Consider the following 283,902-nt stretch of genomic DNA (forward strand, 5'->3'; position numbering starts at 1 on the left):
ACGGTGACTTACCTCGTTTTCCGTCGACGACGACGTACCTCCGGCGTCCCCCGCATCTCCGGCCTGCCCTCCGGTCTCCCCCCGCGAGCCAGTACGGCTCCACATTTTTTAAACCGAGATTATTTCAATTTTAGAAAATGGGCATAATGGTCACACCAAATCATATTTGTGGGCTTTATATGGTAATTTGCGGGCGATGTTTAGCGTTTCACAAATTTAAAGGGTATATAATTCATGCTTCTGGAACAATTTCAGAAGTTTCACATGATAGAGTATAAAAACATATTCCTGGGCCTCAACCATCAGTTTAAGCTTTTGGTTGAGATGGTCCATTAACATGGTATTAGAGCCAGCGTGACACAAAAGGCCACGGGTTCTAATCTCATCCGCCCCTCCTTCAAAGTGGAATTAATTCGCACCAGGTATGGGTGGGCCTGTGTTGCATCCACATTTCAAGCCCAAAAGGCCGTTCATTCAACATTCAACCATCAGTTAACATCACAAACGACACAGTATCAAAAAATTATAAGAAGCATGTACTGGTTATTGTAAATTTGTATTCGCAAACACAATTAATCAAATGCAATCTTGAAGCCATTCATGAGCACAAATAATCTTGTAGTCATGATTGTTTTTTTTTTTTTTTTTTTTTTTTTTTAATTTTGGATGGGTGATTAATAGGAAAAGAGAAGAACCATGAGAGAAAGTTTTTCCACCTTTCTATTATTGTTATTAGTGCAAGAAGGGAGAGGGGTGTTCATTGTTATAATGTACATCACCACCTTAATTTTATCTTTTAGAACTTGTTTTCAACAATTTATCAAAATTAGCATACTTTTTCACACTATTGTGAAAAAAATGCTTTTGTAAAGCCAATCAATAAACTAAAGCAGACCAAAGATATATGTATTTTTTTTTTCTAAAAAAAATTTCGAGATTGAATGATTTTGTTCATCCACGTAAAAATAAGGTTGGCCATACCATAGTTATCATTTTATCATGACTGGCTACGTATTGTTGTTACAAATGATAATAACTGTTACCAATCATGGGATATAGATAGTTTTCTCATGAAATTACTCTCTAGCTAACATAACATGTAAAAGAACATGATGGCAACAATTGTGCAATAAGGATGAGCTTATGATGTATGTCCTTTTCGATGGAAGCAACTCAAGTACCAAAATCGTGGATATCAAAATTAGCTTCAAACATGTTATAATTGTTACCTAAATTCTTCCACTAGATTTCAATATCTATGCTTCAAGATGTTTTAATCATTGATTTTTTTTATTTTTTTTTTTTTGCACTTTTTGGGAAGCAAATGGAAGGGAATCATTTCATCTCATATGCCCTTTAATATTCTTATCATGTGAAATCAGATTCATGTTTCTCTTTTTCTTTCTCTCTTTTATTTATTTATTTTTTCTTTTTTAAAATTTTGGAAAAATTGTTTGAAGGAAAGGTAAAAAAGGGATTGGATGCATGAAAGATGATGGGATAAAAAGTCATTTAGAATTACAAAAAAAAAAAAAAAAAAGTAGAAAAGAGCAAATACTACCTTTAGGATTATTTTTGTCATTGGTATGTCGCCTTTCTTTCTTTATTTTTCCCCTTTGACTTTAGTATTCGTGGAGATTCATTAGTGTTTAATTTGTTTTGTGCATTTTGAGAAAAAAAATAGACATGTAATATGTAAAGTACTTGTACAAAATTAAACATTAAGATATGAACCAATTGACTGTTGGTGTAGTGGTGATTGGGATTACACTTGGTAGGGAGGACCCGTGTTCGATCCCCAGCAACAATAATTGGGAGGGAACTGGAACCTAACCAACCAGAACTGATCCCCGAATCCGGATTAGCCCAAAAAGGTGAACCGAGTAGAATACCAAAAAAAAACATTAAGATATGAAAGTTTTTTTTTGGAGCACTATCTTAAGATGATCTAAATTTAAAATTAAAGAGAAATGCAAGTATGTTGTTACACAATATTGGAAAAAATTGTGTTTATTCAAGGGACTATTTTAAATGATCTAAATTTCAAATTAAAGAGAAAAGTGAGTAATTTATGTATGTAGTAGAACAATTTGCTTTTTTTTTTTTTTTTTGGTGTGTTTTCAATAAGAAAGTCATCTACTTGCAATGTGAGCATAATGCATAATAAGTCAAATGCAATCCTAAATACAAAATTCTCTAATATCTTGATAGAGAGTATAATATGAAATTCTCTAAGATAATATAAATGATCCTACTGAAACAATACCTCTAGTCCAACCTAGCAAGTTAATACTTGAGAAGTTAAGAGTAGAGGTGAGTAAGAAAATCCCCTTATTTTCAAAGTAATGTAGTCGTTGGGGTTCAAACTTAATTATTATTATATGGAGTTTATAGTATTTGAAGTTTAAACTCAAATACTAATGCGTATATTAATACCAAGCAGACTTAGTGTAGTTAATTGAAAAGAATGAAAACTATCTTTTAGTCTTGATGTTACAAAAGTCGAATCCTCCTAACTGGACGTGAATATTAGGGGTGAGAATCCCTTACCATCCCTCCCTCCCACTTCTAAGTACCTAGCCTACACGGGTTTGGTTTATATTTCAATTCTTATATCCTACTTGTATTTCCTCTATGGATAATGAGCCATTGGGGGTAACGGGCCTATCTTTGTGTTGTTCACTTGTTCATGCCAACAAATGGATAAGTAGCCTCTTGTATAATAATCCTACTTGTAATTACTACTACAAAAAGGACATTGAGCCTAAAAGGGGAAAACTTTAATTTCAACAAGCAGTCCAACAAAAGCCCATGTACTTTGCACCAATTCTTCAGCAAATATTGGCCCTTTAGAGCCCAATTCTTCAGCTACCTAAGAGTCCGGAGAGCGAATTGGGCCATAAGTTTGATATTCAAACACTTAAAAAAAAAAAATACAAACTTGATTTGTTTACTTCTTATCAATTTTATATTGATTAATTTAAAGAGTTTTAGAAAATAATTATGGATTGTCTCGCATGGATCGTGGTTGAAAATGAGAGCATTGAAGTATTAAACTATCAAATTAGTAGTTTATATATGTACGTGGATAAACTCTTCTTAAATTTAAAATTGTGCATGTATGTGATTGTGTAAGGTCACTAATACATAGTATGATTTTTTTTTTAACATGATATCAGAGTTAAATCGGTTGATGAACATTGTGTCTCGTTAGTATTCACTACGCTATGGAGGCATTGCATTGAAGATTGCAAGTGGAAACAATTTAAAACAAGAAGGTTTGTTAGTATTGATTGACCTTGATCGAAAGTTTAGTCTAATCTAGATAGTTTTACAAAAATAGCATAGGTGAACTCGCAAGCAAAGATGAGAGACAATTTATTCATAGATAGATTTTGAGAGTTTTTAGGTTTTGATATATATTTTTTTTTTTTTTTTTTTTTTTGGAGAACAATAGGTTTTGATATTATAAGTTTATTATTAATATAGCAAAAATGAACTATATATAAAACTACAATAACGGAGTAGTTTATAATTTCAATTCTCTACCAACAAGATAATCTTTATTATTAACATCTTATGAGATTAATGTCACCTTTAAAATAATAGATTAGTTGAATTTTTTGTATAAACACTTAGCATTGTAGGAGAAAGGACGTGACAAACACACTCTAAAAGTATGTTTGCCATTGGAACAATTTAATTTAGTAGGAGCATATTATAGGCATATATATTTATAGGCCCAAATACAAAAAATGGTCCCAAGTCTCTTAGTATTTTGTCTATTTGACAAATTACCAACAAAGAACTATTCAAAGGACAAAATGGTGGGGCCTTGGACTTGAGAGATAGAGGGCAATTTGATTGTTGTGATAGCAAGGGATGCTCTTACTTTAGGGGGCAAATTATTAATGGATGTAATGCGTTCCATAAACTTGGTAATCAATAATTTAAATGGAAATAAGAATATGCTTTGTTGATTTATTTCATTCCATTAAATCCCTTTAAAAACCTAATTAGTTTAATTTATACAAAGTATAGAGACTTACGCCCTCCGTTTTGGGATAATTGGCATACATTTCTTTGGGCATATAGTTTTAAAAAAGGGATGATGATTAAGGGTCTGTTTTGATTTATTGAACTTAGCTAAACTAAATTGAACTGAACTGAATTGTTTATGAGAGAAGGAAATTAGGAACTGAACTGAAACTAAGCTGAAGAGAATAGATCCTTAAGTAATCTAGAACCATGGTTGGTAAGGTGTTAATGTGTCAATTATTTTTTGATTAAAATTTAAACTTATTTGGTCTAAAACAAGTGAGCATGTCCTAAGTAAAGCTCGACAATAATAAGTTTTATAAATAAGTTAAGCAAAAGATAAGCTCATTTAAATGAAAATTTAGCAAGTACTTTTAACGACCTATATTGTTCACCTTCATAATACCCACTTTTTCATGAAAAGTAAGGTGAAATAATTTTAATGTAAGGGTCATTAAAAATACTCCATAAGATAGGTTCAGATAAAACAAATTACAAAAATAAAGAAGTTGAGTTTAAAAAAAATAAGGATTATCAAATCAGATTAAGCTCAATTTTGCAACCAAACAAATTATATTATGAGATCGGTTCTCACCACCCGACCTTGTGGCTCTCTAAACACCCAAAATAAAGTAATAACTCTAATAAGTTTAGATAAATTTAATTTAATTAGTCAACATATAGATGCTTTATATCAAGCCGCCTGATTAAGATCCATACATATCACAAGTCATCAACTTTATGCACAAATCTTATAATTATTTATCTTTAAAATTGACTTAGAGTGTATAAGTTTCGATCCTTAATTATGAAATAATTCATCCCACCAAAAAAAGCAGCCTTTTTAATTTGAAATGAGCTAATTAAATGAAAACAATACCAAGATAAGATTAATTTGGGGCTCACATTGAAATTCGGGAAACATGCGACACGTTAGTTTGGCACTTAAATGTGCAGATGTCCATTGACCAAAAGAGATTAGGTTTTCTATTTAATAACTAATTAAGTAATTAATTAATTGACATGTACTAAGATTACATATTTTAGCACCTCCCCCACTAACATAAATGAAGAACATAGAAATTTCTGATAATATTTGTCTCATACTTTGACATTGCTAAGTTTAGTAATGATCGTTAATTTAATATAGATTGTGGAAAGTAAGGAATATAAAATTGTACCTTTTCTTTATGACAAATATAATGTCACATCTTTCTCCATTGCCGTCCATAATGTAGCAAAACTAATTTTTAGCCCATAATGCAAAAGATATATTACGAGTATATGTGTTGATCAACTTTACATAAACAATGTTAGCACCAAAAAAAAAAAAAAAAAAAAAAAAAACGCGATCCTTGATTATTCCGCTGAAAAATTTATAAGTTTAAAATTATTGCTATATCAATATACAAATTACGGAGTAGTACTCTGTATGTCTTTACGTATGTATATAGTGATATTATATTTTTTTGGGTAATTAATACAAGTATATCATCCAAGAAAATAAAATTTAAGTTGACCTGAGCATAGTATGCTCAACCTACAACCTAACAAATATTGACTTTTATTTAATTTTAATTTGATAAATCATGTTAAATGTTGAAGTGGTTGACAAATCATGATTTGGCTAAGATAGATGTATATATTCTTAACTTTACTCCATTTGTGTTTGAGGTTATCTTTTGCTTTAGGGCTTGTTCACATTTACTGAATTGAGCTGAACTGAACTGATTGGAGCTGAACTGAACTGAACTAAGCTGAAATGAATATTTTATGAGAGAGGGAAATTAAGAGTTGAACTGAACTGAACTGATTGGAGTTGAACTGAACTGAACTGAAATTAAGTAAATGTGAACAGGCCCTTAGGCCTTTTAACTTTGCTTGTAAAACTTAAAAGTAAAAACCATGCATTGTTCAAAAGTTACTACTCCCACTTTAGTAGCAACTAGCATAGTGCCCGTGTGATGCACGGTTTATAAATCAAACTATTAAACTCATAGGAAAAATAAAAATAAAAACAAAGGTAATCCATTTTACTATTAAAGGACTTGGTTACTAATGGTCAATAAAAAAAAAATTAAAGGAACGTTATTTGAATAGTATTTTATGTTATTTGAATTTCTTTTAATTTTTTATAATGTTATTTTATTAATTGAATAATACTCCACATAGCTATATAAGAAGTGAACTAATTTATTTACATTTCACGTTGAGAAAAAACTAAATTTTCTTATCATACCATCCGCATCAGTAGCTACAACCAATCTAATATATACATGTTTTATTTACCCGTCGCACTCGTTAAATCTATAGACACAATAATAACCTTATATTTGACCTACCAGAACATATATATATATTCCTACGTTAAGCATTGTGCCAAAAACTATATAATATATAATAGTCATATATAACCAACAGCTGATTAAATATAGTATACAACACAAATACTTCGTATATAGGTATGGATACCGATAATTTTATATAAATAAAATATACAAAGTATATATTACTAAGATTTATCCCTACCTTAATTATAAAATGGTTAACAAAACTCTTATAATAGTGCATGGACATTCATATATCTAAAAATGTTCTTTTTACATATATTTTCCCCCATTTAATTTTAAAAGCCTTAAAATTGTCTCTTGAATTCGCTAAATTGATTTAAAAAGTTATGTTTATTTCAATATTTAAAGCCATTTACTATTTTCATTTCCTTTTGTTTTAATTTTTCTATTTAGAATTTATTAGACTATTAGGTTTCAAGATCGAATTCAATATCTTTTTACCGTACAATCACTAAATCAAAGTCGCTCAACTAAAGTTTTGTACATTGCATAGCTACATAACATCCAACACATTTTATGATTACATGCAAATAATTTTAATAAAACTGCGCATTCAATATAAGTTATTAAACAATTTAACTATATATACATTTTAATAGGTTTATACCTTTCATATTAACAAAAATTTACAAATAATATTATTATATTTTGAAAAAAAAAATTAGACTTTGGAGTTTTGTATAAGATAGATAAAGGATAAGTTAATTCCCGTCATATATGCATTGAGTTTTGGGTGTTCTATCCGGTTCAACCTTTGGGCTAATCCAGATTTGAGGATCTGTTCTAGGCTATTAGGTTCCACTCCCCTTCCGATTGTTGTTGCAGGGGAGCTAACACAGGTCCTCCCTACCAAGTATAGTCTCAATCACCACTACACCAACAACCAAACACTTTGTATGGAGGACACGTGTTATAAAATATTATATTATTTGCATATACTTTTTTATATTATAAAAAATATTATATTATATACACATACTATTATAGTTAAAAGTATTATTATGTATAAAACAATATAAATTATTACACATGATTGTTGTATATCTAGTATAGTACATGAGCAATGCACGATTTTTAAATCAAAATGTTAGTTTTTCTAAAAAAATTCATAAGTAATAGCATTGTTAATACGAATATTATAATTTAAAACACGAGTAATAGTTATAATACATTTTATATCTATTCCTTTTCCGTCAAATGTCTAATTCAATTTAACTTTTATTCTTCTTGTTTTGATTGGTTATTGGTTCAATTTTTTTTTAATGCAAGAAAAACAAAAGGTCATTGTAAAAGACATTGTATAGAAAATGAAAGGCCGATTAAAATTAAATTTATGTTCAAGATTATGTATTTTTTTCCAAGACAACATTTCGGCTCAGCATTCAGTATTTGTCAAGGAGCACAACAAACGATAAAAGTAATTTACACTATTTTGTATCTTTATCAAAAACTTTTGTATTCATCCGATTACTTGAATTGAATTTAGGATAATTTGTAGACTATTTTGGGTAACTTTTATCAATAAAGCATAAATAACTTTCATTCATTACAGGATAGCTTTTATAATAGGTGCACAATATTTTATTGTACATCTGATTTTTTTTTAAATGTTTGTATTGATTTCATAATTGACGTCAAACTAAATTCTTATCGATTTTATTTAATTTTCATAAAAAAAAATTAGCCTTTCAAAATATGAAATATTTGTTTCCTTAATTATGCCACTTTAATCATATTGCTTCAAATTACTTATTATTCTTTAACTTGACTATAAATAAAGATTGGAAAGACTTTATGTATTATTTGTAGTATTGGAAAGTATATATTTATTATAAAAAAATTAAATCAATATTTATGTTAGGAAATCATGAAAATCTTATGCATGTATAGAAACTTGCTTTTATTGTTTGAAGTTTTACAAAAATAACTATGCTTGAATATGTAAACAGTAATTATATAGATATATTTAATACTTAAGATAAGCCAATGAGAGGGTGGCATTTGTCATCCTCACATTGAGGCGCTTGTCTTTTAGTATAATACTAGATTAAATCCCGTGCAATGCACGGTTGTTAAATATTTTTGACAATTTTATTATAAATTTTTTAATATAATGACTTGAGTATTAAAAAATATAGAGTATATTAAAAATAAAAGCATGCAAGAAAAAATATTTATATAATAATCAAATTATAAACTTATAATGGATAGTTTAATCTTTTAGAAAAAAATTTATATTTTATATAAAACAAATTATGTCATAATTTAGATATAATTTTTTTTTTCTTAAGTAACAATAATTTTTGTAGAAGGTACTTTTGGTGGGAAATTTTTTAATAATACATCGACAAGTGTGTCTTAAGATTCGCTTTTAGTAGTATGTAATTCATATAGATTTTACAAAAAAAAAAAAAAAAATCCCTTAACTTATACTTTTAAATATTAGTCCATACTCCATATTTTGTATGTCTCATTCAAACAAATACGTTGAAATATTTCTAAACATTAAATATTACATACGAAGTATTATATTACATGTGAAAATAGGTATGCATATTATGTTTGAGATTTTTTCAATTTTATATAGTATAATGTTTTAATTTTTTTATATTTAATTTAAGTACATAATGCATGTGAATCAAGGTTTGAGCAATTATTATTTTGGGACAAATATTTTACAATATTTATTTTTGTCTAATGTAAGACTTGATCAATTCGACCGATCAAATGAGATTTGAATATCTTGTATGAAGTATGACAAAATGAAGATCTTCAATTCTAAGAAAACAAATAAAAACACAACATTTGTTTAGGTTATGACAATAAGCTTAATTAATAATCATATATAAGGAAACCAAACTAACAATTAAACTAATGAATTAATAAGGGTGGTCCATTAGTTCATGATATAAAAATGTCAAGTTTTTCCTACTACTCATTAATAACTTAATAAGTGCCCACAAATCACACTATATATTGACATATTTCAAGTAGGGACCTTGAATTTGGCTTTGCTAAGTGATTTCGTATCAATTTTTTTTTGGTGATAGACCTATCACACCTACAAACTTGTACACCATGATAATGTATGTGAAGTGTGAACTCAATAATTGAGATTTTGATTTAACGATCATCGGATTGCATCAGATTGAGATTATGTGTTGATCTCATTATTCTAATTTTATATTACTTCATCGTCACTTATGTTTTTAATGTCAATCATTGTTTAACAATCATATATTGTTCATATATATATATTTTTTTTTATTCATGTAACATGGGTGATTTTCTTACTATTAAGAAATTGATCTTGTTTGATATGTAGAAAAAAAAAAATGACTTAATAAATATGCAAAGTATAAATTGATTAAGTACAGTTGGAATATATGAAATTGATGAAAATAATTGTTTAAAATATGACAAAAACAAACAAGAATATAGGGAGTGATTATTGTGATCTTGAGCTCACCCACTTGACTAGCTACCCCCACTTTGATATTCATTTAGGGAATACTTTAACTCATGCCAAATTTGTGGAGAAACTTCGTTGATCTATAATAAAGTTAGACACCGGCCAATTAAAACATAATTATTCTTTATTAATTAGATTTCTAAAAATAATGAAGTAGGGATTCTTATACAAAATATATCATTAGTTGAATAATAGTCACATTATTTGGATCCTCAATGACATGTATACCCTCAAAGTAGTCACATTATTTGGATCCTCAATGACATGTATACCCTCAAAGTTGGGTTTGGCACAACTATTAAAGTTCGTCATTCAATAAGAAGTTAAAAGTGAAAATTCTTATATGCATTCGAGTTAGGTGTACACTCTAAGTTCATCTTATACGGTTATACCGAGTCCATAAGAAAGTATAGAAATTGCATTGTTCTTTTGTCTTTGTTTATAAGTAGTGTAGGACCAATATGGCCGCCTTATTTAATTTCATTTTAGTTGGCCAATTAATGTGATCAATATCAATTCAAAGAAATACGTCTTTGACTATTTGTTTTGGTTTATTAGGAACATAATTGGTTAACATTTACCATTGTCGTAATAGTTTGGTCGATTTGTAGAGTTGACAATTCTCATGAGGCAAATTAAAAAAAAAAAAATTGTGTAAATGCAATAGTTTATCCTTTTATAAATGATCAGTACTAATTGAAATAATTATACATTCTTATAAAATGAAATTAATACTCTCGATAATTTTAAAAGAATATAACATTGTTTGATTTGTCTCAACTCTCAATGTATGTATAGTTTTTACATTTTTAACTCTTGATGATTTTTAGTAACACGTTTTGAAGAAATTTATGCTTAAATACTACACTTAATATTATGCAAAATGTAAAACAACACTATTTTTAAAAGTTTGAAGAGAGTATATTTTATTCTAGTCCATCGTGTGTGTGGCTGACTACACCGTGTGACCACTTATAAAATAACAAAGTAACCCCTATAATATTGACCGACCTGTCTCCCTGACTGAATAACCCCTATAATACCGACCGAGTAACCCTTTAATACTGACTAAGCTAAGTAACCCCTATTACGCTAACAAACTAATCCCTATAATAGCTAGTCACATATAAGAATTTATGATTTTGTTTTATTAATTTTTATTCGTGTACATTTGAATAAAATCATAAGAGAGCATGAATTATCATAAATAATATTGTTAAATAAAAGAAAAAACTAGAGATATTTTAAAATTATCCAAAAACAATGCCATGTACCCTTTAATTAAAATTATAGAACCACATGCCATCAAGTATGAACTGCCGCCCATATTCCAACCCAGTGCCAGCCATTGGCCAAATAGATTTTGTAAATTTACAATTCAAATAACCTTCCTTCATTGGTGGATCCTCTTTTAAATTTTAATACCAAGATAAATAAAACCATATAATATTATTAAATTATATTATTATTATTATTTGTTTTTTTAAAAAATAAGATAAATTATTATTATTATTATTATTATTATTATTATTACTACTACTACCTCCGTTAAATATTATATGCAACTTTAGAATATTTTATATCTCACAAATAATACCCAAAAGTTGTACATAACAATTAACAAAGGTAATATTATTGTTTCATATAGTATAATTTCCTAATTTCACATCCAATTGGTTTTGGTTGTCTAAAATGTGAGGCTGAGAAACCCCACACACTCACAAAGGTTTAAGCATCATTCAAGCCAAAGACAACCTATATATTTCCATAACTCATGATTGTCTTTAAAAGCCCAAATAAAAATTTACAAGTCTAATTAAGATGGTCCACCCTTTGGCCAATTATGTAAAAGTAATACTCACTTCATAATATGTGTGGGATGTGGTCCTTTTGCTTATGGTAATTGAAAGATTCCACTTCGTTGTGTAATTGGTGTACGATCAAGGATGACTTTAATCAGATTTCATTTAATTTCAAATCTCACGATTTAATTTTATTTTGATTTATTCTTATCTACAACCTAGACACTTAAAGATGATCGATGGGAAGAGGAAAGGAATTCGACATTATTGTTGCCATAAGGTTATAATGTAAACTCGCAACCTAATTGATTGATAATTGACTTGATTAATTGGATCCTATTCAGTTGTGGAACACTCAAACAAATGGTTTCAAACTTTGGATCAATTGTAATTTTTCTGATAATGATGTTTTTGCAATTATATTCCAATTGACTTGCTTTCATTGGTGGTAAAGCAAATTAGGGAGAATCATATTCAATTCCAAGCTTTTTTTATCCTCAAATTTACATAATTATGTGTCTAACTTTGAAGGACTAATATGTTAGGTCACTAATGTGGATTTTATAACTAATCAAATTATGATTATAGTGATGGTGTTGTTGCATGATTTCTTTTTAAAGTCTTCTTTAAATATCACAATTTTAATTATTTAATTCTCTTGAGTCTATTTGTGAACAAATCTTGATGATCAATGATTATTGTCAATATCGTATAACTTATAATTGTATGATTTAAAATAAAAGTTTTTTTTTCCCTTGAGTATCACCCTTAAAACTTTCACCAACTAAATTAGTTGATCATTTAAACTATATACGGAATACTATTTTTTCTTATGCAAACACTTCATACTATTTAAAGTCATTGTTAAATCTTGTACGTCTTTTCAACTCATTAATAAGAGGCTAATTTTTGATAAAAGAGTACAAATTTATAACAAATTCACATCATTATACACCCCTTTTTATTATGTAAGGACTCAATATATACTCAGTCAACATAACGACAATACCTTAATAAATTTCTTTCGCCGTAATAAAATAAAGTCAAATTAGTGAATTAAAGGTGATTTAAATACATCGTTAATCCCTTACTACTACTATTTAGGAAGAAGTGAATGTTAGCTAACTAATTTAACTGCTGATTAATTTGTAAAATACAAATTCATAAAACAAAAATACATCAGCAAGAAGATGGGAGCAACAACCACTCTCACAAGTAGAGCAACTACCAATACCAACTTTCAGTTGTTTCATCAGCATCTGCTAACGGTCAAATACAGCGTTTTCGCGGTTTTTTCTCTCACTAGTAATTCGAGGAGAGAGAAAGACTGTGTTTTTGTTTCTTTCGAGGTAAAGAATCACCGCCCACCATTCCCCATCAATGTATTTCTTATTTCTAATTGTTTGCCCACCAACTGTTTGTTGAATTACCCCAATGAATAATAACAAAATTACAAAGAAATATAAAGATGGGGTTATGCTTGTAATACTATAATAATGGAGTTTTTTGGGTGAAGAAGAAGATTTTGCTGAAATTATGGTGAAAAAGGGATCCACTTTTGCCCTTCAACTTCACCTGCATTACCAGCAATCTTCATTAAATTTCTCTTCTTTTTCACTCTTTAACCTTAGCCCTAAAAAATTTCATTTTTTTGTCAATTTTTTTTGCATTTTTTAATTGTTTACAGAAGTTGGGTGCACCTAATTTTGCTGCATAAGTAAGAGTTTCAACTACACAGATCTGGGTTTTGTTTTGCTACATTTGTTGGATTTTGTTCTTAAGAAAGATCTGTTTCTTGTTACATTGAAATTCTTATTTTTTTTTTTTTTTTTTTTGAAGATAAGGGTTTCTGTATCTGGACATATATGTCTTCCTAGGTGTCAGATTATAAAAGTAGAAAAAACTCCATTTTGATTTTGGGTTGAATTGAAAAAACTATTTTTATTATTGTTGATCATCTTCCTCATCTATTTTGATTATCTGATGAGCTTTTTAGGTAAAGGTGATAGCTTTAGTACTTTAGTAGTAAACCTTATTATTATTATTAAGGTAAGAAGAAGCTCAAGTAAGCAACACCTTTTGGGTGTCAACTAGGTGAATGAATGTCCACCTTATTCTGTCCTTTTTAGACTAAAGAAGAGAGCGCGTGTAATAGAGGATACCACGGTATACTTGTACTCGTATGTGTTATTGTACGAGTACACGATATATTTGAGAGTTAGACATTTGTATTAAAGTAAGCCGTATCATTATTCGCATAGAGAGGAGTGTTTAAAGAAACCACCTATTTTGATTGGATTAGATTGTTGAGAGGGTGGTCCATTTTTTGGGTTTTGGTGGGCTCTATCAAACCAATAAAAACCCATATCTTGGAAGTGTGAGGTTTGAAGATCCTCTTCCCATTCACCCCATTTGTTTATTTTTTTGTAAGAAAAAGTTAGGGGGGTGTTGAGGAAGAAAGAGTAAGACCTTTCATCAATTTCTATAATTTAATTCTTGGCTTATAATTGCTTTTGCCTCAATTGGTTTCCTTGCTTTGGGTGTGCCCTTATCTTTAATAACTTGAATTAGATTATTATCCATCATTACTATTATTATTATTAGTAAATACAAATCATTCTAAATGCTTTTCTTGTTGGTTACTGGCATCTCCTTCTTCTTCTTCTTTCTAAACTCCTTATCTTTAAAACCACTTCCACCTTGGGCTAGTGATGTGAGGTTTTTACCACTCTGCTTCTGGAAAGAGTTGTCTTTCTCTCCCATTTGCAAAGCTCTTAAAAAAGGAATCTTTGGTATTTTTTGGGATCTTCCATTTCCCTCTATTATTATGGCAATAAAACAGGGTACTTTTAGCTCTAAATTTGAGAATGTTCATGAAAATGAGCAATTATCAGTCTTGGATTTGCCTGAACTAGCATTGGATTGTATTCTTGAGAAGCTTTCACCCGCCGGCTTGTGTAGTATGGCTGCTGTTTGTAGCTCATTGAGGGAGAGATGCATCAGTGACCACCTTTGGGATAGACACATGAAGCATAAATGGGGAAGGGTTTTAGGTCCTGCAACTTACCGCGAATGGCAATGGTTTATTGCCTCTAGACGAAATTCAAGTGTTTCTGCTGGGAAAAAATCACAAGGTTTTATGAAATATATTTGGTATGTATGGCCTTTGACATGGTTTGCATCAAAATTTGATAAGTCTTATAATAAGGATTCTGCTTCTCCTCTGGTTGATACTGTTATGTCCTGGTTTTTGGCTATTGAAAGTGGCAAATTCTGGTTCCCTGCTCAAGTTTACAACCGTGAGGTATATTGATCACAATCATTCATCCTAAATATGTGCTTGACGTTTCTTTTATGATCAATTTGTCATTTTTCCTTTTTTAGAAACTGAAGAAAGTTCTGTTTTACTATTGTTTTGCCAGAATGGTCATGTTGGTTTTATGTTATCCTGCTATGATGCTGAGCTTAGCTATGATCCCCAAACCGACACGTTCCAGGCAAGGTAAGGAATTCAATCCAAGCTTCGAATTCTTCCATATAAAAACTACATTTGATAAATGGAAGGAGTTAAAAGCTTTCAGGTATATATGTACATGGAAAATTTGGAGAACCATTTGATTAATGGAATTATGCATTTACATGGGAAATTTGAAGAACATCATATATATATTAATGGAGTCATACATGTACATGGAAAATTTAAAGAACGTCATAGACATGTTTTATGGTCAAATTATGTATGTTTAAAAGGACTTATATGCTTGCAGATATCCGCCCCATGGAAGAAGGGCAGTGGCGATAGAGAGTGGTATTCAATGGGAAAGGCTAAGGGCAGCACCAGTGGATACTCCACCACATGATCTTCATGCATCTGATTGCTTAAATGATCTACACCCTGGAGATCACATAGAGATCCAGTGGAGACGGAATAAAGAATTCCCTTACGGTACGTTCCACAATCTAATTAATTGGGTGTCATTATGGTAGTCGTGTGATTATTTGTTTAATTTGTGCAGCTGGATACTAGATAGAGGTTGGTTTGACTTAATTTTTTTAGATCTTTCTCTTAATTGGTTGTAATTAGGTTTGCTAGTCTAACAATAAAAGTTTAGCAACTTGTTTATGGTAGCTGGCCTTCTGAGACTTTCCTTGACGTGAAAAGGTAGTGCTCGTAGTAGAGAGGAAATTTTCGTGAAAAGTTACACAACAATACCCCTTCAGACAAACATGAAGATGTAGTCGAGCTTCGATTTATATTAGTTTTTCTGTGAAATTCTGAGAGAATAGGATTGTTTAAGTTTAATGTACGGAAATATACAGTTTAACTTCACAAAATTAGAGATTGGCCTATTATTTTGCGACAATCTTAATAATAAAGGTGGCTTATTATTCAGAAACAGGTTGAGTATAAATAATTTTCTTAGTGGAGTCAATGTGTAATGACCTTCCAAATTATCCAAACGGTGTAAGAGTTGTTTTGCTTCTTTGGATGGTCAAGAGGGGTGTTATCATTAGTGTTGCACTAATGTGTATTTTTATGTGGCTGAAATACTGGAACTATGAATTTCTATTGGTGGTCGATACTGTCAACAGGGGCAGATGCTAAAGCCGCTTTTAATTAACTACATTGAACAATGTTTGTGTATAATTCCATATTCGCACGAGGCCATGAGATCCTCTGGTCCTTTCTTACTGGATACTGAAAACAGAACATATTTTAGGCCTAATTGCTTATTTTAAAATCGTGCTTAGGACTAAATTGCTGATGCACTTTTAGTTAATGAATACTTTCTCCGTCCCATATAATTAAGCTTAATTTTGGATCTTTTGCAGTGTTCTGGCTGATACTTCAATCATTCTTCTTATTGTATTTTATTCATACTTTAACAAATCATTGGTTGAAGATAACTTAGAAGTTTAACATCGAAACAATCCAATAATTTTTAAGTTAACAAAAGTGTTCGGCATATTTATCGCAGGATGGTGGTATGGTGTCGTTGGCCACTTGGAGTCATGTGATGGGAATGAGAATTATTGCCGATGTCATAGCAGTGGTGAGTAAATTAATGCCTGTAATCACTGAATCTTTACTTTAAGCATACTGCAAGTAACGTGAACTAGAATTTCTGCTTGGGATTTCATCCCTTGTGCTCTTCTCCAATTTAAAAAGTATGGGGTTTAAGTTACTAATTAGCATTTCATTTTTTCCCACTGCATATACTATGTGGAATACTATTTTTTTTTTACAAAAAATGCTATATCATATTGAGATTCGTTTTTAAGAAATTGAGTTAGAATATCGCAATCATCACCTTGACTTTTTACATTTGAACATCTCCCCCATATCAATATAAAAGGGGCATCTTTTCAAGCATTAATATGAGAACAAAAATTTCTACTATATCAATGTATGGTAATGTAGCCTGATGCGGAGTATATTGGTATAGCTATAAATTGAAATGTGGCCTATTCACAAGACACAGAGGGAGTGATATAATCTTCTGGTTGGAGGGTGTGGTTTGATGCTGTTTTTAGGTAATTAGGTTAATGGTGTTAAATGCCATAAGTTTCTCCTTGAAACTTATTTTTGTAATGGTCATCAAGCATATGGGTCATCTTCTTTCTGAGTCATTGGTCCCCAGGACATATCGTTGTCTATGTGTCTTAGTTTTCTCCGGCAATGGCCTGACCTCTTGTTTCAAGAGAATATTTATTGCCAGGCATACTGAAAGCAACTGATGTCCTCTTCCTTGAGGTTCTGTTTGGTTGCATCGGATCCCCACTTGGGTGGATATCTCATGTTTTTCGCCTTTTGACAACAATGGTTGCATAATGATTTCTTATCAAGTTGCAATCTGACCCATTATTTGTCCTTTTGTTTTATCTTCTTTTATGTTGTTTCACATCTTTCCACCACCATTTTTTTCTGGTTGGAGAGTGTTGGACCATTTAATCACCTCAAAAACCTATACCTCTAGGCCCTTAGAGGCATAATTTATTTGGATAAAGTTTAAAAGTCCAAATTAGTCTAATCTTGGTAAGTTTGTGCTTTCCTTCCATGCTTAATTTGGAGTCCGTTGATACATGGATACGCGTCTTGACAACTAGAAACTCTAATGAATGTCAGTCCTGAGGTTCAGTCTTTGGTTTCAGCATATTCTAACAGATGTTAGTTTTGTGAGGTTTGCGTGCACTACGTTTGATTTAGTCATTTGACACACTTCTTTGGTTGAAAGCAGACACTGTTGTGCTCGAGTTTAATCAATATACACCTGGATCACGGTGGAGAAGGACAATTGTTAACAGGAAGGATCACAGAGAAGAAGGAAATGAAGGAGATGGATTTTATGGAGGTATAAGAAAGCTTCACACGAACAATGAAATTGCTACTTGGAAGAGTTTGTGGCCTAGGGAAATTTTGGAGTAGTGAACATATTCGGGAAAATTTGTTTCCCTCTAGGCGTCAGATCTAAACAACCGAAGCAGCTCACAAGTATGCTAACCACATCAGTAGTTGCTATGAAATTTATTTTTTGTGCTTTGTGAAAGCTGTGATGAGAACATGCAGAAACAGGCTAGTATTTACTGTGATGAAAATCATCTTTTTAGCCTCCAATTTTATTCCCACCAAAATTTTTCATGGATGAATTATAAGGGGTAGTGAATGGCTACTCTTGTGAAATTCATTCCATGCCACATTGCATCTGTATGGGTGCGAATTTGATGTACTATAAATAGCGACATACCATAAATCTTTTGTAGTAATAAGAACTTTTTACAGTGATGAATGAATAACAGTTAGTTTTATCATACTGAGTTTTTTTTTTTTAAATTTTTTTTATGGTGGTGAAAAGATAGAGAACAAACACACTATCTGCTAGGAAGTGGGCTCTACGGACATTGCTTCTACCCATCTTAATACATATTACAAAGGCTCTTTTTTACTGGCCTAGCTGATGATGTCCTTAACTATAATTTTTAGCTCGTCCTCTACTTTGGAAAGTTGCTATAAAGCCTTGATAGCAACAATGGAGTTAGATTTTATCACAACATTAGGGTAATCCCTTGGAACCTCCTTAATGGCACATATAATTGTGTTTAGCCCATGAGAAAACCCACATATGATTGGCGTGTTGTCCCACATTGGTTGAGTTTATAAGTGAGAGTTTGTAATGGAATGTGTATCCCACATTGAAGAAATAAGAAAATTGTGTCTAATTTATAAGGCTAAGGGACTACTCCCCTCATTGCCATATGGTTTTGAAGTGGAACCTCCTTGGTGATATATAGTGGACAGTTTGTGACAGATGTGGCCTAGGTCCGTTTATCAAATTGCTAGTCTCTCTCCTTTAAGATAAAAGAAAAATATCTAAAATACCCCTATTGAACAAAAACCCACCACCCCTTTTTCCTCGATTACCGACCGTCGTTGGGGTGGCTGGGTTTTTATTTTTATTTTTTATTTAATTAATAAGGTTATACTAGTCATTATGCCTTTAGTTAACTAGGGTTAGCTTATAATTGCATATTTATATCATTAATGTTTCCATTGAATTAGAAATGGTAATTAGTGAGTACCAAAGATAATTTCATAAAACTTTGTTCACCTTTGGGAATTTATAAAATTGGAGAGTAGTATTGAGAATTTCCCTATTATTTATATGACGCAATATATGATGTAGTGTATGTAGTTGTGCAAAAAAAATCGTTACACCACATAAAATGGAAAACAATTCAATATTTGATGGCATTAAAGTTTATAAGCACAAAAAAGCTATATGTTGAATATCTAACTCATCTTTGTTGTGCCTTTAATACCAAAACCCTTTGCCAAGCAATAGAAAATTCTTGCTCTGTGTTTCACCAAACTCTTCATTCCTCTAGATATCCTGAATATTGTGTTTGAGTTTTTCAAGCCAAATATCTGAGAATTATGCATCTTCCTCAGCAACAAAGGAGTTTTATGTTGTTTCTTTTCCTCATTTACATTCTTCCCAAATGATGCATTTTTTAATAGGTATTTCTTTATCCTTTGCTTCCTACACTCTAAAGACTCAGATTTCCCCATATTTTCTTTGAGTTCTAGGATGGGCCCAAAATCACTTGGATTAAATGGGCTAAAAGGCCCAAAATCATCTTTCTTTGGGCTTAGAACCACTTTGCTATGTTTATGATGGGTATCACATCTTGCTGACCCAATGGGCCTTCTAAATGGTGAGAGTGACTTGGACCGCCTAAGCTGGGCCTTCTTTTCACTTGAGCCCATCACATTTTTTTCTTCCTTAACCTTGTTCAAAGCAGCTAAGAATGGATCAAACCCATCATTCCACAAGCTCCTTTGCCTCAAGAATGGCACCTTGACCTTAGAGCTTCTTCCCCCTGGAGACGAGGCAGTCGAATGATTACCACGTCTTTTATCAACCCTCGAGTCGTGGGCTCGTGGTGGGAGCCTTAAGGGAACCATTTTCCCATCACAAAACAACTCATCAGCATACGCTATAGAAAGATCTCCACTCTTTTCAAACCCATTATTCTCATAGGGGTCAAACCTCTTACTCCCCTCAAATTCAAAATCCGCGTAAGGAGAGTAATTTTCGGATATCACGGGTGTTATCGATCCGGACTTGAACCTAGATGAATTCCTTGAGGGGCTAGTAGGCATGCTAAGAAAGAAAAAATCATTTGCACGGTTGTACCTCCTAGGACTAGTTGGTGCACTCGTGTAGTAAGAGTAGAAATCATCTTTGTTTGGAGAAATACTTTCCATTTGATAGAAATTGTGAGTTTATTTGGCTAGGAATGAAATTCAATTAAACAAAAAATGTGCAAAGTTATACATATATATACAAGTATAGTATAGTGCATGAAATTTTGAAATTTCAAACCGAAAACATAGGTTCCTGAATTAGAGGGAGGATATTATATACTTTGTGTTAAATAAAAGTTTGAGCCAATTACATGTAAACTAGTGTAACAAAAATATAAATAAAATATTTGTTAGTGAAGTAAGATGAGTAAAATAAAAAAATTATGTACGTGGGTGATTTGTTAGTGGAGTGTGGAGTGTGGACTGTGAAATTGTTAAATTCCTGGTATTATGGCTTCATTGCTGGAACATAATAAAGCAAATAATTTTGGTCAAAATCATATCCTTTGACACATCCCATGGTATCATGAGAATTTCTAGTGCCCATTTCCTAAATTTATGCCCGTGATCACTAGTGCATGAACTTGTACACAAAATAATTAATTTTGAATCCTCTATTCCACTTTTTATGTGTAATTTGCATGTCATAAGCGTAGAGTTGATACAATATACGGAATATGTATGTAAATTAAATTCTCGAAAGGAATATTTGTTTATTAGGAGAATATTACACCATCACAATTCACAATCATAGCGGAAGGAGGATGAAGGGATTTTTTTAATACGCACAATACACATACACCTACCACAAGCTAAACAAAAGCTTCAATTACAATTAAGGGCATGTATAATTTACCTTATTTATTTTATGATCTTATTATTCACTTCAAATAAAAAAATAAATATACGTACTATATATATTATACAGAGTAAATATAATTATGAATAGTCTAAATAAATATTATAGCATTATGAGCTTTTCTTTTCATCAGTTTATTACAGAAACTTGATGCCAAATTATTGTCTAACTAAACTAAAATATCTAATATCTTTAATTAATTGCGTAGTAATAAAAATTCGTATAAAATAATATGAAATGACACTAACAATTTTCAACTTGATACCGTTTTCTTTTCTTATACGTTTGTATAAATTATAGTCAAGATTTGTAGACTATAGCTAGTATGAAGTATGTATGTACTACTTGGTCTACTTCTAATGTGGTTTAGTGAGAATTCAGTTATTATACAAACTGGATACAGGAGATGAACCAAATCAATAAATCATTATATTAAGGCTAATTTCCATATTATCGACTTGATTTTTCCTTCTTTATTAAATTAATAATCCTAATAGGAAAATTAGTTTTTTTTTTTTTTTTTTTTTTTTTTTTTTTTTTGTAAAAAAAATAGAATTCTAACTAGTGAAGTGTCTATCAGTTCAATTGACATTTTTGACCAAAAATAAAATACACACGTCGACGTTGATTTTTGACAATATCACAAAAGAATTTTAGGAAAAAAACAAAAATAAAGTACGAATGATTACAACTGAAATAGAGATCTTTTTAGTGTCTTTGTTGTAATTTTATCTATAAAACTAAACGTGCTTCTGAGAGTGATGGATAGCTCAAGTGGTTAGAGCTTCCTTTCCGATTCCAGGAGATCTTGGGATCGATTCTCACCCTCGCCCTTGTGGCTCTCTAAACACCAAAAAAAAAAAAAAAAAAAAAAAAAAAAAAAAGTGCTCCAACTCTTATAACTCATAAGTAGGAAAGCAAAGAGTGGACAAATAGGTTTATTTGGCCTTTCATTTATTTCTAAAAAACATTTTCTTACTCTATTTTTAATAGAAAATTAAGAGTTGGTTGTTTCATAAAGATTGTGTTTGATCTAGAGAGAAATATTTCGATTTGATTTTTTTTTTTTTATATGTATTCTTGAAAGTACAGATACTTGTATGTACTTGGTATAATATTTTGAGGCAATATATAGTTTGATTACATACTAGTAGGTCCTGTGTCAAACGAATTAGTACATAGTTGCACCATACAATTTATAAATTATATTATTAATCTATTGTGCACCTTTTTATCACATTTACTTGCTTATATACATTATACATTAGCAATTAATTTCTATTATTATTATTCATGACACGGAACGCCTAGCCTTAATTATTCCCGTGAGTGCATATATACTTCGTATACATAGTAATAATTCAAAAATCACAAATTTTCATATGTGGCTAACTAGGGTGGCCGGGGTTACTAGGTCGGTCAAGGATTATCCGGTCAGTGTTTTGGTGCGTGTCAGCTTGCCGCACAGTGTGGCTGCCTGGCTGGCCACACCAAAAAATGTTGTTTATAAATACGGAATATGTTTAAATTCATTATTTCTTTTTCTATTTGTATTTTAACTTTAATTTTACATACTTTACTTAATTGCACATGCTTATTTTGTGTGACTAATTTAATTGCTGATTTGGTCTCCTTGCTATTGAATGATATAAGAACATGCAATTACACAATCAACCAATTAAAGAGTTTGTTATTACGTACCTAAGAATTAGTGTGTTGATTCAAGCGTACTTTGAGTTTTGGGAACCCTAGAGAGAAAATAGGTTAAAGGTTTAAAATAATAGTGCTTACTTTATATAATCCTTTTCACACCGAATTAATAAATTTTATATAAAAATAATGTAAAAAATCGAAATGATGCAATATTTTTATTTTTTCTTCTTCTTATTTTTCATTTTTTTGACAAAGGATAAAACGTGATGCAATATTTAAAAGAAAGACAAGTTCCATTTATGTTGGCTACTTTGTAATTTAGTGAGTCAAACAATTAACAAACTTAACCCCCTCATTTTCATTATATAGATTATATATTAAACCATTTTTTTTCATCTAAAGCGTGTTATTCGTTGCGAGTTGTGAGTTCTATGAGAAAATGAATTTGCAAAATTACAATAATATTAAATCATTTATTTATATATTATATATTCATTACATAAATGATTTAAATGGGACACTAAGGGCCTGTTCTGATTTGCTTAAATAAGCTGAACTGAACTGAATTGTTTATGACAGAAGAAAATTAAGAACCGAACTGAACTGAATTGAACTAAACTGAACTGACTGGAGCTGTTGATCTAAACTGAAATTAAGCTGAAGTGAACATACCCTAATTGTTCGTTCCATATATAGTATTTAGAGTAGAGCTGGCAAAAAGTCGCTTTGTATTTGTATTTAATCTCGTGTCAATTTCGTGTTGTTCGTAAAATCAATATTATGTAAATGCTATTTGACCACTTTATCAAAAAAACGTCGTATTCAGGTTGGTTTCATGTCATATCGACTTCGTGTTCAAGCCGTGTCAGTAATTCGGTCATGTTCCCGTGTCTTGTCAGAGATTGCTAGTTCTAATTTAGAGATAGAGAAAATATGATTTTTTTTTTTTTTTTTTTTTTTTACAAATTAGTATTATCAGCCATTAGGTGTGTATAATGATAATATGAAGTTTTGGGTCAAAAAAATAATTGATAATGTGAAGTCAATGTTTTAGCCTAAGAAAGTCAAGAAAACGCAAGCAATTGATTCGGTCAATGATTGGAAAGAGGCTTCACCGTTGAATGAAGTTAGTTTACAAGTTTGGAAAGTTGGAAGTCAATATAGTGCCTAGACCAGTAAATGCTTCAATTCGTTTCATAAATAGGAGTACAAAATTACAAATTAATAAATTATAAATCGTCCATTATACATCATTGATCATTAAATTAATTCTTTACTACACTTTATCAATTTATGTTCTTGTTTTGTCTTCATTTTGGAATAATAATAGGCGGGGTAAAATACAGGATTGCTCGTGAACAATTTAAAATCAGTTTATTCCAAAAACACAGGAGATACTTAGCTTCTCTTAATAGCTAATTAAATTTTCACATCATTATTAATGAAGTTAATTAAACTTAAAATTATTACTAATTGTAAAATATAAAGATTCCTGTGGTGTGATCAAGAAGAAGATACTAACCAACATACATTAGGCCTTAAAATTATTGAATTAGCTTAGCTTGATTAATTAGGCGTAAGAGTAAAGATTTGCGATCATATTATGTGCCTCTAACCGAAATGCTCTTTGGCTGACCATTGACGATTGTTTAGACTTACACTATCAAGCTTTATTTCAATTCATAACTCTATACTTACTCGTTCGTACCCTATATTGTATGGTCAATTTTCTATGTACAACTGGTTATTGTAACTAAGCTGCCTTGTGCATGGTACAATAAACTCTATTTCGAGCTATATTTGAAATCTATTCTATAAGATCGAGATGAGTAAAAATTAAGAAAATAAATGAGTTAATGAGTTATACCCTAATTGTTCGATTAATGTTAAATAAAGAAGACACTATTACATTTTCATGGAGACTACCCTATATCAGTAATTCAGTAGTAGTACGTAATACAAGATAGCTTAGTCAAAAATCAACAAGCTAAGTAACTTCACTCCAATTTCTTAATGAGGAGTATATATACTTGGTATTTCCTTTTCACTGGCGTTATGGTGGTCATTAAAATAAATGATATTTCGTTCATGTTATTTTTGACTTAGACTTTTCATAATTTTTTTTCAATTTACCCTAATTCAGATAATTAAGCTTCTAATTTTACTAAAATTACTACATAGTACTTTAATTTAGTTTTGATGAGCGAAATGAGAAAGTGTTGAAGGTCCAACTCAACCAAAAGCTTAAGTTGATGATTGAAGCTCGGGATTATGTTTTATACTATCAGAAATTTTTGAGAAGCGGTTATTGTTTTGGGTCCTTATCATTCATAATGCACACAACCAATAAATCAAACATAGCCTAGATGTGCTAGCTAGATAGCTGACGGAGGATATATGTTTTTTCCTTTTTCAAAGGGAGTGCAAATATTTCGAAGATTGTGATTTTGAAGAATAATTGTATAGAGTAGTTAAAGATCTTAAAGCTTAATTATTATTATTATTATTTTTTACAAAATTAAAGCTTAATTAAAGTAATTAATCTATTGTTATATTAGAATTAGATAACTTTAACCTTAAGCCTATATATATATAGGCTCACAATACATTTTCGTTTTAACCTTTTCATTTTTCTAAAAGGTTACTAGTTCAAGGCTCTTTGTCCTTTCTATAGGATTGAGAGCTTATTATACAAACAATTTAATGGAATTATTCACCATTAACATAATGTGCGGCTTTCTATTCTATAAGGTTACGTGAGTATGTTCTATTTACTTGATTTTCAGTATTTATTTGAACACATATAACTCAACTTAATTATTATTAGACCGTTCATATATTAGTTGCAATTTGTACTCCTTAGTTGGGTAATCCGTCCTTATCAAAATATATATTTTTTTCTTGAATTTATCTTATCATATTTAATTTAAGACATAAAATAGGTGAAAATAAGGTGAATAGAACAAAGCTTTAAATATGCCCTCCGTGTTTAAATTGATGAAAAGTTTTGACTTTCACAGAGTTTTAAAAAGATTAGTTACAAGGAAAATTTGTGAGGAATGTCCTTTTAACTAGACCTTTTTGTGACAAAGGCCCTTTTATAAAAAAAGGTGGCACAAAGGTCCTTATATCATGTTTGGGGTTGTGAGGAGGGTCCTTTGACCATTTTCCGACGTTGACTTTTTTATTTTCCGACAAAAAAGCCACGTGTAAAGCACGTGACTTATTAAGTTAAGTTCCCTTTTTTCCCTGTTTTCTCTCATTGTGGGGAGGATTAGCCTTGAATTACTTTGAATAGTCTTCAATTTTAATTTATGGGATTATAATTGAAGTTTTGGTGTTAATTGTTTTAAGAAATTAGGGTTTAATAAGGGAAAAAAGGGGAAAACGAGGTAAAAGAGAAGGGAGAAAAAAGGGAACTTAGATGTTACTTTTTTTGGCCGGAAAATATAAAAGTCAACGCCGAAAAATGGTCAAAGGACCTTCCTTACAACCTAAACATGATATAAGAACCTTTTGTGCCACCTTTTTTTTTATAAAAGGGTCTTTGTCACAAAAAGGTCTACTTAAAAGGACCTTCCTCACAAATTTTCCTTATATTTATTAAAATATTAATATATAGTGGGGTATAAGTTTGAAGAAAAAGAAGAAAGTAAGGAGTTTTATGGGAACCATTAATTAATATTCGGTAGAATGTTATTAAAAAGTAGAGAGAATATTATTAAAAAATAGAAATAAGTTACGGAGTACTTAAAAAAAAGTTTCATTTATTTAAACACGGCGGGAGTATTAAACAATGTAATAATATAGTACTCGTAATAACAAACAAACAGCCTAGCTATTTGAAAATCAACATTCTTCCCTTTTTGACCGAGTAAGGTATCTAAGTAAACCATGTTAATTGTTGACCAAATGATGATTAAAATAATAATATCCTGCTTTGAATAGATTGTATTATTGGATATACGTAGCTCTATATAAACCTCAACGCCCTAACCTTTTTCTTCCAAGACCTCCCTCCTTTATATTACTAGTTCTCTCTATAAATCACTAAGAAAAAAAAAATTATATTAATTAACCCTACAAAATAACTTACAAACAACTTAGCAATGGATTCATTATTAGCACCGGACACGGCCACCGCCTTACAACTCATCGAAAACCACCTATTCGACGACCAACTCTCACCGCGAACCTCCACAACAACCAAGCTTAGCTCAAAGTCATCCTCCTCCTCATCATCATCGTCGTCATCATCATTTAGCGACCAATTTTTACAAAATAACACAAAAGTTACAACCTTCAACATTTCCTTTACTACTACCGAAAGTGGTTGTTTAGATGATACTCGCCTACAATACATTTACTCATCGCTTGATGAGGAAGGCATTGATTACGATGAAACCTTTCGTGCATTCTGCACCAAATCACGTAAAGTTGGTCATAAAGATGACCGACGACATAAAAATAATAGTGGGAATTATATTGGGGTGAGAAGAAGGCCGTGGGGTAGATTTGCCTCGGAAATTCGAGATCCTAGTCGTAAAGGGTATAGGATATGGCTTGGTACGTATAACACGGCTATCGAAGCTGCCCGAGCTTACGATCGGGCAGCTTTCGATATACGAGGCCATAAAGCTAGACTCAATTTTCCTCATGAAGTTGAGTGTTGGTCTTCATCTACTAAACGAACAATTGATCAAGTGCAACGCTTAGGTGAGAAAAGGCAAAGAATTGATAATGGTGAAAGAGAATTAGAAAATAATTATTGTTCTTTTGATGATGATGACCAATTATTCATCAAATTGCCTAAATTAATGTAACTAATTTTGTCATTTTCGTATTTGAGGTATAAGTTTGACCGTAAATTACTATTATTGGTAAAATTATAATTCTAGTGTTTTCATATTACGGAGTATTATTTTTTATAATCATTATATTCTAGAAGAAATTTACCGTCAAATTTTAACCTAGAAAAAAAAAATCTTCATTATGTATATTTTGACATTTTGTCATCCACACTATTCAATAAATGAATTTTTGTTTTACATATTATGTTTACCGTTTTATCATTTATTATATATTTTTTTAGAAAGAAATATACACAAATACATTTAGGCTTGTCTTCTCTCAAAACTAAAACTTATCATTTTTTTTTTTTTTAGAACAAAGAGCGGGAATTATTATTGCAAATCAAGTTCCACCAAAGCTAAAATACTTTGGGGAAACGAATCCATACAAACAAGTTCATCATTCCCTCTAGTGTCCCATCTAACTATTACTAATTGTTCTTTCAAAATTTTTTTTAAAAAAAAGAAAAAAAAAACTATGAAGGATTTACGGATTACTTATTTTTGTGAGCAAGTTCGGTCATTTAATTTAAGTTCAAAAATGTAAAAATTCAATATATTTTAATTTTGTAATCCTAGTAATGATAATGATGTATATGCAAATTTAATCTCATATTGTCACAGTGAATTACATTTTTGTCCGATCCACACATACTATTTAAAAGAATTCAAGACTTTACGAATTAAGTTAGGATTCATACACAATGTTTTGGTATAGCTGTGAGCTTTTGAAACCGCAAGAGACAACGATGAATAGATGATCGTCAAATTTGGGTTAAACAATTAAATTATTGTAAGCTTCTTTCAAAATAATGTTAAAAATATTATCTTCAACGAATACTTGACATGATGATGGCCTTGATGGGTCATTGACCTCTAAGCAATTTAGCGTATTATATTGAGGCGGAAGTTTTTCTTAAATACAATTATTTAAATAAGATTTTTTTTTATATGAATAATGGTTAACATCTTTAAAGGAATTTTCCCTCTGTTTCGTGATAATCGCAACAGTTGGGTTGACACAGAGTTTTAGGAACGGAAACGAAAACCCTAATAACAAAAGAAGAAATTAATGGCATGGTTAACTCTAAAGGGTAGCTAAAAATTTGACCGGGTTTTAATTTCGTGATAATTTCTCCTTTTGTTATTAGGGTTTTCGTTTAACCAACCCCTACTGTGGCGATTGCTTAAAATTTGACCCTCTCTTTCAAGTCTGTTAAACGAAAACCCTAATAACAATAGGAGAAATTAATGGCATGATTAACCCTAAAGGGTAGCTGAGCTTTCTTTCCTCCATTAAATTTGACTTCGCACCACCATTTTCGGCGGCTTTGCCGTCGGAATTAAATGAGAACCCAAATAACCAAAGTGAGAATAACGGGCATGGTTAACTCTAAACGGTAGATAAGCTATTCCCCCTCCATTGATTTCGACTTGTTTGACGTAATAAAGTGAAAAGATGTACTTTCCACCATTGAAATTGAAGGTTGAAGGAAGAGAGCGAAAACAACAAAAGGTTGAAGGAGAAGAGTAAAAATCAGAAAATATCAAAACATTGAAATAGGAGAGAGAAAACAACAATTAAACAAAGTTAGATGTAATTTACATATACACCCTTGATAACCTGTTACTTCAGATTATTTTCAGTTCAGCTCAATACTTAACTTCTTCATCTCATAAAATATTCATTTCAGTTCAATTTTGTTCTGTTTAGTTTAGTTCAGGCCCTCAATAGGGATATATTTAATTGTTAGTAGAGAGAAAAATAATAATAAAAAATAAAGTAATTTAAGTGGGGTTGGTAGGAGAGAAACTATTGTTATGAAACGAATGAAAAAGGAAAGTATTGCGATTATTATGAACAAAGGGAGTATATTACAAGCCTAATTAAAAATTACGGCGGCATTACTGTAGTTTCTCAGCTCACTTGAGATAACCACATTGGTAAACCAAACTCATTCTCTACATTTTGTATATTTATTGGTAGGTCTGTTATGATTTCAAATCAGCTAATATAACTCCAATATTCACTTCAATATTGATTTTTTTTCCTGAATTGGTCCGAAACATGAATTATATATAGTCTTCGTTTGAATAAAGTTCGACTTTTTTGAGCTCGGGAAGAGATTAGATCGGAAACCTTCCCATGGATCCCACGGATCCCTGAGATGCCAATTTACCCTTTATATTGTCAATTTAATTAGTTGGTTTATACACTTCTCCTTCAATCCTTCATCAATGCAAAGGCCACCATAGGCCTTTGTTTGACATATTATTGGTTGTATTTTGTTCAAAACATTTTTTTTTTTTGACAAGAGCTCAAAAAAATATGACCCTAATATGCATTCTTTATCCTTAATATAACTTGAATTGTCAACACCGTATCCTAAAATCTCTAAAATTGGACAAATTCCGTATAAAGCCTTCAAATTTAACATAGTGTTTGTTTTTAATGCAAACTAGGGGGCAGGGGCTAAGCCCCAATTTAGCTTATTAGCTAAATGACACAAAGAAGTATATACCTTGGACAAAAAGAGTCATGGATGCAGGGATCTACGTATAATTATCAGCAACGAAAATTTATGATCATGAGACCATGGTAAATATTTCAGCAATTTTAATTTACAGGTGAAAAAATAGTCAAAAAATTCCAAAATTTAAGGCTAATATCCACGTTTTTTGAGAAATTTTGGAGGTTTCGGGGCTTGGTGTCCAAAAGTCTTGAAATTCAATGGGATACGTCTCGGGGTCATATAATGCCGTTTGGAACCATATATGATCATTATTTGTTGTCATGAATGTTTGTGGTAGGTTAGAGTTAATGAAATCGGTGCAAGTTTTAAACCGGCAAATTGATCGTTTAAAGGCAAATTGGAATGTTTCACCCACCCAATTGGACTCCCGGGGGGTATTAGGGACCATGGTAAACATTTCGGCAATTCTTTTTCCGTGCGAAAAAAAGTCAAAAAATTCCAAAATTGAAAGCTAATATCCATGCTTTTTTAGAAATTTCAAAAGTTTCGGAGCCCGGTGTCGAAAAGAAAAGAGATTTTAAGGGATACATCTCGGGGTCATATATATAATGCCGTTTGGAACCACAAATAATCATTATATTTTGCCATAAATGTTCGTGGTAGGCTTGAGTTAATGAAATTTGTACAAGTTGTAAACCAGTAAATTGGTCGTTTAAAGGCAAATTGGATGGTTTCACCCACCCAATTGGACTCTCGGATGGTATTAGGGACCATGGTAAACATTTCGGCAATTTTTATTTCCGGGCGAAAAAAAGTCAAAATTTTTTAAATTGAATGCTAATATACACGCTTTTTGAGAAATTTTGGAAGTTTTTGGGCCCGTGTCGAAAAGGCTTGAGATTTTAGGAGATACATCTCGGGGTCATATAATCCCGTTTGGAATCATATATGATCATTATATGTTGTCATAAATGTTCGTGGTAGGCTTGAATTAATGAAATCGGTGCAAGTTGTAAATCGGTAAATTGACTGTTTAAAGGCAAATTTGATGGTTCCACCCAACCAATTGGACTCCCAGAGGGTATTATTAGGGACCATGGTAAACATTTCGGCAATTTTTATTTCCGGGCAAAAAAAGTCAAAAAATTCTAAAATTGAAGACTAATATCCACACTTTTTGAGAAATTTTGGAGGTTTTGGGCCCGTGTCGAAAATGCTTGAGATTTTAGGAGATACATCTCGGGGTCATATAATCCCGTTTGGAATCATATATGATCATTATATGTTGTCATAAATGTTCATGGTAAGCTTGAATTAATGAAATCGGTGCAAGTTGTAAATCGGTAAATTGGTCGTTTAAAGGCAAATTTGATGGTTCCACCCAACCAATTGGACTCCCAGAGGGTATTAGGGACCATGGTAAACATTTCGGCAATTTTTATTTACAGGCAAAAAAAGTCAAAAAATTCTAAAATTGAAGGCTAATATTCACACTTTTTGAGAAATTTTGTAGGTTTCGGCCGGTAAAGCTGTCAATTTAGGTAAACGGGTTTGGGGTATGGGTGGGGATAGTTTTTAGATCTGGGCTTAGCTTAGTTTGGGGAGAGTGGCGGCCTGAGTGGTGGTGTGGTTTGGGTTACGGTGATTGATGGTGGTTGGGTTTAGGGTTACACTATGTCAAAAATTGAAATTGGCACCGGTTCAAACCCGGCCTAAGGCACCGGTTTGAACCGGTGTCAATGTGGGGGGGTGCCAATTACCCCCCTTTTTGCCACCGGTTCAAAACCGGTGCCATAATTGATTTTTGGCACCGGTTAACCGGTGCCATAACTTTTTTTTTGGAATTAAAGACAATTGGCACTGGTTAACCGGTGCCAATTCATGTATTTTTTTTAGTTTGCTTTCTCCACTTAGACATACAAAAAGAGATATATTGATCATTAAATAACAAATATAATCAGAAACATATAACCAAGCGTGAATACGAAACATAATCAGAAATATATTGATGATTAAATTGTTATTTTACAATACAAAAAAATAAAATAAATTACAACATCAAAATCCAAAAAAAAAAAATTAAACATCGAAGAATAAAAAATTACAACATTGAAATCAAAATTCCAAAATCAACACCTTGATTCTTTACCTGCATCAATTAAAACAACGAAATTAATAAAAACTCACAATAAACTAAAATTACGAAAATTAAACCCAGAAAATAAACCCAAAAATCACGAAATTAAAAGCAAGAAAATAAACCCAGAAATCCCCCCCCCCCCCAAAATAAAAAACCCAAAAAAACCAGAAAATTGAAAAAAAAAATTCACGAACTGAAAATAAAATAATTAAAAAAAATCCAGATACTCAAAATTATAAGAAAAATTGAAAAAAAATACAAAATCCCATAATTTTTTTAAAAAAAAAACCCAGAAAACTCAAAAAAAAAAAAAAAAAAAAACCCAAAATACACATGCATGTACCCAGAAAAATTGATTAATTAAACCCAGAAAAAACGAGAAAAATCAAATTAAAATACAAAACCGATTAAATTCAGATAATATACCCAGAAAAATTTGAATTAAAATCCAATAATCGATTAAATAAACCCGGAAAAATCAATTTAAATCCAAAATCTTACCCAAATTTAACTATAACAAAATCTCCAATAATCGATTAAATAAACCCAACAAAATCGATTTAAACCCTAACCTCGAATGATTATACCTATAAATTGTTGTTAATGTTGATGTCGGTGGGCATTGTGGCGATGGTCGACCTTTGTGGTGGTGGTGGCGGCTTTGCGGCAATGGTGATGTGGTGGTGGTGGGCTTTGTGGCGGTGGTCGAATTTCTGGTGGTGAAGATCGAAGAGAGAGAAGATCGAAGAAGCTAGAAAGAGGAGATGAAAGAAGATCGAAGAAGCTAGGGAGAGGAGATCGAATAAGGGAGATGAGAGGAGGATCGAATAAGGGTGATGAGAGGAGAGAGAAGGGAGAGAGGAGAGATGAGAGAGAAGGGAGAGAGGAGAGATGAGAGAGAAGGGAGAAGGGAGAGATGAGAGAGAAGGAGAGAGGAGAAAATGGAATAGAAGTAGGCGGATTGAGAAGTTATTAGGGTTATGTGTATATGTGACGATCCGGTTTTTTTTTTTTTACATCTTTTGCCACCGGTTCAAAACTGAACCGGTGCCATATGTCTAGCCCGGTTTAAAGCTCTTCAATCTTAGCCTTTTAGCCACCGGTTTTCCTTGAACCGGTGGAAATATAGGGGTGCCCTTTGCAGTTTTTCTACTAGTGTTAGGGTGAATGGTGGTGTGGTTCGAGTTGCGGTGATTGGTGGTGTGGTTTGGGTGGGATAGTTTAGATCTGGGATTAGGGTTAGTTTGGGGGTCAGTGGTGGACTGGCGGTGTTAGTGGCGGTGGTGGTTTGGTTAGGGTTAGGGAGCCAGAGCTGATGTGGCTGATGTGGGGGGGAGTGGCGCCGTGGCGGTGGTGGTCTGCTAGGGCTAGGATGGTGACACGCTGCGCCAGGGGTGGTGCGGCTTTTTTTTTTTGGCTGGACCATTTTCCGACGGAATTTCCGTCGGAAAGTTCCGACGGACTAGTATTCCGTCGGAGATTTACGACGGATTTTTCCATACTGAAAACTTTTTTCCGTGAATAAATTCCGACGGAATTTCCGTCGGAAATGGTGTTTCTGACGGAAATTCCGTCGGAAAAGGTCAATTTTCCTATAAAAGGTTTTCCAACGGAATTTTTCCGTCGTTATTTGGCTGTTTTCTTGTAGTGATGGTTTTAACAACAAAAATAAAAAAAATACTTAGAGTAGCACCCGGAGCCAAGTCCAAATCACACACTAGTTAATGAATGAATATACTTGAATTAATTTCATGTTGAGTAATTAGAGTCAATAAACATGAATAGTTTTAAAACCTAAACTACATACGGAGTATCATTATTTCTACTATTAATACGGAGTAGTATTTAGTTACGGAGTAAACCTAGTACTTTGTATTTGGTTGAATCTGTATAAAAAAGCAACCTATTACAAATGTATAATGTATTATACATGTACTAATACAATTCAAGCAAGTCAATATACGTTTGATCAGCCAGACAAATTCAAGCCAACGCAACCATGGATTTTATGATTATATAACAATGTCAAATTTATTTAGATGCCTTGGATTGAATTAACAGTCAAGCCAAAAAATTAATTAAAATTTGTCCTTAACTATTCTAGATAGTAGATATTCAATAATTTTGTCCTTTATCTTATTATAATTAATCAACTATCTCGTAATTAATTAGTACTAATACAATGATCATTGTTAGCTATGATAGAAAATTTCAACATTATTAATAAATAAAATATAATTGAGTTTAGTACGTATGCCCCATTTAATTTCACCTGATGAAAATTACTCGTATGAATTTTTAAATTATACATTTTAATCTGCTTATTTCTTCGTATTTGATTAATACAGAAAGGGTAGTTGACTTTGTCTTAGAATCATATGACAACTGTTCATTCAATTTATTCCATCCACGTTTTTTTTTTCAAAATTTGTTGCAGAATTTTAATTATTACTACTCCAGTATTTACATAATTTTAACTAATAAATCTAGAAAGATTATTATATCCACGTGATTTTTGAAGAAAGATTATTAGATTAGCTTAAGATCTGTTTGTTACTCCGTATCATTTTTTGTTTCGTAGAAAACTAAAACAAAAAAGCAAGGGCGATGTTTAGCATTCCACAATTAATTAGAATTATTTGGTTGAATTTAAAAGTTATGGTGGTTGGTGGTTAATCGGTGTCCATTGGTGGCTGATGACCACTAGAGAGGACAATTAAAATATTTGTGGAGAGTGAAAATTGAAAGTTGAGGTAAGTTTGGTTAATTTTATAACAAGGATAGGAACGTATTTTTAGACATAAATGCGGGCGTTACCTGGATATTTGAGGGCGATGTTTAGCATTTCACATTTTTTTTGTCATTTATCAAAATCATTGTGATTTTTGTAGATATGATTCATTTTTTTGGCTCATATTTCTAGTTTAGTCATATAACCTACAAAATTATAAAATAATAAATTGAGTTGAATGTCGAACAAGCCCTTAGTTATTAGAAAGGGAGTGGGACATATACACATTATTGGAGAATTTTATTTACCGTGATTATTTTAATCTATACATAAAACTTGAATATTATTGAAGCTAATTTTAGACCTAAGGTTTATTTTTCTATTTCCTGAATCTCTTATTATTTACATCATCAAAAAAGAAAAAGAAATTAAATGGTGAAGGAGTTTTATTGCATAGGATTATTCTTTTAATTTATTTAATTTTCTATTTAGCTGCGCTCCTACCACCTTGTAAAATTAAATTTAGAATTTCTTGGAACGTTCTAAACCTATGATTACAAGCTACAACCTGTTTTTACGGGTCAATAGGACATGTTTAGGCAAAAACCAATATACAATATGATTTTTAATCATAAATAAATAAGGAGGAATCTAAGATGACTAAATCAAACTATTATACTCTTAGTAATCCAGTATAGATCTGGGATAATCCAATTATATGTTTTCAGAATTTTTTATTATACTAAATACTTTGGTCTGTTATATGATTTAATGTTGTGAATTTAAGGAACAAATTCATTAAATAATTACAAGTAAATTGTATAACAATACAACAATTACCTAACATACATAGGGCCTTTAGCTTATTTTCAGTTCAGTTTAGTTCATTTCAGCTTTAATAAATTCAGTTCAGTTCTTAAATTCTTTCTCTCATAAAATATTCAATTCAGCTCCAATAAGTTCAGTCCAGTTCAATTTAGTTGAGCTCAGTTCAGTCAACCAAAACAGGCCCATAGTTTGTTTATTTGAGATTAATCAACTTGTTCCCAGTTAAAATTTAACCCTTAAACCTAATTGAATGATGATACATTCAATGACGGAAAATTTAAGTTGTATAGCTAGCCACCTTGGGCATTATACATATGTGATAAAGTATATAATATATTCCTGTTGGGCCTTACCATCAGCTTAACCTTTTAATTGAGATGGTCATTTAAGGTGGTATAGCTTTAGGTTGAGTTAGTTGGTCTGTTAACATGACATCGAAGCCAGCGCGACATAAAGGTTACGGATTCAAATCTCATTCACCCTCACTTTCAAGTGGAATATTAAGCGCAAGGTAGAGGGGGTGTGATAGAGTATTAAACATATATTAAGACCTCAATCATTAGTTTAACCTTTTAGTTGAGATAATCTTTTAGCATTATGGTACGTACATACATGGTCATGCACTGAAATTATATGTGACATCCGCGTAAAACCACATATGTGTCCCCAAATGTGCACACTGTACATACTTAAGATCTAATATGTATAGTTATGACTTTATAAGTAATACATATGACATCGTTAAGAAGTATCTAAAAACAAATTCATTTACTTTAATATTGATAACTAAATGATAAAAATACAACACCCTTCTCAAGTGAAATGGCTTACATTACACATTATTATATTTCAAGAGGAGAAATTCAACCTATTTCCATTTTATAGACTGAGTAACTATATTTCAGTAAACTTTGTACATTGAATAAGTTATTATAATAGAAATTCCGTTGTTGAGCAACTAAGCAATACAAAGTCAATAAGGAATTTCAAGTTGATTCTCCTGAGAGTCAACACTTTTAGCCAATGAGGTTTTTTCTTCTTAGAACTCTATATATACCTCAGTTACAAACTTTAAGCTTCCAGATATCCACCCCCCTCTCTCTAACATTTCTAAGTACGTGCTATTGTTCCCATAGTTAAACAACACACTCATCCCGATAAAGTAAATTATTAGGTGCACATAAAAAAAAAAAAGGTGCTTCTAATTGATATGATAATTGAGATTAATTATCACTCTCCATATAATTAGTTTCTCGCTACAAAGTTATCATATATCTAAAAAGCACATACTCGTAAAAACATCTGATAATCTCTCTTAGGAGAAGACGGTGTCTCATCCATCATGGATCCATTAGCTCAAGACACAATCTCAGCCCTACAACAAATTGAGCAACAACTCTTCGACGATGAAGTTGATGATCAATATACCTCATCATCTCCATCCTCCTCATTAACCAACCTCAACTCAAGCTCTTCTTCATTCACTACCCAACTAAATCCTCCAAACAATAATTCTAGGTCTTCCTCTTTCACAATTTCATTCAGCAATAATGAGGGTCGTTGTCGTACTACTCATTCAGACAATGACCCTCTCCTCGAGTACATCCAATCATCACTTGAAGAAGGTATTGATTACGAAGAAACCTTTCACGTGTTCTGTTGCAAACCACGAAAAGTGGTAGCTACTAAAGATAATGCTACTAATAATCATAAACTACGCGGGAACTACATAGGGGTGAGGAGAAGGCCATGGGGTAGATTTGCGGCGGAAATTAGAGACCCTAATCGTAAAGGCTATAGAATTTGGCTTGGTACGTATAACACGGACATGGATGCTGCCCGAGCTTATGATCGGGCAGCATTCGAGTTAAGAGGCTGCAAAGCCAGACTTAACTTCCCACATGAAGTTGGGAGTTGGTCATCTTCTTCTTCTTCTTCATCTTCGTCATCATCCTCTACAACAAAGCAAGTGCAACAACATTCAGGTGAAAAGAGGCAAAGGGATGAAGTTAGTGAGAAAATTATTGGAGATGATGATGATTTTTATTCATTTATTGATGAACTTATTGATGAAGAATTGATCATCAAAATGCCTAGAACATTTTAATTTATTAGATTTATTATAGTATGTGATAGGGTGTTATTAGTGATTTTACGTTAATAATTGAAGGTACATGTAACATGTGCATGTACAACTCTTTGTGTTAGATTGGCGGATTCATCATCACAATTAGACATGTCAAATTGGTTAGCCTAATTTGGTTTGAATAAGATGATCCAAGTTTGAGCCAATTATTGTGAGTAATAGGGTGATTTTGGGTTTGAGTAATATATGATTTGAGATAGTTTTCTTTATTTCCAATGTTTTTGTGCATTAATGTTGTACTTGTACTTTTTACAAATCGAGATATAGAAATCATTATGAACTTAGTCATTCAATACAAGTCCCAAATCTAACAAAATCCATGCCAAAAACCACTACTAATAATTGAATGTTTATTTTTACAAGTAAATAATGTCTTGTATTTTCATTACATTACTTTAAGTGTTTAAAATAATTAGTTTTTGAGGAAACTAGTCTATAATTATCAAATTGCTGGATTTCAAATAAAAATTAGGTTTTGTTTATGTAAAAAAAGGGTTTTGGATAGCAAACTTAAAAGCAACAATCACAACGTACAACAAAGCTCTAGTCCAAAATGATTTGGAGTTGACTAGCATGAACGTCATGAATCATCATAAAAAATAATCCACAAAAGTTGAAATGATACAAAACAAGATAAAACATACGAGTACTTTGTAGAAATCAAAGTGAAACCCATGAGCGCTAAAAGTTTTATTATCCCAAAATGATTTTTAGCAAACTTAAAACAGATTAATTCTAGGTTGAATTTTGACTTTGTATTAATCATCATTCATAATGTCCCAACTCTTCCTACCAAGGTCAATTACCATAATTTTACTAAAATAAATTTAAAAATAGTTAGCTCTAATGTTTTCTCTCTCTGCCTCTCTCTCCACCATTTCATTTTATTTTAGACTAAGATAGGTTTGGAAATCATAAAACCTATAATCTAATCTAGATCTCATATAGAATTTGTGCCATGATCACACAAATAGTCCACTATTAAAATAACATACAATCAATAATACAAAATAGTCCAACACATGGTTGGCATATCATGTTAGCATCATATGAAATTTCCCAAAATGATTATTAGCCATCTTAAGTTAGAAAATTTTAATTTATGTTGAATTTAGGTTGATTTTAAACTTGATATTATTAGTAGTCACAATATCCCAACCCTACAAATTAGAGCATACGTCCTGTAACTTGTTATGTGTAGTTTTACATATATTAAAGCACATTTAATTTGTAATAAATAAATAAAAACACATATACTAGCATTAATTAATATAACACATAAATAACAATGAGAAACAAGCACAAACATTATATTTATATATCACATATTATTTATTATAAAAAAAATTAAATCATATTACTTTGTACGGAGTATAACATAATAAAAACACACTCTTTAATCAGGTTGCATATTACTCCGTAATATATAGAATTATAGATCTACATACAACCACTTTAATTTTTATTATGCTCTCCAATTACGTTCTCCAATTTTTAATTTCCCATTCTCTGTTGTAAAAAAAAAAAAAAAAAAAATTTCCCGTCCTCTCTCGATCTCCGCGATTATATTTCATTTAATTTTAGAGTAATGTATAGTAAATGTTTGGAAATGAAACCTAATCTAATGTAGATCTAACATAGAATATGTGGCAGACATCACAGATCACATACTGTAAATAGAAGCATTAAACATACAACATATAACCAATAATATAAAATGGTCCAACACATGGCTGGCAAATTAGCATATGATAGAAACATCATATGACATTTCTTAATGTTAGATAATAATGAAACTGTTATGAAAAACGTTGGTAATTCTGAATAAAATAAAAAATGTTAGTTTCGCCAATTATATAGATTCAATAATTCAGAGTAGCTGAAATTATAATGTACGGGGATACTTCGTTTATTAACTTCGTTTATTGACAACTACGAGTGTTATTTAGCACGGAGTTGTACGGTCGTGCCAAAGGGAGCTGTAAATCTAACTCACTGACTACCTGGCTGGCCTGTCCCTAGGAGATGCTCGTCGAGAATAATTAAAAATAGATATAAATAAATAAATACGAGTTTACTAGAAGGTGATCTAGAAGGTGTATTTACTCTTTAGTTTTACGTATCATCCTTCAATGTTTTAACTAATAACTACAATAGTTAACTAAGCTACTTGACATCCAAAAGAATGTTATTAATTTTTTGGTATGGAAAGAGGTCATACCGAACTAGATTCTAAAACAGATTACTTAGACCGGTTATACTTGTCAACGCTCGAGAGTAGAGAGAGGAGATAAGGAAATCCCTCTACTCTCAAGCATGTGTAGATGTTAGGGTTCGAACTTTTAACCTCTTAAGTTATAAAGAGAGATTTGGGGGTAGAGGGGTTCCTTTACATCTCTCTCTACCTCAAGCGTTGACCAACTGACTTGTGAGAGGTTTTGATTCAATAAGGCTTTTTCTCAAAAATAAAAAATAAAATAAAAATTGTTCCTTCCAAAAGTTATGATTGGGTTGTAACATACTCCGTAATATCAAAAGCTTGTACTCTATAATTTTGACCTCAAGGAACAATGGTCTAGAAAAAAAAAATAATCTTGCTTTCAATTTTCGAGAGCTTGTTATATACAACCGGGTGTACCGTAGACCCATGAGTATTTTGTTCTCATTTTGATGATTGTTTTTTTATTTAATCATCAAATGAAATGAGGAGCAAACACTAACCTTGGGTTACTTGGGTATATGATACACCTGGGTGTATATAACAAATTCTATCAATTTTTGGGACAACTAGATCGCTTTAGGAGATTTATAAATTTGCCCATGCCAAGAATAAAATAGAAAAAAACTGCATAGTAAAAATCAATAACAAAGTAACCATTAATAATATGGACACATAGAGAGGCTTCAAACTCAATTTGGAAGAACGAGAAAATCTGACAGCCTTTGAGCATATATGGCAAGATAAAATGAAAATAATAGCAAAACTACTACATGGTACGTTGGTGTTATAGGTGTGAATCGGAATTCATGGAACCTTTCTAAACAGGTTTGATTTAGGCCCTTTCGTGGAATCGTGAGGAACATATACAATGACCTACACTATTTCACTACCACTCCAACCCTATGAGCTGATATCTTGAAGTCAGAGGAGGCGAGGGAGGGCCAGAGGAGGTACATGTCAAGGATATCGGGGGGATGTTTATGTTCGGTGTATCATCTGATGTGCTTCATTACCAGCTCTGTTAACTATAAATATTCCAAGTCTCTTAGAAGTCTTACAAAGTAGAAAATTTCTGCTAAAAATCTAGATGATACTTGCTGAACATCTGAGGTATTCTTGTCCATGTAATTGAAGTTACTCGAGCAATGACCATGCAGAAAGTTAGGATTGAACGACACTCATGGATTTGGATTTTGATCAGCCCAAATAAAGGTCAATAAGAACTTACCAGGAATATGACAACAATTACAATGCTTACATCTAATCAGTTGTATTTACAAAGCTAGAAGGAATTTCACTAATGAATAATCATTCTAATATGCCAGGCGCAGCTGTAGCAAATATAACGAGGCAGATGCTCACAGACTTCAAAATTGCCCCAACGAAACAATTATCTGCACTCTTGATGTCAAAGAAAGCATTTTAGTGTGATCCATGCATGATGCATTCCCATTTATCACTGCTGTTTCTGTATTGCAGCTTCACAGCTTGGTCAATACTTCAGGAGTGTCATCTGACATGCACAATTCATCTGCCTTTGTCTTATAACCTTTTCCATAGGCAGCAATGAGTAGAGCCTCAGCTCGACCTGGAAAAAACAATAGTCTAATAAGCTACACCAAGAAATAACATGCAGCGACATTATTAAAACTCCAGAGAAAGAATGCCACCTAAAGTCAGTGGAAACTTCTGATACAGTTATTGGCTTGTGGGAGAGCAAGTGATAAAGAGAAATTTTGAAATCATTTCAGTAATATTTCATTCAGGAAAATAGTTCAACACAAGTATCCTATACCAAGCGCAAAATTCAGAAAAAGTCAAATAAGTTTGTTTCGCACAATTGACAAATATGCCAAGATCAGTGTATCGTGCCAAAAACAACTACAGATGAAGAAAAAGGGCATCTTTCTCAAATCCAAGTTAGTCACTGTTTCCTAATTAACTGAACGAGCAAGCTATACAATTTGGTTGAGTATTTTCAACAAGATGGCTAAGAATGGGCTAATGGAGAATGTACATATCAGCATCAGTTTTAATTCATAGGGGAACAACAAAGTTTCCATGTTTACAAAAGAAGTAATGCATCTTTAAGAACTTAAGAAAAATGCTAGAAAAATAGTGATTTAAAGACTTTATTAGTACCGTGGTCCTTCTTCCTTTTCAGCATAGAGGTTAAATCAGGGAACATACGTGCTGCAAGCTCCCTGCTATCATCCTGCAAATGTTCAAACACTCAATACAATATGTTCATCCGTGGGGAATATGCTAGATTAACACGCTTGTACAAAATTGCTCCATTTATCATATTGTATAACAGTTGGGCACACCTTACTTGAGGTGCTTCGAGCAAGTTCAAATTCCCTTTTCCATGAACTAGACGGCACAGGAACAACAGAAAACCCAGAAGCAACCAATACTCCGATCCATAACCCATAGCCAAATCCTCCACTCCACCAACCCTAAATCTTACAAAAAAGACAACAATCTGCCAGTATTAGAGCTATCAAAATAGTATGCAGTACATATTACACTCTTGTCCGTTAGGAAGCGAGGTAATGATTGTTTTAACTTTGAGGTGACAATATAAATGACAAAACAATGCAGATTTAATATGTTTCTAAAAGCAATATGTTATGTGAATTGCAATATTGAAAATATGAAATAGGCTAAATAACATGTTCTGAATTACACACGTAGGCAGTCAAGTAGCACAAACAAAAAGACAGAAGTAAACACTAAAAGCAGCAATTACCAGTTTTCCATCTCGAGGAAATGGTATAGATTGCTCCAGATATGCAGTGGTACCTGCAAGAAGAGAGACAAGGTTCAGAACAAAGAGGGCAGATGGCAGGTAAAGGGATGGATATATAGAAGGCCAAATAAAAAGCAACATCACGAGTCACTATGTCAAGGAAAACAAAATGTACAAGATTGAGATACATATTTTAGACAGGATAGAGAAAAAACTAAAAATATCTATACTAGATAAAATGGGGAAAATAATATGTGGATGGCAAGAGCAACTGAGCTAGAGTGACAACAGCAGCAGGCAAATCTTGAGAGCAAGAGAAAGCATCATACACCCACTTTCGAATTTTAGTTTGGAAAGCATACAGCTTGTCCATACTACCCTTAATGCTAATGATAACCACAAGGAAAGACTATCTTGTGGCATGGTAAGGATGTAAAAGCTTGCATAAATAAGGATAATCATGGTATTTCAGCCAGATTCCTTAATGACCTTCAATCAATACTGGCCTATTATTTAGGGATGGAGTCTGGAGAGAGTAAGTTCTTCCCTTCTTGCTCACTTCTCTCCTTCCCCTTCACCTCACTCTCCCTTCAATTGACTATGTTAGTTCAGTTGTGCTTCTACAGGCCAGGATAATAATGTGCATTTAAAATGATCTTCACCACAAACTGCTTTTCATGAAGAGGAATGAATGTGAACCATAGACAATTATTTAACAAGCAGCTAAATCAGAGTGTCATGGTAACTGCAATGTTATATACATGCAAGTAAATATAATTCCACAAAAGTCAGTTCAATAATTAGCAAGACGTGATACCTTTTGGAGCATCAAAACTCTGCAACAACTGAACAATAGACTTCGCATCTAATCTTTTACGGCGTGTTTTCCCAACTGATATTTGCACAAATGGGGCATCAAAAACCTGGAATAGTTTAACAACAATGCTAGTAAACATTTGATATAAACTATAGAGCGTCCACAAACCAAGCAAAGTAACCAAAAGCTCAACTTTAACTTCAACAAAACTTAGATAGCGATCATCATACGAATCAAAAGGCCTAATAGTCGAAGTTTTTTCAAAACTACACCAAAGTCTCATTTTTCATTTGCATTTCAGGAAAAGTAATAATTGACTAATTAGTTTACAAAATACAGATAAGTCATACTACATGAAAAAAGATTCACTTTTTTCAGAATACAGTAATGCTTAGTCGTCTCTAGTTCAGTTCCCTACATTGCTACTACCACCTTCAAGGCTCCAAGTAATGAATGAAGTTATTTCTTCTTATGGAAACGATAATCCAATTCGACTTTTTCACTTTCTAGGAGAAACTACCAACTGCTCTTGATCATTCCTATATTAGTTAAATCATCCTTAATTTCTTACATGTAACATGCCCTTTTTCAAGATAAATCAGCAAGCCACTTTATCCACTTTGCTGAATGTTAATATATTTAGTGGGCACCTCATGACCTCAACCAGTAATCCATAGCCTACTAGACTCTGACTAATCAGGTCCGAGACCCCAATTGGGAAGAAACCTCTCCCAACAACGAGTACAAGAAATAGTGGTATCAACCTCATTTCCCACTATTATAACAACAGAAGAATCTAAAACCACAGCACAAAAATCAATAATTCAAAGAAAACAGAATATTACCCAGCTGATTAAACAATCAAACACATCAAAAATTACCTAAATTGAACAATTTAGCGCAAAATAATTAATTACAAAAATCAACCAATTAAAAAATCAATCAAAAAATGCATGAAATTACCCCAATTTGATTACCTGAGCAGAAATACAGACAGAATTATCGTATTTTAAAAGGGCTAAAGCACCAGAAACATCTGGGTCGATACCAATAATCCAATCAAACCCACCATTTCCATCAATTTGTTCATTATTTGAAAGAGAAGACAACCAATTTTGTTTAAGATTTTGCAAGTTAAATTTTGAATTAGCACTGGCTTTACCGTTGGGAGGAATTTCTGTAATGGGGTTCTCTAAATTCTGGGAAGTAGTACAGAAAATGCGGAATGGAAGAGATTTGGAGAAGAGGGTTCTGGGTTTAAGCTTAAGTTTTGAGGAGAGAGAAAATGGGTTCATCAAATTTTGTGGGAGAAATAGCCCTTGATGAGGTTGAAGAAGGACACTGTCCATGGAAATTTGGGAGCACAGAACTGGAATTAGCAATTAAAACAACAATTTTTCGAGCATAAAACACTAGAGTTCAGAGGAAAAGTAAGAATTCTGAATATTTGGGTTTAAACTAAGTACTACAATACATGTATGTTTTGGGATTTGAATTTTAGGTGCGTAATCTTAATAGAGCGAGGAATAACTCAAGTGGTTAGATATGTACGTAGGTTTGAACTCCCAAAGTGTTTTTTTTTTTTTTTTTTTTTTTTTTTTTTTTGTATTTTGCTTTCGCTCGTATTTTTATTGTTAGTGAAACACGTGATGTTAATTGGGCTAATTTTTTTTTTTCAAATTGGTGCAGAGCACAACGGACAAACTATGCATTTGACTATTTGAGTGCATGAACCAAGTATTGGAAACATAAACAATGAAGTCATTGAACATATGGTTGACAAAGTCATAGTTCTCCTATCATTTTATGGAAAAAAATGAAATATACTTCATTCGTTTTAAATTATTTACAATGATTTGACTTTTAGACTATTCACGTATATATTTTATTTTTTTATAAGAAAAATAGAGTCAATTAAAAGAGACATAAAATTTGAATCGGCACAACCATTCAAGGAAGACAATTTTAATCAATTGCACACTTGTAATTACTTATGTAATGGATTTAGTTCACAATATTTGTACAATGATACGAGAATAATGAAGAAAAACCTTCACCGGATATGGTTGTACATCATGCAATTAAATTATACCTTCAACTCTAAACCAATGATAGTGATGTAAACTCGAAAATTACATGCATAACATCCATCAATTTTGCCAAATCGAGCCAATATCATTTCACATGAACCAAGTGAGCTAAATTTTAAACTTCCATATTACTCTAGTATATACAATCCCTTCCTATTATTTCCTACTTAAGATACTATCTTTAACCTAAATCCCCCACCCCAAAAAAATAAAAATTGAAAAAGAAAAAGGCATGCCTAATTGCCTATACAATCAAGGTGTACTACTGTACTTCAATTACAAGGGGGTCAAAATTTTCAAATAAACTAGAAAGAATATATAACAGGAACAAATTATCTCAAGCTTGTTGCAGGATCAACTGCTTCCTCTTGCCCATTATGGCTAGCAAAATCTATATGTCCCATTGAATATGATTGAAACCCACCGGAAGTCGACAATTGGCCGGAGCCACTACTACTAGCAGACCTTTCGATATCCTCAAGCTCAGCATTGAAAGAAATTGGCCTTTCTGGAATAGAAGGAACTTGCATATCAGTCTCCAAAATCTTTACAACTTGATCCATTGTAGGCCTAGCATACAACTGAGGGTGTGAACATAAAACCGCCGTCAGTACATACTTCTCCATTACTGAATCCGGTCCTAACTCCGGCATCCCCTCTTCTATGACATCCAAAGCATGCCCTTTTCTAACCAATGACCAAGCCCAATCAGTCACCAATGACGGCTGCCCTTGCCCATCTGGGACCGATAGTATAGCTTTCTTACCACTCAGCAGCTCTAATAACACGACACCAAAGCTAAAAACATCGCTCCTCTCAGTTAATTGCCCATAAAGGGCATACTCCGGGGCAACATATCCCATAGTTCCAGCCACCCTAGTACTCAAATGTGAGAAACCTTCAGGGTTGAACTTAGCAAGGCCAAAATCCGCAACTTTGGCCTCAAAATTATCATCCAAAAGTATGTTACTAGCTTTAATATCACGATGAATGATCGAAGGCTGTGCTCCATAGTGTAAATAAGCTAATCCCCTAGCCATTCCTAGCGCGATTCTTTGTCTAACCGGCCAACTTAGCTTCCTCTCCAACGCATTCCCATACAAATGATCATGTAAACTACCATTATGCATCAAATCACACACAATCAACCTCTGATGACCTTCTAAATTAGTAGTAGCAACACAATACCCTCTCAATTCCACAAGATTAACATGCCTAATACTCGCAATCACCTCAACTTCATGTGTAAAACTCGCATCTCCTGCAGCCGAACAATTCTTAAACCTCTTAACAGCAATCTCAGTACCATCAGGCAATAAACCCTTGTACACATTTCCATATCCACCTCTACCTATCAAATTATCGCGGTGAAAGTTCTTGGTAGCCCGTTTAATCTCATCAAACCCGAATTTCATCAAATGGGTACTCCCCCCAATCGACGAAAGATTCAGCCCGGTTCCAGACCCGACCCGAGTAATCCACCTGTTTTTCGCAGCAATTTTCTCTCTCCTCTTCTTCAACCTCAAATACATGTAAACCCCACCAAAAACAGAGCACAACCCAATAAAACCCACAACTACAATCAACGAAATCAGCAATTTCTTCTTCCAATTACTACCATTTTTGGACGAAGAAAAATCCAGTGAAAACAAACATTTAGCAGTTCCAGGATCAGACGGTCCAAATTGATTAATCACAGCTCCAGCATAAATCAATGGAAGATTAGTACAATCAGAGATATTACCATTAAAAGGGTCCTTCGATTTGAGATACGAAGCTTGCAGAGTAGTAAGACTCGTGAGACAAGAAGCACAAGGAGACCCATTTGCCAGAGATTGATTACAGTTCGAAACGGCGTCGTTTAATGCGGATTGAGGAACGAGTTTCTCGAACTCGGACTGAGTTGAGATGTTCAAACAACCTTCGGAAATCCACTGAGTTTTGAACCCACAAGAGGCTCGAACCTTGAAGTTTGGTAGGAACGAGTCGACGACTGAGTCGTACGAGTCCCAGCATGACTCGGACGAGCTAAGTGGTGGGTAGAATGAGCCGGTGGTTCGGAGGTATTGCGAGAGGACGAGCCTGAGTCCTTCGGCGATGTAGCCGCAGTTGGCTGCGACATTGTTTGATGAATTCACGTCTTTTTCTCGAACCAGAGTTTGAAGTATGGCGAAATCTAAGGGACATGATGAGTTTTGAGCTGATGAAGGAAGAAGAGAAAGAAGAGAGAGAAAAAGGAAAAGAATGAGACGAAACATTTCTTTTCTTTTCTTTCTATTGTTGATCCATGAATGGGTGTGGGTATTTGGTTTTGATTGGGGATTATTCGCGGATTAAGATTAGGCTCGTCTTCTCTCAAGACTGAAAAAATAATGCCGAGGATCGGATAATGGTGGATTAGTGAGGGTGGTTAAGGAAAATTATGAGCATGTGAATAAATTAAGGATTAATAATTAAAACCTGATTAATAAAATAAGTGAGAGATTAGGTGTAGCAGCCAGCAAGACAGTGTAAGGGATGCTGATGCATGAATGGGTACAAAATTTGATGGCTTCTTCTTGCTTCTTGGAAAGTAGTGTTATTCTTCTCATCTTCTCTTCTTTTCTTTAGAGTGGGCCACTTACTTACTGATGAATTTTGACTAGATTTTTTGATTGGATGGTCAAATATTAAGTCTAGTTGGTGGTGGTGAAGGGTGGCTTCTGACGAGAGGTTTTTGTCGTGGAAGTCGAGGGTGAGTTTGGGGATTAGATATTTTGATTGGATGATCAAATATTAACTCTAGTTGGTGGTGGACGTGGTGGTGGTGGTGCAGGGTGGTTTCTTGAGAGAGGGTTTTATCGTGGAAGTCGAGGGTTAGTTTGGGGATTAGACGGTGGGAGTATTGATGTCGGGGTACTCGTACATTAATTTGTCTTGTATTAGTCACCATAATCACTTGTTATTTGGGCATATTTGCAAAATTAATACTCATAGTGATATTATGACACACGAAATGTAGGGAATCAAACATCAAAGCTTGTTATATACTTGTACTTAATATTGAATATGGACTATGGACGTATGGAGTACATATTATGTCCTTTAATCATGAATGATAATACAAGTTACCCAATTGTTAAAATTGCAATTAGCCTTATCACCCAATTATCTCACTAATCCCAATTATGCCGCCGTTAATCAAAATTGACATTTATAAAATAATGATATGAAGTACAAGTTACATGAACACCCCCTTATCTAAACTCTTCCTCTCTTTACTCATTAATGGCAAAATGGACAAAACATTTAGTATAGTATTGTTGAGAGTAGAGTAGGTTAGAGGGTGTTGAATTGTTCATCCCAATCTCACCTAAAATTCCACTCAACCTAAACATATATGGAAAGTAATCAAATTATCTATTCCATCATTACAAATTCTAACCAAACCCCTTTTCACAAAATGAAATAAAAACAAGGAGTTTGCAACTATGTGAAAATGAGAGGAAGAAATAGTGGGAAAGGGTACATGGGTCTTTTCATCCAAAAAAAAAAAAAACACTAGTTAATTGTTTATGTTAGGTTGTGCATATTAGTAGGGACAGACGGGCAAGTTGTAGATCAATGATTTGGAATTTAGGAGTAATATGAGATGAAAACACACTTTTGGTCCTACTAGTGGCCAAGTGGGTTCTGAGGGTTAGATTGGGAGCTTTTAAGTTTGAAGGATATTTTCAATGTATAAAGCTAGAATTTTAGTATGTGGTCTGGTTTGCGCTAAAATGCAGGGTCCATGCTGGGTAGGTTTACAGTTCTCTAAGTAACATTGATTGGTTCGGGTTGAATTTTCAAACCGGGTTAGAGACTGCTGACTCTAGATCGGCTCTAGTCCTTGCTACTTAAGCCAAGGATAGGACACATTTAGGTCTAACACCAAATCTTAAGAACTGTGTAGAACTGGGTTATCAGACACCAGCCCTGCTGATGTTTCATTCGCTTCACCCACACTTGCATAAATCTTACTTAAATGACAGCTAAAATGACAGAAAGCAGCTATTTCCATATGCTTGCTATGCTCATAGTAATCAACATTGTCACTAAGAAAGAGATTTTCCATTCATAGGCAGCATATAAGAGCTATTTTTAATTTTTTTATTAATGAATCGAATTCTAGAAAGATAGAATGATTGATGAACTCCATCTTCTCAAAACTCCTGAAGATGATACTTATGATGCAACAATAAGATACACAGCAGAATAGCAGTGGAGTTCGGGTAAAAAAAAAAAAAAAAAAAAAACATATATAACATCGATGTCCAAAAAGCTATCTTTTGTTCTCTTCATTTAGTCAATAAAATAGTTTTCTTGTTTTATAGAAAATGAACAGTGCCAAAAGGAGTTTCACAATACTGTCTATATATATCCCTATGTCAGGAAAATAGTCAATGTGTTATTACCTCAAGCTGCACCTTCTTGCTTATTATCTTATCTGAAAGTTGTATCTGTCTAGAATCTGAAGCTGCAGCTCCTCCAAAACTAAACTTGAAATGCTGCAACTTCTTGACATCCTCTATATTCTTTTGTAACATTGTCGGATTGTAAAATTTACTAAAGGGTAATCTCATAAATGACCCCTTCCAAGTTCCCAACAATTGAACGAGTTCCAGCAACTTCCTTTGTGGACAAGCCATGTCCCTGGGCCTCATCAAGAACCATCTGATCCATTCTGTGTAAAGGTGAAAGATGTGAGCTTATAGAGATTGTAGGATCACAACTCACAAGTACTTCCATAGGAAGACCTTTAGTCATTTTGAACATACTCCAAAGTTCCAGCTTAAAAGGAAAGAACATAGAACGACAATCCCTTAAGACACCAGATACTACTGAGAGTCATATTAGTCTAAACCATTTTCTTTCTTCATATATATATGGGAGTTTAGCCTTAAAAAGATTATATATCCCAAAATCACAAGGGGAGAAAAAAAAAAGTGATTTGTAATGCTTTTTTTTAATCATTTATACAAAATATTCTACTATATTTGTTTTTGATCAGTGAGGGCTATGTTGTTCTAAGTTCAAACCACATTCTCCATAATGGCCCTTTTATATCATTTTTTGCTGAGCTCAAGTTATGAAAGAAAGGGAGATAACCAAAAGGTATCAATAGTAACTACTTTCATTAAAAGTTCATATCAATCTACAGTATTAAATGCCTCCGCATCTAGTAACTAGCATTGGGTAGACCTCTAAGTTTAATGAAAAGCTTAGCATGAAGAGGGAAATGAATCACCGACAAATTCTTTCTGAACACTCTTTGCGGAGAGATCAATCCAAACCACATGGCTTATTATATTAAAGAACAATGGCAAATATAAGAAACTGTGATGTATGCATGCATAAGAATATAAAGAAATCATGAAATTTACTCACACTTTAGCACGAGAAACATAACCCAGGATGAATCTGCATCTTCCTTTTCCTCTGATTTGAAGAAGACTCTTAACTGTATCAAAAAGCAAGGGAATACTGGATTGTTGAAAGCTTATAGATTGTCAAGGCCTTCAACCATGTGCTCATGGAAAGAAAAAAAAATGGCAAGAGTAATGACTGAAAACTTGTGTGAGAGAGTAGTCAGAAAATTAAGCTATGGGACATGACTTTGATGACAAACATCAAAGCATAACTCAATCAGTTGCACATATCAACAGTCTCTCAGCCTATTTAGAGACGTAAGCTGATTGGAAAATAGGCAAATAGCACATCAACACTTTTAAACAAATAAGAAATCATAATGATTTGAATTTGCAATCAAATAAGAAAAAGAATAGGATATAAATATCAGCTCCAAGAACCAGATCAAATCCTTCAGGATATCTTTGCACAACTTCATTTCTCTGGTCAGAATTTCCCCATTCTAGTTTCTCCGCCCCCAAATCTGAGATTAGGAAATTATAGAAGCATATCAGTTCAATGACAAACCACATTCCACAAATTGCTACTCCAAGTCCCTTATACATACCAGTGGGAGGGTAATTCTCAGCAGATGCATGTAGGTCTATATTTTTCTTCAGAATCTGCATGACAAGATAGCACAAACTGTTAGGCACCAAGATTAACATTCAAAATCTCCATCGATAAACTATTAAATCCATGACTTTGCCTTAAGAACTTCATCATTGTGGTCAGTCATCACAACTTTCTTGCAAAATTTACTACAGAATACTCCAGTGACACCTGTGATATTGGGGGTGAAATTTGAGAGATTCAGAAAACAGTACAAAAGGTAGAAATATAAAAACTAGATAATTGCTTCAGCATTTAGTTTAGAAGTTAATACACAATTTAACAAAGCTCTTAACTATCAATCTATCAAGGGCATGGCCAGTTGGCCTATGCTGATTAACAAACTTCTTAGCGGCTAACCTTTTTTCATTATTCCATCAAATGCCTCGAAATGATAAGATGTTCAATATTTTGAATCATGATCATTTTTCACAGCCATAATTTATCAACGGTTGTATGAGCATTGTTTAAGACATTGGTAACACTTTTGGTTTTCTTTTCACAAAAAATTACATTACCAAGCTCAAGTCAATGTCATTGTTGTGCCCACCGAAACAGGAAAACAGCCGAAGAGCAGGGGACTCAGGTAAACATATGTAGCAAATAAACAAACTAACAAAGTTTAATTGAATGAAAGTTAAAGAGGTTAAAGCTATTGATTCTTCCATCACAACAAATGCAACAGGATTCATAGTCTCATCTATCACAATTCATTAAAAACACAATGAAGAAAAATTTTCAATTCAAGTTTACAAAGTTCTACAATCCTACAAAAAGAAGATAGTTGCAATCAAAGAATTGGGCATACCAACACCAGAGCCTAACTCGATAACAGATAGTCCTTGAAGCATCTCGGCATTTTTGGACAAGTATTCATTTAACAACACGGCCCCTGGCCACACCAACTGGCCTGTCAGATCAAAATCAGCTGCCCAAACCATATACAGTTTCAGTATTACTTCTCCATTATTTAAGAAATGGTAATATATTTCTCGCAAGCTATAATCTTCAACATATATCGAAGTATAATTGCGCTTATTGTAGCACATAAATTTAATTCAACATCAATATGATAATTTACTAAGCCAAATCCCAAAAAAAAAAAACCCATTTCATCAAACCAACAATTGAAAGTATATATACTTACTTGAAGTTGGATGAAGACAAAGTAGCTCAAGAAATCAAATATTATACAAAAAAAAAAAAAAATGTAGTTGTAATTGCAGCTAATTACAGCACAAAAGTGAATTGAACAGCATCAAATAAGTAGTTGCAAAACCCCAGAAAACTCATTTGATAAAACTAAGTATTGAAAGTGAATTTACACAATCCCAGAAAACCCATTTGAGAAAAATAACAATTGAAAATAAATGTACTCACTTGAAGCTGAATTAAGGCAGAATAGCTCAAGAACTTGAGACCCAAATGTAAATGTGGTTAATTGGTAACTGCAAAATCAAAAATAAAAAAACAATTTAAGGAAAATTGATTAAACATTTAGCGATATCAGTTGATAGTTAGTTTGGAGAGATAGAGAGAGGGGAAAATACTTGTCATTGATGAAGAATGATTCGTCCAAGCAAACAATATCATCTTCATCTTCCTGTTCTCTTTCCATTGTTAGGGTTTAAGCTTTTCCTTCCTCAAAACCCCACGCTTAAGTAAAATAGAAGTACTTACTTCGGTTTTATTTAGAGCATTGTCACTAATGGGCATTTTTTTGGTTGTCCAATCTCTCACTAATCACTTTCTCACTCCTCCCCCCATGGGCATTTTCTTGGTCATTTTTATTTTACACCAATGGTCAAAAGTTATAATCCCCACCATTCTCTCTCCTATTTTTAACCCTATACCCCATCAATATTTATCTCTCCTACACATCATTAAATTTGTAATTTAGTATTTCTTAATTTTATTGTTAACAAAATTTTGTATTGATTAAATTATTTATGAGTAGTACAATATTAATTATTTTTAATATTAATTTTTGCAAAATGTATTTTTTAATAAAATAATAATATTTATTCTTAACTAAATTTTTTTATTGATTAAATTATTTATGAGTACAATATTAATTATTTGTGTCATTATTTTATGCGAAATTTCATTTTTCATCAGTACAACAATAACGATTACAACATTGGAACATAATGATCGTACACCAATCATACAAACCAAATAAATTAACGATTACAAAACTATTTACTCAATGGTTGTATAAAACAAAAACTACAATTGGACTTGACTACTTTTTGGGATTTGACAGTTCAATGGTTGATAAAACCAACCACTTGACTCATAATTGTATAAGACAAAAATCTACACAGTAGCTAGTACTTCACTCGTAATTGAACAAAATATATGAAAATGTAATATAATTTGATAAATTTTTGGAACATAATTAATAATAAAAATTAATTCATTGCAACATAAAATAAACAAAATACTTGAAATCATAATGCATAATAAACTACTCTACTTTCCACCATACACTTCTTGAATTAGTTCCTCCTTCCACGCTTCTCCAGTTGGTGTAAGTGGCGTCGTTTTGGACATAATTGCTTGCAACATATCAAATTTCATCTTCTTCTCTTGTAATTCGACCTGTTTGTTTTTCCTCTTTTCCTTTTCCCTTTCAAGCTCCAACCTTTGCTGCCGTAAATTTGTCTCAAAGCTTCTAACTTCAGTACAAGCCTGTATCTGTTCACCAATACTTAAAATTGCACTATCATGAGCAATAGCTTTTCCCTTACGCTTAGCCTTTGCTTTTTTTACCCAGTCGGGTCTGGGTATACCTCCTGATGAAAACCCACCAACGGGAACATCTCCTTCAGCTTCACTGTCAGTTCTCGATCTCTTTCCACTTCCACTGCTATCCTCGGTGTCCCCTTCCGGACGCAGTTGACAATCCTGTCGTTCCTTTAGTGACAATGCCCATCTGAGTTTAGGCCTCCACTTTGGGTCATTCTTTATCATTTCCCAAGCGTGGGGAAAAACAAAATTGTGTGGTGGTTTGGCTGATATATGGAACAACTTCGAGGCCTTTTGAATTCGATCAACTTCGTTGAATCCACTTCCAGTTAACGGACCCGCTTCATCATAACAACTTGTCCATAACAGTACATCTGCTGCCATCCTTCTCCAACAGTTCTCCAAACTCTTCGCATTTCTGGGTGGTAGTATTTATGGCTTCTTAGCTTGAACCATGTCGTACGCCGCAGATATTTGTCGCCAAAGTTCAGCAGCTTTCATGCCCGTACCCACTATCGCATTTCCACTGTATTTTAAATATAGCCTAATAAGAGCTTCATCTTCTGCAACTGACCAAATACGACTAGCTTTAGCGAGTTGTTGGTTGGAACCCACCCGCATTCTTTGAGTCAACGGAGGGTATTGAGGTGTCTCAGGCACATTTTCTTCTTGGCTATCATCGTACTGAGAGTTACTTCCTTGGTAGACAGGAGGTGATTGCTCGTAATCAGTGTTTTCAGTTGGAATTTGTGGAGGTATTTCAAGTTGTGGAGGTATTTGTTGTTATGGAGGATTTTGCAGAGAGGTGTTGCTCAATCTTTGTAGGAAAAGTTGAAATTGAGGTTGATTCATGAAATTCTCATCAAAATCATTACAATTTTGAAAAAGTATTGAGTAAAAGGGGTTATTGGGATCCATATCTATTTTTTTATTAATTTCAAAAACTAACACAATAATAATAATAACTATTATTAAAATAATAATAATAATAATATTAATAACAAAAATAATAACGAACAACAATAATAATATTAATAAGCTAAAATAATAACAATAATAATTATACTTCCAATAATAATAATAATAATATTTATTTTAATAATAATAATAATAATGTTAAAAGGATGACTAATTATGAGGGAGAATTTGAGAGAAAATGTAAATACAACAAATTTATGTGAATTTTGAAAATATGAAAATATAGGCAAAATGGGTCTCTATTTGTAGAGAATTTTTTTTTCTAGCCGTTGGTATATATTTTTTTTTTTTAATTTTATAAGCACAAAATACCCGTTACAAAATTATTACCGTTGCAATTATCAGGAATTTCCTGATTGGTCCAACTCACCTGACAGGACGCGTGTCAACGCCTGATTGGGCGTGCTGACGCGCCTGTCAGGGCTGCCAAAATCATTTTTTTTGCTTTTCCTACCCTCAAAACGCAGCGTTTTTGAGGTGAAGCAAAGCATACGCTTCCTCAAAACGCTGCGTTTTGAGGTATGCTTAGCAAAAAAAAAATTTAAATGCAGCTTGCACGTGGGGCCCACTTCTTCTTGGTCAGTTTTTTAATTTTGCCCAAACTTTGATCAAAAATTGATTTGCCCATGGGCATTTTTAATTTAGACCATTGATGGGGAGTTATTTTTTTTTATTAAACCCCAAAAATTACCCATGGGCATTTTTCTCCCCATTGGTGAGAGTGCTCTTAGTAGTACCAAACAAAAAAAAAAATTAAATGCTCAGATAAAAAAAAAAAAACGGAATAAGTTTAGATTAAATGCTCGTTTTATGTATAATTTTTTATCGCTAAATATTTTTAATTTGGTAATAAAAAAAATTATGAAAATTTCATATAAATAAGATACATATTATTACGAATTTAATAAAATTTCAGTTGATATTTTTTCCTTACAAACTATCGTATTAATAACTTTATTGTCCGTTTAACTTTAACCTCTTTCCATTATCGTTTTGTGATTCTCGTTTTGTAAATAAAAAAATAAATAATATCGAGTAATAAAAAACTAGCACTTCATTTATCTTGGTGACCAATCACAAATCCATATCTATTTATTTTGATGACCAATCACAAGTCCATAAAGACTGTTTGGGTCAATTAAGTCCATTGTCCTAACCTTAGTGACCTAAAAATGCGAAAATACTCCTTTATGAGCCAGCCCATCATTAATGATTGCAAAATACTGATTTACCCCTAATTTGTCCAACTAAGTACAATCTTGCGGCCTAAAAGTACAATTATAAATAATTATCCAATCATTAATGATGTTAACTTTTTTCTGATTTTCTCTCCTCTCTCTAATTTTTTTCTCTGAAGTACTCTGTCTCTCTATTTTCTATCTCTAGAAAGTACGTTTGCTGACTTAAGAATCGGAGGGGCCGAACTCTCGGACATCAAGGTAGAGCCCTTGTATATACTCTTACTATCTAGGTGGAGTCGAAGGATATTTGGACATTTATTGGACTTCATTTCTAGGGCATCTTGATATTATTACTCTAACACCCCGAGGAGTATTATGTTTCCAGAAACAAATACTAAAGTCACGAGTCCGTCGAAAGGTTGAGAAATGAACTCAATCAGTTTTATTGAAATTATTTTTGTTTTCTATTCACAAAGAATGGTCCAACACTTTTTAAATTTACCCTAACAAACAATCCTAAAACAAGTACTTCGTATCTGAACGGACTATAGTAGGGCATACGTACCTAGAATCTATTTTCTTCAATTTTATTTCACTTCTTAATTTCCTTTTATCATAAATAATTTCAGTTTAATTCGGTTTAATTCAGCTCAATTTAATGCCCCTTAAAATGAGAAGGAAAGAGATTATGTTCAATTGTCTAAATGCTAGTAAGAAAATGGGCCTTTGCTTGTAGTTAATTTAATGAAGATGTGCTCATTGCACCTACTTTAGTCATTTACTACTCACTACTACACCCTACAACCAGCTAATTATTAGTGGTCATACACACTTTCATTATTTTCCTTGTTAAAAGTATGGACTATGCATGGAGTATGTAGGCTTTAAGAAACTTTAATATGGTTTTATTTCTAAAACATGATAGAACTTGAATAAAGTAGATACATTTTGACTTGAAAAGTTCTAGTCAAAAGTGAATTTCAATAAATATGGATAAACTTCAACATAGTTAATGAGTTCATTGTCTTTGTACCAAACCATATTCCCAACACCCTAATTTTTTTTTTCATGGATTATAAGTACTGAGTACATATTATTTCTATAGTGTTACTTCAAAGAGGCAAATATCAATCATATTTAACGAGGGACAAATTACGCAATAGATTTGAGAAATATCAAAAATTACGCAATAGATTTGAGAAACATCAAAAATTACGCCATAGATTTGGATTACGCAATAGTTCAAATCAGTTCCTAGTTTCCTTTTCTCATAAATTATTCAGTTCAGTAAATTGGAACAGACCCCTTATACTATTTTAATATAAAATGTTTATAATTTTTACATATTAGTAATTAAAAATATGAACCATGTAATCGATAAATGTAAAAAGAGAAGCGTTAGCAACTACTACTGTAGAAACCAAGGAATATCAAATACAGAGTATTACCAAATTTGCCAAACTCATTTACCAATATCAATGCAAAATCGCAAAGTACTAGGTAATTTCCTCTCAAAACAGTCAAAAGAGCAAGACTCACATAACATAATACAAGTAGTATAATATTCCTAATATTAATATTTTTTTTTTAAAAAACTAATACTCGTAATATTAAATTATTAATATTAATACAAGTATATGTAAGAGTAGCTGACTAAAAAAAAGAGCAAAAAGAATGCATGGAAATTGACCAACTTCCAACTGAAAACTACCCAACCCACCAATTTCCCTCCCTTTTTTAATTTATTTTGTCGGCAATTGTTGTTTTTTTTTTTTTTAATGTTTTTGAAAATAATTTTAGAAATCTTTAAAATGGGACAAAGTATTTTACTGCCACAAGAAGCCATATAATTAAATTCCCCAAATCATTCAACAATCAACACACATTTTTTTCTCTCTCTACATTTCATTTTCTACACCAAATACCAAGAACGATTTATGAGCAACTAGCTTTCTTTTCATTTTGTAGTATTTTTTTAAATATTTTTTCTTCAATTCCTCAACTACCCACAAAATTAATCACTACTGTATTATTTATTTTTTAGAGGAATAAAAAAGCAGAGGAGGAAAAAAGTCCCCTTTTTTTCCAGAATAACTAAGAGATTTCTGTTCAATTTTCAAGGAAAGTTCAGGGATTTTATCTCAATTTCAGGTGTGCTTTTAGTTTAATTTTTATGGGTTTTTGATATTTTTGGTTGATCTGTTGATGGGTTTATTTATTCCTCTGTTTGTTTGATTGGGAACAGAGGATTGAGAAAATTAGGGTAACAAATTGGGGAAACAATTTTTCTCTTTGTTTTTGGTTAAATTGGTGTTATAATTCAGTAATTCGAGGATGTAATTATATTTTTCTGCCTCTTTTTTTTGTAGAACTGTTAAAATTATTACTGAATTCCTCTTTTTTTTTTTTTTTTTTTTTTTTTTTTTTTTTTTTTTTTTTTTTTGGGGGATAGTTGAGTATTACTTGTACATATAGTTGTTGGGTTTGAATTGATGTCAATGTTTGAAGTGTTGGTACATCTATTAAGTAGTCGTTGATTAAATTTGGGGCTAAATTTGTTTTAAATATACTCTACATTTTGTCGAGTTCTTGGATTTTTGCTTAAAATGCTAAGTTTATCTTGCTTTAAGTGGAACTAGCTATATTAGAGAACATTTAAGTTGATTGCTACTAAGTTTAGCATAAATTGGAAATAAATTGATGGTAGAAAATTATGTCTTTTTTTAATGCACTTGTGCTGTAGCAAACTGATAATATTGACTTGTGGCATGGTATATATGTATTTATGTAAGCCATTTAAATTTCAGCTGTAAATGCTATGAAATGGGGTGCGGCGAAAATCGTTCTTATTTTGTCTATTTGCTATTACTTTTATAGGAACTTAGGAATAGTATGATAGAGTGATAGGTACATCCATACATGTTACTTGGACAATATTATGTACTCATATAAGTAATTATGAACAAAACTAGTCATCTAATCGAGGTCGAAGTGTTGAACTCCTGACTGCCCTCATGGAAAGCTAAACTTAAGATCATGGAGGCAAAAGTTTTTTATAGTGTAGAGAATGGCCGTTTGAAATGTAATTACCAGTGAGAAAAATAGCATGAGCAATCTGATCATATTCAAAGGAACAAATAAACTCTTAAACAAAAAACAAGCGGAATCAAGAGTACCGTGTAGGTTCATGCACATGGAGTGTGCAATGTAAATGGTAGTTGACTCACCTATTTCTCAACAAGTTAACAAAACTACAGTATAATATTGGGTGATGAACAGATGAAGTGATTCTGGTCCCTTTTTTTTTTATGTTGCATTTTTGGCATTATTCGATTTATTCTGATTGATTATAATGAGCTGATTCTTTTGCTTTGACAAGTTGAAACACATCTTATAATGCTTGTAGCCTATAGCCAAGATGCTAACAATGTTGAACATGGCTTTATTGAAGTATCGATAGAGTATTTGTTTATGTATTTGTTTTTTCCTTTCCCACATTTACTTTCAGAATGTCAAGTTTGGAGGAACCCCTCAGTTTTGACAAGCTGCCTAGCATGGGCAGTCTTGATAGAAGGTTTTCATCTGGTTCTTGTCGACCCCGAGGAGAGGATATGGGCATGGGAGCTCGATGGATTGAAGGAAACAGATGCAGCACATCAAACAGCTGTAGGTCAGTGAGCTTCAGGCTCTTTTATAATCTTATCTCATATCAAATGTTTTTTGGGTGGATTTTCACATTTGATTTGCTTTTTGAAATGTTGCAGTGAGGATACAGAAGATTACATGGGAGATGCTTTTCTTTGGGGAAGGAAATCAAGGGAGACTCGTGGCAATTCTTTCAGCTGGAGGAGCTTAAGTCTGGGCAGAAATCATACGACATATGGAAATCATGACAAGTGCACTGGTGTCAAAAGAAGTAAGGTAATTGGGTACTTTGGGCTTCGTTTCTTCGGTCTCTAGTATTTTGGACCTGTTATGTAAGCTCTTTTGCAGCAAGATTTGGCTATCAATTTACCCATGATGTGGTTTTTTGCTGCCCGTGCTTCTGTGAGATGTGGATTTGGTCCATGATTTTCACCTTATTTTTATGGCATTCAAACGTTATTGCAGATTGTAAATGGCATGCCCAATCATGTGAAAATTGTGGAGGTTGGTCCAAGGGATGGACTTCAAAATGAGAAGAACATGGTGCCTACCCATATAAAGGTTGAATTGATCCAAAGACTAGTTTCTGCTGGATTATCCGTTGTTGAGGCAACGAGTTTTGTTTCGCCCAAATGGGTACCTCAGGTACCAACCTTTTTCTAACTGATTTTTACTTTTATGTTATGTTGCAAAATTTGCAGGCACCTCAGGCAAATTTTTTATTTTGCAGCTCTCAGATGCAAAGGATGTTATGAAAGCAGTCTGTCATGTGGATTCTGCCCGTCTTCCTGTGTTGACCCCGAATCTAAAAGTTAGTGAATTCATCATGGTTGTCATCTGTACTTAATAGTTATGGACATGAATAGCTTTACTGATCTGTTTCTTAACTTTTTATCTAGGGGTTTGAAGCGGCTATAGAAGCTGGTGCTAAGGATATTGCTGTTTTTGCATCCGCTTCAGAATCCTTCTCAAAGTCAAATATAAACTGTAGCATTGATGAAAGTCTTGTTCGTTATCGAGCTGTTGTTGCAGCAGCTAAGAATCTCTCAATTCCAGTTCGTGGGTAATGCTCTACACCAAAACACTTTTTGTCTGAAAGTTTGAATTCTCTTGATGTGTATGTCAATATATTTGAAATGTTGACATGTTTACCTATGCTATCGATTTCCATCACCATAACAAACTTAAAATGCTGTCCACTTTGCATCACTTCTTCTGATTTTAAAGATCATTCTTCTGCTACACATGCTTACTGATTACCTTAATATATTGCTATCATTTTATCATTGCTAATTTGCTAAATATGAAAATAATTGTGTAGGTACGTATCTTGTGTTGTTGGGTGCCCAGTTGAAGGGCCTATTCCTCCTGCAAAGGTGGCATATGTGGCTAAGGAACTGTATGATATGGGCTGCTATGAAATCTCTCTTGGTGATACTATTGGTACTGGTACACCAGGTAATGTTGTTATCCAATCTATCCTTCTCTTCTTGAGCTACCTTCTGGAGAATGCTTCTCCGTTGCAGGAAGCTGCTTCTTTTTAAAATGAAATTAAGCTTATTCTGTGTAATGTATATAGGCATAACATAATTTTCCAAGTTTGCTTAATTGTTACATAGACTTGGATGATCTTCAATTTTCATTTGTCATTTGTGTTCTTCCTTTTTTTTTACAGGCACTGTTATGCCCATGCTCGAAGCTGTAATGGCTGTTGTTCCTGTTGAGAAGCTTGCTGTGCATTTCCATGATACCTATGGACAGTCTCTTCCAAACATTTTGGTGTCTCTGCAGGTGAGTTCAGATTTCTATCTGTTTACTACTGCATAATGTTTGATGGGTTTGATTTTGGTTAGACTTTTTTTTTTTTTTTTTTTTTTTTTTTTTCTTTTGAAAGGCGATTTTGGTTAGACTTAGGCTTTTTTTAATTCCCTTATTATCATATCTTACCCATTACCATATCTGAATTTAATCAAACCTTCTTGAACTAACTGTGTTTGGGGGATGGGCTGCAATTCTGTGTGAGAATTTTCTTACCAGTTCCTTGTTAAATTCTTATGTCTATAATTTTCTTTCTTTATAGATGGGAATCAGCACACTCGATTCCTCAGTAGCAGGACTTGGTGGATGCCCTTATGCAAAGGGAGCATCAGGAAATGTTGCCACTGAAGATGTGGTATACATGCTTCATGGAATTGGCATCACTACTAATGTAGACCTGGAGAAGCTGCTCTCTGCTGGAGAGTTTATCTGCAAGCATTTGGGTCGCCTTTCTGGTTCTAAAACTGCTATCGCATTGGGCCGAGCAACATATGATACCTGTAATGCTGTGTAAGCTATGACGAACTTACACCTGCAGCAGTGTAATGGCCTGGCCGCCTGGCCTCTGCTCTGATGATATTCAAGATAAAGCTTAAAGAGGCGATAATTCTCGTCTCTATTATATCTTATTTTTGTATACACATTGACATTGATTAAAGGGGTCAAGCCTCTAGTGCATTCCCCATTAAGTTTGATTCTAAAGATATACAAACAACCTCATATACCATGCCTTATGTAGACCATTGGGATACATCCCACTTAACAATTGATTGAAAAAGTGCAAGTTTCTGCAGTGTATCATGACCAATTTCCACTTTCAGAGCAAATAACTACTTTGGGTTTGTATATACAAATTTAAAAGATTTTTCGATGTTTGCCTTTGCACATCTTTAAAAAAGTGCTCGCAAGCAAACTTGGTATATTTATCTAGGATACCAACTTGAATATTGGTATATGGAATACAAAAATTGACCCAAACAGCTAAGAACTAATCATATACGTAGTATTCAATTCATATAACCTTTTAAAATAACTAAATTTTAAAAGAGCATATCATATCATAAGTATTTCGTATTCCTTATTTCTTATCACATAGAAAAACATTTAAAATCTATCAAAACTAATCTAGTTTGAAAGAATTGTAAATTCGTGATTATCTGTCTGAGATTTGATTTCGGTCATAACATCATTTCAATATCTCGTATTTCTTTTGGTGCAAGTCATTAAAACGAGATTTATTCACAAGTCTCAGTACCGATTTTAACCGACTAACTATGTGACATGTTGTACTTCGTTTCTTGTACACCTACACGGCTAATAGCAACAATTGGGTGAAATCTAATCACCCAAAATTGATCCCGAATCCGAATTAGCTCAAAAGAGTGAATTGAATGGAACACCAAAAAAAAAAAAAAAAAAAAAAAAAATACGGCTACACATGGTTACACTAGTCAAGTGATTAAGTGAGTATTAAGAATTTTTACTTCAATTCAAAGGTGAGACGTTTATTACTTCAAAATTGAGAACTTGTTATTTTCCCTCAATAAACTAAAGTTGATTGATATTTGATTATTTGTCAATTTGATCAACGATTTGCAAATCACCAACTCCATAACCAAAGTTCGATCCAAAGCTGCAAGCAGCATGGATGAGCGCGAATTTCAACGCCTCCTTCTTCTCTTCCCTGTTGTTCGAACTCCACATTACTATGTAATTTCTCTATCTTCTTCTCACTGTTAAACCCTAGATTTTTCTTTCATTCTCCCCCATTATAATTATTCCTTCCTGCTTGATTTTGGGCTTTATAGCTGATTTTCTTGTTGGGATTTTCGCTACTGTAATTCTGATTGATGGGATTTGTCCCTAGCTTCAATTTCTGTAGTTTTATATATTTGTTTTATTTTTATTTTTATGGGAAGTGAAAAAGATTATTTTTTGCTGCAATTCTGTGTGGGAATTTTGATTTTTTTTCTTCTTTTTAATTTGTGGTTGATTTTTGTAAGTAGTTTAATTCTGGGAATCTCAATGTTGATTGAGTTTGCAAAAAAAGTTGGATTAAAAATATAAACCAAATTTGCAAATCGGGAAAATGTTTACATGAAACGCCTGTTTGTATTTAGTTGATATGTATGCACTCACTTTGTTCAAAATTATAGTTTCATGTATGAATATCGGATGTCCGGTATAAGTTATCACAATGGGAGGTCACAATTATGATAAAGATTTTGTTAGAGATCATCTCATACTTTAACTATGGAGTTTTGGAACAATGTGAATTATTTTGTAGATGGTTGGAGTATTACAATGTTCCCTTAGTTTCTGTTCTGTTGATATTTGGGGTGATTAGGCTTGTCTATGATCGTAATGTAGATAGAACTTCAGTGGCTTCTGTGAAGTAATTTGATTGAAAATGTTGTGGAGTAATTTAAGAAGTGTTGTTTTTGTTTTTCCTGTTACTTGTTTTGCATCTGATGAATGTTGTCATCTTGTGTGATAAATAGCAAGCGGACTCAGAATCGTCAGGGCAATCGGCCTCACAAGTAGAAAGGAGTGAGGAGGTGGTCTCACTTAATTTTATTTCAATAATTTTGCTTAATGTTGTTTTTATTACTCGCTTGTTTTCTTCATGTAACCATATTTTCTCTTCAGGTATCAGAGTGGCAAGATGCTCAGGGTGAGCAAGAAACCAAGAACCAAGGTATGACCCAATAGTGGTATTAAATAGTTGTTTATTGATTGCTTGACAGGTCCTTCAATGTCCTTGAGTGAAAGTTTAGATGGTTAGGGTGTCTTGCTTTCATAAGTTGTTCCTCGCTCCCTTTTCTCCTTATTGCATCAATAATTTATGTATATTTTGTTTTCATTAATAGAAGACACAAGTAAGCATTAATTTCATGACAAAAGTACTTTTAACATACCTTCCTGTTGACAACATTAAACATTTCATGCAAAATTTGTATACCAACATTTTGACCTTGTTTTCTACTTAGTATTTTGGAATTCTATGAGGCTTTAGATGTGTCCACTTCTCTTTGATAGCTGCTCTTCAAATGTGTAAAAAGCTAAATGATGTTATTTGGTGATTATCTTGCTCTTTTAATTGATTCTATTTTGCCGAACTGTTTTGATATTTTTCCCACTTGTCATAACAGATGTCTTCTGGGATAAATTAAGATCTATCGCAGAAAAAAAGGTGAGCAAACATGTAGTTCTTTTGTATTATGGTACTCTCATTGCATGATTGATTTAATATATATTTATGCCTAACATATTATCGTATAGGGGCACTTTATTTGTTTGCAATTTAATTTAATATATTCTTCGCTTTCGGAATTCATTACTACTCTGGAGTATGTTTCCATGTGATGCTTTGCTGGCGTGTACATAATTAGTAGGTAACTAGGTACCAATATCTATGTGAGCTGATAGATTTTATTAGCTCTTTTTTTTATTAGCTCTTTTGAATCTCATCAACGTAAAGTCCATGTGTAGGAATCTATCAAGGAGGCCACTTGCAGTCATGGTTTGAATTTTAGATGCTAGGATTACATATCTTGTGCTTGTCGAATATCTTAAATGTTATACTACGTATTCTTTCTTTTGGTAAGGTCTAGTTTGGTCAACAACCATAAGTTTAGCTGTAACAGTATCCAAGTTCAGATATCTTATCAACTAAATCACATGATTGTATCATCTTTACTAAATGTGCATCTTTATTTGCGCCTGAATTGATATTATGAAATAGGCTCAAAATTAGCAATTGCCAACCTTATATCCTCCAAGCTCTTCTTCCCTACCTTGTAGCTCTGTAAATCTTTAAGGCTTCAGTATCTATCCATGAGCATTGATCATCCTCAGACCTTAGTTATTGGAGTTGGAATGATGGAGTAAAAAGGGACATTTGAAGATACAAAATTTTTTAGCAAGTGTCTTGTGTATGAAAAATTGGGAATATTTACACTTCTATGAAATTCAGAAATTCATACATATCTGACAAGTCAAGGTTCCGGAAAGGTCACTAGTGAACACCTCATCTAAAATTTCATTTACTTTGCAATTTAGACAAAAAATGGAATTGTTAGATTGAGGTCATGGCTCATGGGTAGAATTAGGTAATATTTTGATAGGTAAACAACGCCTCATATGAAAATAGAATCTTCACCCCAAATATAAGATTAATACAAGCCATTCTTGCATTTAGTTTTCCTCATCAAAGGATTAGTTTCTACATCAAAGAGATGCCTCCAGTTTATTGATGCTTCTTGGCTTCCTTTTGATCATATTATCTATAATAGTAGCCATTTTAATGAATTGTGGTTTAGTCTAGGTGTTTAGAAGTGCAGTCTTTTCCTATAAATTTGTAGTCTACTGTCATTAATGTTCTCAAAGGCAATTAGGTATCTTGAGGAGAAGCATCTTCAACTCCTATCAAGAATTGCAGCCATCCCTTGGAATACCTCATTGGAAGTCGCTTTTTTAATTTGGTTTTGGATAGTGTGCTGTCTTATCTGGACTGAATGACCATCATTAACTTCTTCAATCCTGGGAGCATGAGTGTTAGTAATTTGGTTACTTCTTTTTGTTAAAAATTTATAATATTGCCTTAATAGCTTTTACTCTAATGACATGGTATTTTTCATGGAAATCAAGCTGCTAGTCTGTGTCTACTAAGTATCTACTCTATAATTCCATATAAACCCGTTGGGTGACTGTAGGATTCTACCAAGATTTTCCGCCAAAATATAGAAGGCTTTCACGGGCATTGTTATTGAATTATATAGTCATCAAATAGGAGGCGATCAGATATCTGGTGTCATATAAGGATCAAATGACTTAATTGTACTCCATATGTTTGTCTCAGCCTGGGACCCTTCATCTAGTTCTTGAGATTTCTTACCAATGCCATTAAAAGTGTATTTTTGGTGTCATATAAGGATTGAATGTGGCATGTGTCCGTCTCCTAGGACCCTTCCTTCAATCATTTCTTGAAAATTTTCACCTGCAAAGTGTGTAGGACTTCTTTTTTTTTTGGTTTGTGTGTCACCTATTCTTCCCAGTTAGTTTGAGATCTTCAGAGTTCAGAATGGACTTATTCAGAGTGATTGAGATGCTAGTATCATCTTTGGATTAGGAATAACATAAATTTTAGGAAAGAGATTTTATTATTTTCTGCTATTTTCTAGTGTCAAAAAATGAAGTTTGAATCATATTTACACTTTAATCATTGTTGTGTCTTGATTCTAAGTTTAATGTCATCTATGGATCAAATGATAATTTGGATCTTAGGCAACCTGTGCTTCAGTTCCTAAGACCTTGTCCTGAAGCCTTTTGAAATATTTTCCATTCATTTCTTTAATGGTTTCTATAGCATGACATTTGACAGTTGTTTGAACATTTAATGTTGGATCTTCTACCAACTATGGAAGTTCCTGCCATCTATTATACAATCTGAAGAAAGTTCCCTTCATTTTCTATGCCGATTTTCTGCTTAGACATGTGTTACAATCTTCAATTTCTGCCCTTCTCCTTTTTATTTTTTATATTTTGAGGGATTACAGGTTTGGGTTCAGCATCACATATCAAATGGCAATCTGAGCTTCAAATGAGCTTCTAAATGGCCACTGTGAACCACTCCAACATTTCTTGAAAATTTCCACCAGGCCCGTAAGATCTCTTAGTTTGACTGAAGACCTTACTAGATCCATATGTATTGGATTGAGTGTCATCTATAGTCCAAAAAGCCATTGAGAGATTGATAGAACTTTACCATTTTAATATTTGTTCAAGGTTTTCTGCAAGTCACAGAAGGATCTGATGGGTGTGAGTTATTTACTTTCAAACTAGCTTCTTGGGATGAATTTTAGTTGAGTACAACCTATCTATTCATCCTAGAGAGCTGTTTATGACCTTTTTTTTCCCCCCAGTTGTTGTATAATTTGTTATAATTCCCACTGGTGCTCTGAAATCACCTCCCCTGTTGTGCTTGTTAGACCAATCGGAATAATTTGCATTTTTAATAGTTTTGAAGGCTTTTGGGTGACTTGTGGACTAGGCCTTCCAATTTCCATCAAGACTATTGGGTTTCAGGTATGAATCAAAGGTTGAAGTTGGACCTTAGACAACGTCATTGGTGCCTGAGAGACTTCCTTACTCTGGAATGAGTTTTGGTTTTATTGAGGCATCATTATCTGTATTCTGTAAGATGAAGGTCTTTTGAGTGAAATCTATAAGTTCTTGACATCACATTGTTCTTTTTAATTCTGTTTCTTTCATTAGGTTAATGTGTGGATGCCTGTGAGATTCTTTCAAACACCAATGTGAACTTGAGCTTTATCAAATCAATCTTGATGACAAGTGTCTCTTGTGTTATTTTCACACTAATTGGTGATCTTTTGAGTCTTGCCTTGCTATATTGTTGGAGAATCATCAAGTTATAGAGCTATGATGGTTTACTTAGTTTGGAAGGCTTCCTCTTTTGCAGTGAACTGCCCACGGATAGGTTACTTTATTTGCTTTTAAATTTTTATTGTAGCTGTACTTCCTCTCTAGTGGCTTCACATGCCAATTGTGTTGAGATGATGGGGCTCCTCGTCTGTTTTGCTTATCTGGTGGTAAATTTTTAGGTGAGTTAGATTTGGCATCAGTATCTTATCTGACTCTTTCACTGGGTTATTATACTTTTTTTGTAAAAGACTTCCTGAACTGCATTTCTATTGTTTGGCACATAGAGGTTGTCATGTACTTACTTTGCCCTGAGCAAAATACCTTCAATTCTGGGATGTCACGTAAAGATGTCGACATCCCCTTTTCAGTAGGCCAAATCGCCAGCTTTTTTCACTCTTCACATCTATCTCATCTTTATCTCCGTGCAAAAAGTATATGTTAACTTGTTTTAGGGATGCTGGGACAGAGGAACCATTACTTAGATGAGCTGTCGTTTGGTGATATTTGATTATACTGTAGTGTTAAGTAAAAATTAGTCTTGGTAGTCTTGGATCAAGAAGACATCCAACAATGCTTGGGAATGAAATGGATTTATCTTATTGCTGTAAGACATGTCTTGATTTCTGATATGTACTTCCTTATTTGGCTAACAGTTAGCACTTATAATGTCTTATTCTCAGTTTGGTTGTTTAATAAATTTTCATTTCTTGATAGGTTGGCCCAGCTGAGGCAGAGAAGTTCTGTGACGCCTTCCAAAAAATCTATCAGAGACTTGTATGTAATCATATTTAGACTGATAGTGTACATTTTTCTCATGCCCAACCCCTAACCCAACCCAAAATGAAATTTTAGATGAATGAATAACTAAAAGCTTTATTTGTTGAGTATATTGTATAGTTGCTGATGAATTCTGGTTTGTTGTTCTAGGTTCATGAAGAGCTAAGCAGAGAAGATATGGAAAACTTCTTAAACTCGTCTTGAGTTGTTAACTGGTTTAATGGTTTTTGCTGTTATCGGTTTTCCAATTAACATGAAGTAATACCTAGATCTAAGATGAGTCGACAGCAGTGTCTGTCCATTTTCAGTGTTTTGTATAGATATTGCTTTGGAGGATCAACTAGGCTTATTTTGTGACAATAGTCAAAATTTTCAAGTGGACTTTCTACTGTGTACAAGCAACTATTGGCATCTGAAGATTTAGTCCCCTATTCCCCTGACTACTGTGGCAAGTGCTGTAAAAGCACATCGGAAGTTTACTACATGACTATCACCACAGCATTGGTTGCTTGAATGATGAATGATAAATTATAATTCCAATTATTTCATGTTAGCTCGTAGCTAAAATATTTGCTGCTAATACAAGACTATGCAAGTGACCTATTTGGTTTGCACTCAAATTTTTCATGTCAGATTAATTGCAATTATTTGACTTTTACATATGTCAATATATGTAAAAATTATTAAGTACGGAGTAATATAACAAATTGGATCAAGTTAGATTGATTAGTACATAAAAAAAAAAAAAAAAAAAATATAAAATTAGCAAAAAATATAAAAGTTGTTTATTTAAGTACCTAAGTCATGAGAGGAAGTTAGACTTGCATGATCAACCAAACTAGTTACTCCATGCTTGTGTTTACAAGTACAATGACTACTTCAAAATAGTTTGATCAATGAAATAATTACGAGTACTTAACGCTATAAATATACACATTGACAAAAAATATGAATATATGATAAGTCATATACGGAGTCCTTGGAAAAAAAAAAAGGTTTTTAGCCACTAAAATAAAGGCTTTGCCTGAATATCACTGATGCAACCTTTCATGATTTATCAACATCAATTGAGTAGACATTAGTCAATACTCCACAACACTCTTCTCTGCTGCTTGATTAGAGCTTTGTCCAAGCTTAAGGGATTGGACGAAGGCGATAATCTTGCATTGAATAGTTGATGTTGATTATACTTGAGGAAATTTACAATTAATCAAATAGATCACGAATAATGAAATCTGTTAAGACAATAGGGACCATGGTAAACATTTCGGCATTTTTTATTTCCAAGCGAAAAAAGTCAAAACGTTCCAAAATTGAAGTATAATATCCACGCTTTTTGAGAAATTTTGGGGGATTTGAGTCCCGGTGTCGAAAAGTTTTGAAATTCTAGGGAATACATCCCAGGGTCATATAATGCCGTTTGGAACAATATATGATCATTATTTGTTGTCATAAATGTTCGTGGTAGACTTGAATTAATGAAATCGGTACAAGTTGTAAACCGGTAAATTGGTCGTTTAAAGGCAAATAGGATGGTTCCACCCACCCAATTGGACTCCCGGAGGGTATTAGGGACCATAGTAAACATTTCGGCAATTTTTATTTCCGGGCGAAAAAAGTCAAAAAAATTCAAAAATTGAAGGCTAATATCCACGCTTTTTGAGAAATTTTGGAGGTTTCGGGCCCGGTGTAGAAAAGTTTTGATAATTTAGGGGGATACATCTCAAGGTCATATAATTCCGTTTGGAACCATATATGATCATTATATATTGTCATAAATGTTCGTGATAGGCTTGAGTTAATGAAATCGGTGCAAGTTGTAAACCGGTAAATTGGTCGTTTAAAGGAAAATTGGATGGTTCCACCCACCCAATTGGACTCCCGGAGGGTATTAGGGACCATAGTAAACATTTTGACGGTTTTTATTTAAGGACGAAAAAAGTCAAAAAATTCAAAAATTGAAAGCTAATATCCACGTTTTTTGAGAAATTTTGGAGGATTCGGGGCCCGATGTCGAAAAGTCTTGAAATTCTAGGGAATACATTTCGGGGTCATATAATGAAATTTGGAACCATATATGATAATTATTTGTTGTCATAAATGTTCGTGGAAGGCTTGAGTTAATGAAATCGGTGCAACTTATAAACCGGTAAATAGGCCGTTTAAAGGCAAATTGGATGGTTCCACCAACCCAATTGGACTCTTGAATGGTATTAGGGACCATGGTAAACTTTTCGGCAATTATTATTTTCGGGCGAAAAAAGTCAAAATTAAAGACTAATATCCACGCTTTTTGAAAATTTTTGGATGTTTCGGGGCTAGGTATCGAAAAGCCTTGAGATTCTAGGAAATACTTCTCGGGGTCATATAATGTCATTTGGAACCATATATGATCATTATTTGTTGTCATAAATGTTCGTGGTAGACTTGAATTAATAAAATCGGTGCAAGTTGTAAACGGTAAATTGGCCATTTGAAAACAAATTAAATGGTTCCACCCACCCAAGTGGACTACCGGAGGGTATTAGGAACCATTGTAAACATTTCGGCAATTTTTATTTTCTGGGGAAAAAAAGTTTAAAATTTCCAAAATAGAAGGCTAATGTCCACCTTTTTTAAGAAGTTTTGGAGGTTTTGGGGCCCAATGTCGCAAAGTATTGAGATTTTAGGGAATACATCTGGGAGTCATATAATGACGTTTGGAACCATATATGATCATTATTTGTTGTCATAAATGTTCGTGGTAGACTTAAGTTAATGAAATCGGTGCAAGTTATAAATCGGTAAATAGGTCGTTTAAAGGCAAATTGGATGGTTCCACCCACCCAATTGGACTCCCGAATGGTATTAGGGACCATGGTAAACATTTCGACAATTATTATTTTCGGGCGAAAAAAAAGTCTAAAAATTCCAAAATTAAAATTTTGGGTCTAGTATCGAAAAGCCTTGAGATAGGGAATACATCTCGGGGTCATATAATGTCATTTGGAACCATATATGATCATTATTTGTTGTCATAAATGTTCGTGGTAGGCTTGAGTTAATGAAATCGATGAAGTTATAAACCGGTAAATTGGCCATTTAAAGGCAAATTGGATGGTTCCACCCACCCAATTGGACTCCCGGAGGGTATTAGGTGCCGTGATAAATATTTTGGTATTTTTTTTTATTTTCGAGCGAAAATAAGTCAAAAAATTCCAAAATTGAAAACTAATATCCACGCATTTTGCGAAATTTCGAAGGTTTCAGGGCTCGGTGTCGAAAAGTCTTGAAATTCTAGGGAATACATCTCGCGGTCATATAATGCCGTTTTGAACCATATATGATCATTATATGTTGTCATAAATGTTCGTGGTAAACTTGAGTTAATGAAATCGTTGCAAGATGTAATCGGTAAATTGGTCGTTGAAAGTCAAATTGGATGGTTCCACCAGCCCAATTGGACTTTCGGAGTGTATTAGAGACCATGGTAAACGTTTCAGTAATTTTTATTTACGGGCGAAAAAAAGTCAAATAATTCCAAATTGAAGGCTAATATCCACGTTTTTTTGAGAAATTTTAGAGGTTTCGGGGCTCGGTGTCGAAAATCCTTGAGATTTTAGGGTATACATCTCGAGGTCATATAATGCCATTTGGAACCATATATGATCATTATATGTTGTCATAAATGTTCGTGGTATGATTGAGGTAATGAAATCAGTGCAATTTGTAAACTAGTAAATTCGCCATTTAAAAGCAAATTGGATGGTTCCACCCACCTAATTGGACTCTCGGATGGTATAAGGGATCATGATAAACATTTCGGCAATTTTTATTTACGGTCGAAAAAAAGTAAAAAATTTCCAAAATTGAAGGCTAATATCCACGCTTTTTGAGAAATTTTGAAGGTTTCGATACCCGATGTCGAAAATCCTTTAGATTTTAGGGGATACATTTCAGGGTCATATAATGCTGTTTGAAACCATATAAGATCATTATATGTTGTCATAGATGTTCGTGGTAGGCTTGAGTTAATATAATGAAATCGGTGCAAGTTGTAAACCGGTAAATTGGCCGTTTGAAAACAAATTAAATGGTTCCACCCACCCAAGTGGACTAACGAAGGGTATTAGGAATCGTGGTAAACATTTCGACAATTTTTATTTACGGGCGAAAAGAAGTCAAAAAATTCCAAAATTGAAGGCTAATATCCACACTTTTTGAGAAATTTTGGAGGTTTGGGGGCCCGGAATCGAAAAGACTTGAGATTTTAGGGAATAAATCTCGGGGTCATATAATGTTGTTTGGAGTCGAAAAATTCCAAAATTAAAGGTTAATATCCACGCTTTTTGAGAAATTTAAGAGGTTACGGGGGCCGGTGTCGAAAATCCTTAAAAAAATTTGGGTATACATCTCGGGGTCATATAATGCCGTTTGGAACCATATATTATCATTATATGTTGTCATAAATGTTCGTAGTAGGCATGAGTTAATTAAATCAGTGCAAGTTGTAAACCGGTAAATTGGCCGTTTAAAAGCAAATTGGATGGTACCACCCACCTAATTGGACTCTAGGACGGTATAAGGGATCATGGTAAACATTTTGGCAATTGTTATTTATGGTCGAAAAAAGTCAAAAAATTCCAAAATTGAAGGCAAATATCCATGCTTTTTGAGAAATTTTGAAGGTTTCGATACTGATGTCGAAAATCCTTTAGATTTTAGGGGATACATCTTGGGGTCATATAATGTCGTTTGAAACCATATATGATCATTATATGTTGTCATAGATGTTCGTGGTAGGATTGAGTTAATGAAATCGGTGTGAGTTGTAAATCAGTAAATTGACCGTCGAAAGGCGAGTTGGATGGTTTCACCCACCCAATTGGACTCCCGGAGGATATTAGGGATCATGGTAAACATTTCGGCAATTTTTATTTTCGGGCGAAATAAAGTAAAAAAAATTCCAAAATTAAAGGCTAATATCCACGCTCTTTGAGAAATTTTGGAAGTTTCGGGGAACGTTGTCGAAAAGCCTTGAGATTTCAGGGGATACATCTCGGGGTCGTATAATGCCGTTTGGAACCATATATGATCATTATATGTTGTCATAAATATTTGTGGTAGGCTTGAGTTAATGAAATCGGTGCAAGTTGAAAATCGGTAAATTGGCCGTTTAAAGTCAAATTGGATGGTTCCACTTACCCAATTAGACTCCCGGAGGATATTAAGGTCCATGGTAAACATTTCGGCAATTTTTATTTTCGGGCGAAAAAAGTCAAATAATTCAAAAATTGAAGGCTAATATCCACGTTTTTTGAGAAATTTTGGAGTTTTTAGGGCGCGGTGTTTAAAAGTATTGAAATTCTAGGGAATACATCTCGGGGTCATATAATGTCGTTTGGAACCATATATGATCATTATTTGTTTGCATAAATGTTCGTGGTAGGCTTGAATTAATGAAAACGGTGCAAGTTGTAAACTGTTAAATTGGTCGTTTAAAGGCAAATTGTATGGTTCCACCCACTCAATTGGACTTCTGGAGGGTATTATGGACCATGGTAAACATTTCGGTAATTTTTATATTCGGTCGAAAAAAGTTAAAAAATTCCAAAATTGAATGCTAATATCCACGTTTTTTTTTGAGAAATTTCGAATGTTTCGGGGCTCGATGTCGAAAAACATTGAGATTTTAGGGGATACATCTCGAGGTCATATAATGCTGTTTGTAACCATATATGATCATTATATGTTGTCATAAATGTTCATGGTAGATTTGAGTTAATGAAATCGATACAAGTTGTAAACCGGTAAATTGGTTGTTTAAAGGCTAATTGGATGGTGCAGATCAAATAGAGAAGCAATTTGCAATTTGCCATTACATTACCAAAATTTCTGATCAAATATCCATTGCAAGTTGTTTAAAGGATATTAGTGAACATGGTAAAAAATTCTGCAATTTTTATTTCCCGGTGAAAAAAGTCAAAAAATTCCAAAATTGAAGGCTAATATCCACTCTTTTTGATAATTTTTGGAGGTTTTGGCCTTAAGACACCACTTATTTTGGTGAAGGCTGCTAAGACCTACAAGTCATGGAGCTCAAGAAGCCATTACCTTCACAAAGAATCCCTGCATCTCTAACTTCAAGAATATATATTTCTATGATCAACAAGCAAAAGGAAAAACCAAACCATACATACTAGTTCCATAACAGTGATCAGAAATTATCAAATTAACAATAACATGAAAATGTTTCCAAAATTTGCAATTTAATCACCACTTTTGGTTCTGGTATTGTTACAAAAGGAGAGTATTTCTACTTCGTCAATTGACCTCTACGACCCCTTTCCGGGGTTTTATATTATTATTATCAATTTTTGTGGGGTGGGGGAAGCTCCTAAAAATGGCCAGAAAGCCGTATCGAATCACAATCAATCATGTAGAGTTCCAAGAATGTCATCTTCCCGGTACAGATGATACCTGCAAGAGGATCACAAGCAAGAACAGTTACAACCATAAATAATGATACATTTCTCATCCCTGAATATAATCACACGCATGATACTCAACCATTGCATTAAGATATGCATTATATCACACATGAACTAAAACATACAAAGTATTAACTCACAAACAGTGGCAGACAACATGCCTCAACAATCAAATTATAGCAACGAAAATACAATCCCCAAGTATTAGTAAATTTTGTACTTGTATATCCAAACAATTAGAAATTTACAATCATCTGATATACTAGTAACTGGTCCACCACACCCATATAACTGCTAAAAACTCACCACCATAATAATTCCATGTACAGCATATGCCATATAACTCATAAGGATTCATAACCATACAAGATACCACCACGCCTACTTACTCCTCCATTATTAGACTGTTTAGCAACTACTAAAGAATTTCACCAAGTATCCTCAATACCAATGCAAATATAATGTGTTGGAAGGATAGCGGCCTTTAGACTCAACGAAGGGTAATTTAACAGCACCAGCATACCATACAGCATACTTCCCTAGCATGGGTGCTGTATAATTTCTACACGGCTTCATGACGTTAACTACAAATGACATCCTTGAACCCCAGGACACCATTACATTACAACAAGAATGGTGCAGATCAAATAGAGAAGCAATTTGCCAGCAAATTTTTCTAAAACACCAATCTCTATTCTAATTCAAATGTTAATGTCATTTTGGCTAGGTTTTTCTATATGCATCAACAATTGATCAATGAAAAATCAGGCCCCAATAAGTCACAGTTTGTTGCAATATACTAACACCACCATGGTTTGTTGAAGTACATCTCCCAAAATATTACCATAATTATATGATATACCACCACAAGTCCATAACTAATTTTTCTATTTAGGTTGGATTAGGTATAATAATGTATAAAACATGATTGGGTATAGTTCAAACTTTGAGCCACTCACAACTATCTACTGTAAAGACGGTAACTTTTTGACTCATTGAAGCACAGTTGAGCAGCATCAAAATCCATAGCTTTACTACTTTACCAGTAACAACACCGTAAGAAAAAAAAAATCGAAATCTCTCCTAAAGTGCACTAAGCCAACATGCTTGCTGTACAATACTATACGACTTTACAATTGAAAATCCATATGAAACCCCAAAACTACATGTAAACCATATAGTGTAGGATGAGTGATATCACTAGTTAATTCTTCTAACAAAACACTACCATTCCAAAATTGGTCATCATTTCTTCCGTTTAGCAGCAATTAAGTTTGTTAAGGTAATACTGTATCTTGCAATGATTAAACTCAGGTAATAAATTCCAGATCCTTTGACAGCAATTTAAAATTTCAAACTATTTAGAAGCACATTTGAAAATTTTAAAGAACAGAATTGATTCCAGAACAAAATCAATCACAAATTACTCATGATTTAGCTTCCTAGGTACACTAATAGATATAGCATAAAACAGATCTCACGTCTTATCTTCAAGCTTAAATTCAGAGCCACCATATTCAGGCAATAGAACAGTATCTCCCTCCTTCACACTCACGGGGATTAGTTTCCCGTCACCGGTACGACTCCCGGGGCCCACGGAAATTACTTTCCCAGAGTTGAGCTGCATCAAAATAACCAAAAGCAATCCAATTTATAGCAAACTAAATTATACAGTAGTATTGATCGCATATATTATAGAATTCATCAAAACCCTATTACCCTCCAAAGCTAATACTTGTACACTGAAAAAAAAAAAAAAATTGGCATTTGCAACCAAAATATTAGCAACATTCATTGAGAAATATTGATAAACAAAAATGCAATTAACCAATATCACAAATTCATATAATACATAGTTTGGGACATTTATAATTAGATCAAAAGCAACAAACTTTATGCAAAAATGCAAGTAACCCAGATTTGATTTCAATATATACACTATAATCAACGAAAAAACAGCTAATTAACCGATATCATAGATTCATAAATTATATAGTTCATGATTAGATCAAAGAAACAAAATTTATGTAAAAATGCAACTAACCCAGATTAGAATTCAACTTACACACTATAATCAACGAAAAAAACAGCTTACACATTTAATTAAATAGAAAACAAAGGGATTTAATCAGACCTTGCTAGAAGATTCTGGGAGCAAAATTCCAGCATTAGTTTTGGCGGGAGCAGTAATTTTCTCAATCAAAATGCGATTGAAAGTGGGAATAAGCCGCTTTGCCATCTTTCTCGAAGTCTACAAATTACCCAGAAAAAATGGAGGAGAGAGAAAATTGGGGTTTAGAAGTAGAAATCAAGGGTTTTGACACCGTGAGGTTATTTAATTGAGCTGAGTGCACTGGTCTTCGCTAGAAGCAAGGCAAAGCAACTAGAACCTTCTAAATAGATCTTGATTTTTAGGGTTTATCTAAGATTTATGGTTTGGTTACTACTTCTACTAAACTACGCTGTAACTACTTTTGTAACACTTGTTAGTTGTATAGTCTAAAAAATTTGTGCTTCATATATTGTTATGCAAATGTTCTCTCAAAGTTAGCTATCGGGACTCGGTTAATTTTCGAGGGTCATATAATGTTATTTGGAATCAAATACGATCACTAACTCACATTCAATTCCACAGTGGTTAGGAGTTAATAAAGGGGGCCTTGTTTGTAATTGGATACAATGTCACTTTGAAGGAAATACTATACATCAAATTAAAGGCTATAATTCACATTTTTAGGGTCAATTTCAGAAAAAATTTCCAAAATTAAGTTGAATGTGAGAAATGTCTCCCAGGGTTGTAGCAGTTGGTTTACAATGAAACAGGTCTGCCAATATATTTATAAATTACCGAGAATATACGTTTTAATTCTATGGCTATATCGGAATTTTGTTGTATACCGAATCAAGAACTGCTAGAGATGATTCCAGTCACCAGCTTGACTTTCCAAAGTCATATTAAGTTGTTTTTAAATTACTTAGCATACCATGCCAAATATAGTTTAATTTGGGTAATGGCCAAAACTATAACGAACTTGACCATGTACACGGGACACCCCTTAGAGCCAATAACAAAGTTCATATGAATTACAAGTGAATTGATTGCCATAATTAGTGCCAGCAATAAAACAAAGACTACTAGACAACCATCACGATTATTCTTAGTTGCATTAGAAAGGGGCAAAGGGCGAACAATACTTTGTGTTTTATCAAAAGACTTGATTGTCAATCTGTCACTTCTAGACTTTAGTGCTGGTATAGGAGAACTTGTAAATCATATAATGAACAATTGAACAAATATAAATGAAGCTAAGTGAGATCATAAACACAAATAGTATGGAGTATTTATGCTAATCCTCATATACTCCAAGATTTGAATAGGCAAAATTGGACTACTGGAGGGATTCAATTTTGTAGGGGTTAATAGTGTCGTTTGACAAAATTTCCAATCACGACATTATCATCCACAATCCTACACATCAACTTACAGAAAGCAAGCATGATGCCATGATTGAGCAATAAACAACTGAGTTGATGATCTGATCAGCACTGGCTTACAAGTTACAACCTCTGAAACAGTCGTAGATGAAAATACTGAGCAAAGCGATGATAATGCTACTCAGTGTGACAGTGTACATAGATTTCTGAGCATGTGAGGATATCTTTTCTCAGTTTCTCATTCGAGTATGCTTTAGCTGCTTCTATAGTACAAAGCATTACTAACTTTTGCCCTTGAGGTTTATTTCCGCTCAATAATCTTCTTAGTGGCGCTTTTTCCCACCACCACCTTTCTTTTTGCCACCCTTCTTTTTCCTCCCTTTGCTAGGCATAGGAGGACCATGATCATCATTCCTTGGAGGTGGGGCGGATTTTAATAAATGTTTGACATCAAGAATTCCATTTCGGAAACGTCCTTCACTTGATCTCAGCACTCCATCTTCAGGTCTGCGCTTCTCTTTAGGTTTTTTGGTCCTTTTGATAAGGCTTTCCCCACAATGTCCGAGGAGTAACTCCTGCAAAAAGTTTTCATCAGCAAGTTTCAACTTTACATTCAGAATATAGCAAGTTTCAAACAATTTAAAGTCCCATCTCTGAAATCACCACCTGTTGCAACATCTTCTCTTCTTTTTTCTTTTGATTCTTCATCATTGGCCGTGCTACACTTAGTGGTAGTCTCTGTGTCTTGGGAGCCTATAACACATAAATACAAAATGTTTGTTAATCAGCAGATTCAATCAAAATTTTCAGATCAAAATCCAAACATCAGGTATGTCAACAGTGCCTACCTTTCCACCCAATGAAACAACCTTCTTATTCTGCAAATCCTTCCTCTCTTTCCATGTCATATCAGAGGATCCTGCAATGAAATAAAGTTAAATTAATCACCGGCAATATATTCGAGAAAAGCTTGCAATCATATCACGTAACCATAGATAAAAACAGAAGCTAAAATTCGCAGCAGTAAAGAAGTCTGTAAGAAGCACATATGCTGCATCCTGCATCACCCATCCCCTAAAATTCTACTTGGAGACACAGCAAACTAAAGACAAGCTACTTCATTACCCAAGCAGAATAATATCAATCATCCAAATGCAAAAATATAAGGTCTTGGTTGGTACTCCCTTCGTCTCTTGAAGATTGCTTCCTAGCATATTTTGGGATCAAACAAAAAAAAATTTGATCACAAATCCCACTAATCTACTGAGGGCCGGTTCTCATAGACTGCACTCAGCTGAATTGAATTGAGCTGAACTGAAATGAATATTTTATAAGAGAAGGAAATTAGGAGCTAAACTGTACTGAGCTGAACATCAATGGGATCTTGTTAGATTTTTCTCAATGGAAAATTTTACAATATCAATTACTTATGAATATCAGGCATATGAAATTGGTGATTAAGACCCGTATTAGAGACCGTGAAAACTCGTATGAAACAATCTTGTAAGAATGTTGGCCAATGTGGGAATTCAATTTCAATTTCTAAAGGAGGTAAATAACTTAGGCTCTTTGTTGGTTAAAATTGAGGTCTAATTGGAACTCAATCGAGGAAAAGGACTCTATTGGTTGCACTTCCACTATTCCCTTGAGCGATTTCTACTGTACACCCGGTTGTATCGTACCACTAAAGCTACAACTGCAGTCCCCCAATAGTCTCTCTTCCCAAATTCTGTAATTTCAATCGTACAATCGAAGTTCCCCCAATAGTCTCACTTCCCAATATTAGTATCTAAAGTTGTAACTTTACCCCAAATTCAAATCCAAATGCCATATAATTAAGCATTTAAGCAAACAATAACACAAAATTGAAATCTTTAAATTCAATACCTAAGATAATAACTTATTCTTAGCATCTATAACAACAAAAATTGAAAGAAAAAAAAGAGGGGAATTCACCAAGAAGTTCAACTTCATTCATAATAGAGCGAAAATCCAATGGTTTGCCATTTAATTCCAAACCACTTCTGGAAGAGGTTGCGGTTTCTGCTTTGACACCTCCCTTATTTTCCCGCATTTTCATCTTGCAAATTCAATCAAACTGTTGACGCAAAAATCAAATTTAAACCCTAAAAAGAATGAATGAGATGGAGAAATCAATTACATATAACCTCAAAAACAATGAATCAAGTTTTGCGAAGGAAGGAAGAGAAGGGTTTAAGGCTTTTTTGTTTTGGAATTTTAGGTTAGTATCAGGGGTATACTGGAAATTCGGTTTTTTTATTTTTTATTTTTTCTTCATTTGAGCTATTTCAAGCTAAAAATATACTACCCCGTTAATTATTATGTGCAATTTTAGAATATTTTATATCTCACAAATAATACCCCAAAGTTGCACATAATAATTAACGGAGGTAGTAAATTATTTTCTTATATAAGTCGGTAAAAAAAAAATTTACTCAAGCAATATATTTGATTAAACCAAGACAAAATAATATAAAAAATAGAAAATTTTCAATTATAACCGATCTATGCGTGTTTTTGTCCTAAATTACTAAATCTATACCATTTTTTTTGTATACACCCTCGGTATTTTAATAAATGTTACAGTTTGACCAAACACGTATCTCAAGACTCGACTTTGACCATTGACTTATCTAATTATATGTTAGTAAAATTATAAGTAAATTGATGTTATGAAAGTATACATTATAACAAATCCAACAATGTATTATGCAATAATATTTGTTTTTTGTATATATTAGTAAATTAATCAAGTTGAAATCATTATGTGAATAGTGAAAAAAAAATCAAATTGTAGCACCTATTAAAGCACGGAGGGAGTAGATTTAGGCTGAATTTAGAAGAAGAAAAATAATCAACAAATTAATATTATGAGAAATAGAGGAAGAATTAAATTGAGATTCAAATCGAAGTGAAGTCATAGCCTTGTTTCATAATCTAGATAGACACACATTAGAGTCTGTTTACATTTACTGAACTGAGCTGAACTGATTGGAGCTAAATTGAACTGAATAGAGCTAAAATGAATATATTATAAGAAGAAAATTAAGAGCCGAACTAAACTGATTGAACCTAAACTAAACTGAAATTAAGCTGAAGTGAACAGACCCTTAGTTGTAATTGACGAAAGTGAGGGAAAGATAGAAAATAATCTATACTATCAAGTTGCATTAAAACCTTTTTTTTTTTTTTAAAAAAAAAAAAAAAATTAAACTTAACTTTAGATTTGTTGAAATAAACTTATTTTAATTTAACTTAACTTTAGTTTTGTTCAACTTAACTTTTTGTTGAACTTAACTAAGTCTTAGCTTAGCTTAACTTTAACTTATATTTACAATGTGGAGACTGGAGAGTGATGAAAGACAGTAATATACACAGTAATACTTGATCCAAACAGTTGTAAAAAATTTGCACAATTTAGTGTCCTGTAATGTTGGACTTGTATAAAAACCGAGTACCAACAACATGAACGGAGATGAGAGTAGAGAGCTGCATACACCAGCTAATTACTGGAGTAGTGCAATAACATTTGAGCTGGCTCGTAACCTAAGCGTTCCTTTTGTACACATTCAACTAGTATCTGGATAAATTTATGAACTCGCAGCTCGTTCCTGCCTTAATACTCCGTAGTTAACAGCAATCCAAAATTTCATGATTTATCAATGGGGGACTGCTTACAAGTTCTCAAGGTGGACGATACAGTTTTTTAACAATGATTTTGCCAGTTCATTTTTTTCATTTTCATACAACTGAGCTAGATTTTCTTTAAACCCTTCATCTACTGCAGACGCTGGTTGAATAGCTCCATAGACTTCAATCACTTCCAGCAAACACTCAGCAGCAGCAACATGAACCTAGTTGAATAGTATAAAGACACATTGTCAGATCGTGAATACAATTTCAAGGCTTAAAAATGTTACTACCAAAGCAGATTACACTTGCAATAAGATGGGAAATAACCCCCGTTCCCCCACTATCGTGAGAAAACGAGTTATTATCCAAACTCCTTCATGGATTAGCTGACTCCAATCAGTTGTATTGTTTAAATAGCTACAGAATTTCAATTTATCTTTATTCCTTAAAGTGATGCATTTATTTGTAAATGTTTAGTTCTCCAGCAAAACAAACAACATATGGCAAAAGCAACCACATACCTGTCCGATCTTTACAGTGCTAATACAATCCACAATTTTGCCAGATACACTGATGAATAACTGAAGAAGCAACAAAGAGGTCACAATCCGAAGGTAAATATAGAACGACAGTTAGCAGTGTTAAATAAATTAAATTTTGGCTGAACCTCATTGATTAACGCCACGGCACCAGCAAGTAAAGGATCTTCTAGGGTGGAACCACATACAGTAGCTTTTAACTTTGAACAGAGCTTCTTTATGGTAATAAATGCCGACACTTTGACTGTCCATAACAAGCATGTTAGCAAAAACCGATGGCAATAACTTATCTCATAAATCCGCAATCAAATCATACATCAAATTACCTGTCCACGGAAATGCAGGTGACAAGGCATGGGAAAACAGCAACATCAAGTTGTGCTTTTGTTGAAGAACATCATTAATTGGAGCAACACTTATGCAAGATGTGGTGCAATCTAAAATTATACTACGTGGCACATAACTATCTTCTTCCTTATCAGAACCTGCAACTGTCAGACCATACATGTAACAACTATCAAAACCTTTCATATACTTCGTACATCAAACAACATAGTATGATTAAAATATTTCTGCACTCCACATATCAATTTTCTCAAACCTCCTGCACTCCACAGAATTAACACGTACTATATTTTCCATAATTTGAGATACACCAGAGAATTCTCTTATATTTTTCTGTACTGCTCTCACTTAACAGTTAACACTCAATTGAGGTCTAAAACTCTATTATGCTGTATAATATATACGCAGTCCATAATGTGAGAAGTTAAATGTTCCATAATAACACTTCAGCTACCTGATTTAAGGGAAGTGCTTCCTGATGGTTCTTGTGTACATTTATCTCCTGTAGCTGGATCAAACATCTCACATAACAATGGGAAAACAGCATTAAAGAACTCTGGACAATCGAAAGCCTTGATAACCTACAAAAGAAGAGGACAATTTTTAATATTGTGTCTCAATGGATAACTTGTGTTAAAAGTCCCCGTGCAAACACCAACGAAAATATTCTACAAACCGTTCTTGGAAAACTTTCGAATCGCAGGAGTTCCTTTTCCTTGTAGAATAATTTAGCTTTCTAGATAGTAATTATCTACCATATAGTAATGGCCGAGCACGTAAATGCAGTGCACACAAAACAGCAGTTTAGGGTAGTTTCAGGTGTAGGAACAGATCCATAGACAGCACAAACAGTCATACATGCACAAGAATGCAGCGCATACTAAAACATAGACTTTACTACTTCAGTGAGAATAGAATAAATTCCAAGTAAATTTTGGTAAGCTTAACAGAAGTCTCCAGCAGCTAATTCGTGATTACATGGTGGCGTCTAGTGATGATTAGTAGCCAGAGTTTGTATAATGATATAGACAGGAGGGAATCAGGAATTTGAGGCATACTGTAAGAAGGTTTAAGAGTCATATAGGTCTTGAAGGAGACATGGGAGTGGAAGTAGCACAAATACCGAGTAAATTTTGCTAAGCATAACAGAAGTCTCAAGCAGCTAATTCATGATTATAGATGATTAGTAGCCAGAGTTTTGTATAATGATATAGACAGGAGGGAATCAGGAATTTGGGGCATACTGTAAGAAGGTTTAAGAGTCATGAAGGTCTTGAAGGAGACATGGGAATGGAAGTAATATTTTTAGGATAAAGTTTTAAGTTCGAGAAAGTGCCAAGAACTCCTGTGAAACTGTACTGTAGCATTAGATAGCCAAAAATAAAATAAAATAAAATAAAATAAAATAAAATAAAATAAAATAAAACAAAACAGAGACACAATAAGAGAGGAGGATAGTTTGACTAAAAAACAGCAAGGGAAAGAGTTGTAAAACCAAGTCTAGTACTCCACAGGAGCATGTATACACTAAACACTGGATATTCAAGATTGAGATTCTAAGATCAATATGTTCTGTGTTTAACTATGCCAAGGCCAGATAAGGCTTTGCACCAAGAACTTTTCTAAAGGATGAATCATAGATTGTTAGTTTGTCATCAAAGACTGGTGGCTGAAACACTATTGGAAGTCAACCGATAACATTGGAGAAAACAGTATTGATTAGGGACAACAATATCATGAGAGCCTTACGTAGGCTCCAATTGAGCTGAGAGCTGAACAGTAACTACGAACGGTGACTGCTACAAGCCTTCAATTTTATCTGGATAGCTCATGCTTTGGGTGAACTTGCCTATCATTCTTATCAAATTAACAGTCCCTCATTCACGTTAACAAGCTCCAGCTTCCACCACCAATCCTATAATCCATCCATTAAAAACATGTACACCCTCTCCTTCACGGTGACTCTATTCCATGTTGGAATCATTCAAATTGATTGTCTTAATTACTAAATGGATCCCTTTTGTTCCTCTAAGTCAATAGGATGAATTCCGTGAAAGAGTAATTACATTCACTTAGTTAAGAAGCTGCATATAAGAATTACCTGATCTAAAGCACATAGAGCTGCTTCTTGAAATTTCTTCTGCTTCTTAGTGCATGCAGTGGTAACCACACTTAGGACATCATTAGCAGCTGATGGATTGGCAGAAGAAATAACATTGTGGCAAGATGTGCAAAGGGCAGCTAATGCATTTAGAAGAGCATCCTTTCCCTGTCGCAGATTAAAGTTCAATTAAACGTCATTGAAGTTAGAATAGGTCTTCAGCATGTAGACTATCAGAAAGAAGTTATAGGCAGAAAATTAAACCTCCCACAGTCGACCAGGAATCTCCTTCAGCAACGAGCTCAGTAGAACTTGACAGTGAGAGGAAAGCGATTCATGCAATGTCTCACTAAGTTTAGTAATTGCTTGCGCTGCCTGTTGTCGACAAAAGTAGTTCATATGAAGAAAAAAAGAAATCAATAACATAATCTACCAGTATATCTGGTGATTTAGCCACACAAACTCATGAAGTCATTGGTATCAGAATGAAGAGTTTCTACCTTTCGTTTGGAGTTCCAAGATGATGAAGTGATGCTATCTGTAATAAGTGAAACTATCTCTCCCAAATACAATTGAAGAGTGACGTTATCGCCACTAGTATTTTCTTCCCACACCTCATCAAATAAGCAAGACACATGCTTATCGTCCTCAAATCTGCAAATTTGAGATTAGTTTGAATGCAATCAGACTATGTCAACTCAATTCTTTTAAAACAAACAATACTCCAAAGGTAAGATAGAAAGTACCCTAAAAAGGTCATTAATTAATTGCAATGCAGTTATCATATCTGATTACCCCAATAATAAATACAACTCACAGGAGACACACCCATATGGCATGAATCCAATATACATATACAAGATGATCATAACAGCTATTGTCGTCATAGACTCATAGTTCATAGACTAAGTTATTTCATCAGAATTGAGTGGGAAAATGAGAGCCTGACCTAGGCTCCACGGCCATACATGATTATGTAATGAAGGTTTTACCCCAACATTTACATTTGAGCTTTGCCAGCTTGGCAAGTCCCACACCAGATATCTTTACTACCATATCTTCTTTCTTCTTTTTTTATTATATATTTTTCCTTCAACAAATTTAGACATTTTTTAAAGGAACATTTATGTTTCTTGTATGTTCATAGCATGTTGGTGTCAAGCCAAGGGCAAGACCAAGCTGCCAGGGCTAAGCTACACTCATCAAGCTTACCTAGGGCCTAATAGGCTCAAGCTTTGTTATGCTCAAACACAAACCGACATAACCCATGGAACTAGCCAAATTTTACGCCCAAACAGCACAACAATGCAGTTGACTTCTCGGCTATATACAAGATTCACTGTACTTCAGATCTACCAAGTATCTGAGACCTTGTTGATTTCACTTAAAATAAACAGAGTCTTATCAAAATTATTGTAAAATCTAAAAGATTATTGTCGTTACCAATAGTAAATAAATGAACTACTAGTCTACCACTATCACTAATCTGTAAAAAACCACAAAACAGTACAACAAGAGAACAAAAAGTCCTTTAAAAATTACAAGAACCATGCAAAGTTGCAAACCACCATAGACATCTGCAAGGTAAAAAAGTTCAAAATGCCCTTGGCACCACAGACCATAAATAAGCTAACAATTCCCTCGTGTCGCTGACCCAGCAGCCTTATCGTGAACTAAGTTATCAGTGATCATTATGCTTTAACCAAAGAACCCAACTCACTTCTAAAAACATGTGCCTCCAAAGAGCTTTCTACTTTCTGCTACTCCCAGAAGTCAGAACCAATACTCCTCATTTGCATATTTTGCAACAAAAAATCCCGTAGCCAAAAATCACCCTTCAAACCAAAAGAGCTACAACACAAAATGAAGCCAATTCAATTGGAGAAAGAAACTAGGAAACATTCAGCACCTTCGCGGCTTCACATACTCCATCTGTTCTTTTTTTTTTTGGGTACTCATTTAATGTGGACTCTTGTCTCTAGGAGAGGTGAGTGGGTGCAAGATCAGGGCGGATAAAGTAAGAGAGATACAGTGAAAACACAGATGGGTGTAAGAAAAAAGGTTGATAAAATAAGAGTGAGTGGAATGGTACAGATATGGTGGGGTAATGGAGGTAAGATGTTAAATGTGATTACCAAAATTAGAGGAAAGTAGATGTGGTTACGTAAACATTAGGGGGGTCAAAGCTCAAGGTTGTTACTGGAACTGTAAATTATACAGGGTACTCAATTCCAAAACTGGTGTCCATAGAAAAGCTTTGGAGCATTACCCTTCCAGATAAACTTGGGAGCAGAGATGATTTGAATCTAATACTTAACTAAGCAAACTAAGGTGAACCAAATACGGCCTGACACTAAGTAATATATTTCAAAATGTATCAAAAGAAGACTATACAGAATCCTAAGAGAGAGTATCCTAAAATCTTGTCAGGGATTCCATAGTGATGGCGGAGCTAGGATTTATTAGAAGGAATCTTATATTACTAGCATGCTGCAAGAGAAATAAAAACAAGACTATGTATATGTGATCTATGAAACTGTTTTTAGGTAGTCAACTCTTAAATAATATTCGATGACTTTGAGTGACAAGAATAAGATGCATTATTAAGCATATAATAATAAAAATCGTTATAAATGCCTTGTATCCTGATCCAGACCTTGAAATGAAAATCACGGGTAATATCGTCACATGATAACCACTCAAGACATCAGCAGCTAAGGACGCACAACTTTTTAGTAGAACAGCACAAGACACCTGAGCATTCCTGTCACCTGCATGTAGTGCAGCCACTTCCTCAATAAATTGTTGAGCCTGAGTAGGCGTTGAATACTTCAGGGCTATTGCAAAAGCACTGGCAAAGGCACGCTTTGCAGATGCGCTTCTTTCCTCGATGACAGCAGGGAACAAAAGCCTCAGCAGCGTTCCTGTGAAGGGTTTAATCTCAAGATTGACTCTTTGTACCAGTAAGGTAATAAAAGATGCTACACCAACCCTTGAAATCAAAAAAAGAAAAGAGTGAGTTATCAAGTAAAAAATGGCTAAATTAGAAACTATGTCACTTTCACCATAAAATAGATATATTTCAGCAATTTGTCAGGTACGGTAAAATTGTATTCACAAACAAAATGACTAACCTCCCTAATAATTATTTTTTGATGGTTAAATCTGCGTTTAGTTATGAAAAGGTAGTTAAGTGTCAAATTTCATACCTAGTATTGAGACCAACCCCAGATCTGACCAGCTGAGCAAGCCGAGGAACCAATAGATCTAATGATGGCTCATCTACTACGTCAATGCATAGCTCAAGAGTTTCCCACATTGCAGAGCCTTTTGCAATTGAAATCCGTAAATTTTCAAGCTTATCTTTCTGTAATCCGATGCTTGCTGCATGCAGCTATGGTAGAGAGAAACATGCATCGGTCATACTAGCTTCAGAACAAGGCAAATGTCAATAAAAAGATAATATTCACGATACCTCAACATAATTGAGTCCTTGATCTTCCAGGCTTGACAAACTCTCCAGCATGCAAGTCACTAAATCAGCCAAATGTGGACGGATAGCAATTCCTGCACCCTGAAATTGATCAAAGCTTAACCATTTATTGTATCACTCATTACCCTTGCGGAACAACTAAAAAGTCTAATTTGTAATTTTGTACAATACAGAACAAGAATTTAACCATCATTTTCAACTAAATGTAGTAGGTTTGAAACAAAATCATCCATGATTTTTGCATGTACTTTGTGAAAAGAAAATTTGGACTGGAATCTTTTTTCTTGCTCACCTTTGCAAGCTTCATAACCATTCCAATAGATGCCTTACGTATGCTATCAACTTTACTCATAATCCCTTCTGCCAACAGAAGTGGCAGCACAATATCCATAGCTTGGCTAGTTTCAGATTTATCAGTGAGTGAAACATCACAGAGCCTTATAGTGAGGGAGCTGACAGCACGACATAACTTATCACCAGAATTCCTGACAGTCTCCTTTATATCATCCATAGCACGGAATGCAGCCATCCAGAGCTTTTTAAGATGCTTCCCAACCTGAAAAAAGTGTCGCATTTAAGATCAATGTCAAATACGATGCTAGTTATCACCATTTCCAAAGATGGATCTGAAGACCCCAAGAAAGTGAAGAAACACAAAGGACCAACTCCTACAAACTAACGAAAACATAAATATTAGACACCAATAAGCACAATTTAAAATCAACAATTAAACCCAAATTGTCAACATACTTTGATGTTAACATAATCTGATTAAAGATTATGTGAAAATCAAGTTAAAGATCAAATGCCCAGATGCAAACCTGTTGAAAATCATAAAACCAAAAAAAACAATTCACAGGAAGGCATACTTTGATGATAATGACAATGGTTACCAAACAGTCCGGGTATTAGAGAGTAAAGAATTCCTATGATATTAATCAAATTTATAACATCTACAGAGTACTTGAAAATATACTTCCAGAACATTAGGCAAAGAGCCTCCAGAGATTTGTAATGTCCAAAATATGAATCAAGTGTTTTCGCAGTGGGAGGACAATAAAGAGTATCAATAAATGTAATAGAGATGGACTGCACTGATACAAAAAGCAACAGACTGTCACATAAAGGCAAGTTGAAAATCGATAATGCAACAGCCTTTGCATCATGTAACTGCTTTTATATTATTTCAAAATGCAGACCCTCTAATGTGAGTACAAAGAAAAGAGATATCAACACCACCAGGTATGCGGCTATGCATGCAATTCTTAGGATATTATAAAAGCCATCTTTATCAAACGATTGCTCTTTAACATCACACTAATTCCTACCCTTCCCTGTCTTACAACCCATCATCCATCCTCTTTAGGAGTACCCATATGTAATATTAACAGAAACCCTAAACCCTAATATAAGTACAAAAATCACACTCACAAAGGTACATAGCGGCAACAATTTATTCCTATTTGGCAAGAGAGGCTCTAATTAATAGGCCCTAGCTAATCTAAAACTACTAGAGAGATTATCTCCAAAGGACCTACAAAAGAGCACATTGTAAAAGTGTGAGCTAGTCTTTATTTCAGAGACATATTCGAAAAAGCATCACGCCTGCATAGTGCAAATGCCACACACACACACACACGTGTGCCCACATATAAGCGACACACGTGTACACTCTGCAGTGTACATTAAGACAAAGAGACTACTCAATGCTGAAAAGACTGTTATCTTATTCAAAGGATCCACAATTTTGAGTGAAACAATTAGGTTGTATTTTTCTAAATAATGTTGTGGCAGACAAGTGGTAAATGCAAAAAAAACATGCATCTCACAACTCATGCCCAACCAAAACATATTTCCAGTGTTTCACAGCTATTGCAACTCATGCTAGTTTGAGATATCCATTTAGAAAATTGCAACAATTCCTTGACAACTTTTACAATTCAACCCATGTGCTTTACTCATACTTGGCCCACAATCTCTCTCTCCACTTCCTTCCCCTCAAGTCTCTATTTTTCTTAAAATGTACATTTATTTTCATATCATCGCACAGGTCAGCAACGCACTTGCATTGTTTCTTCTTGCCTAAAATATTGGACAAATGGCAAATGTTACAATTTTAATAAAACGGAGGAAGTTTGAAGTTTTCCAATGCAGATTTGCAGCTTACAACATAAGGTCACACACAGATACATCATGTTCACCATGACTGGCCGGTATCAAATATTTCCTCTTTCTCTATTATCATCCCAAGTAGGTGAAATTGCATTACAATACTTGTAGGCTATGAAGCTTTTACCAAGATTCTTGACATTTTTAATCTTTAATCAAGCTATGAAAAGGTCCACCAGGCAACGAGAAGAAAAAATCCACCTCCACAAAAGATTGGTCTTACACTCAGAAAATGGCTTAGTCCGAGTATGGCATGCAACACTCTCCTACCCCAAGACTCCAAAAGATACTAACTACAAAAATCATAAAATGCACAAAATCATAGCAGGATTCCTCATCAACATATAACGATTAGTTACTTACATAATCAAACCTGCGTCCCTGAATAATATCTGCAAGTGCAAGACATGAAGACTCACGAGAGCGCCAAAGCCTAGAACCACACTGAGTCAATAAATCATCTAGAATAAGATCGAAGTGTTCATCGATTGTTTTCTTCGAATCAACGACAAGCGACTTCCATATGTGTGCCATTGAATCCTAACATGAACAGAATCAACAAATGCAAGGCCGATAATGAGAGTATGATGATAATAATATATTAATAATAATAATAATTTTGGACAGCATAATGTTGTCATTAATATAATATTAAATTAAATCCAGAATGAAGCTGAGGTTACAAAAGCACCAAAGGAATTCACAAGTCATAGGTTAGGACTGCTTAGTGCTTACCTGAACATTTTTATCAGGATCATACTGATAGCGTACCAGCCTTGGAATCAACAAACGGAGATGAGGTTGTAGAGCATCGCCAGCATGTTTTGCTATCCTAGAAAATCCAAAGGCAGCTCCTCTCTTAGAATTTAGAGCTGCCTGATAATTAGCAAGGTCCATGAACTTATATATAAGGTCTGGCTGGCCCATCTCATTTGCCATGTTGCACAGCTCCTTATATGTGCTCAATTTTCCCCCACTGGGACTATCACCAATAGTTCCCTCTTGAAATACTTCTGAATCCTCTACCAGCTAAAGGTTCCAAACAGGAGTATAAAGATAAAATTAATTAATTTGTGCAAATGCCAACACCAAAATACGTAAATCATAGAAACAACAACCACATTTACCTTGACAGCTCTCTTTCTCTTCCCTGAACCAGTCAAAGTGCCAACAAGTGCATTCACTAAGCTCTTCTTCATTAAATCATCACCAAGTTCATAAACAAGACTCATTCCTTGCGACGCTAACTCCTGAACAAGTTCATTTTGCTCGCCCAATAAATGAGAGAAGGCTTCCTGTAATCGGCAAAAGAAAATAATAAGGTCCCAAACCCCCACCACCCATATAAAAAAAATAAAAATAAAAAATAAAAATAAAAATCTCCACAACCAGGTAGGCAAACGGTCTACAGTAATATACTTTCAGCCTTGAGAAATATTCTCTACACGGATATAGTGAGTTTCAGTTGTATATAGACGTCCAAACTCCAAAGTACACAGGCTGAATCAGAGACCTAGTTTGAACACTTTTTTCAGATCAAACAAGAGTTACATGAAGCTAAGAACACAAGGTATGGGGATGCACACAAGTAATAGTTGACTTACATTTTTATTACTTTTTCCATTCCACATAGCCTTACCCATGTTTTCATTTTAATTTGTCCCAAGTACTCATTTCCTTATTTGGAATGTAACCAGCCATTAGTATGTTATTTCCTTGCTCCTCGCCTCTATAAGTCATTACATTTCCTTTCCACATATATATAATAATATGACAACACAATACTTTCATTAAATATACATAGTTTTCTCAACAAAAAGCCACCACAAAATATATAGACATATTAGATACTCCTAGAGCCACCTATTACAAATATTTCCCTGGCATAGAACAAACAACAACCAAAGCCTTACCCCAATATGACAGGGTCGGCTGTAAGAACCGAGATTTTAGATCTGGTTACATAGAACCACATAATAAATTATATTTTCCATGTTGGACACACCTTATCCAATTTACAAAGGAACTTCAGCACAAAATGCCCCAACCATAAATTGAAAACATAGGTCATAACTATACCAATAAATACATTTCATTTACAGACATCAACTCATGATTCTTGAAGAGGGGAACTTAATGCTCAATTGCTCAAATTAAAACTCGCACAGAAGTAATAAAGATATGAAGGCATTTCAGGTAATACTTCTAATGAAAGGCAGGATCAACTCTCCACATGCATCCAACAGGGAAAAATTACTCTAAAGGTGGTTATGTGCAAACATATACATGCGCGCTCACATATACCTACACGCGACACACACACACTAACACAAATGTCAAGCCCACTCATTATAAATTCAAACAAATTAGAGGTGGTTAACTTCATTCCATGGGTGTGATCAAACCTGAAGTTTTTTCATTTTATGGTATAATATAATTGCTTAATAAGACGAAAAGTAATAACACAAACAGCCCAAAGTGAAATCTGATGGTATATTTGAACTGGTCCTACTAAATTTTGAAAGAAAAAGCACCTAAATTGTATCAGTTTTATTTAACACACACACACACACAACATGAGGACGCAAAGCTAACATATATAGGTGCATACTTCAGATTTTTAATTACATGAATAAACACACTTGCAAACCTGAATGTCAGGAAGCAATTTTTGAACTGTATGATGACGGCCACAATACATGGTCAATGACAACAACCAGACAGTCCCAGCACAGCGCTCCTCTTTCCTGCTGCTGTACAAAAGAGTGTCAAATATTTTTTTGGTGATTAAATCTCGGGCCATATCTCGAGCATCCTTATTGGATTCATTCTCGTCATTATAATTTTTTGTCAACCAAGAAGAAGAGACATCTTCCAGAAGAAAGTTTGACGTTGTTGAAAGTGAGGTATAGTTGGTTTTCAAAATAACATCAGCATCCACAGGAACAGCACCCCAAGAAAATGCAAGAGCCTCCCCGGCAGCAAATAGAACATCCTCAGCCTGTGAAGCCAAAAAGTGTCAAACAGCAGATAATTAACCTAAGCTAATGAGTTCATTGGAAAAACATGACCCGAAGAAATCATAGCATGTACCTTTGAACGACAGAGACCAAATATAAGTTCTAGAGCAACATTATAACTAGAAGGCGAGACTTCCTTCATGCACATATGCCCCAGAGATATGGCAATTTTCTTTATTGCTTTTGTATCATCTCCAGCAAGAAGTTTGCCCAGCTTTTCCCGCAGAACAGTCAACACAGACGCTACAAGAATTTTCGCCAGCAACTACTTTTTAAGACATATTTCAAGAAAGTACAACATAATCAACTAAAGAAACCATCAGAATGTACTTTACCAGGACCAGAATCATTAACAAGTGATGGCAGTGCTACACGCAATGCAATATGTCCAAGTGCTTGCATTGCAATAGAAGCCACTGTAGCAGTTTCAAAGTTAACTACATCAACCAGGCTTTTTACAGTATCCAGAAGTACTGCTTCTGGCACCTACCATGTCAAAATACAAATGTCTTTCAGTTATAGAAAAAGAATTAGCTTGAAAACCATCATAAACCCCAAGCTGAGCTGACAAAATAAATCAGATTTACTACAGCAAATAAACAAAAAAGAAGCTCACAATTCAACAAAGCAAGATATTTGTGACTCAGAGCAACCTCCCCAATTACCCAGTAATCATAGGCTATGAGGAATTTAGCCCTCTGAAAGTGCAAAAACCTATGGTGACTGGAGGAAGGTAATTGCAGGATAGAGGACATATGTAAAAAAAAGTGTAAAGCTGAATGTGCCGCAGGTGACATGATTTTTTAAGAGTGGGAGGGAGGGTTGTGTGAGAATGGCAGCAGTTAGTCTAGAATCAAAGAGATTATGTTATATGACAATAATTTAAATCTTTCCAACTTAAACTATAGGTCTACAGCCCCCATCAGTCCCATCAAACGCCGACAAATTTCAGGAAGAATTTTCAAAAATGACGATAATTAAAGATAGCGAATTGGAAAGATAGCAGGTAACAAAAAAAGGGTTAAAAGAATTTCATTTTGTTCAGTTCATTGATTCTCAGGTATAATCAGTTCAATGTTTCCCAGGTGTCAAACTCCAACTCTTCTCAGTGCTCACGATTCATACAGAACATGGTACATTGGCCCCGGATAACCTAACATGTAACGACTCTAATGACTAACAATACAAGGATAAAGAGTGGAACCTCACAAACCTCAGGTGCTCTAGATAGACAATCTGCAGTAACAAACCCTATAGCACATAAAGCCCCATGCTGCATTTCAAATCTGAAACCAAATCAACCTAACAATCAGTACATATATACCAAACCCCGGCTTAGTCACTAATTTAAATGAGCAAACCTCGTTTTATGTGGTCCACTAGTAGGATTAATAACAGCGGTCAATTCACTTATCAGGGAAGATGACACAGCAACAGGACAAGCTGAAGAAGCTATTCCAAGCAAACGAGCAGCAGATTCACGTGTATCAAAGTCTACATGCCCCAGTAATTGCTTTAACCAATTAATTTTTGAGGCATACCGTAATGCCAACACCTAGTTCACAAGGCAAAACATGTGAGCAAAGAGGGAGAAAATGAGCAGGCAAACAAGGCATAACGCGGTTGATTCACCAATATTAGATACCTCGGGAAAGTACGCTGCTATTTCAATCAAAGCCTTGGAAGCATTAGCGTGCAGCTCAGCAGAACCTTCAACAGCCATAGCATGTTCAATAAGAGAGCACAATGCTTCCACAGTAGTCTGGAATTCAGCTGTCTTAGAATCAACCTGTAGCATGTCAGACTCAAAGCACTTCAAAAGAAATTTAATCATGGCATCATATGTCTTGGAGGGGAAAAGGAGTCGCTCCCTCATTTCTATTTCTGCAACTTCTAACACTTTTGGTTGGTGCCTGATGATACAATCCAACATGTCTCTAACTCTGGGATATTTAAGATCTATCTTTTGGCTAATGGATCTTCCTTCATCAGGGAACAGCCCCTGAGTTGTCATTTCCCTACAAGTGAGAAACATAGAATCAAAAGGACATAAATAAACGACAAAATCAGAGTAGAAAGAGCAGAAATAATTGAACTAATAATATCTAGCACTTTAACTTCTGATGACCTTCATTTTTTCTTTCTATCAATAACTCAATCAAAATGCAATTAAAAAAAATGTCTGTTATGTGAATGAACAAGATATTGAGGAATTGTCTATACGTAAAATCATAATTATTGATACGGGCCTTTTCCATATAAAAAGGGAATCTTTTGTTACAATAGAAGCAGAAGTGATGTGGATTATTCAAGAATCGAAGTTGATTTGCTTTATAAAAAGAAGATATCAATGAACTTTAGTAAACAGTAGACATCACTTCAACAGCTTTTCTCTATCCAGACTCTCAGTATCTCAACCAGTAAGGTACCTGGCCTTAAAACAATTTAATGTGTCCTGTATAGGCATAAGCTGGATATCTAACTGTTGTTTCGTACAATGAAATAGATCTATCCCTCGGGAAGCAAACTAAAGCCATTAATATTTCCCAACAGCCATCTAAGAACCATTGAGGAGTGCCTCTTCACTTCAAATTCTATGACATAATGGGACTTTATGTTACAAATTATGAAAGAAACACTTGGATGACTACAGTAAGCAAACCCATAGAGAAAGTAAATAAGAATATATCAGAAACAATGTATGCAGCTTTCGAGTTGAGAGTGAACATTAGCCAACAAAGGCTGGTCTGTATGCTACCAAGGATGGTCTTCATTTTGTAGTAGAACAACTAGTTTATTATTGTTCATAAATACGTCATTTTCCATAACTATTTAAAGCTTTGTTTAGGTCCATCCTATGTTCATTTAGTCCTTGTCTAGAGCTTGTTTTATCATCCTCAATCCATAAATGCAAAATACAATATTGTACGGATACATTTAAGCATACACATTACCATTTACTTAAAAAACGATATAAAAACAGAATATGCAAATCTATATTGATCTCATTGATTCTTAATTCATTGGAATCGAACTAGTGCTACATTAACTTAAACAGAGTTTAATATTTATACAGTCATACTCAGCTTAGGCATGTTAAGGGTGGGCAGATCAACTAAATGGAAAAATATAGCCACATCAACTTAAATTGATGATTTCTTTCCTCTTTCATAAATGCAACGATAAAGTACAGTCCACTTTTGGTCCAGACACGCTTTTATTTTCCGATTCCAAGTTCAAAGCTGACAAAATTACATTAGAGCTTCCTCAATCACAGTTTTATACCCTCCATTCTCTAACATACAAATGCCTACCTCACATCCACTGAGTAATTACTGTAATATACAGATACTTAAAGAGTTACCCTATAAAAAATCCTCAGTATATAATAGTAAACCTATCCTGTCATAAAAATTATTTACACTTTCAATAAGAAACAACACAACTACATAGCCTTCATGGTCCTTTTAGGACTGAATATCTTGTTGGATGGGAACAATAGTGTGATTACATTAAAAACAAATGTGGTTGTGTGTATCAATGTTTGTGCGTGTGATCCATAGTGCTAAAATGTTACTGTGGAGGAGTTTACTAAAAAGGAATTGTGTTATGTATCTTGGGATGTGTATCATCATAAGAAGAGCACAAATAGCTAGTGAGAATACGCTGCTAGTGAGAACACAAGAGCACAATACTTAGATGGACATCAAATAGATGATAATTATAGAACAAATATTTATTTATATAATGGCACAAAGATTAAAAAACAGTACAACAAGAGGACAAGGTGTACTCTGGCAGAGTGGCAGATAAAAATAAAAATTCAAAATTTACAATGAGCAGATTTTTAATGAATACATGATGTAGATATCCATTACAATTGAAAGCTACTAGTACCGTATATCCATCTTTGGGTCAGCTGCTGCAACCATACATAAAAAACGGCTAGGGCAGTGCTCCAAATCAAACAATGATGTCGCCCACCTCACAGCACAAAATCGCACCTCACTTTTGTCCTTCAAAACATTTTTGAAAAGCATATAGTGAGAGATTAAGATTCAAAAATGACAAATTGACAAGGAGAAAAAAATATATAGAAAGAAGCACAAAGAAAAAATATTAAATTACCACTTGTGAGTTATCGAGCAAGAGTTGCTCCAAATCTTTTAATATGCTGGACGATGCTCCCTGATGCGCAGAACAAGAATTTAGTGAGAAAAAAATACTGGGCTCAGAAACAAGTCCGAGGAAATATCATCCCTAAGGAGCTCTTATGATTAATAACAAAGCAATAGAGATCATCAAGCCACTTGAAAACATTCAAATGAAATAAACAAGTTATTCTCAATAATAAATTAACAAGACAAGAATATTGCTTAGGAACTCCCCCCCCCCCCCCCCCCCGCCTCCAGAATTATCTACAACCAATATACCTAAGAACTAAGAAGTACAACCAAATTACAATTGGTTCATGCAGAAGATAAATAAAAATACAGTAAGTAAATTGGCAATAGTGTAATGTTGAAAGCCTCAGAGATAGGAACAAAGGGGGAACAAGGATCACCTTATAGGCAGAGGCAAGGGAGCTTGTAGCCTCTTGAATGACCAATCGAAGAAACTGAGACTCAGATTTCAAAGCATCGAAAAGACGAACAGCCATGTCTATCTTATCCCTGTAAGAAAACAGCTATAATATGAGCACTGAGGAGGAATGATATGGATATTAAGGGTATCTATGGTATTTTCACATTTGGTTTAATATTATCAAATAAATGTAATCCCAAATTATAAGGGACGTAGAATTTTATTTTAAGTAAGATAAAAATAAAGGAAGCTGCATGGCTTTCCTCATTCATTTAAAATAGGATTTTACATGTTACAAAACAGATTGTGTTTCATTGCAATTAGGATACCTAGTAACCTAGGTAACACATAATTCATAAGTCCATATGAAGGGCCTTAGGTTGTAATGGTTTATTTTAAGAGTTGAGTATTTTGAGTTTTTCGTAAAAACTTGAGAAAAACACGTTCATGAGAATAAGGGGGATTCTTATTCACCTCAAATTAGTAGTGTAAAACTTTTGGTGCCACAGTTTTAGTTAAACCACCGATAGGAGAGACTAATTCATATCAAAGAGTCAAGGGATAAGGAGAATGGAGGAATGTTATAAGAAATCACCTGAAAAGCTGAGGCATGCGCTGAGCAAGCATTCCAATTGCTTGATACGCAAATGTCCTGGTCTCCCGAGATATAGAATCTAAGTAAACACAACTTACATTTGAGTACGGGTAAACTAGGCCTCCATTAAACGACAAAGTTAAAGTATTTGAAATACAGATGATAAAAAGTTCAAAATATTGAACTATACCTGCTTCTCGATTATTTGTCCCGTCAAGAGACTTCAGAATTCCAGTCAATATGAGAGGGCCCATAAGCTTAAGTTGATCCATTCTTGCCTGAACACAGACAGGAGCATGAACTAATAAAAAAAAAAGTTGTACTCTACATTGGATTGAGCTATAGTCAAGGCACTTGTACATTGGATTGAGTAACAGTCAGTCCAGATATGATGGTATGAAGGACTTAAAAAGCTACAGCTACAAACCCCTTTAGTATTTCGAGATATCATCTCAGTTGGGAGTAAATGAATACACAACATATATTACACAAAAAAAGTCAATAGAAGGGCCCCAAGAGTGAATGAGTGATATATGTAAAAGGAAGGAGGACCATTTCAAGAGCATAACAGTAAATCACTTTCTGTTAGTACATTCCTTGGGCCTGAGTCCTGACATCTGTAAGTTGCAGCTGACTATTAATGTATAACAAAACAACACTTCATTAAAATTGTTATCAAACATTGAATTATTAGTCTAATATCCCATGTGCATGTGCAATCATCAAGACTCCAAGTCCACTATTTCAGCATCAGTTGTCAAAAACACCATGGGGAGCTCTTCCAGCCCCTTCATGAACTCCAGACAGGTCACTGTAGATTTACAATTTTCTAGGTGTCTTATCATCAACCACTTTCCAAATCTATGATTGTCACCCAATTTCAATCACCCAATTTTGCTATTCTTGTAGCTGCACCTGCCACTGTGTTGGATTAGGATCACCCTCTACCAAAATCTATGATTATATACAAGCTATACAGAGTAAGTACTGCAATAAATCTCCATTCTCCGATTGCAGCACCCAGCAATCTTAATACCAGCTATTATTCTTCCAAGCTCCACCTGTACTCCTTTTCATCACATTTGCTCCATTAGTCATTCACTAGGTATTATTAAGTGGGAAAAAACAGGCAAGCGTGCATATAAAAACGTACATGTTGTCATACTAAGGGGGTGTTTGGTTCACCAAGTGGTATGGGTTTAAAATACAAGCTGGTATGGGGTTGAAACTCAATTCTAAATTCCTTGTGCTTGGTTTTTGTGAGGGAATGTAAATTTTCTTTTAATACCTAGAGGTGTGGTATGAGTCATACCCACCTTCAGCCTTCCCCTTGGGTTTCTAAACCCTGTACCTTGTGGGTTTGAGGTATGGGTTTAAAAAAATGAATTTTTCTCAAGCAAACATTAGGGACCTATACCTCATACCTATAATCTAAACCTATACCTCATAGCTAAAATATATGAACCAAGCGCCCCATAAGTTTATTTTTTTAAACAATGCATATGGTAAAATGATGGTAGGCCGGGTAGGGTCAATCACAGCATATAAGCTACGCAGAACCAGCAAGTGGGTTGCAAGTCTGCAACTGAAACATCTCCTAAGAAGCAAGCATGTCAGTTGTTCAGACCAAGGAAGAGAACATAACTGACAAAAAAGACTTATCAGTTCTCAAAACACTAGAGCTCTTACATAACTCTGCGGTCCTAACTCTGCAATCAGGACTCAGGAGCTGCACTAATGGAATTACATGGCTATAACAAAAAAGAAGTGATTTTAAACAAAAGCTAATCCCTCTAACTGAAGAAACACAAAAATCAAAATAACATCAATATCAATAAGGCTCTTGTCTATTACTATTATATTATAGTGAGATCTTGTAAGCAATGTGAATAATTAACAACTTGAAGGGAAACGCTTATAACCAATATGAATATCCCATACATGTTTTAGAACCCAGAAAGCAAATTCCATTCCCGACTGCTTTAGTCTTGGAGTGGTATCATTTCCTGTTACAGAGAATTATGCAAAGAGCATCAGGTACATGATCTTATTCCATCAAGGAGAAATCAACAATCTTCACAACAGAATTACATCAATAGCATTGCAGTATTACCTAAAACACACAGAAAATTGTAAGAACTGAAGTAAATATTGTTGAAAGTTTCCCAAGTGTGTGCACAAAGAATATTTGTCCCACATTGGAAGAGTGGTATGAAGGTGACTAGCCAACAAGGTTTTTGGTCCACTCCTACTGATCTATGGCTTTAGGATGGAACCTCACTTAACATGTAAGCTAAGTGGCCTCTCCTCCGATCTTGGGACATGACCAGGCCCAACAAATGTGGGCCAAGTAAAGATTGCCAGAATTGGCCAAGTATAGAATGGGTATGAGGTATAAGTGATAAGTCCCTAATGTTTGTTTAATTAATCAGTTAAGATCAAACAAAACCATATGACTATGGATTAACAACTTCTATTTCGTGAGTCATATTAGCCATTCAAAAAGATATTTGGTAAAAAATAGTTGTTGGCCTAAGTATATTTAAAATGGCTCTTAATTGACAAGCCGGCTAATAATTTTAAAACAAACCGGCTTTCATTTTGTCTAAAAAAGCCAGCCAGTCATTCAATGAAAAAACTAAGTATTTACCAAGCATATCCATTTGTAATCTGACCACATTGACAAGCTAAAATCACCCAAGCTAAAAGCTATCTCACAAAGACACAAACAAGCCCAAAGCCCGGAAACTTGAGGATAAATTTGTACACAACTACACTACAATTAAGGAAGACCGACCACAATACACATCAACATCAAGGTACATTCTTCCAAGAATCTAGAATACAACATGTACATAGAAAAACAAGATGAGCAATTTCCAGAAGCTTTGTTATAAGAATGAAAGAGAATACAGCAAATATACCATATATACAGGCAAAAATGCACTGCAAAGTAGCAGGGAAACTATTTGCTGCTGCAATGGACCGACAAAATACAGACATCAGCCTAGTCTTCAAAGGATAATATGCAGGTGAAACTTTATTCTCTGGAGCAATTGTTTCAGTAGCAGCATTTCCTGATAAACAAAAGATGTCGTACAGATGAGTATGGATTAGGCTAATTCCTAAAACTAATCTTCTCAAAAAAAAAAAAAAAAAAACCTTGCACCAGATAACTTTAAGGTGATGCACTACGGCACTAACAATAAGTATCTACACTGCAGCAACATCATATATTCACCGGATAGTTTATTTTGGGTAATGCTCATTAAAGACGTAGATATTTTCTCAATAGCTGCTACCAAACCAATGAGCTTATGCTTATAGCATCAGACTTTAATGGCTCTTTTATATTTAGACTAATTTTGTTGTTCAATATAAATGAGAGGTCATATCAGATCATGCTAAAATAAGTTTAATAAACTCAGGCAGAGTTATATGGACAGATGAGATTCATGAGAAGTGTATTACTCTATAAGCTAGAGTTGAAGATGCAAGTACACAACTATCTTACCATTGAATAGTAAAAACAACTTTCTGATAAGAGTTGGATTATCTAAATCAGCCATAGATCCCTTCTTCTTCAAAAGTACCTCCCCTCTCTTAGCAATAGGCTCTTGACTTGCATGGATATATGTCAGAAAAATATCAGGATCTACAGCTCTCGTACAAAGATTCAATGTTATAAGAGAAATTAGTTCACTAGCTACATACAACTTGTGTATGCAAGTTTACCTGTCTGCAGAGGCAGCTAGATATATTGGGTAAACAGTATCTGCTGGAAGATCCATGGATTCAATGACATTCAATATCCCTAACTGTAAGAAGAAGAAAATTTTAAATTTAAGTTTTTTTACACAAAAAAAAAAAAAAAAAAAAAAAAAAAAAAAAAAAAAACTGCAATTGCATATAATGCCGAGTAGAAAATTGAATTATAATAAATGACGGGAAGTATATCAGCCAGAAATAGAAGAATAAAGAGTGGATAAAGCATTTAGCTGATGTTACCTTCCTACTCAAAAGAATCTCGTTTTTCAGTGGTTGCTTCCCAGTGACACGTTCTGCCATGGATATTGAAAGACCGGCTGGACATCCGCCACTGAAAGAATAAAACATGAATTCACAGTATAAGAGGTCAAAAAAGAACGATAAAACCCCAAAATTTCAAAACCTTGGAGGCTAGCAAGATTAGACCTTTGAGATGTAGGTTGGTACAACACAGTGTGCAAGCAAAAATCAACAAACATTTCAGAGTCCTGAGAACCTCTCGTCATACTAAATTTTGCAGCAATTTCTTCATCAATCTTAACAGAATGGGCTTCTCCAATGACCTGAAGCCAGCAATGGTGGACAAAGTGAGATGTTGACAGAGCTTGCCGGGGGAGGGGGGCAGATGTCCCCATTTACAAACAATTTGCCTCCAAGATGATGGTTTATAATAGAAATGATGTTGAATAATACCTTAACAACTACTCTCAATATTATAGCTTGATGCTGAGGAGGAAGTTTTGAAATGTTCACTAAGAGATTGGGAGCCATACTTTTCTGAACCTGTGAAGAAGCATTACAAGGAGACAATTATTTGAAGGGTTTTCTTAAAGTAAAATTTGAGTGCCAATAAATCCTCTCAGCATGAAAGTCAGATGAAGTTAAAAAAAATAAGTCACACCTCTATTTGTGAGCGCTCAAATGCCATCTCAATGTAGATGATGCAAAAGTTCCGGACCATTGGAGCAGTGGTGGCTTCAGAATACATACTCCACAATTCAGATAATGGCAAGCCAATCCCTGCCTCATGTTTCACACGCTTATTTACATGACTCAGTATTTCAAGTACCTACTTTGTACAGCAACAACATAGAAATCAACTAAGAATGAAGATTCACCTTTCTCTAACCAACCAAGCAAAAAGATTTAAATTATTCAACAGCATTAAAACATTAAATCCGTCACCACTTCATGATACAGAAAATCAAAGATGGTATGTGTGTAACTGACAGCCCCCAGCATTCCAATAGATTCTTATGGGAAAAGAGCATTTATATATCAAAGGACAGATAATCATGCTCCTTCTAGCTTCTTATTTTTGTATACTCTTGAAAACACTCTCCAATCATCAATCCCCCGCACACTTAACAGCTTTACGCACCATCAATGAAGAATAGAAAATGCTCTAGACTTTTATGCAAAGAGCTTCCTTGACAAAAGCATACCTATTCCAATAACTTGCTTAGGCAGTAAATCTAGTTGCAATACTAGCATTAAAACAATATTTTCGTATATGATCCATCGCAAATGTCTCATACAGACAATCCACTTGTCGTTAATGACCTTACCTTAGCGAACCTAAATGCTCTACATTGTTATCACTTTTCTTAATACACTACTTGTTTTCTCAATTCAGGAAATTGCAGTACTTGCATCACCTGTTTCTATTCAAAAGTAACAATCAACATCGAACTCCAACCAAATAACCGGCAAGTGAATCCTAAACCCACATGAGCTCCCCAAAGCGAAGCAAATGCTTGATGTTATACAATTTTTTGCATAATTGCAGAAACCGCATTTCACTAGTATGATCAATAACCGTTCACCTCCAACTACAATCATACCACTATTAACTATAATCAACCTTAATCATCAACTAACTAAACATAACTTATTCAAAACACCAAATTCCATCCTAAATCAACTACTTCCATCCTTAATCATCACAAACCCTAAAATTCAATTAAAAACAAACAATTCCAATAAACAACTCAAATTTTGAATAAAATTCAATCAGTAAAACCGAAAATGAAAAGCAAAATCAAAATTCAATAAAACTATAACAAAATTAAGTAATTAGAGGACCTTGTTGCGAATTGCAGTTGATTGAGAGGAGAGACAAGCGATAGCACGAGGAAGAAGGTTGGCGAGTAAGCTTTGAAGCTTGGAATCGTCGCAAAAGGCTAAGTTGGTAAGCATTCTTTCCAACATTTCTTCTCTTTCCTTGTCCGATAAAGCCGCCATTGCCGACAACGACGTCGACGGCGCCGGAGACTGCGATGAATCCGCCATTGATATTCGGTTGAGCTTTTTAGTTGGGTGATGTTGTATTGGTTTTATGGTTTTGCAGTGAAGTTTTGAGAAGTTAGAAGCTTTGGGAATTTGGAGTTGGGGCTTTTGAATTGGACTTTGGAGGTGTTTCTTGTTTGGCAATACACAAGAAGTCAACAATTACTGTTTCATTTGGTTGGTTTGACGGACTGTTTTTTATCGGCTTCATTTGTTTTGGTGGATAGATGTAAAAAAATAATAATAAATAAAAATAAAATAGTAGTGGTAAACTCGATGAAAATTCAAGGTTGAAAAGAAAATCTAGAGTACTCCGTAACTAAACGTGTTCGTAAGTAATTCCGCTTATGGTGTTAGTGATTTTCTATTTTATTGATCTTTTATTTTCTTGATAAATAAGAACATCAATAGTGACATTAACTTTGTGGTCATATGTGTATATTGGCATTGTAACAATATTTAAGTATAAGGTACAACTCCTTACGAGGGTAATTCTCACTAAGGCAAAATAATATGAGTTGTGAGAATAATGTTACTAGGAAAGCGTTATATGCAAAACATTGGCAAATATATGATTACGATCTGGAAATGAAATTGAAGTAAAATGCACTCACACTACTAAAATTCATATGAAAACAAAAACACAATTCATATTATTATTGATAGTTTATCTCATTTCTTCAATGTCGTATACTCCCTTGCTAATAAAACAATTTAATTATAATACGTATAATAAGTATCACTACTATTCTCGAGTTTTCAAATAAGACTATCAAGAAGAAACAAGTGGATGTAAACCACAACTACAAGGCTAGCATTTGTAGTCTTTGCTTAATTGGGATTACAACAACAATTTCCCCAAGGGCCGCCATTGTAATAGCATTCACCACCATGTATGTAACCAAGGCCAACACAATAATTAAAGCATCCTTTATCCTTAAAATATGCGCAACTATTGTTGCATACTGCCCATTTTCTTTGAAACAAGGGAGTTTTTCCTTCAACTGAAAAATCAAGAATAACATTCCAAATTAGTTTAAGATTTAAACCATTTAATTAATGCAATAATGGAGCATACAAAAAAAGAAAATAGAATTAAACAAAATAATGACATATGAAAGCACAAGGTAAATCAGATATTTTTAAAAAAAATCAACAATAACCTATGCAATAGTATGTGTTAATTCAATGTATAGTATTTATCTATCATTTTCTCATAATTTAAAGTAGTATGTAATTAAAAGTCATATGAATTAGAACAAAAAGAATTAGAGATAGTTTTTTTTTTTGTTTTTTTTTAAAAAAAAAACTTTTAGTACTCCATATAATTAAATAAATCTTGCATAAATTTGTATACTACCTTCATCATTGCCTCAAAAAATAATCAAATTTGAAGAACTTGTAATTTAAAGACGAGCAAATTTTTGTCAAAAAAAAAGAAAAAAAAAAGAAGAAAAAGAAAAGGTCGAGCAAATTATAAGACAAAACATTGCAATGCAATACCATTGTTTGTGGCAACAAAAGCCAACAAGCAAAAGATCATAACTTCTTTTAGCATTGTGAAAAATGTTGAATAATGACTCCGAATTTCTCAAAATTTGTGTTCTAATTTTTTTTGTGACACTATATTCAATCTCTTATTAGTCTTATATATAACTCATTACACACTTAGTTTTACATAAATATTCAATACAAGTTATATTTACAATAATAATTTTCAACCTAAAACTTCCACATTTACCATTCATAGATCTTATAATATTTGACTTTGAGAGAAAATGTAAAGAATAAGTGCATAAGTTACAATAATTAACAAATTTCTATGAAGATTTTTTTCCCTACCGTTATACTTAAATCTCTACCATACAAATTAGGTTATTTTTCAAATGAAAAGATCATACAAAAAATTGTATCCTTTTAAAAATTTACAATATTCCTTTTTTATTTTTTTATTTTTTTGGTGCAAATGAGGGGACAAACCCCGGGAAAAACAAATAAAATAAACTAAGCAGAAATTAAACGTGGCAAAGCCACCCCTACACTATCCTCATGTAAAATGCGTCCTAACTCGATAGGAGGGAATTGAATCAACTCAATTTGGTTGTTCTGTACGACTCCATGATTAGCAAGCCAATCCGCCGCCCTATTAGCTTCTCGATACACATGTATGATTTGCACTTGCCAAGAGACATCTTCTATTAGCTGCTTACACTTTTGAATGATGTGGAATCCCTGTCCTCGGTTAACATTCTGGTTACTTAGAGCAGCAACAACACTTTGACTATCAATTTGAACTTGTAATTTTTCCACTTTCATTCTTAGTGCTAGTTCCAATCCATACTCAATGGCTTTGAGCTCAGCTATAAAAGCATCACACACTCCAATTTTCAGGGAAAAAGCATGTAGCATTCTGCCAGAATCGTCCCTCACAAGACCTCCCCCTCCTGCTGGACCAGGTGAACCCTTGGCTGCCCCATCAGTGTTCAGGGCAAGCCAACCAACAGCAGGAGCCATCCACATGATAAGAGCTTCCTGTCTAGCTCTTGTTCTATGCTGATTGTTTGCCAGATCTTCACCAAGCACCTTCCAGACTTCCTCAAACTTAGTTAAGAGAAACTGACCCACATCAATAGGATTTTCATTTGCTTTATCAAAGGCCACATTGTTTCTCCATCTCCAAATCCACCAAATTGCAATAGTGAAGTATGTAGGCCATATCTCAGGGGAGAGATCATTTCTCACTTGTGTTAGGATTAGTGTGGAGATAGATAAATACATGGAGACATAAGGAGATTGCATAGAAGCTGCCTTATTGTTAAGGTTCGACCAAACTTGTGAAAAGTTCGGTCGAACCCGGTTTTAAGTCAGTAGGTGCACCAGTTTTCATTTCTAGAGGAGGAGTGACCAAACCCAAGGAGGTTCGACCGAACCACCCCTGCTCCCTATTTCGTCGCTTCGTTTTCGGCTTGTGCGATTTGCTTTAATCTTAGCCGTTAGATTGTATTTTTCTACCTAGACTATATATACCTTTTCTAAGCCTCTTTGTTGAGTATTCACAAACATTTAAACACATAGAGAGGTTTTGAGAGGGTTTGTGAGGAGCATTTGAATTCTATACAATTCATGCTTGTAATTCTTGAGTTCATTCATCATCAATATTACTCCATAGTGCAAGGGTGGGTTTTTTCTCCCGGTTCTCGGGTTTTCCCACGGTAACATTGTCTTCCTTTTACTTGCTTTAATTCCTTCAAAGTTGTTCTTGATTGTTATGCTTGTTTGTTCATTGCTATTGTGGGTTGATTGCAAGTTAGTTGAACACTTTAATCCTTACAACTTGAACTTTAATATTATTGACAATCCACTGCTGAAGATTACCTGTGAAGAAATTAGGAGCTGCTGCAGGGCCACCTACTTGCCTCCAGATATCTCTTGCTGTCCTGCAGTCACGCAAAGCATGCAGGGTTGTTTCTTCATTGGTATTACAGTGCACACACCAAGGACTATTAGAAATGCTTCTCTTGACTTGATTTGCATTAGTCATTATTCTATCGTGCATAACTAGCCATAGAAACACTCTTGCTCATTGCTGAACTTTTAATTTCCAAATTAAATTCCAAGCACAGTTAGTTCCAATATCTTCTTCTTTGCGAATAATCTGTGTTGCAGATTTTATTGTGAATTTACCTTGAGCAGACTCACCCCAATAAAGAAAGTCTCCAGTGGTTGGATCCTTTCTCAAGGCATGGGCTTCAATAAGTCGTAGCACATCCCCTGGCAGCAACTCAGCGAACAAATCCCACTTCCAGCTAATCTCAGTATCCCACATTTCCTCTACTGTCGCACCATCTAACTGTTCAGGAATCTCAACAATTGCTACTGCTCTCAGAGGCTTTTTAAAAGCCCAATTGTGATCCCAGAACAAAGTTGTAGACCCATTACTCACTGCCACTCTCGAACCTTCATTAATGAGTTTAGCATTTTCTGAAATACCCCTCCACACATTTGACATATTCGATTTGGATTCAAACATGTCTATGTCACAACGCCCTTTACAATATTTTGCTCTTAGCACTCTAGACCATAATGCATTGGGTTCTGTAAGAACACGCCACCCCAACTTGGTTAAAAATGCAGCATTAGTCTGTCTGGCAGAACGTAAGCCCAGTCCCCCCTTCTCTTTAGGTACTAATAATATTATTCATATTACAAAAGATACATATACTTCACAATAAGGGGAAATCTATCTATATCAATTATCAAAGTATCATAAAAGATTAAATTAGGATACAAGACTTAACATATTTTGTTAAAAGAAATATTACTTACCGTGCAATTTATAAAGTAAGAAATCAACAATGCTAATTTGTTACCCAAAAAGAAAAACACAGATGATAATATGTCTTATTGTTATAGGATTTTATTATTACAAATTTACAAGTATATTATAGGGGACACAAGTTAACAGACAAGACTCTCTGAAGTCTAAAGTGGCCGGAGAAATTGATCCCACAACCTCTCAATTATATACAAATACAATCCGTACAAGACCAAGTATTACTTGGTGGATACACTAGTATATATAGATGCCTACTTCAAACAATCAATTACTTAAGAGTATATTTCGTACTCTCCAAAGAAAGCTCCCACTTCATAACGTCCCCTCAATTTCTTGAACAAATATACATGATCAATCATCTAAATGAGCACGAACCAAGATTAAAATTTGACAAACCAATCATGTTTAATTATAAAAAAATACAAGTAAATTACTTTGTAAGGACCGTAGTAACTAATATATTACATGTGAATAATGAAAGTATGTGTTCAAAACACCAAATACATATGAAAAAAAATTAAGTAGTGTGGAAAATTGCCAAAAGAATATGTAAATAAAAATGTACTTGTATATATTTGGGTAACACTAAACTAGCAACCTCCTTAAAAATGTATGAAATCATCAAAGAAGAAGCAAAACCCCACCAATCAAACTAGCAAAGAACATCTTCCAATTAGGCAAAAAACCAGCTACATTGTTGGATTTTTTAGCATCATCATCATCTTCGTCACCACCACTAGTACTATCCTCGGGTACGTTCTTAGGGTGGTTAAAATCCGAGGATATGATGGTATCCGGGGCAGATTGATCATCCCCTGAGTCGGGATTATCCGGCCCTGGGGCAGCATCTGCCCCAGTGGCGGGAGTGGGACCGGGACCCACAGCGAAGTCGGGGTTGTTCTTAAGGCTAGGAGGCAATCCTTTACCATGAGTCACATTAATAGAAAATTTTTGACCATTCATACATTGCTCTCCATCATAATCCCCTGAGAAAAAATATGATACACCTTCTTTCATTAGGGGGACAGCTACTGTTATAGGGCGTACAACCGTGGAATTTGGTGCAGTGCTTGACCATTGCACATTGTCGTCGCCTTGAGAATCACATGAAGTGTATGTTGTGGAGTTGAATGTTTGGATTACCGTATGATTACTATCAGTGTTGAAAACTACACGTAGAGAGTTAAAAAAATATGATTAATATTCAGTCAAATAGTTTCAAACTTTAAATAATAACGATTCAATTAACACAACATTTCACCTTACACCCGAGTTTGAACTAATTTATATGTGACGTATACTGTACATGCATATGTTATGCAATACGCGCACACAAACATACACACCATTGTTCATATTGATAGGATTGCGCTAAAATTTTATATTTACATGTGACGGTTGCTTCATCCACCTATTTTAGCAATACTTTAGATTTTTCTAATGCCCCATATCTAAGAAACTTAGACACCTAACATGCAATTGTTGTAATATGCTAATAATGCCGACACTGGGTCAAGTTTTCAATAAGACTCACAAGATAAGTACTTTTACTTACTTTTTTATCATTATTAATTACTACAACTACATAAATTAAATTAAGTAGATATTATTATAAAACCTTATAATATCTAACCTCCAAAAACCGTTTTTAACCTTGCACAAACTTTTTTCTTAGTTTTTGTTACTAGAAACACATTAAACAAGAGAACGGTAAAAAAATTAGGAGTATTTCTATTTATGGTCTAAATCTTAAATCTTTGTATTGCAATTCGTGTTTTCTAAAGGGCTTTTGTAACTAGATGTTTAACATATGCTTTGCTTGTGAATTGAAGCTTTGAATCATCTACTACTTATTAGTACATGTACTTTTAGACCCAAAAGTTAAAAGCATAAAATGGCAATCTCAGTACTTAAATAGCTTGTTATTGAGGCAATCATCACTAAAAGGGTACGGAGTACTTATTGGACTATTAGTAGTAAACTACCTTAGTTGAAGTTTAACGATGACATCTAAGATCAAATCATGTCTACATTACTACTTTTTCGATATTTTTATACAAAATAAAAATGAAAAAATAAGAGCTCCCCCTAATAAAATTCAGCGCATTTCATTTACTTTTTCATAACTTAATGATCTATAAGCTTAAACTTTTAGAATATGTGATTATTAGCTTATGAATTGAAACATTATCACACAAACGCAAAACAATGATACATAAAATGGAACCAAATAAACAAGATTATAAGATTAATCATACAATTAACATAAACATAATGAAATTAGTACTTAATCTGTAGTGGGTTTTTAGACAATCAGCTATAAAATCAATTAATCAATAATTATGATACCATAACATATGATGATTAAAAAACAGAGGAAAGCACAGAAAGATTGATGAACTTACTGAGGAAATCACCCAAAGAGAAAGATTTTCCAGAAACCCATTTTTCATAATCGACACTAGATTTGGAAGATTTATCATACCAACCCAAAGAATCTCCAACTGTATAATTTTTGTAAGCTTCAATACTTGGAATTTCTTGTAAAATTAAACAGAGGAAAAACAGAGCAAAACAGAGCATATTATTATTGGAGGCAAGTATTCTCTGTTTCATGATTATACTCTTTTTGAGAACTGTTTGATAAAATGGAGTTTATTGGTTGGATATTTATGTTAGAGATAACTGATAAGATTTGTACTAGTATTTTATTTTCTAGTAAGAATAAAGAACATGGAATTTTGCAGCCGCCACATTACAACCTTTTAAAAGGGATGAAATAATGAATGCCCCTTAACAGTCAACTCTTCCTTAATATTACCACATTGGCCTTGCTGTCCCTATTCCATGTTACATTGTTGTTGTAGACTCTATGAGGTCTATAGGGATACATTTTCCGTCTCAAATTAGTTGTAACATTTAATTGCCTTATCAAGTGTGATTCTAAACAAATTGATTGCGATAGGGAGAAATTTTTGTTATATTTAGTGTATCATGGTCTCCATGCAAAAATAACTAGTCCTTTTCTTTTTAAAAGTGCTAAAGGGTATATTTGATTTGTTCTTAAGAGATTACATGGCGCAACACAAAGAGTTATAAATTAATTACGGTATAAATGGCTAAAAGCCTTAAACTAATGTAAAGGGTTTTTGATAAAATAGTAATACTGCAAATTGAAAGATAAAATTTGCGAAACTAGCATTATTTAATGTTTTAGTCAAATATAACCGACTAATTCTTAAATTACCAATAAGAGGATTTTACTATCTCAGCTAGAGATATCATCACCACTTCAACATTTGTTAGGAGAGCTTCCATCCCATACGACGTCTTACCAACCTGATTTCGAATTAGTCATAATATGATAGCAAATCGTATTTATCATATAAATAACTCCAAAATAAATATATTTATTTTGTGAAGTGGGTCTAGTACCATTGAAATATTAGCAAACATACAATGTAAGAGAGTAGGGACTTATCTCATTTGTAATATAGTGTGATAAGTTGTCGAGTTGCGTGGGACAATTATGTATTTTTAGCATAAGCTAGTGATTTGGTGATTGGAGAACATGGATGTATGCGTTTTTAATAGAAAAGCTGGCAACAGAGATGTATTAACCAATATTACGTCTTATGATATTCTTTTGTTTTAATTATTCATGATGCAATGGTAGCTACCCTAACAAATTTTAGTAAACCTTGGGTTCGATCTTCACTAGATACTCGGTTGGGATCATAAAAAATGTAAAAATAAAGTCGAGCTTTGGGTGTTGAGCCCTAAACTAGGAAGCCTAATCATTGGAGTATTTTATCCTTTAACTCATAAGATAAACTTTATCTATTAATATACGAGACATTAACTCACTTAGTTAATTTTGTTGAATGACAGTCTTCACCATTATAATCTACGCACTAGAGTTGGCAAAAGGCCGTATCGTGTCACATTCGTGTTGTTCATATAACCTATCAAAAACTATGTAAAACGTATGATAATTACATAATTTGATCACTTTACCTAAATGGGTCGTGTTTAGGTTGATTTTGTGTCGTGTTTTCTCTCGATAACTTCACATTCGTGTCGTGCCGAATTCCTTCATGTTATCGTGTCAGGAATTGTCAGCTCTACTACATATTACATTTTTATCGTTGTCGTTAACGGCTTTCTATCTCTCTACATCGTAAAATAAAATATTTCATTAAAATAACTAAAAAACGTCGGTGGACGGTGGTAGATTGGAAGTGAGGTTAGTACTGCTAGTGGTATAGAATAATGAACTTTATAATGTGATTTGGGGTCACTAGATGCATGCTTTTACTCCCCCAATACACGTGCATTCTTACCTCTTCCTTTTTTTCTTTTTCGTCTTCCACAATTTTCTCGTTACTTCACTGAAAACTTTCAACTTACCAACCTTATTGCATCCATTATCCAAACAATTATTCACTACGAGTAACAATTATTCACTAGTAATAATTTCACTGCATATGCTATATATAGTACTACTATGTAATTTATAAGACCTTCGTATTTAAGGAAATTATTACACTTAATTTCTTACGCGCTCCAGAGAAAAGCCATGACAATCTTACCCCCAAAAGCTGTGATTGGGGAGAATGAGACGCCTCAATGACATTCATCGTCCAAAATGACCTACAAAAGACATTGCTAATGAGCAGTGGACAGTTCCGGCCATAACAATGCACGGTTATGAAGATGAGACCAGAAACGACCAGACCACTGATACAGGCCGATTCACTGTTTCACAGCAGCTAACATTGGTGTCCTTCAACAGGGGGTGACTTTGGGTTCAACAATTACAGTGATAGTAATTACAGGAATAATGTTACTGCAATTGGACATGACACATGATTAAGGAAATAACTACGGAACACATTGGGGTTCACACCTCAAAACAAAGGTTTCATGGAGTACGAAGTACTTCATATAGGCCATGTGCAGATGCAGCTCTATGCAAGGACATATACAACAATCGGCCATGTGCAGATACGTGTTGAGATGATTTATGTTTGTACACCACCACATGTTAGCCCCGTGAATAAAACCCGAACTCTACATTACAGGGCTGGATCAGGGTTTAGGTTCTCGGTTCAGGCTAGACAAGATGATAGCAGCAGTAAAAAAGAGAGCTTACGACTGCCAATAATACTGCAAAATAGGTCATAAACTACAAACGACTGCCTCAAATTTGAATCTCGATACAACAGCCAGAAAACAACTGTCTTAATCGATGATAAAAATGCACATCACTTATCACACAACTATATCCATGCCATTTAAAATGCACTGAGCCTAACAAACAGCTCTAAATCCAAGTATAACTTCGGCAATAGAATAGATTTGAGTATATCTCCAAACTACTAATTAAACTGCTAATATTATAACTAATAGGGAAGGGGAAAACAGGGCTTTTTCCAACTTGCAGTAACGGCATTGAAGTCAAGCTCTGCCAGAACCACAAACCTCAGGATTGTAAAAATCACTGAGAAGCTCGCAAAATTCCTCTCTACACCTGGTAGTCCTCTTCCTCCTCTTCATCATACTCGAGATCCTCATCAGCAGTGGCGTCCTGGTACTGCTGGTATTCTGACACAAGATCATTCATGTTGCTCTCAGCCTCAGTGAATTCCATCTCATCCATACCCTCTCCAGTGTACCAATGCAAGAAAGCCTTTCTCCTGAACATAGCAGTAAACTGCTCGCTCACACGCCTAAACATCTCTTGGATTGAAGTGGAGTTACCAATGAAAGTAGAAGCCATGGAGAGACCAATGGGAGGAATGTCACAAACACTAGACTTCACATTGTTGGGGATCCATTCAACAAAGTAAGAAGAGTTCTTGTTTTGGACGTTGATCATCTGTTCATCAACTTCCTTGGTGCTCATCTTACCCCTGAACATTGCTGAAGCAGTGAGGTAACGGCCATGACGGGGGTCGGCGGCACACATCATGTTCTTTGAATCCCACATTTGCTGGGTGAGCTCAGGGACGGTCAATGCACGGTATTGCTGAGACCCACGAGAGGTGAGTGGGGCAAATCCAACCATGAAGAAGTGAAGACGAGGGAAGGGAATGAGATTCACAGCAAGTTTGCGGAGGTCAGAGTTCAATTGACCAGGGAACCTCAGGCAGCAGGTCACACCACTCATGGTAGCAGAGATCAAATGATTGAGATCACCAACTGTAAGCAAAAATATCTGTCAGCACTCGTATTTATGAATTGACCATTGTACATCCCAAGTAGTTAAAGTAATGGAGCAGCTCAATAACACAACCCCAGGTTATAACTAGATCAAAATGGAATTTTATCAACGATTATCTTTGAAATGGAAATAATATTCTTAAAAGGTGTATAAAAGGACAGAACTCATAAGCTGATCCAAAAAGGCAGTTTGTAAAGGCCAAACTTCAAAAACATTCAAAATTTGATTCAAGTATTGCCAACCTATCAAAGTTTCAATATTCTTCTATACTTTGCAAGGGCTAAAATTTTGATCACATTTTCCATATTTCAAAATGATTTCCAATTCACCATACTTGAAAAAATGCAAAAATCCTATGATTAATTTTAATGGTAAACAAAAGTTTGCACCCGATCATTCAATCACATTCCCTTTAAAAAGTTTAAAGAATAGAAACTCAACTAGGAATGCATCATGCAAAAAAGATAAACTAGTGAGATAATATAATTAACTAGTCAACAGTGAAATGTCTTATCCAACAAAAAATAGATTCAAGTACACTTACAGCTAGGAGTTGTAAGCTTGAGAGTCCTGAAGCAAATGTCATAAAGAGCCTCGTTATCAAGTACCATACACTCATCAGCATTCTCAACAAGCTGATGGACTGAAAGGGTAGCATTGTAGGGCTCAACCACTGTATCAGAAACCTTAGGTGATGGGAACACTGAGAAAGTAAGCATCATTCGGTCAGGGTACTCTTCCCTGATCTTGGAGATAAGCAATGTACCCATTCCAGAACCAGTTCCACCTCCGAGCGAGTGGCAAACTTGGAAACCTACAAGAATAACAGCAAGAAAATGAGCAAGGCTATTTTACCATATTTCATAGTTACCAATGCATAAGCAAAAATTAACTATTCTGGAGCAATTCATAACATAACTACACATAATGGACAAGCTTTATACCTTGAAGGCAGTCACAATTCTCAGCCTCCTTCCTCACAACGTCAAGAACTGAATCAATAAGCTCAGCACCCTCGGTGTAGTGTCCTTTGGCCCAGTTGTTTCCAGCACCAGACTGACCGAACACAAAGTTATCAGGGCGAAAGATCTGACCGTAAGGACCAGTCCTCACACTGTCCATGGTACCAGGCTCCAGATCCATGAGCACTGCACGAGGTACAAATCGTCCACAAGAGGCCTCATTGTAGTAAACATTGACCCTCTCCAGCTGAAGATCAGAAGTTCCGATGTATTTTCCGGTTGGGTCAATGCCATGTTCGGCACAAACAACTTCCCAGAACTTAGATCCAATTTGGTTTCCACATTGTCCTCCTTGAATGTGAAGGATTTCCCTCATCTTTGAACTGCAATAACAAGTAAATCACATTCAGCAAACATCACTAAGAAGTATACCTAATAATGTAACAACTACATCAGGACTTATGGAATACAAAACCTCGGCAAATTGCAATCGATTCGGAACCGACATTTATAAAGTTCTCTTTCTCAAATTAATCAAACAATAAAAAATGAACAGGCATAGATACACATATCTTCAATCCCAGATATCTAATATAAAAACCTAAAATATTCAAAATAACAAGTGTAGGATATAGCTCACCAAATCAATTATTTAAAAAAAAAAACTTAAATCACAAACTTCTAATAATTTTCCACATAAATCGACATAATTAATTAATATCATGCTCAAACTACCTACAAAATCCGCCATTAAAAGGTCGATCTACTTGATCGGAAGGTCGCAAGTGTCATTTCTCTCATCCGATTCAACAATAATTCATCCAAATGACTATAATCTCATAATACAAACAAATTCTACCATCGAACCTTATCTACAAATAGATCTGACGATTAAACTCGACAATAATCAAAATATAAACAGATTTGAACCAAATGCGAACCATTTGAAGAAACAAATTAACGAACAAATTAATTACAACTTTCGATGTTCAAGCTCAACACAAATCGAAGAAAAATACAACAGAAATTCAAACAAAATGCAAGCAATTTCGAGCAACTATGAACAATCAAATGAAACAAAACCATTTCAAATTCAAACTAAAATACAGAAATTCAAAAAAAAACAAGGAAAAAATTCAAAAATCGAAGTAGAAAAAACTTACAGAGAATGTCGCCAACGATTGACGCAGAAAATGCGAGAGTGATGAGAGAGAAAATTCTAGAGAGATAAAAAATTTAGAGAGAGAGAAGTGAGGAGTGAAGCAGAGGAAGAACCCTAGATATATGGCTAAATAAGAGAAAGAAGAAGAAGAGAGAGAAAATAAAATTTAAAAAAAAATATGAAATTTTATTTAAATTTTTATTTTTAATTAAATTTTTGAAAGAAGAGAGATTTGGAGTAACTGATAGATCTGACGGTCAGAGATTTTTCCCTCCTTTTTTGTGAAGCGCCGTTGGATGCCGTCAGATTGTTTGTGTTGGACGGTCAAGATTTGATGGTGGGAAGTTTGATTTTTTTTTAATACGAATGTGGGGTCCACGGTGTACTGGAGATTAATTCAAAAATTAAAAATTTGAGAGTGAAATTACGAAAATACCCAGTGGGATTTTCCCGCTGATGTGATGTTGGATGATTATGGGACCCAGGTTATTTAATCGGCACCCTACAATCGTGCAATATTGTTAGTGAGGGAGTGAACCGGGCCAACCGGCCTTTTTCACGATTACCTGTAATTTTTTGAATTTTTCATGGGTTTTCAACATTTTTTAATGTATTTTTATAGTACTTCGTATTTAATTTTTGATATTTTTAGCAACACATTTGAAAGATCTTGCTTACTCGAGCATAGTTGTCAAGATTTGAGAAAATTGATGTTTGGTCTTGTGAAAATTTCAAAATTGATAAGATAGTGTGTTGAAAAAGAATATTTGCAAATTATATTCAAAATAATCACTTATATGAAAACAAAATAAGAATCAGGTTTGATTCTCATTTACTGTACCACACTGAGCTTAATTGAACTGTTTATGAGCGAAGGAAGTTATAAATTGAACTGAACTAAAATTAAGCTAGAGGGAACAAACCCTCAATCATATGTAAACACGAACACGAGCACAATAAATTATGCTTCTTAGAGCATATGTCATTAAATTTGTATGATTTAATCACAGGTTAAATGACTATGAATCATGTGTGTGTTGTCTACTGCATGCACATTTGGTTGCCTTACCTTTTTCATGTTATTGGAGTTTTTGTATTTGTTCAAAATCTTTACAGATGCCACAAAAATTAACACGTGGTGATAATGATGTCAATTAGCTATAATGGCACGGGGTAAAATATATTTTATCTTCTGATTTATAGATAAATATTGCACCGAATTAAAAGCTACACGCTAATAATATTGAGCTATACTATTTCCGGTTAACAAAACACCAAATAACATCGTTCGAAATATTAATTATATCGAAGTGTTCTTGGCATATCAATTGTTGTAGTACATATAACATTTTTTTTTCAAGACTTAAACACATGATGAATTAATGATACATTGACTATGAGGTTATTTGGTAACTCATCACAAAGCTACATTGATAAGAGTAATTAATATGTCAAGTTATCAAATTTTATTAAATTTTCTCCATTTATTTCTCTCTTCGTGATTAAATTAGCATTTTCAAACATTTCTAAAGTGAATGGAGTGTTTATATGTACAATATTATTTTAACGCTAAAATTAATCGAATTCATATCGCTAATGCCCAATTGTTGCTCATGTCCCATAAAAAAAAACATTCTCAATTAAACTTTTTTTATACAACTTCACATGAAACACGGTAGCTATGGGTATGGTGGAATATAGAGCGCGTGGTATGAGGAAGACCCGTACTCATCTACAATTCAAGTCCAACGTGCTCTCGAGCAAGGGGACGTGATAGATTATAAAAACATATTCTTGGGGTTAACCATCAACTTAAGTTTTTTGTTGAGTTGGTCTACTAACAACAAGTTATGGACATCATGTAACATATTCCTCGTATGCATGTGAATATGTAAAGAGACAATAGGTTAATTCTTATGCCAATACAATCTATCCAAAGTTTCCATTATATTTTATTAAGATTTAAGTGACATGGTCAACCTCTGAAATATCTAATGTGACGTCATTTTTTCCCGACTGTACATTATACGTAGTAGATGACATAACCATATGGTATAAAACATGATCAAATGGGGGGAACGAAGTGATGATTTGAGATCGATAATGAGACACATGAATGCTCACCTATTTTGACAAATGCATGTATGTGCACACAAAATTTTTCTTTGACATATCCTATGTATATTTAAATGATAACTAGATACAATAAATCGTTATAGAATTGTATTCATCCAACTTTCATGGCCTTTCAGCTGATAAAATCGCTCTCTTTCTCTAATATTCACAGCAGATGATAGGATATTAACTAGAGAGGGAAAAAAACTGTGATTAATTTTGTAGTGAAAATGCAAAACTTCACCAAGGGCAAAAGTACATATATGTCACGCGCATCACTATTTACCAGTGAACGCTGAACACACTTGGATAGTAGAGACGTAGAGTGATGACTTGAGTGTAGTACAATACTACTCTACAAGTCCTTAATAGAAAATGTACTATTATAGCAAAGAACCTTTTACCCATATCTCGACAATAATTGTGGTCAATTGGGTACCAATTAATTAACTACAATGAAATTGTCTAATGCTCCACCTAATATTTATATACATGGTCCACAATTGTGATATCTTAAGCTAGCTCCCTGGAAGGGCACCATAGGAAATTTCCATTGATGCTCATGGAAGAGTTTGCTTGTTTCTGTGGCAAATGTGGTCATCTTTCACATCTTTTAGATTGTTATTATTATCACTCACCTTGTCTTTTTCAGTTTGCCCCATTCCCCTTTTTGTTATTGTTCCCTTTTTTTTTTTTTTTTTTTCCAAGTGACACATTAATTTTTATACGAAAATTTTAGGAAAATTATACAAGGTGATAATTGGGTTGTTTGATTTAGTGTTTTGATCATATCACTTCAAATTGAATCATTTTCAGATCGTCTGGGCTGATTTTGAATTCAAATCAGGCCGAGTCAAGTAACTATCGATCCTATTGCCAATTAGAATCATTTAGTCGAGTTGTTTGGATTGGGTCAATTTAAAACGAGTAGAGTGATTCTCGGTAAAATTCATGTTTTGAATTGAATAATTTAGTATGATTTAATTTTACCACGTCTTAATCCAACTAATGATTAAATATAAAAAGAAAAAGGTAAACTGATCTCCTACAAAACAAACAGAAGCGGACGAAGAGAGTAGTATTATTTTTTGTTTGCTTTTTGGTGGAACATTTTTTATACTAGACTAGAGAATAGAGAGCAATGGTATAGTATCTTAAGGAGTGGGAAAGGGGACAAAAAAAGGTTAGAAAAGAAGTCACATGACACAGCAACGTTGTTCCATGTGACATGCCAGCTTACGAGTAGTAGTATTACCATCTTTAGTCTTCACTCTCTTTAGTCTATTTCTTCCAGCAGTTTTCCCAAATCTTAAATCCGATTTATCTTTTTTCCCATTCTTTAAAGCACACTCATTATGCTTGCTCAACTTATAGGTCAAGTATCGTTTTCAAGTCACTACTGTATTATTTATTGTATCAATAAGGATGTATAAGGTCACTGTCTCTTAGATGAACTCCAATTTTAGGAGAACTATTTATTTATCGTATTATTAATGAATATGGAGTACTAAGTAAGGAATAAGGTAAAACTTTCATTATTCAAGAAAGTAAGAGTTAACGTAACCCTCTAATCTACTATAAATTTGTAGTTGTTTTCATCGCTTATTCTAGCTACTGTAAGTATATAAATAAAGAGTATATAATTAGCGTAGGAGTTTAAATATGTAAATTAATGTTTATTGAATGTATAAATCACTAATAGACGAAGTAAACAAGCTATTCAATCTAAAGTTATATTATGTTGTATGATAGAAAGTACTTTATAATCTTTAAGACTATTGATTATTCTTTATGATTGGTTTTCTAATTAATGTAGTCTTATAATGAAATAAAAAAGGGTTGATTAATAGTATTGTAATTGGTTAAAGGGATGGTTATTTCTCAATTCATAATGACAAAAGAACAAATGAGTCATCAAGTAAATGTAAAAATTGATCACTAATAACATACCTACCAAATCAAACCTACTAACAGATGAGTATGACAACTCGATAAGCAACACAAAAAGCTAATTCTACGATACATCAATTACGTAAAACAAATTAACTAATATCCAACAACTAACAATTGATTATTAAACGATCCAGAGTTAAGATGACATATCAGTATGACGGGTATCATGACTGATGAGGCCGAAACGAATTTTTAGTTATAATGTCAATCGTTATTGCTTCAAAATCAATTAGAGTAATCAACGCATCAGACAATTATAGGTACATAAATATTCACCCATTAAGGGATACATTCAAGCCTTAGAAGCCAAGAACAAGAAGGTCCCTATTAAGGTGGGACATCAAATATGGCTTTTAGCCAATCCCATGTTGATCCAACTTACGCAAAGTAGGGTAATTATTACGAGTACTCATCTCTTTACTCTCTCACTTTACATGATTCAAAAGAATATGGCAAGCAAAAATTTAAATAAAATGGATGTTGGTGATAATATGCATGTGATTGTTCTTAGATTCAGATTTACAAAAATTAACTAATTGCAGTAACAATGTATCACATGAGCATATATAGTTGGAGGGCATCATTTTGATAAGGATCACATGCAAATTTAATACTACTACGTGTAATTATTGGGCTCATTCCATATTTATTTTTTACTTAAAAGCTAGTAACATACTGTATATAATTTTAATTTAAATCGTTCCTTGCTGTCATTGTATTGAAAATAATCGAGACTAGATTAAAAACCTCTATATTATTATAGAAATATAATCCTGAATCTTACCGAAGAAGGTATACATCTAATCAATTGCCATTAAAAATGGTTGCGGGTCGTGTAAAAAAAATTGAGCATATCTCCAAAAAACTGTTTAGGTCAAGATTTGGATCTTATCGGACAAGAAATGTATTCAATCAATTGTCATTAAAGATGGTTGTGGGTCATGTTCATGATTTGCCTTATGTCCGGCTTATGTGCTTCGAAGTTGATTTAGACCTGCTTAAATTTTCAAAAGCTTGGCAGATTTGAATCTTATTGGACAAGGCATACATCCAATCCATTTCTGACAAAATAGGGAGAAGAGAGAATGGAATGACTTGATTATTATTCAAGAACAGGTTGAGTATTTATACAAAACCTAAGCTCATAAGATAGGAAACAATCTTCCTAAAAGATATACGTCTAACCATAAACCTTAAAGATATATTCTCAAAATAATATCTTAACATAAATATCCTAATTAAATATATTATTCTCTTAAATGATATCTATGACACATATATTTTCCGATATCTCTAACACCCTCCCGCAATCGTAACGGCAGTAACACGAACGTTGCGATTGGAAATTCTTCTTTTGTTGAAGTCGAGATGCACTCTTTGGTGATGTCGCCTTCAATTTTTTGTCTCTTCTTTTTCAACGATGAGAACGTTCATCTTTTCGAACTCATCAGTCATCAATCAAACAGGAACGTCATTCTTTTCGAACCTGCAAATATAACAAATTTTGGTTTTCCCAAAGCAAAACCGAGCTCCAATCAAATATTGGTTTTTCAGAGTAAACTACACTCAAATTTCTTATTGGTCTTTCAGAGTAAACCACACTCAAATTTCTTATTGGTCTTTTAGAGTAAACCACACTCAAATTTCTTATTGGTCTTTCAGAGTAAAAATCTCTTGGTCTTTCAGAGTAAACCACACTCAAATCTCTTGGTCTTTCAGAGTAAACCACACTCAAATCTTTTATTGGTTTTTCAGAGTAAACCACACTCAAATCCAAAGGAGCAAAATCATGCTCGAATCAACTCACAAACCTTATCTCACGGCACAAGGAGAACCAAATATATCTTGTCTCACGACACAAGAGAGCCGATTTGTTTTCATAGGTCCAAGCTTAAACGCTCAATCACCTCGTTAACTCCACAAACTCACAAAAAATCTCATGATTAATTTGAGCAAGCAGCACAAACCACAATCTAGTCTCAATAGAACAAAATCACGCATGATCAATTTATCAAGATTCATGCATTAAACAAGATCCTTTAATATTTGGGATAAAAAAATTAATTATTGTTAGATAATGGTTCATCCCACCGGTGGGTTTAATATTCTAACCCACCGGCAGGGGAAAGAATTTTGTGAACACTCCCAAGATCTAACCCGCTCTTGATACCATGACAAAATAGGGAGAAGAGAGAATGGAATGACTTGATTATTATTCAAGAACAGGTTGAGTATTTATACAAAACCTAAGCTCATAAGATAGGAAACAATCTTCCTAAAAGATATACGTCTAATCATAAACCCTAAAGATATATTCTCAAAATAATATCTTAACATAAATATCCTAGTTAAATATATTATTCTCTTAAATGATATCTATGATAAATATATTTTCCGATATCTCTAACAATTTCCATTAAAGATGATAGCAGCCCTTGTAGGTCAAGCCCATGCTTTTAGGTTAATTCATTCCTACCCGAACCACAAGATAGATGTTGAGCCTAAATTTTCAAAAGGTTAGCCTATGCAGACGACTCAAGTTGAAGGGTCTGTTCTCTTCAGCATAATTTCAGTTCAATTCAACTCATATCATAATTTTCTTATTTTATAAACAATTCATTTAGCTCCAATCAATTCAGTTCATTTTAACAAATCACAAGAAGCCTTAAGTGCCATTTGTGTTGAACCGTGTTATGTAGCTTGTGCAATTGTGCTTACATGTCTAGGACACACGTAAATAATTATAGCACTTCTAGCGTGTTTTGTCGTGCCATATTTTGAACTGGCCCGGCCTAGCGCCATTCTATTTGCTATTTGCCTTCATTTTATTACTCCGTAATATGCAAAATTCGTTTCAGTTCCTCTGTTTCCCTCCAAAACCATCTACCACAAAATCTCACCTCAGTCACCATCTTCTATGTTCAATCATGCTCGTTTCCTCCCTGTAATCTCCCCTTTCTTCAACCCCAAACCACTCTCTTTCTCTCTCTTCTCAACATACGCCACTAAAGCTCTTCAACCATCACAACCCCATTTTCTCTCTCCAAACTCCATTGATTTCCTCCCTCTCCTTTCTTCTCTGCAATCCCTTCATCAAACCAAGCAATCCCACGCCCTCGCTCTCGTCTTCGGCTTTCTCCCTTCAAGCGTCTCTCTCTGTGCTTCTCTCATCCTTAACTATGCCAAATTTGGTAGCCCTGTTTCCTGCAAATTTCTCTTCGAAAATTCTGTGTTTTACTGTAAAACTCCCTTCTTATGGAATACCCTTTTGCGAGGGTATTCCATTGCTAGGGTTTATGATGTTTTTCATGTTTATAATCATATGATTCGAATTGGAATTAGGCCTGATGATCATACCTTTCCTTCTGTAATCAAGGCTTGTGCTGATCATTGTGAGAGTCAAAAGGGTAGAGAGATTCATGGGTTTTCGATTAAGGTTGGATTTGATAAGCTTGTGTATGTGGGTAATACCCTTTTGATTTTTTATAGTAGTTGTTGTGATTTGAGGGATGCACAGAATGTGTTTGATGAAATGCCTGAGAAAGATGTTGTTTCGTGGAATAGTATGATTGGAGTGTTTTCTGATAATGGGTGGTCTAAGGAAGCTGTTGAGGTGTTTTTGGAGATGAAGATATGGTCTGGGTTTTTGCCAAATGCGGTTAGTGTTGTGAGTGTTTTGCCGGCGTGTGCTGCGCTTAAGGACGAGGTGGTTCCGAGGGTGATACATGGCTATGTGGTTAAGGTCGGGTTGATTTGTCAAGTGAGAGTTGGCAATGCGCTGGTTGATGGTTATGGGAAGTGTGGAGAATCGGATAGTTCTCGACAAGTTTTTGATGAAATTGTTGAGAAGAATGGTGTGTCTTGGAATACCATTATTACAAGTTTTGCTCATGCTAGGTGCTATAGTGATGCTTTGTATATGTTTAGGCTGATGATTAACTCAAAGGAGAAGCCAAGCGGTGTTACATTGTCGAGTTTGCTGCCAGTTCTTGTAGAATTGGAGTATTTTGATGCAGGAAAAGAGGTTCATGGACTTATTATTAGAATGGGTTTTGATTCCGATCTCTTCATCTCAAATTCGTTGATTGACATGTATGCAAAGGCAGGGGATTCCACTAAGGCTTCTAGCGTATTTGAAAGGATGAAAGTGAAAAATGTTGTCACATGGAATGCCATGGTTGCTAATTTTGCTCAAAATAACCATGAGTTAGCTGCATTAGAACTTGTGAGACGAATGCAGGCTTTTGGTGAAACTCCGAATGATGTAACCTTCACAAACATTTTACCAGCTTGTGCTCGAATAGGTGCACTTCCCTCAGGCAAAGAAATACATGCCAATTGCCTTCGGAAGGGAGTTGCTCCCGATAATTTTCTTTCCAATGGGTTGATAGACATGTATGCCAAGTGTGGTTTTGTTGACCTTGCGCAGAATGTATTTGATATCTCCACTAGGGATCAAATATCATATAACACACTGATAGTAGGTTATTCACAAACTACCGAATGCTTGAAGTCTTTGAGTTTGTTTGAAGAGATGGGATCCATGGGTATGAAGCGGGATACAATTTCCTTTGTAGGTGCTATTTCAGCTTGTGCAAATTCTGCAGCACTGAAGTCGGGGAAGGAGATTCACGCTTTTATCATAAGACGGTTGTTTCACACACACCATTTTATCACCAATTCACTATTGGATCTTTATATGAAGTGTGGAAAGATTGGGATAGCTCAGAATATCTTCGAGCAGGCTCACAAAAAAGATGCTGCCTCTTGGAACACAATGATTTTAGGGTACGGAATGCTTGGAAAGTTTGAGACAGCAGTCTCTCTTTTTGAAGCTATGAGGGAAGATACTGTGAAGCATGATTCTATTTCATTTATAGCTGTTCTATCAGCTTGCAGTCATGGAGGACTCGTTAATGAGGGGAAGAAATACTTTGAAGAGATGAAGGCTAAAGGCATTACACCAAAAAATATGCACTACACTTGCATGATTGACCTTCTGGGCCGAGCAGGACTAATGGAAGAAGCCGTGGAGGTTATCAGAGAACTTCCATTTGAACCAGATGCCAATATTTGGGGAGCTTTACTAGGGGCTACCCGAATCCATGGGGATATAGAGTTAGCAAAATGGGCAACTGAGCATCTCTTTGTGCTAAAACCTGATCATTCTGGGTACTATGTGCTTCTCTCAAATATGCTTGCAGAAGCAGGAAGGTGGGATGAGGCAACAAGGGTGAGGGAACTCATGTTATCAAGGGGGGTCAAGAAAGATCCTGCATATAGCTGGGTTCAGAATTGTGATCAAGTTTGTGCTTTTTTAGTAGGGGAATTGTGATCAAACTTTTCATAAAGTCACATGAGAAATATTCTAGAATGTTCAGAAAAAGTTGTCACTTTCCATAAAATAGTACTCCGTAATAGTTTATTTTATGAGTATTTTGACAATGCCCTTAAAGTGATGGGAAGAGTGTAGGACCATTACAAAGGATATGTTTTTGTCAAATCAATCAGGTTGTTTACCAAAAATTAGAACAATGTGACAACTAATTTTAGATAGAGAAAATAGTTGTAATGCATGTGTACAAGACTTGACAAAATACGTAAGATAGGCTAGGATCAGGTTCATTTGATAGCCTTATTTGTCATCTGCAGGTGAATGTATCATGCGATACTTCTTGATTATACACAAAATAGAATGTCGAACAAGATGATATTGATGATTTATCAAGATGTAAAGATTTTTGAAGAATAATCTCATAGATACTCATGATATTTTAACTCAATTTTACAAGATGATCCTCAAGACATCAACAAAATATGGCCCGACACTGGGACAGAGGCAACCTAAGCTGATTTTGACATTTTGTATACAACCAGAGTAAACCAAGAAGAATATGTAATCAACATACAAAATTACATACAGAAAACAATATGCCTACACTATGCTAAAAGATTAAAATTGACCAGAAAAGGGAGGAAAGAAAGAGTTGTATGTGATCATGTCAAGATTGGTGACAGACCACAGCTTTGCAAGAAGAGTCACTGTCAATGATCCACAATCCCAATTCTTCAAGATGTTTATGCACTGAATCTATGTCCATCTCAGGTGACCATGATATCACCTTTGTATTTGTTGAAAGCGATTGATTTCCATGGACTCTCTCAAGTTTCAAACTATAGTTTACGTCATCAACACTCTTAAATCTAAGGACATGATTTTCTGCAAACTTTTCTACAATATCAACAAAATTCCCATTCTCTTTTAGTAATGATTCTTGTCTAATCAGCGTCTCCACAGTAGCAGCAAATTTCTGCACAAATCTTTCATCCCAAACTTCCCGAGAAGATGATGAACTCCTGACAACCAAGAGTCTTGAATCCTTACCAACATAGAAGCTGCTGTCAGTGAAATCGAATGGTGGGTTACTGATGAGTGGAAGCATGTTGGAAGCAATAACCCAATTATCAAACCCAGCTTCCAAACATTTTTTGATCACATAAGCTTTTATCACTGTCTCCTTGATCAATATAGAACTAGATTTCTTACTTCTTGTGATGCTGTCAAATACATCCTCTGTAACAATCACAGGATGCCCCCTTCTTGGCAGATCATGCAGCGAGACTGATTCAGAGTTTGGGACCATAAAAATGTAGTTCTGAATATTAAGCCTTTCAAAATGGCATATCAAATTCTTTACAATTGTCTCTGAAGATTTCAACACGCTGACCAACAAGACAGGTTTTTGTTTCTCCATGGTATGAAGAATTTGGCTAACTTCACTGAGTTTCTTTGCAACTCTTCCAGGAAGTACTCTTCTGAAGCAGAAATCATACCATTGTAGATCACTCAAAGATTGCATGTCCAGAAGATTGATATCATGGGAACTTTCATCCAACAGTTGTGAATCTGGCCCGGCTGTCTTCCCATAGTTAACACCAGGATCTCTGTGAGAGACGCTGAGAGCCCTTTCATAAAGAAAATTTGTGTAGATGTTGAAGTAGCCACGTGAATGAATGAATTTAATGAACCATGGGGTCCATATTTTCTCACCCAATTTTTTGTACCAACCTGTTGTCACCTGCATATAAACAGATAAAGTTGACTTCAGATCAATGTTACAATGGCATGAATTCAATGGTCCCTTAGGATAAAGAACAAGGTGGATCAAGGGACTGATGGAGAGTCAAATACCATTCCATCAAGAACAGGCTTGATGCCTTTGGCCTTATGGTCATCATACCAAAGGCGGAACTCCTTCCAGGGTCTTGGAAAGAGAAGCTGACCCCAGGTTCCGACCAACGGGTAAAGGAAGAACCTGGTTTCACTGTCCAACTTTATTTTGTTCCCATGCTTACCTGAATATAATAAACAGTGCATGAAGTAATGATATGAGACTACTGATGGTAACAGGGTAAAAGAGGCTTGGACACCAACAAGGCAACAATGTATTCACACTCTTATCCATGATCAATTTACGCTAACAAAAACAAGAGAATACACAGATAATGTTCTATCACCAAGATCGCATGGAGCAAGAAGTGTGTATAAAGGACCAGCCTCTAATGAATTGCATTGAGAAAGTTAGGAACTATGTATAATGATAAAAGGAGTAGACTTCCATGCATGAAGTTGGCACCAAAAAACATCAATGCGATTCCTTGAAGTAATTAGATGAAATTGGAAGTATTCGAGTACCAGGCCAGCCACTTCTATGATATGTGATATCTGTAGATTATACAAATAAATTTAATTCACAACCACTAAAGAACTATTTGCACTCTGTATATATGGCAGCATGCATCAACAATCCTTCTTGTTTAACTTCTCAGTGTCGCTAAGATTCCTGAACGCAAGTCATCAATAACCCCTAAACAAATCAGTAACAGTAATCCGTCGACTGTGACTTCCAGCTAGTTCCAGGACACACTATGTAAACAATATTGCAAGCAGACCATCTTCCCCACAATAATCCTACCCCTTATCTACTACCCTCCACATCCGAAATAAGTTATCACATTGTCTCAATACCTCGTAATCAGTTAATGAAACAACTTGCATAATAGTCAGGTCATTTATATCATCTCCCCATCATTTACTTTAAGCAGTGACAATCTATGAAATCTAACCATACCCATTACCAAATTAAGAAATGTGATTAGGAAATGAGACATTTTTTCCCGGGATTCCAAAGTAGTAGTAGTAGTAGTATGAGTGCATAATTATTTCATTTCAATGGAGTAAAGCATCCCTAATATACAATCTACCAACCTTTGAAGCTGCCAATTTCACTTTCTTCTTGCTTAAAAAAATTGCTTCTTTTTCTAATAAATCAAACAGCCACCATCACCACAATACGGCAGAGGTTCTGCCACTCAACCTAGGGAGCCCAAAACAAAACCTCTAGGTCTATTTCTACAATGCAGGAAAACAAAGAATAAACACCATTCTTAATCCCTCAAAGAAGCTTATTTTCTCTCGCTGACAAATAATAATGAAGCAGATCAACAAACTGACATCCTTTGATGCAACAACTTCTAAGAACCTGAAGCAAGAGTGCCAGACCTATAAATATATTACTATCGATGCTCCAATGATATTTAATAAAATCTCCATTACGAAGATAACTTTTGAAGCTTCACTAAAGGAGAAAAACTTCACTAAAGCACAACTGATTTGAATTCTTACTAAATAGAATAACTCGATTTGTCGCCTTAATCTGCAACCCAGTTGCTTCAATAAAAAATACAGAAGGGATTCATCAATTCCACTATAGCCATTCAGGCATAATAAGTCTCTAAACATTATAATCCCTTTACTACTAGCCTCCACTCTACAGTTTGTACTCCTAATTCAGAGTCCAACACCCGATATCCGTCTAAAACTCTCAATTCCACCAAGATCAGTCCTAACTCCTAAGGAGGTTCAAATATACACAGCCAAACACCCAATACCTAAACATCAGCCACTCGTAGCTCGAACATATTTCAGCTGATTAACACATATAATGTCCAAACCAATTGTAGCCAACTCTCATTCATTTGAACAAATCCACAATATTTCATACAAGAATCAATCCAAAAATTAGCAAAATTTGAACTCAAGTACCATTTCATTATACATAAGCAAAATATCCACCAGTTATACATATCCAATCATACTACTTCATTCACATAATTCACTACAATGTACCAATAAAATGCCAAACAAATCCAAAAAAATCAAACAAAATTGATCAATAACAAAGTAGGAGGTACCTGGGACAAACCTTGGACGCTGAAGTGAAGCACCAAAGATCGAAGGGCTAAAATTGGATTGATTATAGTAATAATTCAAGATTAAACCCTTAATTAACTTATAATAAAGAGGGGAAACCTCCAAATCATCTTCAACAACAAACACAAACTCATCATCATGAGAAGGCCACCAAGCTTCCAACCACTGGGCCTGCAAGCCCACATTGACAGTCCTATAATGGATCAACTTCTTCCCAAAAACCCACTTAAACCCATCAACAAAATCCAAGATTTCATGGGAATTTTCAAGATTCCGGCCCAAATCAGAGGAAGATGAATTGGGGAAGTGGTCAATGAAGATGTGGAGATCAACGGTGTCGCCATAGTAGTGGGAAGAGGAGAGAGAGTGGAGGCAGCGAGAAAGGGAGGAGAGCCGGTTGTATGCTAGGAGTTTGATGGTGAAGGTGAAGGGAGAAGAGGGTTTTTGAGGAGGGAGAAAGTGGGTTGATGGGGTTGAGAGAGAAGGAGAAGGAGGAGGAGAGAGAAAGTAGTGAGAGAAGATGAAGAGAGCGAAGAGAGAGAGGAGAAGAAGAAGAGTTAGGTATTGTTTTTTGGGAGGTGCCATTGAAGAAGAAGATGGAAGATGGGATGAGAGAGAGAGAGAGAGAGAGAGAGAAATTGGCGAGTGATTTTTTTGGGCAAAATTGGGTTGGGCTTGTGTTGAAATTGTTATGTGATGGGATTTAGATTAGTGGCAAAAGTCCGATACAGATCCGACCCATGATAGAATTAAATCCGATTCAGAGTCGACCCATGATAGGACTAAATCTAAATCTCCGGGTCGAATCTGCATCGGATTTAGATTTAGATTTGTGGTTCAAAATTTTCAACTCCTAAGTTTGATACATGATTAGACAATAAATCTCACGATTTTGTGGTCTAGTATTTAGGAAATACGAGTAAAATACTTGAGAGTAGTAGTATACGAAGTAGAGTTATGAATTCTCACCCTCAAGTAGTAAAGTAAGCAAGTATTGTAAACCAAGCATGCTTGGTGGAGTTAGTGGAAAACTCACAATTTGACTTAGAGGTCATAAGTACAAATTCCACCAACTACATATGCTTGAGAGTAGGGGGATTTTATTACCTCCCCCTCTACTCTCAACCTACATATGCAAAGCTAGGTTGACTTTACCTGTAAAGGTAAGCAAGTACCATTATCTCATACTTTCATAGTTGGTCATGTTCAGCCTAGCCCAACTCGCCGGGCTCAACCTAACGATCGCCTTGATATGCACTAGCAGGTTTGGGCACAATTTTGGCAATTTTTATCAATACAAAGATGACATAATCCTTGCCAAATCAGTCTTTTTATTTCTTATATTTTAAAGGGTTAATTAGACATAAATATATGTTGTTAACTCAACTTAAGTTTTCACAAAACTACATACTATTTTCTTTATTTGAATTTAGCTCTTGTTGTATATTCACGTATTATTTTAACATTTAACATATTAGCTCGGATTTTATCCTATTGGACTTACAATCTTACTATCTCCCTTTTTTATACTGTTTAGAGAACCACAAGGATGTCATTTAGACCTATCTATATCCTTATTAACTACTCACAAATTACTTACATTTCTAATGATATACTCCGTAGTCCATAATTTGATTGGAGTAGTATTTTTCCAAGATGGGAATTTCACGTAGTAGCTTCCAAAAATCACAGCTTGTGTTTAAAATTTTCAAACGGGAAAAAAAAAGTAAACAGAAAGGGAACAAATAATTGATGGGAAAAACCACTGGAAAAAGTCATCCCACTAATTATTTCAAATTGCATGGTACAACTACTCCAATTAAATACCATTTCAAGTGACATTGTGAAAATGACAATCTGTTACCACCAAACTTTGCAAAATTTGAATGATAAAATTTAAAAAGTTCTAGAAAAAAAATACAAGTATGTAACCAGTTGTAAATTGGAAGTGAAATAATAACAGTTTATTGAATTTTCAACCAACAACTGAATGTGAATATAGAAAAGGACAAACAATTAAACTTCCTTATTTCACATTTCAAGACATTCTTTTTTCTTCATAAAAGCCCCATTTACACCAGCTGGTCAACTGTTGAATAAGGGCAAATTAGTCTTAGATTTGTACCTAATCACCCCCAAATCAAGTTTAATTAATCTTATCTTATCATAAATTAAACAGTGATTAATTATAAAAAAAAAGAAAAAGTAATTAATTAACTAAATTGAGTTTGTGAGATGAACATCAGCAACAAGAAACAAGTGATGTGGGCCCCTCTTTCATGGAATTTTTGAAGTTTGAAGCATTTTACTCAGACAGATTTTCTCAGATAAACAAATACGAAGTAAAGTTTTAATTTTTTAAGAGAGAGAAAGTATAGAGAGAGAAAGTGTGGGGGTAGTAAAACAAGGAGAAGAAGGTTGTGTGAGCTGAGAGCGGCCAATTGCTTTTGCCCTTTTTTCAAAAAGCAAACATCTTTTTCTTTCACACCCCTTCAAACCCTCTTCTTCTTCATCCCTTTCTCTCTCTATCTCTTAAATTATTTGATTTTTATTGGGTGTAATTTATTTGAGCTTGAATATACCTGCTTGAATTTTGACTTGGTGGAAGAATCTCCAAAACCCAGAAAAACCCATTTTTTCTTCTGCATTCTCATGATCTGTAAGTTTCAAAATCCCCACTTTTTTGTATGATTTTGGTGTTTTGTTGAAATTATGCTGTTTTTTTTTACAAGAAAAGTAATTTAATTAGGGCTTAAGTTGGTTGTCTTACATTAATTAAGAAATGTAACAACTTTATGTAGAATTGTAAAGCTTGACTTGATATTTGTATACATTTTGCCTGAATTTCTACAGTTGGGGTTTATTTGGAATGCTTTAGATGTGATTTATGCAACTGTATTAGTTTGTGATTCATGTATTTGGAGCTCTTTTGAATTGGGTTTTCTCCCTTCAATTTGAGAAAAGAAAGGGAAGGAATTGGGGGAGGTAAAAGGTAAATCAAGTGATGTTTAGGTGGTTATCTTTAACTTTAGGGTTTCAGTTTGGTGAACTGAGCACTGACCCACATTTTGAGAGCACTAGGTTGGGAAGTCTTTGTAGTAATAGATTTAGATTCCAGTAATGGGTTTGTTGAGAGGGTTTTCGTGCAGTTTCATGTTGATTTTGATATTGTTTTGTGCTTGATGAACATCAGAATTGTTGGAATCCGGCACCATGACGAGGTTGACTCGTGAATTTGCAACAATGCAAAAGGAGAATGTCCCGGCTGTTTCAGCGGACGTGACATTCCTTTCAAGTCGGTTTCCTAATTACAGGATAGGGTCTGATAATCAGGTTTTGGAGGTCAAAGATGAGCAAAAGGTATCAATGAAGGAGATTGTTGCCCGAGAGACTGCAATGTTACTGGAACAGCAAAAACGCCTTTCAGTTCGTGATCTTGCCCACAAATTCGAGAAGGGATTGGCAGCTGCTGCTAAGTTGTCAGAAGAGGTTTTTCATTTATAGCTTCGCTTACATACTTTCGTGCTTACCAGTTCTAGTAACTTTAGTGTGTGTTATCATCAGCTGTTTTTAATTTGCTTGTTGTCATACTCTCCATGTGTGGTTAAATATTTGTAGATATTATAATCTCTGCCGATAGTGTTTGACATATCCAATGTTTTTAATCTAAAGATTTTCGATCTAATATACCTTTGAAACAACACAGAAGTGAACTTTCTTATAGATTATAATCTATAATGTCAACATGGACCTAAATAATGCTATTGGAATACAGGATAAACTCAAGGAAGCTGCTTCTTTGGAGAAACATGTTCTTTTGAGGAACCTTAGAGATGCCTTGGAATCCTTAAGAGGTCGTGTGACTGGTAAAAACAAGGGAGATGTAGAACAAGCCATTTGCATGGTAAGTCTGATCTAACAAGACCCCAATGCCTGTTCCCACCCCCCTCCCCCCAATCTTTTCATTTTGGCTGTGTTATTCTAGTGAATATATTTTCTTGTTTCAGTATATAATTGATGTTACATAATAGAGACAGATTAATATCCTGCTCCTATGAAGCTCTTGCATTTCTAGAAATATTCTCAATTAACAACACAATTAACCTAAGTACAAAACTTCACATAATTACCAATCCTTGGAAAATAACTATGCAAAGTAATAAGGATTTATAATCTACTAACCTAAAATTGTATGGTAATTTCTTTTCATTTTGGCTGTGTTATTCTAGTGAATATATTTTCTTGTTTCAGTATATAATTGATGTTACATAATAGAGACAGATTAATATCCTGCTCCTATGAAGCTCTTGCATTTCTAGAAATATTCTCAATTAACAACACAATCAACCAAAGTACAAAACTTCACATAATTACCAATCCTTGGAAAATAACTAGGCAAAGTAATAAGGATTTATAATCTACTAACCTAAAATTGTATGGTAATTTCTTTTTATGGTGCTGTTGAACTATTTTCCTAAAGACTTCAAGAAAACTGGTCTACATACTAGTCATTTTCCAGTATCTCAGTAAATAGAGGTGACTGAGTCTTAGGAGGATGAAATGATTGACTAAAGAAAGGCTAGACCACTAGATTGCAAAGCAGAAGTAATTTGTTCATAGATAGCATGCTTTTTGGTAAGAATATGAAATAGTTTTGGGGTAGATCTACATCACTAAAAACTCTAATGTATGCTACATTTAGGCTTATCTGATCTGTTGTGAGCCTTTGCTGGTCAAGGGCTCACTGAGTTCCTGTAAGTTATTGTAAGAAATCACTTAGATATGGGTTAGTGAATGAGGAAAGTTGTAAGGTTTTTTTTATTGGTTGTTGCTATATGCATCATCAGCCACCTTCTGTATGTATTGTTAATACACTTTGCTGTATTAAACTCCCTAAATTCCAAGTTCCAACTACCATACCTTAAATGATTGTTACTGGTAATAATTTTGCACCACAAGTGAGGGAGAATAAGGACCAAACAGCAGACCTCCTTTTAGTAAGCTCCTATGATGCTGTTAAGCCAAGACGCCTAAGAATTCTTTTGTGATATTTTGAGTGTTTGTTGGGTAGTAAGTCTAGTAACTAAAAATTAATTTAGAGTTGGTGTATGTCAATGCCTGAGTGGTGGTGAGTAGATCCAGCAACTCTGTAATAATATGTTTTTGTTACATTAAATGAATTTACCAGTCAACCTACACCTAGATTCTAGAGTATAATGATCAGTTGGTATCATATGTTACATATAACTGAACCTATGTATAACTGACCCTTTATGTTAACCCAGGTTGAGGCTTTAGCTGTTCAGTTAGCCAAAAGGGAAGGAGAATTGCTTCATGAAAAGGAGGAGGTGAAAAGGCTAGCACACTTTTTGAAGCAGGTATGCTTTTATTTCTTTTTCTGAGCAAACTTGAGTTTCACTTTTTCTTACTCATCATGCATAATTAAGTAGAAGAGGCAAAAAGGCTTGTTGAGGAGAAAAGATCTATTAACAGGCTAATAAGCTTAAAGTTCATGATTACGCTTATGTGCTTATAGTTCATCATCACTGCTATTTTGTTGCATATCAATTAGGCGTCTGAAGAAGCAAAAAGGCTTGTTGAGGAGGAAAGATCTATTGCCCGCTCTGAAATTGAAAATGCCAGAGCTGCTGTGCAGCGTGTGGAAGAAGCCATTCAGGAACATGAGCAAACATCCCGAGCTTCAGGAAAGCAGGTTGATCAACGTCATTGGTTTTAATAATCTAAACTCCTCACCTTCCTTTTCTTGTTTTGTGAGGCTACATATTTCCAATTTATCAGTAGTGTAGTAATGCGTAGCTGTGATCTCAAACCTCGTCTTCTTTGTCGTGGTTTACCCTTTCTCAATTGGCCCTTTCGCACTGTAACTACTTCTGTACCATCTTTTTGAGGATATTAGGGGATACTTTCTTGTTGAGCCAGATCTGTCAAGCATCTATGGATTTTTTTTTTCTCCTCTAAAATTTCCATGTGCGTCATCAGGACTATGAAGAATTAATGAAGGAAGTTCAAGAGGCCAGGCGCATCAAAATGCTCCATCAGCCTAGCAAAGTAAGCATTCTTGTTTCTGTTTATGCCTATAAATTTGCAGTTCTGATCTATCTTATTGTATACTTATAGTTTAAATCAATAAATTGTCATCTTTCTAGGTAATGGACATGGAATATGAACTTCGAGCATTAAGGATTCAGCTCGTTGAGAAGTCTAAGCATTCCATTCTACTACAAAAGGAGGTATTATATTGTTCATCTTCTTGTGCAATCTTCCGTACCATATCGAAATGTGTGTGACATCTTTTAGCTTCTTATTTTGATAGGGGACATGTAATTTAGAGTGCAGTTGTTGATTTTAGGGTTCTGGGTTCTGGCTCTGGTATCTGTTTTGCTGTATAGACATTATAGACAATAATGCTGTCAAGTAGGCTCCTGTTATTTACTCCATTGCTATACATTGAGCTGCCTACTGATTCCATACAAAATATGAGCTTTTGGCTTTGAGACTTTTTCATGAATACTAAAAGCCGTTGATATTGTTCAGGATCTAAGTCTATAGGGTCACTAATAGTGGTTACAATCTGTGCGGCTTCTCAATAAATTGGAATTTTTCAACTGTAGGTGATGGGTAGAATACCTCTGAATGAAATTTTCTGATTGGGATGAAAGGAAAGAAAATAATAACAAAATAAAATATTGTCGGAATTTTCCCAGGTTGAGTGTATTTCCCATTTGTCCCAGTGTAATATAATTTCACTTACTGTATTACAATTGATAGTCTTGGAATTTGTTTAGTTCTTCATTGGGTTGCTCCCTTTATTATTTCTATTATTTTTGTATGCATAATATTTAAATTTTTCTACCTTTTGCAGTTAATAATGAAGAAAAAGAACGAGGATGAATTTTCCCATTTATACGAAATTGATGGTCAAGAACTGTTAGGTTCATTTTTGCGGGTCCAAACACGTTCTGATGAGGCAGCAGAGCTCTCAGAGTGCTCAATTCAGTGGTACCGGATAGCATCTGACAGTGAGAAAAAGGAGCCTATTTCAGGTATCAGTTGCTAAGATGTTGGGAACATGCCTTCAGTCTGTAGGTCCACTTATGTGAATAACTTTTCCCGAGACTGGACCCTTTTGCACATCTTTCAGATAAAAATACTGTTTCTCATTTTATGAAGCACTTGTTATGTTGCTGCTTCATTGATTATACTCTTGTTATGCTATTCTTTGATTGATTCCATTTCTGTCTAATGTGATGGACAATTTGTAGGTACAAATGTAAATTTTAGACTCTAGAATTCATGAACCAATGGGCAATTTGTAGGTACAAATGTAAATTTTAGACCCTAGAATTCATGAACCAACCCCAATTGTTGGCAGTCGTCTGAACTCCCCCTCCTAACTGTTATTTTGTTTTTCAAAGTGTGTTTATTGTTTTCTTTTTATAAATATACATTGTTCTTCGGGTATTTTGGGGGTGGGGGTGTGTATTGTCTTTCCAACTCACTAGTATTGGTAGTAATTAAGAACTCAAGAAGCAATAGTTTGGAGAAGATTGGTCACATCTTTCCTTGTTAACTGTGTGTGCTGTTAAATGTTATATCAGGGGCCAATAAACAAGTTTATGCTCCGGAGCCGTTTGATGTTGGACGAACCTTGCAGGCAGAAATCACCTTCGAAGGTGGAAAAGCCATGGTTTCCACCACTGGTCCAATTGATCCTGGTTAGTTTTAATCATGAACAATTGCATGATTGTTTTGAATCTGACTTGCCAAGTTTATTGATGGCCTTTTCTTAGTCAAGTCTTGTAGCAACCCAAAGTTACAAATCTAAATGTGAATGCGTTTTTGCTCTACAGCACCAGGTTTGGGAAGCTATGTTGAGGCTCTTGTGCGTAGACATGATACGGAATTCAATGTACGTTCCAAATTGATACATCGAGTTACCCTAACTTATTTCCCCAACTTTGTGTATTCTTTGAACTTCAAAATCCCATACTATTTTTCCAAGTTTGTCATTTGATTTTTGTAATATTTTTTACTTAACAGGTAGTAATCACTCAGATGAACGGCGTAGATCAACCATCTCAATCAATCCATGCTTTGCATGTTGGAAAGATGAGGATGAAGCTTTGTAAGGGCAAGACAACAATTGCCAAAGAGTACTATTCGTCTGCAATGCAGGTACACCTTTACAAATCTGAACTTACGCATTGACTGTTCCTTAATTTACCTAGTAAATTTTCTTTACAAAGATCATTCTTGTCTAAATATTACTCGTAATATCCATTTTCAGTGGAGTCGTAAATTCATTATCAAGAAAACAATCTGATGGGTGTAATTTTGTTTTTATTTTCCTATGCTCTTCAGCTTTGTGGGGTAAGAGGTGGTGGAAACGCTGCAGCACAAGCGGTATTCTGGCAAGTAAAGCAGGGTTTGAGCTTCATCATAGCATTCGAATCAGAAAGGGATAGAAATGCAGCCATTATGCTGGCCAGGAGGTTTGCTTTCGACTGCAATGTAAGCTCAAGCTTCTAGAAGTTAATGCATTCGATATGAACTGAAAGTATCCTTAAAATTTCGCTTTTGGCAAATTCTAAACAACTTCACTCCTTTTATTGGCAGATTATGCTGGCCGGTCCTGGTGACAGAACTCCGCTAGGGTCATAAACTTCCATCACCCTGACCTTTCGGTTAAATGTAATTATCAAAGTTCAGGAATGTGTCTTGTATATTAAGTTTGTACTAATAGAGAGGTTTTAGAAGAGGCTTCGACAATGTCATTGTGTGACGGTTTATCTAGTGTGCAACCACCCCGCCATCTCTCTTCCTAACCACAGAGGCATTCATTTTTTTTGGGTTTGCCTTTTTATCAGGTTCATCTCATGGGAATCCCCCTGGGTTGTATTTTTACCATTTCGTAGCGTGTTTATTTCCTTCATTTTTATTATTGTGTCCCTGTAAAAAAAGATTAAGGCAGGGCTGACAGCCTCTGATTGATTGATTTATTTGATCATATGGGAGTGGTTTTGTTGATTTGCTAATAGAAAAAAGAAGATATTTTTAACCTTTTGTTCTCTAATTCTCTTGTTTCTGCTCATTTTTTTTGTAAATTATTGCATTTTGGTTGGTTGTCACCAAATTTACATGAATCCAAAAAAAAAGAAAAAAAAAAAAAAAAAACACATAAATTTTGTGAAATTGTGATGACTGAAATCGATAGAGACTGACATGTGACTATCTCAAAAAATGTGGTTTAGAGTGGTGACTTCTCAGTAGCTTGGAAGGTTGGATGACCCAACAAATCTTTTACCAATTAGAATTTTTTAATTTTCTTTCTCATTTAAGGGGTTCAAATATATAGCCAACAAATGATGTATCTTTTCATAATTTTTACATATTGATATGGAACGTTAACATACACCTGGGTGCACATAGAGGTAGGTGTACCCAAATGTGTTTTTTTGCTCATTTGATTTAATTTTGCTCATTTTAGATTTTGAAATGAGCCAAAAAACAAAAAAAAAAAAAAAATTCAAATGTACAAAATTCATTTGGGTGCACTTTGCATGTAGAGGAAAAACTTTTCTACCCTATGAAATTGAAAATTTGAAACAAATCCAATCCAAACAATCCGGGGAGGCTTAATTTTAAAAGGAGATTTCTCTTAATAAATTCAGTCTTTAGGTCTTTTATGATAATTGCCGATTTGACGATGCTATAACCAAAAAACACAAAGTTGTCAATTTGTACCCTTTCTACCCGTAATAACAATTATCGTGATTGAAAGGTCAATCACTCAATAACAATTGTGTTAATTAATGTAAAAATTAACTTTGTATTGTTTTTGTTATAAAATTAGATTAAGCTAGAGATTATAATGTTGATTAATTTTGAGAATTTAGACAAACCCAAGTTAATTAATTATATTACTTAGGCAAAGGTGTTGTATATAATTAATAAAGAATATTATAGCAAGTAATACACATTGAAGGAAGCTTAGAGTTCTCGGCAACGAGAAACTCTGTTTATGGAAGACAAAGCTGCTGCCTCTGGTGTGTTTCCCGGTCAGCCGCCCGGTCAGGGTGGTTCTCGCCCGATCGGGCGCGAGGGTGGCTGAAATTCTTCCTCTCTGCCGCTCGATCGGGCAGCCACTGCCAGATCGGGCGCGAGAAGGAGACGAGAATTCGCATTCTAGAATTGGGGTAGCCGCCCGATCGGGTCTCCACGGCCCGATCGGGCGCGAGGGGACTTGATGTCTGACGTTTTCAGATGGCCCGATCGGGCGGTGGCAGGCCCGATCGGGTGCGTGTCATGCCTGTTTTGTTTGGCTGACGATTTTTCTCTTTCTTCCTTAGTATTTGACGATTATACTTGTGTCCGTTGGAGTATTGCTTGGTTGTATATATATATGTTCTTGAACATATGTTGGGGGTATAAGAAAAATCAGATTTCTATTTTTCTTAGTGATCTTTTGCAATTTTCTAATTATCATCTTCATAATTACACAAGCTTTATACATTGAATCGTAATCATCCTACTTGTGATTGCAATTGTTTTTTCGTTGTATCTCCTAAGTAAATTTTCGTGTAAACCCGGTTGTAGTTTAGGGTCGGAATTATACTTTTGGGAAAGTGATTTCGTTCACGCCTCGAAGTTTTCCGGTTTAATTGTTTGCTATTTTTGTGATCCTTGATCATACACAAATTCCCCAACATATAAATGGTCAAATTTCAAGTTATTGAAGTTGCTTTTCCATATTTTAGTATCTCTAAACAATTATCCTAATTCTGATTCTCTTTTATAAATCCTTTTTATTCCCCATTTGTTGATTTATCATCAATTTTATTAGAGGGAGATTAACAATCCGATTTATTTTATTTTTTTGAACGGGAAGAATAATATCATTAAATAAAAGCTGTTTTGGGGTTTTTTGTACGTACCCGAGTGGAGGGCGTGTACGTCTCGCGGGAGACAGACCCGCAATGCAACACTCGAACGGCCCGTTCACCTGTAAAACAACGATCCCCGGAGGGCCGGAGGTCCGCCTCCGACGATCAAGTCAGTGACCGAAATAATGTATTTTAGAGAGAGAAAGTAGAGAGAAGGGAGAGTAAATGTGGGGGGCATTGCCCTTGGAGAGAGAATTGGATCCTCTAAAACTGATGTAATAATCAGTATTTATAGAGCATTGGGATATGTGCCTCTTAGGTTATTTAACCTAAGTAGATTGGCTTTCCACCGTTTTACGGTTTCTAGGGTTGTGGACTTAGAGCCCATTTTCACCCTTCTATCATTGAGTGACACGTGTCATTCTCTAATTGGCTCATTGAGCACTGAGCTTGCGGACACGTGTCGAGGTGGCATTGGTCCACATATATAGGGGGTATTTTTACCCCCAAACATTAGCCCCTCGGAAGGGGTAATTTCTCTTTCAAGATGAATTACTCCTTTCGAAATCAAGGATTTATTTTCCGCTTGTTCAAAAGCTTTATGGGCGGCATATGTCTAGTTCAATAAAAGAGGGATCTGATTAACTTGGAAAATCTGATACCTTAAATGGTATGATATTTTCTAAGTTAATCAATCATAATAATGATTGCCGCCTAAACTAGACAGATGACCACTTTTATTTCTTTTAGCCCCACTATGGTGGTCATATGACTTTTGGGAGACTTAGAATATTTTTGAGACGTTTGACATCCCATAAGGCAGGAGGCGAATGGTTGCCTGGGGGGGAGGAGGCAAATGACCGCCTGACTCTTCATAGGGAAGGAGGCAAATGCCGCCTGGGGGCAGGAGGCAAATGGCCCCCTGACTCTTCATAGGGCAGGGGGCAAATGGCCGCCTGACTCTTCATAGGGCAGGGGGCAAATGGCCGCCTGGGGGCAGGAGGCAAATGGCCGCCTGACTCTTCACAAGGCAGGAGGCAAATGTCGTCTAACTATTCACAGGGCAGGAGGCAAATGGCCGCCTGACTATTCACAGGGCAGGAGGCAAATGGCCGCCTGGGGGGCAGGAGGCAAATGGCCGCCTGACTATTTACGAGCAGGAGGCAAATGGCCGCCTGGGGGCAGGAGACAAATGGCCGCCTTACTATTCACAGGGCAGGAGGCAAATGGCCGCCTGACTCTTCACAGGGCAGGAGGCTAATGACCGCCTGACTCTTCACAGGGCAGGAGGTAAATGGCCGCCTGACTATTCACAGGGCAGGAAGCAAATGGCCACCTGGGGGCAGGAGGCAAATGGCCGCCTAACTATTCATAGGGAAGGAGGCAAATGCCGCCGGGGGGCAGGAGGCAAATGGCCGCCTGACTATTCACAGGCTGGAGGCAAATGGCCGCCTTGGTGCAGGAGGCAAATGGCCGCCTGGGGTGTTTGTAATCCAATTATACTTTCAATGTCTTTCTACCCCATTGGGAGGACTTGTATAATTTCGAAAGGTAATCTAGGTTAGAACTTTGGTCGATCACCGGCTGATGTCTTTTGGACATCCGGTGTTCCGAAAACTTAGTCGTTCTTTAGACTGTTCTGGTCAGACGGCTATGAGTTGACCAATTTGGTCGTTCAATCTTTGTCGTCTGTGTTTAGGGTGAAAATACCCTAAGACACGTGGCCCAATAAAGGCTTGACACGTGTCAATCTTTCAACGGTCTGCAAAGGCCCAATCCCTTTGCAGACACGTGTCCCTTATACCCTAATTGAGGTACAGTTCTCCCTCACTATAAATAGTAAGGGTAGACCTCATTTATGACACACACATTAATTGCAACCACACAAAAAACAAACAAAGCCCAAACCTACTGAAACGCTCTCAAACCGAGAAGCTTTTATTGTTCTTATTCCACTTCGAAAAGATACTAACTTAATCTTCGGAGGCGGAACTCCCACCCCCATCCGGAGTCTCCGTTACTTGTGCAGGTACAGGCGTAAGAAGGAAGTCTGCTAGGTGCAGGTACAGGCGTAAGAAGTAAGTCTGCTAGGAAATTGTAACTCTCCCGAAGGACATAAAATACCCCCAAACATCTGGCGCCGTCTGTGGGGAGAGTACTTTCTAGATGACATCTGAGCCTATACTACCTGGTAAAGGCAATCTGCCTACTGGGGAGGTTGAGGTCCATTCGGACCAAGATACAGCCGATAACTATGACTTGGAAGCCTACACTGCTGCGGATGGCTCTTTAAGGACCAAGAACACCCGTTCCAAAGATAAGAGAGAACGGGAAGGGAACCAGGCGGCTCCTAGCAAGCCAACTAGGGGGCCGCTTGGGTTAACCTCTACCGCTGGAGTCTCCCCAGTCTCCAGAGATGAGCTCATGAATATGATGATGAGCTTCAAAGGAGAGATCAAAGGCCTTCTGGACTACACAGCCGGCCCCCGTAAGGGTCAGGCGGAAGAAAGGCGTCACGGTAAAAAGACAGCCAAAACAGTAAAGGGTAGAGCATCTACCCCACATCCGAAGTCAAACATGCCAGCTAGGCTCTTTGATTTCTCAAAGATGAACACTCCTATAGATGGAGTCAGAAAGCCCGTCCGGCACATTCAGCCGGATGGAACCAAGAAAGTCTATTCTGATGCCCGGACGCTCATCCAAGATAAAAAGACTCAGCGATCCGAGTCGGCATCAACATCGACCTTTCGAGACAGCTTCAATGCCACCTCAGGAAGGCACTCGAGAACAAACAATGACAGCCGGACGAGCGAGGTTTCCGCTCGATCCGGCCCCCATATGATCCAACCGGCAGTGCATGGAACACCGTATACGCCCTTTGGATCCCCCTATGCACAGGCAGGTATTTTCGGGGGGCAGCATCAGCCGCCCGTCCAGCCTATGGACTGGCAGCTCCGGCTGCTCAACCTTGGGGAACAGCCAACGGCGTTCTCCAGAGAAATCACCGAGATGACCCAGCGTCTAAAATCAAAAACGTGTTGGTAGGCGCCTACGACGGTACCACCAACCCGGAAGATCACCTTATGGCATACACCAACCTGATGTATTTGCAGGGTTTGGATGACGCCGCATGGTGCCGGTGCTTCCCGGCTACGTTGAAAGGGATTGCTCAACGTTGGTTTGGTAACCTCCCAGCCGGATGCATCAATAATTTCAGGACCTTGGCCTACTGGTTTACGTCCAATTTTTCTATGAACATCCCTGCCAAGAAAACAAGCCTTGATCTAGGGGCAATACAACAGGGAGACAAAGAGGGGCTCCGGTCATATGTCAGGCGGTTTAACCTGATGAGGATCCAAATCCATGGATTATCTGATGACGTTGCCTATACTGATTTCTTCAAAGGCTTAAAAGATGGATCAACTTTTAAGTTTGACTTGGTTAGGAAGAGGGTCTCCACTCTTCACGAGGCGCTCATGAAGGCAGAGGCCTACATTCAGGCAGTGGAATTGTGTGCTGTTAAACTTCCAACGGATTACAAAAGATCCGATAAAAAAGAGAGTCGGCCTACCCAGTCGGCCAAAAAGGAAGACAAGAGAAAGGGGGTATGGGCGGCAGACTCATCCGGACAACCTTTCCAGAAAAGGAAGAGGTCGGATCCGTATGTGCCAAAGTACGAGTTCAACAAGGACTGTGCCTCCATTCTCAACGAAGTAAAGGACCGGTTGAATCTTGAAAAACCGTCTCCTATGAAGAGTCCTCTAAGCGCCCGGGATAAGAGCAAATATTGTCTTTTTCACGAGGAAATTGGCCACGACACTGAGGGTTGCTTTAGCCTCAGGCGGCTCTTCGACCGGCTCGCTGATGAGGGGGCTCTCAAATCTTATCTTTCCAAGTCAAGGGGTACTCCTAAACAAGCAAGAGGACCACCCCCAAAGAAGACGGCTACTCAATCGGATACGGATGAGGAAACCATCCTGACCATAGCCGGTGGATTTGCGGGAGGTGGGCCTACAATCCGGGGCACAAAAGACAACATTCGGAAACTGGTCAACTCAGTGGATGAGGGCCAGTCGTCTGAATATTCATTTCCGGAAGTTAACATCTCCGAGAGAGATAGGGGCGAGGTCAGGCGGCCTCATGATGACCCCATAGTCATCGAGTGCAAAATCGCCAATCAAAGAGTTGGCCGGATCTTGATTGATACCGGGAGCTCATCCGACCTCATCAGCTACCGGTGCTTGGAGAAACTCAAGTATAAGCCCAGTAGCATGCTTCCGGCCTCATACCCTCTTGTAGGTTTTGGGGGAGGAGTAGTACATCCGGTGGGCATGATTGATCTACCCATCCGGTTCGGAGAGAAGGGTAAGGGCCGGCATATGGTTGTCAAGTTTCTTGTTGTAGAAGAGCTGACTGCCTACAATCTGATTATTGGCCGTCCAACCCTTAACCTCTCAAAGGCAGTCATCATCCCATCTCTAATGTTGATAAAGTTTGAAAGGGATGATGGCACAGTCGGTTCCTTGAGTGGGGACCAAAAGATGGCGAGAGAGTGTTACCTCTCGGACATCAAACCAACGCTTGACACAGGCGGTCAAGAGAAAGAAATTGTTGAACTTGACGACTGTGATCAAAGCTTACCGGCTACAAAGCCATCCGGTAAAAAGAGGAAGGCGGACCAACTGGCGCCTGTGAAGGAGAAACAATAGCAATCACTGTCCGGGGAGAGGATAAACGTCCTTCGCCCTCAGCCGGCTGGAGAAATAATTGATGTTGTCCTTGAAGACAGCCGGCCAGACAGAACCGTCAAGGTTGGAACGACTGCGTTTGAAAGTTTGGGATCAGATTTGCACCTTTTGCTGAAGGAGTTCAAAGATGTGTTTGCCTTTGAAGTAGAAGAGATGCCGGGTGTAAGTTCGAATCTTGCTGTACATAGACTCGCTGTGGATCCTAAGAAGAAGCCGGTCAGGCAAAAGAAACGGAACCATGGCGAGGAAAGGTCCCAGGCGGCAGCAACCGAGGTCAAGAAACTCTTGGATGCTGGATTCATCCGGCAATGTTACTACCCGGATTGGGTAGCCAATGTCGTTCTTGTGAAAAAGCCGAATGGAACCTGGCGGATGTGTGTAGATTACACGGACCTCAACAGGGCTTGTCCAAAGGATAGCTACCCGCTTCCAAAGATAGATCATTTGGTAGACTCTACAGCCGGCCATGCCCTGATGAGTTTCATGGACGCCTATTCCGGCTTCCATCAGATACCCTTGTGGAAGAAAGACCAAGAGAAGACGGCTTTCGTCATAGTTCAAGGGCTATATTGCTACAAGGTGATGTCGTTTGGGTTGAAGAATGCGCCTGCTACTTTCCAGCGAATGATGAACTCGGTCTTTTATGATCAGATTGGAAGGAACGTGGAGGTGTACATTGATGATATGATTGTCAAATCAAAGCTGCAGGCGAATCATCTAGCCGACCTCCGAGAAACTCTCACCACCCTCAGACGGCATAAAGTCATGTTAAATCCAAAAAAAATGCGTCTTTGGAGTTGAGTCCGGGAAGTTTCTTGGATTTTTGATTGATCAGAGGGGCATAGAAGCCAATCCGGACAAAGTACAGGCGGTGATTGACATGCAGTCGCCACGTACCGTCAGGGAGGCTCAAAAGCTTACCGGTTGCTTGGCGGCATTGGGGAGATTCCTCAGCCGGTCAGGTGACAAGTGCCTGTATTTCTTTCATGCAATCAAAAAGAGGTCAAGGTTTGAATGGGGTGAAGAGGCTGAGGCGGCATTTCAACGGCTGAAGCAACACCTGCATTCTTTGCCAAGATTGGTGAGTCCCCTACCCCAGGAGGCTCTCTACATGTACTTGGCCGTCTCGGATCACTCCTTAAGCGCCGTCCTCTTGGCTGAGAGAGACGGTAATCAGCTCCCGGTATACTTTATAAGCCATGTCCTCCGGAATGCTGAACTTCGTTATCCCATGATCGAAAAATTCGGTCTGGCTTTGTTCAAAGCAGTCAAGCGGCTGAAACCGTATTTTTTAGCACATCCGGTGACCGTTTACACTGATCAGCTGCTCAAAAGGCCTATGACCACTTTAGAGTCATCCGGAAGAATGATTAAATGGGCTGTGGAAATCCAAAGCTTAGAAATCACTTTCGAACCCAGGCGAGCAGTGAAGGGTCAGGCGTTTGCCGACTTCATCGTTGAAATGACAAGGCCAATACAGCCGGATAAAACTGATCAAGTTTGGAGGGTTTATGTAGACGGGAGCTCTACGCTGAATGGTTGCGGAGCGGGTGTAATTATTCACTCTCCGGAGGGGGACAAATACGAGTATGCTCTACGATTCAAGTTTCAAGCTTCGAATAATGAAGCTGAATACGAGGCCCTGCTAGCCGGTATCCGCATGTGTAAGGCAGTCAGGGCAAGGAAAGTTGACGCCTGCTCAGATTCCCAACTCATCGTTAGCCAGTACAACGGTGACTACGAGGCCACCCATCCGGTGATGATTAAGTATCTACAGGCGGTCAAAGAGGAGGCTGGGGCATTTGATGAATTCAACCTAAGCCAAGTACCCAGATCCGAGAATAATCAGGCGGATGCACTATCCAAACTTGCATCCTCCGCCACATGTGATACGCCTAGATCAGTCTTCTGGGAAGTCATGGAAAAGAAAAGCATTGAACATGACCCCATTGGAGTTCTAGATCGAAGCTCCACTTGGATGGACCCCATCCGGAATTACTTGGTAGACGGCACTCTACCGGAAACCTCATCCGAAGCAGCTGTTCTTAAAAGACGAGCATTAAGCTTCGCAATGCACAAAGGTGAACTGTTCCGGAAGGGTTACTTGCAGCCGCTATTCAAGTGTGTTACCCCAGAACGGGGCAAGGAAATACTGGAAGATCTCCACGCCGGCTTCTGTGGATCTCACATTGGCGGGAGGACCCTCGCCAAAAGAACCCGGCGGCAAGGATACTTTTGGCCTACACTAGAGGCGGATGCATTAGATCTGGTGAAAAGATGCGACAAGTGCCAGAGGTTCGGCCGGCTGATAAGGCAGCCGGCAACTGATTTGTCAGCTATTCACAGCCCAATTCCCTTTGCAAAATGGGGCATGGATATTTTGGGGCCATACACTCCTGCCCCAGGCGGCAGAAGATACATTTTAGTGGCTGTTGATTACTTCACCAAGTGGGTTGAGGCCGAGGCGGTAAAGGGCATCAAAACTAAGGATGTCATCTCCTTCATTTGGAGAAATGTCATCACCCGGTTCGGTGTACCAATGTCAATGGTCTTTGACAATGGCCCCCAATTTGAAACGCCTGTCCTAAAGACTTGGTTGCAAGACCAAGGAATTTCCTACTACTTTGCATCCGTTGGCCGTCCGCAAGCAAACGGTCAAGTTGAAGCTTTTAACAAGCTCATCTCAGGCGGCATAAAGAAAAAGATCGAGAAGGCAGGCGGGCTTTGGGCAGAAGAGTTAACTCACGTTCTTTGGTCCATCAGAACTACTGAGAAGGGGTCAACCGGTGAAACTCCATTCCTTATGGCATATGGCACAGAGGCGGTGCTTCCCATTGAATTATATGAGCCAACACTTCGAATCATGTTGTATGATGAAGAGGCAAATTGGGAAGCCATGCGCCTGTCTCTGGATACTCTTCCAGAAAGAAGGGGCAACGCCGCCCTGCGTCATGAAATCTACCGCCTTCGAATGACGAGGGCCTACAACAAAAAGGTGCTTAAACGCCCCCTCAAAGTTGGAGATTTTGTATTACGGAAGCTTGAAGCAACCGGTAGGGCATACGAACAAGGGAAACTAACCCCAAACTGGGAGGGACCCTACCGGATTTTTGAAGAAGTTAGAAACGGCACATACCGCCTGGAAACCCCAGACGGAATGCGGCTGCCTCGTACCTGGAATGTAGATAACTTGAAAAAGTACTACTTCTAAGGATTGAAATGTGAAAGCATATAATTTCCATTCATACAATTGTATTTGCACCTGTCTAGTGCAAGAACACAGACGGAAGAACACTTGTTAAAACCACTGCTCCAAAAAGAGCAGTCATCCGGTGACACCCATCCGGGTGAATCACTGAAGAGAACAGCTCCCTTCTGGGTGGAACATTGTTCTAGCGATCCAATAACTCAACGGCGTTTGTCTAAAACGATTTTGCAGCCGTTAGAAATGATCCTTTGCATCTAGGATTCATCCGGCAAGGACCCAAAAGAGGTCCATCCGGGTGAATCACTGGAGAGAACAGCTCCCTTCTGGGTGGAACATTGTTCTAGCGATCCAATAACTCAACGGCATTTGTCTAAAACAATTTTGCAGCCGTTAGAAATGATCCTTTGCATCTAGCATTCATCCGGCAAGGACCCAAAAGAGGTCCATCCGGAAAAATGAAATTCCTAATGGGCCACCGTAACCACCTAAACGGTTTTACATCCCATCCTATATATAATTGTACCAGACGGGGCAAGGTTAGGTCAGTCACTGACCCCCCATCCGGCTTCCATGAAACGGCTACCAGTCTACTGTTAGGAAACAGGTAGCCATTTCAGGGGCATATTGTGGTATCGCTTCTTCATTCGGCATATATAGAACGGCTGAAATACTTTTAAAAATGCATAAATAAAAAAAATGCTAATAATAGAGATAGAAAAACCGACTGTGTCGGTTAATAGATTAATTGAAATGTTAGCCGGACCCCTGTCCGGGAAAGATACATCGAAAATACACGGCACGCAGGCCGGTAAAAAAAGAAAGAAAATATCAATCTTGCTGTTGCTCTTGTTGCTGAGGCTGCTCCAACCCTTGAGCTTGCCCAACCTGAGTCTCAGCCGTCTGCTCTTGCAGCTGCTTCGGCTGGTTTCCCATTGGCACCCCATCCGGCTCTGACCCTAACCCCTTCTCAGCCCACTCGTCGAAAGGAGGAGGGGCAGGAGTGCCGAGTACTCGAGCTTCATAAACTTCAGAAGCATACAAGTAACGGAGGTGGAAATAGTCAAAGTCAGAGTCCGGATGGATGAGGTCCCAAGCCAGCTTCATGCGCTCCTCGCAGTCGGCTTCATTCTTTGTAATCAGGCGGCTGAGTTCCTCGTTCAGCTCCTTTTTGTGGGCCGCCTGAATATTAGTGAGTTGGACAGTCAACTCGCTGTTCTTCTGGCGGAGGTTGGCATTTTCCTTGTCAGCTCCTTCCAGAGCTCTGAGATCAGCCTGGAGGTCCTTGACCTTAAGCTCAAGTTCATCAACTTTCTTCTTGGCCTCATCCCCAGCCAGCACAGCCTCTTTCAGTAATTCCTCCTGTTGCAACTCTCTCTCTTTAGTTGCCAAATCATATTTAATACTGTGAAATTGACTAACGTCAATTAGGTCAAGGGCACGCTTCTGAGCGTCTCTTACCTCCTCTTGCTTTTTACGCAAGGGGACTCGGAGCCCGTCCACTCTCAGCATCACCTATGGTACCAACCGGAAAAGGAGTTAGAACTAATGATGATAATTACTACTCATCCGGCAAAAGCAGAGCTTGAGACAAGCATAGGGCATTCGGGTTATTTACCTCAGCAAGAAGAGAGTTGATGCGATCCAGGTTAACCTGGTGTACAGCCGGCACCGCCTCCTTTTCAGAACGGGTCAGAGTCTTGACCATTCTCTTGGCATATTGGTTGTAGTCGGGCCGGCTGGTAGAGTCATCTGCAAAGGAAGGGTTATCTGTCAGATACTGGGCATAGGCGCCGCCTATATTCATGCGGCTGCCAGAGGAGCCCCCAGACTGGCTTGCTTGAGTTTTGACTCTCATATGCCCAAGCGGCCAGGGGGGGTCAAAGGCAGAGGTTTTACCTTGTTCAGGCTGTGGGGTGCCATCCCAACTGGTTTCCTTTTAAAAAGAAAGGCAGGAAGGGTTGCAGTAAGGGTGACCACGTCTCTTGCAGACATGGTCATGTCAGTCGGATCCCCCTTAGCCGGCCATTTGTAGGCCTCCTCAACAATAGGCTCAGCCTCCTGTGCAGGGGCTTCAGATTCGGACCCAGACCCTTCTCCAGCAGATTCATCGCCGGATCCTTCGGCATTAGAATCAGAGTCTTCTAATATGCTGTCACCCGGTGTGCTCGGACCACTCGGGGAATCTTGACGAGTCCCCAGGGTTTCTTCCAAAGGAATTTCACCAGACGGTCCTGCCGTCTGGTCCTCGTTTCTGGGATCAGCCGGATCTTCGGCTGCGTCGTCGGACTTGTATTCCGGGTCAACTGCCGTCCATCTTATCCGAGCCATTCTGTCCTGCACATGAACAGAGACGGTCGGATTCGAGGTAGGTGAAGGTTCGCCCAAATACCCCCAGACGGCAGTCCCAGTCCTAGACTCAGCCGTGCCTGGTGACCGCCTGACAGCAGCTGTAGGCTGTGCCGAGTGTATAATTGAAGGGTCCATATCCTATCTATGCAACCGAAAAATTAACAAAAAGAATTGAAAAAGGGTGCAGACGGTACCTTTGGAGGTTGGAATTTGCTGAGATGGTGGCTTGAAACCTACACAGGCGGAAATCTCCGAATGTGTTTGAAGCTGATGAAGAAAAATAGATCAGACATGTTTAATTGGAAGCTCATTTAAAAGCCCCCCAAGCGGTGGAGTCCCGGATGAGGGTTAGCAGAGATGGGCTGGAAATTGCTCAAGCGACCCCCATACGGTTGAAAGCCGGATGGGGGCAATTTGAAACAGTTTTGAGCCAAGGCTGCTCAAACGACCCCCATACGGTTAAAAGCCGGATGGGGGCTATTTGTATGTTTGAGAAAAAGCTAAAGGCTGCTCAAACAACCCCCATACGGTTAGACGCCGGATGGGGGCAATTTAAACAACGTTTGAGAAAAAGCCAAGGCTGCTCAAACGACCCCCATACGGTTAAAAGCCGGATGGGGGCAATTTGAAACAAAGTGTGAGCCAAGGAAGCTCAAACGACCCCCATACGGGTAAATGCCGGATGGGGGCAATTTGAATGATGTTTGAGAAAAAGCCAGGGCTGCTCATACGACCCCCATACGGTTAAATGCCGGATGGGGACAATTTGAATGATGTTTGAGAAAAAGCCAAGGCTGCTCAAACTACCCCCATACGGTTAAATGCCGGATGGGGGCAATTTGAAAGATGTTTGAAAGCAAAGGTTGATCAAACCACCCCCATACGGCTAAAGGCCGGATGGGGTTACTTATAACTAGTCTGAATAAAAACAAAGTTGGCTCAAAGGGGTCCCATGCGGCACAATGCCGGATGGGAGTATATTAAACATCCCAGACGGCAAAACGCCGGATGAGGGGGATTTTTGGACTTGTCCCAAGCCAGCCCCATGCGGCAAAATGACGGATGAGGGCATTTTACAACTAGGGAAATATTTCAAAAACCTCACACGGGAAATCCCGGATGAGGTAGGGGTAATTCAGAAATTTTGGACAAAATATACCCAGGCGGCAAAATGCCGAGTGAGGTCCTTAATGTAGGGGCAAAAAGAGGGAGAAAGCAGACGGTACCTTACTAAATCCGCACTCAGCCGGAAGGCAGATGTCAAGTTCTTGCGAAAACCGGATGCTCGAAAGTCTTGAAAGAAGCAGCCGGTATCAGAGCTTCTTCTCAGGAAATTTTTGAAAATAAAAAGTGCGGAGGAAAGAGGTAGCCACCCTACTTATAGAAAGAGGCAGAAGGCGAACAGTCACCTTCTGCACGAAAATTTGAAATTCAAGAGGGGGGAAGCAGACGAACCGTCACTTACCCCATGCACCCTACGTCTGTCACAGATGACACGTGAGCTTGCCACATCTCACCTGTGAGGGGCAGATGTTTAGGGTGAAAATACCCTAAGACACGTGGCCCAATAAAGGCTTGACACGTGTCAATCTTTCAACGGTCTGCAAAGGCCCAATCCCTTTGCAGACACGTGTCCCTTATACCCTAATTGAGGTACAGTTCTCCCTCACTATAAATAGTAAGGGTAGACCTCATTTATGACACACACATTAATTGCAACCACACAAAAAACAAACAAAGGCCAAACCTACTGAAACGCTCTCGAACCGAGAAGCTTTTATTGTTCTTATTCCACTTCGAAAAGATACTAACTTAATCTTCGGAGGCGGAACTCCCACCCCCATCCGGAGTCTCCGTTACTTGTGCAGGTACAGGCGTAAGAAGGAAGTCTGCTAGGTGCAGGTACAGGCGTAAGAAGGAAGTCTGCTAGGAAATTGTAACTCTCCCGAAGGACATAAAATACCCCCAAACAGTCTGCATAGGTACGTAGAGCAAGCAAGTAGGCTGCTCTCTGTGACGATTGCACCCGGAGGGGTGTCGTCGGACGCCATTGTCCATGTTGGGACAGACGATTTTATGAAAAAAGCAACCATCCGGCCATTGGCCTCTGGTCTAGGTTGAGACCGGCTGTATAGCCACTAAGCGGTTTTGTGCCTAGTTTAGTTATTTGGCCATTGGCCGCATGTCACTCAGACGTTGAAATCGCTACTAAGTTTCAAACTTAGTTTATTATCCGGCCATTGGCCTCACGTCACTTGGACGTTAGTTTAGCTACTAAGTTTCAAACTTAGTTTATTATCCGGCCATTGGCCTCACGTGACTTGGACTTTAATTTAGTAGCTACTAAGTTTTTAACTTAGTTTATTTTAATGCATCAACATTATTTAGAGGAGAGTAAGTCAATTGTTACCTCAAATATTCAATGCTTGATGCTTAACCCATGTAATTGGGTAGCTTAGCCCTTGAAGAACCTTGGAAGGCCGGCTGCCGAGCTTAACCAAATGCGAAGGGTGCTCGACACTTATGCCGCCTGACCATTATACTCCCAAAGAGTCGATCTCCATTGTTTCTTTCAACATTATCATTTCCCGACTGGGAGGAGCTTGGTACTCAACCGTTTGGATGAATATGCGACAGCATTCTCGAGTCTTTATTTCATATAGGCGGCCATATCATAGGAGGTCGAGTGACTAAGCTTAAGGAAACAAACTTTCTCTTATCAGATTACACAAACGCAACTTATGTTATTTGAACAAAAGATCATCAAATGCCGGCTGCCTCATTGATCAGGTGCCAACTTGATGCCACTTGACACATGGCCGACTTACTAATAGATTATATAAGTGTAGTTGGCTAATTTAACCCACTCACTATATATTTTTTTTTTTTTGGATGAATCAATCACAATCATAATAATGATTAATATGATTAATAATTGTTTCGGTTGAAAACAATGGGACCTTGCCGAAGGTCCACTAAAATGGAGAAGACTGGATTCGATCCAAGCTGTGTTGGGCCGAAGGTTTCCTGCACAGTGAACACACGTAAACTAGCCTCGGGGGTGTTTCCGAGGAAGGCCCCTCCGATGCTAAAGTCAGTACAATGTGTAAAAAGGAAGACACTATGCAAGAGAGTTTGTAGCTTGAGGCTTTTTTGGAGTATTTCTCAATGCAAGAATGAGCATATGAATTGCAATAATCCGTGTATGAGATAATGCATGTGATGTTGTGTCTGATCTCGTATATGATGTTATGAGATGTCGTTGTGTCTGATGTAAGAATATGACTCTCCCCTTGAATGTGTTAATATGAGGGCTTTTATACCTCATCATACTTGGAGAGGTTGGGCTTTATCCCAATTGGCTTACTTTGTGGGCTGACTTTTGACTTTTGAGCAATTGGAGAGTTGAACCTTGACCTTGGGCTTTTAATTGGATCATTTAGTGCCCAGGCCCAATTTTGACTAAATTGGACCCAAACAACTTGCCCCCCAGACCCGATTCGGAAGGATGACGGGTCGGGTTTGATTTAACTCAGAAAAGGAGGGAAGTAAATGATTTAATTGATCCAAAAATTTGAATTTAAACCGTAATTAATGAGATAACAACGGTTAATGATTTGCGGAAGTTGGACGGATAATGGGCGGTTTAATCACAAGACATGTGTTTAATGGTTACTTAGTGGGTACTTAAGAGAAATTAAAGCACAGACTCTTCGTATCCCGTACCTGGAGATATAAACAGAGGCGCGTCATTCTCCTCACTTATTCACCAACACAAACCCAGAATTCTTCGAGAGAGAATCCAAGAATCCGTATCAAAACTTCGCAAATTCCCCCGAGCATTGAGCTTAGAAACTGAGACTTGCCACTACGAACTCGTAAACCGGCAACTTTCGCTTCAGATTAAGGTAAATTCCTTTGATTTCAGTTTATTTTTCTTCGAATTCGAACTCCTTCCCCTTTTCTTTCGACTTTTCTCTTCGAAATAGTCCATGGCAAGAGGAGTTAGAGGTAGAGCCCGTGCTCCAAGAAGAGCAAGGCCGATTCCCGATCCTAGGAATAGGATTGGGACCTGGAATGGTCGAAGGCCGGAGTCTGACCCTGCTGATGGGATTAGGGCGACTCCCCTTTCCTCGGCTCCTCCTCAAAGAACGGATGAGCCGAGTGCTTCTGGACGGGACGATGAAATTCCCGCTGTCCTTTGGGATATCCTCCCTGGGTTTTCAGAGTGGGAGAATGCCGAAGTCGCTTCGGCCATGATAAAGAACCGCCCCTACTCATGGTGGGTAGAGAACGCCGATCAATATCGATTTGCCGAGCAAATTGAGTTGCACTACGGCATTTTTGAAGCTGATGGATATTGGTGCCGAATGCCCTCAGCATCCGATAGAATCCATCGTCCACCCCCGGGGTATGTGGGGGTGTACACGAGACAGCTTCAGTATGGGCTGAGGTTCCCTTTGGACGTTTTCGTCCGAGACTTGCTGATCCATTACAACATTTCCCTATGTCAGCTAACCCCCACCAGCATCCGAAGGGTGATGACATACTTATGGGTCTGCAAGTTCTTCAGATACGTGCCGAACCTGCACTGCTTCAGAAAGCTCCATCGGCTAGTGCCAAATATTCAGAGTGGGCACGGAAGCCATGGTTCTGGGTGGTATCGGATTGAGTCCCGGCCCCAATATTTGACCATGTGGCCAAATGACTCTTCAGACAAGGATTGGAGAGGTCAATGGATTTGGGTTAGGGCACTTATAGATCCGGGCCACCCTTGTGTCTTCAGCGCTCCCCGGTACTTAGCTGAGCCTGATCCCGAAATGGGAAGTCTAGGTCCCCCCGCAGATAACGGGTCGGATCCGAACCTGGATCAGCAACATATCTTCGGCAAGCTGCCGAACCCGGGGGGAAGTGGTCGAATGCAGCATATCCCGGAGACTTGGCTCCCCGATACGCATTACGTTTTCCAAGAGAACATGCTAGCAGCTGTTGGCCTCAGCCGAAAGTTTAAGGATGGTAAGCTTCTTCGGCTGGGGCCGAGGCTTTTTAACTACCTTTTTCTTCTCTCGCTTTGCTTTTTTATGCTGTGCCATACCTGAGCTAAACTTTTTCCCTTTCCTTTTTTCAGAGCGGGACGAGACCAACGTTGGTATTAACTACGCTCGTCTTGGTGTTAACCGAGAGCGAGTTGTAACTGAACGGGCCCCGTCTATCACTGAGCCGAGGCATAGGGAAGTTCATCTGGATTCTTCCCACTTCCAAATTGAGGCTGTTGCTCTGTATCAGAGGCAGAAGCCTTGGTGGAAGAAGAGAGACCCTTGGTTTCAGCTGCTGAACGAGGAAGCTGAAGCTGCCCGCACAGCCGAAGAGGTTGCACGGGTACTTGAGGCTTGTGAAGGAGGAGAAGGGTCCTCCAGAGCTGCTGAAGCCGAAGCTGCAGCTAGAGCAGCTGAAGAAGACGAGGCTTTGCTGAAAACCTCGGTGAGCTTTCAGACAACTTTTTTCTTTTCTTCTTTTTTTTTTTTTACTCACACTCTTCTTCCCCCCTGTCTGTTACAGTCTGAAGAGAGTAACAGACACAGAGAAGGCAAAGCTCCTGTTCGTCCCGAAGATCAAATACAAGAGTCTTCAGACTCAGATATGGACGAGCAGCCCCTTCTGAAAAGGCGCCGAAGGATGGCCATCATCGGCCCTCATGACTTTCAGCAGAGGCCGATGACCATCGGCGTCGCAATAAGGGAACCTGAGGAAGGCAATGGATCGCCGAGGGTTCCCCAGCCAACACCCCAATCTCCTCAAAAGACCCCTCCGCCACCTCCTGAGATGGAGGTGGATCAGAGGACTCCCGAACCTAAGGGAGGGGTCCAAGAAGAAATCAAGGAGAGTGCTGCTGAGCACGGAAATAAAGATGCCGTGATGTCAAGTGCTGAAGGCTTCACGGCAGATATCGCAAGAGAGGTTGAGGCCTTCGTCCTCACCCCTAAAGAAGAGGAGGTCATAGTACTTGACTCCTCTGAGAAGGACGATGCTGAGACAACCAAAGCTAATCAAGCTCCATCGTCGTCCTTCCCTTCTTTCCAGACTCTGCATTCTGGAGAAATGGGTTTCTCGGCCCCCCGAATTCCAATCCCAGATCACATCTGGGACCTCATATGGGGTCAAAACCGAGAAGGAGCTGAAGCCTACTTCGGCAGTTTTGCTGGCATGTCCGAAGTAGACAGGGCAAGGATCTGGTCGCTGAAGGCCACTGCTGGGATGGGCGAATCCAGTAGATCAGTTCCTGACCCAGCCAGGTCTAACCAACTGCTGATGATGCAGGTAATTTTCCTTCATTTCCTCCGAAATTCAGCTCTATTTTTTTTTTATTACTTATTTTTTTTTTTGTCTTCCTGTTTTCAGTTCGTGCACAATCAGACTCTCACTGTAGAGCTGATTGATACCCTACAAGATAGGGTAGACGCTGCTGTGCACGAAAGGAAGGTGGCTGAAGAGGAAGTTAAGCTTGCTAAGCTGAAGCAAGCAGCAGCTGAAGAGAAGCAGCAGGAGGTTGAGGAGTACGGTAAAAAAGCTGCCGAAGCTCTGAAAACCTTCTGCGATGCTATGGAGATGGAGGTTTTTCCCCCACTGATGGAAGGGGAAAAATTCCTCCAGGAGCATATGGGAGTGGACGTCTCCAAATTCAAGGCTGCTATTGAGAGCCGAATTCAAGAAGGAACTGCTGCACAAGCTGAAGTGCAGCAGCGTCTAGAGGCTCTTGAAGCCAGCCGAATGGCTGCTGAAGAGTTGCTCTTGGCCAAAGACGTCCAACTCTCAGAGGCTGCTGCTGCTGCTGAAGCTCAAAGAGCTAAATTCCAAGAGGCTGAGGATCAACTGCTGATCCAGAAAGTTGAAGTGGCCCAAGCTCAGACAAAGGCTTTCCAAATTCAGCAAGAGCTGAATGAGCTGAAGGGGTCCTCCTCCAAAGTCGCTGAACAGCTGAAGAAATCCAAGGAAGACTTGGAGGAGACCCAGAAGAAGCTGGCTGATGCTGAGGCTTCACTCAAGGTCCGTGTTTATACCCAAGAGGAATATGAGATGGGTTTCAGAAACGGATTCCGAGTATGCCGAAGACTCTGCCTTCATGCTGAGCCGAAGCTGGACTGGTCTAAATGTGCTGAGTGGGTCCAGAATCCCGAAGACCCTCACATGAAGTATGCAACTCCAGCTGAAGCTGAAATTCTTAAGGCTGAGGAAGCCGAAGAGGAAGCTGAAAGACTGGAGTTGGAAGCTGAGCAGAGGGAAAGGGAGGCTCGGCAAAATGCAAAGCCCGCCTCTTCGGCTGCTGGGGCTGAGGCCATCATGGGACTCAACGCTGATCAGTCTGATCCCCCGGCTGAAGCATAGGAACTCGGGCAGTCGTCTTCAGAATCTTGCGGTTCATCATGTGCTTAACTTTAGACTTGCCGCTTTCTGAGTTTTTTGCCTTGTTTTTTGCTTCAGCTTGCCTTGTCGTACAGCAGTTTTATTTTTTTGCTTATGTACGTATTTCGGCAGCTGTTATTTTCCGCTTGTGGGCGGCTGCCGATACTGAATTATTGAACTTGTAGCTCAAAATTTTTTTTTTTTTTTTTCAGTTGCTTTATTTTTGAATGCTTTACTGTTTCTTTTCTTCAACTCTGCCGAACATAGCTGCACTGCGTGCTTCTTGCCCCCACAGAATAAGCAATTTCTGAACTTCTTCAAAATAGATATCCGAAACACAGGGCCAACTTAAGGCAATGCTTCTGGGATACAAGTCTTACTGAAGATTGACTGTCTGAAAGTTGGATATCCGAAACACAGGGCCAACTGAAGGCAATGCTTGGGATATTAGCTTTCTGGGACTAACCTCTTTAGAACAAGTCTTACTGAAATTTGACTTCAGCTGAAAGACCAGCGTTCTTAAAGAAGACGCATATCCGAAACACAGGGCCAACTTAAGGCAATGTTTCGGATAATGGCTCTCTGGGATACAAGGCTCAGTTAAGGCAATATCCCAGAACTGTCCATGGACTCATGTCTTTGGAGAACAGGTCTTACTGATGTTTGATTTCAGCTGAAAGACCAGTGTTCTTTAAAAAGACTGAGTTTTGTAAGCCATCTGAAACCCAGTTACCCGAAGGCGAAGGTTTCAGACGAGGCTGATTTAAAAAGGCTGTTATCCTTGATTTTCTGTCTATCTTTGAAAAATGGATACCCGAAACACAGGGCCAACTTAAGGCAATGTTTCGGATAATGGCTCTCTGGGATACAAGGCTCAGTTAAGGCAATATCCCAGAATTGTCCATGGACTCATGTCTTTGGAGAACAAGTCTTACTGAAGTTTGACTTCAGCTGAAAGACCAGTGTTCTTTAAAAAGACTGAGTTTTGTAAGCCATCTGAAACCCAGTTACCCGAAGGCGAAGGTTTCAGACGAGGCTGGTTTAAAAATTTTCAACTGTTGCTGTTATCCTTGATTTTCTGGCTATCTTTGAAAAATGGATACCCGAAACACAGGGCCAACTTAAGGCAATGTTTCGGATAATGGCTCTCTGGGATACAAGGCTCAGTTAAGGCAATATCCCAGAATTGTCCATGGACTCATGTCTTTGGAGAACAAGTCTTACTGAAGTTTGACTTCAGCTGAAAGACCGGTGTTCTTTAAAAAGACAGGTTTTGTCAGCAATCTGAAACCCAGTTACCCGAAGGCGAAGGCTTCAGACGAGGCTGAATAAAAAACCCTCAAAGAGTAGATAGAACAAAGAAAATTTTGAAAGGATAAACAGTTGTAAATTTTATATAAATGGCGGCTCCAAGGCCTGTCATTAGTTCAAAATGTACTTACAAAGATTGTTCTGCCCCGAAGGGTTTACACATGGTATTTTTTCAGTACATCAGCATTCCAGTGATTCTTCAACTCAGTTCCATCCAACTGCCGAAGTCGGTATGTCCCTGGCTGAAGCTCATCATAAATTTCATAAGGTCCCTCCCATGTAGCTGAGAGCTTCCCATGGATTCGGCCTTTCTGAACTGCAGCAGCATTCCGAAGGACAAGATCCCCAATTTTGAGAGGCCTTGCATGGACCCTTCAGTTATGGGAGATGAGGTCTGAACTTATCCCGGGCATATCAGCTGCCGAGAAAGCAAACACATCTCTGTTATCCCGCAGGAGCTGAATAAGTTCACAACGGGTGTTAGGATCAAGGTCCATCCCGATTGTTACACATTTCTCAGCATCTCCTTCGGCCAACTCTGCTGTTTCAGTCTGTTGGTCCATGTCCATTGCTGATGGACTGGACTCTTCAGAATCTGGTCTGCTGCCAATGTCAGCAGGTGTCCCAGTCTTTGTGTTCTTCGGCTGGCTCTCTGAGTCTTTCGGCTCAGATGAAGAGTCAACCTTTTCCCTTTCGGGACCTTTTTCTCTGGGCACTGATCCTTGGGCCGAAGCACTTAGGCCTTTCGGCTTTTTTGTGCTTGGCTCTCTTTCTTTTTCTTTCTCCTCTTCATCCTTGTCGTTATCTGGGCGACTACTGGATGGCTTGAGGTAGTTGCACCTTCGGGCGTCCTTCTGGTTGCCCTGTATCCTTTCGGGGAAGCCGGCGTCTGAGACGTAAATCATCAGCTGATGATAAGTTGAGACGACCCCTTGGATCTCGTGAATTATGGGTCTCCCCAAAATCACGTTGTACACTGAAGGAGCGTCGATGACCAAAAACTCAATCATGACGTTCCGGGCTGCCTCATCGCAACCGATGGTGACAGGAAGCGTCACCTTCCCATCTGGATAAGTTGAAGCCCCATTGAACCCGGATACCGGATAGGGTACCGGCGTAAGGTGCTTGGGCTTCAGCTTAATTTGGTTGTAGGCCTTTCGGAACAGAATGTTTGCTCCGCTGCCACCGTCAACAAGGACCTTACTGACGTCGTGGTTGGCCACCGTGGCGATGATCACCAACGGATCCTCGTGAGGGAACGTAATCCCCCGGCAGTCGGCGGCTGTGAACGTCATGTTCGGCACCGGCGACTGGGGAGATTGAATGTCAGCGTTGTTCACCTGGTGAGTCAAAGCTCTAAGGTGACGCTTGTGCTCCCTCCGAGAGTATATTCCTCCCGAGATAACATTGATCGGAGGGAATTTCCCCTCCGGTTTTTTACTGTTTTTCCGAGGGAAATCAAGGTCCTGCCGAGGGTCCTTTGCTAACCTTTCGGATTCTTTTTTCTCGCGGTGATCCGCGATGTATTTTTTCAAGTATCCCTTCCGGACCATGTCTTCTATCTGGTCCTTCAGCTGGATACACTCTTCAGTGTTGTGGCCCGAAGACTCGTGGAACTCACACCACTGATTTTTATTTTTTCGCTGATACCACTCTGGGAGTGGTCTCGGCTTTCGGTAACTCTGCTCCTCCTTCGTCACACTGTAAATTTTGACGCGTGGAAGAGAGAGCGGAGTGTAGGACTCGTATCTGCCTGTGTATGAGGCAAACCTGTCCTTCTTTAGGTCGCTGGCCGAAGATGGCTCCGAGGCCTTTGATTTTCCCTTTGCCTTATGGCTTTGGCCTTCAGACAAGGGTATTTGCCTCTGTTTCCCTCCCCCGGATTGAGGTTGGGTTTTTGCTTTATTCCATTCTTCGGCTCGGATGAACTTATCCGAAGCACTAAGAGCTTCCTCCAAGGTCTGCGGGGTATGCATGACCATGAAGTCTAGGAATTTTCCTGGCTGAAGGCCATTCTGCATTGCAAAAACAGCTAGCCCCTGGTCCAGCTGAGAGACGCTTGATGACTCGTTACTGAAACGGGTCAGGTAGTCTCGGAGGCTTTCAGTTTCCCCCTGTTGCAGACCCATGAGCTCTGCGGTAGTCTTCTCTCGGCGGTTTGCCGTGAAAAACTTGCTTCTGAACTTGGAGGACAGATCATCCCAACCTGTTATGGAGCCTTGCCTTACTCCCTTGGAGATCCACGCTTGCGCGACCCCCTTGAGAGTGGTTGGGAAATATTTGCACCAAGTCGCCTCGGATCTGGGGCAAAGATGCATATGAGTCTCATACGAGGCCACGTGGTCCTTCGGATCCGTGGTCCCGTCATATGTGATATGCGACGGTATTTTAACCGTGGGTACGCGCTCTTCTAGTATCCATTGCTCGAATGGTGAACTAGCGGGAAGCATAATGGCCTTGCCCTTGTTCCTGGCCGAAGGGACCGCGCTCCGCCCTCTCAGAGAGGTAGGAGTGGTTTTCGTCCCTGGCTGGGAAGTCTGGGCCTCGGCTGCAGGGAACGTGAGGCGACTACGCACGCTCGGTTCCTGGCCGCCGAGTCGGTCAAGGACGCTTCTGCGAGCAGTCTCAGGTTCCCGGCGAGCAGATTCTGGCCGAGAAGCTGAGCTGCTGCTCTTATGCGCTGCTGGTCTTGAGGATGAGGATCCTTTAAATAATTGAGAGTTCTTCTTCCTCTGTTTTTCATTTTTCCAAGAATCCTCCTCCCACTCTTCCAGTTCCCGGAAGGAAGGAAGCTTCCCACCGTCATGGTCTAACTTCCTCCGCTGATGCCGGGTATGCGGAGGAGTTCGATCACGAGGCGGTGGCATATTCTGTGCCCTCATTGCCTCCATGAGTACTGCCAGCGCTCTTGCCACCTCTTCCGAACTGGGCCCCGTCAAAGGGGTCTCCGGCCGAGTGTGGGCATGAGGCCGTGCAGCCGATGGTTGGCTTCGGGACACTGAATATGTCCTATGATCAGACTGACCCCTGCTAGACCGAGAGTGGTCCGGCCTATATTGAGAGTCATGCATTATAGGAGATAGGGAATCCTCCTTGTGTGATCCTCCCCCCGAGCCGGCACCCTTGGGAGAGTTCCGGTCCGGCGAGGGCGATGGTGTAGGGGTTTTAGGCTTTTCGCCCGCTCCTTGACGGAGGCTTTTGCTCTTGCGGTTCTTAGCCATGGCTGCTAAGACAATTGCAAGATGATCTTGGTTAGGAATTTGGCTTAAAGATTTTTGAAAGTCTTCCCCACAGACGGCGCCAAATTGTTTCGGTTGAAAACAATGGGACCTTGCCGAAGGTCCACTAAAATGGAGAAGACTGGATTCGATCCAAGCTGTGTTGGGCCGAAGGTTTCCTGCACAGTGAACACACGTAAACTAGCCTCGGGGGTGTTTCCGAGGAAGGCCCCTCCGATGCTAAAGTCAGTACAATGTGTAAAAAGGAAGACACTATGCAAGAGAGTTTGTAGCTTGAGGCTTTTTTGGAGTATTTCTCAATGCAAGAATGAGCATATGAATTGCAATAATCCGTGTATGAGATAATGCATGTGATGTTGTGTCTGATCTCGTATATGATGTTATGAGATGTCGTTGTGTCTGATGTAAGAATATGACTCTCCCCTTGAATGTGTTAATATGAGGGCTTTTATACCTCATCATACTTGGAGAGGTTGGGCTTTAGCCCAATTGGCTTACTTTGTGGGCTGACTTTTGACTTTTGAGCAATTGGAGAGTTGAACCTTGACCTTGGGCTTTTAATTGGATCATTTAGTGCCCAGGCCCAATTTTGACTAAATTGGACCCAAACAATAATGATGAGGTTGAATAGACCAGCCGAAGGTATCAATGAACAGAGCAGCCCTTCATCAAGCTCAAAGAGCCAATGACACAGCCAGTCTAAATGAAGAACCAAGCAGCCCCTACGGTTGGTCTTTGAGAATTAACAAAGCATCACACAGCCGGGTACAATTGAGGCACAAGGCAGCCCTGCAGGCGGACTTAATTGGTGAGCAAAGCTGCCCTTGCAGCCGGGATAAATGGATGAGAAGTTGAGCCATGGCAACCACTTAATTGAGGCACCGTTCATAGCTCTGATCTGACCGGCTGCCACCGTTGCTAGCTCTGACCGGCTGCTATAATAAGAGTTGGCATACTCCCCGTTTGTGTATGCTAACGCAAGAAAAAGACTTGGCCGCTTGTGTATGTTAACACAAGAAAATAGCTTGGCCGCTTGTGTATGTTACCACAAGAAAATAGTTTGGCCTTGAAGTGTCGCATGAAGAAATGCAACTACTCTCGAATGCCGATTGAGTTCCTTCTTGATGAAAATTCCAATGTCAGACGGGTATGGGAGCTGAAATTAATGGAGTTGATCAAGAGCCTTGCGTAGTGGAGTAGTTGGTCCACACTACACTCCACCAAAGCTTATAATTCAATTTCACCAAAGTGTAGAATTCAAGCTATACTTCTCATAATGTTTTTTCATCATCAATTACCATTATAATTGACTCTAATATGCCGCTTGGGCTATTTTTCCCACACATGATAACTGAAATGTAAACTATCAAGTTTAATAAAATTAACTTGAGCCGGCTTTTGATAAAGAAAACAGCCCTGCAACCGGCTTATTTGACGAGCAGAGATGCCCCTGCTGCCACCATTGATAGTGATCACCGGCTGACACCATTGGAGCAAAGCTAACCTTATGCCGCCTGCATTACATGATGACTATTGTTAAAACAGAACTGCGGGAACAAAAACAGTAAGAACAAAGTTACCGAAAATTAGACTGAGTCGCGGACTATGTCGCTCTCTTTAGAACATTCACGGCACTGCCCTGAAAATGTGCAAGCAGTTCGTACTAAACCGGATGTTCCCCAGGATAAAACAGCCTTTCTCTATTGTAATTATACCGGTGGAACTGCACAAAACCACCGGGCAACTAAACACCAAAAAGAAAAGAAACTGCTCGAGGGTTTTTTTTTTTTGTGAGGAAAAATAGAGAGGAGAAGAAGATTGCTTTCTGTTTTTTTTTTTTGTATCTTAAAAACAGGAAATCAACACGCCTTTTATAGGCAAAATTGCAACGTAACTGCTGTTGTTTAATTAGGCACTAATCACGCAATTAAAACGGTCATAAGTTGAACGTTCAAAATGGTTACAGAAGATTAATGCGTGGCAAAACGTTTAGCAAAAAATCAGTGAAAACGTTTGCATGATTAACGCTCCATTAATCAGTTTTGAAAAAACGGTCAAATGTAATCAGTCAAAAACGTTTAGCAAAAATCAAGGAACTAATCACGCAATTAGCCTTGTCCAAAAAATAAGTTTATTTAATAAACCCGACCCGACCCGACCCGGCCCGGCGCGCGTGTGATAGATGGTTTACCATATAGGTCCTCCCTCTCCACAAAATGTGGGTAGCCCAAGGGCCACACCCCTTTAGCCCACTCTCTATATTATAAAGAGAGTAAAACTCTCATTTCCCACCAATATAGGACTTTGAGTTTTTTCACAAAATTCACACACTACACACTTGTTGTTCCAACAACTATGCATTATGGGGTTCGTGAGGCTGCTATATTAGTTGCAAGGCCGGTTGTATCAATCAGGCATCCACTTAAATGCCGCCTGAGTTATTGCTAATCATGGAGCTCACAAATTACCTCAAACGGAGAAAAGCCGCCTATGTTAATAGGGAGATTGGTATATAGTGCCGATTGTCCTATTGCAAGCAAAACCAACTGTTACTTGCACAGTGTCGGACACCATAGTAAAAAGCAAGCCGCTCAATTTTAAAAATGAAAAAAACGATGAATCTCTCACTCCACTAGTTAATGAGCTAGTGAACTTTAGTGAATAAAATTAATGACCAGGCTAACTGTCAAAAACTTGGAAGTATGGAAGTGAATGTCACTTGCCGCATGTACTTCCACTAATTACAAGAGTTTACTCTTAAAAATTTATTGTATTATATTATGTATAATACAATTAGTAACATTCATATACATATATATTTGTTAATATATATGATGTTGATAGTATCAAACTATCAATCATGAATAGCATGCGGCCATGATGTTGATAGTACCAAACTATCAATCATAAATAGCATGCGGCCGACTCATTGAATGAGTTCGTTTAAAATAGTGGAGTTGGCCAATTTAGCCGTCTCTCCCCTAATAAAATTTAGATTAAACGGCATTTCCCTTTAACCTTCAAATATGCATAACTTAGTCTGACAGGCCTTTTTGGCTGCCTGACTCTCAACATTCAACCTCACGACGCCTGATGTACTTGACATCCGGCCTCATGATGCCTGCTGCCTCCCAAAGGAGGCTCCCCTCTTGAGTCGGCGCCAAATGTTTTGGGGTTTTTTGTACGTACCCGAGTGGAGGGCATTGGGATATGTGCCTCTTAGGTTATTTAACCTAAATAGATTGGCTTTCCACCGTTTTACGGTTTCTAGGGTTGTGGACTTGGAGCCCATTTTCACCCTTCTATCATTGAGTGACACGTGTCATGCTCTAATTGGTTCATTGAGCGCTGAGCTTGCGGACACGTGTCGAGGTGGCATTGGTCCACATATATAGGGGGTATTTTTACCCCCAAACAAAAGCCATACGGCATCTACAATAATAAGGATCTGTAAACCACAGATTTAGAGAAAATATCATAACTTTTACGATCAAAATCATAAATAATTTGCATATTTGGCATAGCTCATACTCCACCGCTTCAAGTTTGACGCGAGCAATGATTTTCGATGTCTTTGCATCTTTCCAAGTTGAGACCTCCGCAATCTACGCTGATGTTTTGATCGACCGGTTGATGACAAATCCCAGACTCATAGGAATCCAAATCACCTTCCCAATTATTATAAGAACCCTAAAAATAAAATTCTCATCCATAGATGAGAATCAAAATCCCAGAAAATTGGGAAAAACTCTCACAGATGGAGAGAACAAAACAAAACAAATAAACCAAAACGTAAAACAAAACAAAAAAACTAAATTGAATTAAAGAAATTAGACTATTTCTGGCCTAAACGACCAAGAAAATTAAAACCCCAGAAGAGAGAGGAGAGAGAAGAGAGAAAAAGGGGCGGCCGAAACAATCCGATTTATTTACTCACACAACTTTATGCATTTATTTTTGTGGCACTTTATTATTTCACTTCTATTATTTTAAAAAATACAAACAAAAATATTATAAAGTAAGATGAGATATATTTACATGGATGTGGAGTTGGCTTGATGGTAGCACTCCCATCTCGTAGCCTCGAGGTTACAGAAAAAAAAGATATATTTACCGATTTATCTAATACTTTCTTAGATGAAGTTGGATTTTCCCATTTCAAAGTAGACCCACATTAATTCATCCTTTTTTACGTTTTTTTTGGGAGTTTGAGAGGAATCTTTGTAGTTGGTATAAAACTATAAACTATAGTTTATCTTAAGTTAGTGTCGTGTTTGGTATGCTCCTTCCTATTCTGTTCTCTCTCTTTTGTTCGTGCACAAACACTACCCAGCAAACTCAATCAAGGTACTTTGATGTTTCAATTTTCTTCATTCTCTATTTATTTTATCTTCTAATTTCATTATTAATGTTGGGATTTAATAAATTTTTCATCTTTTATTTCCAACTGTTTGTATCATATTGCTCAACCCTTAATGATTTTTATTCTAATAATCTTGTACTCAATCTGAAATTGTGTTTCCCCATTATCAAGAAGTGATTTTTAACTTAATATCTGCTAATTGGGTATTAAATTTGATTACTTGGGCAATTTAATTTCAATACAAAAATCTGATTCTTGTAATATTTGAACATTTTTTTGCCAGAAACATAGAAGATTGTATTGTTATGCAAAGTTCAATTTGATTTGTTCGTAGTTTTGAACTTAGATTGTATTAGAAGAATTGCAAGAAAACTAGTGTATATCTCAAAGTCTAACTATTACAAATGGCTGAAGAAGAGGAGAAGAAAACTCTTATTGAAATACTAGAGGAGAATAACCCAATTGATATAGTTAAGTACATAAATTTTGTGCGTGCACCTGAATGTGGTGCAATAGCAACTTTCTCTGGCACAACGCGTGATACATTTGATGGCAAAGCCGTTGTAGAGCTGAGGTACGAGGCGTATGTACCAATGGCAATACGGTGTATTAAGGCCATATGTACTTCAGCTCGAGAGATGTGGAGTCTTAATTTGATTGCTGTGGCTCACTGTCTTGGTCCTGTATCTGTTGGTGAGACTAGTATATTTATAGCCACGTCGTCTGTTCATAGGGATGATGCATTGGATGCTTGTAAGTATTTTGATTGATGAACTTAAGGCGTCTGTGCCAATTTGGAAGAAGGAAGTTTATGCCAATGGAGAGGTTTGGAAGGAGAACTCGGAGTTTATTGAGAGGAGATCGGAGTTGTGGAAGGAGGGTCGCGTGGTGGGTTCTTGCCAAAGGAAAGTTAAGGAGGAGGTAGATGATCACAAGAAGAAGGCTTGTTGTGGTGCCAAGGTTAGGGTGGATGATGAAAGAGAAAACAAGACAAATAGTGATAATACAGGAATAGATCAGTAGAGTTGTGTAACTTGGAAGTTGTTTTCTTGAACCAATTTAATCAATAAGTTTGTTTTGCTTACAGATAGACTCAGATGTAAACTTTTGTATTACTATTGATCTGATCAATAAATTTCTTTTCGGAATCAATTGTTGGTTTTTCAAATATTACTTGGAATTCTTCAATTGTTGCTGTTATGGGTTTGTGGCTATATTATAAAGTTAATGCTATGTAATGCGTATGAAAAAAAGTGATAACAAGCAAAAGAATTTGCAAGATGTGAAAGAAACCAGAGTTTTCATTGCAATAGAGAGGTATAGGATTTACATAGCCGGAAACCATTCAAACTGTCAAAAACATCAGAATCTAGATAAACTGTCAAAAACATCAGAATCTAGATGATACAGTGCAAAAGATTTTGCAAGATGCGAAAGAAACCAGAATTTAAAACTGCAATAGGTTATAAGGTTTTACATAGCCGAAAACCATTCATGATCTAAATACATGTCAAAAACATAAGAAGCCACAAATCTGCAAGCCCTACCAGATCATGATATGCCCATGATCTTTGATACTACTGTCAACAAAAGCCTAGGAAGGAGACGCACAACTTCCACACAAAAAACACTATCAGACTCGAACCATTTCACTGCTCGTTTAGATGCATAGCAGGTGGAAGCAGGGCAACAGCACCCCTGTCAATACTTGAGAATTTCCGGAGAACTCCTTTCATTTTATTTTCTTTAGCAGTCATTTGGAATTGGATTAACATCTTAGCACATTCCCTGCAAAGGTGGAAAAAACAGGATTTGTCAGAAAGATCTAGTCTAAACAACTAGAATGAAAGAAAACTCAAGAGAGAATAACATTACTTGAGCTGTTCTTCTGAGTAGTCTGTGTAGTGCTTGAGTGTATCAGTCCAAACAGGAGTTCTTCCCAAATAATGAAGGGCACCATACACGGAAGCAGCAGCGATTAATGACGGGCAGTATGACACCACTAACTGATACTGCATCAGACCATTTTCTGCCAAGTAAAAGGCCATGTGTTCCATCTGCAAGCAAAAGACACAATTCCTTAAGTATGGCAGCCATAACTAGCCTCATATTCTTAACCATTACGATATTGTTACCCGCCACTTATTATTTCCTGATACATATAATTGCATAATTACCTCTTTATCAGAAGGAACAGTAGCTTTGATGAACCTAACAAGGAAGACATATGGAGTAGCAACTGTGAGATTCCACTCCAATTTCAATAAGATTTCTTTCTCCATTGCTAGTATTTGTTTATGGGTGTATGCATTGTCAGAGATAGACATGAAATCATTCACCTACAAGATAAATCATCAATTAATACCATTAGCATAAGCAATGTACCATTCAGACAGTAAAAATAGATTTTAATTATGAAAGGGCTAAAAAATAGCACCTCAGGTGCCCAAATCTCTTCATATTTGCAGGCTAACAGCATTGAGCTGATGCCTACCAGCTGAAGTTCCTTCCTCGAAACAATCTTTGTGGAAAGATACCTATCCACGAGGTCGATAGTCAGGTAAAGGGTTTCAGGCAGCAGTTCAAACTTGTTATGAACTTCGACCAGCCAATCGATGAGAATCATCCTCATCTTCTCATTGATGTGGGACTGCAGCGGCATATAATCAAAAACTCGATACTCATCTTCTGTAGTCCTGTAGAACTTGTAGATTTCCTCTACATATTCAACTACTGCTAACTCATTATCAGCATCTGCAGCATCAATGTTCATCACCTGCTCTCGAGGCCTCGTTGCAAGCCCACAAGCTGCCTGTAAAATCACCCAATTTTCAGTACTAGAATTGTCAGAAAACATCAGACAGATTTACTGTCAATATGATCAGTTTGATCACCTTGCTTCGCGCAGTAAGGACCGAAGTAAGGCTGTATTTCTTCTTCCTAGAGGTTTTTTTACCACTAAGAACCCTTTTCTTCTTCATCTGCCTTTTGTCATCAGCTTCTTCTTCCTCATCAGAGCTTATTATTATGATCACTGTCTCAGGGTTTGGGTTGTATGTAACCTTCTTCTGAGCTCGCGCCTCGGGTTCTCGTACCTGTTCTTCTTCCTTCATTTTCTTTTCAGCTTCCCCTCCATCAGGTACCAGTGACAAGGCTCCTAAACTCCTGAAACAATTGAACAACAATTAATTTTTTGAAGGGAATTTTTTAAAAAAAATTGAATTTCCAATGCTAATTTAGAAAACTAAAAAAGCAATCAAAAAGTGGGAAATTACTTGATAATAGGAACATTGTGGAAATTAACCATATTTCCAATTTCTTGAAGAGGTTTACGGTTTCCACCATCTTTTTTCTGCTTCTGTTCTTCTGAGTCTCACAAACAAAACAAATTACGGAGTTTAGAAAAACCATTGTTTAGGAATATGAGTGCAAGTGAAAACAATATATAGATCAAGAGAGAGGCCGGAAACACAGTGGGAAAAACCCTCGATATAGGGTTAAAAACCCGAAAACGACAAGCACCAAAAATCTATTAATACCAGAGTACAAACGCTAATCAAAGTACAGAGTATATGCAAAAGACTTCCCTTAGAAGCTTCCAACAAATCTATCCAATTTCTTTAATCTTAATTTCCTAATTGCACAAGAATTCTGATATACCTAGTTTATTTAAATGTAGCCAACAACAAATCGAAGATTATAAGTTAATTAAACAAACATTTATTAATAAATCATGCATAACAATAACATATTAATACAATTAATTCATACTTCGTATATATATCAAGTATATCATATACTTCGAATCTAGAACAAACCCCAACATCATTCATTCATTCATTATGAGACTGACCCAAAATATATCAGAATACTTTATATTAATTTTTTTTATTTCCCTATAATTAATAATTTTTCTTTGAACCATCCAACAATAATACAAATTTCTGGGGAAAAAAAAAATCGGGTCTTTTTTCAGCAAAAACAGAGGAAGTAATTGGTACCCTGTGCCCAGAATACACAAATCATTAAACTGAAATACACAAATCCTTATGAAATTAAAAACGGGAAACAAAATTAAAAATACCCAGAAAACAAATTTCATCAATAAATTTGAAGAATGAAAAATATCAATAACTAAATCCAAGAAAAAAAAAATTAAAAAAAAAAAATCATACCAGGAGCTTTGATGGGAAGATGAGAAGGAAGAACAATTCTGGAATCCATATCTAAAGATTGTCCAAAAACGCCACCAATGCTTGAAAAAAGCGTCGATAAAAACGTATTGAGACGGCTATTATTGCCTGTCTCTCCTTCTTCTTCCTTTTCCCAAGCCACCGTTGAATTTCTCTCTCTAATTCTTTTTCTCTTTCTCTCTCTTAAATTTTGTTGATTAAAATTTCTGCATTTTTCTGCAATTTTTTGGATGATTGAAGAGTTGAGAGAATTTGGTGAAGAAAAAGATGATAATTTGATCGAAAATATTAAAGCTGTTGTTCTGCTTTTTGTGGGGGAAGACTGAAGAGGGAAAACGCTCCAACGGTAAACTTTGTTTGTTTCAAACTACAACCGTTGGATGCGTTTGTGATCTTATCTAACGGTTGGAAAATTTTAAGGTTTAGGAAAAATTGGAACAAAGTTACCGTTTGGAATTTTCTTTCTTTCCTTTTTTTTTCCTCTCAAATTTACATTTCAAAAATTATTAGTACTGTTATGGTATTTGGGTAGATTATTAGGATGTGAACAAGATAAACATGATTTTATACTTTTAAGGCAATGTTAATAATAATTCCATTTCTTCTTCATACAGAGAATAAGGGCATGTTTTCATTGATTGAACCCAGCTGAGCTGAACTGAACTGAGCTAAACTGAACTGAAATGAATATTTTATAAGAGAAGGAAATTAGAAGTTGAACTGAACTGAGCTGAATTGAACTGAACTGAACTGAATTTCAACGTAAGAGAACAAGCCCTAAGGGTACGTACGGACTTTGAATTTTTTTTATTTCACCTTATAAGAAAAATAAATGTTTATGTGAAAAAGCAAATTTTTAGAACATGATTTTATTTTAAAAAAATTTATATACTACCTTCGATTTTTTTTAGTTGCAACTTTGAAATATTTTATATCTCTCAAATAATACCCCAAAATTGCAACTAAAAAAAATCGGAGGTAGTATAGAAGAATTAACATTAATTACATCGATTTGCATGTAATTTTGTCATGAACAACTTAATTTCATTTTAGAAAGGATATTTAATGTTAATATATAATCCTTAAGGCTACATATATCATTACCCTATTGTTAATGAAAATAAATAGTAGAATAAGATAGACATTAAAGGTTACACCCATATTACAGTCATCCTGTACAACTACTTAAGTTACATCCATTTAACAAGAATATAAAAAATTGAACACAATAATCATTGTTCTCTAATTTTATAGGAGTCTCATTTATGCCAATCGTAACAAAACTTGATTACCACCAATCCATACATTCACCTCAAAAACAAGCATAGAGTGTAATGGCACAACCACCATAGATCTATAGTAAAATATAAAGTGAAAGGGAGTTTTCGGGTGATAAGTTTTTCTTTCCCAAAATATCCCTTTTATTTGTTAATCTCTTTATTATAAAAAAAAAATTAAAAAAAATAAATAAATAAAAAACTGTTAAATATGGAATAAAAAATAAAGAGAGATGAGGGAAGATTGTTACGTTGTATTTCATATTCCATCTAGTACGGGATATATATAATGTACATTTCCTAGGGTTCCATCAATGGATAAGACCAAATACCCAACTCTAAAATATTCTAGATTGTACATGGGATAATAGTCATCCATATTTAGATATTATCATAACACTCCCCCTTAGATGACTATATATTGAATAAAACAATAACTAACATTTACTACAAAACCTGTACAAAATAATACACTATAATGCGCATAAGATGTTGCCTCGTTAAAAATCTTACCAGGAAAACCCAGTGGGAAAAAACCATGGTTAAGGAAAAAAGAGTGCAGCGCGCATTAACTCCCCCTCATGACTACATCACTTGAGATCTGTAAGACGACGCAATCCAATGCCGTAAGCTAACTTTTTTAATGTTGCTGTCGGAAGAGCCTTAGTAAATAAGTCTGCTAAATTCTCACTTGAACGAATCTGCAATACATTTATATCTCCATTCTTCTGAAGATCATGAGTGAAGAAAAATTTGGGTAAGATGTGCTTTGTTCTGTCGCCTTTGATGTATCCTTCCTTAAGTTGAGCAATACAAGCAGCGTTATCCTCATATAAAGTTGTTGGTGCCTCTTTCCCAGATGATAAACCACAAACTTCTTTTATATGTTGAACTACCGACCTTAACCATACACATTCACGACTAGCCTCGTGAATTGCTAAAATCTCAGAATGATTGGAAGAAGTAGCTGCAATGGTTTGTTTCATGGAACGCCAAGAAATGGCAGTACCACCATATGTGAACACATATTCAGTTTGTGACCGACCATTATGAGGATCAGATAAATAACCTGCATCTGCAAAACCAATCAAATTTTCTTTGGACAAATTTGGGAAAAATAAACCCATATCCTTCGTACCTTGAAGGTAACGAAGTAAATGTTTAATCCCATTCCAATGCCTTCGGGTTGGACATGAACTAAACCTTGCTAATAAATTAACTGAAAATGATATATCAGGTCGTGTATGACTTGCAAGGTACATTAGTGCTCCAATTACACTAAGATATGGTACTTCAGGACCAAGAATTTCTTCATCATTTTCCCGAGGTCGGAATGGATCTTTCTCTACTTCAAGTGATCTTACAACCATAGGGCTGCTCAATGGATGTGCTGTATCCAAAGAAAATCTTTTAAGAACCTTTTCTATGTATGTTGATTGATGCACAAGGATTCCATTCTCTAGGTGCTCTATTTGTAACCCCAAGCAGAATTTTGTCTTTCCTAAATCTTTCATTTCGAACTCTTTCTTTAAATAATTGACAGTCACTGAAATCTCTTCAGGAGTTCCAATGATATTCAAATCATCAACATACACTGCAATTATAACAAATCCTGATCCAAATTTCTTTATAAAAATACATGGGCTGATAGGATCATTCTTATAACCTTCTTTCAACAAATACTCACTTAGACGGTTATACCACATACGCCCAAATTGTTTCAATCCATAAAGAGATTTGTTCAATTTAATACAGAAATGTTCTCGAGAACTAGATTTTGCTGCTTCCGACAGCTTGAATCCTTCTGGGAGCTTCATGTAAATGTCATTATCCAGTGGGCCATATAAATAAGCTGTGACTACATCCATCAAACGTAAGTCAAGTCCTTCTCTTATTGCCAGACTAATCAAAAATCTAAAAGTAGTTGCATCCACCACAGGAGAATATGTCTCCTCATAATCAATACCAGGTCTTTGTGAGAATCCTTGTGCAACTAAGCGTGCCTTATATCTTACAACTTCACCCTTTTCATTTCTCTTTCGCACAAAGACCCATTTATATCCCACTGGCTTTACACCTTCAGGTGTACGGACTACTGGTCCGAATACTTCTCTTTTTCCAAGAGATTTTAATTCTGCTTCAATTGCTTCTTTCCATTTTGGCCAATAATTTCTTTGTCTACATTATTCAATAGATTTTGGTTCATGATCCTCATTATTATCCATAACATCTAATGCTACATTGCATGCAAAAACATCATCGACGTCGATTTGATTTCGGTAATTCCAGACATGATATAATTTATTGAAATTTCTTCATTATCAGGTACCTGAATTTCTTCTTGTATCATGTCTAAAGTCTCTTCTGGAGATCCTTCGGAAATTGTTTCTTCAATTTGACCATCATCAATCAATGCTCCTTTTCTTTTCCGAGGATTCTTATCTTTGGAACCTATTGGTCTTCCACGTTTTTGGCGTGGTTTAGACTCATTAGCAATTTTATTTTGTCCTTCCGGGACATCTATTTTAAATGGAGCATTAACAGCTGGAATATGCGACTTGGTCACTCTTTTTGGGTCAGCAAACGAGTCTGGAAATTGATTCGCTAAACTTTGTAAATGAATTATCTTTTGAACTTCCAGTTCACATTGTTTAGTTCGAGGATCAAGATAGGATAATGATAATTCATTCCATTTAATTTCATTTTCCAGCTTTCTCTTTTCTCCCCCTAATGTTGGGAAAAGTGACTCGTTAAAATGACAATCTGCAAAACGAGCCGTAAATAAATCCCCTGTTGTAGGCTCAAGATATTTAATTATTGACGGGGATTCAAACCCAACATATATCCCCATCCTCCTTTGAGGACCCATCTTAGTGCGTTGTGGTGGAGCTATTGGAACATAAACCGCACATCCAAAAATTCTTAGATGGGAAATATTTGGTTCCTGACCATAAACCAATTGTAATGGGGAGAACTTGTGATAACTTGTTGGCCTAATGCGAATTAGTGTTGTTGTATGTAATATAGCATGTCCCCAAGCAGAAATTGGGAGATTGAATTTCATAAGCAATGGTCTAGCAATTAACTGAATACGTTTTATTAATGACTCTGCTAGACCGTTTTGTGTATGAACATGTGCTACAGGATGTTCAACATTTATCCCAATGGACATGCAATAATCATTAAAAGCTTGAGATGTAAATTCACCAGCATTGTCAAGCCGAATAGTCTTAATGGGAGTATCTGGAAAATGTGCCCGTAACTTAATCAATTGGGCAAGTAGTCTCGCAAACGCCAGGTTACGAGTTGATAACAAAGACACATGTGACCATCTAGTTGATGCATAAATTAAAACCATAAAATATCTAAATGGTCCACATGGGGGATGTATGGGCCCACAAATATCTCCTTGTATACGTTCCAGAAAACTAATTGATTCAAAATTAATTTTAGCTGGTGATGGGCGAATAATCAACTTGCCTTCCGAGCAAGCAGCACATGAAAAATTATTATGAAGAATCTGCTGGCTCTTCAAAGAATGTCCACATGAATTCGTAATTATTTTTCGCATCATTATTGAACCGGGATGGCCTAACCGGTCATGCCAAACAACAAAATCATTAGTAAACTTCTGGTTTACTATAGCATGAGCTTCAATAACATTGATTTTTGTGTAGTACAAACCACTAGAGAATGTAGGTAGTTTCTCCAAAACATGTTTTGAGCCTTGAGTTATATTTGTGGATTTGAAGGAATTCGTTATTTTCTTCATTGATTGTCTCAATATGATAACCATTATTGCGAATATCCTTAAAACTTAATAAATTTCTTTGAGACAATGGGGAGTATAAAGTATCAATTATTTTAATTTCAGTTCCCCAAGGCGACTTTATAGTGGCTCTTCTGGAGCCCTCAATGATATTTGTACTACCCGATATGGTACTTACATTAATCCTTTTCATCATCAAATGAGAGAAATATATTTTTATTTTTAAGTATTGTATGTGTAGTTGCACTGTCAGCAAGACATAATTCTTCACCATTCATAGCAAATTGAACTTGAGTAATATCCATGTTCTTCATGAAATAAAATACATGTCAAAATATTAAGCATAAAAATAAAGATGATAAAACAAATAAATCAATAAAAACACTCAAATAGTTCATAAATTTATAAAGCAAAAATCCTTATTACAACGAAAGAAATAAACTTAAATAAATTACTAGAATAAGCAAACATAAGTCTAATACTTAAAACTGACATAATACAATATAATTTTAATTATTCCCTTCTGGGGCAGTGAAGAAATCGGCAACTTCTAAATGAGTTGTACTGTCAAAATCAAAATTATTCCCTTCCGGGGAAGTAAGGAAATCACCAACATCAAATTGATTGGCATTGCCAAAATCAAAATCACCTTCACCATCTTCAAGAACAAGGTTTGCCTCACCCGAGACCAATGACCTTTTCCTCCACAACGGTAACATATATTGTTATCACTTTTCTCTTTTTCATCCCTACGTTCCCACTTCTGGTGGGAATGTGAGTTTGTGAAATGACCTCCACGACCTCTACCATATCCACGTCCACGACCCCGGCCGTGCCATTGGCCACGACCACGACCTCTACCTCGACCACTACTGCTGGAATGGTCCCTGTTTTTAGTTTCTTTCCCGTTATGGGTTGTCACATTCGCTTCAGGGAATGGAGTAGAGCCAGTAGGACGTGATTCATGATTTTTCATTAACAACTCGTTATTTTGCTCAGCCACAAGAAGACAGGATATTAATTCAGAATATTTTTTAAAACCTTTTTCTCTATATTGTGTCTGCAGGACAATATTATTAGCATGGAAAGTGGAGTATGTCTTTTCAAGCATTTCTGCATCAGTAATATTTTCTCCACATAATTTCAATTGAGAAGTTATTTTAAACATAGTTGAGTTATATTCACTAACAGATTTAAAATCTTGCAATCTCAAATTTAACCATTCATAACAAGCTCTAGGGAGTATCACTGTTTTTTGGTGGTCATACTTTTCCTTTAGATTACTCCAAAGGATTTGTGGGTCTTTCACAGTTAAATATTCATTTTTGAGCCCTTCATGGAGGTGATGGCGAAGAAAAATCATGGCTTTAGCCTTATCTTGAGGTGTTGCCTTATTAGCCTTTTTTATTGTTTCACCAAGCCCTTTACCATCTAGGTGTATTTCAGCATCTAACACCCATGATAAATAATTCTTTCCGGTAATATCAAGGGCCACAAATTCGAGCTTGGCAAGGTTCGACATTTTTCAATGATAATAATAATATGGATTCTAGATAAATGTTTGGTAATCCTACTCAGTTGACTAGTAATGGTGCTGATAACGTGTTAAATATGGAATAGAAAATAAAGAGAGATGAGGGAAGATTGTTACGTTGTATTTCATATTCCATCTAGTACGGGACATATATAATGTACATTTCCTAGGGTTCCATCAATGGATAAGACCAAATACCCAACTCTAGAATATTCTAGATTGTACATGGGATAATAGTCATCCATATTTAGATATTATCATAACAAAAACTACCTTCATTTTTCTAAAAAATAACCACCATCAATAAAAAAATAATAAAATATAGCTGTGAAGGTATTTATAGATGTGGAGGTAGTTGTTAGCTGTGTAGGTAACTGCTAGCTGTCAACAAGATGTTAGTTGTGAAGAAAAATAATTTAAATATGAGTGTTCGGTAAAGTAGCGATTGACTAGCTGTTACTTATAAAAATCAATATTTTATTTTTAAAACTTACATTAAATTTTCAACAGTTACCTCTAATTTCAAAAGCTAATCTTTTTAACTTTTCATAAAAGGTACCCCCACCACTAAAAACTACCCTAAGCACTACTTCTCCAAACACTCACATTTTTTATTCAATAGTCAAAACACTAAAAGATGCCTAAAAAGCTACTCAAAAACTAGCGCCGAACACGCCCATTGTTTTTTAGGGAAGTCATATCCTTCTATTGCCTCCATCAATTCATCAATTTTTAAACTCATTATTTTTTTAATTAGATTTTTTTTTCAAAGATTTTTTAATTAGAATAAGGTGGATGATATTTCATGAAAAAGGGGAGAATTGAGCCATATAGATTTCTTATAATGCACACGCAATGTGCGTGTCTCTCATAGCTTGTCTAGATAATGGGAAAGCTCCATCACCACTTGTTTGTGCTAGATCACCTTTACTTCTTTGAAAAAGTACAAGCCTATAATAATCTTGGTTGTACTGGGATGCATAGTCGAAGTTATTGGATTGAACAACGATACTCCCATAAATCTTACCAAGGGTGTTGGATGTTTGATGACGCCCCAGGAACACACGACTGTATGCAAAACGAGGGCGAATATTAAATTAAATCCACGCACAAAAAAAAAAAGTTTGGAAACAATATTAAAATTTTACGATAATGTGAGAAAATATGTACTTTTAAAATCACAAGTATTGAGTTTCTTAGCTTGAAAGTAAACTCTCCCATACTTGCAACCATATATTAAAGAGCCCTAGCATATGAGAAATGACCTGTTTTAGTTACAGAATAGTAACTTAGTACTAATAACATAAATTTGTTCAATACATTAGGACTAAGTGATTGACATAAGGACTAAATATCTAAAGACAAGTGATGAGGTTTTTAGTTAATATAAATTTACAGACATTAAGAAATAATTCTCCACTCAAAAAAATTAATAGTAGCTTCAAATCTTATAACTTTACATTCAAAATTCAGTGTAAATATCTAGAATATTTGCTTCAAAAGGAGATTGTACAGAAACTTTTGCACATCTATACCAAATATTAGAACCTATTAACACAACATAATACACTAGCTAAAAGATTGTCTTTGCATAAAAGAGAAAATATTTTTAAAAAAAAAAAAATCGAAATACCATAACACATTACCTATTCGGGAGCCTTCGAACCTCCAACTCCATAGGATTCATAACACCCTTTTTCACACATTCATGGCATTCCCCCCTTTTGAATTATCTTTATTTCAATTTCGTATTGTTTTTCAAATTAGATTAGGTTTAAGAAAAAAAAAATTGTTTGATTATATATATATATATATATATATATATATATATATATATATATATATATATATATATATATATATATATATATATATATATATATATGTTTCGGTTGAAAACAATGGGACCTTGCCGAAGGTCCACTAAAATGGAGAAGACTGGATTCGATCCAAGCTGTGTTGGGCCGAAGGTTTCCTGCACAGTGAACACACGTAAACTAGCCTCGGGGGTGTTTCCGAGGAAGGCCCCTCCGATGCTAAAGTCAGTACAATGTGTAAAAAGGAAGACACTATGCAAGAGAGTTTGTAGCTTGAGGCTTTTTTGGAGTATTTCTCAATGCAAGAATGAGCATATGAATTGCAATAATCCGTGTATGAGATAATGTATGTGATGATGCATGTGTTGTTGTGTCTGATAGTGTATATGATGTTATGAGATGTCAATATGAGGGCTTTTATACCTCATCATGCTTGGAGAGGTTGGGCTTTAGCCCAATTGGCTTACTTTGTGGGCTGACTTTTGACTTTTGAGCAATTGGAGAGTTGAACCTTGACCTTGGGCTTTTAATTGGATCATTTAGTGCTCCGGCCCAATTTTGACTAAATTGGACCCAAACAACTTGCCCCCCAGACCCGATTTGGAAGAATGACGGGTCGGGTTTGATTTAACTCAGAAAAGGAGGGAAGTAAATGATTTAATTGATCCAAAAATTTGAATTTAAACCGTAATTAATGAGATAACAACGGTTAATGATTTGCGGAAGTTGGACGGATAATGGGCAGTTTAATCACAAGACATGTGTTTAATGGTTACTTAGTGGGTACTTAAGAGAAATTAAAGCACAGACTCTTCGTATCCCGTACCTGGAGGTATAAACAGAGGCGCGTCATTCTCCTCACTTATTCACCAACACAAACCCAGAATTCTTCGAGAGAGAAACCAAGAACCCGCATCAAAACTTCGCAAATTCCCCCGAGCATTGAGCTTAGAAACTGAGACTTGCCACTACGAACTCGTAAATCGGCAACTTTCGCTTCAGATTAAGGTAAATTCCTTTGATTTCAGTTTATTTTTCTTCGAATTCGAACTCCTTCCCCCTTTCTTTCGACTTTTCACTTCGAAATAATCCATGGCAAGAGGAGTTAGAGGTAGAGCCCGTGCTCCAAGAAGAGCAAGGCCGATTCCCGATCCTAGGAATAGGATTGGGACCTGGAATGGTCAAAGGCCGGAGTCTGTCCCTGCTGAAGGGATTAGGGCGACTCCCCTTTCCTCGGCTCCTCCTCAAAGAACGGATGAGCCGAGTGCTTCTGGACGGGACGATGAAATCCCCGCTGTCCTTTGGGATATCCTCCCTGGGTTTTCAGAGTGGGAGAATGCCGAAGTCGCTTCGGCCATGATAAAGAACCGCCCCTACTCATGGTGGGTAGAGAACGCCGATCAATATCGATTTGCTGAGCAAATTGAGTTGCACTACGGCATTTTTGAAGCTGATGGATATTGGTGCCGAATGCCCTCAGCATCCGATAGAATCCATCGTCCACCCCCGGGGTATGTGGGGGTGTACACGAGACAGCTTCAGTATGGGCTGAGGTTCCCTTTGGACGTTTTCGTCCGAGACTTGCTGATCCATTACAACATTTCCCTATGTCAGCTAACCCCCACCAGCATCCGAAGGGTGATGACATACTTATGGGTCTGCAAGTTCTTCAGATACGTGCCGAACCTGCACTGCTTCAGAAAGCTCCATCGGCTAGTGCCAAATATTCAGAGTGGGCACGGAAGCCATGGTTCTGGGTGGTATCGGATTGAGTCCCGGCCCCAATACTTGACCATGTGGCCAAATGACTCTTCAGACAAGGACTGGAGAGGTCAATGGATTTGGGTTAGGGCACCCACAGATCCGGGCCACCCTTGCGTCTTCAGCGCTCCCCGGTACTTAGCTGAGCCTGATCCCGAAATGGGAAGTCTAGGTCCCCCCGCAGATAACGGGGCGGATCCGAACCTGGATCAGCAACATATCTTCGGCAAGCTGCCGAACCCGGGGGGGAGTGGTCGAATGCAGCATATCCCGGAGACTTGGCTCCCCGATACGCATTACGTTTTCCAAGAGAATATGCTAGCAGCTGTTGGCCTCAGCCGAAAGTTTAAGGATGGTAAGCTTCTTCGGCTGGGGCCGAGGCTTTTTAACTACCTCTTTTTCTTCTCTCGCTTTGCTTTTTTATGCTGTGCCAACATATCTGAGCTAAACTTTTTCCCTTTCCTTTTTTCAGAGCGAGACGAGACCAACGTTGGTATTAACTACGCTCGTCTTGGTGTTAACCGAGAGCGAGTTGTAACTGAACGGGCCCCGTCTATCACTGAGCCGAGGCATAGGGAAGTTCATCTGGACTCTTCCCACTTCCAAATTGAGGCTGTCGCTCTGTATCAGAGGCAGAAGCCTTGGTGGAAGAAGAGAGACCCTTGGTTTCAGCTGCTGAACGAAGAAGCTGAAGCTGCCCGCACAGCCGAAGAGGTTGCACGGGTACTTGAGGCTTGTGAAGGAGGAGAAGGGTCCTCCAGAGCTGCTGAAGCCGAAGCTGCAGCTAGAGCAGCTGAAGAAGACGAGGCTTTGCTGAAAACCTCGGTGAGCTTTCAGACAACTTTTTTCTTTTCTTTTTTTTTTTTTTACTCACACTCTTCTTCCCCCCTGTCTGTTACAGTCTGAAGAGAGTAACAGACACAGAGAAGGCAAAGCTCCTGTTCGTCCCGAAGATCAAATACAAGAGTCTTCAGACTCAGATATGGACGAGCAGCCCCTTCTGAAAAGGCGCCGAAGGATGGCCATCATCGGCCCTCATGACTTTCAGCAGAGGCCGATGACCATCGGCGTCGCAATAAGGGAACCTGAGGAAGGCAATGGATCGCCGAGGGTTCCCCAGCCAACACCCCAATCTCCTCAAAAGACCCCTCCGCCACCTCCTGAGATGGAGGTGGATCAGAGGACTCCCGAACCTAAGGGAGGGGTCCAAGAAGAAATCAAGGAGAGTGCTGCTGAGCACGGAAATAAAGATGCCGTGATGTCAAGTGCTGAAGGCTTCACGGCAGATATCGCAAGAGAGGTTGAGGCCTTCGTCCTCACCCCTAAAGAAGAGGAGGTCATAGTACTTGACTCCTCTGAGAAGGACGATGCTGAGACAACCAAAGCTAATCAAGCTCCATCGTCGTCCTTCCCTTCTTTCCAGACTCTGCATTCTGGAGAAATGGGTTTCTCGGCCCCCCGAATTCCAATCCCAGATCACATCTGGGACCTCATATGGGGTCAAAACCGAGAAGGAGCTGAAGCCTACTTCGGCAGTTTTGCTGGCATGTCCGAAGTAGACAGGGCAAGGATCTGGTCGCTGAAGGCCACTGCTGGGATGGGCGAATCCAGTAGATCAGTTCCTGACCCAGCCAGGTCTAACCAACTGCTGATGATGCAGGTAATTTTCCTTCATTTCCTCCGAAATTCAGCTCTATTTTTTTTTTTATTACTTATTTTTTTTTTTGTCTTCCTGTTTTCAGTTCGTGCACAATCAGACTCTCACTGTAGAGCTGATTGATACCCTACAAGATAGGGTAGACGCTGCTGTGCACGAAAGGAAGGTGGCTGAAGAGGAAGTTAAGCTTGCTAAGCTGAAGCAAGCAGCAGCTAAAGAGAAGCAGCAGGAGGTTGAGGAGTACGGTAAAAAAGCTGCCGAAGCTCTGAAAACCTTCTGCGATGCTATGGAGATGGAGGTTTTTCCCCCACTGATGGAAGGGGAAAAATTCCTCCAGGAGCATATGGGAGTGGACGTCTCCAAATTCAAGGCTGCTATTGAGAGCCGAATTCAAGAAGGAACTGCTGCACAAGCTGAAGTGCAGCAGCGTCTAGAGGCTCTTGAAGCCAGCCGAATGGCTGCTGAAGAGTTGCTCTTGGCCAAAGACGTCCAACTCTCAGAGGCTGCTGCTGCTGCTGAAGCTCAAAGAGCTAAATTCCAAGAGGCTGAGGATCAACTGCTGATCCAGAAAGTTGAAGTGGCCCAAGCTCAGACAAAGGCTTTCCAAATTCAGCAAGAGCTGAATGAGCTGAAGGGGTCCTCCTCCAAAGTCGCTGAACAGCTGAAGAAATCCAAGGAAGACTTGGAGGAGACCCAGAAGAAGCTGGCTGATGCTGAGGCTTCACTCAAGGTCCGTGTTTATACCCAAGAGGAATATGAGATGGGTTTCAGAAACGGATTCCGAGTATGCCGAAGACTCTGCCTTCATGCTGAGCCGAAGCTGGACTGGTCCAAATGTGCTGAGTGGGTCCAGAATCCCGAAGACCCTCACATGAAGTATGCAACTCCAGCTGAAGCTGAAATTCTTAAGGCTGAGGAAGCCGAAGAGGAAGCTGAAAGACTGGAGTTGGAAGCTGAGCAGAGGGAAAGGGAGGCTCGGCAAAGTGCAAAGCCCGCCTCTTCTGCTGCTGGGGCTGAGGCCACCATGGGACTCAACGCTGATCAGTCTGATCCTCCGGCTGAAGCATAGGAACTCGGGCAGTCGTCTTCAGAATCTTGCGGTTCATCATGTGCTTAACTTTAGACTTGCCGCTTTCTGAGTTTTTTGCCTTGTTTTTTGCTTCAGCTTGCCTTGTCGTACAGCAGTTTTATTTTTTTGCTTATGTACGTATTTCGGCAGCTGTTATTTTCCGCTTGTGGGCGGCTGCCGATACTGAATTATTGAACTTGTAGCTCAATATTTTTTCTTCAGTTGCTTTATTTTTGAATGCTTTACTGTTTCTTTTCTTCAACTCTGCCGAACATAGCTGCACTGCGTGCTTCTTGCCCCCACAGAAATTGAAGTATGACTTTAGTTGAATAAGCAATTTCTGAACTTCTTCAAAATAGATATCCGAAACACAGGGCCAACTTAAGGTAATGCTTCTGGGATACAAGTCTTACTGAAGATTGACTGTCTGAAAGTTGGATATCCGAAACACAGGGCCAACTGAAGGCAATGCTTGGGATATTAGCTTTCTGGGACTAACCTCTTTAGAACAAGTCTTACTGAAATTTGACTTCAGCTGAAAGACCAGCGTTCTTAAAGAAGACGTATATCCGAAACACAGGGCCAACTTAAGGCAATGTTTCGGATAATGGCTCTCTGGGATACAAGGCTCAGTTAAGGCAATATCCCAGGATTGTCCATGGACTCGTGTCTTTGGAGAACAGGTCTTACTGATGTTTGATTTCAGCTGAAAGACCAGTGTTCTTTAAAAAGACTGAGTTTTGTAAGCCATCTGAAACCCAGTTACCCGAAGGCGAAGGTTTCAGACGAGGCTGATTTAAAAAGGCTGTTATCCTTGATTTTCTGTCTATCTTTGAAAAATGGATACCCGAAACACAGGGCCAACTTAAGGCAATGTTTCGGATAATGGCTCTCTGGGATACAAGGCTCAGTTAAGGCAATATCCCAGAATTGTCCATGGACTCATGTCTTTGGAGAACAAGTCTTACTGAAGTTTGACTTCAGCTGAAAGACCAGTGTTCTTTAAAAAGACTGAGTTTTGTAAGCCATCTGAAACCCAGTTACCCGAAGGCGAAGGTTTCAGACGAGGCTGGTTTAAAAATTTTCAACTGTTGCTGTTATCCTTGATTTTCTGGCTATCTTTGAAAAATGGATACCCGAAACACAGGGCCAACTTAAGGCAATGTTTCGGATAATGGCTCTCTGGGATACAAGGCTCAGTTAAGGCAATATCCCAAAATTGTCCATGGACTCATGTCTTTGGAGAACAAGTCTTACTGAAGTTTGACTTCAGCTGAAAGACCGGTGTTCTTTAAAAAGACAGGTTTTGTCAGCAATCTGAAACCCAGTTACCCGAAGGCGAAGGCTTCAGACGAGGCTGAATAAAAAACCCTCAAAGAGTAGATAGAACAAAGAAAATTTTGAAAGGATAAACAGTTGTAAATTTTATATAAATGGCGGCTCCAAGGCCTGTCATTAGTTCAAAATGTACTTACAAAGATTGTTCTGCCCCGAAGGGTTTACACATGGTATTTTTTCAGTACATCAGCATTCCAGTGATTCTTCAACTCAGTTCCATCCAACTGCCGAAGTCGGTATGTCCCTGGCTGAAGCTCATCATAAATTTCATAAGGTCCCTCCCATGTAGCTGAGAGCTTCCCATGGATTCGGCCTTTCTGAACTGCAGCAGCATTCCGAAGGACAAGATCCCCAATTTTGAGAGGCCTTGCATGGACCCTTCAGTTATGGGAGATGAGGTCTGAACTTATCCCGGGCATATCAGCTGCCGAGAAAGCAAACACATCTCTGTTATCCCGCAGGAGCTGAATAAGTTCACAACGGGTGTTAGGATCAAGGTCCATCCCGATTGTTACACATTTCTCAGCATCTCCTTCGGCCAACTCTGCTGTTTCAGTCTGTTGGTCCATGTCCATTGCTGATGGACTGGACTCTTCAGAATCTGGTCTGCTGCCAATGTCAGCAGGTGTCCCAGTCTTTGTGTTCTTCGGCTGGCTCTCTGAGTCTTTCGGCTCAGATGAAGAGTCAACCTTTTCCCTTTCGGGACCTTTTTCTCTGGGCACTGATCCTTGGGCCGAAGCACTTAGGCCTTTCGGCTTTTTTGTGCTTGGCTCTCTTTCTTTTTCTTTCTCCTCTTCATCCTTGTCGTTATCTGGGCGACTACTGGATGGCTTGAGGTAGTTGCACCTTCGGGCGTCCTTCTGGTTGCCCTGTATCCTTTCGGGGAAGCCGGCGTCTGAGACGTAAATCATCAGCTGATGATAAGTTGAGACGACCCCTTGGATCTCGTGAATTATGGGTCTCCCCAAAATCACGTTGTACACTGAAGGAGCGTCGATGACCAAAAACTCAATCATGACGTTCCGGGCTGCCTCATCGCAACCGATGGTGACAGGAAGCGTCACCTTCCCATCTGGATAAGTTGAAGCCCCATTGAACCCGGATACCGGATAGGGTACCGGCGTAAGGTGCTTGGGCTTCAGCTTAATTTGGTTGTAGGCCTTTCGGAACAGAATGTTTGCTCCGCTGCCACCGTCAACAAGGACCTTACTGACGTCGTGGTTGGCCACCGTGGCGATGATCACCAACGGATCCTCGTGAGGGAACGTAATCCCCCGGCAGTCGGCGGCTGTGAACGTCATGTTCGGCACCGGCGACTGGGGAGATTGAATGTCAGCGTTGTTCACCTGGTGAGTCAAAGCTCTAAGGTGACGCTTGTGCTCCCTCCGAGAGTATATTCCTCCCGAGATAACATTGATCGGAGGGAATTTCCCCTCCGGTTTTTTACTGTTTTTCCGAGGGAAATCAAGGTCCTGCCGAGGGTCCTTTGCTAACCTTTCGGATTCTTTTTTCTCGCGGTGATCCGCGATGTATTTTTTCAAGTATCCCTTCCGGACCATGTCTTCTATCTGGTCCTTCAGCTGGATACACTCTTCAGTGTTGTGGCCCGAAGACTCGTGGAACTCACACCACTGATTTTTATTTTTTCGCTGATACCACTCTGGGAGTGGTCTCGGCTTTCGGTAACTCTGCTCCTCCTTCGTCACACTGTAAATTTTGGCGCGTGGAAGAGAGAGCGGAGTGTAGGACTCGTATCTGCCTGTGTATGAGGCAAACCTGTCCTTCTTTAGGTCGCTGGCCGAAGATGGCTCCGAGGCCTTTGATTTTCCCTTTGCCTTATGGCTTTGGCCTTCAGACAAGGGTATTTGCCTCTGTTTCCCTCCCCCGGATTGAGGTTGGGTTTTTGCTTTATTCCATTCTTCGGCTCGGATGAACTTATCCGAAGCACTAAGAGCTTCCTCCAAGGTCTGCGGGGTATGCATGACCATGAAGTCTAGGAATTTTCCTGGCTGAAGGCCATTCTGCATTGCAAAAACAGCTAGCCCCTGGTCCAGCTGAGAGACGCTTGATGACTCGTTACTGAAACGGGTCAGGTAGTCTCGGAGGCTTTCAGTTTCCCCCTGTTGCAGACCCATGAGCTCTGCGGTAGTCTTCTCTCGGCGGTTTGCCGTGGAAAACTTGCTTCTGAACTTGGAGGACAGATCATCCCAACCTGTTATGGAGCCTTGCCTTACTCCCTTGGAGATCCACGCTTGCGCGACCCCCTTGAGAGTGGTTGGGAAATATTTGCACCAAGTCGCCTCGGATCTGGGGCAAAGATGCATATGAGCCTCATACGAGGCCACGTGGTCCTTCGGATCCGTGGTCCCGTCATATGTGATATGCGACGGTATTTTAACCGTGGGTACGCGCTCTTCTAGTATCCATTGCTCGAATGGTGAACTAGCGGGAAGCATAATGGCCTTGCCCTTGTTCCTGGCCGAAGGGACCGCGCTCCGCCCTCTCAGAGAGGTAGGAGTGGTTTTCGTCCCTGGCTGGGAAGTCTGGGCCTCGGCTGCAGGGAACGTGAGGCGACTACGCACGCTCGGTTCCTGGCCGCCGAGTCGGTCAAGGACGCTTCTGCGAGCAGTCTCAGGTTCCCGGCGAGTAGATTCTGGCCGAGAAGCTGAGCTGCTGCTCTTATGCGCTGCTGGTCTTGAGGATGAGGATCCTTTAAATAATTGAGAGTTCTTCTTCCTCTGTTTTTCATTTTTCCAAGAATCCTCCTCCCACTCTTCCAGTTCCCGGAAGGAAGGAAGCTTCCCACCGTCATGGTCTAACTTCCTCCGCTGATGCCGGGTATGCGGAGGAGTTCGATCACGAGGCGGTGGCATATTCTGTGCCCTCATTGCCTCCATGAGTACTGCCAGCGCTCTTGCCACCTCCTCCGAACTGGGCCCCGTCAAAGGGGTCCCCGGCCGAGTGTGGTAATGAGGCCGTGCAGCCGATGGTTGGCTTTGGGACACCGAATATGTCCTATGATCAGACTGACCCCTGCTAGACCGAGAGTGGTCCGGCCTATATTGAGAGTCATGCATTATAGGAGATAGGGAATCCTCCTTGTGTGATCCTCCCCCCGAGCCGGCACCCTTGGGAGAGTTCCGGTCCGGCGAGGGCGATGGTGTAGGGGTTTTAGGCTTTTCGCCCGCTCCTTGACGGAGGCTTTTGCTCTTGCGGTTCTTAGCCATGGCTGCTAAGACAATTGCAAGATGATCTTGGTTAGGAATTTGGCTTAAAGATTTTTGAAAGTCTTCCCCACAGACGGCGCCAAATTGTTTCGGTTGAAAACAATGGGACCTTGCCGAAGGTCCACTAAAATGGAGAAGACTGGATTCGATCCAAGCTGTGTTGGGCCGAAGGTTTCCTGCACAGTGAACACACGTAAACTAGCCTCGGGGGTGTTTCCGAGGAAGGCCCCTCCGATGCTAAAGTCAGTACAATGTGTAAAAAGGAAGACACTATGCAAGAGAGTTTGTAGCTTGAGGCTTTTTTGGAGTATTTCTCAATGCAAGAATGAGCATATGAGTTGGAATAATCCGTGTATGAGATAATGTATGTGATGATGCATGTGTTGTTGTGTCTGATAGTGTATATGATGTTATGAGATGTCAATATGAGGGCTTTTATACCTCATCATGCTTGGAGAGGTTGGGCTTTAGCCCAATTGGCTTACTTTGTGGGCTGACTTTTGACTTTTGAGCAATTGGAGAGTTGAACCTTGACCTTGGGCTTTTAATTGGATCATTTAGTGCTCCGGCCCAATTTTGACTAAATTGGACCCAAACAATATATATATATATATCAAAACTTTGTTTGTTATATGAAACTTATAAGTTATTTTGTAAGTATTTTATATGTATTTTATAAGTATTTTTTACACTTATATACCAAACTTTGTTTGTTATGTATATGAAATTTATAAGTTATTTTATATGTAATTTATAGAGATGTATTAGATGCATATGTTTAAGCATATACTATATGTGGTATTTTATTTTATAAAATCAGTGTCGTTATTTACAACTGATTATTTTGTTATTTTGGTAATTTTTTAGTTATTATTTGGATTTTAGGTTTGGTGTACATCGGAAAAGGTTGTTTCTTAGCTCTTTGGTTGAGGTATATTCTATCTACATTGGTCGTGACAAGTTCAGAGCTTTGCAAAATCTATGGATCTGTAAATCTCAACTCTTGGTAATACATATTACTGCTTCAATAGGGAAATAAGTGATGCTTTTAGAATATTAGATGGGAGCAAAAATATACCTCAATTAGATGATGGATCTCTGGTGTATGATGATTATGATTCCTTAAAAATGAAAATTGATATTAAAGACATTGAATCTTTTTTGTGCATTAAAGGTTACTTAAATTGAGATGATAGGACTCTTTGACACACGATATTTTAATAAACCTTTATGTTTATTTGTTAAAGGTTAACATAGTTTTGCCGCCATCTATTAGGGTCTGTTCACATCTACTGAACTGAGCTGAACTGAACTAAACTGATTGGAGATGAACTGAACTGAACTGATTGGAGCTGAACTGAACTGAATTGGGCTGAAATTAATATTTTATGAGAGAGTGAACTAAACTGAACTGATTGGAGCTGAACTGAACTGAACTGAATTGATTAAAGCTAAACTGAACTGTAATTAATTAAGTAAATGTGAACAGACCCTTACTCTTTTTGTGCACCAAAATAGAAAACTGGTAAAACTTTTAAAGTTTTTTCAATATTTTATGGTAGTATCGTTGCTCCTCATGATTACTTTGATTATACTAGCCGGTACAATAAAGATATTTTTTGAGTTTTACTTTTCCAAATGAATGCAGAAAATCCAATGATGAGAAGTGTTGATGGGTGATAAGATCAATGGTTGTTTTGCCAATAGACTCGACACTTGTTGTTGGGTTAAATCTTTCTATTTCCGTGGGATATAGTCAAGTTTCATTCAACTTTTCAATGTATGTTCGGATTGGCACAAATGATTTCAGTATGGAAAGTGAAAGCAAGGATTATTCAATTCTTATAAATGTAAAATGGGTAGACTTGGAAGTAGTAGTTTAAATCATTATTAATAAATTGTCCACTAATTTTAATGTCAAATTCATCATCAATAAATTTCCTCTACCCGCGTAAAAATGAATAGAAAGCTCTTTATAATAATATTTATAAAATAACAAATTACATAATTTTATATATATATATATATATATATATATATATATATATATATATATATATATATATATCTCGTACACATCTTTATTAAAACTACTAGTTTAGAAAACGTGCCACATATGATAAGTCCAAAAAAAAATAACTTATTAAATTTCATATACATAACAAACAAAGTTTGATATAGGAAATTAAATACATAAAATTTATTTAAATTATAGATTAAAAGGATAAATAAAACAAAATATATTTTGGGATAAAAAATTGCTAATTATTAGATGGTTTTTTTCAGAACGCTAACTATTAGAGTTTTTTTTTCTTTCTTTCTTTCTTATTTTTTTTTTTTTTTTTACAGTTTTTTACGAATTATCTAAATTAAAATAAGTCGTCGCTATTGTGTACAACCACTATATAAAGTCAAAAGTTGGTTTGTTTCTAAGTAAACCTTTGTTTAGTACACCTTATTTTTACAATTTTACTTATTCCATACTTAATCAGAAAATCTAAGTTCAAAATATTTATTCCAAAAAAGAAAAAAAATTAATCAATATTATGTCCATATTTTGGTAAATAGAAACTGTCCAAATTATATCATGATTCGGTAAGTACTCTAAATACAATGAATCATGTGTTATAATCTTTATATTATAGTAATTGACATTATAAGAATTTTTTTGAAAGAATGAATTTGAAGTGAAAAAATAGTACTAAGAAGTGACATGTGTCATTCCCGGTGTCTGTTTTAGTGTATATATATATACTTATATTGAGATCACACTAACTTGATGCAACAAACCTTTAAAAAATGTACAACAAATACTAAACACGTGTAAAAAGCTATCATATTGTATTCTAAATCAAAACCATAAAAAGCATCAATAATAGGTTTTAAACCAAATACAACCCACAATTTCTCTTCTTTATCATATTTTTTTTAGAAAAGTTCTCGATCATATTTTGCCTCTACCTCTAATGTTTTAACCTTTTCGGCTATTTCAATATTAAATTCATGATTTGTGAAAAAAAATTTACCTACACATTGCGAAGAAAAATGCTAAGCGTACAAAGATGTTTACGACATCAATTAGTGAAAAATCGTTACATAGAATTCATTTTTTCTATTTGTATTAACGTTAAATCAGAGTATTTCACTTTTTTATTTGAAGAGGTAGAATTGGAAGAAGATGATGGTGCTTTTGCCCATGATTATTGTCATTTGCAAATTGACCAATAAAAAACAACAATAAGACAGAAGGTTAAAAAATACCGTAAAAAAAAACTACCGAAGATCTGCAAAGAGAAATTTAACTTTTTCACAAAAAAAAACCAAAAATCTAAGAATTTTTTGTTTTTAATGGAAAAAAAAACCTCCTAAATGGTTTACGCCTGTAACGAATTGGATATGGCACATTTACCATGTCATCAATGTAAACGGACAAAAGTGTCCCTTAATAAATGATGAAATAACAAAAGTGCCCTCTAGATTGACATTTTGGGTTGATCTATTATATTAACATTTTAGGTTGATCCATTAGATTAACATTTTAGGTTGATCCATTAGATTAACATTTTAGGTTGATCCATTAGATTAACTTGTATTTGCTTTTTTTTTTTTTTTTTTTTGAAACAGTATTTTATTTATTTATTATTATTATTATTATTATTATTATTATTATATAATAAGTTATATATAAGGGTTAGTTGTGTCTACCACAAACATAACAATAACGAAAGAATATTTTTCAAATACTAGTTGTGGGATGCCCTAAATAGCCAAACATTGAGGAAAAGGTTTTGGATGAGCGAAGAAAAATGCTTTTCCTCTCCTCATTTTCCGGGAAAGAATGGTGAAGTTATTTTAAGATCAACATTAATGAATGATCTATCTTGTTATATTGGATGTGATTTTGAAGGAATTGTGTCTTCATCAAGTGCAATTATTAATATATGTATTGGATCGAATTATGGAGATTATTAAGTTTATTCTTTTAGGTCTTTGTTGTATTATAACTAGAGGTATTAATGATCTTTGAGTTAATAAAATAGGCCCAAACACTAGGAATGTCAATGAGGCGGGTCAAGTAGGAGACCCGCCCCATCCCCCCTCCCCCAAAGTGGGGCGGGGATGGGTCTCGGTTTAGCGGGTGATGGGGCGGGGATGGGGATGAAAACCATTCCTGCCATGGGTGATGAGGCGGGGTTGGATTTTAGCTTGTACCCGCCCCACTTCGTACCCGCCCCATCCCCACCTTATACCCTCATCTATATATCTTTTAAAACAAAATTCTATACTTTTTTACTATTTTATAAAATATTTATGTAAAATATAAAATATTAATTATAATACTTCGTAATACACTTATAATATAAAACAAAAAAAATGTGTAATATTAAGAATGATTTTTTTTTTTTTTAAAAAAAAGTGATTTATATTAATTATGTAGGATTGTGTATTTGAAAGGTGGAGGTTGGGTGGGTCTTGGGTGGGGATTAGGTGGGGGTGGGGCGGGGATGGTTTTGGAATTGTATCCGTCGGGGCGGGGATGGGGATGAATTTTAGACCCGCCGCGGTGATGGGGATAAGAATGAGGATGGGGATGGGGATGGGGATGGGAATGAAAATGTTAGGTGGGGATGAGGATGGGAATGCCAACATCCGCCCCGCCCCATTGACATCCCTACCAAACACCCATTAAAACGGATCCTATAAGTTCTTACTATGTGGTTTATTGAACATAAGAAGAAAGACCCATATTGGGCCCTCCCCCTAAGTGGTTGTCCATATGGAGCTTGAAGGGTTTGGGGCTTGCTTCCTAGTCTAAATATAATATAATTATAATACATAGATAGTTTCTGTGCCTAGGATTGGAAATAAAGTTGATCATTCAACAAACCCTAATCAACAAATACGAAATCAACTTTCTCTCTGTCCTTCTCGTCTAACTGCATGTGTATGTGGTGGTTCGTGTGGTGGCTGGTTGTCCGTGGAAGTTGGTGATCACGGTGGTTTACCTCTCTCACCCGACTAATACAGTATTAGTGGATGTTCAATAGAAATATGTGTGTCGAGTAAAGGAGTAACGCTGAAGGTTCTATTTCTCAGGGAATTCGTAGTTAATTGTAACGTGGAATTCTCGCTTCAAATGTATTATGTTATGCATGTTGATCCAGGTGCGAACGAACAATATTCGTGAAATTACACAATATAATAACTAGATCCTTATAGTGGTGTATAGCCTCTTACATAATACATTTGATCATAATAATTTGATTATTTTGATGTCCATGTCCATAATTTTATAGTTAATTAAGAGGGGCATGATTTAATTATGGGTGAGTCAATTATTATTTCTTTAAATGGTGATTTAACTTTTGGAACATTTAATATGATTTTTTTGTCAAACTTGTAAACTTTGACCGTAATTGTCATTAATTTGTAAAAGACAATAATTGCCCCATTGTCAATCTTGTTGGATTAATTTCATTATATATTCTATTAGAATTGAGTTTTTATATAATTAGTACGCGCATGAAAATAGAGATTTATATGTTCTAAATCGCATGTTAATGATCGTGAAAAATTAAATAGGGCGAAAAAAAAAGAAAAAAAAAGGACAAAGAGAGTATGTGATGTGGGCAAAGAGAGTATATATTTAATTTGATAAATTTTAATTTATTTAATTACTAGTTTTGTGCCCCGTGCGATGCCCGGGTTGTTTATGTATTTTTAAGATAAAATTATTTTATAATTCAATTTGATTGAAAATAGAATTCTAATAAAATTATTTATCCAACGTGGTACGACACTTGGCGAAAAGTTAAAACACTAAATGATGATGTTGTCTTGTGGCCTAATTATAAGTTTATTATTTGGTATTTTATCGGATATAAAATTCTAAACAACAAACTTATTCTAAAATTTTATCCTAATTTGATTGAAAATGGAATTTTTAACTAATGTTTTTATCTTATAAAATCTATCTAAATCTATCAAAGGTGGCGCGACACTAATTTTTATCTTATTAAGTCTATTTAAATCTATCCAACGTGACGTGACACTTGGCGAAAAGTTAGGATGCCAAGTGTCGCTGCCTCGTGACCTGACTAAAAGTTTAGCTTTATATATTAGTTATATGATTTTTTTCTTAAAAAAAAAAAATTCTAAAAAGAAGGCACTTTTTTCCAATCTTATGCTGCTTTTTTACGCAAAGTGGATTCACAATTATTGATATCACTGGCTTCTTTCGGCCCATTCATAAGTTTAATCTTTGACTACCAAACGATTGTCATATTTAGCTTTAAACAACACATCCTACCTCCGTTAATGTTACATGCACTTTAGAATATTTTAAATCTCACAAATAATACTCTAAACTTGTAGATAATATTTAAAGGAGGTAGTTATTGTTTGACGACTTGGCCAACACTCGTTTATACGGAGTACTACTACAATTCGTCAATTCTGATTTGAGGGATTACTTTATACTTTGTATTAGATTCCTTAATAATCCGTAGATTATTGAATCATAGCTTGAAAAAATCCCAGCAGACATGCATGCATGTATTTGATGAATGCATGTGATCCATGTTAATAATTTTGGCTGATTTGTCAACAAAATCTATCACTCATTTAAATATTCAAGCTTCGCACTCCTATTGGCCAAGCCCTTAAATAAAGTAGGATTAAACCTTTAATTTAATTAAAAGGATCAAAATTAATTTGATTGGTACAAGAACATTTCTTATTATATACTCTAATAGAAATTAAAATATATCGGATTTATTATTTTATAATTTAACAAAATAATTTTTTATGATCTTTTTAATTAAATTATATATATTATATATATATATATATATATATATATATATATATATATATATATATATATATATATATATATATATATATATATATATATATATATATGGGATATCATTAATTTGTGTTTGATTGGTGGCTAATCAAACAATTTATTCCATAGATTATTTGATTGAAAAACATGAATTAATATTATTAATAATTAAATATTATTGTCATCCACGAATGGGAATTGTAAGCCTTGAGTTAACTTGTGCATGCATGCAAGAAATGTTAATCCAAGTTATTAAGTGATGGCTCCCACTTAAACACTATCTTAATAACTTATGGGAGTAGTACTTTGAGGAAAAAATATTACTTCTTGAAAAGTTAAGTTAAATCACATGTTTTATATATAATTCAATTACTTGTATATAAATTGAAGTGTTAGATATAATTGTAGAATAAACTTTTCTAATCTTGCCATAACTAACATTTCATCTAACTTTGAAATTTTGGGTTAGTGATCTCTATCACAAACATGATGGTAAGAAAGTACTATATATTTTTCCAATTTAAATAGAATAAAGGAAAAAGAGAATACTTAAAGTTACAAAGTGTTTAGAAATTCATAAAAAAGTTACAAGTATAATAATAAGTGACAATAATCATAGCAAATAACCAAATACTCAAATAGTAATGAGTTTTTTTTTTTTTTTTTTTTTTTTTTTTTTTTTTTTTTTTTTTTTAATCTATCTATCTATTGGTATCAAGACTATTAACATCTAAATATGTTCAAGTTACGTTATACAAAATAAGTTCAAATAATTAAGATAAAATTAAGTTTCGCTGCAAACTCACTCTCATTTAATACAACCTATAGTAAAAATAAATAATGTTACTTTTTTTTTTTTTTGAAGGAATAAATAATGTTACTTTGTACATTGTAAATTCAGTCAATATTACTTTATGCTTAATCCTACGTATATCCCGTACATTATTATTTTTCTTAAAACAAATTACGTAGTAATAATCATCGAATACAACAAACACTTTATTTGCAAAATTCAAAGATCTAAATTCACCATTGACAACTTTTTCTCTCTCTCACATGTTATTTTTATTTTTCCCCAAAACAAAAAAAAAAGTCCTAGAAATCCACGAGACAAACAAACAAACAAAAACAACCATCCATTTCATCACATCTATAAATAATTATAATTAATCCTTCTTTTCTTTTTCCACCCAATTAAATCACTCCCTTCGAATCCAATTCCCACCACCACCACCACCACCCCCTTCTCTAAACCTCCATTTTCTCTCTCCTCCCTCCATTAATGGCGGCCGTTGAGAGAGACCCTCAAACCACCTACAACTCCCGCCATTTCTCTCTCTTCATCAAATCTTGTTGCCCAAATCCCACTAACCCTTCTCACTCCATTATCATCCCTTTACCTCCTTCCAACAACAACAACAAATCCCCCAAAAATTCGATTAAAACCTCCATTTCTTCTCTTCCTGATGATCTTCTCTACGAAATATTATCTCGAATCCCGCTTTCTTCTCTTCCTGCTATCTCCGCCGTCTGCCGTCGTTGGGCCCACCTTGTTCACTCCCCCTCTTTCTCTCTCCTCCGTCGGAACCACCGTCTTCTTCATCGGACTATTTTTGCCTTTTCTACTTCTTCCGTTTCTACCCTTCGTCCTTTTGTTGATCAGAAGTGGAAGCTCCCTTCTCAAAACGACGCCGTTTTGGGTGGTGGTAGTGTTCATTTTCACACGGATTTCTCACACGCGCGGTTGGCTGTAATTGGGAGGAAGATTTTTATTATAAATCGGTCTAGTGCGTTAGTTTTTGATCCGTGGACCGGGCTCGTGAAGACCCGGTCTGGACCGTTGGTACCGCGAAAACGGTTTGCTGCTGCGGCAGTTTGTGGGAGAATCTACGTGGCAGGAGGGTCGTTAAGAGCGTCTGACGTGGAAGAGTATGATCCCCACGCGGATGAGTGGCGCGTGGTGGCTCACGCGCCGAGGAGGAGATATGGGTGTGTTGGTGTTGGGGTGGATGGCGTGTTTTACGTCATTGGTGGGTTGATGATTGGTGGCGCGTCGGAATTACGCGCGGCTGAGGCGCGTGTTTGTGCTAGCTCGATGGATTTGTATGATGTGGTGGCGCGTGGGTGGTTGAGGAGCCGGGCGGTTCCCGGTGGTGGGTGTGTCGTGGCGGCTTGCGGGGCGGATGGTTGTGTTTACGTGTTGGCGAGCCACGCGGTTGAGTTGTCGTTTTGGCGGTTTAATGGACGGAGGAAAGGCGAGGGAGGTGGTGGCGGGTTTGGAGAATGGTGTCGGATGAGGAGTCCGCCGCTACCGGCACAAGTTCGGCTCGACGGGACCGTGAAGTTTAGTTGTGTAGGGGTGGAGGATAAGGTGGTGTTGATCCAAGTGATGGGGTGTATAGATGATTTATTGAGGAGAAGTGGGAGGAATGTAAGAGGATATAAAGAAGGGATTGTGTTGATATTTGATTGTGTGACTGAGGAGTGGAGTAGAGGGCCTGATTTACCTGAATTGGTTCAAAGGGCAGCTTGTGTTTGTGTTGAATGTTAATTAAATTATAAAATCTAGTACTAATAAATTCTATGTTAAATTATGTGGTACAATAAATGTGTGTAGTACTAATTCTTGATCATTTTTGGAAACCAATTGATGATGTTACTATTGTTTTTCCATTTATAGAGAGAAATTTGGAAGTTTATTGTAACTTGTAAGAATTGAATCAAGTGTGACGTTTCATACCATTGGTTGATTTATTAAGTGTTAATGTTGATTAATGGAACTTAAGTAGAGGTTATTTCCATTTCCCGTAGCTTATTTGCACAATAAAATTATGGAGCGACGTGTTTTTTATCATAAACATAGCTTACTGAATGTTATTTTATGTAAGCTATGTTTATGATAAAAGTGCTTAGTACAACTAAATGAACTATTGTAATTAAAGTTTGTTTGATATACTAAAACAGCCTTTGCATTATTGCAAAAAGGTATATCCAAATGGACGAAATGCCAATATAATGAGTAATTATTAGCCGCTATAATGAGTAATTATTAGAATATTAGCCACTATGATGAACAATTATTATGGAGTAATTCATTTCGTGATAAGTTATTAAGTCCTCTTTAGAATTGTACTCGGTATAAAAATAAAAACAACATATTTGTATATACGAGTATTATTGAAGGATTGATAATGTGATGTACTCGTGTTACGAAGTATGTAGGGCCTGTTCTCATTGACTGAATTGAGTTGAACTGAGCTGAACTGAATATTTTATAAGAGAAGGAATTTAGAAGCTGAACTGAATTGAACTGAAATGAGCTGAACTAAACTGAACTGAACTGAATTTCAACGTAAGAGAATAGACCCGTAGTATGTACTTTCGTAGCAATATCTACATTGAGTTAAAGAACCACTTATTACTAAGTATAGATTTCTACTTTTAAGACCGAGAACAAGCAATTAGGTTTTACCATTATATTGTCAAAAATTGCATTCATTTCTAAAACTAAGTGTCCTACCCAAGTTCCAATCAACAAAAGTTGTGCTAGCCCAACCTCACTCAACTTCTCATTACACCACTTGGGCACGTGACTTTCCCCTCCACACCACGCTACGTGTAAGATTTGAACATACAACATCTAATTCTAGAATTAAATGTCTTACCATCAATTCATGTGATATTTCAAGTTGTATCATTTCATTTGAATACAAAATATTTATATGAAGCAATTGATTATATTATACGAGTAACAAATTTAATGACCCGAGGCATCGCCTGACCTAAATATTGGTTCTAACTTCTAATACATACTATTATATTGAAATTAATTGTCTTTTTTAACGCAATTTTTGACAATTTATCTCAAATTACCCTCAATATAAGTAGCAAGGAACCAATTTTAGAGTACTAAAGATGAATAACCTTATTTAACTCGACAAATTTTTTAATCAAACCTTACAATTACAAATCAAAGTCGCACAATCTGAACACCAAACTTTCGGGGTGGGATCGTGAATTCATTAATCAACATTCGCATCATCATCTTCGATAAAAATCGAAACTTTCAATTGAAAATTCGAAAAACCCTTAAAAACCCTTGTTCATCTCTCTCATAAATTCTCCTCCATTTTTGAAGAAACCTCAGAACAACAACAACCATGGATTTCCAGGTGGTTGTGCTAGCTGGTGGCACTTCCAAAAACCTTGCCCCTCTTGTTTCCAAGGTTTTTTCAATTAACCCCTTTTCTTCTAATCCCATTTTTTGGCTTTTAATTTGATTAATTTAACAATTTTTATCTGTAAATTCAATTTCAGGAGGTACCCAAAGCATTGCTTCCAGTTGGGAATCGTCCAGTAGTGTCTTATGTATTGGACCTTTTGGAACAAAGCAATCTCAAGGATATTATTGTGGTTTGTTTTTATAATTTTAATTGATTGATTGTTTGTTTGTTTTCAAAATTAATTGGGGAAATTGGCGAAATTGGGGTTTGCAAAATGTTTGTTTTTGTGTTTTGTCTTTAATTTGATTGTAATGATGGGGCGGTTTTGTATATTTCAGGTGGTTGGAGGTGCAGATGCTGCTGTTAAAGTTGGTGGATGGATTTCGAGTGCTTATGTTGATCGTCTTCGTGTCGAGGTTAATTCCAAATCATGCATTTCACTCGTGTAATGATTTCTGGGTTTTGTTCATGGTTTCTTGTGATTATGCTACTTTAGACAGTTTGTAGTGTTACCAGAAGTTACCTTCTGGTGTATTAGTGGAAGCTTTATGTGAATGAATGAAGTAGCTTTATAGTTCTGTGATGATTTTCAGTTTAGTGAGGTTTTGAATTTTCAATTTAGGGTTTAAAATTATTTGTTTTAGGTAATTGAGAATTCAGTTCTTTGTGGATGCTTGTAAATGTCATGAATGTTCCATGAGGGTATTGAATTCATGGATCACTTGATCTTATAAGATCAATGAGAGTAATAACAAGGTGCCTTTTGACATACTTGCCCTGGTTCTGATGTCGAACATGATTCTAGAATCTCTGTAGTGATGTAGGTATGGAGGCTAAGAGGAGTGTAGAGCATTTGGTTTATGGGTTTGAAATTTGGATTATTGGTTACCTAGTCATTGAAGAAATGGAATAAAAGGGTCATTTGTTTTTTTTACACAGCTCTGTTTTGGCTGACATTAAGGAATTCTAAATTTGCAATGTATATTGGAGCTACAAGTTCATATCTCCTTGATTATAATACAAGGTCAAATCTCCATTCTTTAAAGTCTAAATTGAACAGAGGTCGTTAAGATGCGGGGAACATTCTGAGCAGCATCAATTTCTTCTCATTTTATGTTTGAGGTTATGAGAATAATGGAGTAGCAGTCTGATACAGTGATTAATCTGATATATGATTATAATGCTACTACAACAGACAACTTTATCTGTGTGGATTCATTGGGTTAGCAGGAGTTGAAGCCTTGAAGGCGAATCAGGGAATTATTAGCTTGGATTCTGTGAGATACGGTCCCCTCTATGGCTTTATCTAGTTCTTAATATCCAAGCATTAATAAGGATTTCAAAATTTTAAAAATAGCTTCTATCTTCTCCCTTTTTTAGAGTGTGGAACTTTCAGGGTTTGACCTCCTTTTTTGTTTTCTTGGAAGTTACGGGTGGGATGAAGGGATAAGAAGAGAATTGCAACTCTAGTAGTGTATTTAGAGGTGAAAGCTTGACATTTTGCTGATACTGGAGGTCAAATTCATCATTTTTAGGCTCTTGGACGTGATTGGTGGATAATCTTGATTCTCTTGCTGTCTAGATTTTGTGGTGCCACTTCTTAGGTAAAGGACAATCAAATCTTAGAGTGAACTTGTTGGCAATGTAAATGATAAGTATAATCGTATGTGATGCATGTGAGCCATTGAGACATCTTGATTGAATGCTGTATGCAGTTAATGATGATGATGATGTTCATTTTAGATATCTTGGTATAGGTATATCCGTTTATGAAACCCTTTGTCATTTTTCACACAGATGGCATATTTGGGTAAACATTGGCAAGTGGCAACATTGACATACTGACTTCCTTTAAATCTTTGCAGACAATTAAACTGCTTGCTTCGATACTCAAACATCTCATAATATAGCCTTTGCCTGATTTTTCATTTTCTTTGAGCTGCAGATCTGGTTTTCTATGGGGAAAATATAAAAACAAATTGGTAGATAGAAAAAATATATACAAGTATCTACTTCTTCCATTTCTTATTAGATGACAGACTTCCTTTTGGCGCACATATTAAGGAGGAGTGAAATAGAAAAGCAAAGGCCTTATCCCACTTTTATAGTTTATCCCACCTACCCTTCTCCTTGTTCAATGAACTGAACCAGCAACCAAGGCCCACCAGGCCACCACCATCCGGCCTTTTTTCTCTACCTAAGCTGCCGCCACCTTCACCGTTGTCTAACCTTAGCTTCTGCTCCCCAATGCCGCTTAGAATCCAGATGCATATCGCCTTTGTGCAGCCTTGCACTTTTTATATATTGGTAAGGAATCATGGCAAATATCGTACATGGGAGGCTGGTAGCTTCTCTTCGATGGAATATTGATTTTCCTAGTGTGTGTGTTTTTTTTGTTTTTTTTTTTTTTTTTTGGGGTGGGGGGGTGGGGTGTAACTATGGCTGAGGGTTGTGTGTATTAGAGGGAGGTGTAACAAATGTGTATCTCCAAGCCTTTTTTAGTGGCTCCGATCATAAGTGCAGTTTGGCAGTTTCTTTCTTTTTAATCAGTTGGAAGAGAGTCATCTATATTGTTTGATAAATGGTCTTTCTATTCTTCTTTTCCTTTTCCCCTTCTTTTTTCTTCCTTTTTCTTTTGTATGGAAGAAATTTTTGGTAAATGACATCATTGAGTTTTCCAGCTTACAGAAGGTATTTAGCATTCGTAAGTAGATCACCTTAATGCCCGTTCTCCCCCCCCCCCTCCCCCCCCCCCACACCCCAAAAAAAAAAAAAAAATGAAAAAGAAAAAGAAAACCTTAGCGTGGTTTGTTTCAAATTTTCAACGAGTAGATTATGTGATATTTTGATCTTATTCAGGTTGTTGCAGTTCCCGAGGATAAAGGAACTGCTGGAGCTCTTCGTGCTATTTCACGCTACTTGACTGCCAGTGACATTTTGGTAAGCATTAGTCTTGTGACAGTCTTTAGCTGCAGTGCTGAGATCTACATTAGTTTTCTGTTGAAATGACCTATACCCTATTGTTATATTGTATAAGGTTTTTCTGTTAGTATGATATTATTTCCCTCATAAAAATGTTTTTGTTTAATGTTGTTAATCTTTTGTTCACTTTTTAATTTCTGAAGGTGGTAAGTGGGGACCTTGTTTGTGATGTTCCTCCGGGAGCTGTGGCTGCTGCTCATAGACGACATGATGCGGTTGTGACTGCAATGCTTTGCTCAACCCCTGTTAGTGGATCTACAGAATCTGTATCGTCCAGTGGAAAGGATAAAGCAAAGAAACCAGCACGTCGCAATATTATAGGGTTGGATGTCACAAAACAATTTTTACTGCACATAGCTGCAGGTTTGACTTTTGGATGTCTACTTGCTTGGATCACTTATATATTAGTTAGATTTTGCTTTTATATTGGTTCATTAGTCCTGGGTGGTTTTTTTCAGGCACTGAGGTCAATAAAGATATGCGAGTTCAGAAGAGCATACTACGTGCAGCTGGACAGGTATTCTTTCCCTGTGAAACTGTTGGTTATTTTCTCTAAATATGTTGGCCAAGGAACCCTCAGAACTTGTTGCCTTCCTGAAAGTAGAAAAACAGTAAATATTTTCTGGTATATACATTTGATTGAATTGATTCTGTCTAATATCTTTCTCTTCTTTCTTCCAATCTTAATAGATGGAGATCCGAACTGATCTTATGGACGCCCATTTATATGCTTTCAAAAGGTTTGCATTTTTCATCCCTTTTCCTTTTGTACAGGAGAGAGAGGAGGGAGGGGGGAGGTTTAAATAGGCTGTATTACATTCCTTTAAATGACTGTTCATCCATCATCTTTGCCTTGCTATTGTTGAAGATCTGTTCTTCAAGAAGTTCTTGATAAGGATCTTGACCAGAAAGAGAAATTTAGAAGCCTAAAGCAGGATGTGCTGCCTTATCTTGTCCGGACACAACTGGTGAGTGTGGTATTTGCCATGAGACGCATGCTATATTGTTTGTCCAGTTGTCCTAACACATGGATGTTTGATGATACATGGTAGCGATCAGATGTTTTGGCAAATGTGACTCTACAAGCCGAAGAAAATGGGAATGGGATGCTCCCATCAAATAAAAACCAAGTTATGCTCTCCCAACTTTTAGCTAATGCTTCTACCCCAAGTTTCCATGAACTGTTTGCTTTGGGCCCTAATGGTTTTGCTCGCACTGCTAGAAAAACACACAAATGCTGTGTTTACATTGCCAGCAATGACAAGTATTGTGCACGCTTGAATTCCATTCAAGCTTACAGTGACATCAATCGCGATGTGAGACTCTATCTACACAGCACCAAAATTTTCCATTCAATGCTTGTATAATTTATTTATTTCGTGTTACTTACCTTCTGTTCAATGGTCTTGACTTCTTTGATAATTTCAGGTCATTGGAGAGGCTAGCCATCTATCAGGGTACACATTTTCTCCTCAGCACAATAGCATTCATCCTTCTGCTGAGATTGGATCAAAGACTACAGTGAGAATGATCGTTTTTGTTCTCTTTTCTATTCTTTATATATAATTGTCATTTGCCTGTACGCTTATAATATTGTTTTGTGAAATCAGGTGGGACCGTATTGTATAATTGGTGAAGGTTCACAAATGGGTGATAAATGTAGTGTTAAACGGTCTGTCATCGGTCGTCATTGTCGGATAGGTTCAAACGTTAAGGTATGCTTGTTTATTTTCTCATACCGTTATTAGTTAGCTGTGTATCACATAAGATGACTACATCCCACAAGGCCTTAAGGGGGAAGTGTCTTGTAAGAATTCTTTATGCGTCCATATTTTTGAGTTAAAGTTGGAACAGTATGATGTTTTACATATATTTCAATCATCACAATCCTTGCAGATCGTGAATTCAGTGGTTTTGAACCATATTACTATCAGTGATGGCTGTTCGATCCAAAGCTCTGTTATTTGCAGTAATGTACAACTACAAGAGCGTGCGGTTTTGAAAGACTGCCAAGTAAGGGCTTTTGTCTTCTCATTTTTGTATCCCTTATCATCTACTCGTATCATACTTTATATTCTTTTCACATTAAGCTTTGAACTTCCCATACTATACCAGTTTCTCAATTATTAACTCTAAATTTGCTGAACTTGTCTAGGTTGGAGCAGGTTATGTGGTCACTGCAGGCAGCGAAATCAAAGGGGAGTCTTTGGCAAAGAAATAGATAACTGTCTCTGCCCGAGTTTTGTTTTGTGCACTTGTCTTAGAAAATTAAGATACTAGGCTGTTGCAGTGGCAAATGCGAGGGTGCTTGGTTAAATTTTGTTGTATTAATAGAAAACTGAATACCAGCTAATATCAATTTTGCTCCATAATCCACAAATTGTGCTTAGGTTTTGCTTCATATATTACAGTAAATCATTCTTCTACCTATGTCATAGATATCTGATTTGTTTTATAGGTTTTGTGAATTTTTTTGCAAATCATTAAATTAGCACAACCTCATGTATTCTTGTCCATTTTACTTGAATGAGCAAACTTACTTGCAATGTTACAACCTAGTTGTATAAACTAATCAAGAGGATGTGGATATCACCAATTGGCGCGGCATAGCTTGTTTGTCACTTGAACAATTAACATAGGCAAAATTTCCATCCTCTCTCTCTCTCGTCCAAAACTCTCTTTTTTCTCACATTCCTAGCTCTATTGAAGCACATGAATTGAGCCTCAGCTCCACCATTGATCACCTTACGTGAAAAATCAAATCCAAAATCCACACTAGCCGAAACTATTTTATTATGCGGTGTTTAATTTTTTGCAATAAATTTTTTTATTAGGCTGATTCTCACAAAAAATCGGTTAAACATTATAATTATAATAATTATTATTATTGGCGGTGTTAGGTGATAGCTAAAAGTTGATTGTGTTAGCTGATTTTGACTAATTGATTATATTAACTGATTTGACTAACTTATTTTATCAGCTTATTTAATACAGAGTAGTCAATAAATACCTTTCGTTTCAAAAAAAAAATAAAAAATACCTTAGATTAGCTTATTTAATAGTCAATAAGTTTTTTTTTTTTTTAAATTTTATTAGTCAATAATCAAATGAGCTATTATCACGGTTAAATAACACTGTACCATAACGAAACCACGTTAAGGAAAGAGTCAACACATGTCTCAAAAATGGAAAACTACATCTCACAAGGAAAAAAATCGAGGAACGTAATTTAATAACCCTTAATCTAACCTTGCCGAATTTAATACCCTCAGTATCATTAATTTCCAAATTTAGTCCCATAATTTCAACTATAGTTCCAAACTTCCCATAATACAACTCTTCATTAATTTTTTTTCCCCTTTTTATTTTTCCTCTCTTTCAAAAAAAAAAAAAAAAAAAAAAAAAAAAAAAAAAAAACATATAAACCCTTTTAAACCCTCAGTTTACTCCCCTTTACTCACATTATTACTCTTATGCTAAATTTTATTGTGTAAAATGTCTAACGAAGGCGTCGAAAAAGATAACAACCCTTTACTCGTTATTCCTACGCCAGATTTTCCAGTGAACATGTCGAACGAAGAAATCGTCGAAAAAGTCGTAATAGAAAACAACAATCTGGCTAATAATTCAGTTGTTAGTCCTACTGTTTCGAATTCAAAAGGATTGAAAGTTTTGGTCGTTGATGATGATATTACTTGTCTTACGACCATCACCAAATTGCTTAGTCGTTGCCAATATCAAGGTTTGTACATAAATTTCCTATCTTTATTTCTCGTGTGTATGGTATTACGTACTTCTTTCGTCTCTATTTGTTCTTTCAATTCGGAATCTTTAAGAGCAACAAAAAAGGTCTAGTATAGTGACGAAGTGAGTATATCAATAGAATTTATTCATAAAGTGTTTTTTTTTTTTAATAATTTTCTGATTAGGGTTTTGTTTGTTTTCTTGTGCGTTCTTTTGTGATTAGGGTTTATCAATTTTTGGTAAATATTCAAAAATTAAATAGTAATGTTATTAATTTTTTGTAGATCTGTAGTTTAATTAATCAATGCCGTGTGATTTTAATTTATGTGATGATAATTAATTTTTATGTACGTGTGTTTACGTATGTGATGATGCTTAATTAATAATTGATCAATTGATGGTTTTTTTTTCAATGCAAATTAATTGTTGAATTGTATTGTTATACTAATATAATGTTATTGGGCAGTAACTTCGAAGAATAATCCAATTGAAGCACTAAATCTATTGGAAAAAAATGAAGAAAAATTCGATTTAGTGTTAACGGATGTTCGAATGGAGGAGATTGATGGATTTAAGCTACTCGAAACCGGTGTCAAACACGACATTCCGGTGATAATGATGTCAGGGTATGATGATGAAGCGATAGTCAAGAAAGGTGTTACATATGGTGCTTGCAACTACTTCCTTAAGCCTATTAGTTTATCGGATGTTGAAGTTATTTGGCAACATGTGTTTCGATACAATCTCGAAAAGTGTACTAGAGGTAACAAGTTTGATAATAATGAGAACGAGAATCAAAGTAACAAGACTAAGACTAATGTTAAGGAAGGCAAAAAATTAGCCGGGAGTAGGGTTCGATGGAATGATGAGCTCCACCTCGATTTCGTGGGCGTGGTTGAGAGTCTTGGAGGGGTTGATAAGGCGGTACCTAAGAAGATTCTAGAGGTGTTGAGTGAAAGGCATAATAATCTTACTCGAGAACAAGTTGCTAGTCATCTTCAAAAGTATCGAAAAGCTCTTTCTAAGCCCAAGAAGAAGAACAACAACAACAACAAAGGTGTCGATGGTCATTCATTCATGGTTCCAACTCATGTTTCTTCTAATAATCATCAGTACTCGAGTTCTATTGCAAATCGCCAACACCATCTTCCTGTCGCGAATGCATCTGATAGAGCAAGGGTTGCACCACAAATAAACTACTCGCAAATGAATAATTTTCCAATGATTAATAATAATAATAATAATCATGTTGGACAACCTCAACCGTTGCAAGTTAGGCCTAGTCAAGTGATTATGCAACAACCTCGAATGATGCCATATGGCAGGAATTTTATGGGAAGCAATAAATTACCTCAAGTAAATTATCATCTTCATCAACAACAGCAACAACCGCAACAACTTGTACCTTATGGAGATTTTGGTTCGTTGCATACAAATTTTTTCGAGTCAGATAATAAGATGCAAGTTCACGACGAGTTCTTTGATAATAGCCCTTCGATTATCAATCCTTTTAACGAAATTGCTTCCACAAATAGCTTCTTAATGGACGCGAATAATCATTCTTCATTGTTAGATAGTTGGGGTGATTTATCAAAGACATCATGATCGGAATCATATTTTTTCTATTTTTATCGCGAAACCAGGTAGGTATATGACTAGTATTCTTCATTCTTCAGTTTGTTGTCAAGGCATAAAGTATGCACATTTCTATTAAATTGTGAATTCCTTATTGTCTGTTAAACGGCGTCATTTGGTTTGGTATGTCATGCCTTAATCTTTCTTTTAATTTGCTGAATAGAATGTTAATAATGGCTTTCTGTGAGCAGGCAAATGGATAAAAGCTCCATCCCGAAGAATGCTACTGATTCGGAGCTTCGATCTTCAAATATATAAGGGGAGGTGGATTTCTCTGCTGTTAATTTGCAACTGTACCTCTGAACTGTGTCCTGCATGAATCAGTAATGGTGCAGTTTTGTTCGATGTTTATTCATAAACTCGATTGTTTAAAACGATTCTTATTCTTCGTTATTGATGTACATGATTCGGATTCTATCTTTTACTCCATAATATAAGTAGTACAATGAAATGAGGATGTTATAGTAGGCATATATCTCTGCTCTATGAACTGATCGAACTATAATTGTATTTCGTCTGAGTTGAATTAAACTGAGGAGGGGCATTTTGGATCCTACTTACATATAATAATGGTCAAGGAAGATTAATAAGGATGCAATTGAAAGTTTTTATTAAATTACTTTCATTAATAGAATAATAATTTATCAACTATCTTACAATTAACTGCATTTAAACAAGCCTTTATTTTTGGCTGACTAATCAAATAATTTGTATCTCATACAATATTATTACAGCCTTACAGGGGATGAGGGAAGTGAAAATTAAAATGTAAAATCTACATGAATGAAGTAAAGAAAGAGATTGTATCATTTAGCGCCTGAACAAAGTGATCAACTTCGTCCTTGGTGTTGTAAAAGTAGAGACTAGCCCGTGCACTCGCATTCATTCCCAAATGTCTATGCAGAGGTTGTGCACAATGGTGGCCTGATCTGATTGCCACTCCATGCTGATTCAAGAGTATACACGGTTAGCTGTGAACTATTACAGCGCAATTTATATACAAAAATTGCTATTTAGAGAATAAACTTGACGGTAGATAGTAGCATAACATTCATATCATACCTGTTGATCAAGAAACGTGGCAATGTCTGTTGGATGAATATTTTCTACATTGAATGAGCAAAGAGGAGCTCGACCAACATTTTGTGAAGGCACCGGTCCATAAATCCGAATCTTAGGGACTGAAGATAGCCTTTCGTATAAATAATCAGCTAATTCTGCCTAGAGGAAGTTCATAACAGTACCCACAATTATGTGAAGAAATGATATAGTATAGGATAATTCAGACTAAATAAAAGCAATACTGCTCTATATAATTACCAATATTGAAGATTGAATTTTCAAAAATTGAAGCTACTTGAACATTGAGATTGGAGTTCAATGTTAGAAATCTATGAGAGACAGGAAGAGATCAGGTGCAAGACAATCTACCTCATAGTTGTGGATCTTTTGCATTCCGATTCCAGATAGATAATCTATAGCTGCTCCTAATCCAATGGCCTCACCAATAGCTGGTGTTCCAGCCTCAAATCTGATCCAACAGAATGGAATCTAAATCAAGATCTTACATGAACAAAAACTTATCAGACATTCAAATTGATGCCTACCAAGTACCAACCTGGATGGAGGATTTGCATACGTGGAGTGATCCAAGTACACGTCAGAAATCATTTCCCCGCCACCTGAAAGAAGATACATGGAAATGAAAATAAATTACTGGTATGATGTTATGTGGCTAAATCATGCATGTACTACTAGTTAAACACGCATCTGCTTTCTAACCAGTCCCAACTTGCAGTAGCAAACCTTAGCCTTTTCTTGCATTATAAACCCGTCTCTATGAAAAGCTAGTGCAGACAAGATAGAACTACTTTGTCAAAAAAGGAACAAATTTTACCTAAGAAAGGAGGCATTGAATATAGAAGCTCCTCTTTGCCATATAGGAATCCCACTCCTGTAGGACCACACATCTGAAGCATTGTTCATTCCTTGACTTCGAACACCAGCTCATACTATTTGTTCAAGAATAATTAAAGGAAGAACCTAACCTTATGAGACGAAGCAACAAGAAAATCAGCACCAAGGCTCTGTACATCAACTGCCATGTGTGGGACACTCTGACAAGCATCAACCAAAACTTTTGCCCCAACAGCATGAGCCGAGTGCACTATATCGTGAATTGGTAGAGTAGAGGCTACACAAAGAATCATCTAAGAGATGAGATTTCAGGAAGTGTCTGGGAAAGAAAGTTCAGAACAACAAACAAAATTCTCATAGCATATTTCAAAAGCATCACTTGTGAAACACTTCACAAGATAACATTTTTCGTGACAGCACACTCAATTTCAAGAAACACAACTCGATTAAAAACCATCAACCCAAAAATCAGCCCTACCAAGTACATTAGAGACATGATGAACAACAACCAATTTTGTCTTTCTTGATAGCATATCCAGCAATGCACCGGTATCAGGAACTTCATCTTTGGTCAAACTGACAAATTTCAATTGGGCACCAGTTTTCTGAGCCACCAGTTGCCAGGGGACAATAGCACTATGGTGTTCAGCAACAGTGAGGATGATCTGCATGCATTCAATGTCAAGCAACAATTTAGCAGGTAACATACTTGGGAAGAATTTTCCAGTGGGCAAAAGGAAACAGCTTTTTCAATTTTGCAGTTACTTAAACTAGCTAAATGCTGAGAGTTAAAGGCAATAATTACAGATATGTAAATTAAAAAATATGAACCAAAAAGGACAATCTCTATGAAGCATAAAGATGTCAATTGGCATAGAATTTGTAATCTTGAGGACTTGACCACGAATTTTAGTAGCAAGAATTTCAATTAGCTCTATAACACATCTTTAATATTCGATAATATTGGCAATGATAATCAAAGATTCCTCTTGCACCAGAACAGAATTCAGTAGTTTTCTGTTTGTTTGATGCAATATCTTCATACCTACAATTAATTCTATAAGATAAAGTTTCAAGAGGCCAACTTATCCAATTAAGTTTTGAACATATTTAAGAAGCAAATTATTCCTGTCACACCCCAATATCAAGAAGACAAGAAGCTTATTCAGTAGTAAAAGCTCCAATTTTCAACTTTATTTGAAAAATTGGGCTTCTGCATAAGGAAATGCTCTTTCCCAAGCTTGGCCTACTTCAAGCGAGCCATATATACTTTTACCAAATGCGGTTCAGGTGTTCCAGGCTCCAGCTAAGGTATTGTTCAGCCAGACTATGTAGTTTATTGGACAAACAATAAATTCCAGCCAACTAGTATATGTCATTAATTTAAACATGGTGTATTCTAGCTTTGCTAGTATATGATATTTTTGCACAAGACAGTGCAGTACCAAACTTAAGTATGCACAAGCATTTGTCACCTGTAATGAATTGTTTGTCTTTTCACTCTATAATTAACACTTGGCTCTTATCGTTTTTCTTTACATCGATCTCAAGTAAAGGGGTAGCAGGAAGCAGTTTTTCCATTGTAGTCATAATTCAGCAGTCATTTATTAAAGCATATTCCCATAATGACGATTCTGACATTTAAGGAGCATGAAATAATACAGAAAAGAAAACTACTCGTGGTTTAAGAAGTACAAACCTCGTCTCCTGATTCCAAATTTGAGAGGCCCCAAGAATTAGCCACTAAATTAATTGCTTCAGTAGCATTCCTTGTAAATACAATTTCACCAGACTCTTTGGCATTGATGAACGTGGCCACCTTTCTCCTAGCTAACTCATATTCATCAGTTGCTTTGGCACTGAATTTAATTTACAAAAGTTTTATCAGAACAAGAAACATAAATGACAATTCAATCGACTTAAGTTACAAAACCTCAAGAAGTGTATTCCTCTGTGCACGTTTGCATTGTAAGCTTCATAGTAGTTTTTTAAAGCCTCTATTACAGCAGACGGCTTCTGAGAAGTTGCACCATTGTCCAAATAGACAAGTTTGTGACCATATACTTCCTGTGGCATAAAGTACTACTCTTAGATTACAGAGTTTGCAATCATAGCTGATAAGATCCAAAAGCATCACAGTCTTACTATGACATGATGTATAAATGGTAAATCCCATTAAATCAACAAGAATCAGCCCAAAATATCACTTTGAGATCAAGATGTGAAAGCTAACATCACCAAACAAGTGCCAATAAATCAAACGCGTGTATTAATGTCAGATATTAGCACCAGCTTGCTAGTCTAGGATTGTTTGTTGGTTGAACTACATATCCTCCTGTTGACACCGAAATTTTGTTAATTATATATGTAAATAAGGAGATAATATAAAAAATTATAAGATATTTATCTTCAGAATCTCATAGATTATTATCTTTTACTCTACGACACTCTATATAAAGAAGGTCGTTTATAGGGTTTACAGGAGGCTCAGATGGAATAAGTCACAAAGACCTCATCTCCTCCCTACTACCAAACATTGTAGGTCCATAGTATAGAATAAGCCGACAAGGCCCCGTACTATAAACAAATATCAAACCTAAACCCCTTTGGAGAGAGGAATCAAGAGATCTACGAGAGTTGTAACCCACAAATTATCAATGAAATAATTGTTCCCGTATATTTTTTCCTACCTCTTTAATTATGTATTGCATGTTTGAATTTTTATGGTTTTACACCTCCTCAATCAATTACCATGTAAACCTTAACCCAAATAGATAAATGCACCATACTCCCTCAGTCCTTATGTCCCTAAATAATTGTCACATTTCGCTTCAAAATCTTGTCCTATTTCACTTCAAAAATTGAAACAGCATAACACTAGTTCAGAGCAACAAATCAAGCACTAATTCAACATGTTATATTGGATGTTGCAAATGGCAAAGTGTTTACCAAAATAAATAAATAAAATTCTAGTTTTTTTTCTTTTTCCCTGAATAAGTTAGCTTCAAAGTTTGAAAATTACAAAGTCATACCAAACAAAGCTATTAAAACGTTCCAGAAATATCCTAACTAAATAATTAATTAAGCACTACTACTAAAAAGGTTAGCAATACTCCAAAATATTATTGCGTAACGTGGATGTCAACTAGATTGGTTGGGATGATACCCAAGACCGAGCAATAAATCCCGTCTATATCATTGCCCTTTGTGACTTCCTAAACACTTCCAAAGTTACAAGAAAAGATTATTGCTTCCCTCAATTACAACCATGGTCAAAGCGGGCAAAAACATCTAAACAAGAAGAACCCATTATTACCAAATTCATCTTGATAATGACAAAGCTAGAATCAAATAACCCAGAAATCAATTCACAAACAAACAAAAAAAAAAAAAACAAAAACAAAAACAAAAACAAAGAAAAGAAAAATTTCCCAAAATGAATCATCAAACTTGTAATTAAAATAGCAAAAAAAAAAGGTAAGTGAGCAAAATAAACCTGATGAAGGATAGGAAAATCGGGTCGGGTGAAGTGCCCGAGTGAAACAGATTCATTCTCCAATGAAATTGAAGCTGAAGTTGAAAGGCAACGACAAGAAGAAGCAAATAATGGGTATTTGCGAGAACCAAATGGTACAAAAGAGCTGAATTTGTTGTGGAAAATTGAAGGGTTCATTGTTAAACCTTTCATAACCATGTTTATGAGTTCTTTGGAATCATCTAAATGCAAGACTAAAGAGGTGGGGTGGGAGTTAAAGATGCGCTTGCAGCCGGGTGGGCACTTGGGCTATAAGATTGTCGCTCACCGACTAGCATATGTTTTCCGGATGCAATACTTTAACCAATTAAGTTATGGTGTATATTATGATGTAATAGTACCTTATATTTAACTAGAGCTGTCAATTTGGGTACTCGGATCGGGTAAGAATGGGTTGGATCAACTCGGGTCGGATCAATTCGAATTAATTTCATAACTTATGCGGATCGGGTTTGGGTTGAGTCATACTTGAGTCGGGTAACGTCGGGTCATACTTCTTATCGGGTTTGGGTCGGGTTAATAACAGGTCGGGTTACACTCGGGTCGAGTGAACAATATGTAGGGTTTAATTCGGGTTTTCAAGGGTTAAAACGGGTTAGGGTATTTCTCGGCTTCGAATCGGGTTCGGTTTAAGTCAATAATTTGCGGGTTAGAATCAGATCGGGTCATTCTCGGGTTTGAGTCGGGTTCGGTTCAAGTCAATAATTTGTGGATTATAATCAGGTCGGGTCATTTTCAAGTCGGATCATTTTCAAGTCGGGTCATTCTTGGGTTCAAGTCAATAATAAGTGGGCTATAATCAGGTTGGGTCATTTTCAAGTTGGGTCATTCTTGGATTCAAGTCGGGTTATGTTCAAGTCAATAATTTGCAAGTTACAATCAGGTCGGGTCATTTCCAAGTCAGGTCATATTCGGGTCCAACTAACTATAAATAGATAATTATCATTTTTATCAAGCTAATTATTTCCTTTGACTATAATATATATAGTAATTTTTATTTCCGGCAAAAAATTCCAAAATTGAAGGATAATATCCACGTTTTTGGAGAAATTTTGGAGGTTTCGGAGCCCGGTGTCGAAAAGTCTTGAAATTCTATGGGATACATCTCGGGGTCATATAATGTCGTTTGAAACCATATATGATTATTATTTGTTGTCATAAATGTTCGTGGTAGATTTGAATTAATGAAATCGGTACAAGTTGTAAATTGGCCGTTTAAGTCAAATTGGATGGATATACCCACCCAATTGGACTCCCAGAGGGTATAAGGGACCATGGTAAAAATTTTGGCAATTTTTATTTCCGGGTGAAAAAAAAGTCAAAAAATTCCAAAATTGAAGGCTTATATCCACGCTTTTTGATAAATTTTTGAGGTTGGGTACGATGTCGAAAAACCTTGAGATTTTAGGGAATACATCTCGGGGTCATATAATGCCGTTAGGAACCATATATGATCATTACATGTTGTCATAAATTTTCGTGGTAGGCTTGAGTTAATGAAATTGGTGCAAGTTGTAAATTGGTATATTGGCCGTTTAAAGGCAAATTTGTTGGTTCTACCCACCCAATTGGATTCCCGGAAGGTATTAGGGACCATGGTAAACATTTTGGCAATTTTTATTTTCGGACGAAAAAAAGTTAAAAAAATTCCAAAATTGAAGTCTAATTTCCACGTTTTTTGAAAAATTTTAGAGGTTTCGGGGTCCGGTGTCGAAAAGTCTTGAAATTTTGGGGAATACATCTTGGGGTCATATAATGTCGTTTGGAACCATATATGATCATTATTTGTTGTTATAAATATACGTGTTAGGTTTGAGTTAATGAAATTGGTGCAAGTTTTAAACCGATAAATCAGTTGTTTAAAGGCAAATTGGATGGTTCCACCAACCCAATTGTACTCCCGGAGGGTATTAGGGACCATGGTATAAAATTACGGCAATTTTTATTTTCTGGCGAATAAAAGTCAAAAAATTCCAAAATTGAAGTCATATCCACGCATTTTGCGAATTTTTGGAGGTTTCGGGGCCCAGTGTCGAAAATTATTGAAATTCTAGGGAATACATCTCGAGGTCATATAATTCCATTTAGAACCAAATATGATCATTATATGTTGTCATAAATGTTCGTGGTAGGCTTGAGTTAATGAAATCAGTGCAAGTTATAAACCGGTAAATTGGCCATTTAAAGGCGAATTGGATAATTCACCCACCCATTTGGACGCGCAAAGAGTATTAGGGACCATGCTAAACATTTCTTTCCGGGCGAAAAAAAGTCAAAAAATTCCAAAATTGAAGGCTAATATCCACGCTTTTTGAGAAATTTTGGAGGTTTCCAGCCCGGTGTCGAAAATCCTTGAGATCTTAGGGGATACATCTCAGGGTCATATAATGCCGTTTGAAACCATATATGATCATTATATGTTGTCATAAATGTTCGTGGTAGGCTTGAATTAATGAAATCAGTGCAATTTGTAAATCGGTAAATTGGCCGTTTAAAGACAAATTGGATGGTTCCACCCAACCAATTGGTTTTCCAGAGGGTATTAGGGACCATGATAACCATTTCAGCAATTTTTATCTTTAGGAGAAAAAAGTAAAACAAAAATTCCAAAATTGAAGGCTAATATCCATGCTTTTTGAGAAATTTCGAAGGTTTAGAGGCTGGTGTCGAAATGTAATGAGATTTTAGGGGATACATCTCGGGGTCATATAATGCCGTTTGGAACCATAATGATCATTATATGTTGTCATAAATGTTCGTGGTAGGCTTGAGTTAATGAAATCGGTGCAGGTTGTAAACCGATAAATTGGTCGTTTAAAGGCAAATTGGTTGGTTCCACCCACCCAATTGGACTCCCGGAGGTTATTAGAAACCATTGTAAATATTTCGGCAATTTTTATTTCCGACGAAAAAAAGTATAAAAATTCCAAAATTGAAGGCTAATATCCACGCTTTTTGAGAAATTTTGGAGGTTTCGGGGCCTTAAGTCGAAAAGTTCTTAGATTTTAGGGGATACATCTCGGGGTCATATAATGTCGTTTGGAAGCATATATGATCATTATATGTTATCATAAATGTTTGTAGTAGGCCTGAGTTTATTTAATTTGTGTAAGTTGTAAACAGGTAAATTGGTCGTTTAAAGGCAAATAGGATGGTTCCACCCACCCAATTGGACTCCTGGAGGGTATTAGGGACAATGGTAAACATTTCGGTAATTTTTATTTCCAGGCGAAGAAAAGTAAAAAAAATTCCAAAATTGAAGGCTAATATCCACGCTTTTTGAAAAATTTTAGAGGTTTCGGGCCCAATGTCAAAAAGTCTTTAGATTTTAGGGGATACATTTCGGGTCATATAATGTCGTTTGGAACCATATCTGATTATTATTTGGTGTCATAAATGTTCGTGGTAAGATTGAATTAATGAAATCGGTGTAAGTTGTAAATCGGTAAATTGGTCGTTTAAAGGCAAATTGGATGGTTCCACCCACCTAATTGGACTCCCGGAGGATATTAGGGGCCATGGTAAACATTTCGGCAATTTTTATATCTGGGCGAAAAGAAGTAAAAAAATTCCAAAATTGAAGGCTAATATCCACGCTTTTTGAGAAATTTCGAATGTTTTGGAGCCCGGTGTCAAAAAGCATTGAAAGTTTAGGGGATACATCTTGGGGTCATATAATGCCGTTTGGATCCATATGATCATTATATGTTGTCATAAATGTTCGTGGTAAGCTTGAATTAATGAAATTGGTGCAAGTTGTAAACTAGTAAATTGGTCGTTTAAAGGCAAATTGGATGGTTCCACCCAGCCAATTGGACTCTCGGAGGCTATTAGGGACCATGGTAAACATTTCGGCAATTTTTATTGTCGGGTGAAAAAAAGTCAAAAAATTCAAAAATTGAAGGCTTATATCCACGATTTTTGAGAAATTTTGGAGGCAATTTAACGCAAAATAAATTGACCATAAGTTAGGGTGTGTATTATGATGTAATTGAAGTGTATATTTAATGCTAAATGATGTGCTAATCACAACTTCACAAGGTTCGAAGGCTATATAGTGATGTTGGTTCTTTTTTTATATTTTGGGTGTGGGTGTACTTGGAGTTTCCCAATTGATTACGGTAATTTAAAGGAAAAGCACATGATTTCATCCTAAAATTGGTAAAGGTTCTCTTGTTGCAAATACCTTACGAAGTATTTTTTCTCAAGGTTTTTTCTTTATTTTTTCAAAAATTGCCTAGAAAAAAGTGAAAAAAGTATTGCAACTAAAAAAAACAGAGAAAATAGTTGACATCTACATAACTAATTTCTATCACACCATGGCTCATGGTTTTTTCTTCTTTCTTTTTTCTTTTCCCGTATGATTCGATGATTTAACCCTGTGAATGTGATCATTATAATAGTTAATTGCTATTTGCTGCCCAGAACTACTCACCGAATGCGGCCTCATGGACCATTGTTAAAGAGCCTCAATCACTGCAGACTTTCCATATTTGAAATATCTGGAAAAATGACTTTCATAATTTGTAACGGGTAAATGTTACAATCCAGAGGGAATAAGCCTGAAATATCAGCCTCAATTGAAAAAAACCAAATCATAGGATCAGACCATCTAAGTAACAATAATGGTCTTATTCTTATAGACGGGGAGGTAATACAAACAGTATTTTTTTTTAAAATTTTCTATACAGAGTATATATTTTGTAAATCAATGACCTGATACAAAAATGTGATTAGTCCCCAAACAAGTAATCTGACCAAAAACAATTCTATTAAAGTTTTGAACTATGAGCAAAAACATCCGCATCAATTTTTCATTAAACATATGATGCGAATACTGGGGGATGTAACCGTGTGATTAGAAATGGCTGAATCTACTACTTCAACGAAGGAAGCAAACATTCGTAAACTCGTTCCATGCGTGAAGTGATAGTCAATTTGTGGGTAGTTTGAAGGTCTGGCTTCGCCAAATCAATGATATCCTGTCTCAAGCTGCAAAAACGTTATTCAGCTGTTAGTCAATAGAATAGTATAAAATACCTTGCATGAAAAGAATTCCCAGTTTCCTTCCCTCTCCATCAAGCTGGCAGAGAGCCCTGAACTCCAGGCAGGCAAAGCTCATGGTATGACCTACCATAATATGCCACGCCTGCCATTTCAAGGGATTACTCCATAGCATGGCCCAGGGGCCATCTATCACGCCTCATGCCATGCCATGCCAAACTCAGAATATGTGACCCAGAAAAGGACCATCGGTACTGCCAGCCTTACCAGGTAGCCAGTACATGAATGCAACATATTGATTTATGCATGGATGAAAAGATTGAAAACTGAACAGAAAGGTACAAAGTACCAAGGAACTTACCATGACCATTCTCCAGTCATCTTTGCATGTCTCTCTACTGCACGATATAGACGATCTAAAGTATATAACACCAAGCCGAAGCTGTATTGTCCATCTTGTGCCTGCAGAAAAATGCAACATTCAACTTTTCTATTGCAAACTGAAAAGAACCAAATGAAGCTTGCATGCACCAGCATAGGTATTCATGATAGATACAACCATAAAATGAAAACCAAGAATGGATTCAGAAATTGTTGTGTTAATTATATTGTTCTCTCATACCTCCAAGATTTTTGCTTTATAATGCATCATAACTAGGAAAGTTTCTTTTATGTGCACATCATGGACTTAAATAAAATTATTCACCAATTTTTTTTGTTGTGGGGTTCACCACTCACAACAATTACAGTGCTTCTTCAGCAAAACTTAGTCTTGGAATGCTGGATAATCCAACAGTTAAGGCACAAACTGATCACCACATTTTCTAAATTTGAATTTATTTTATGAAAATAAAATTATCTGCCTAAATTTAAGTGTTTATAATGCCTCGTACATTTCAATCTCTCTTTTCAATGGGGAAAGACTGAATGAGGATTATCGCCTATCAACAAGCCATTAGCTTAAACAGAGCAAGGACAGAATAACACAAAGAAATGACAGACAAAGGTTATAACACTAAAAACAGAAGAAAGAATGTACAAAATGTTTAAAATATAGGCAAGGAAGTCCAATTGAGACATTCTCAAATAAAGCTCCTTTTGTGTTCACTGGCTATTCGCTTCCTTGCATTCATTCATTCGTATTATTAGACACATATAAGCATGTGATATAACCATGTATAATACTGGGGATTCACTACCATATATAGGTGTTCAGTGTCTACACTAGGGCATGTTTATGATACGAGTAGCAATTTGTGTATTAAAGAATTTCCAGTGTATATATGATCAGTACATAAAAGAGGTACAATGTATCTATCATTTTCTAAACAAACACATTTAATTTAGGCATATTACCTCCAAAATATATTGAAGTCATAACTTCAAAAATAGAAACTCAAACATGCAGTGCGTTTTAAGCCAATTAACTGATGATACCTGTCCCAGTTCCATACAAGACTGATAACGCATGATTTTTTTCTCAATCTCCACAATGAGCAACCTCCTCTGACGACGAGCAAGTCTGCCCCTTCCTTCTGCTCCCTTGTCCTAATATAACACAAGTAAACAGCAAAGAAATTAATCTAGCAGCATGAACACCTAATTAGATATAAAATGGATATAATCAGATCAAGAGTGTCAAAATGGTTCAGCAAACCTACCCAATTAGGTTCAAACATCATAGGTCAATACATATCAATGATTGGTTGTTATGTAAGTAGCCTCTTGAATTAAGGATAAATCTCAATGTGTCTTAAATTAGCATGTAATATAGACCCAAGTCTAACAAAACAATCGATGAAATAGGGACAGTCAAGCATGTATGCAAACCCGATGTAGATAAAGGTGTCAAGGAATAAATTACCTGTGTAACCCAAGAACGCACTAACATGATTGAAAGGAGAAAGAGAGCGAAAGCAGGTAACGCAGCTAAAATGGCAAAGTTGATTTCATTTGCCTTAAGAATCTGGTTCAATTCAAGCATTGCCCTATAAATAGTACATTGTCAGCGTAAACAAGATTAGTCTCCTTGAGTCCTTGGATTTTAGCAGACCAAATGATTGCAAAAAAAAATTATACTTACGTCTCAATATCTAATTTCAGCTTTTGAACCTGCAAGAAAGCATCAAGTCTCAAAGCTTTATAATAAAGGTGAAGATGACATCTTTTTTTCTATAGATATTTCACTAAGATAATACAAATATATAACATTTAACCTGGATGAGCATAGCACGAGGAAGCTCTCCACCAAAAGCGCTTTTTAGGGGATGCACCATCTCCTTCTCATATCTGCATCAGATATCAGCGTCATTATCACTTACAGACAAGAAAAGCCCATCTGAAAATCAAGTACCGATGAGAAATACACATCAACGGGATAAGGCTCTGCAACTACATAACCAATAATAACCTAATTTTTTATCTAACGCTGTTAGCCAGATCTACTTTTAGAAAAATAGAGTGATGAAGTGATCTAAGATTCACATAGAACCCATGAAAGAATGTCGAAGGTGAGAAAGCAAATCAATAGCTGACGAGAAATAGGCTTGCCAACATCCTCAATAACTGAAAACCACCCAAGCCCCCTACACATAAATCCATCTATCTGTAAACTATACCAAGTTAATGACTATCCGAGGGGTATAATTTGCTTCTGATTTCTTGAATAAGGCAGCAATGGCTAAGTTTTGACTCCAAACCAAATGAAAGCAGCTAGCTGATTCTTTGTCCTCAGGCTTTAATTAACCAGTAAATCATTTTTGGTTTAAGTGCAAGCTCTAGACAGCTCAAAATGCCCTTCCTCTCAGTTTATGCACTACCATTGATTTATTTCAACTCAGAAGAAATGCAATCTTACTTAAGTTTTTAGAGCAGAGATGTATCCACTATAACATCCTCATTTCATCCAAATCAGGTACATCAGATGTAACGAAGAATAAGGTTTGTTTCTGCCTATCGATTTTCATTGCTAAAAAAATTACTGATTCATTTGAATTGTCTTATGGACTCAGTTCAAAAATACAATTGCAATTTTAACAATGGAAAAATGTACCTCTCCATAACTATCTGAAGAAGCTCCAGATCTGTAGCATTCTTTGGGAAATTCTGGCCATTTGCCTGCTCACAGAAAGCCACCAACATTCTGTTCATCAAAAAAAAAAAAAAAAAAAAAAAAAGAAAAGATAAAGACATGAAAGAAAACAAACCAGCTAGTAAAGAGAGAATTTAGAAAGATAGCACCGTTTAACAGACAAGGAATTCAATTTCTAACCAGAAATGTGCATACTTTATGCTTTGACAACAAAGTGAATATTAATTTGATTTGCAAAAGGTTCTCATACCAAAATTTTATAAAAGCACAAGTAAAATTCAAGGGAAGATCTTGAAGAATGCAAGTCATATATACCTGGTTCAACGTTTTATAAGCCACAACAGCTTGTTAAACAAGTAAAATAGTCCCTTCAAAGATCAAGTGTAACAATTCATTCGCCAACAAATTCGTCCAACATCACCTAAGGCTAAGATGAGTGGTTACTAATTAAGGGGTTAAATACCTCACATCCTTTAGAATTTAGATTAATGAGCAATGTAATACACAGAATCAATGTGGAGTGGATGAATTGGAGAACTGCTTAGGAGTTTTATGTAACAGGATTACTCAGAAGTCAGAACCATTCAGAAATTCATAGATCTGATGCATAATGGACATTATAAGGGCCTGGTTCCAATTCCAATTAAACAGAAATCTCATAAAGTGACTAGAAATTAAGTTCCAATCTTGAGCATCTTGTCATCTGTGAAACAATAAGTTCAAAAAAAAAAAAAAAAAAAAAAAGAAAAGAAAAAAGACCTTTATACACTAAAATAATTCTGAGATAACATCTTTCATTTGGGTGATTACATACCTTTGACAATTTTTTTTTAGCATTAGCACCTTTTGGTCAGAAACTGGCCAAAAAGTCAGATATCTGGTTCTCAAGAAAAATATTTTTAAAAAAAAAAAAGTAGTTGGTTGACTCATTTGCTTGTGGGTGATTTTGCTTGACAATGACAGAATTTTTTAAGTTGGTATTTAAGAAAAAACGGAGGAAGATTAGAAGATGATATATACATAAAGGGTCATTTCTGAAAAAAAAAAAAAAAGAAAAGAAAAAAATGGTAACAAAACCTGCAAAGTACTATGGCATGATACAGAACATGATCATATCTAAGGAACAAAAGTTTTAGATTAAATCTCTTGTACTTGAGAGTTGAGTCAAGAAACTTTACCTATGCAGCGAATTAGCAGTTAATTGCACTTCTTCTGAATCCATTACCCCTCTATGTCTCTTTCTGAATGTCTCAAAAAGTTCATCCCTAATTGACATAAGCTGACAAAACAATGAGGTAATTTTAGTTGAATATTTAAGATTTACGGGAGACAAAACACTCAACGTAATAATTAAAGAAGATGATGAGTTTGCTATCAAACGAAAAAAGATATGGAAAGGCAGAAATGAAAACAATAAGTTATCCATACACTCAAAGGTTCACTAGGAATATTATTAAATCAATTCAGCTATGCCTACAACAACTGCAGAACTTCACAATTATATATACTGCACGAGATGACACCTTCAAACATTACATGGCATGCCATTTCTGAAGCACTACACCTCCACAACTTCACATAACATAATACAAACTCATTTACGTCATGGGGAATGATGCCTTGAGAAATATACGAAGTATCATCTTTAGTTGTACTCTCTCAATGCCTACTGTCCCAGACAGATATGGCTAAGGCCCTATTATTTTCACTGATTGTTACATACAGAAATTAATTAACAGAATTTAACTGTAAGTGTTTTTTTTTTTTTTTTTTTTGGGGGGGGGGGGGGGGGGAGGGGGGGGTTGTATGAGGCTTACTAATTACTACTCCGTACTAAATAAAAAAAGATTTTTATTTTTACTGACTTAACCTTAGTACATGCATTTTCAAGTTGAAGAATATCGGTGCAAGAGAAACCACATCTTCAAGTATTAATAATCTCAGACTCTCAGAGTACCATTTGCATCTTGTAAGCAGTACAGCCTCTTGTTTCCAAACATAGATTTATGACCAAATCCCAATCAAAACAACACAGTCAGCTAGAAGAAAACCACCATCAGAATCATACCGGTTGCTCCACATGCTCAGTCCAGAAAGTAATTGTTGATTCTTTTGCTTCACAAATCCAGTCATCAATGTCAGGACTACCAACCAGTCTACTATGACGTACAATCCACAGAGAACAAACAGAGAGGCCAACTGCCCCGCATGTATACCAGATCCAGTACCGAGTCATTTTCCTGGGCTTCCGATGCCTAGCAATCTGAGAGAACCAAAAAAAATGAAGGGACAGCCATACAATCATAAAAACACCTCATTGGCTTACTACAAATTTATAAATAGATTACATTGACTGCAAAGTTTTTTTTCAAGATTAATTCCATAAGCAAGCTTAACATCATGCAAGTGCACATATTTCATAAATTACTCCCTCAGTCCAATTTTGTTTGCCCCATTGGAGCTATAGTTACGCATTAATACTTCCATTCTTTTTCAATTGACACATTATGACTTTTGACACTATTCACAAACTTTACTTTGACTAGCCTTTGTGATTTACCAACAAGGAAAAACATAGTCAAGTGGGATCTTGTTAGAATCGTCTCAATGTGTATTTTCAAATAATCAACTCTTTAAATTTTTTACTTTTGATATTATAGATTTCAATAGTTGAATTTATGCATTATCAAACATGATAAAAAAATCAGGAAAAGATTGAAGTATTTGGCTGGGTGGAGTTGATGAAAGAAAATATAGGTCGGATCAATTGCAGTAAATGTAAAACACAAAGAACAAAATTTTGGTGTGGACCACAGGACCCTCATGAACACTAGCAGTATGGGACAACTCAAAAAAAAAGAAATTGGGTCAATCTTAAAGAGACTGAGTGAGTATACACTAGAATCTGCCATAAACTGCTCAAGGAAACCATAGTACATGAAGAGCATCAGGCATCAATTTTACAAACAAGACTTTCTGAAATACACCATGCAAAAGAGAGAGAGAGAGAAGGAAAAAAAACACTTCCTCCATTCCCTTAATACTGCAATATGGGGGGAAGACACGGATTTTAAAAAGAGGAGAAAGATAGAGAGGAATAATGATAGGACCCATGTGATGAGGAGAGAGATTGAGAGAAAGCATGTTCAAATAGGGAAATGTTGCAATACGAGTTTAGACAGTTTGAAGTGAAAGACCTAAGCACATGAAAAGAGAAACTCTAGAAAACAACATAAATAGCCTTACAATGAGAGATAGATATGAGTCGAGCTTCTGGAGGTTCTGATAAATTATATTAATTGCACCTCGAATTTCATCATCCGTCCACTGTGACTGCACTTCAGTCATTCTATTGAATACGAGTTCATATGAGTTATTCTCCCCAGCAAATGAATCTATCTGTATAATTTTGCAAATATAGAACAAGCGAGATTCAGAACTACAATAAAAAGACAAATCAAAAGTTCTTTACAAAAAAGTATACTGCTAAAAAGAAACGGAAGAAGAACAAACAAAAATATATACCTGGGACAAAGAATTATGCAATTGAGCAATGGAATTCTCAAGATTTGAAAATAATCCATTGATAGTGATCAATAATGGTGGCAATGCCTTTTGAGGATCAGCCACCAGGTCTTCTCCTTGTTTATCAATTGCCATATACACCTGAATGAGATTCATGATAACTTGGACATAGGTCAAAAATATTAAAATATAGAAATATACAGCGCAAACTTTCTTTTTAGAATCAATCAACCAAGAACATGAATATAGTCGATAGTCGCCTCTCCATCCTCAGAAACATGTACTTCATGCAAGTTCTAAGGCCTTTAACCACAAGGTCCCAGACTTGTACTTCATGACACACACTTAAACATGTAATTCATGTAAGCTCTGTCCCATACATGTACTTCATGCAACCTCTAACTGAACAACTCCTTTTTCTTGACTGAGAAAAGTTGCATCTGGGCCTCCAATAATTTACATGTGTGTTGTGGACTTGTAGTTGTATATTAATCTCTTAAGATAAGTAGCAATTAGAGAGAGGTAGAAACAGGAGGCAGAGGAACATTGCATTAACTTTGGTCTGTCAAACTCATAGGCCGGCAGATAGTCAGATATGCATTTTTAAACAAGGTATTGAGTAACAACAGTATATTGTTCAAAACAGAAAGGTACTTCAATATACCATCCTAAGTACCAGAAAAAATGAATCATATATATGTAATTTAAATGATTTATCAACAGTATTAGACACTAAATATATTAGTGTCTAGTGCTATAAAGGATTCTCCCACACCCAAGCCACAAGTACTAAATAGGATGCAAAAGTGCCACTGTATATGCCCTTCTCAAATAAGGGCAGATATCGCTTAGCCTCATTCAGGGGTAAAGTACACAAGAAAATATACTAAGCAAGACATAGGTGCTTCTCTGCCGAACAGGTCCCACTTCTAGAAGAAACAACAAAATAGCATTCAAAAAGAAGCTTGGAACCTAACATTAATCTATATCAGCACACAAATATCAGATGCCTTCCACATTAATCATCCCACAATTCTAGCAGGTCCGTACTACTCGGCATGAGTGGAAATTTAGAGCAAAGCAAGCAAGGGTGAAAAAAGTGAACAAACCTGTGACAAGAACACAGCAAGTGCACATCGTATGCTGTCCAACACAGATACTCTATCGGATATAAAACCAGATGCAGAATGGCAAAGTGTTTGAAACGAAGAATCTTCGGAAATGAAATTCCGCACAAATTCCACAGTTTCACCAATCAAAGCCCGCGGTCCTCTCTCAAACATCATAAAATAGGCCTTCTGAGCATTAGACCCCTGTACAAAAAAACACTAATCATTGGAATCTAAACTTTGCCGCTAAAAACCAAACAAAATGACACTACAAACACATCATTGACATTCTGAGGAACATAGTAAGCAGAAATTCATGTAACAACCTCTGCTTTAGCCTGCCAATATTGCAAATTCTTCTGAACATTGTGCATATTTGATAATATATGCTCGAAAACATCTTCCAAAACATCATAAATTCTAGATGCTTCTGTTAGTATCCTGCATTACCAAAAAATATAATCACCATTCATCAACATAAAACAAACACGCTATAGTTACGACTTACGAGCATATTATTTCAATTGTTAGTAGCTTCTCGAGCTTCAAACACCATTTAATCAAATCAATATCCTCCAAAAACATTGAAATATACAGTCACAACATTTAGCAAACCTCAACTTCCAACAGAAAATGTTGCACTATCGTATCCGACTCAAATATCATCTTAATTTGTAAAGAATCTCAATCTCATAACAATTCTCAGTAATCCTTGCTCAAATTCCTACTCCTTAGACAAAATTAAACAATCTACATTATAATCAAACTATTACCAGAAAAATCCTTAGTTTTCTACAACAAAATCAACAGAAACATTGAATTAAAAAAAAATTGCAAAAACTCGCAGTAATCAAGCTCAAATCAAGTAATCAAACAGACAAAATTAAGTTCAATTCAGCATAATCTGAGTTCAATAGAGAGAAAAATTACAGTGAAGAATGAACTGATTTGGACGGAAGAGGAAGAGGCAAACACAACTTCTGGCGACGAGACCTAGCACGACCGAATTGACGACAAAAACTGGAAAGTTTACCGATGAAAGGAGAATTGGAGAATCGAGACCAAAAATAGTTGGAGTAGAGCAAAGTTAGGGTTCTGAAATTCTTGGATTGATCATTCTCTTGCGAAGGTGAAGCAATTTCCATGGAGTTTCTCTCTCCTCCAGATTCGGAGTTCATGGCTTTGTTTTGGCGCCGTTGACGATTACAACCGCTTCACCGGAGTAAGTTCTGAGTAGAATATTGCGCTCCAAGCCATCATTTGTATTTCATTTTGTTTTGCTGGGCTGAGTCTGTTGTAAGCTTGACACTAACCAGCCCGTAAGTATCGTTTTTGGGGTATCGATTCGAGTGAAAGAGCCCATAGACACAAGGTACGAGTTAAATCGGGTTGATTCAGGTCGGGTTGATAATGGTTTGTAATCTTTGTATTAGCTAAACTAAAGTCTTAAGTCTTTGTGGGGATAGGTGTGAATTGGGATCAGTAGTTAGATATAGAGCTGTCAAAAGTTGACCCAACCCGAAATACCAACTCAAACCCGATTATTAACCGACCCCTCTGAACCCGAAAAAATTGGTGACCCAAACCCGACCTGAAACCAACCCTATACCCGAGTTGACCCGATTATGTGAGACCTGAACCCGAACATCAACTGACCTGGAGATGACCCGACCCGAATGTAACCCGTAAATTATTGGCATGAACCGAACCCGACGTGAACCGAAATTGACCCAAAACTGTTTTAACCCGTCAAACCCGAATTTAACCCGACTTGTTACTTACCTAACCTGAATTCAACCCGACCCGTTCCAAACCCGAATTTAACCCAACCTGTTACAAACCCGATCCGAAATCAACCCGACTTGTTATTGACCTGACCCAAATTCAACCCGACTTGTTATTGACCTGACCCGAATTTAACCAAACCTATTACTAACTGACCAAAAATTCAACCCGATATGTTACTAACCCGAATCGAAATCAACAAGACTTGCTATTGACCCGACCCAAATTCAACCCAAATTGTTCCTGACCCGATTTCAAATCACCTTAAATGCAATTTAGACAACCTTATTATTGTTGATCAAAGCATTTTGTCTAGGGAGACCAAGTCGATCTAGGCCGGCAAAAGAAAGAAGCATCATCTTCAAATTGTATGGTCAAAGGCGATAATTATCTTCCTAAACTATAGACTATAGTTCCCTAATATATTGTCATATATAATATAGTCAAAGAAAATAATTAGCTTGATAAAAATGATAATTATCTATTTATATATAATTAGTTGAACCCAAATATGACCTCACTTGGAAATGACCCGACCTGATTGTAACCTGCAAATTATTGACTTGAACATAACGCAACTTGAATTATTGGCAAGCGTGAAATCCCTTATGGTGCAATAGGTTATGGAATCAATCCGAATTTGCCCGATAAGAAGTATGACCCGACGTGACCCGACTAAAGCATGACCTAACCCAAACCCAACCCGCATAGGTTATGGAATTAATCCGAATTGGCCCGACCTTAGTTGACCCGACCCACTCTTACCGACCTAAACCCGACACGTTTACCCGAATTGACAACTCTACCCGAAACCTCAACCCGACACGCTTTTTTTGACTTTTTTTGCCAACCTCTACCCGACCCACTCTTACCGACCTAAACCCGACACGTTTACCCGAATTGACAACTCTACCCGAATTAATCAATTTATGAATTTTTTGACTTTTTTTGCCCGGAAATAAAAATTGTCGAAATATTTATCATGTACCCTAATACCCTTCGGGATTCCAATTGGGTGGGTGGAACCTTCCAATTTGCCTTTAAACGGCCAATTTATCAATTTACAACTTGTGCCGATTTCATTAACCCAAGTCTACCACAAACATTTATGACAACATATAATGATCATATATGGTTCCAAACAGCATTATATGACCCCGAGATGTATCCCTAATAATCTAAAGTTTTTTCCACACTGGGCCCGAAACCTCCAAAATTTCTCAAAAAGTGTGGATATTAACCTTGTATTTTGGAAGTTTTTTTACTATTTTTCGCCCGAAAATAAATATTGCCGAAATGTTAACCATGGTCCCTAATACCCTCCGGGAGTCCAATTGAGTGGGTGGAACCATCCTATTTGCCTTAAACGGCCAATTTATTGGTTTACAACTTGCACCGATTTAATTAACTCATGCCTACTACGAACATTTATGACAAAATATAATGATCATTTATGGTTCCAAACGGCATTATATGACCCCGAGATGTATCCCATAAAATCTCAAAACTTTTCGACCACCGGGTCTCGAAACATCCCAAATTTCTCAAAAAAGCTTGGGTTTCAATTTTGGAATTTTTCGACTTTTTTTCACCCAGAAATAATAATTTCCGAAATGTTTATCATGGTCCCTAATAGTCTAATACCCTCCAGAAGTCTAATTGGGTGGGTGGAACCATTCAATTTGCCTTGAAACGATTAATTTACCGATTTAATACTTGCACCGATTAACTCAAGCCTACCAAAAACATTTATGACAACAAATAATGATCATATATAGTTTCAAACGACATTATATGACCCCGAGATATATCTCCTAGAATTTTAGGACTTTTCGACACCAGGCCCAAAACCTCCAAAATTTCTTAAAACGTGTGGATAAATGCCTTCAATTTTGGAATTTTTTGACTTTTTTCGCCCGAAAATAAAAATTGCCGAAATGTTTACCATGGTCCCTTATACCCTCTGGGAATCCAATTGGGGGGTGGAACCATCCTATTTGCCTTTAAACGGCCAATATACGAATTACAACTTGCAACGATTTCATTAATTCAAGCCTACCACGAACATTTATGACAACATATAATGATCATATATGGTTCCAAACGGCATTATATGATCCCGAGATGTATCCCCTAAAATCTCAAGCTTATTCAACACCGGGCCCCAAAACTTCAAAAATTTGTCAAAAAGCGTGGATATTAGTCTTCAATTTTGGAATTTTTTGACTTTTATTCGCTCAGAAATAAAAATTTCCGAAATGTTTACCATGATACCTAATACCCTCTGGGAGTCCAATTGGGTGGGTGGAATCATCCAATTTGCTGTCAAACGGCCAATTTACCGGTTTACAACTTTCACCGATTTCATTCACTCAAGCCTATCACGAACATTTATGACAATATATAATAATCATTTATGGTTCCAAACGGCATAATATGACACCGAGATGTATCTCTAAAATCTTATTTCTTTTCGACACCGGGATCCGAAACCTTCGAAATTTCTACAAAAGCATGGATATTAGCATTGAATTTTGGAATTTTTTGATTTTTTTCGCACGAAAATAAAAATTGCCGAAATGTTTACCATGGTCCCTAATACCCCTCAGGAGTCCAATTGGGTGGGTGGAACCATCCAATTTTCCTTTAAATGACCAATTTATCGGTTTACAACTTGCACCGATTTCATTAACTCAAGCCTACCACGAACATTTATGAAAACAAATAATGATCATATATGGGTCCAAACGACATTATATGACCACGAAATGTATTCCCTAGAATTTAAAGACTTTTAGACACCGGGCCCCGAAGACTCCAACATTTCTCAAAAAACGTGGATATTAACCTTCAATTTTTGAATTTTTTTGACTTTTTTCTGAAAATAAAAATTGCTGAATTATTTACCATGGTCCCTAATACCTTCCGGGAGTCTGATTTGGTAGGTGGAACCAACCAATTTGCCTTTAACCGGCCAATATATCGATTTACAACTTGCACCGATTTCATTAATTCAAGCCTACCACGAACATTTATGACAACATATAATGATTTATGTTTCCAAATGGCATTATATGACCCCGAGATGTATTCCCTAAAATCTCGAGTCTTTTCGTTAACAGGTCCCGAAACCTCCAAAAATTTTCAAAAAGTATGGATATTAGACTTCAATTTTGGAATTTTTTGACTTTTTTTTGCTCGGAAATAAAAGACGAAATGTTTACCATGGTCCCTAATACACTCCGAGAGTCCAATTGGGTGGGGGGAACCATCCAATTTGCCTCTAAACGTCTAATTTACAGGTTTACAGCTTGCACCGATTTCATTAACTTAAGTCTACCACGAACATTTATGACAACAATATAATGATCATATATGGTTCCAAATGACATTATATGACCCTGAGATATATTCCCTAGAACATCAAGTCTTTTCAATATCGGGCCCCAAAACCTCCAAAATTTCTCAAAAAGCGTGTATATTAGCCTTTATTTTTGGAATTTTTAGACTTTTTTTGCTCGGAAATAATAATTTCCAAAATGTTTACCATGGTCCTTAATACCCTTCGGGAGTCCAATTGGGTGGGTGGAATCATCTAATTTTCCTTTAAACAACCTATTTATCGGGTTATAACTTGCACCGATTTCATTAAATCAAACCTACCACGAACATTTATGACAACATATAATGATCACATATGGTTCCAAACGTCATTATATGATCGCGAGATGTATTCCCTAAAATCTCAAAGCTTTTCGACACTGTTTCCAAAACCTCCAAAATTTCTCAAAAAGTGTGGAATAAGCCTTCAATTTTAGAATTTTTTGACTTTTTTCGTCCGAAAATAAAATTGCCCAAATTTTTACCATGTTTCCTAATACCCTCTGGGAGTTTAATTGGGTGGGTTAAACTATCCAATTTGCCTTTAAATGACCAATTTACCGGTTTACAACTTGCACCGATTTCATTAAATCAAGCTTACCACGAACATTTATGACAAAATATAATGATCATAATTGGCTCAAAACGAAATTATATGACCTCGAGATGTATCCCATAGAATTTCAAAACTTTTCGACACCGGGCCCCGAATCCTACAAAATTTTTCAAAAGCGTAGATATTAGCCTTTAATTTTGTAATTTTTGACTTTTTTTTCACCCGGAAATAAAAATTGCCGAAATGTTCACCATGATCCCTAATACCGTCCAGGAGTCCTATTTGGTGGGTGGAACCATCTAATTTTCCTTTAAACGACCAATTTACCGGGTTTACAACTTGCACCGATTTCATTAACTCAAGCCTACCACGAACATTTATGACAACAAATAATGATCATATATGGTTCCAAATAGCATTATATGACCCCGAGATGTATCCCTTAAAATACCAAGACTTTTCTACACTGGGCCCTGAAACCTCCAAATTTTTTCAAAAAACGTGTATATTAGCCTTCAATTTTGGATTTTTTTGACTTTTTTTGGTCCGGAAATAAAAATTTCCGAAATGTTTACCATGGTCCCTAATATTTTTCGGGAGTCCAATTGGGCGTGTAGAACCATCGAATTTGTTGTTAAACAACTAATTTGCCGATTTACAACTTGCACCAATTTCATTAATTCAAGCCTACCACGAACATTTATGACAACAACTAATGATCATATATGGTTTCAAACGACATTTAATGACTCCGAGATGTATCCCATAGATTTTCAACGCTTTTCGACACCGGGCCTCGAAACCTCCAAAATTTATCAAAATGCGTGGATATAACCTTTAATTTTGGATTTTTTTGACTTTTATTTGTCCGAAAATAAAAATTGCCGATATGTTTTCCATGGTCCTTAATACCCTACGGGAGTGCAATTGGGTGTGTGGAACCATCCAATTTGCTGTTAAACGACCAATTTACTGGTTTACGATTTGCACTGATTTACCGGTTTACAACGACCATTTTAATTAACTTGCACTGAACCCGACTTGACCGAAATTGACCTTAACCCGTTTTAACCCGTCAAAACCCGAATTTAACTCGACTTGTTACTAACTTGAATTGAATTCAGCTCGACCTGTTCCTAACCTGACCCGAATTTAACCCAATCTATTACAAACCCAACCCGAAATCAACTCGACTTGTTATTGACCTAACCCAGATTCAACCCGATTTGTTATTAACCCGACCCAAATTTCACCCGACTTATTATTTACCCGACCCAAAAATTCAACTCGATATGTTACTAACCCGACTCGAAATTAACACGACTTGTTATTGACCCGACCTGATTATAACCCGCAAATTATTGACTTGAACCGAACCCGACTCAAACTCGAGAATGATCCGACCTGATTCTAACCCGCAAATTATTGACTTGAACCAAACCCGACTCGAACCCAAGAATTACCCTAACCCATTTTAACCCGTGAAAATCCGAATTTAACTGATTTATTATTCACCCGACCCGAATGTAACTCGACATGTTATTAACCCGATCTAAACCCAACCAAAATCCGATAAGAAGTATGACCCGACGTGACTCAACTCAAGCATGACCCATCCCAAACCCGACCCGAATGGGTTATGGAATTAATCCGAATTGACCTGACCCGAATTGACCCGACCCACTCTTACTCGACCTGTTTACCCGCATTGACAGCTCTAGTTAGATATTTAGGTTCATATTGAATTGGATTTCCTTGTTATAGGATGGTTATCAAACTTTTGGGTCAACTTGTCTAATCGGTTAATTTCACGTTAGGTTTAGCTACTTTTATGAACTCGTATTCTAATTCGAATCAAAGGAGGTCATGGTCAATTTTGAGTAGATGAGCAACTAAGAAGACAAGTAGAATTGTAGTCTTGTAGAAGCATAACATTTATCACGTAAAAAGTTTGTTATGATGCTATTACAACATTATGTTAGATAATTAGTCTAATCACCTTAAACCTATTTATACACCTACACAAAGAGGGTGTTTGTTTGTAGGGATTGTAGGAGGGATAGGGATTAATAATCCCTTGTATGTTGTATCCTATATAATCCCTTGTTTGTTTAATGGGAATTGTTCTATTTTGTTGAAACCCATTATAGCCCACTTGTGAGTGCCTCACATTGGAAAAAGAGGAGATGTGGTTCCACTTTATAAGGTAGAGGAGTTACTCCTACTATTGTCAATTGGTTTTAGTATGGAAGCTCCAAAGCCTTGTTTGTGGACCAAACTCTCCTCTTCCTTGTTCGGGTTGCCCAGACCCATTTTATATTGTTTCAAAATTTATCATGGTATCAGAGCCCAGGCTTGTTGGGCCGTTTATAACTGGGCATTTGTCAAGCCACTGGTTAAGGAGCCTCTATTGGATGTTCAATCCCAAAGAAGTTTTATATTGTACCTTCTGGTGTGCTCTAAGTTCTAAGGACACTCACAAGTGAGGGGGAGTGTTGAAACCCATTGTATCCCACTTGTGAGTGTTCCACATTGAAGAAAGAGGAGACGTGGTTCCACTTTATAAGGTAGAGGAGTTACTCCTACTATTACCAATTTGTTTTAGTATGAAAGCTCCAAAACCTTGTTTGTGGACCAAACTCTCCTCCTCCTTGTTCGGTTTGCCCAGACCCATTTCATACTGTTTCAAAATTGTTATTCCTCTATTTTTGTGACATGGGGGCAGGTATAAGGTGTAGGGATTAATTTTGAAATTTAAAAGACAAATTTACCCTTAATGAAAGGGAAGGAAGAGGGGAAAGGAGAAATGTTAGTAAGGATAGTTATGTAATTTTATTACTTATCCCAATTTAATTCCCAAATCTTACCAAACAATGGTTAACATAATTTTTTATCCTTATCCCACATATTAATTCTCTATCCTTATCTTACCTTCTTATCCTAATTATCACTATCCCTGTTACCAAACGCTCCGAAAAAGTACAACGTACTTTGTTTTTATGTATTGAAAATCATAAAAGTAAATATAATAATCAAGATTCAATCTTAATTTTTAATTACAATTTCTTTGTAACAATCAACTACAACTTTTCTTTTATCCCACATATTTTACACGTACAATTATATGAGCACTATAATTCTCAATGATATCTTCCACTCTGTTGGATCTCCACACTAGAATCTCATTCCACTTTACTAACAAACTCCATCATGGTTATTTGAGAGGCACCACCCACAAATTACTCTAAACAAAATTTTAATGATTTTTTCAATCGAATTCAATAGCTATGGAAATCATCATTTAAGATATAGTACAAACAACCTTTAAACACATTTCTATTTTTAATATTGGTAACACTGAGAGTTTATTTGGGTTACTAAATTTTAATGAGGGCAGTGAAAAATCATGAAAATTGACAAGTTGAATACTTGTTTGGTTGACACAAAAAACAAAAATGGAGGAAGTAATTCATGCGAATTTCAACTTCCCACAAAACATAGGTAGTTAAATTACCTATGTTCTCGTGGTCAATCAAAATTCATGGGAATTCAACTTCTCGTTGTCATAACCAAAAAACTTTGTGAAATTCTTAAGAATTTTACGAGGGAAATAACTTTTCATAAAATACAACTTCCGAGGGAATCTATTTTCCGTGTCAATCAAATAAGGCCTAAAAAATTTCACTGATGAAGCATTGCTCTCCACAAGGACTTTTTTCTGAGGATTGTACAAGACAAAAACATCTATATTTAAGACATCAACGTCATGTCTATCGGCTTAAATAAAAATTTCATGAAACGAAATTCATCGTACTATTGTAGACATGCGTCTTCTTCTCAACCATATGTTCATATTGACAAGTTGGAGACTTGGAGTAATATGTCACATGTGTAAAAATGCAACAAGACAAATACTACCTCCGCTTCGCATTACTCGCAACAAACGGGTATTATTTATGAGATATAAAATATTCGTTTGTTGCGAGTAATGCGAAGCAGAGGTTGTAAGACAATGACTAAATACTTAGAACTTGTTCACATTTTCTGAACAGAACTGAATATTTTATGAGAGAAGGAAATTAGGAACTGAACTGAAATTCGGTTGAAGTGAAATGAACTGAATGTTATACCTCGTAATTACTCTAGCTAGGTTTAACTACTTTTATGAACTCGTGTTCTAATTTGAATCAAAGGAGGTCATGGTCAATTTTGAGTAGATGAGCACCTAAGAAGACAAGTAGAATTGTAGTCTCGTAGAAGCATAACATTTATCACGTAAAAAGTTTGTTATGATGCTATTACAACATTATGTTAGATAATTAGGGCCTGTTCTGTTCCGTTGAAATTTAGTTCAGTTCAGTTCAGTTCAGCTTAGCTCTTAATTTATGTCTAATGATATTGCTAATGATATAAAGCCAAATTTCATTCTTTTAAGATCTTATTACAACGACAACAACAACAAAAATAATAATAATAAATAGTATATAAAAATAATAATAATAGTAATAATAATATTAACAATAATAATAATAATAACAATAATAATTGAAATAATAATAATAATAATACTAACAATAATAATCAATAAATAATAATAATCATCAATAAATAATAATAATAATAACAATAATAATAATAATAATACTATAATAATACTAATAATAATAATCAATAAATAATAATAATAATTATCAATAATTAATAATAATAATAATAACAATAATAATATTGATACAATTCATTGTTCAAATGGTTCTATTTTTTTGAAACATATTTCTAATGTTAATCTCATTGAGAAAATTAGAGGTTTCAAGTTTTTAATATATTTTCCATACATTTTATAATATATTTTCCATACATTTTATAATTATAATTATATAGTATATTTTTCGTAAATATTTTAATATGTACATTTGTATATACACATATGTATAGTAATAAATATCAATAAATAATCAATAAATAATCAAAGATCACTAATCCGTAGTTAAAAATCACTAATTAATAAGTTCAGTTCAGTTCAGTTCAGCTCGGTTCAGTTCAGTTCAATTCAGTTCAGTTCAGTTTAGTCAATCGGAACAGGCCCTTAGTCTAATCACCTTAAACCTATTTTTTCTACACCTATACAAAAAGTACAACGCGCGTACTTTGTTTTTATGTATCGAAAATCATAAAAGTAAACATAATAATCAAGATTCAATCTTAATTTTTAATTACAATTTCTTTTTTTTTTAGCAACAAATTACAATTTTTTTTGTAACAATCAACTACAACTTTTCTTTCATCCCACATATTTTACACAATTATATGAGCACTATAATTCTCCATGATATCTTCCACTCTGTTGGATCTCCACACTAGAATCTCATTCCATTTTTCCGTGTCAACCAAATAAGGCCTAAAATTTTTTATTGATGAAGCATTGCTCTCCACAAAGGCTTTCTTATGAGGATTGTACAAGACAAAAACATCTATATTTAAGACAACAACGTCATGTCTATCGGCTTAAATAAAAATTTCATGAAATAAAATTCATCGTACTGTTGTAGACATGCGTCTTCTTCTCAACCAGTGGCGGACTTGGGCTTAGACCTGGTGGGTCAAGTGACTCACCAGGCCCAAAAAAAATTTTAAGTTAATTTTTTTTAAAAAAAAAAAAAAAAAAAAAAAAATCAGTTTTCCCAAATTCACGAATTCAGTATTTCAGTTCATGGCCTTCAATCCTTCATGCCCTAGCCAATTCGCCTCTTCCCTAATTCCCTTCAAGGCTTCAATCCTTCGCCATCATCAATCACCTATTCACCTCCATAATCGCCTCCTCCAGTCCTCCTCTTCGCAGTTCGCAACTCGCAACTTCGCAAGTAAGCATCTTCCTCACTCCTCAGTTAGTCAGTTCCTCTTCGCAGACTCGCAGTTCGTGCCTTCGACCCTTCGTCTTCCTCTTCGCATAAATTCAGGTGAGGTTAGTCTTCCTCTTCGTCTTCCTCAGTTAGTCTTCATCTAAATTTGTTTAATTGTTGATAACTTGATAACTTGATTGTCTTGATAATTGCTTGATTGCTTCGCTAATCGCTAGACGCCCAGTGGCCCTAGACGCTGCCTAGACGCCTACTGAGTACTGATTATTGTTAATTGTTAATTTTGTTATATATTGTTGTGATTTTGTGAATTGTTCAATGAAATTCTGAATGGTGAATTTGTGAAATGTTTGACACTTTAGTTCCTCTTCGTCTTCCTCAGTTCCTCTTCGCATAAATTAATTAATTAACTTAGTCTTCATCTAAATTTGTTTAATTGTTGATAATTGATATTACTTGTTAGTTATGAATTAGTAATACTAAATTTGATTCTTTGAACCCTAAATCCCTAATTGTTCAATAATCAACTCAATTGTTCAATAATCAACTCAATTTCAATAATCCCTAATTGTTGTGATTTTGTGAATTGTTCAATGAAATTCTGAATGGTGAATTTGTGAAATGTTTGACAATTGACACTTTACATACTTGTTCAAGCTGTGATGCTGTGATGCTGGCCTGCTGCCCTGTGAGCTTGTGATTTCAAGCTGTGAAATGGTGAATTTGTTAATTGTTCAAGCTGTGATACTGCCTGCTGGCCTGCTGCTCGCCTAGTCGGCAGTCGCCTGCTGCCCTGCTCCACTGCTCGAGAGTCGAGAGCGTGCTCTGCGCTCACCGCTCTTCGCTTCGTCGCTTCTTCTAAAGTCTAATCTCCTATTCTCATTTTGCTAGTAAGTTGATTTCTAATTTTTAGTTTAAAATTCTAATCTTCAATTTAATCAAGTCTAATTAGTTAATTCTATTAAACTTTGGTTGATTTGTTAGTTGTTCACTTGAAGTCTTCAATCACTTGTTTGTTTGGTAAACTTTGAACCTTTTGTTAATGAGTAATGACCTTAATGTAATAATGTTGTTGGGTTTTAGATGAAATTTGAACCTTTTTGACCATGTGAATATGTGATTATGTGAATTGTGGTTTGTTTGGTAAAATGATCTTTGTAAATAATTTTTCTGGGGAATTTTGCTTGCTTTAGTTGATTATTTATTCAAATTTCAGAATGAAGAGAAAACGCACTCCAAATGAACTGCAAAACATTACTAGCTTCTTTGCTAAAAAGAATCCTACTTCAACTTCTCTTCCACATCCCACACAAAATGAACAAACTATATCTCCACCTCAACAGAGTGAACAAACTATATGTCCACCTCAAGAAAGTGAACAACATTCATCTCCATCTAATTATTCCACTCAAAATTCCCCTCAAAATGAACAAGGCCAATATTCTCCTAATGCCCCAATCTTTGGTGAAAGATTAAGTGAACATGAATTTGCTAATCTTCCACAAGATCCAGGAAAGAGGAGAAAGATGAGTCAATTTCATAAAGATGATAGAGATTTAGTGAGAAGAATTTACATTCAAAGAAAGCCTTGTCAGCCCAAAGACTTTATATTTCCTCAAACTTCTATTTTTGGCAAAAACCGTCGCTTTTGTGCTAAGTGGTTTGATACTTGGACTTGGCTTGAGTATAGTGTGGAAAAGGATGCTGCCTATTGTTTCCCTTGTTATCTATTCAAGGATGAAAATGCATTTGGAGGTGATGCTTTTGTTAGTGATGGTTTCAAATCATGGAATCGATCGGATTTAATAAGAAAACATGTGGGTAAGCACACGAGTGCACATAATAATGCAGTGTTAGCTATGGATTTGTTCAAGAAGCAAAAGTCAAGCATCACACAAGCCTTGACAAAACAAACCGCTGAGAGTACAAATGCATATAGGATGCGACTTGAAGCTTCAATTGAATCAATCCAATGGCTTTTACTCCAAGGGTTGCCTTTTCGTGGTCATGATGAAAAAGAAAGTTCCTTAAGAAGAGGTAACTTTCTTTCACTTTTATCCCTTATTTCCAAAGGTAACCCTGAATATTCTAAAGTTGTTTTCAAAAATGCTCCTAGTAATTGTCAACTTACTTCTCCAAAAGTCCAAAAAGATATCATAAATGCATGTGCAAAAGAGACAACTAAAGCAATGCTTGAAGATATTGATGGTGGTTTGTTTTCTATCCTTGCTGATGAGTCCGCTGATGTTTCTGACAAGGAACAATTGGCTCTTTGTTTGAGATATGTTAATAGAAAGGGAGAAGTGTGTGAGCGTTTACTTGGTATTGTGCATGTTGTAAACACTGCTTCTTTGACTCTCAAAACTGCTATTGAATCCTTATTAATGGAGCATTCTTTGTCTTTCTCTCAAGTACGGGGTCAGGGTTATGATGGGGCAAGTAATATGCAAGGTTCTATTAATGGCCTTAGGACTCTTATAGAGAATGAGTGTAAAGAAGCTTATTTTGTCCACTGCTTTGCTCACCAACTTCAATTGACTCAAGTTGCACTTGCTAAAAAGAATTCAGATTGTGCTTGGTTATTTGTTGATGTACTTGCACCTCTGTTGAACTTTGTGGGGGGTTCACCAAAAAGGAAAGAGTTTCTTCGTGAAAATCAAGCTCAAAGAGTGGTGGATGCTTTGTCTCTAGGTGAACTTGAAACGGGTTCAGGTTTAAATCAAGAACGTGGATTAGGTAGACCTTGTGATACTCGTTGGGGATCTCACTTCAAGACAATCTTGAATGTACTTGACTTATTCCCTGTAATCCTTGGTTCTCTTGAGGATATTGCAAAAGTATCTGATACAATAGATTCTAATAGAGCTCAAACACTTACAAATCTTCTGATGTCCTTTGATTTTGTGTTTGTGGCACACTTGATGGTTAGTATATTTGCGATAACAAATGCTTTGAATGTGGCCTTACAAAAGCACGATCAAGACATTGTGAATGCAATGGCCATGGTTAATGTAACCAAGACTAATTTGCAAAAAATGAGAGATGAAGGATGGGATTCTCATATGGAACAGGTCATTTCTTTTATTGGTGACTATGACATTGCAGTTCCAGATATGGAGGCTAAATATGTTGTTCCCGGGAGGAGGTTGTTTCGAGGTAAATGCCCACAAGTGTCTAATTTACATCATTTTCGAGTTGAAGTTTTTTTTGGTGTCATTGATCTTCAATTGCAAGAACTTGAAAATCGATTTCCCGAAATAACTAAAGAACTACTTGTGTGTATGTCTTGTTTGAGTCCTGTGGATCGTTTTTCTAAGTTTGACAAGGAAAAATTGATTAAGCTTGCAAAATTCTATCCTAATGAATTTCCAAGTTCAGAATTGATAGTCTTTGGTCATACACTTGAGAGTTACATTTGTTCTGTTAGAGGAGATAACAGGTTTTGGAATTTGAAGGGTCTTAGTGAGCTTTCAATCAAATTGGTTGAAACGGGATTGTCTGAAACTCATGATAGGGTCTATTTACTTTTGAAGTTGGTGTTGCTTCTTCCTGTCGCAACGGCAAGTGTGGAAAGGGTATTTTCTGGCATGAAGCAAGTGAAAGACAAACTACGAAATAGCATGGGAGATCAAATGTTGAATGATTGTTTAATTACTTATTTGGAGAATGATTTGTTTTTGAATGTTAGCATGGAAGATATCATGAATCGATATCAAAACATGAAAACTCGTCGAGAACTATTGTAATTTGTAATAAGTTTGCATTACTATTTAGTTGTCGTTTGTAGTATTATATGAACATTTGGTTGTATTTTGTACTGTTTTGAATATTTGGATGTATTTTTTAGTACTATTATTTGGTTGTTCGGTAAATTTTTTTTTTTAGATACTTGATTATCGATTGTGACTCACCAGTCGGAAATTCCTGGGTCCGCCACTGTTCTCAACCATATGTCCATATAATATGGACCATATTGACAAGTTGGAGACTTGAGTAATATGTTACATGTGTAAAAATGCAACAAGACAAATAAGACAATGACCAAATAATTAGGGCTTGTTCACATATTCTGAACTGAACAAAATATCTTTTATGAGAGAAGGAAATAAGGAGCTGAACTAAAATTCAACTGAAGTTGAAATAAACTCAATGTTATACCTCATAATTACTCTACTTGAGGGTTTTAAATTGTTGTTTAAAAGAAGGATTAGTAGTTAAGTAAAGTGCTGAACCTAGGAATGTTCGTTTGGGAAAAATAATTATCTGATGTATGACACGGAAAATACGAACTTATCCCTCTAGTAATCCCCTATTCGAAAAGTCAAAGTAACCCGTGATTTTCTTTTCTTTTATAAATATCGTAAATACAATAATTTCATAGCCTTACCCAAAACTTTGCATTTTTAAGAGAGAGAAAAAAAAAAAATATTTACTCGTATATCAAAAAAATGTCGACCGAGCCGATTGTTGGAGGTATCAAGCAGACTGAGGGATCAGAGAACAGTTTGGAAATCGAAACCCTTGCTAAATTTGCTGTTGATGAACACAACAAAAAAGAAGTTTGTTTCTCTTTCTTTTAAATTCATACAGTATTATGTTTAATTTTTAAGCAATTTTTTGATATTATGTTATTATTCCTTTTTTTATGCAGTATTTATATTTGAAATTTTGTTTAAGATGTCGATTTTTGCATCATAATTATACTCAGATTGTGCGTTTATGCGAAATTTAATGGTTTCAATTGTAACTTTTGTGTATACTATATACTGTATAGATATTATATTGCCTTTGTTCTAACTTTAATTTTGATTTAAAATTTTGTAAATTTACTCTGTATTTATTGAATTTTATTCCAATTTTAATTGAGGTAGATGTTTTCACGAAAAAAAAGGTAAATGTCAATTTATGAGTCATTGAGATTATACTTTATATATATATAAAAAAAAGTCATTGACTTATGAGTAACAAACTAACAACTTACAATTGATTGGTGATCTTGTTCGTTGATTGTTAAATAAGTGGTTTGTTGATTTTATTGGTGGATTTTTGATCGGGGGTAAATCTGTCTTTTAAGATACTTTTGACTTTTAGGGTGTGCACTGTGCTGAGCATATAGACAGTTAGTTGATTAGTTCATATATTGAAATATAAAGAGGATCACGGAGTGGAGGGGCGGTTTGTCGCTCCATCTCCCACAGGAGTGACTTGTGTTCGATCCCCATCCCACCCCTCCTGTGATACGCCCGTATATGGATTTGCTTTATTTGGATTTGATTATGTTATACTATACAGTTGGAACTTGTTAGAATTGAATTCTGAGTGATAATATTGAAAGTTCTATACAAAATGCTTTTTTGGTTATTGTATTTTAGATGAATGGTTTGGAGATGGTAGGATTAATTAGTTTGTGTTCTCATGATTCTTAAACCTGTGGGTTGAACTTGAATCAGATGTAGAGTAAATTTGTTAGGACAATTTTGGGGTGGCATCATATTCAAGATAATTGACAATTTGTATTATTTTTCCGCAGAATGCTTTGCTCGAATTTCAGAGGGTCATAAACACTAAGGAACAGGTTGTTGCTGGTACTCTGTACTATATTACTCTTGAGGCAACTGATAATGACAAAAAGAAGGTTTATGAAGCAAAAGTGTGGGTTAAGCCATGGTTGAACTTCAAGGAACTGCAGGATTTTAAGTATGTGGGCGATGCTGATGCCCCAGCAGAGGTTTCCAGCAGCTAGATTGCCTAGGTATGTACTCGATCCTATTGTTCTATATGCTTCATCTTACAAGGGTAACTGCCCCCGTGATTTGAATCTTATTTCATGATTGAGAATCCCCCTGCTGTAATATAATGCTTTATGTCTATATATATATGTTGTCTTCTGGAATTTTCATTTTATGCTTAAGTCTAAAAAGATAAAGGTATATATGAGTAATTCATTTATGCTACATTGCATGTTGTTTGTGATCGTTTTTAAATTTTTTGTTTGAAACTGAGTTGTTTTGCACTAGTTTTTCAGAACTCAGAAGAAGCCGCTGACATGCCATTTTCTATTTTATGGATTAGGGACTAGAAGGGTTGGCTTCTGATTTAAAAAAATCTGCAATGAGTCATGGATCATTCTGTATTGTCTAGTTTTTAACTGATGTAAAGTTTATAATTTGAGAGGGGTGTTAAATCCTGCAAGATACTGATATCGTCAGTCTTCTTATGTCTGAACTAATAATTTGTCCTGCCATCACTTGGTTTTGGCATAGTTAAAGCCTTCCCTAGACCTTAGTACTTGACTACATGTATTTTTTTTCTTCTTCCGGTTGGATTCGTATATCACCTGAGTTCTTTCCTGTGCTAGTCATAGCTCCAAACTGATCTAAACTTCTGTTTCTGTAATTTTATTGAAGTTTTCCTCTTACAGGTCTCTGATGAATGTACTCGGTTGCTTTTGGGAATATTGCGCCTGCTAATACCTGTTTGAGTGAATGATATCTATACAATCACTCTTTCTAAATAAGCTGTAACGTTGCACCCTTTTAATTCAATGATGATTCATGGATTGAATATTGTTCTGAACTCTGTTCCATTTGTCAATCTATATTATTATGGTACCAAATATTGTGTATTTTTTTTTGTTTCTCAGTAGCTTGCTTTCATAATCATTATGTTTTGTATGTTGTTAATAATGTTCAATTTCTGCAATTTGCTTTACGCTTTGATCAGCTTGAATTGTCATTGAAAAAGGTGATTCCTTTAGTTTTCTCCTAAAAGTAATCAGAAACATGATAATTAATAATTTTGCCTTGATTCTAGGCAACAATATACTAATCAGTCCTGGAATCATGCTAGAAGATATTGTAACTGTCCCTGGAAGTAAGGCTTATTATCATGTTGTACATTGTATATGTTTCTGATTACAATAATGACAGAAAACTCAAAGAGATTACCTTATTGAGCAACAATCGTCAATCACGCTCAAGACATTAAGTAGAAAACGATGAACTACAATTCAGGGCCAATGATGAATGAAAATTAATGCAATTGGCACAATGATGAATATAATCGATAGATGTCAAACACAGCCTTTCATGTTACTCTGTTGGCCTATTGTATATACTTCGTATCATGTCATCCTTCAGCGTTCAGTCTCCGTAGCGTGAAGTCGTTCACCTTTACGTGGCAACTGAAGCTGTTTAGTTTTTACCCTGTAAACACCCGCAGGCAGCAGTACACAGTTACTTGGAGAAAATTAAGTATTTACTGCCCTAGAAGTTCAACATTTTTTATCTCTGCTTTGAATTTAATGTTTTTCCATTGTTAGCGAACCATGAAAAATATTGGTATACGTTCTTATCAGTAGACTAAATTTTTATCTTGCATTTGTTCTAGCATAGTGTGGAGCAATTTTCACTCGTAAACTGTAAGCCTGTAAGTGATGTATAATTGCACAGTAAGTTGTCAAAATCATGCATACAAGAACATCGAATCCTTGAGAATAAAAGAATGGCAAATTCCCATTGGTACACCCGTGGTTTTGACTTTTCCCATTGATACACTCCAAAATTTTTGTCTTCCCATCGGTACACCCATGGTTTAGTCTTTTTCCCAACAGTGACTAACACCGTTAAAAAGTATTTCATTAAGTTAAAATAATTAAGAAAAAGACTATAATACCCCTTTTAAATATCTAATGTCTCGATTTGCGTATCGGTCGGTTAAAGATTTGGAAGTCATGTTAGCCCTTAAGGATCCAAACCTCGAAATTAGCAAAAAAAATAACGCAAATGTCTCATGTGCATGTTAAAAAATGTCTCGATTTGCGTGCTATTATTTTTTGTGATAGTAATTGTTCGGTTTATGTTTTAGGGGTCATTTTGATCCTCTAAGGATCTAAATCGAACTCGAAATTGTCAAATAATTAACGAAAATGTCTCGTTTTGTGTCTCATGACAAAACAAAAAAGAAATATCATGACATGCAAAAGAGATATTTTTGTTAATTTTTTTTGACAATTTCGAGTTCGATTTAGATCCATAAAGGGTCAAAATGATTCCTAAAACCTTAACCGAACAATTATTATCACAAAAAAGTAATGGCACGCAAATCGAGACTTTTTTGACACGCATATGAGACATTTGCGTTATTTTTTTTTTGCTAATTTTGAGGTTAATTTGGATCCTTAACGACTAGGACTCCCAAAACTTTAAACCGAACAATTTTCGACACGCAAATCGAGACATTAGATGTTTAAAAGGGGTATTATAATCTTTTTCTTAATTATTTTAACTTAATGAAATACTTTTTAACGGTGTTTGTCACGGTTGGGAAAAAGACCAAACCAGGGTGTACCGATGGGAAGGCAAATATTTTGGAGTCTATCAATGGGAAAAGTCAAAACCACAGGTGTACTAATGGGAATTTCCCTAAAAGAATTATTTGGAAAAGAATTCCCTCCCCTTATCTTTTTTTTTTCCCAATATTAGATCTTCATACAAGAATATGATGTTTTAGAGGAAAAAAAAATATGTATATGAATATATGGATGATCGATATCAATTTATTTATTCTCCTTTCTACCTTCATTTTTTTTTTTAGTTGCAACTTTGGAATATTTTATACTCTATATATCTCAAATAATACTCCAAAGTTGCTACTAAAAAGAATCGGAAGTAGTATATATAAATGGCCCTAGCTAATAGTATATTTCAAGTTTAAGCTAAGGCATGTTTTTTTTTTTTTTTTTTTTTTTTTTTTTTTTTTTTTTTTTTTTTTAAAGAAAAAAAAAGTTTAACCTAAGGCATTTGATGTTCAATAAAAAACCATACATAACGCCAATAATTTATGCTTTCGAATACAACTATACTAGTATCTTACTATCTTTTAATAATTTCATACTATATGTCTATATGTCAATATGACATGCATGAATTTTTTTTTTTAATCAATATTTAATTTTTCATTTTAAAAAGTTATTCTTATTCTTTTTATCATTTTGATTTTATTGTTTATTTTATTTTCTACATGACAATAGTATTATGGGTTTTATCTCGATCTCCGAATGCATGAGTACGCAACCTTTTCCTCGTTTCCACTATAAATTCACCATTATTGGCACAAAGTGTATTTCATTGCAAAGCATAAGCATTTATTTATCAATTACAAGACTTAAGGTATGTATGCATTTTTTTTTTTTTTTCTTTTTTCTTCTAGTATATATGCATGAACTACACTATATATACGAATTAGGAACACCTTTTACATACGTGCACTCGATTACTCGAATGCACACAAAGGTTATAGGTGCACGCAAATGTAGTTTTTGCTCATTTTATTTTTTAATTTAATGCTCATTTTAAGATATATGATGAACAAAAAAATAAAATTAAATGAGCAGAAAATACCCTTGAGTGCACCTTGCACTGAGTGTATATTTTTTTAATTTTTATAGAGTGTTATATATGGCCATTTTACTTGGTAATTTAATGCGTACTTTTGGAACAAAGCAGCAGCTAGCTAAGGAAGGTAATTAATTTAACAATGGCTTCCGCGGTGCAACAAGTTGGTGGCATGGCGAATGAACTATCAAACAAAGAGAGAGCAATAATCGAAGAGGCGATGAAGGAGGCGCAATCTGTCCTAGAAAACAACATGACAAGCCAAGATCAGCTGGTATTAGTGACAGGAGTTATGAAGAATAGCCAGTCTCGCGCTTTAAGGCTTAACAAAACCTATAGCTGGACAGGAAATTTCATAGCCAAACCTTCCGAGACAATGAGTGAGGGTAAAGCTGCGTTCGTGCACGAGGGCGCGGCTTGGCAAGGAAACCTCCCTGTGGTTGTAGGTTCTAAGGGTGTTGTGATATATGGTCACTATGATAGGGCTCTTCCTCAGCTTGGATGGCTCTTGGCTTGGGACAAAACTGCTCAAGTCTCTGGCAAACTTAACAAGGTTTGTACTATTACATCGTTTAAATTAATTGGCACGTATTCTATTATTATTCTCTCTATTTATTTCTAAATGATAATGAAAATAAACCCGATCAAACTTAGCCCGGCCTGATTTTGGGCGGAATTTAGACATATTTCTTTGGCTCGATTTTTTTTTTGGCGGATTTGGGAATGTGTTTTTACGCATTTTTAGTTGTTTTTTTTTGTCTGGCCAAAAATGGCCCGAAAAGCCCACACAGTCTAGCCATTTTGGGCGGATTTGGACACCGGTTCGAATTTTGGCCCAACTCGGCCTGGCCCGAGAAGTGTTTTTCTTATAGAATTATCGATATATAGAGTATTGATCATCCTGTAAAACATGTTGCGGACTGATATGTATTTAGGCTACATCCGTTGTAGTTAATTTGGTCTCCAATCGTGTTGTTTATTTTCAAGTTTAGGAAGTAAATGTCTCCTTACATGTCATTGTGAAATTTTATTTTACATATTTGATTATCGATTGTGACTCACCAGTCGGAAATTCCTGGGTCCGCCACTGGATACATACATCTAGTACTTTTATAAATAAAGAATGCTTGCTTTATATTACTTCGTATCACTTTTATACAGCATGTTTTTCTTGATAAGTTCTTTTTAAGGAAACTTTTTTGCTAACTGATTGAAGAATTATTTATATATATACTAACAAATATACATTATGGGAGATCACCGAATCATGGGAATACAGTCAATACACGGAGCAACATTTATATACGATTTTTTTTACAATGGACTTTGTAGGAAGTATTATTTAGTTGTCACACATTACTTTGTCCTGCACATTGACGAAAATATTAGATTAGATTAATATTAATTAATTAAAATATTTTTACCACGATAAAAAAATTAGTGCTAAAGTTGTTATGATTAAAGATTTTACTCCTTATAACAAATTCTAGTTGTTTACATTTTCTAATAACTTTCTCAAATAACGTGAAGTGTTAAATATAACTGTCAATTCGGGTAAACAGGTCGGTTCAATTCAGATTAATTCCATAACCTATGCGGGGGCGGGTTTGGGTTGGGTCATGCTTGAGTCAGGGCACGTCGGGCCATACTTCTTATCGAGTTTGGGTCGGGTTAATAACAGATCGGGTTACATTGGAGTCGGGTGAACAATAGGTCGGGTTTAATTCAGGTTTTCAAAGGTTAAAACGGGTTAGGGTAATTCTCGGGTTCGAGTCGGGTCATATAATGCCGTTTGGAACCATATGTGATTATTATTTGTTGTCATAAAAGTTCGTGGTAAGCTTGAGTTAATGAAATCGGTGCAAGTTAAAACCGGTAAATTGGTCATTTAATATTTTAGGGGATACATTATTTCGGTGTAATATAATGTCATTTGGAACCATATAAGATCATTATATGATGTCATAAATGTTCGTAGTAGGCTTGATTTAATGAAATCCGTGCAAGTTGTAAACCGGTATTTAAATTGGTCGTTTAAAGGCAAATTGGATGGTTCCACCAACCCAATTGGACTCCCAGAGGATATTAGGGACCATGAAAAACATTTCGGCAATTTTAATTTTCGGGCGAAAAAAAATTCAAAAACTTCCAAAATAGAAGACTAATATCCACGCATTTTGAGAATTTTTGGAAGTTTAGGGGCCCGGTGTCCAAAAGTCTTGAAATTTTAGAGGATACATCTCGGGTTCATATAAGTTGTTTGGAACCATATATGATCATTATTTGTTGTCATAAATGTTCGTGGTAGACTTGAGTTCATGAAATCGGTGCAAGTTGTAAACCGGCAAATTGGTTGTTTAAAGGCAAATTGGATGGTTCCACCCACCCAATGGGACTCCCGGACGGTATTAGGGACCATGGTAAACATTTCGGAAATTTTTATTTCTGGGCGAAAAAAAAGTCAACAACTTCCAAAATAGAAGACTAATATCCACGCTTTTTGAGAAATTTTGGAGGATTTGAGGCTCGGTGTCGAAAAGTTTTGAAATTCTAGGGGATACATCTCGGGGTCATAAAATGTCGTTTGGAACCATACGTGATCATTATTTGTTGTCATAAATATTCGTTGTAGGTTTGAGTTAATGAAATCGGTGCAAGTTGTAAACCGGTAAATTATTCGTTTAAAGGCAAATTGGATGGTTCCACCCACCCAATTGGACTCCCGGAGGATATTAGGGACCATGGTAAACATTTCGACTATTTTTTATTTACAGGCGAAAAAAATCAAAAAATTTCAAAATTGAAGACATGTCCACGCTTTTTGATAACTTTTGGTGGTATAGGGGCCCGGTGTTGAAAAGTATTAATATTTTAAGGGATACATCTCGTGGTCATATAATGCCGTTTGAAACTATATATGATCATTATATGTTGTCATAAATGTTCGTAGTAGGCTTGAGTTAATGAAATCCGTGCAAGTTGTAAACTGGTAATTAAATTGGCCGTTTATAGGAAAATTGGATGGTTACACCAACCCAATTGGACTCCTGGAGGGTATTAGGGACCATTAAAAACATTTTGGCAATTTTTATTTCTAGACGAAAAAAAAGTTAAAAAGTTCCAAAATAAAAGACTAATATCCACGCTTTTTGAGAAATTTTGGTGGTTTCAGGGCTCGGTGTCCAAAAGTCTTGAAATTTTACGGGATAAATCTCAGGTTGATATAATGCTGTTTGGAACCATATCTGATCATTATTTGTTGTCATAATTGTTCGTGGTAGGCTTGAGTTAATGAAATCGGTACAAGTTGTAAACCGGTAAATTGGTTGTTTAAAGGAAAATTGGATGGTTCCACCCACCCAACGGGACTCCCGGACAGTATTAGGGACCATGGTAAACATTTCGGCAATTTTTATTTCTGAGCGAAAAAAAGTCAAAAATTTCAAAATTGAAGGCTAACTAATATCCACGCTTTTTGAGAAATTTTGGAGGATATGGGGCTCAATGTCGAAAAGTCTTGAAATTCTAGGGGATACATCTCGGGGTCATAAAATGTCATTTGGAACCATATGTGATCATTATTTGTTGTCATAAATGTTCGTTGTAGGCTTGAGTTAATGAAATCGGTGCAAGTTGTAAATCGGTAAATTGGTCGTTTAAAGGCAAATTGGATGGTTCCACCCACACAATTGGACTCCCGGAGGGTACTAGGAATCATGGTAAATGTTTCGACAATTTTTATTTACGGGCGAAAAAAAGTAAAAAAATTCTAAAATTGAAGGCTAATATCCATGGTTTTTGAGAAATTTTGGAGTCTTCATGGCCCGATGTCTAAAAGTCTAGAAATTCAAGGGAATACACCTCTGGGTCATATAATGACGTTTGAAACCACAAATGACCTTTATATGTTGTCATAAATGTTCGGGGAAGGCTTGAGTTAATGAAATAAGTACAAGTTGTAAACCGGTAAATTGGTCGTTTAATTACAAATTGGATGGTTCTATCCACCTAATTGTACTACCGGAGGGTTTTAGTAACAATGGTAAACATTTTGGCAATTTTTATTTTCGGGTGAAAAAAATTCAAAAAATTCCAAAATTGAAGGCTAATATCCACGCTTTTTGAAAAATTTTAAAGGTTTCGGGGTCCGATTTTGAAAAGTTTTGAGATTTTAGGGAATACATCTCGAAGTCATATATTGAAGGCTAATATCCACGCTTTTTGAAATTTTTTTGAGGTTTCGGGGTCCGGTTTTTAAAAGTTTTGAGATTTTAGGGAATACATCTCGGGGTCATATAATACTGTTTTAAACCATAAATTATCATTATATGATGTCATAAATGTTCGTTGTTGGCTTGAGTTAGTGAAATCGGTGCAACTTGTAAACTGTTAAATTCACCATTTAAAGGCAAATTGGATGGTTCCACCCTCCTAATTGGACTCTCGGAGGGTATTAGGGATCATGGTAAACATTTCGGTAATTTTTATTTACAGGCGAAAAAAAAGTAAAAAAATTCCAAAATTTAAGGATAATATCTATGCTCTTTGAGAAATTTTGGAGGTTTCGAGGTTCGGTGTCGAAAATCCTTGAGATTTAAGGGGAAACATCTCGGGGTCATATAATGTCCTTTGGAACCATATATGATAATTATATGTTATCATAAATGTTCGTAGTAGTCTTGAGTTAATTTATTCGGTGAAAGTTGTAAACCGTTAAATTGGTCTTTTAAAAGCAAATAGGATGGTTTCACCCACCCAATTGGACTCCCGGAGGTTATTAGGGACCATGGAAAACATTTTGGTAATTTTTATTTCCCGGAGAAAAAAAGTAAAAAAATACAAAAATTGAAGGCTAATATCCACGCGTTTTGTGAAATTTTGGAGGTTTCGGGGCTCGGTTTCGAAAATCCTTTAGATTTTAGGGGAAACATCTCGGGGTCATATAATGCCGTTTGGAACCATATATGATCATTATATGTTCTCATAAATATTTTTGGTAGGCTTGAGTTAATGAAATCGGCGCAAGTTGTAAACCTGTAAATTGGTCGTTTAAAGACAAATTGGATGGTTCCACCCGGCCAGTTAGACTCCCGGAGGGTATTAGGGACCATGGTAAAAATTTCGGCAATTTTTATTTTCGGGTGAAAAAAAGTCAAAAAATCCCAAAATTGAAGGCTAATGTCCACGTTTTTTGAGAAATTTTGGAGGTTTTGGGTAGAGCTGTCAATTCTGGTAAACGGGTCGGGTTTGGGTCAGTAAGAGTGGGTTGGGTCAACTCGGGTCAATTCAATTCGGATTAATTCCATAACCTATGCAGGCCGGGTTTGGGTTGGGTCATGCTTGAGTCGGATCACGTCGGGTCATACTTCTTATCGGGTTTGGGTCGGGTTTACGTCAGGTTACATTCGGGTTGGGTGAACAATAGGTCGGGTTTAATTCGGGTTTTCACGGGTTAAGCGAGTTAGGGTAATTCTCGGGTTCGAGTTGGGTTTAGTTCAAGTTAATAATTTGCGGGGTAGATTAGGTCGGGTCATTCTCGGGTTTGAGTCGAGTTCGGTTCAAGTCAATATTTTGCGGATTATAATCAGGTCGGGTCATTTTCAAGTCGGGTTATTCTCAAATTCAAGTCAGGTTCGGTTCAAGTCAATAATTTGCGGGTTATAATCAGGTTGGGTCATTTTCAAGTCGGGTCATTCTCGGATTCAAGTAGGGTTATGTTTTAGTCAATAATTTGCAGGTTACAATCAGGTCGGGTCATTTCCAAGTCAGGTCATATTCGAGTTCAACTAACTATAAATAGATAATTATCATTTTTACCAAGCTAATGATTTCCTTTGACTATAATATATATGGGAATATAATAGGGAAATATAGTTTATAATTTAGGAAGATAATTATCTTTTTTTACCATACAACAAATACTATATACTATATTTAACTCTTAAATTTGAGGATGATGCTCCTTTCTTTTGCTGGCCTCCACCGACTTGGTCTCCCTAGACAAAATGCTTTGACTAACAATAATAAGGTGGTCTAAATTGCATTTAAAGTGATTTGAAATTGGGTCGGGAACAATTTGGGTTGAATTAGGTCGAGTCAATAACAAGTCGTGTTGATTTCGAGTCGAGTTAGTAACAGATCAGATTGAATTTTTGAGTCGGGTTAGTAATAGGTTTTGTAAAATTCCGGTCGGGTCAATAACAAGTCGGGTTGAATTTGGGTCAGGTCAATAACAAGTCGGGTTGATTTCGGTCGCGTTTGTAACAGGTTGGGTTAAATTCGGGTCGGGTTGAATTCAAGTCAGATTAGTAACAAGTCGGGTTAAATTCTTAGACGGGTTAAAAGGGGTTTGGGTCAATTTTGGTTCAAGTCAGGTTCGGTTCAGGTCAATAATTTACGAGTTACATTTGGGTCGGGTCATCTCCAGGTCAGTTCATGTTCGGGTTCGGGTCTCACATACTCGGATCAACTCGGGTCTAGGGTTGGTTTCAGGTCGGGTCAGGTCGGGTTTGGGTCACCATTTTTCCGGATTCAAATAGGTCGGTTAATAATCGGGTTTAAGTCGATATTTTGGGTCGGGTCAACTTTTGACAGCTCTAGTGTTAAGTACACAGTAGTTGGTTTAGAAAGTACAGTATTGCATTTTCTATCAAACCTTGTTCTCCGTACAAAAATTGGGAGTTTAGCTTGCTCATTAAGATTCAAATCAATGGATAAACATGGACGACTTTGAACAAACACCGACACTTAATTTCTTTTTTCAACAAGGACAATTTATCACTATATTCTATACAATTGACAATTCATCATATTAGTTATTAACAATATTAATAAAATTAATAAAATGAGAGTGAGGGATAGCTCGAGTGGTTAGACTTTCCTCTCGATTGCAGTAGATCTGGTATCGATTCTCACATCTCTGTGGTGGTGGCTCTCTATTCTATTTAGTGCAAACATCATTATTTTTTTGGGATAAGTTTATGACTTTGATGACAACTACTATCCTACGCATCAAGCCATCAATTTTGACACGAATTTTTCTTAATTTTGGCCTGTCATACAAAAATAATTTCGTTGCAAATAATATTCCTCTTGTTCGTCCCTCTATAAATACATTCAAATGGTGAACCCAAAATTATTCAATCTTCATCCATTATTGCAATTCATATTAATCTTCTTTAATTTCCATTATTGTATTCGAGCTGAGGTACACATTCTATCCTGATCTCTTTTCTGTAGTTCATCATAAGGTCGGGTCGAGCACTAATAGCTATCTTAATTTCGTTTATTACTTAGCTAGCTAGTACATGCATGGATTGTTCAATATTATTCCAACTGTAAAATACTACCTCGATCTGTTTTAAATTATTTGTAATTATTTGACATAAAATGTTAGTAGAAAATATCTAATCGTTACAAATAAATTAAAACTAACAAAGCTAGTATATCCATTAATACTATGTTCAATCTTTTGTACATATCTAAATCCTTAGATGTTTGCTTCAATATTTTGTATTTTTCTGATTTGATTTTCATAAGAATAATAAGTTGAAAAAAACAAAGCATAATACTCGATCTACTTCTCTTTCTACCTTAATGTTTGTTATTGTTTATGGTCATATAGAATGAATTTTGACCATTATTATTATTTTTTTCCTTGTAGAGGTAGCTAGCTAGGAAACAATGACTTCGGTGCAACAAGTAGACCAGGGTTTAACCCAATTAACCGTTAAGGAGAAAGCAACAATTAGTGAGGCGATAAAGGAGGCTCAAACCTTGTTGGAAAACAACAACAATGATGCAGACGAGATTCAACTCGCTACAGTTGCAGGTGTTATAAAAAATTCCCAAAACAGGCCACTTGTGCTAAATAAAACGCTTAATGGGTTTGGAGTTTTCGTAGTGGCACCTCCTACAAATGTTGGTAGTGGTGGGTTTATTCATAGGGCTCCTACTTTGCCTCATATTCCAGGTGGAGGCGGTCCAGGCCCCGTGATCATAGGCTGTAAGGCCGCGTTGATATATGGTACCTTCGATAGGGCTTTACCTCAACTCGGATATCTCTTGGCTTGGTTCAAAGCTCAGAGTTCTGATGAACATAAGGTAATGTTTTGGTTTAATTTGTTTTCAAATAACTATATTTTTTATGTAATTTTTTTTTTATACATTGTTTAAGTGGTTTTTAAAAAATTGTTTTTAGGTGTATGTGGAATCTGGGAACCTAAGCAAGCTCATGGAAATGGAATGGAGTGATATTGAGCAGAAATTGGATGCATCTAGCAACGAAAGTCGGTTCGTGGATAGCGAGACAGGAGCTATAGCAGCTGCTGAAATCAACCTTCTAGGCGACAACCTGGCTTTGCTTGGAGCAAGCTTTGATCAAGTGTTCTTTGATGAAAACACTTCCCAATCTTAATTCCAAGACCCATCATCGACATAATATAATATTGTATCTCTTTGTGCAAAATAAATAGTCACGTTAATATTGTAATTTGAACGAAAAAGTATATCTTACTACCACAGAGGCACTAGGACTTTTTTAACTCGCATTTTCCATTATGCAAGCTTTATCATGTTTGAATATTGTATTTAATAAGCTAATCAATAAATTATGCTCCTTGGTTTTGTATAATTGGAAGAAGGAATGTGGTTCTGATATATCTTAATTAATACGTATCTATAATCATTGAACCTTAGCTAATACACGATATTTTGTCAAATAATTTTCGGCCTAATCCTTTCTAAGTATCAAAAAATAAAAAATCACACGACTCCTCATTAATGTTTCAACGCGTCCAACCTAAATTTAATTCTACACATTATGAATATAACAACCTCTGAGAAGCCTTTAAAGACAACTAATTATATTCTCTTAGTTTAAAATATTATGACAAAGACAAGGCATTATTTTATCCCCAAATTCCTTCTTTTATTTTTGGACTTGATTCTTCTTACACTATTTTGCCACCTATAGTACTATTAGATTCATCAAAATGCATATGTACGCAACCTTTTTCGCTTTCCCTTCATAAATACACAATTGAAAACAGTTAACCATAAACTTCACTCATCAATTAATATTGTACTTAATTAAGGTATACTTAACTTTCTTCATTTCTGTGTATTTATACTATGGAGTAATAATATATATAGTGTTGGTTTCAATCTGATATATATTTTATGCAACGCTTTAGGTGGCGCGACTACAATGGCATCAGACCAACAAGTCCGAGGTGCAATTCATCAATTCGCGGGGAAGGCAGAGAGAGCAACAATAGGAGAGCAAGCAAAGAAAGAAGCACAAACAATGTTAGCAAACAACAAGGAGAAAGCGAAGTGAGCCAAGATGAGCTAGTTTTGGTGACAGGAGTAATAAAGAATCTCCAACCTTGTGGAATTATGCTTAATAAGTCCCATGATTGGAAGGGGCAATTCATAGCCAAGCCTCATGATAAGACTATTGGTGAGCATGCTAGTGGTGGGTTTGTGCACCAAGGCGTCCCGTGGCAAGGGACTCTCCCGGTTGTTGTAGGGTCGAAGGGTTCGATGATATATGGTCATATCGATAATCATGCTCCTCCTAAGCTTGGATGGCTCTTGGCTTGGGACAAGCCTGACAACCCTAATGAGCTTAAAAGGGTATGTTATACTTATAAATTATAACCACACTTAATAAAACGTGCTACCTCTGTTTTTATTTTATCTTAACATTTACTATTTGAATAAGAATTTAAAAACTCGATGAGTGGGTGGGTAGGTAAGTGTACAAAAAATACGGGTAAAGTAAAACAAAATGAGGGTAAATGAAAAAATATTGTGGGGTAAGACTGTAATTAAGAGAGGTAATGTAATAAACAACACACGATATACCAAAATTGGATTAAAGTTAAAGTGTAATTGTGTTAGTAGAAACAAATCAGAATGAAAAGTGTTAAAAGATCATTAGAAATTAAATTTTTTTGAAAGAAAGAATCATCTACACTCTATATTAAAAGACGTTCTTTTTAAAGAACCTCATTTAACAAATAAAATAAGCTTTCAACAAGATTCGAACCCATAATATTATAATATTCGAACCCATAACCTCCCATATATATATATGTAATACTTTTATCATCTCAACCAACTTATTATTAATGTTTCAAATTTCACATAATATTATAATATTCCTTTCATTTATTAAGTAAATTAGAGGTAATATAATTCATTTATTTTTCACAAGATTAAAATATAAATACATATGATGTAAAAAAAAAAAAAATAAGTGACATCCAAGGCAATGCTCGAATCACTACATAAACTAACTACACAAATAGTCCAACATAATTGTTAAATTAAAGCAAGAAGTACACAAATTAGCAACCCGAGGCATCACCTAGGATACACACTAGTTAGAAATTAATTAATGTAGTACATTTTGGTTTGATAAGTGATCATCAGTCAATGTATTCATTTTTTTTTTTTTTTTTTGCAGGTGTATGTAGAAGCAGGGCATCTAGGCCGGCTCATGAAAATGGAATGGAATGAAATCGAACAAAAATTGGATGCATCTCGTAGTACAAGTCATTCCTGGGACAGCGAGACTGGCGCAGTAGCAGCTGCCGATATCAAGGACTACGGCGAAAAACTAACGTTGCTTCGTGCAAGCTTTGATCATTCCCCTACCATTAAGTAAATTTATCTAATTATGTAAATGCCTGATGAAGGAATGTAATAACAATATAACATGCATTATAACATCTATGCTTATCTTACATTGTAATACTGTTAAGTTTGTGTAGCTTAGCTCCTTATATTGAGCACTTGGGTGCGACGGGCGCATAGGGCAATACTTATGAAAGCAAGAATATCAATCATTGACAGTAACTTTGTCAAAAAGAATATGGTACTAAAATAAATGGTGGTGGTGGAAGATCATGCAACATTTTCACAAAAAATAGATTAATGTCATGATATTCTTGATTAATGTCAATTAATAATAATTGATCAATTAATGTCACCTTATAAAAAAATTGTTTATAACTACTGGTTTATTGCAAAAAAAATTGCTTATAAAGGTGATTTTTTGTAAAATTTCCTAAAGAATATAATGAATCAACTAATGTCCGTACATATATATAGACTTTTTTTGTTGTTCGAATGAGCTAGAAGGACAATACAAATTGAAATTGGCCAGGAGAGGAGATTTTTTTTTTTTTTTTTTTGACGAAAATGAGATATTTGAACTAAACAATGACCTATCAATTTATACACAAACTCTAAGTCTTAACCACTAAATCAGAACTCATTATTGTTCATTGGCTAAAGACTAAGAAGTCAAGACTATAGTAGTAGGCCTAGTTGTACAAGTTGTATATTTCTTGTTCCCATGGAAAATTGGAAAAAGCTAACTATATTGACTTCACTGGCTCAGTATGGTTTACTTGGTCAAGTCTCGTGTATGAATATGATGACCTAATGAGCTGTAATATACTGTTGGGCTAATGGAGACAATGATCAATAAGAGAAGATTCAAAGTCTTTCGAGTCAATGCATGATTGCTATGTCCTGTAAGAGGAGGATGGAGCTGTAATTTCAGATTGCTTTGATAGTTTTGCAATCAAACAGAAAGACAAATACTCTAAATTTAAATTTGATGAAACTCCAGGATATGCTGATGAAAGATGTGGGATTTAAGTGGGTATCAGGTACAATATTTAAGTTGCTATTATGTACTTGTTTATGCTTAATTTTTAACACCAATAAGATTGTTGCTTCTATATATTCTGCCGACTTTGTAAACGACCCAGACTACAAACTACCACCATCATATAAAAATGTTTCTCATTATTCATGGTTCAAGGTCAATAACATCACCTCTAATGTCCTGATCTTGAACTCTGAGGGCGCTTATCCTTCCTTTGCGTTTGCTTTTGTCTCCTACGGTTCTTCATACGTACTTGCTATACTCATGGGGTCCCATGATGACTACGATTATTATCATTAGGACGCTGTTGTGTGGTGTGCCAATCGAGATCATCCCATTGGAGACAATGCAACACTTCATCTTACATCAGAACAAGGTTTGGTATTAAGGGATGTAGATGGAAATTTGGTGTGGTCAACCAAAACCTCGAACCTTTCAGTTAGGTCTATCCATTTGCAAGACGATGGGAATTTGGTCCTTTTGGACGCAAAAGGGAATAGCATCTGGGAGTCATTTGATAACCCAACCGACACTTTACTGGATGTTAGGCATGGTCTTCCCGTAGGACATAGATTAACATCCAGCAAATCAACTTCAGATTATTCCGCTGGGATGTATTGTGTTAAATGGGAATCTGATGGTCTTCATGCTTATGTTGATTTGAATCCTCCACAAGAATATAGATTCTTGGAGTATAGTACCTACCACGACATAGTATTCCAAAGTTTATACTATGCTAGTTATGATGGTTTTAATCTAAGTTATATGCTTCTTACTGCCACTGGACGCCTAAAATGGATCAACTGGAATCAAAGCGACTGGAATCAAAGCGCTCCCATTATTGATTATTTTGAAGATGTGAAGTTTGGTGATTGTGCCTACCCAAGAACTTGTGGAAACTACGGGATTTGCGTAAATAAAACTGAGTGCGGTTGTCCAATGGAGACTGATGAAGGTGGCGTGCTTTATTTCCAGCCAATTAACGCATTTAATTCCTCTTTAGGATGTAGTCTTGTTAATCCTCTAGCTTGTCCCGACAAAGACCTCCATTATTTCTTACAGCTTGAAAATATTGACTACTTCGATTCTACTCCATCGCTCACAGGAACAGATATTCAGAGTTGCAAAAGTGCATGTTTACAAGAGTGTTCCTGCAAAGCTGTCATCTTTCATTACCATAATGATACCTCATTTGGTAATTGTACACTACCTTCAGAGATTCTCACTTTGAAGGATACTGGAGGAAGACATAATGTCGTTACATTAATCAAAATGCAAAAGAAAACTTCATCGCACAGAATATTAGTACTTTCCGTTTCTGCTGGCTTGATAGTCTTGGTGTTGGTTACTGGAGTATTTGTTTTTGTGTTTATGAAAAAGAGAAACAGAGCGAAAGACTTTGATTGTTCCAATGACGTTTTTGTTGATACAGTAAAGCGGTTTTCTTTTGAAGCACTAAAATTGGCAACCCAAGACTTCCAAACAAAGCTTGGTCGAGGAGGATTTGGATCAGTTTTTGAAGGTACACTAGATGATGGAACAAAAGTTGCTGTGAAACGCCTAGATTCATTAAGCCAAGGGAGGAAGGAATTCCTGGCAGAGGTCAATACATTTGGCAGCGTACACCACTTCAACTTAGTGAGGTTGCTCGGATTTTGTGATGATGGATTGAATAGACTTCTTGTCTACGAATACATGTGTAATGGGTCACTTGAAAAGTGGATCTTCAACCAAGACGTATCACTAGCACTTACCTGGAGTGTACGCCAAAAGATTATTAATGGTGTGGCTGCGGGACTTGAATACCTACATACACACTGCAAACAAAATGTGATCCATTTTGATATCAAACCTCAGAATATACTCCTAGACAAAGACTTCAACATCAAGATTTCTGATTTCGGCTTAGCAAAAATGGTTGACCGTGATCAAAGCCAAGTTATGACCATGGTAAGGGGGACACCGGGATATATGGCTCCAGAGATGGTTACTGGTCGTGCCATCTCAGTTAAGGTCGACGTCTACAGCTTTGGAGTTCTTGTCCTAGAAATTGTGTGTGGCCGTAAGAATTTTGGTTCATCGGAAGGTGATTGTCTCACTAACTTGGTGAAGGTGAAGGCTGATGAGGATCAACTCTCTGATCTAATCGACGAGCACGGGGAAGATATGCAACAACACAAGGGAGAAGCTGTGAAGATGATGAAGATTGCAATATGGTGCTTGCAGCCTCACTTCATCAGGCCAACTATGTCAATGGTGGTGAAAGTTTTACAGGACCTTCCAAACATGGAAGCCTTGAGTGATCTCAGTTACTTAACTATGGTCCAAGAAGCTGCTCCAGCGGAGACAAATTATGAATTTTCAGTCCGCCCGACAGAGTCACTTTTGTCTGGACCGCGTTAATCTGCAGCTAGTCCTATCTCGAGTTTCTTAGCTGCACTTGTGGCAGCATTAGAACTCTACACTATCTTCTATGGATGTCATCAGAACTCTACACTATCTTCTATGTTTTTTCAGGTAAATCAAATAGCCATAGCTCTTGCTTGTACCAGTTCGTCTTCCTATTTATGTATTCTCAATACAATAAATTAATGTACTGCTGAAAACTAGCATCTGCTTACTTAATCTGTATTCTATGCTTCCATCTGTTTAATCAGTAATCTATACTTCTATCTGTTTAATCTGTATTCTATGCTTCAACTCGTATCTCTTTTTTTGCGCCCTTCTTGTTTTTAAAGATTGTGTAATTAACAACAAAATTTCAGGTAATAATTATGAAATCCAACTATCAAAGTTATTTAGGTTGGTTAACCATTCAGGTTATGAATTCTCCGATCAATGAAGATTTAAAAAACCAATGATCAAAAAGTATGTATTCTTATTTCCTATACAACACTAAAAATCTTAATAGTTAGGATCCATATCAAATAGACAGAGAGTAAACTTTGCTGAATTAAAAAAAATAGCATTTGGCACATAACAACATACATATTCTCATATTTCTGAATTACAATCATTATCTTTTTGTTGAAGAATTTACAGACAACAAAAGATTAACAGCACATCTTTCTTCAGACAAGATGGCGCATATGTGATCTTAAACATGAAAGATGATTGACAGCAAGAAATGAAACTTGAGATAGCACCATTTTGTAATAGGATTATGTTTAATTAGATGGAAAGTACAAAAGAAAATCTCCAGAGAAGTTGCTAATTCTTACATAACAGGAGTGCATAGACTCCCAGCAGCATAACTAACTTACAGCATTCAAGTAGAGAATAAAGCTAACAACCAGGAACTTAATATCACCGAGAAGTGATAATCAACTAACACAAACTGCACAATTTAAGAGCAAGAGCGTCTAACCTCTAAAACTTAAAGTCTGGATTGAGATGACATCAACCATTAAACCAGTTTAACACCTCAAACACGACTATCCCATAAGGATTCAGGACGAACCTTGTCCGATGTTAAAAGGTTCTCAACCTCTTTAGGAGGGTTCAATCCCAACTTACTGGCACGGTTCCATCGATCAAGCCTAGTCATACCAATGCTCGGTCCATACATCATGTTCATGTCAAATTGCCTCAACACTTCCTCATTCTGATCATAATCATCTGCCAAGAAAAAGTTCACCAGAAAAATAAGACTCTTCAATCGAATAAAACCACATCCTGCTTATTAGCCCGAATATTCTATAAGATCATCCTAAGTACACCTTTTGCAAACTTACCAGCCACATTTAGCTATAAAAATCAAAATGTATAATTTCCAATACTAATTTGTCAACAATACATTGATTTATCTAAAAAATTACTTTAATAGCAAAATAATGATCATAGTTAGCCAAATTTGACAGAAATTGTCGAATTAACCAATTATTAGAGGAAAAAAGGATTAAATTCGTAAAAAAAAATCATTCAATTCACACAACACAAATCATCAAAAACAAACAACACAAATCATCAAAAACAAACAACGCTTTACCAAATTTGAAACATAATCAACCAAAAATCAAAAACACTTCAAAAACCGCAAAAAAATAAAATATCATTCAACAGCAAAAAATTGATAAAGTTCAAACAAAATTAAAAGTAGGAGAGAGAAAAAGATAAAGACCTTGAAGATCAAAAGAGCCATTGCGAGTAACAAGAGCAGGAGATTGAGCGATGTCGGATACAAAAGAAGGAGAAGGAGTCTTCTTCTTGTTAAGACCTTTGGGAGAAGGTTTTGAAATTCCAGTATTACCTTTCTTCTTCTGCTTATAGAATCCTTTCATATCAACTCTTGCAGTCGCCATTTTTACCAACTTTGAAAGCTTCAATTTCTCTCTCTTCTTCTTCTTCTTCAATTTGTGTGAGAGTGTTAGTTTTGAATTTTGAATTATATTTTTGGGTCGGTTAAAGAGGAGAGAGTGAGAGAGATAATACAGGTAAAATCGTGTGCTGGAAGTTTTATACAAGTTGGGCTTACAATTTGGGCTTTGGGTTTTGGACTTTTAATCGGTTGGGCTTGTATAAACGAAGTAGCCCAAATGTTTGACAAACAAACTACCAAGACCTTTTTAGGTGATTGTTGGACCATCACCTAAAAACGTCTTCATAGTTTGACTATCACCTAAAAACGTCTTCGTAGTTTGACTATCATCTCAATAAAAAAAATTAATAATAATAATAAGATGTGGAGTGATTTTCAATAATGCTGAGACAAAAAAAAAAAACTCAAATTGTATGTCCTGATTTCTTGATTTGGCAAAAAAGTAAGGGTCTTTTCATATTTACTAACTAAATTTATTGGAACTGAATTAAACTGAACTAAATTAAATGGAGCTAAAATGAATATTTTTTTGAAGAGAAGGCTAAACTGAACTAAAATTAAGCTGAAGTGAACATGCCCTAAAACAGGTCAATTTGGCACAAAACTAGTTTTATCCTTCCCTCTAATTAATCAATACCGAGTGCAAGTTAATTCTAGTGGAATAATATGAATAATTCTAGCAATTGATACAAAAATATATCAACACCTTAAACCTACATTCTTATAATAAAAGATACTACATACTCCATTCAGTTGATGATTTATTTTGACATGTATTGGCTATCTTAATTATTCTGACTCAATATTTGTTGTATTACTTGTATTATTCCGTTCTTGAAGTACAAAGAAATTTATTCCATATTAATTTGATCAACGTACTTTAATCAATTCAATGCACACCTTTGTTGAAAATAAACAACTCGTACGTAATTATTGATTATTATGGACATAAACTATGAGTTATCTTACAAATAGGAGTACAATATATATAATCCACTTGTCAATGTATTAATTGAAAAATGAAGATGTATCATCCCACTCAAACGATGAAGTAATCCTTCGCTATTATGTTTGTCTTAAGAAGATAAGATTATCCAAGCTTGATTATTACTTGTATCATAATAAAATAAATTATACAAAGTACATTATAACAATCCATCTCATTTTGACCAAGATTATCTTATTATTATCTCTTTGAAAAAAACTCTCTTATAAAAATAGTTCATTAATCAGCTGAATTCAAAACGTGAAGAAAGTTATAAAGAAATTAAAAGAAGAAAAGCAAGATGGCAATGGTTGGAGGTGTTTCAGAGAATAAGGGTTCAGAGAACAGCTTGGTGATCAATGATCTTGCCAAATTTGCTGTTGATGAGCAGAACAAGAAACAGGTACGTATTTCCCATATTACATGCAATCTCAAACTAACTGTTGCGATTATGTAGGAACAAACGGGGTAGGAGTATATTTATATAAGAATTGGACCGTTCAACTTGCAAAAAGTATCTGTTTTCCTAACATATATACTGTTGCGATTATTTAGAAACAGAGAGGGTAGGAGAATAAGAATTGGACCGTCCTAACATGTATATTAAAATTATTTCTCTTTAATGGATTTAGTTGGTTCAGAAATTTTATTGAACTTGTGAAAAATTATATACAGAACTCAATACTGGAGTTCCGGAAGGTTGTAAATGTGAAAGAGCAAGTAGTAGCTGGTACGTTGTATTACATTACTTTGGAGGCAAATGATGCAGGAAACAACAATGAAGTTCAGTATTATGAAGCTAAAATTTGGGTTAAACCATGGTTGAACTTTAAGGAGTTGCAAGATTTCAAGTTTCTTGGGGGTACTCTGCCAATAGATGGTACTGCCTTGTGATTTCGTTCTTGGTTATGTTTCTTTTCGTTGTAATCAGTAAGTTCGTAACAAAGTATACACCTTCAATTTTCAATATATTATCATTGGAGCCAGCAGATTGTTTGTAACTGTACTAAGCAAGTCGTCGATCTTGTCATATTTTTGCAGGCTGTTAAAGGATGAAGCTGTTCATGACTTGATTCAGGACAGCTTAACAGCCTGAACTTCTGAAGACCTGAACATCTGATTATCAAATTGTGTTTGTTTTTTTACATGTTATCGTTGGATATGACAGATTATGTTATTGTATATGTATATGCTACTGAAACTATAGCTAGTGAATTCTACTTTAATGTTTATAGAATTGAACACACACACAACGATTTGAATGCAAGATCAAACGATACAAATTCCCAGCAACTGTCTTGGAAAAGTGCATCATATTGATTTTTCTCATTTTAATTAGATGTTTTTATGTTCAACTAAAAGCTAGCTAGCTTAGCTTCTTCAAAAAAGATGATCTTCAACAGGTTTTTGGCCTCCATTAAACATTGAAGAAATATTACATAGCCTAAAAGGCTAAAAATCTATAATACAATATTGCAAAACTTATTGTGGTCGAACAAAAATAAGAAAGGATACAGTACAAAATAGAAAATATCAACTGCTTCTAAAACAGGCTATAGTTAAATAAATTCATCAACGAGGTCCAGACAAAAGTGAATCTGTAGGACAGACTGAAAAGCCGTAATTTGCCTCCATTGGAGCTGCTTCATGGACCATGTTTAAGTAGGTGAGATCAGTTAGAGCCTCCATGTTCGGAAGATCCTGTAAAACTTTCACCACCATTGACATAGTTGGCCTGATAAAGTGAGGCTGCAAGCACCATATTGCAATCTTCATTAACTTCACAGCTTCTTCCTTGTGTTGTTGCATACCTTCACCATGCTCGTCAACTAGATCAGAGAGTTGATCCTCATCAGCCTTCACCTTCACCAAGTTAGTGAGACAATCACCTTCTGATGAACCAAAATTCCTACGGCCACACACAATTTCTAAGACAAGAACTCCAAAGCTGTAGACGTCAACTTTAACAGAGATGGCACGACCAGTAACCAACTCAGGAGCCATATATCCTGGTGTCCCCCTTACCATGGTCATAACATGGCTTTGATCTCGGTCTACCATTTTTGCTAAGCCAAAATCAGAAATCTTGATGTTGAAGTCTTTGTCCAGGAGTATGTTCTGAGGTTTGATATCAAAATGGATCACATTTTGATTGCAGTGCTCGTGTAAATACTCAAGCCCCACAGCCACACCATCAATAATCTTTCGACGTAGGTTCCAGCCTAGTGTCTGTGATGTGTCTTGATTGAAGATCCACTTCTCTAATGACCCATTACACATGTATTCATAGACAAGAAGTCTATTCAGTCCATCATCACAAAACCCAATTAACCTCACTAGATTGAAGTGGTGAATGCTACCTATTGTGTTGACCTCGGCCAGGAATTCCTTCCTCCCTTGGCCTACTGATTCCAATTGTTTTACAGCAACTTTTGCTCCATTACCTAACGTACCTTCAAATACAGACCCAAATCCTCCTCGACCAAGCTTTGTTTGGAAATTTTGGGTTGCCAATTTCAGATCTTCAAAAGAGAACCGACTTATGTTATCAACAAAAACATCAAGGGAACAATCAAAATCCTTGGCATTATTACTTTTTCGCCTCCATATCATAAACACAATAACCATAACTAAGAGTATTGACCCAGAAGATACAAGAAGTACCGATTTTTTCTTCAATGAAGCTTTTGTTGATGCCTTGTTTTGCACTTTGATGAATGCAACGGCCTTATAGGCCAAATATTGGTCAGAAACATCCATCGAAGTGAGTATCTCAGAAGTTAGCGTACAGTTACCAAAGGAGGTATCCATATGGTAACGAAAGAAGACGGCTTTACACGAACAATTATTCAAACACACACTTTTACAGCTCTCGGCATCTATTTTTGTGAGAGAGGGAGTAAGGGCAAAGTAGGTCACATTATCAAACTCTAGAAAAGTGTGGAGATTGTGGTTGTTAGGACAAGATAGAGGTGTAACTAGGCTACATCCTGAACTGGAATCAAATGAATTAACTGGCTTGAAGTAATCCCAGCTACCATCATCCCCGCCTGTTGGACAACTACATTTACCACCATCCTTGCAAATTCCATACTTTCCACAAATTGTAGGGTATGAACAATTATCATTATCAAAGACATCACTGGTGTAAATCTCACCTTCTTTCCAAATATATGTACGTAGGTGACCATCTCGATCAAGACGCATATAACTATTCTTATAATTGTACTCAGCAGAATACAAGGGCGAAGAACTGAAAATTTGGTAGATACTGTTCCAACTACCTTCTTCAATATGCCGGAAACTATAGTATTGTGAAGTATTCGAATCAACAAAAGCATGAAGACCATAATGATCTCGAATCACATAAAAGAGCTCTGAGGAATTACTTGAAATTGATGATGTGGACATTAATCTATGGTCCAGTGGAAGGCGCTGGTCTTGGATTAACGTATCAGTAGGGTTATTATAGGACTCCCAGATGATTTTCCCATTTCCATTTAAAAGGACCAAGTTCCCATCACTTCCCAACTGAATTGACCTCACTGAAAGGCCAGGGGTGTTGGTAGACCACACAAAACTTCCATCTTCATCCCTTAATACCAAACCTTCTTCAGATGTAAGAGCAAGTGTGGCAAGCCCTTGAACAGGATGAGCTTGATTGGCACACCAAACCACCACAGGGGAAAAATTATCCTTCCCAATATATACCACAAGTACATATGAATCAGGTGCAGTTTGATGGGCGAAAAGCCCAAATCCAAATGGAGGATAATAATCAGTACTTGTCTTAACTCCATACTTATTATAATTACGATGGATGTACTCTGGAGAGTACAAGGCTGTTCTTATAATATAATTATCATCAGAATAATAGCTCCCTTCATTAATAAGCCAGTTATTATTATTTTCCAATGAATTCGAGACATTAGCATATGAAGAAAGGCTTTTAACAAGGATGATGTTGTTGCTAGAAAGAAAGTAACACCAAATGCATAAGAGAATTTTGAGGGTACCTGATACCCATGTTACTCCATAATCTTTCAACATGACCTGAAATTTCATCAGACTTTAGTTAGTATTCTATCTTTGCTAGTATAGCAAACTGCTAACTCCAAAAAACAAAAAAGTTAAACAAAAACCCGTTTGTTTTTCAAGTAGACTTACTGCTTGATTGTAAAGACTTGTACTTCGTTTTTTATTAGATACATCACTTTGAAATTGCAGAGTCCTAGGCAATTTTTTAATCTAAATTGAAGAGGGCTCATGTGATATGAGAAAGATAGAGAGAATCTATTGAGTAAAAGAAAAAGGTGAAGCATCTAAATTGAAACTTCCATACATAGAAAGTGATGCATCTAATAAAAAACTAAGGAAATAATAATCCACTAAGGCTTAGAAATTTCTAAAGTACGAACTATATATGGATTCTTGAATCATGAAGAATGAAGAGTTGAAGACTGACCAGAAGCTTCCTTCTAATTTAAAAACTATGACCAGAAGCTTCCTTCTAATTTAAAGACTATGACCAGAAGCTTCCTTCTTATTTTAAATAAAAGTTGTTAACAATTTGTGTTGATTCACCAGATTATGTATCAATTCAACAAAGTCATATATATGATGTTGATTTTGACTCCTGAAAAAAGAAGTCAAAAAATAATACTCTTAACAATTTTGAGATGATCTATTTCAAACAAGTGGTGAGACAGCAAATCATTAAACAAAAAAGCCATCCATATCTACAATTATTACAACCCCAAGCGCCCTCCATAGTATATTTTAATTTATGCATTAGACTTTTATTTTCTCTAGTCACCATCAGCCCCACAAGTTCCCATGAACAAGTGGTCAAAAATCTATACTGACTACCATATGCATTACTATGGAATAAATTATAATACATTGAATTTCTCTAATCACCATTAGCCCCTCAAACCATATAGAACAAGTACACTGTAGACTGTACACTGATCAAGCCAAACAAACAAAGAAATGCCTATCAAGTGAAATTAACTCATGATTTATTGATTTTTCTAGTGTATAAAGAATGGCACAAGCAGAACACAACCTTATGACCTCTTATAATCATAGTGAAGCTAAATTTAATCAATCAATATGTATCAAACTTGTTATCTTATGTATTTAAAAAGAATTTTTCAAACATATTCTCAGTCCAGGTTTGGTTTTCTATTTATAATATCAGAGTGCCAATTATTTATAAAGCGAAAAAAGAAGCTTGAGAGGAAGCAAAATGGGAGATATAACAGGAGGAAAAAGCACTTGTGAAGATAAATAATGCATCTTGAGACTACTTCACGAGTTCACGTAGACTGTAAAAAATAAGGATTGCTAAATAATCTGTGCATACATTTGATTTAAAAATCACGATTTGTTCAGGATTACTTTGTTGTTTTATGCAATTGTTCAGGATTACTTCGTTGTTTTATGCAATTGTTCAGGATTACTAGTCGTAGCAAGTTATCTGGAAAGAAAGAAAGAAAAAGATTTAATCCAGTTAATCAGCAAGAACTTCAGGTGATTTTAAGGTGCTTACAGTAAAGACGTATGTGAATTTCAATGACACAAACCAAGCAAGATATTGAGTCAGTTGAAAAGGATTTCATCAACAGACAGGCAGAAGAGGACGCTGGAAAGAAGTATGACAGTAATTCCTCAAAATCATATTTTGACTTCAAATTCTGAATAAATTGTACTTCTGTGTAACTTCTGACTAAAGATGCCAAAGTGAATTGGCTTGCTATCACATAATATCACTTGACGTCAGTTGTTTCTAACATGATGTTAGTGGTTTTCTGGCAAAACTGACCATTCAGATAAGCAAACAGCATATTATAGGACTACAGATGTATACATAAACAATTTCCCTAGCCTAATTCCTCAATGCCAGGGCACACATATCTAGTCAAAGTTTGTCTTGACTTTTAAATTCCCTACCTTAATTCTCTAATGGTAGATAGGGCACAGATACTTTAGACTTTAAGAAACTCACGTAGTAGAAGAGGAACATCCACGTCCAACCTTTTCATACCCTTGTCAGATGCATAATTTTCATAATTCAAGGCTGTTGCAAAAAAAGATAATCACAACACCTCCCACCGAATAGGATCCTAGATAGCTGCATTATATGTGATGATTAGCCAGCAATAAACTATAGATAATAAAGCATTAATAAAGACAATCATCAAAGTTTAAGGACACCAAATGTCAAAGTAGCAATTCAGAAAGCATTCAGCTTCAACACATACCACTTGAAGAGGAAATGGACCTTCTTCAAGCCTTCAGCACCCCAAAATTCCCAACATTACCTTTCACTATTTTTTCAACAAGAGTAAATGCAGGAAACATTGATTAAAAGAATCTGGTCCTACTTAAAACATATTACAAGGCATAGTGTATATATATTGTTGGCTATGAAACTTGAACCCGTGTCCAAGTCCCACAACCATATTTCTCATCTGCTAGTAAGCTAGGACACTTTGATTTGTATTCACATTCTGGTACTTGCATTTGAAGGGGAGCCTCAGACCCCGACTCCCCCCCCCCCCCAACACACACACACACACATGCACACACCCTAAATCGCAACAACCAAGAGAACTCGAACATGTGGCGAATATCACGGAAATCAATTAACCAAGTACATTTCAGTTACCAGAATTGAAAAATCACTTTTAATAAGAGTATACACCTAACTAGCTAATATTCCACTTTCTAAACCAACTTTGATCAAATGGTGTCATCATCACCCTCCCCCCCACCAAAGATTTTGTTACAGTAACATCATACATCAATATCTAACGACGAATTCACACGAAAAAAAGTCACAAAATATTACTTAATTACTCGTTCCTTAACCCAAATTTTCTTCAACAACAACCCACTGTCAATTTCGTCAGAAGTCGGGGACAAATGTACTCACCTTTACCCTAACCAATAATAAAATTGCAGTCGAATATCCCATTAAATCAAACATAATGCCATGTCCTAATCTTGTAAATTCTCCTAAAGCAAAAAAAAATACAACAAAGATATAATTGAAGCTGTATATAAGATTCAATCTACAAAAAACACAACACAAAAATCCGCAAAAAAAATTGTAGAAGATAACTTTAATATAGATGATTGCAATTTTAAATACTAATTTCTAGTCTTAAATTCGTCCAAATTTAAGAAGATTAAAGTAAAGAGACATACAGCAGAAAAAAAAAAAAGGATCCAATTTTCACTCCATCGTCAATTGAAAATTGCAATAATCAACAACGCCAAAAACCCTAATTTAATCTAAGAACTGCGAATCCAACTGTAATTGAGAAATTGCGGGAAATTCAACTGGGCAAACCTTCTACAATGCGCCAACCGCCGAAATTGGCTCGCTTTATGTCTGTCTGTGTTTTTTTAAAGGTAAAATAGAGGGAGTTGTAAAGCTAAGGTAAAAGAAGAACAAAAGGCAATAAACGAATTGTCTAACGCCGGAAAATAGTCAAACTCTCAGTATTTTCTTACAACATTTTATGCTTTATTACTCCGTATTAGATAATACAGAATATATTATACAAGTAATTAATACTTTGTATTTCTTTATTAGTTTTTTACTGTTGACTTTTAAAAGATAACACAAAAAATTCTTTACTAGTGAATGTCACACTCATAAGCTAGCTAGTGGTTGGCTAATTTGCTTATGTTGGGTCATAGGGAGAGTTGTTCTAGCATTTCGAAGGCAAAAAAATCACTAATTTCTTCATAGAATTGCTAATGCAATTTGTGATTTTCATGTGATTTTATTCTGAACTGATTTGCTTTGTTGTATTTCATTGCAAAGAGAATTCCTTTTAAGAGATAAAAATCACTCAATTTATTAACTTTACAAGTTCCTATAAAACCGCTAATGCAATTTACAATTGTTATGTGATTTATTCTCAGCTTGTTTACTTTATTGCATTTCCTTATTGCTAGGATAATTTGTTACAGGAGAAAAACTCACTTTATTCGTTGTACCGGTTTCCTTAAAACCATTGACGTAATTTACAATTTTCATGTGATTTATTTTCAGTTTGTTGCATTAGAGAAAAAGACTACGCAAACTTTATTTATTGTACTAGTCTCCATGAATTAACACAACTTACAATTGTCATGTGATTTATTCTCAACTAATTAATTTGTTTTGTCGTACTTCCTTGCTATAATACCTTGTTTTTTGGGAAAACTAGCTAACTTTATTAGCTGTACTGTCTGAACTTCATAAAATCGGTAATGCAATTTAATCTTCGTGTGATCTATTTTCAACTGATTTGCTTTATTGCACTTCATTCCGACGATAATTCTTCTTAAGGCAAAAACAACCGACTTTTATGCTATATACTGATCTTCGTACAATTGCCACGCGGTTTACAAATTTCATGTGATTCATTCTCAATTAATTTTCTTTTTGTTGCATTTCCTTGATATGATAATTCATTTGATGGGGAAAAAATTGAAGAGCTTTATTAACTATAACGGTCTTCATATAACTGCCTACACAATTTACAATTTTTATTTGATTTATGCTTTAGTTGATTGCTTTGTTGCACATACAGTTCATTTTTTTAAAAGGAAAAAGGCATTTGTATTTGATTTAAATTTTTTGGAAAAATAAAATGTTATTTTTAAAGGTAACAATTATTTGTGCAAGTAACATTTACAACTACTTCTATAGCTATGTACATTTTACCAAACATGACTAATGTACAATTATGTGTATGTAGGGGTGAATGTTGTGAGTGTAATGGTTCATGAAGAAATCAATCCTTGTTTATTTGTTCATAATCTAAGCTAAAGCTTAACATAATTGCTTGATTCCAATTTAAAACAATTTGAACATAATCCCAATGTTGATTAAACTCGAAAGCTTATTCACTTAAGATATGTTATACAAATTGCATACGAAGTATTTAATACGATACTTCGTTATATATTTTTGTCATACCAAGTGTTAAATTATCTATTCATAACAAGGATAGGTAAATTTCAAACACAGCTTCCATGTCCAAGCAAAATAATACCTCTTCCGTTCTTTTATTATTGCACCACTTGTCTTTTTAAGAAATTTCACAAATATTACACCATTTCTATTTAAAAAAACAAAATATATGTGTTCACACTATAAGTACCAAATATATCCTTACTTTTAACATTTGATTCTTTACTTTATGTTTACATCACATGGATTTTTCTGTACTTTTACCCTTCTCTCTCTTCATTTTTCCCATTACCAAAAAATGTGTGTCCAACATGTATGGTGCAATAATTAAAAAAACAGAAGAAGTATTATTGAGTCAATAAAAAAAAATGAAAATAATACTTATTGTGGTTTTTGTTGGAACAATCTTTACCAACTCGATAACTCAAACTCAAATTACTCTTAAGTCTTAATAAACCATGCTTGAGCAAGATTTTTAAGCTATAGGCGAATTCAAACTCGTTAAAATTAAGGGACTTTTCTGTTTAACTTAATTTCAGTTCAGTTCCATTCAGTTCACTTCAGTTTTTTTTTCAATAAATTAGAACAACTCCTAAATCAAACTAAACTTAACCATGTTAAGGTTTCACAATAATCGTCCTTAATAAAAAAAAAACCCGATACTATTATTTTAAAATTTATTTTTTTTTGAAGGATATTGTTTTTTTATACACCTTAAATTTTTTATTTTTATTTTTCTCAAAATAGTGGTGAGACAGAAACACATGCACGACATGCAAAGAAATTAAAGCTGTAAAAATTACCGAATTTTTACAGTTACATTTTTTTTGCTGGGCCCCAACTGTTTCTCAACACAGTAATAACTCCTTTTGGCCCAAAAAAATAAAAGTAAAAACTCCTCAAAAAGCCACGTCGCCAATAGAATAATAAAAAAATAAAAAACAATTTCATTTCCCCTTTATTTATTTCCGAAAATAATTTTAATAGTTTCCCCAATTTAATTTTCCTTTTTTCCTTCTTTTTCCTCATCATTATCGTCGTCGTGTCAATCAAAAACCCTAATTCGTTTCGATTCAGTTTCAGCCTCGCAATTTCTCTCTCCTCCCATCTCCAATTTCCCCAATTTTCTCTCTCCTATTTCCGACAATCATCCTCTCAACCTTCTGATCTATCAATCGATCCGTTCATTTCTTGATTTTACATAAATTCCTATCCAGGTTCGTGATTCTTCTTTCTCTCTCTTCGAATTTTCCAGAAAATGTTAATTTTTTGGTTGGAGCTGTAATTTTCGCCCTAATTTTATGATTGAATTGCATTTTGAGCGTCAATTGGGGATTCATTTGTTGTCGGAAGTTGCCGGTGTTGAATTATTGGATGTTGGATTTTCGATCGTTTCGGGGGTTAGGGTTGCGCTGTTGTCGGAATTTCAACTTATTAGATTCGCAAAGTTTTGAGGAATTAGAAATTAAATGTGTTTAGATACTTATATGATAAACTTATTGGTATTGAAATATTTGTTCTCAATTTTTTTTTTCTTTTGAATGAACAAATTAGTTTGATATAATCATGAATCATTTCATATGTCGGTTCAGTTACCTTTTAATTTTTGCAACCGAAATGCTGTTTTTACTTGTATTAAATTTGATAATTCATTAATTTGAATACATTCCATTTCTTCTAATCATATATTTGTTCATATGTTGTATTTGTTGCTTTAGTTTGTTCTAGGAAAAGAACAGGATGTTAAGTTTTGTTGCTGTAATTGAATTGAAAATTCGAGTACGTGTAGCGGAAGTATTCGGAAAATTGACACTCTTTTCTTTGATAGAGTGAATAACAGTCTTCAATTAAGGGTGTTATTGGGGAGTTCTTTTGACTATTTAGTTGGAAGTTCGGGTAATTTACCGATTACGGTGACATGTTTCGGGGATTTCATTAACTTAGAGGCGGCATGATAGTGTATGAAGATGGATTAGCCTTTTATTCCCTTGTGCTAAACCCTGGATTTTTGTTTGGTAATCTCTTCTTTGCCAGCATAGTCTTGTTGAGCTATAGATGACTGACAGAAATGGCTAGCTAATTAGGGCTTGTAACGAGTGAAGGAGCGAAGGAGGAATCTTTAGAGACTAGTGCTTTGTGTTTGTTTTTGGGGAAATGCTTTTGTAGAGCACAATTGCATTTAGGATATATGTTTTGTTTCAAGGTGCAAAGAGCAGGACAGACCAAGATGGGTGAAAGTTTGAAAATTTAGGCTTTTGATGTAGATGTCCAATTGATTGGTTTGTCTTTCTGTTGGCCGTTTATCCATCCCTATGTCCTTTTTCCTCAGTTTCGTTCTTTGATTATTAATATGTGCCTGTGTGGAACCTATGGATGTGGTCGCTTAAGGTAATGATGTTCTGGAGTTTTTTTTTTTTTTTTTTTTTTTTTTTTTTTTTTTTTTTTTCTGGACTTCTAATTAGGCACCTATAATTTGAAAATAAAATATAATCAAACAGTGGATGTGTTCTTGGAGTTTTGCTCATTCTACAGTAGTAGGTTTTGTCAATCTTTATTTAGTTTGTTGTCTCTTTAGAGACAGCTGATAAAAATATTTGCTTAGTGTCTTAGAATTCAGTTGGATGCCACTTTTTAAGAATCGTGATAGTGTAGAAGTCTGAATTTGTGTTTCATGCCGAATAGGAGGTAAAGTATTTTTTGTATATGCATTTCTGAAGTTAAAGTTTGGCTGGAATGTTAAAGTAGTATTTCATCATGGTTTTTAGTAGGAAAACATATGCAGTTTTGGCGGTTTAGAAATTTTATAAGAATTTGATTTTGTGGTTGAGAATAAATTGCTTTGTAAGGGAATTTAACTATAGTAACAATCATTAGGGGTTTGTTACTCAAATTTATATTTTAACTGTTTGTAGAATATGTTTTATGCTAATTTCTGAAGCTGAAGAATTTTAAGAATCGGATTGGTTGTGGTATATTTATATTTTTATGTGGTTTGATAATCCTTTCTTAATTGTACGTGTGCTAATGTTGGAAATTTTAAGGTGTCACCTCTAAAAATTTGAAAGATAGATGTGTGGCTTTGCCTAATAGGATACCATTATTGCAAATTTGATGAATATCTTCTCATCCTTTTCTTTTCAGCCTTGCTCTCAAGTTTTCTGTTGCATCCCATGAAGCCATAATTGATTATTTAAATGGCACCTATCATTGTTGCATAGTTATTGCTGCATGTGATTCAAACTATGTCTTTGAATATATTTTGGGTTATCTTAGTTGTCTTTGCATTAAAATTGTCTCTGCTTTTAATATAAATAAAATTACTTCCTCCAACTCCTGTACTCCCTGATTAGTTTTATATTGAGCATCCCTCCAAGTTTTGCTGTGTTTTGCTATGCTTGCCTTTTCTATAGGATCACATAGCTCACATGAGTCACATCTGTTGAAATGTTCATTTTGGAATGTCTTTGTATTAGTAATGACTTTTGACTTTTTGTTCGTGTATTAGAGCCAAGCCTCTGGTACTTGTGTTAATAATGATACGCAGCCAAGTCTCTTGACCTCTCTGTCTTCTTTTAACCTTTTCAACCCACTTACTCGTATCACTGTTTTTTATGCATTTTAGCCTTTGGTCTCAATTGTGCACATGTTAAGGCATCAAAAATGAAATTGTTATTTTGATGTTTTCAGGATCATAAATCCACCTGTCGTGTCTTTGCAAGATGTCATCGGCTTCCAAATCTAAGTCAAAGGACAAAAAGGCGGGAAAGGAACAAAAGACTCCTTCGAAGTCCTCTGCAGCTGTAAATGGGGGTACTGGAATTCCAGCAAGTGCATATAATCCATTGCTGGGGACATTTCATACTCTTGAGGCATCATCTACATACTTGGCGCCAACACTTCATGCAAATGGTCGTTTCCGTAACATAGATGATTCCGATGATCATAGTGGGAGCACTCATGGAAGTGGAGGTGATTATGATTCTGCTTCCAACAATGACAGCCGGTCTGTGGAGTCAGAAGAACATAACAAAGATAAGGCATCAAATGCCGCGACCAAGCAAGAGGTTATCCCAGGCGCTGATAATGACAAGCGTGAGAAGATACGCCAGAAAAATGAGAGGAAACATCAGCGTCAGAAGGAAAGGCGTGCCCAAGAATTGCATGAACGCTGCAGTGGCTATCTTATGTCCAGAAAACTGGAAGCTCTTGCTCAGCAACTTGTGGCCATGGGATTTTCTCATGAACGGGCAACTATGGCTCTTATTTTAAATGAAGGCCGAGTGGAAGAGGCAGTAGCTTGGCACTTTGAAGGAGGTGAAGATGCTGATAAGCATAAAGATCAAAATATTGATACAGGGAGCAATCTGAAGATTGATATATCTGAAGAGCTTGCTCGGATTGCAGAATTGGAAATAAAGTTCAAATGCTCAAAGCAAGATGTAGAAAGAGCCATAGTGACATGTGAAGGTGATTTAGAGAAGGCTGAAGAGAATTTGAGATCATTAAAACAGGATCAACCAACTGTCTTGCCTAAACCTGAAGAAATTGGGGATCCTCCTACTTTTAGTAATGGTAAGATATCTGTAGCAACAAGTCAGAGCAATGTGAGACTGCTGCAACCAAAACCCAATTCGGCAACTTTGTTACCCCAGAGAAGGGATGAAAAAGATTTTAATTACACTAAAGCTGCAGTTACAGGAGTACCGGCTCCCAAATCGGTGCCTAAAGTTGTTCAGCCCAAATTAGATTGGCCTAGACCTCAGCAAATCGCTACACCGGTTGAGAAAAGGTGGCCTATCGGAGCGGGGTCAAATCCTTCAGTTTCGTATTCTTTGGCACCACCGCTACAGGTTTCACCTCCACCGGCCAAGGCAGAGGCACGGTATACAACTGTTGGTAATGAATATAGGAATCTTCAGCCAGGGTCAATCAGAGAGCCTGTAGTAATGATGCAGCGGCCTCAGTCTGTAAATGTCAAACCCGCCCCTGCAACAAGCATTAGCTCTTCTCCTCCAGGTACAGCGGCTAGTTGGTATCCCACTAATTCGGAGATTTTGAAGCCGAATGGGTTACTGCCTCATAGTACTAGAAGCCTTAGTCCAAACAACTTGACATCGAATCAATTTTATCATCCTGCTCAATTTCAGCAGCAACAGCAGCAACATCAGCATCAACATCAGCATCAAAATCAACATCAACTTCAGCCGTTTATGCCAGGTAGTAGTCCAATGGATAATCCAGGTTCTACACGTAGCAATGCATCGTGGACCAGGATTGGTGGGTCTCCAACCCTTGCTGCTGCTTCTTCCCTGGGGCTTTTTTCCGGGGTGGGTTCAATCTGCTCATCTGGGTCAAATTCTCCGGTGGATTGGAATGCTAGTGGCACAATGCCATCATGTGACTACACTAATATAGATTGGAGCTTGGATCGAAGTTTCGTTCCCTCAAAGCAAAATGGGATGTGGAATGGGTTGGGATCTTTCTCTAGGAGTGGAGCTCACATGTACGATTCAGGAGCTTCTGCCATGAGTATGACTATGAGACCGTCTTCTTCCAATGGGAATGGTGTACCTATTGTTGGGTTGCAGGATGGTGGAGCGGGTATGGCTGATTCATCAACTGCCAGTTCTCGGGAGTGGACATCCCCTTTTGAGGGGAAAGATCTCTTTAGTTTACCTAGACAGTTTGTATCTTCTCCCTCACTGTAGGGTTGTGCTGGGGGAGAAGTATCGTGAATAAAAGTAAACAAAAAGGAAAAAAGAAAAGACCCCCAGAAAATTGTGCTTGAATTTCATATGTTGGTGTTCGTTCTGATGTTGCTCTTTGGTGGTTAATTCTCAGTAAAAGAAAAAATGGCTTCTATATTTTCATTTTATCATATTTGCGTATTGCCCTTAATTTTTTCCTTGACGTGAGTATAGCCATGGTATGTGTTACGGCCTTACGGGTTATCGAAAAAATGTCACCTGAAAACCAATATGTTGCTTAACATACTTCTAATTTCGTCAGTAAAGACTTCCATCTAAAAATATTTGTAATCTCCCTCCATATTGACACATTCTCTCCGGTTAATGTGATAGCTGCGTTAATCACTTCGCTTAGTTGGTCTTCCTTCCGTAACTAAGACCATCGTATCACCGTGTTCCCCTGTGCCCTCTTGAGAATGAAAGCAGATAAGTTGAAACTTTACTCGCAGCTCTTCTTTCCCTCTCCAGTGCTTTCTCATAAGCCATTTCTTGTCTTTCTCAAACAAACACTCTACTCTAGGCATCCAAAACTAAGCCAAATATCAAGTATTGGTTTAATATTAGATTTCTGTACCCATATATCCAATATTGTTGGGTAAACTTCACTTAAATGACTTAGAATTGAGATAGAAATTCATTTGGTAATTACATTGGAATATCATCCATTTACTTGCGGAGAGAAATTGGAAAACTTAAAGGTTTATTAGCATCACATATAGCTAAACCATGCAAAGGAATACTGGAATAGAAACCCAAGATGAGTCGTGTAACACGTATAACGTATCTGTGCTGTACGAATACAATCAATGAACCTTCATCTTATTTACGCAGTAAAACATTATCCGCAGAGCAACACATAACAAATCCTTGTTTCAATATCGCAAAGGGGGGCAACGAGCACATCTTGTGAGAATAGAACAAAAACTGTGTTCTCACAATGGGGGTGGCAAAATAATAGCCCGCGCAGAAAGATGCCATGGTTAAGCAATCGAATAAAATTCCAGGGAAAATGCTGCTGTATTTCTAACAAGCAATTTCTAATTCAACAATCACTATCAACATCCATTACATGACCACCAAAATAAAGATCTTAAATTTCATTACGATAGTGGCTGCTTATTCTGTAAGCATTGAGGCAAAATTCATGTAAACTGAAGGCAATTATCAGTCAAAAGGTTTGATAAACAATAACCATTCGAGTGTTGTCAAGGCCTGACATTTACAGAAGTTCCTCAATCTCTAAAACTTCTTTGACTTTCCATTAAATCCTTCCAAACCCAGCTACTGCAGAATTCCACCGCAGAGCAGGTGTTTACTTCTTAGGTGCCTCTGGTGTCATCTCCCCAAGATTGAGCAGAAGATCATCTGAACTCAACATCACCTTGTTTGATGAATTAGAGATTATATGGGCAATTTCCCTGGCAGCTTCGATTCTCCTCAAAGTAATGAAAGCTGGGTTGTTGGCAATAGCTTGACCAATAAGTTGAGCACTCTTGGCTTCTCCCTGGCAACCAAACACGAGAGAAGTAGACATATTAACATCAAAAAAACCCAGGAGAGCCTAATTTAAAAAATACACCATTCAACAAGAAAGACTTTAAATGCTACTCCTACGCATCTACTGAATCAGGCCAGCTGAGATCAACTTGGAAGAGTCTCAAGTTGCTGTTGGACAAAAAGGAACTACACAATTAAACAATTAAACAAGAGGCTCAGCATATTTGACATGTTGAACGGTGTATTTCAGAATTTTCAAAGGCCACTCCAGATTTTAGACACAAAACAGTGAACACTGCCAGATTAATGCTAAACACACAAAGGAACACTTTAATTTTTGGACAGCTTTTGCAATTTGTAAGCAAATATAGCTCTTACCTGTGCTCTGATGATAGCACTTTTCTTATCTTGCTCAGCCTTTTCCACAATGAACTTGGCTCTTTCAGCTTCTTGTGCAGCTACCTGCTTAGCTTCAATTGCAGCAGTGAACTCTCTACCAAAGTTAAGAGTGGTGATAGACACATCATCCAATGCAATGTTGAAGTTTGCAGCTCTTTCTGTCAATATTTTTCGAATTTCCCTACTAACAGCCTGAAAAATGATTAAAAAAACACACACTTAAATCTACATAACTTGTTACTCATCTTCCTTACAATTTAGTTGAGAGCTTGTGTGATAGTTTTGAAGCCATTCATTAATCAATGTTACCTTCATATAATATAGCAAAATCCTTGAAAACACAAATAGTTTTATACAAATGGATATTTATCAACTCAATAAATAGGAAATAAGGAATTACCTCACGTTGAGTAAGTAGCTGACTTGCGTTGTATTGGGCAACCACGGATTTCAGGGTCTCATGGACTATGGATGGCAAGACTCTTTCACTGTAGTTTTCACCAAGTGTACGGTAAATTGTAGGCAAAGTGTCTGGTAAAGG

The 283,902-nt window shown here is 36.1% G+C and overlaps 36 protein-coding genes across 45 annotated transcripts in view; 18 read left to right on the plus strand and 18 right to left on the minus strand.

The window, feature by feature from the left end:
• The first annotated feature begins 12,767 nt into the window (after positions 1-12,767).
• On the plus strand, positions 12,768-18,615 carry LOC110700990 (F-box protein At2g32560-like). 2 transcript variants are annotated; one of them, XM_021878560.1, is made up of 5 exons: positions 12,768-14,967; positions 15,086-15,165; positions 15,431-15,609; positions 16,643-16,717; positions 17,900-18,615. In XM_021878560.1, exons 1-5 carry the CDS (start codon positions 14,287-14,289, stop codon positions 18,088-18,090), a joined length of 1,206 nt encoding a protein of 401 aa, XP_021734252.1. In that variant the 5' UTR covers positions 12,768-14,286; the 3' UTR covers positions 18,091-18,615. The 2 variants fall into 2 exon arrangements, with proteins under 2 accessions (XP_021734252.1, XP_021734253.1); XM_021878561.1 differs by having other exon boundaries at positions 12,773-14,967; positions 17,903-18,615.
• A 768-nt stretch (positions 18,616-19,383) lies between these two features.
• On the minus strand, positions 19,384-20,447 carry LOC110700991. The gene has a single exon (XM_021878562.1). The coding sequence runs from the start codon at positions 20,428-20,430 to the stop codon at positions 19,453-19,455; it is 978 nt and encodes a 325-aa protein (XP_021734254.1). The 5' UTR covers positions 20,431-20,447; the 3' UTR covers positions 19,384-19,452.
• A 5,986-nt stretch (positions 20,448-26,433) lies between these two features.
• On the plus strand, positions 26,434-28,311 carry LOC110701505 (ethylene-responsive transcription factor 5-like). Its single transcript, XM_021879146.1, has one exon. The coding sequence runs from the start codon at positions 26,932-26,934 to the stop codon at positions 27,643-27,645; it is 714 nt and encodes a 237-aa protein (XP_021734838.1). The 5' UTR covers positions 26,434-26,931; the 3' UTR covers positions 27,646-28,311.
• An 8,723-nt stretch (positions 28,312-37,034) lies between these two features.
• LOC110701573 (ethylene-responsive transcription factor 13-like) lies at positions 37,035-37,952 on the plus strand. Its single transcript, XM_021879206.1, has one exon. It carries the CDS (start codon positions 37,188-37,190, stop codon positions 37,950-37,952), a length of 765 nt encoding a protein of 254 aa, XP_021734898.1. The 5' UTR covers positions 37,035-37,187.
• Positions 37,953-41,403: 3,451 nt separating this feature from the next.
• LOC110700993 lies at positions 41,404-45,701 on the minus strand. Its single transcript, XM_021878564.1, has 6 exons — positions 44,759-45,701; positions 43,782-43,887; positions 42,965-43,017; positions 42,540-42,671; positions 42,355-42,427; positions 41,404-41,800 (listed from the first exon to the last, which is right to left on the minus strand). Exons 1-6 carry the CDS (start codon positions 45,128-45,130, stop codon positions 41,694-41,696), a joined length of 843 nt encoding a protein of 280 aa, XP_021734256.1. The 5' UTR covers positions 45,131-45,701; the 3' UTR covers positions 41,404-41,693.
• A 226-nt stretch (positions 45,702-45,927) lies between these two features.
• On the minus strand, positions 45,928-49,931 carry LOC110700992 (probable LRR receptor-like serine/threonine-protein kinase RKF3). Its single transcript, XM_021878563.1, has one exon. It carries the CDS (start codon positions 48,127-48,129, stop codon positions 46,204-46,206), a length of 1,926 nt encoding a protein of 641 aa, XP_021734255.1. The 5' UTR covers positions 48,130-49,931; the 3' UTR covers positions 45,928-46,203.
• A 234-nt stretch (positions 49,932-50,165) lies between these two features.
• On the minus strand, positions 50,166-53,739 carry LOC110700994 (protein N-lysine methyltransferase METTL21A-like). The gene is made up of 8 exons (XM_021878565.1): positions 53,464-53,739; positions 53,294-53,361; positions 52,722-52,841; positions 52,011-52,084; positions 51,870-51,924; positions 51,684-51,785; positions 51,281-51,392; positions 50,166-50,576 (listed from the first exon to the last, which is right to left on the minus strand). Exons 1-8 carry the CDS (start codon positions 53,529-53,531, stop codon positions 50,459-50,461), a joined length of 717 nt encoding a protein of 238 aa, XP_021734257.1. The 5' UTR covers positions 53,532-53,739; the 3' UTR covers positions 50,166-50,458.
• Positions 53,740-54,388: 649 nt separating this feature from the next.
• Positions 54,389-55,048, minus strand: LOC110701574. Its single transcript, XM_021879207.1, has one exon. It carries the CDS (start codon positions 55,046-55,048, stop codon positions 54,389-54,391), a length of 660 nt encoding a protein of 219 aa, XP_021734899.1.
• A 3,610-nt stretch (positions 55,049-58,658) lies between these two features.
• LOC110700995 (hydroxymethylglutaryl-CoA lyase, mitochondrial-like) lies at positions 58,659-63,087 on the plus strand. The gene is made up of 9 exons (XM_021878566.1): positions 58,659-58,974; positions 60,332-60,493; positions 60,588-60,744; positions 60,934-61,113; positions 61,199-61,279; positions 61,368-61,531; positions 61,790-61,926; positions 62,144-62,259; positions 62,549-63,087. The coding sequence occupies exons 2-9, from the start codon at positions 60,333-60,335 to the stop codon at positions 62,798-62,800; spliced, it is 1,248 nt and encodes a 415-aa protein (XP_021734258.1). The 5' UTR covers positions 58,659-58,974; position 60,332; the 3' UTR covers positions 62,801-63,087.
• Positions 63,088-63,765: 678 nt separating this feature from the next.
• On the plus strand, positions 63,766-70,058 carry LOC110700996. Its single transcript, XM_021878567.1, has 6 exons — positions 63,766-63,996; positions 64,788-64,844; positions 64,936-64,984; positions 65,439-65,479; positions 69,445-69,504; positions 69,658-70,058. Exons 1-6 carry the CDS (start codon positions 63,931-63,933, stop codon positions 69,709-69,711), a joined length of 327 nt encoding a protein of 108 aa, XP_021734259.1. The 5' UTR covers positions 63,766-63,930; the 3' UTR covers positions 69,712-70,058.
• A 5,642-nt stretch (positions 70,059-75,700) lies between these two features.
• Positions 75,701-78,388, minus strand: LOC110700997 (10 kDa chaperonin, mitochondrial-like). Its single transcript, XM_021878568.1, has 3 exons — positions 78,112-78,388; positions 77,459-77,598; positions 75,701-75,966 (listed from the first exon to the last, which is right to left on the minus strand). Exons 1-3 carry the CDS (start codon positions 78,214-78,216, stop codon positions 75,918-75,920), a joined length of 294 nt encoding a protein of 97 aa, XP_021734260.1. The 5' UTR covers positions 78,217-78,388; the 3' UTR covers positions 75,701-75,917.
• A 908-nt stretch (positions 78,389-79,296) lies between these two features.
• LOC110700998 lies at positions 79,297-81,796 on the minus strand. Its single transcript, XM_021878569.1, has 4 exons — positions 81,369-81,796; positions 80,261-80,331; positions 80,079-80,165; positions 79,297-79,987 (listed from the first exon to the last, which is right to left on the minus strand). The coding sequence occupies exons 1-4, from the start codon at positions 81,490-81,492 to the stop codon at positions 79,736-79,738; spliced, it is 534 nt and encodes a 177-aa protein (XP_021734261.1). The 5' UTR covers positions 81,493-81,796; the 3' UTR covers positions 79,297-79,735.
• A 1,021-nt stretch (positions 81,797-82,817) lies between these two features.
• Positions 82,818-106,111, minus strand: LOC110700999 (proteasome-associated protein ECM29 homolog). 5 transcript variants are annotated; one of them, XM_021878571.1, is made up of 35 exons: positions 105,766-106,111; positions 104,582-104,749; positions 104,374-104,463; positions 104,107-104,243; positions 103,921-104,011; positions 103,648-103,730; positions 103,427-103,533; positions 102,837-102,989; positions 101,854-101,918; positions 100,103-100,190; positions 99,913-99,991; positions 99,298-99,406; positions 98,862-98,921; positions 98,631-98,749; positions 96,379-96,751; positions 96,095-96,288; positions 95,938-96,019; positions 95,069-95,219; positions 94,807-94,976; positions 94,364-94,714; positions 92,841-93,008; positions 92,449-92,742; positions 92,077-92,253; positions 89,837-90,100; positions 89,527-89,625; positions 89,261-89,445; positions 88,708-89,043; positions 86,552-86,705; positions 86,316-86,426; positions 86,052-86,219; positions 84,405-84,531; positions 83,932-84,090; positions 83,734-83,849; positions 83,588-83,647; positions 82,818-83,287 (listed from the first exon to the last, which is right to left on the minus strand). In XM_021878571.1, the coding sequence occupies exons 1-35, from the start codon at positions 105,970-105,972 to the stop codon at positions 83,108-83,110; spliced, it is 5,475 nt and encodes a 1,824-aa protein (XP_021734263.1). In that variant the 5' UTR covers positions 105,973-106,111; the 3' UTR covers positions 82,818-83,107. The 5 variants fall into 5 exon arrangements, with proteins under 5 accessions (XP_021734263.1, XP_021734262.1, XP_021734264.1 ...); XM_021878570.1 differs by having other exon boundaries at positions 83,932-84,096; positions 105,766-106,110; XM_021878572.1 differs by having other exon boundaries at positions 83,932-84,096; positions 95,947-96,019; positions 105,766-106,109.
• Positions 106,112-110,691: 4,580 nt separating this feature from the next.
• LOC110701000 (blue copper protein-like) lies at positions 110,692-113,053 on the minus strand. Its single transcript, XM_021878575.1, has 2 exons — positions 112,711-113,053; positions 110,692-111,474 (listed from the first exon to the last, which is right to left on the minus strand). The coding sequence occupies exons 1-2, from the start codon at positions 112,919-112,921 to the stop codon at positions 110,927-110,929; spliced, it is 759 nt and encodes a 252-aa protein (XP_021734267.1). The 5' UTR covers positions 112,922-113,053; the 3' UTR covers positions 110,692-110,926.
• Positions 113,054-115,472: 2,419 nt separating this feature from the next.
• On the minus strand, positions 115,473-118,811 carry LOC110701002 (tubulin beta-5 chain-like). The gene is made up of 4 exons (XM_021878576.1): positions 118,657-118,811; positions 117,476-117,876; positions 117,076-117,345; positions 115,473-116,509 (listed from the first exon to the last, which is right to left on the minus strand). The coding sequence occupies exons 2-4, from the start codon at positions 117,867-117,869 to the stop codon at positions 115,833-115,835; spliced, it is 1,341 nt and encodes a 446-aa protein (XP_021734268.1). The 5' UTR covers positions 117,870-117,876; positions 118,657-118,811; the 3' UTR covers positions 115,473-115,832.
• Positions 118,812-125,476: 6,665 nt separating this feature from the next.
• On the plus strand, positions 125,477-128,368 carry LOC110701003 (pentatricopeptide repeat-containing protein At5g27110-like). Its single transcript, XM_021878577.1, has one exon. The coding sequence runs from the start codon at positions 125,641-125,643 to the stop codon at positions 128,056-128,058; it is 2,418 nt and encodes an 805-aa protein (XP_021734269.1). The 5' UTR covers positions 125,477-125,640; the 3' UTR covers positions 128,059-128,368.
• Positions 128,369-128,455: 87 nt separating this feature from the next.
• On the minus strand, positions 128,456-132,783 carry LOC110701004. The gene is made up of 3 exons (XM_021878578.1): positions 131,979-132,783; positions 129,916-130,079; positions 128,456-129,802 (listed from the first exon to the last, which is right to left on the minus strand). The coding sequence occupies exons 1-3, from the start codon at positions 132,580-132,582 to the stop codon at positions 128,726-128,728; spliced, it is 1,845 nt and encodes a 614-aa protein (XP_021734270.1). The 5' UTR covers positions 132,583-132,783; the 3' UTR covers positions 128,456-128,725.
• Positions 132,784-134,342: 1,559 nt separating this feature from the next.
• Positions 134,343-141,078, plus strand: LOC110701005 (stomatal closure-related actin-binding protein 1-like). Its single transcript, XM_021878580.1, has 13 exons — positions 134,343-134,656; positions 135,191-135,486; positions 135,773-135,901; positions 137,283-137,375; positions 137,570-137,710; positions 137,998-138,066; positions 138,165-138,248; positions 138,881-139,061; positions 139,617-139,733; positions 139,869-139,927; positions 140,059-140,193; positions 140,380-140,529; positions 140,635-141,078. The coding sequence occupies exons 2-13, from the start codon at positions 135,211-135,213 to the stop codon at positions 140,677-140,679; spliced, it is 1,479 nt and encodes a 492-aa protein (XP_021734272.1). The 5' UTR covers positions 134,343-134,656; positions 135,191-135,210; the 3' UTR covers positions 140,680-141,078.
• Positions 141,079-169,255: 28,177 nt separating this feature from the next.
• LOC110701007 (molybdopterin synthase catalytic subunit-like) lies at positions 169,256-170,604 on the plus strand. The gene is given in 3 exon segments (XM_021878583.1): positions 169,256-169,504; positions 169,804-170,281; positions 170,283-170,604. Coding segments are annotated over 2 exon segments (618 nt in total). The 5' UTR covers positions 169,256-169,504; positions 169,804-169,924; the 3' UTR covers positions 170,544-170,604.
• A 213-nt stretch (positions 170,605-170,817) lies between these two features.
• LOC110701006 (G2/mitotic-specific cyclin S13-7-like) lies at positions 170,818-174,200 on the minus strand. Of its 2 annotated transcripts, none has more exons than XM_021878582.1 (7): positions 173,696-174,200; positions 172,796-172,883; positions 172,415-172,685; positions 171,958-172,332; positions 171,698-171,859; positions 171,396-171,577; positions 170,818-171,308 (listed from the first exon to the last, which is right to left on the minus strand). In XM_021878582.1, exons 1-7 carry the CDS (start codon positions 173,742-173,744, stop codon positions 171,170-171,172), a joined length of 1,266 nt encoding a protein of 421 aa, XP_021734274.1. In that variant the 5' UTR covers positions 173,745-174,200; the 3' UTR covers positions 170,818-171,169. The 2 variants fall into 2 exon arrangements, with proteins under 2 accessions (XP_021734274.1, XP_021734273.1); XM_021878581.1 differs by having other exon boundaries at positions 172,796-172,886; positions 173,696-174,197.
• Positions 174,201-178,938: 4,738 nt separating this feature from the next.
• On the minus strand, positions 178,939-180,281 carry LOC110701575. Its single transcript, XM_021879208.1, has 2 exons — positions 179,409-180,281; positions 178,939-179,067 (listed from the first exon to the last, which is right to left on the minus strand). Exons 1-2 carry the CDS (start codon positions 180,279-180,281, stop codon positions 178,939-178,941), a joined length of 1,002 nt encoding a protein of 333 aa, XP_021734900.1.
• Positions 180,282-198,863: 18,582 nt separating this feature from the next.
• LOC110701008 (F-box/kelch-repeat protein At5g26960-like) lies at positions 198,864-200,797 on the plus strand. The gene has a single exon (XM_021878584.1). It carries the CDS (start codon positions 199,295-199,297, stop codon positions 200,561-200,563), a length of 1,269 nt encoding a protein of 422 aa, XP_021734276.1. The 5' UTR covers positions 198,864-199,294; the 3' UTR covers positions 200,564-200,797.
• Positions 200,798-201,915: 1,118 nt separating this feature from the next.
• LOC110701009 (translation initiation factor eIF-2B subunit gamma-like) lies at positions 201,916-207,647 on the plus strand. The gene is made up of 13 exons (XM_021878585.1): positions 201,916-202,238; positions 202,330-202,425; positions 202,574-202,651; positions 205,095-205,175; positions 205,361-205,580; positions 205,676-205,734; positions 205,908-205,957; positions 206,086-206,185; positions 206,270-206,533; positions 206,646-206,738; positions 206,828-206,932; positions 207,114-207,230; positions 207,373-207,647. Exons 1-13 carry the CDS (start codon positions 202,173-202,175, stop codon positions 207,436-207,438), a joined length of 1,395 nt encoding a protein of 464 aa, XP_021734277.1. The 5' UTR covers positions 201,916-202,172; the 3' UTR covers positions 207,439-207,647.
• A 1,065-nt stretch (positions 207,648-208,712) lies between these two features.
• On the plus strand, positions 208,713-210,566 carry LOC110701576 (two-component response regulator ARR10-like). The gene is made up of 2 exons (XM_021879209.1): positions 208,713-208,959; positions 209,428-210,566. The coding sequence occupies exons 1-2, from the start codon at positions 208,713-208,715 to the stop codon at positions 210,564-210,566; spliced, it is 1,386 nt and encodes a 461-aa protein (XP_021734901.1).
• Positions 210,567-211,189: 623 nt separating this feature from the next.
• On the minus strand, positions 211,190-216,341 carry LOC110701010 (cysteine desulfurase 1, chloroplastic-like). Its single transcript, XM_021878586.1, has 10 exons — positions 216,010-216,341; positions 214,447-214,580; positions 214,213-214,372; positions 212,992-213,178; positions 212,645-212,790; positions 212,494-212,566; positions 212,215-212,278; positions 212,028-212,127; positions 211,659-211,817; positions 211,190-211,542 (listed from the first exon to the last, which is right to left on the minus strand). The coding sequence occupies exons 1-10, from the start codon at positions 216,205-216,207 to the stop codon at positions 211,372-211,374; spliced, it is 1,392 nt and encodes a 463-aa protein (XP_021734278.1). The 5' UTR covers positions 216,208-216,341; the 3' UTR covers positions 211,190-211,371.
• A 4,305-nt stretch (positions 216,342-220,646) lies between these two features.
• LOC110701011 (protein DGS1, mitochondrial-like) lies at positions 220,647-230,066 on the minus strand. The gene is made up of 14 exons (XM_021878587.1): positions 229,708-230,066; positions 229,104-229,218; positions 228,778-228,981; positions 227,669-227,809; positions 227,390-227,542; positions 226,212-226,406; positions 225,322-225,422; positions 224,105-224,194; positions 223,269-223,341; positions 223,136-223,164; positions 222,917-223,040; positions 222,490-222,600; positions 221,414-221,514; positions 220,647-221,040 (listed from the first exon to the last, which is right to left on the minus strand). Exons 1-14 carry the CDS (start codon positions 229,953-229,955, stop codon positions 220,926-220,928), a joined length of 1,800 nt encoding a protein of 599 aa, XP_021734279.1. The 5' UTR covers positions 229,956-230,066; the 3' UTR covers positions 220,647-220,925.
• Positions 230,067-240,467: 10,401 nt separating this feature from the next.
• On the plus strand, positions 240,468-244,144 carry LOC110701577 (zinc finger MYM-type protein 1-like). Its single transcript, XM_021879210.1, has 3 exons — positions 240,468-241,247; positions 241,574-243,932; positions 244,046-244,144. Exons 2-3 carry the CDS (start codon positions 241,575-241,577, stop codon positions 244,142-244,144), a joined length of 2,457 nt encoding a protein of 818 aa, XP_021734902.1. The 5' UTR covers positions 240,468-241,247; position 241,574.
• Positions 244,145-244,717: 573 nt separating this feature from the next.
• LOC110701012 (cysteine proteinase inhibitor A-like) lies at positions 244,718-246,984 on the plus strand. Of its 2 annotated transcripts, none has more exons than XM_021878589.1 (3): positions 244,718-244,916; positions 245,888-246,109; positions 246,765-246,984. In XM_021878589.1, exons 1-2 carry the CDS (start codon positions 244,806-244,808, stop codon positions 246,098-246,100), a joined length of 324 nt encoding a protein of 107 aa, XP_021734281.1. In that variant the 5' UTR covers positions 244,718-244,805; the 3' UTR covers positions 246,101-246,109; positions 246,765-246,984. The 2 variants fall into 2 exon arrangements, with proteins under 2 accessions (XP_021734281.1, XP_021734280.1); XM_021878588.1 differs by having other exon boundaries at positions 244,721-244,916; positions 246,779-246,984.
• Positions 246,985-256,879: 9,895 nt separating this feature from the next.
• LOC110701014 lies at positions 256,880-258,390 on the plus strand. Its single transcript, XM_021878591.1, has 3 exons — positions 256,880-256,959; positions 257,418-257,855; positions 257,953-258,390. Exons 2-3 carry the CDS (start codon positions 257,436-257,438, stop codon positions 258,166-258,168), a joined length of 636 nt encoding a protein of 211 aa, XP_021734283.1. The 5' UTR covers positions 256,880-256,959; positions 257,418-257,435; the 3' UTR covers positions 258,169-258,390.
• A 465-nt stretch (positions 258,391-258,855) lies between these two features.
• Positions 258,856-260,514, plus strand: LOC110701013 (jasmonate-induced protein homolog). The gene is made up of 2 exons (XM_021878590.1): positions 258,856-259,391; positions 260,227-260,514. Exons 1-2 carry the CDS (start codon positions 258,933-258,935, stop codon positions 260,425-260,427), a joined length of 660 nt encoding a protein of 219 aa, XP_021734282.1. The 5' UTR covers positions 258,856-258,932; the 3' UTR covers positions 260,428-260,514.
• A 901-nt stretch (positions 260,515-261,415) lies between these two features.
• On the plus strand, positions 261,416-264,462 carry LOC110701579 (G-type lectin S-receptor-like serine/threonine-protein kinase At2g19130). Its single transcript, XM_021879211.1, has 2 exons — positions 261,416-261,439; positions 261,739-264,462. Exons 1-2 carry the CDS (start codon positions 261,416-261,418, stop codon positions 263,839-263,841), a joined length of 2,127 nt encoding a protein of 708 aa, XP_021734903.1. The 3' UTR covers positions 263,842-264,462.
• A 90-nt stretch (positions 264,463-264,552) lies between these two features.
• Positions 264,553-265,853, minus strand: LOC110701015. Its single transcript, XM_021878592.1, has 2 exons — positions 265,559-265,853; positions 264,553-265,056 (listed from the first exon to the last, which is right to left on the minus strand). Exons 1-2 carry the CDS (start codon positions 265,737-265,739, stop codon positions 264,863-264,865), a joined length of 375 nt encoding a protein of 124 aa, XP_021734284.1. The 5' UTR covers positions 265,740-265,853; the 3' UTR covers positions 264,553-264,862.
• A 1,097-nt stretch (positions 265,854-266,950) lies between these two features.
• On the plus strand, positions 266,951-268,008 carry LOC110701017 (cysteine proteinase inhibitor A-like). Of its 2 annotated transcripts, none has more exons than XM_021878595.1 (3): positions 266,951-267,144; positions 267,417-267,671; positions 267,783-268,008. In XM_021878595.1, exons 1-2 carry the CDS (start codon positions 267,043-267,045, stop codon positions 267,633-267,635), a joined length of 321 nt encoding a protein of 106 aa, XP_021734287.1. In that variant the 5' UTR covers positions 266,951-267,042; the 3' UTR covers positions 267,636-267,671; positions 267,783-268,008. The 2 variants fall into 2 exon arrangements, with proteins under 2 accessions (XP_021734287.1, XP_021734288.1); XM_021878596.1 differs by having other exon boundaries at positions 267,417-267,621.
• Positions 268,009-268,131: 123 nt separating this feature from the next.
• On the minus strand, positions 268,132-274,272 carry LOC110701016 (G-type lectin S-receptor-like serine/threonine-protein kinase SD2-5). 2 transcript variants are annotated; one of them, XM_021878593.1, is made up of 3 exons: positions 274,102-274,272; positions 272,752-272,877; positions 268,132-270,794 (listed from the first exon to the last, which is right to left on the minus strand). In XM_021878593.1, exons 2-3 carry the CDS (start codon positions 272,767-272,769, stop codon positions 268,314-268,316), a joined length of 2,499 nt encoding a protein of 832 aa, XP_021734285.1. In that variant the 5' UTR covers positions 272,770-272,877; positions 274,102-274,272; the 3' UTR covers positions 268,132-268,313. The 2 variants fall into 2 exon arrangements, with proteins under 2 accessions (XP_021734285.1, XP_021734286.1); XM_021878594.1 differs by lacking the exons at positions 272,752-272,877; positions 274,102-274,272 and adding an exon at positions 270,909-271,556.
• Positions 274,273-276,418: 2,146 nt separating this feature from the next.
• On the plus strand, positions 276,419-281,593 carry LOC110701018. The gene is made up of 2 exons (XM_021878597.1): positions 276,419-276,935; positions 279,406-281,593. The coding sequence occupies exon 2, from the start codon at positions 279,438-279,440 to the stop codon at positions 281,424-281,426; it is 1,989 nt and encodes a 662-aa protein (XP_021734289.1). The 5' UTR covers positions 276,419-276,935; positions 279,406-279,437; the 3' UTR covers positions 281,427-281,593.
• Positions 281,594-282,463: 870 nt separating this feature from the next.
• Positions 282,464-283,902, minus strand: part of LOC110701019 (prohibitin-1, mitochondrial-like) — a 4,117-nt gene continuing 2,678 nt past the window's right edge. Inside the window, exons 4-6 of the mRNA XM_021878598.1 lie at positions 283,762-283,902; positions 283,341-283,553; positions 282,464-282,969 (exon numbers count right to left, since the gene is read on the minus strand). The exon at positions 283,762-283,902 is cut by the window's right edge and continues 30 nt beyond it. Of these exons, the coding sequence (XP_021734290.1) occupies positions 282,778-282,969; positions 283,341-283,553; positions 283,762-283,902 (546 nt within the window). The 3' untranslated portion in view covers positions 282,464-282,777. The remainder of the gene's footprint in view (positions 282,970-283,340; positions 283,554-283,761) is intronic.

Source organism: Chenopodium quinoa, unplaced genomic scaffold (assembly GCF_001683475.1).
Source record: "Chenopodium quinoa cultivar QQ74 unplaced genomic scaffold, ASM168347v1, whole genome shotgun sequence".
NCBI classification, from domain to species: Eukaryota; Viridiplantae; Streptophyta; class Magnoliopsida; order Caryophyllales; family Amaranthaceae; genus Chenopodium; species Chenopodium quinoa.

Bases quoted from the DNA above. Each gene is read 5' to 3' on its own strand.
- LOC110701011 (XM_021878587.1), bottom strand. From the start codon at position 229,955: ATGAACTCCGAATCTGGAGGAGAGAGAAACTCCATGGAAATTGCTTCA. The intron at 225,423-226,211 runs GTATGATTCTGA...TTGTTTTGTCAG, and splicing joins CTGAGCATGTGGAGCAACCG to CTTATGTCAATTAGGGATGA. The intron at 223,165-223,268 runs GTTAAATGTTAT...GCTTTCTTGCAG, and splicing joins CTCGTGCTATGCTCATCCAG to GTTCAAAAGCTGAAATTAGA.
- LOC110701004 (XM_021878578.1), bottom strand. From the start codon at position 132,582: ATGGCACCTCCCAAAAAACAATACCTAACTCTTCTTCTTCTCCTCTCT. The intron at 130,080-131,978 runs GTACCTCCTACT...TATTATATTCAG, and splicing joins GCGTCCAAGGTTTGTCCCAG to GTAAGCATGGGAACAAAATA. The intron at 129,803-129,915 runs GTATTTGACTCT...GTTTATATGCAG, and splicing joins AGCCTGTTCTTGATGGAATG to GTGACAACAGGTTGGTACAA.
- LOC110701014 (XM_021878591.1), top strand. From the start codon at position 257,436: ATGACTTCGGTGCAACAAGTAGACCAGGGTTTAACCCAATTAACCGTT. The intron at 257,856-257,952 runs GTAATGTTTTGG...AATTGTTTTTAG, and splicing joins AGAGTTCTGATGAACATAAG to GTGTATGTGGAATCTGGGAA.
- LOC110701579 (XM_021879211.1), top strand. From the start codon at position 261,416: ATGTGGGATTTAAGTGGGTATCAG. The intron at 261,440-261,738 runs GTACAATATTTA...TATTATCATTAG, and splicing joins GGGATTTAAGTGGGTATCAG to GACGCTGTTGTGTGGTGTGC.
- LOC110701009 (XM_021878585.1), top strand. From the start codon at position 202,173: ATGGATTTCCAGGTGGTTGTGCTAGCTGGTGGCACTTCCAAAAACCTT. The intron at 205,735-205,907 runs GTATTCTTTCCC...CAATCTTAATAG, and splicing joins TACTACGTGCAGCTGGACAG to ATGGAGATCCGAACTGATCT. The intron at 206,186-206,269 runs GTGAGTGTGGTA...GATACATGGTAG, and splicing joins ATCTTGTCCGGACACAACTG to CGATCAGATGTTTTGGCAAA.
- LOC110701012 (XM_021878589.1), top strand. From the start codon at position 244,806: ATGTCGACCGAGCCGATTGTTGGAGGTATCAAGCAGACTGAGGGATCA. The intron at 244,917-245,887 runs GTTTGTTTCTCT...ATTTTTCCGCAG, and splicing joins ATGAACACAACAAAAAAGAA to AATGCTTTGCTCGAATTTCA.
- LOC110701575 (XM_021879208.1), bottom strand. From the start codon at position 180,281: ATGTCGAACCTTGCCAAGCTCGAATTTGTGGCCCTTGATATTACCGGA. The intron at 179,068-179,408 runs GTGATTTTGATT...TATTTCATGAAG, and splicing joins TGTTCTTGAAGATGGTGAAG to AACATGGATATTACTCAAGT.
- LOC110700998 (XM_021878569.1), bottom strand. From the start codon at position 81,492: ATGAAAATGCGGGAAAATAAGGGAGGTGTCAAAGCAGAAACCGCAACC. The intron at 80,332-81,368 runs GTGAATTCCCCT...ATTTCATTGCAG, and splicing joins GAATGAAGTTGAACTTCTTG to GATCCTCTGATATGACATGG. The intron at 80,166-80,260 runs GTAGGCACTGTT...TATGTGTTATAG, and splicing joins TTGTTTCATTGGGTGGAAAG to GCTCCCAAGACACAGAGACT.
- LOC110701002 (XM_021878576.1), bottom strand. From the start codon at position 117,869: ATGAGGGAAATCCTTCACATTCAAGGAGGACAATGTGGAAACCAAATT. The intron at 117,346-117,475 runs GTATAAAGCTTG...TTATTCTTGTAG, and splicing joins GAATTGTGACTGCCTTCAAG to GTTTCCAAGTTTGCCACTCG. The intron at 116,510-117,075 runs GTAAGTGTACTT...TTTTGCTTACAG, and splicing joins CAAGCTTACAACTCCTAGCT to TTGGTGATCTCAATCATTTG.
- LOC110700995 (XM_021878566.1), top strand. From the start codon at position 60,333: ATGTCAAGTTTGGAGGAACCCCTCAGTTTTGACAAGCTGCCTAGCATG. The intron at 60,494-60,587 runs GTCAGTGAGCTT...GAAATGTTGCAG, and splicing joins AGCACATCAAACAGCTGTAG to TGAGGATACAGAAGATTACA. The intron at 61,114-61,198 runs GTACCAACCTTT...TTTATTTTGCAG, and splicing joins CGCCCAAATGGGTACCTCAG to CTCTCAGATGCAAAGGATGT.
- LOC110701008 (XM_021878584.1), top strand. From the start codon at position 199,295: ATGGCGGCCGTTGAGAGAGACCCTCAAACCACCTACAACTCCCGCCAT.
- LOC110701574 (XM_021879207.1), bottom strand. From the start codon at position 55,048: ATGGCAGCAGATGTACTGTTATGGACAAGTTGTTATGATGAAGCGGGT.
- LOC110700990 (XM_021878560.1), top strand. From the start codon at position 14,287: ATGCTTTTCTTGTTGGTTACTGGCATCTCCTTCTTCTTCTTCTTTCTA. The intron at 14,968-15,085 runs GTATATTGATCA...TTGTTTTGCCAG, and splicing joins CTCAAGTTTACAACCGTGAG to AATGGTCATGTTGGTTTTAT. The intron at 15,610-16,642 runs GTACGTTCCACA...TATTTATCGCAG, and splicing joins GAATAAAGAATTCCCTTACG to GATGGTGGTATGGTGTCGTT.
- LOC110701015 (XM_021878592.1), bottom strand. From the start codon at position 265,739: ATGGCGACTGCAAGAGTTGATATGAAAGGATTCTATAAGCAGAAGAAG. The intron at 265,057-265,558 runs GTCTTTATCTTT...TTTTCTTGGCAG, and splicing joins TGGCTCTTTTGATCTTCAAG to ATGATTATGATCAGAATGAG.
- LOC110701577 (XM_021879210.1), top strand. From the start codon at position 241,575: ATGAAGAGAAAACGCACTCCAAATGAACTGCAAAACATTACTAGCTTC. The intron at 243,933-244,045 runs GTATTTTCTGGC...TTTGAATGTTAG, and splicing joins CAACGGCAAGTGTGGAAAGG to CATGGAAGATATCATGAATC.
- LOC110700992 (XM_021878563.1), bottom strand. From the start codon at position 48,129: ATGTTTCGTCTCATTCTTTTCCTTTTTCTCTCTCTTCTTTCTCTTCTT.
- LOC110701013 (XM_021878590.1), top strand. From the start codon at position 258,933: ATGCAACGCTTTAGGTGGCGCGACTACAATGGCATCAGACCAACAAGT. The intron at 259,392-260,226 runs GTATGTTATACT...TTTTTTTTGCAG, and splicing joins ACCCTAATGAGCTTAAAAGG to GTGTATGTAGAAGCAGGGCA.
- LOC110701006 (XM_021878581.1), bottom strand. From the start codon at position 173,744: ATGGATTCCAGAATTGTTCTTCCTTCTCATCTTCCCATCAAAGCTCCT. The intron at 172,333-172,414 runs GTGATCAAACTG...GTGATTTTACAG, and splicing joins TCCTTACTGCGCGAAGCAAG to GCAGCTTGTGGGCTTGCAAC. The intron at 171,309-171,395 runs GTAATGTTATTC...CCACCTTTGCAG, and splicing joins TACTCAGAAGAACAGCTCAA to GGAATGTGCTAAGATGTTAA.
- LOC110700993 (XM_021878564.1), bottom strand. From the start codon at position 45,130: ATGGACAGTGTCCTTCTTCAACCTCATCAAGGGCTATTTCTCCCACAA. The intron at 43,888-44,758 runs GTAATCAAATTG...AAACTATTCCAG, and splicing joins CTGTCTGTATTTCTGCTCAG to GTTTTTGATGCCCCATTTGT. The intron at 43,018-43,781 runs GTATCACGTCTT...CTCTTCTTGCAG, and splicing joins GAGTTTTGATGCTCCAAAAG to GTACCACTGCATATCTGGAG.
- LOC110700991 (XM_021878562.1), bottom strand. From the start codon at position 20,430: ATGGAAAGTATTTCTCCAAACAAAGATGATTTCTACTCTTACTACACG.
- LOC110701000 (XM_021878575.1), bottom strand. From the start codon at position 112,921: ATGAAACAGAGAATACTTGCCTCCAATAATAATATGCTCTGTTTTGCT. The intron at 111,475-112,710 runs GTAAGTTCATCA...CTCTACGTGTAG, and splicing joins CTCTTTGGGTGATTTCCTCA to TTTTCAACACTGATAGTAAT.
- LOC110700996 (XM_021878567.1), top strand. From the start codon at position 63,931: ATGGATGAGCGCGAATTTCAACGCCTCCTTCTTCTCTTCCCTGTTGTT. The intron at 64,845-64,935 runs GTGGTCTCACTT...TTTTCTCTTCAG, and splicing joins AAGTAGAAAGGAGTGAGGAG to GTATCAGAGTGGCAAGATGC. The intron at 65,480-69,444 runs GTGAGCAAACAT...ATTTCTTGATAG, and splicing joins GATCTATCGCAGAAAAAAAG to GTTGGCCCAGCTGAGGCAGA.
- LOC110701576 (XM_021879209.1), top strand. From the start codon at position 208,713: ATGTCTAACGAAGGCGTCGAAAAAGATAACAACCCTTTACTCGTTATT. The intron at 208,960-209,427 runs GTTTGTACATAA...GTTATTGGGCAG, and splicing joins TAGTCGTTGCCAATATCAAG to TAACTTCGAAGAATAATCCA.
- LOC110700997 (XM_021878568.1), bottom strand. From the start codon at position 78,216: ATGGCAAAGCGGCTTATTCCCACTTTCAATCGCATTTTGATTGAGAAA. The intron at 77,599-78,111 runs GTCTGATTAAAT...ATTTTGATGCAG, and splicing joins TCCCAGAATCTTCTAGCAAG to CTCAACTCTGGGAAAGTAAT. The intron at 75,967-77,458 runs GTGAGATCTGTT...ATCCTCTTGCAG, and splicing joins TTTAAGCTTGAAGATAAGAC to GTATCATCTGTACCGGGAAG.
- LOC110701573 (XM_021879206.1), top strand. From the start codon at position 37,188: ATGGATCCATTAGCTCAAGACACAATCTCAGCCCTACAACAAATTGAG.
- LOC110701003 (XM_021878577.1), top strand. From the start codon at position 125,641: ATGTTCAATCATGCTCGTTTCCTCCCTGTAATCTCCCCTTTCTTCAAC.
- LOC110701505 (XM_021879146.1), top strand. From the start codon at position 26,932: ATGGATTCATTATTAGCACCGGACACGGCCACCGCCTTACAACTCATC.
- LOC110701018 (XM_021878597.1), top strand. From the start codon at position 279,438: ATGTCATCGGCTTCCAAATCTAAGTCAAAGGACAAAAAGGCGGGAAAG.
- LOC110701017 (XM_021878595.1), top strand. From the start codon at position 267,043: ATGGCAATGGTTGGAGGTGTTTCAGAGAATAAGGGTTCAGAGAACAGC. The intron at 267,145-267,416 runs GTACGTATTTCC...AATTATATACAG, and splicing joins ATGAGCAGAACAAGAAACAG to AACTCAATACTGGAGTTCCG.
- LOC110701010 (XM_021878586.1), bottom strand. From the start codon at position 216,207: ATGGTTATGAAAGGTTTAACAATGAACCCTTCAATTTTCCACAACAAA. The intron at 214,373-214,446 runs GTTTTGTAACTT...AATTAAATTCAG, and splicing joins AGAGGAATACACTTCTTGAG to TGCCAAAGCAACTGATGAAT. The intron at 212,791-212,991 runs GTAGGGCTGATT...TTCTTTGTGTAG, and splicing joins TCATGTCTCTAATGTACTTG to CCTCTACTCTACCAATTCAC.
- LOC110700999 (XM_021878570.1), bottom strand. From the start codon at position 105,972: ATGGCGGATTCATCGCAGTCTCCGGCGCCGTCGACGTCGTTGTCGGCA. The intron at 94,715-94,806 runs GTACATGCTATG...TTGGCTTCACAG, and splicing joins TTGGTCTCTGTCGTTCAAAG to GCTGAGGATGTTCTATTTGC. The intron at 83,288-83,587 runs GTATGTGGTTGC...CTATTCAACTAG, and splicing joins GCACTGTAAAGATCGGACAG to GTTCATGTTGCTGCTGCTGA.
- LOC110700994 (XM_021878565.1), bottom strand. From the start codon at position 53,531: ATGGAAAGAGAACAGGAAGATGAAGATGATATTGTTTGCTTGGACGAA. The intron at 52,085-52,721 runs GTATGCCCAATT...CCAATATCACAG, and splicing joins CGAGTTAGGCTCTGGTGTTG to GTGTCACTGGAGTATTCTGT. The intron at 51,393-51,683 runs ATATCCTATTCT...GACAATCTATAA, and splicing joins GGTTCTTGGAGCTGATATTT to GCTTTCAACAATCCAGTATT.
- LOC110701005 (XM_021878580.1), top strand. From the start codon at position 135,211: ATGACGAGGTTGACTCGTGAATTTGCAACAATGCAAAAGGAGAATGTC. The intron at 137,711-137,997 runs GTTGATCAACGT...GTGCGTCATCAG, and splicing joins CCCGAGCTTCAGGAAAGCAG to GACTATGAAGAATTAATGAA. The intron at 139,062-139,616 runs GTATCAGTTGCT...ATGTTATATCAG, and splicing joins GAAAAAGGAGCCTATTTCAG to GGGCCAATAAACAAGTTTAT.